Source organism: Equus quagga, chromosome 14 (assembly GCF_021613505.1).
Source record: "Equus quagga isolate Etosha38 chromosome 14, UCLA_HA_Equagga_1.0, whole genome shotgun sequence".
In the NCBI taxonomy this organism is placed as follows: domain Eukaryota; kingdom Metazoa; phylum Chordata; class Mammalia; order Perissodactyla; family Equidae; genus Equus; species Equus quagga.
In genome coordinates this window covers 69,448,583-69,736,940 of record NC_060280.1, presented here as the reverse complement: position 1 = coordinate 69,736,940, position 288,358 = coordinate 69,448,583, and the positions used below count along the sequence as shown (strand labels likewise).

General features: G+C 39.9%; 2 long non-coding RNA genes across 4 annotated transcripts in view; both read left to right on the top strand.

Moving 5' to 3' along the window:
* Positions 1 to 55,906: 55,906 nt before the first annotated feature.
* LOC124225341 (uncharacterized) lies at positions 55,907 to 248,929 on the top strand. 3 transcript variants are annotated; one of them, XR_006885064.1, is made up of 7 exons: positions 55,907 to 56,317; positions 125,598 to 125,717; positions 203,118 to 203,263; positions 223,338 to 223,400; positions 245,278 to 245,365; positions 245,807 to 245,905; positions 248,835 to 248,929. It is a non-coding gene; the product is annotated as an uncharacterized LOC124225341 (long non-coding RNA). The 3 variants fall into 3 exon arrangements; XR_006885063.1 differs by lacking the exon at positions 245,278 to 245,365; XR_006885065.1 differs by lacking the exons at positions 55,907 to 56,317; positions 245,278 to 245,365 and adding an exon at positions 68,445 to 68,570.
* A 32,560-nt stretch (positions 248,930 to 281,489) lies between these two features.
* The window catches only part of LOC124225343 (uncharacterized), a 10,810-nt gene continuing 3,941 nt past the window's right edge, over positions 281,490 to 288,358 (top strand). The window contains exons 1-2 of the long non-coding RNA XR_006885069.1: positions 281,490 to 281,620; positions 282,881 to 282,944. This is a non-coding gene — a long non-coding RNA (uncharacterized LOC124225343). The remainder of the gene's footprint in view (positions 281,621 to 282,880; positions 282,945 to 288,358) is intronic.

Genomic DNA, 288,358 nt, shown 5'->3' with positions numbered 1-288,358 from the left:
AATCTCGGTTTCTTTATCTATAAAAGGGAGACAATATTAGGCATAGCAAAGAGTTATTTCAAAGTTATGTGTAATAAGCTAAGCATGTCTCTGAAACAGGGGAGTCTCAATAAAGGTGAGCTTCCTTCCTTTCTTTTGTTCCCTGAGTGGTCTTCTGAAGTTACTTACCTTAATCGAATGTCAGTTTCCTCATCAGTGAATGAAATAATACTTATTCACAGGGTTGTTGTGAGGACTAAATTATATTCACATGAAGTGCATGATTATTTAAGAAATATTAGGTTCCCTCCTTTCTTCCTTCCCAGTAAGGCACTGGGAAATGCCTGACTGTATTTTGAGTGTGTCAGAACTTCTAGTCAACCTTAAGGCTCTTGTTATACTATAGGAGGCCTAGGAAAATATGAACATGGAGGAATATTATTGCTTTGCTCATTTGTATGATTCAATGTTGCTCAACAGCAATGGTTATGAGAGGAAAATCGCCATCTTCTCTAGGTGACAGCTGCACCCCCCAGCCTATATTATTGGATTTGCCTTGGCTGGGGTCTTTCATCATGGTGTGTTTAACCAATGAGATATGACTAATGCCCTGACTGCTCTCATTGGTTACTTGAGGGAGCCTACATTTTCTGATTGGTGTAAGCATCAGCCAATCCTCATCCACTTATTAGCAGCAGTTCAGTTTCTATTTAGGCAGTTACTGACTGGCTAAATCAAGGTATCTTTCCCAACCATGTGGACTACTCTCTAGTCCCCCTCCTTCCATTCTGCACAATGCCCCCCTCTTCACTCTCACCTCCAATAGAGGGATGGTAGTCCATTCTCTTCAAATACCCAGAAAAGTGAGCTTTCTGCAACTAACAACTACAACAACAGTAACAACAGTAACAAAAATTACTTGCATTTCCCTGGAAACATATGACTCAGTAATGAGCAAACTGATATAACTTCAGTGAGTATGTTTGTGTAAAGGTGTGAGCTGAGGAATGGGTATGTGGAGGCAGGTTTTTCTAGCAGGTGGCACACACTGAGATGATAACCACTACAAAGAGCTGTTTTCCAGGATGGGTTGATAAATGGATGACTGTCACCAAATCTTTGCCTTTACTATGACAGACCCTGTCACTCCTCAGCTTACTTTAACTGGTTGCCTTAAAAGCCTCCCCTTCTGTGGGTGTGGCAGGAATGGAGGATGATAGAGAGAGCTTGACTAGTAAGAAGAGAGAGAGCAGAGCCGAGGCCATGGGAGATGGCATGGGGATGGGAATTTCCATGTAAGAGACTTTTGGAATCTGGAAGCAAACAATTTATTACCCAAACCTCCCACTCCCTTGATAGATTGCTGTTGGCATCCGTTATTGCAAAAAAAAAAAAAAAAAAAAAAGAGTCCTTGTTTCTTAGAAAAAAAATAGTGAGGCAAATACAGGACATTCAAATGCAGCAGTGGGAACGAAAAGAAGGGAAAAAATGAACTTGGCAAGAATTCAGAGACAGCCAATTGTCTTTATTGAAATGGCATTGAATTAAAAACTCAGACGAGGTAGTGAAATCTTCTTTAGTAAAGAAATTAAAAAAAAATCAACCACCAGGCCATCACCACCCAGTAAACATTGTAGAAAAAAATGTATGCAAGGTTTCTTTTCTTTTCTTTTCTTTTTTCTTATCTCTAAACAAAGAGATCTGTGCTTGCTACAGAGACAAGGCAAATATACTGCCCACATGCCCACATGCCTGGAGGTTCTGAATTCTCTCTCAGGAAGGCCCCCCCCACCCCCCACCCCCCAGTCCCTGTCCCATCTATGCAGGCACTAAGTCCTGCCCCTCTGCCGGGCAGAACACCTCCCCTAGTGTTGTTTCCAGAACATGGACTGTTGCAATGGGCAGCATTTCTCTCTCTGATGAATGGTTAAAAATGAGAAATAATTAGAAAGTTTAATTCCTCTCCAGACATCTCATAATATAAGCCACTTTCTTATTTTTATAAGGAATCAGCTACAGATTGGGTAGCACTTCTGCTTTGAAACATTTCCTGTGTCTTTCTGGCATAACTGTGTTCTTGTTAGAATGCTGGAGCGTCTCATATTCCTGCTCCCTCTCCCATTTCTCTCTTCGTTTTTTTTTTTTGGCTTGCCAATTCCAGCACCTTCACATACATTACCCCGTCCTTTCATCTCCAAGATGACCTGAAATGACCTTTTGCTTGGCACGAGACGTGATTCAACTGATAATAAAAGAGCTGGGGGGTGGAGCGTGGGGGGTGGGAGGTGGGGACGGCGGTGGCTGTCGGCGCTGGGCTGAAGAGCCAGGGAGGGGAGCTGAGAAGGGGGGACCGTATCAATTTAAAGACAAATGCTGCCGCTTTTTTGCTGTGCCATTTCCTGTAATTAATTTTCCACATATCACCTATTACACGAAGGGAAAAAAAATTTTTTTTTCCTTAAGGCATACCTCTCTTTGTTTAACCCGAGAGCCTCCGCTGTTTAGACGAGGCTGAGGAGGAAGCGCGGAGGGGGAGGGGGGTGGCGGGGAGAGGCTGCGCCCCCAGCAGGGAGGCCAGCCTTCCGCTGGAATGCCGGGTCGGCTGCCCCGCAGCTTTCTTTCTTTCGGCCGAGTGTTTGCTGCTGGCAGCTTCTCTCCAAAGCAACGGCTCCTGCTCGGGTTCCAGCACGCAGTTCCCTTCCATTTTACATCCGCTGCCTTGCAGGGGCGTGGGCTTTTTCCGGAGGCTTTATTTCTTTGTTGTTTGCGGAGACTAACTTTTCTGTAACTCCAGAACCCCAAATAGATGCCCGTGGCAAGTCTCATCGATTCTCTCTCTTACTTAGGGAGGAAAAATGAACAAACTATTTATTTGGATACTCAGCGGCGGTTGCAGGAGTTGCCACAGCAACAGCTCTGAACCTTGCACAGCAAAAGGCTCTTATTGTAGAGTGTCCTGCCTTCCGAGACCTCCTCTTTAAAGAGATACTCTATCAGTTTGGGGCGGGGTGGGGGTGGGGGTGTGGGGGCGGGTGTGTGCATTGACATATCATCGACACCATTTGAAGAGACAAAGACAAGGGTTTACTTGGGTGGTTCGCAGGATATTTTTAGCCAAGCTTGACTAGCTGAGATGTGAGAAGAGAAAAATGGACTTATGAAGTCACATGGGGACCTGAGGTTAGAGAACTTCTTGTCCGAAGGCTTATGAAATGCTAGAACATATTATAAAGGTGTCCTGTCCCTTCTGTAGGTTGTAGACAGCTTGCGTGTAAGCTGACTGGGGTGATTATGCAGCCATCCTGTCACCCTCTCCTCTCTCTTGCTAAAGAAAAGGGACATGAGGTGCTCTGAGCTCAGAGAGGTGAGGAACTCCTCCTCCTGGGTCTGGGAAGACTTTCTCTTCCTAGATTGCCTCATATGCTGGAAGTTCCCCGAAAGGAAGGGGTTGTCTCCACAGTCCTCTAGTTTCACACCTTCTGGCTTTCCTTGGAGGCCATTAATTCATTAAGTCATCACAGACATCTTGACTATTAGCTCTGTGCTAAGTGCTATAGATAGAAGGTTACAAAAAAAGATTAGTCTTAGCCCCTGCCCTCCAGAAGCTTACAGTCAGCAAGTGGAAAGACACAAGTAAACAGATAATTAAATTGAGGGGAGAGGAGTAACTGGTCCTGCCAGTTCCATCACCACCACTGGCGTGATCCTTTTTAATTCCTTAATTAAAGGAGGTAACTCCTGTGAAATGCCTGATAGAATGCATTCCCCTGTGCTCTCCACCAGTCAATATCTCTCTCCTGTCCTTCTTCAAAAGTGCCTTCTTACAGGAAAAGCGTTGCTGTTCTGGAACAGATGAGTGCCAGGAAGCTTGCCTTGAGAATCACAGTGTGGAAGGGCACTGCTGTCATCTTTGATAAGAACTCAGCCAAGTTTCTTAGAGAGGAAAAGGAACTAATATTACTGAGGACCTTCCATGTGCCATACATTATGTTGATTATTTATTTATTACATCTCTATTGTATTGAGTCCTTATGCAGTCTTTCTACCTGGACCTGGTTTTATCTGAACCATAGAATATAGAAAATGATTTGAGTTGACTATTTTCTCAATTATCCCAAGAGTGGCAACTAACTAGTATTGTTCTAGGTGCATAGGAGAGAAATTGATTCATTATAGGCAATGGATGTGTTAAGGCATTAGGCTTCATTCTCTCCCAGATTCACTCCTGAGAAAGTTGTAGGGTATCCTAAAACTGAGGGTCAAGGAAGTTGTTCAAGATCACATGGCCAACAGTGATGGAACTAGGGATGAGAACCTTTCCTTTATGACTCCAAAATTCACAAACTTTTGCACTATTAAAAAGAATTAGCTGCAATTCTAAACTTGACTATTAAAAAGAAAAAAGAGTGGAATGTTAGCGTTAAAATTTTCGGTGACTTATTTAAGGTCACAACTAACTTACAGAGTTACTTTGATTGGAAGCTCTACAAAGACAAGAATTGAGTCATTCTTTTCTCTAATAGTATCTCTCTTGGAAGTATCTTTGGAGTTAGGCAAAGAGTCTCGCCAAGAAAGACACCACTCAAAGTGACAGGAACATCTTGTTTTTAACTCACATCGTTACTACGCAGCCTGATCTCTCACCATACTTGACCTCACATGACTTGTAAAATCAAATATGCCCTGAAAGGCCAGAGTCTTTTGTCATGGAAATCAAAGACTGAGCCTCTAGCTCTAGCTTCCAAGAGAAGAACCAGATAACTCTTGTGATCAACTCTGGCATGTTTGGCAAAAGTGAGTGCTTTTAAAGGGGTGATAATAATTTGTAAGAGTTTTTCTATGAACTTCCTCCTTCGTACAGTAGGTTCTAAGTTCAGGTCCTGCAGCCTTCGGCAAATTAGTCAACCTCTCTGTTCCTTAATTTCGTCTGAAAAGTGGAGCAATAGTAGTATTTATCACATAGGATCATGGTAAGGGTTACCCTGAGATTAAGCATGCACAGCACTCAGCAGAGTCCCAAGCCCATACAAAGTGCCATTTATTATACTAGCTATTATTATGTTAATTATTATGATCACTTTTATTTGTACTAGAATTGATTGATTAAAGTGGATAGTTAGCATTTTATTTCCCATGCCTACAGTGGACTTAATGCCACATTTTGAGGCTGATAAATCTTTTTCTTTCTGAACTCTTTGTTTTCCCCTCACCATGACACCACTTCTCTTGGTTATAAACATCCATTTATCCTTGCACTCCTCCCTTCTTCCTTCTGCGGCCCTCTGAAACAAAACAAAAACTCTTGCTCCAAAAATGGCTCTGTTATAAATCATTTACAACAGAGATCAGCAAGGTTTTTTTTCCTGTAAAGAACCAGATAGTATTTTAGACTCTGCAGGCTGAGTAATCTCTATTGTAACTGTTCAACTCTGCTCTTTAGTGCAAAAGCACCCATGGACAATACCTGAACGAATGAGTGTTCCGATAAAACTTTATTTATGAACGTTGAGATTCGGCTTTCACATAATGTGCACATCTCAAAATATTCTCCTTCTTTTAGTTTTTTTTCAGCCATTTAGAAATGTAAAACACCCTTAGCTCCCGGGCTATATAAAAACAGGCAGTGGGTCCTTAGTTTGCTGACTCCCAGTTTACACTTTAACGTGAATTTCAATTGCTGTGATACTCTCAGGAATATTTTGTTTTCATTTTTTTCAAGTTCTAGAAGAATGTACAGAAAATACGACTTTAAGGGACAGTGCCATGCATGGGGTACGCACATAATGACAGATTACTCCTTTGGTTCTCTTTGGGAAGGATGGCTGGCACAGAGGGACCCGGGTTTGCCAGTTCAAGGTATTCATTTACAGGAAAACAAAGCATCTAGGAAGAGGCAATGAAAAGAACATCTGCCATCATATCAGATTTGGCTTCAACCAAATTTTGTCTCTAAGCCCTTAGTGGTGTTCTGATTTGGGCAAGTCACTTAAAGTCTTTGAGCTTCAATTTTCCTAACCATAAAAGTGGAAATAATATTGCCTACTCTGAAGAGTTATTATGAGACTAAGTTATGTAGATGCTCTTTGTGACAATATATATTAAGAGGATGATGACTGGAGCATACTAGATATTCCATAAATGCTTGAAGAGTGTTAGTTGGCGCTCAGCCCACGTTTCCTTCAATCATTCATCAGTGAGGGCAGTAGGGGTCAATCTCGGCTGTTGTGAAATGTAAGAGTAGGAAGGTTGGACATGATGGTACTTCTGGTATTTAAAAAGAAGTCTTCTGATCTTTTCAGGAGTAGATGTGTGGCTGATGAGAAGACAGAGTTAGGACATTTTTGGCAAAGAAAAAAAAGATTATTTGACATAATTAAAATCCAAGCTGGCAGAAGCAGTGGCTCTGTCGTCAGGTTAGGATTCAGCTCAAGATAACATTAGTTTCTGAGAGAACAATCAAGGTGTCAGGGTCATTTCTGGAATGACATCTTCAGACAGAGTAAACCATCATTGCTTGGTTCCCACATGAAAAGAGGGTCTTTGAAGGAGAATCAGGGCTGTATGAAAGGATCTGTTTGCACAGTCAGAATCTAAATCACTGATTAGAAATGTATGTATATGTGCATGTGTGCAGGAGAGAAAATGAGAGAGAGAGAAAGAACGAAGTGTACTTTTACACTCACTTGGGGTAAGTCTTGCTGATGGAGAAAAACAGGAGCGAAGTGGCCTAGGAGTCAGAAACACAGTGCAGACATTCCGCTCTATGGATTGCACACCCACTAGGCACAGGGTTCTGAGCTGAGGCAAACAGACCTCTCCGTCCGGAGGGAGCTTACAGGTGTACTTTTTGATATATAAACAGAGATTAATTTGATATAAAGATAATTTATGAATAATCCTGATATTAACAGATGCCTTTTAGTCGAATTAGAGAGATTTAACTTTAGCTTAACAACGTAACTTTTTTCCTGATTTTAAACACACGTATATGTAATTTTAACACAATATTTTATTCGAGACAAGATTTGGGTTTAGTTTCTCTTGACTTAAGATTTTCTAAAGATTTAAAAATTCCTACATAAGTTCTATAAGCTCAGTGTCATCATTGTTTCTACAACTTCTTTAAAATTATAAGAGTATAGAATCATACTTAATTATATGAACCTGTGGTAGTACATATCTTTTAAGAAGGACTGATGGTGTGTATTCTTCTAATGCTATAAATCATATGGACATAATGTGTTAGCTTAAATTGTAATTTCCAGGTCCTTAGTCAACCTTAGACTGATATTAAATCAATTAATACATAAACTTTGGATATGTAGGCAATTTTTAAGTAAGAAAAAGATGCAAATATCAGTTATTAAATATAGTTTTAATTGCCCTTCCTCCTTATTTTGTATACAAATGACTGTACCTTAACAGAATATGGGAATATCTTTAAGTGATGTAACAGATACGCTTATTTTTCTTCCTTAAAATTTGTCAAAGTGATGTAAGATGTGTGTGGAAAAAATTAGCTAGACCGTTTTTGGTTCCTGTCTTCTAGTTTTCTCTTATGTCTGGAAAAACAAAAGATGCTTACTTTAGTAAGGGAGTAATTAATATAAATTGTTGAGATAGTACTAGGTACAATAATTTTGGAGAAATATAAATATGTATACCAAATAATAAATATGGTTTGTTTGCCTTTTAGGGAAATTGTTACAGCTTATTAGGATAGTAAATTCAGTTATATACACACATATACGTATATACACACACTCTTTTACTTTATATGCTGATAAAGTTAAAAGATTTAATTAAAATAATCTATTTTCACAGTTATATATTTGTATATGTCTAAATACATATATATGTAAAAGCACATTAAAATTAATTCAAAAAGTTTAAAGATAAAAAATGTAATGAAAGACTAATGTTGATGAAAACGGTAGGTGTTAAAGGTCTCTGGAAGGTAAAGTTTCTTTGCCTGGGTTTGTAATGCTGGCACGAGTTTGAAGAAAACACTGACTTGTGTAAAAAAAAAATATTATTTACAAAGTTGGCTCAATGTTAATGGATTTATTAAAAAAAAAAAAGAAAAGGTTTGTGAATCCTTTATTGCAAATTGTTATATGGATGATATGTACACAAAAAGTAAAATTAGGATTTGGGCTTTCTTTTGTAAAAATGACCAAATTATTGTGTGTCCAGACAACAGAGATTTCTTTTCATTGCCAAAATATTCTGTTAAATTCCTAAATTTGTTGAATCACTTTGCAAAAAATTTCCCCTTTTGTTGGCAAAATTTAAATTTCTAATAATCATTGTTAGTTTTTCTTGTGAGTTTAAAAATACTGCTTATAACCATTTTTTGCCTTTGGATATGATGATTTATATTCTCATTCTTGTTTCTTTTGACATCCCTCTTGATTTTAGCTTTCCAAAATAAAACCCCAAATCAGAAGGATCAAACTGTTAGGATACCTTTTAAGCAAAATCTGCCTTTGAGTTTCCTGGTCTGGCCACTGGGTAGCATAAAGGTCTACTCTTTCACCCTATAAAAGGAAGAGTAATAGACAAAATTAGGATTTTTCGTATGAGCTTGCCTTTGTAATCAAACATTTTTAGAAATAGAGCTTGGGAATAATTTAGGGAACAATAGTGTGTTTTTGGAGACTTCCATTTTTTTCAGATCTTATGAAAAAAGCTCATTACTTAAGCTAGACCCCCATTCTTTTGATTTAGCCATAGCTGATGATCTCTGCATTGCAAATTTTATCTTCTGGTGCTGTACCACCCTTGATGAGTGGTCCAACACTCTCTGGTACTATTTGATAACCCCACTGGAGTATTTTTTCCTGAAAACAGATCATCGGATGGCCCCTAATATCTGCTATTGAATTTGCAGTGTAAAAGTCTACTGATGAAGACCCAGAAATTGGGTATAAATCTGTTATCTTGCTAACCTGATGCTTGCATTCAGGATAGTCTCTGATATCATCCAGGATTTATCGTGGGTAATGAGTTTTTCTTCTCAGTAAAAGAGATCTTTAAATAATTTAATTCAAGAAGGAGAAAAACTAGGTCTCATTTAGGGTTCAAAGACTTTAACAACTGAGGGTGGACTCTGGACTGCCTTCTTCTGTCTTTAAGCCCCTTCATTTAATGTTTTATAAGAATCCTTCAAAGTAGGAGAATCTAACACATTGTGGTTTAGAAGAACAAGATAGTTAGACAAAAATCAGTAGCACCATAAAGCTTCTTGCTCGAGAAGTTTGACAGATGAAATATAATACTGGCCCCCTCAAGGTGAAATGTGTTCTATGAGAAGATTTTTGTACTTATGTCTCTATGGACCTCTCTAGTATCCTTAATGTTATTAAAAAGTTCTAGGGATCAAAGAAATCATGAAATTAGGTAAATTGGTTAATACCTCCCTATCTGGGTCTTTGGTCTTTCTTCTTGATTTAATTTGGGCACTCTTGGATTCTAGCTTGAAAGTGGATCATAAACTCTAATCATATTCGTTCTCTTAGCATTTGTCCTATTTGCAGTGCTCAAATGTATGGTCTCTAGAGTTTTAAGTGCTACTGTGCACCATCAAATGATCCAAAAAGTGATGTTCTAGAACAAAAGGAAAAAGAAAACCTGAGAGGGTAGAATAACTACCATTGGAAACACCATCAAACACTTATGCAGCTCTAGATTGATCATGTCTGCGTGAACAATGACTAAAATGGGGGACTTAAAATAAAACTAACCTACTTTCCTGTCCTTGTTCTAAATAATTCTGTGATCAAGCATACTTTCACATTCTTGTGCTAAATAATAGTGGGATCAGGAGAAAAATAACTTACTCCAGGTAATACTTGCCCCTAGAAGATAAGACTGTTGACCAACTAAAATAGTTTATTTATCAAAACTAACAGATTGCACCAGACACAAAAGGTCACATATTGTATGATTCTATTTAGATGAAATATCTAGAATAGGTAAATCTATAGAGTGAGAAACCCCTGAAGGGTATGGGAAGGGAAGCAATTGCTGTGAGTGTGGGTTTTCCTTTTCATTTTGGAATTAGATAGAGGTAGTGGTGATTGCACAACATTATGACTGTACTAGTTGCCACTGAATTGTTTAATTTAAAATGGTTAATTTTATGTTATGTGAATTTCACCTAAAAAAACACAAAAAACAAAACTAACACTTTGCTCATCAAGGTTCACTTTAAGACCCTTAACTTGGTGTGCCTACCACTCCAAAGCTGCTACGTCATAAACTTCGCCCAGTCTCAACCAGTTTTATGCCTTCTAAGACCTGCCTTAGAATAATACAATCCAAGCCCTTAAACTTTATAAATATTTCTCTCTAATCGCTCCATTTGAGACACCTTTTGTCTCTCTTACTGCAGTAGTTCCAATAATTACTTGGAAGGTCAACATGATCAGTAAAATCTCTTCCAGGGATTAAAAAAAAATCACAACTTTTTGATTCTCTTTTTCTATCCTCAATATTAGATAGGTAGAATCTTTCTGATTACAGGTAGATACATGATTGGAGCAGGTCTCTTCATAGTGGCCAGAGGTAGAGAGGTCAGTTCCAGCTCCCTGAGAGAGGGGACAGGCGAAGATTAGGCATAGTGATGTCACCAGTGTTTAATACAAGTCTCTAGCTATTTTGGTGGCCAGATAAGGAATAAAGAATTCTTCATTGTCAGGAATTACACAAACATGTCAGGGGATAAGGAAAAGTCCAGAAAAGCTAATGCCTGAGGCTCACTCTGGATGAGAGTCCAGGCTTTAGAGAAATCAATTTTAGACTAACTCTGCTGGAAAAGGATCTAAAACTATCAATGTACTTATTGCCTTGATTTGGTTTGGCTCAAGAAATAGTCAATGCCAAACCTTTATATGAAGAGTCTCAGTATCGGTAGATGACTAGAATTGATTCTTAAAAAATTGTGTGTGTGTGTGTGTGTGTTGTCTGCAATGATGTATTAGGTATCTATTGCTGTAAAACATTACCTCAAAACCTAGTGGCTTAAAACAACACACCTTTGTTATCTTACAGTTTTTGTGGGTTGCAGGTCCAGGCACATCTTAGCTGGTCCTCCACTTCAGGATCTCTCAGGCTGCCATGAAGGTGTTGGCTGGGCTGCAGTCTTCTCAAGTCTCAACTTGGGAAGTTCCACTTTCAAGCTCATGTGGCTCATGACAGGATTCAGTTCCTCACGGGCTGTTGAACTGAGGGCATCATTACGCACTGGATGTTGTCTAGAGGCCACCCTCAGTTTTTTGCCACATGAATCTCTCCAATATGGCAGCTTGCTTCATCAAAGGATGCAGACTGAGAAGTCAATAGAATCTAACAAGATGGAAATCATAGTTTTTTTGTAACCTGATCATGAAAGCAACATTTTATCACATTTGCTGTACTCTATTCATTAGAATAAAGTCACTAGGTCTACCCTACACTCAAAGGAAGGGGATTACATAAGAATATGAATGCTCGTGGGCATCATTTCAGTGACATCTTTGAAATCTGCCTACCATAGTTGATAATAATACATAAATTAAACATTGCATCCCTTTAGTCGCAGAAGCTTGAAAATTAGAGGAAAGTTGTTTTGCTTTGGTTTTAAGTTAAATCTGAAATATCACAAGTAAAGGAGCACGCACAAGTTTTATTTGGAAGTTCTATAAGAGGCTAAATATTTAATACACACATTGGTCTTTAAGATTCCAGACCTGTTTGAAAGTATTATTACCTTTTTCTCACACGAAGTGTCAGATAGTTTTGAAACAGAAAACGTCTGACAAGTTAGGGTACTTTGTAAGTATTTGCTGTTTTCCTTGAAACCTCAAGGCTTGTGTTGTCATCAGCCTCATTCCAATTAATTAACTGTGTTTGCAGACCTCTCTGGAGCAGCTTCACTGAGTCAAGTGTTTTACAATTAGTGAAGCATCTCAGAACATGGGAAATTGTGGCATTTGCTTCAGAAACAGGAGGGATTATTGTATTTTCTTACCATCTGAACTTGTCTAACTATAGAAACAGAAACTTGGTTTGACCATATCCAGTGGATTATCATCAGGTGTTAGTTCATTATCTCTTGGAGATGGAGATCTTTGCCCAGTACAATGTTTATTCTGATGGATCAAGAGCTAGATAAGTGATTAAGAGATCAAGGCATAGAAAGAACAATTATATAAAATATCAAGGATGGCCTTTACAACAACCCTCCCACTTTACCTTTGAAGAAATCGAGGCACAGAGACCTGAAGTTGTTTATCCAAGAAGATAAAGCCAGTTGAAGGAATGTTTTCAGATTGATATTGAGTCTATTCTTGATCTAGTTCAATTCCACCCTAGAAACACTGTAGTGGAAAGTGCACTGGACTAAGACCAAGATTCAAATCCCACAAAATTTGTCCATTTTGTTCTCCTCTGTATCCTATATCTGAAACTGGAAACCTATACCTCAAAGTAGATGTCAAGAATAGTTGTTGAGGGGCCAGCCCAGTGGTAGAGGAGTTAAGTTCCCACGCTCCGCTACGGCAGCCTGGAGTTCGCCTGCGTGGATCCCGCACACGGACATATGCACTGCTTTTCAAGCCATGCTGTGGCAGACGTTCCACATGTAAAGTGGAGGAAGATGGGCATGGATGATAGCTCAGGGCTAGTCTTCCCTCAAAAAAAAATTGTTGGACAGAGAAATGAATGAAAGAATGAAATCCTAGTTCCATGATGTACTGGCTGAGTGAGTATGGACAATTTATTTCCCTTCCCTGTTTAGTTTCCTCATATTTAAAATGAGAGTTTTGGTCTGGTTAATCTTTAAAATTCCTTTCAGTTCTAAATTTCCATGATTTAATAATAATAATAAGTAGCATTTGTTGAGTACTCTTTGTGTCGTGTACTGTGATTTACACAATAATGCCATTTAATGCTTATAACCACCCTATGATACAACAAACCTATGAGGAAAATAGCTAATAGCTAATGGTTATTTTGATCTACTCTGAGCCAGACACTGTTATTAACTCATTTTAATCCTCATCTCCATCCTATGAGGTATAGAAAGGTTTAATTTGTCCAAGGTCACATAATAGTAGGGGGTGGAGCCAGAACTTGAACTCAGACGTTCCAATTTCAGAGCCTACCTGCTTAATCACATTGTTATACTGAATACTAATGTTGTAAAGTCAAGACCACGGGCCCATTCTGTTCAGTTAAACCTGAGTTGAAGCTGTTTTGTGGCTACCAGCTTCTTTTTTATTTCCTATTCATAAAAATTATTTGCACTCAAATACATGAACCTTTCATTTCTTCCTACTGTATAGTCCCAAGCAAGTCTTAAATTGCTAAATAAGTTGTTGATTTGCTAAGTCTTCTATAATACTACCCAGTCATTCCAATAGTGGGTAGAAGTTACTAGAATCAGCATTAGTGCTCTTTCAAAGATTGGGAATGGAGAAATATTTTCTGAAGTCATGTCTGGGGTATGGTGGGTGGATGTTTGGCTTGCTCTGAGAAATTTAGCTGAAAACTCCAGAATTAGTCAAATGTTTGGACTGGTGAGGCTTAATGTTCTGGCCAACTGGCAGCAGAAAAACATTAATCAAACTCACAGAGAATGAGGAAGATGAGGTTCAGATGGTGTGGATCTATCTGTTTAATTTTTGCTTTAATCTCCTTAGATTCTAACTCAAGAATTCTGAGTCTTCATTTCTGAACACCTATTATGACTAAGAATATATTAGTTGCATATCTGTATGGGAAATTTGAAGTGACATTAGAGGCAATTTTCTAGATAATTTAGTGTTTTTTCTTTAAGAAAGATGAAATGCTGGTGAGGATATGGAAAGGTATGTATTTTGAGCATAATCGTTTACTCTGGTGGAATCCACTGAGTGTCTTATCACTGTTTGCTTCAGTTCAGCCAGCCTGTGGGTTTCTGTCCATATGACTGTGGGTGGCATTGCATAGGGTAGTATTAAAGAGAAATAAAATACTAAAAGGCAAAGGATTGAGCGCATAGCAGGAAAAGTGTTATTATCAAACAGAGGACCCAACCTAATACAGTCTAGATCCCAGGAGATGAGATTTTGGAAAGGAGGATGAGGCAGGTGTTTTAAACACAAAGTTTTCAATTGTCTTTGTCTCATATTTGGAGAGCAATGTCTTTGGGTGATGCTGATGGGTTGATGATGCCTGGGCTCGTCCCTTAGGTCAGTCTAGTCTGGATGGAGGTGCTTTGCTGCATGTATGGGGGTGCCTGCCTCAAGATTATGGTGGCCAGCTGCCTCTGCTGTATATGGGATATACTGCTGTCACATTATACTACCTGCTCAGTGTCAGCAGGTTAAGTGGACAGTTCAGAATTTATCAAGACTGAGCCTGTGGAGCCTAATCTGGGATTAAGAAATCCTGGGTTCTAGTCTTGGCAATGCCATTGGCTTAGCTGTGTGACCTTGGGCCAATGTGAAACTTCTTTAGGCCTTAGTTTCCTAATATACATAAAGACAAGTGGACCCAGATCTGTGAAAACCACTTCATATTTTGCTATAGTTCTGCTGAGTTATTTCAAGAGTGATCACACGCCCTAGCCATTCCTCTCTCTCCCCCCAAAATCTCATCCAACAGAAGCATTTCTGTATAGCACCTATTTTGACATAGAGAGCTTCTTCTTTAGAGTTTCTTTAAAGAAAGGTTCTAGTTCTTAAAAATAAGAAAGAGATCTTTAAGATTCCTTCCAGCTCAAACATTCTGTAAAATCTAGTTAACCTAATTATTACTTGTTTTATCAATTATCAAAAATGAAAACATCATTTACCAGGATTCTGAATGGGAGGGGAGAAGAGTTTGGGTTTCGTTTTTTTTTCTTTTAGCCTTTTAAGACTGATTTGTTGACGTGCCATTGCGCATATTTGGAAGGCTGGAATTGCATGTGAATTTGCGTTTGCGAATCCTGAGCTTAGCCTGGGAAATGTAAATGCGTGGAACACATTCTGTTCACACAAAGAAAATAGCCTCACACTATGAATTCCTTTGGTAAATATCATTTTAAAGAAAGACAGCATCATTTCCTCTGAAAGTTTTCCCTCCTTCATTCCTCAGAGTGAATTTCTACTGAGCTCCTTGGAAAAAATAAAAGAAGAAAGTGAAAGAAAATCACAAAGAGTACATCCATTCAAAGTACCTAATGTCCCATCTGAGCCTTTGGGAGGTATAAACACTCATAGCCAGCCCCAGTGACTCGAGGCAGCTCTTTTCCGCCCACAGCCCCAAGATCAATGGTGCTGTTAGCATATTTGTGTTTTATTAAGGCAACTAAATGGAATTTGTGTGCGTCAGGCTACTAGTGATTTGGCAAGAAATATCATGTATGGTGCAAAAGTCACTGACTATATTTCATGGAAATTAAAATAGTGATGTACTTTTCTGCCCAAATGCTTCATCCTTATGTAGACAAATCCCATTAAGGTGAGCGCTCTCCTTATGCATTCTCCCCATGTCTTAACTTCACCAGATTCTCCTTGAGGTTTTCTCTAGTGGGTTTGTTTGTATCCCCACAGCTCTAGAGGGAGTTTTCACAATTCTAGCTAAAGACCATAAGGGTACTTACTATTCCAAATGGGATGCAAGTCAATGGAGCATTAGGAAGGCTTCATTTGGCTTTGTGCTATCTTAGGTAAGTGCTGGCCTCAGTTTTCAGCAACTGTCTCCTGACAGGCACAATATTTGTTTGGCAACGAAGAGCAAAAAGGCATCTTTGAAACTCTGTATTCAACAATCGTGGTGAAAAAGATGAGTTAGGCACTGTCTCTCCTTCAAGGATCTTATATGGGTGCTCTTGTTATCTCTTGCTGCATAACAAACCACCCCAAAACTTGGTGACTTAAAACAGTGGGCATCATTTATGTTTGCAATTTGGGCAGTTTAGTGGGATCACCTGACCCTTTCCTCTGCTCCACACCATGTTTGGGGGCCTCCACTGGGATGACATGAGTAGCTAGGGGTTGAAATAGCTCAGGCTGGATAGGAATCTCCTTCTCTTCATCTCAGGGTCTTTCTACGTGGCCTCTCTAGCGTGGTGGTCTCAAGGTAGTTGAACTTCCTATGTGGTAGCTCAGGGCTCCGAGAGCTACTGTTCCATGAAGCCTGGGTTGAAGTTAAAAAGCTTCATGAGGCCTCAGAGGTCTATTGTTCAAGCAAGTTGCTAAGGCCAGACCATGTTCAAGGGAAGGGAAATTAGTCTTCAGCTCTCAATGGGAGTAACAAAGAACTGGCACAGCATCCAGCATGCTATGTATATTTCCCTCAAGGTTAACAACCACCCTGGGATAAGAATGTTACAGATGAGAAAACTGAGCTATGATGGCTCAAGTAACTTGCCCAAGACACTCAGGTGGTAAATTGCAGAGTCAGGATTCAAACTTTGGATTCTGGTCTTGCTAAAAGAGACCTTCTGGGTCTTTTGTTCAATTTCTTTAATTTACAAATAGGAAAAACAAACAAAAAACGACTGAGCCCAAAGAAAGGAAAGGAAAGCCTGTTTGGTATGGCGCATTTTATGAGCAGGATTAGGATAACCTATGCCCAGCAAATTAAACAAACTCCATGACTCTAGGCCACTTAGGCAGAGCTCCGAGAGAGGGAGTGTCTTTGAAAGAATTAACGAGGCAGATCTTTCAAGGCTGGGCAACATCAGGTTGGTGTTTTTAGATGAGGTAATGCTGTAGATGGTCAAGAGACGCCGGTGTCATTGTGCTCTCCAATACTGCCAATTCCAGGAAACGATAGGAATGCTAGGAACAGACACCCAAAAGACTTTGACCTCAAGTTGAAGTACTTGGGGTGAAATTATTTCACACTGCAGTCTAAAATTCTGTTAGGTTCTGTTTAAATGTATTTTAAATGATTGCGTTAACTAGGATTTGAAACTCAAAATGGATAATATGTCTTTAAAAGAGGAAGTTTTCTCCTGTCTTGCCTCATAGAAAGTTGCTAGGGATGCCATTTTGTTTAGATTCATCAGCATTAACCATGGAGGGGGGCCGTAGGGAAGGAGTCTGTGCTTGCTGTAAAAGTGAATGAAGTTTTTTTTTTTTTTTTTTTGGCAAGAAAGACTGGCCCTGAGCTAACATCAGTTGCCAGTCTTCCTCTTTTTTTTTTGCTTGAGGAAGATTGTTGCTGTGCCAATCTTCTGTGCCAATCTTCCTCTATTTTTTGTATGTAGGATGCCACCCCAGCATGGCTTGACAAGCAATGTGTAGGTCCACACCCAGGATCCAAACCTGCGGACCTCGGACTGCTGAAGCAGAGTGCACTGAACTTAAGCACCGTGCCACCAGGCCGGCTGCAGAATTAAGCTTTTTTGATTGTGAAAGATGGACTTGTGTCATACTGTTGATATGGATACACACTGTGGGTCTGTAGTCCCTGTCTTTTTGCAATTTAATGGCTAAGGTAAGCAATTTCTGCTTTCAAAGAAAGAAGGTAGAAGCCTAGATAGTGTGTATGGACACTGCAGGCAGAGAGAGAAAGAGAGAAAAGAGAGAGCAAGAGAGAACCAGACTCTGGCTATCAAATGACTTCCTTTTAGGAAAAAAATTTATAACAGAAGAGACATTGCCAGCTTTTTTATACCTGCTGAAGCTGTTGAAAACTCCAGAAATACAGACCAATCTCAAGATATCCATTTGTAGTTACTACATAAATTTTTAATAGATTAATCAGTGTTTGCAATAGTTAAGAATTAGTGTGTAAGATGCCCAAATGTATCAAAGGGTTTGTGGCACATGGGTGTATGGGTCTGTGTATGTGTGTATTTCAGCATGTATATTTCTTCCTATCTACCTAAAAGTGTTGTTAATCTAGTTTTTTGTAATAATTAATGATACTGGTTAGTTTTTTGCCCCACTTTTTCAACAAAATACTCATTTTTAAAAAAGATAAATGAGGAGGAAAATAACCTGCTTGCCTTTAATCATAATGGAAAACCATGAAATCTGAACAATAAAACCAAAGTTAACACATTGTTGGAGACCTGTAGTTGCTTACTCTAACTGCAGGCTAAGGACATAAAAAATAGGCAAGCCCATAAAGAGAAGATTGTCATCATGCTTTTCACAGGTCCAACCCCATATTTATGCAACTCCTAGAGCATAGTCTAAGATCAATTACCTGCTTTAGGAGGGACCTATGCCGAGGGCAGAGAGGGCAAGGGAGCAGGAAGAAAATGGTAAAGGAGGAAAAAGTAAAATTATTGTATGGAGAAAACATTCACCTTGGTTCTTATGTCTTCTGGTAGCCAAACTGAATTTTCTTACCCTTTAGGAAAATCTATATAACCATTAGAACTTGTAAGACTTCAAAGTCTCTAGAGAATTGGTATTTGAAAGTTTTTCCTTTTGAAAACCGAGTTAATGTTTCCCTTTAGCTCCAACCTAAGGCTCTCCTCTGCTACAAGGTTAGGGCACACTAAAATCTCAGGAAGACTGCAGACTTTGTGGGAATCCACTGTCCTAGCTATGGGCTGTCCCAGGTAGCAGAGAACCGCATGGCTGGAGGCAAGCACCGTTCTCAGCAAAACTGACCCCACAGGTTGAGCGTCAGAGGTTCTCCAGCCTTTTTCTAAGGAAAGCTCTTTTTCTGCTTTCCCCTATAACCTACCGTGCCCCTTCATACACAGAGGCATACATTCTGCCAACACTCCCACCTGGAAAAGTATCAAAGAAGCGTGCTATGCAATCAGATAACAGTTCTCACTGAAAATTAGAATGATTATAGAAAACACATTTTTATTATTTTCAACCTTATGTTTCTAAAAAGGATATATTCCGATGAGTCTGGAGGAGAGGAATTAGGCACAATTTGGGTTTGCACAGTTTCATTCACAACTTTCACACACCTCCTTTTCCAGCACGTTTGAGTTTGGCTGGGCAGAGGGTAGTCTCCTTAATTTCTCTGTGCAAATCCTTGGCTGTTCTTCCTGCTCCCCCTTTAAACTTCAAATCCTCCTGACAAGGCTGACACGTTAATTCCCAACCCTTTGGTGAGAATGAGTTAGGAGGAAGGGTTAGAGCAGGAACTGGCCTCTAGACTGTTGAGTTTTGCTGAGGATTTCACCTGCCTTCACCCACTGAAGCTGTGTGATTTTTCACCTACCTTTGAAAAAGGCTAGAGAGATTCTACTCGGCACTCTGAGAGCTATGGTCTCTGCTTTTCAGCAAACCCAGAATATCCAAAAGGAAGCTCCATCCAGATTATTGTAGGTGGTTTTTGTTTTGGCTCTGAGGACAGCACATCTTTTCCCTGTGTCGTGTTCTTCTGTAATCCAGAGGGTTCTAGAATTTGATTCTCCCCTCCTCTGACATCCAGAGCAGTGCCTTGAAAGTAAGTATTGCTCCTGGAGGGAAGACATATAGGATTTTTGTACATTTTCAAATAGTTGTTGAGCTGTTGACCCTAATTGTCTCCAGAAGGCCATTTAAGGCAATGCTTGTGCTCTGGGAGCCAGGAGGGAGGACCTGTAATGCTCTCCCATTAGCCCACCTGCAAGGCAGTTTGTTGTCAGTTGTTTCCTTATTGTGCTCTGAGAAGCCAGATTTCCTTGTACCGTGCCTCCAAAAGCTACTGGCAAGGGAGGCACAGGGAACTGAGAAGTGGTAGGAACTTTGTGCCTCTCTTCTGCTTCAATCAGAGAAGGAGTCCCTTATTTTTTTATGTATTTATTTGGAGAAAAGGAGAAAGGAGTTCATCTGGCTTTTTTTTTTTTTTTTCAGGTGTGCTTTTATTTTGGCGAGGAAGATTGGCCCTGATCTAACATCTGTTGCCGATCTTTCTCTATTTTGTTTTCCCCTCCCCAAAGCCTCAGTACACAGTTGTATAAACTAGTAAGTCATTCTAGTTCTTCTACGTGGGATGCTGCCACAGCATGGCCTGATGAGTGGTGTGTAGCTCCTCACCCAGGATCCAAACAGGCGAACCCCAGGCCGCCGAAGTGAAGGACGTGAACTTAAACACTTGGCCGTGGGGCCAGCCCCGACTGTTTTTTTTTTTTTAAAGTTTGAAAACTATTGGAATATGAAATAAGTTTGGAATTTGCAGTCCCTATCCCCAAGGCCATGAAACGCAGAACAGGAATGTCTCATCAGTCAAAGTGAAGGGACAATGGTGAGCATTTACCAAGGATATCACAAGAATCCTCAGATTGGGCAGGTCTCTGCAGAGGGGCAGCTGAGCTAATGCTCACCCAGGTTCTGTGTGCTGGGGGTTGGGGTGGGGCTGGTAGAGTTTTGCACATTCTGATAGAAACATGTTATGAGGCAAGGGGTTTCCTCCCTATCACGTTACTTTCGCCCCTTCCATCTTCTTCCAACCACACGTCTGCCTCTGTGGTTTCTACATCCCCTCCATTCACAATGGGCAAGTGTGTTGACCAGGTTCGGAGACTTTCTGGAACAGATAAAAATGAGATTATGGGGGCTGGCCCCGTGGCTGAGTGGTTAAGTTCGCACGCTTTGCTTCGGCAGTCCTGGGTTTCACTGGTTCGAATCCTGGGCACGGACATGGCACTGCTCATCAAGCCATGCTGAGGTGGCGTCCTGCATGCCACAACTAGAAGGACCCACAACTAAAAATACACAACTATGTACCGGGGGGCTTTGGGAGAAAAAGGAAAAAAAAATAAATTATGAAGGATTTTACCAGAGTCAAGTAATCATATAAAAGAATTCTCCTTCCAGCCAGCTTAAGTGAGGTGCCTCTGTCCTAGGGCTTAGGAATCCATTCAGTCAGTGTCACTTCAGTAAAACAGTAAGAGGGACCAGTTAGTTGAATTCCATTCTTTGTAAGACTTTTAATTCCATAACATTAGATAAAGGCATCCAGGATGGAAGAGCTCTTTGATCTAATTCCCCTCTTCCAGACATTCTCAGTCAGGTTGTTCCTAGTGGGCTTGACTAGGACACAATGGGTATTGCCAAATTCAAAAAAATGGGGCATCTCTGTCTCTTCTGCTGGATAATTGGATAGTTAGATGGTAAAAGTTCCATCTCTGGTATTTCTTTTTCCCTCTAAATGTGTAATGTGAAGAGGCAATTTAATGTAAAGGGATTCTCTAAATTTCACGTTTAGCCCTTGCCAAGGAATTCAGCATCAAGCTGTGTGGATCTCCTCCAGATGACATGAATTAAGAATGTCCAATTTTTGCAGTGCATCCCCGCTACCTCCTGGCCTCCCAGAAGCCTGATGTCATCTTTGGCTCCAGTCTACTTTATCGCTTTTCGAATTCCATTAGGTTTCCTTCCTTTTCCCCTACACTCCATCAAAGGACTGGCTAATGATCAGGTAGCAGATTTCTGTGGTTGTGCCAACAGTGAACTCACTGAGGGTGGCAGGCAAGAGGGAAACTCTGGATGCCACCAGGATGAGCTGTGTCCTAGTGATGCACTTTCCCTGTGGGTTTTAGACCAAGAATTTGGCTGTATAAGGAAGAAAAATGCCTCTGACGATAAATGCTGGCTTTGAGGTTCCATAAGAGAGTAATGTAGTTTAACCTAAAGCCTTTCCAATCCCTTGACTAAATCCGTACTCAGTTTGAAGGAGGCCAAGTGTCTCACTATAGGCCAAACCAGCAAAAATTGCCTTTCCCCCTCATTGTTGATTTGATATCTTTACTTTTATACATGATATGTTTGGTGGTTTTCTTAACAAATGGATAATTAGTGCAAACTCTCTTTTCCAACCTCCAATTAATTGACTAGACAGATTAACTAAGGCTCCCCATTCTCTCTGTAAAACATACTGGGTAACATCGACACAAACCTAACACAGGGCAGCCAGCTCACTTCTCCATCAGTTGAGTACCCAGGAGCCAGCAGTGTTTGTTGCCAAGCCTGTTTCAGCCAGCTTTATTTGTTATTATATAAATATAATTTAATTATATATTACATGAAATGTTGTTTCTATGAAAACTAAATTGAATGCTTTGAAAAGGCTTGGGAAAATAGAGTCACTGCAAACTTGCTCTTGAATTAAGTATGGTAAAGTCAACTGTAAAAGGTAGGAGAAATATCCTAAATACCTAGAATGATTCTAGGTACTTTTAATAATTACTCCAGGGAAAAAGCCTTAAGCCAGGACTGTCCTGTGCAAATTGGGGTACAGTGTCACTCTATGTAAAAGAGATACATGATTTACCAGACCCGGCATATGCAGAATGAAGGATATTTCAATAAGCGGAAACTGCATGAGTAAGGATGCAAAGGAGGGCATATGCTCTGTGTGTGTGTGTGTGTGTGTGTGCGTGCATGTGAGAAAATGAACCTTGGTTTGGTGGGTCATGGAAAGTCAATGCAAATTATTGGATAATAGGAGAAAAACATATACTTTGTTTTGTTTAAACTTTTTACTGCAGTATAAGCTATACAGATAAAGGCAGAAATCATAAGTGCAGAGCCTGATGAATTTTCACCAAGTGAAAATATCCATGCAACCAACACTTCGAGTAAGAAACAGAGCATTATCAGTACCCCAGAAGTTCCTCTCCTGACCCTGAACGGTCAGTATCCCCTGTAAGGGAAGCCAGGTATCCTGAATCCAAACATTATAGATTAATTCTGTCCATTTTTTGTCCTTCCTATAAATGGAATCTTGCATAATGGATTCTTTTTGTGCCTGGCTACTTTCACTCAAGATCATTTTTCTGGGATTCATCCACGTTCTTGCAAGTAGTTGTACTTCATTCGTATGTGTTGCTGGTGAGTATTTCATAGTATAATTACAGTACAATGTATTCATTCATTGTATTCTTGGTAGATATTTGAGTCATTTTCAGGCCTTGACTACAGTATCCCCCCTTATCCTGAGGGGATATGCTCCAAGACCCCCAGTGGATGCCTGAAACCCCGGTTAATACCGAACCCTATATCTACTATGGTTTTGCCTAACCTACGGGCTGGTGGGTGGGTAACATATACAGTATGGATACGCTGAACAAAGGGATGATTCACGTCCAGGGTGGAATGGAGTGGGACAGCATGAGATTTCATCATACTACTCAGAATGGTGCACAATTTAACTTATGAATTGTTTTTTCTGAAATTTTCCATTAATATTTTTCAAATGTGGTTGACCATTGTAACTGAAATTATGGAAAGTGAAACTGCAGATAATGGGGGACTACTGTATTATAAACAGTGCCAAATTAATGAGCATTCTTGAATATGTCTTTTATTGAATATGTGGACATTTCTGTTAGGTGTATAGCTAGAGGTGGAACTACTGGGCCATACGGTATGTGTATGTGCAACTTTAGCCGATACTGGCAAACAGTTTTCCCCAAAAGGTTGCACGAATTTGCATCTCCATCAGTAGGTTTTAGAATTCCATTTGATCCACATCTGCACCATTGCTTGATATTATCTCTCTTTTTTATTTTAATTAATTAATTAGTTAATTAGTTAAAATTTGATGAGGGAGATTTTCCCTGAGCTAACACCTGTTGCCAATCTTCCTCTTTTTGCTTGAGGAAGATTAGCCCTGAGCTAACAGCTGTGCCAGTCTTCCTCTATTTTGTATGTGGGATGCTGCCACAGCATGGCCCACAAGTGGAGCAGGTCCGCAGCCAGGATCTGAACCTGCGAACACAGGCTGCCGAAGCAGAGTGCATGGAACTTTAACCACTTCGCCATGGGCCGGCCCCCAATCTGTCTTATCTGTCTTTTTTATTTAGTCTTTCTGATGTAGTGTGCAATAGTAATTTACTGTGGTTTTAATGTTTATTTTCCTGATAACTAATGCAGTATTTTGTCGTAGGTTTACTGGCCATTTGGATATCCTCCTTCATGAAATGCCACTTTAAATTTTTTGTCCATTTTCTATTGAATACCTAAATTCTTTCTTTATTGATTTGAGGAATATGTTTTCTTTCTGACATTTTTATATTGAAATAATTTTGCACTTACAGAAGGGTTTCAAAAATTGTATAGAGTTCTCATATAATGTTCACATAGCTTCCTCTAATATTAATATCACGTAACCATAGTACCATAATCAAAACCAAAAATTAACATGAAAGCAGTACTAATAACAGACTTTATTAAAATTTCAGACTTTATTAGAATTTCAGCAGTTGGAGTAGTGATTTTCAGACTTCACGTTGTGACCCATTAATGCAATGATTCTCAACTTTGGCTACACGTTGTAATCATCTGGGGAACTTTATTTATTTACTAAAAATTATGCATATTTCAAGTATACAACATGATTTGATATACAATATATAGTGAAATGATTACTATAGTCAATCTAATTAACATATTTTCTCACATAGTTACTATTTTTGGTGTGTGTGATGACAACATTTGAAATCTACTCTCAGCAAATTTCCAGCATCCAACACAGTGTTATTAACTATAGTCATCATGCTGTATGATAGATCTCTAGACTTATTCATCCTACATAATTGCAACTTTGTATCTCTTGACCAACATCTCCCCGTTTCTCCCACCTCCCCGCCCCTGGTAACCACTGTTCTCTCTGCTTCTATGTAGCTGACTTTCTTTAATTTTACGTGTAAGTGAGATCATGCAGCTTTTTTCTTCTTGTGTCCGGCTTATTTCACTTAGCATAATGTTGAGGAATTTTTTATATATTCTGAGTATGATTTCTCTGTTGGATATGTGTGTTATGTATATAAGCCACTCTGTGGCTGCCTTTTCATTCTCTTCATGCTTCTTTTCATGAACAGAACTTCTCGATTTTAAGGTAGTTTAAATTTATCATTTCCTTTTTGGTTCCTGTTTTTAAAATCTTTGCCTATACCGAAGTCACGAAGGTATTCTCTTATGGTTTCTTCTTATATTTCTCTGCTTCTCTTCTAAAAGCATATTGAGGGAAAAAAATAGGATTTTAAGAAGATCAAGGTGGCGTGTACATGCAGGATGGACTGTGGGGAGAAGTTGGAAACAGGAAGCCTGGCCAGGAGCATCCACCTAGATATCAAGTATAAAATCATCCCAGACTGGGAGAACAAGGGTGAAAAGAGGAGAATAGGAACAAGAGTTCTGTAGAAGATGTGGGGGCAGATCTTCTTGCTTGACTGAATGAAAGATGAATGGATATGAGAAGCTACTTTGAGACTTTCTTAGATACTGAGAGAATGTAAACACTTTCTTAGCGCAGGATTAGACTGTTAGATACTGTGGCCTCTATTAGTATAAAGTAGATATTAAGTAAGTATTTGCCATGTGTAGGGAACAGAACAAATAAGAATATCGTCCTGTTTCAGAAAGTATAGTCCTGGAAAAAGAAAGGATTGGAGAAGTCTACAGGGGGCGATAGTAAAGTGGAATGGACCAGCCATCCATCGTGTGAATAGGTAGAGTGCTGATTGAGGCAGGGAGTTGACGCACATGACGTCATGAGCTCTCTAACAGCTTTAGCGAGTTCTTATCTGCCTTGGAACTGGAGGGTGAGTCATGGAGGCCATTTACCATTGTAAAGGCAACATCTGTTTAATGCCAAGAAGGGCTGGGTTTGCCAAGTTTACCTTTCTGAAGCAGTAATTGGTAAATTTTGCTGGAAGTCTTTCTCCTGCTCCTCTCCACTAAAATACAGATGTCACATTTGAACGGCTTATGCCTTGGGACTCTCTAATTACACAGCCTTCAACTCAAAAACGTCATGAGGGAAAGATCTGTGTAAACTTTTCAGAGCATGGAGCCTGGAGTTTAGATTTTTTTGTTACTATTTCATTTTCACTGTGTTTTAGCAGACGATGTGTTTCTACGATTTAAGTATACAATTTTCTCCATCAGATTGGAGATTGAGGTAAAAGCACCACCATCGTTTGCTAGGTCAGGATGTTGTGCCAGATTAAAAATTCTACTAGTTTCTGCTAGCAGTTTTGTTTTATTCAGAGGAAATGAAGAAATGAGCAGAGTGTGAGATATATAGAGACTTTGGTTTTTTAGAATCCTAATATCACTTCTCATTTTCTCATTCTTGTATATGTTTACCTCCTTTGTCCCTGATTTGTCCTCATGGGACTGATGAGGAATTGGGTTCTTTTTGCAGAAGACTAGTCCCATAGTAGAGCTTTATCTGTGGGTTCATTGATTTGCTCTCTGTCATATCCTAAACCAGCCCATCTGTGTTATAACTTTCTAGAGAGCCAGGTCCTTGCCTTATTCTTTGCATTCTCTAAATATCCTAGCGTATTTCCTTACATATAGAAAATATTTAATAGTATTGAAAAAAATCAACTGAATAGAACAGGGAAACAGGGGTGAGAAGTGTAGACATTGGGTCTTTTTTTTTTTAAAGATTTTATTTTTTTCCTTTTCTCCCCAAAGCCTCCTGGTACATAGATGTATATTCTTCATCGTGGGTCCGTCTAGTTGTGGCATGTGGGACGCCGCCTCAGCATGGTCTGATGAGCAGTGCCATGTCCACGCCCAGGATTCAAACCAACGAAACACTGGGCCGCCTGCAGTAGAGTGTGCGATCTTAACCACTCCGCCATGGGACTAGCCCCTAGGCATTGGGTCTTTGGTGACATGCCTCAAAGTTGTATGTCCACTTTTATTTCTCACCCCAGACTATCATATAGCTGATCCTTTAGCTACAATGGACAATTTGCCATTTCTTGAATTTTTCTCATGTGTATATCTTTAACGTACACCTATAATTGAACCTGAAAGTAGAGAGAGATTGGGGTGGAAAAAATATTTGAAGTAATAATGACCAAAAAATATCCAAATTTAACTTAAAACATGTAAACTAAAGTGACAGGAAGGTCAATGAACCCCAAACAGAATAAGGAAAGAGAAAACCACATTTTTCACCTCAGTGATTTGACGCATTTTTGTCCCTTGAGCTTGGATGATCTTTTCCCTTTAAGGCAAAAGCCTCCAGCAGGCACTTCGCCAGAAAAGATCTCCAAAAGGCTGGTAAGCATATGAAAAGGTATTCTGCATCATTATTTACCGAAATGCAAATTAAAACCCAAGGGGATACCATTACACCCATATAAAATAGCTAAAACTAACAAAACTAACAATCATAAGTGCTGGTGAGAATGTGAAGCACATGGAACTGCAATTCATTGCTGGTAAGTAAATTGATACAATTGCTTTGAAAAAATTGTAACTAGTAAGGCTAAATACACATATTCTATGACTCGCTAGTGAATACATACCCAAAAGAAATGAGCTTTTCTATCTATAGACATTTACAAGAATGTTCGCAATAGCCAAAACCTGGAAACAACTCAAATCTCTCTCAATAGTTGAATGGATGAATACATTGTAGTATACTCATGCAACAAAATGTTGCACAGCAATGAAAAGAACAAACTAAAACAGCACACAACATGGATGAATCTTTTAGACATAATAATAAGTGAAAGAATCCAGAGGAAAAAAGAGTATTGATGGTACTGTATGATTACATTTTTGTGAATTTCAAGAGTACACAAACTAATCTCTCCCGGTAGAGGTCAGAGTAGTAGTTGCCACAAAGAAGGTGGGGAGAATTACTGGGGAGGGGACATGAGGGAGCCCAGTGGTTTGCTGAAACTATTTTGAATCTTTATCTAGGTGGTGGTAACACAGATGTTTACATAAGTACAAAAGTTGGGTGCTGAACACAGTATACTTTGTGTAAGTTATATCTCAATAAAAAAGAATAAAAGATAAAAGAAAAATCAACATATAGTGAGCACCAAAACCAGTTAAACACAGATTTACTAAATAATTGTGATAAATACCATTATAAAACAAAATCAAATATAAAAAAATTAGAGATGAAGTATATTGTAAGAACAATGTTATTGCAAGAAAATGAATTTTTAACCTACATTATATTGACATTATTTGGAAGTAGAGGTGAGAGGTGGGTAACTAAAAGCAAAATAAATCAATCATCTTATATAAAAAGAGAAAAAAGTACTATTGATTTTTTAAACTGATTTTAAGTATAGAAAATATGGGGAACAGAAAGTTAGAAAAAACTAAGAAACTTCTAGCTGCTTGACTTTGGTTTTCTCTGTTCAAACACAGAAAACTTGGGGCCAGCTTGGTGGTGCAGAGGTGAAGTTTGCATGTGCTGCTTCAGCGGCCTGAGGTTCGGATCCAGGGTTTGGATCCCGGGTGCGGACCTATACACGGCTTGTCAAGCTACGCTGTGGCAGGTGTCCCACATATAATGTAGAGGCAGGTGGGCAAGGATGTTAGCGCAGAGCCAGTCTTCCTCAGCAAAAAGAGGAGGATTGGCAGTAGTTAGCTCAGGGATAATCTTCCTCAAAAAAAAAGAAAAGAAAAGAAAAGAAAAAACCCCCCACAACACTTAAAAACAGCTTCTTTATTCTTAAGTTCTATATTGGCTAGTAACAAACACTATAATTTTTTTTTTAAATCATGTCCTTTGAATCTGGACACCTCCTCTGTGGTTTCTCTTTCTTAGCTATAGACCTAAGGGGTGTGCCCATTGTCCAAGGTCTCCCACCACTCGCCCAGCCTCTGCCTCACTGCAGTGTGAAATAATAAACTTCTGTGATGGACAGCGTAACTCTGACCCCCGCTCTCACACTGCTCCCTAGCTGGCTGCATTTTACAAAGCAGGTGGGGTGAGGATTATTACTTTATTTACAGAGCCTAAGAGCCTAAGGCAGGAAGTTCTTGAAAGATATCTGAGAAATCAAGTTTCCCCCATTTCTCTGGCTCCAGCTTACCTCTCAGGGGCTTCATATATCCCTCCCTTCTTTGCACTAACTTAAGTGTGGAGGAGACATCTTTTGCAGGTCTTCAGGGTGCATGATGCTCTGCCTACCGTGATGTCGGGTCAGCGACCACAGGCAGAAAGAGATTCTCTTAATAAAGCTGTATCTCTGCCTTGCTGCTCCTTTCTGACTTCAAATCCAGCTTGGACTCAGGCTTGCCTGTCTAATCTAGCTCCACAGTGAACAGAGTCAGGCCTCCTAAAACAGCAGCCTTGGAGGCAGCATCATTTAATCCTCAAAACACCATAGGGGACGCATGAAGTCTACAACTTCTCTGCACAACAGAATTGCTATTATAAAACGAAATATAAACATAAAATAATATGAAAATTTTATAAATATAAAAACATATTTAACATAAAAATATTAAATAAATGTTAAAAATTGGAAATGGAACATATAACAAGAACAATTTTATAGCAAGTTGTGGCTTTTCAACCTAGATTATCTTCATATTATTTGGAAGTAGACTTGAGAAGTGGGAAAATAGAAATAAAATAAATCATTCATCTTATATTAAAAGCTGCCCACCACCTGATTTTGACTCAAGCAATTTCATATTTCAGGGTCTGTAACTTGTAATACCCCTATCCTGGTAGTAATTCTCTGTGAGAAAGCTTGCCATTGAAAGAACTCAACTCAGTTCAACTTAGGAAAAAACAAACACAAGGAAAAGTGAAAATAAGAAGTTTGTTGAAAAATCATTGGCAGAACTCTAGAATAGGAGGAAGAGATTTCAGGGCAGGCAGCTCCTAGTAAAACAGGGATTAAAACCAGAGGTTCAGCCATTGTCAAGATGTTGTCTTTTTCTTTTTTCTCACCTCCGTTTCTCTCTACTTGGTTTTATTGTCTGTCTCTGTCTCCCTTCTTCCCTCTCTGCCTCCCTCCATCCTTCTCCCAATATATATGTGTATATATGTGGACTTTTTTCCCTTTGGTGGGAACACTGGAGCCAGCAACTCCAAGTTTGTATTACTCTATTCCATGACCAGAGGCGTAAGAGCTTTTTTCTTTCTTCTGATTTTGGTGAATAACATTCCAGGGGAGGATTCTGATTGACAGAGTTTTTAGATCATATATCCAATTGCTATAGTCAGAGGGATGGGGTATTATGTTTTGCTTAGCCTGCTTGGGTTAGGGACTTGGCTTTTAGTCAAGGGTGGGAATATGTGAGTTGGACTGAGATCTTAGCTTCTGTCTGCCCTGCTTTACACATGAAAGGTGTTTTGGATGAAATAACATTTTTATGTCAAAATATTTTTTCTCTCCAATTCTTATAGATGTTGTATTATTGTTTAGAATTACTGAGATGTCAGAGACTTCACTGACGTTTTAATCCTTTCTATTTTATTTCTCCCACATGGAGACTATAGAAATAGTTCTTTTTTCTTTGTAATTTAAAGAATTGCTAGGAAATCGTAAGTTAAAATTTTTTTAAAGTAATGTTCATCTGGCATGCAGCCTGTCCTTTCAATTAGTACACAATACATTTTTAAAAATCCCTCAAGATTTTCTTGGATTATTTCTTTGATTTTCATTTTTCTTTATTTTTTCTCTTGAAAAACAGTAAGAGAGTGTACTTTCACAATCTAATAAAGTACACTTATTCTAAATTTACTAATAATTTTATACTTCTAGGTGACACACCAGCAGCATTCTCATTAAAGTCAGGAATAAAACAAGGATGTCTGCCTACGCTATTGAAAATTCACATTTTTTTCAAATGGTTCTAGCCAATGCAATAAGATATGAAAATAGAAATAAGAAATAAAACTATGAGAAAAGAGATTAACCACTTTAATTATTACAATACCTCCAAATGGTTTTCTACATTTTAAGAATTTGTCTAATCTTCTCAAAACTTTCCTCTAATCATATATTACTTTCCTGCTCAAAAAATCTTCTTTTGCTTCTCATTGTCTAGGGCATCCATTTCCAAATGTGTGTGATTATGCATGCCTTATAGTAAACTAAAATTTAGATGTACCCCTAATATATATATATATATATGAAACTTGCACTCTGGGAAAATAGTTTATTTAACCTTTATCATAGAAGATTTAAATGAGGTTTCTTTATACATCTTGGAAAGGATTCTAACAGATCTATTCTAGTTAAAGATGGTGACAAACTTCCTCAGCATCACTAATTCCCCTAAATCCTCTTTACATTTCTATGGAAGATGGAATGTTGCATTTTTGATGCAATGTTCCATCATCTTCAGAAGATCTCAATTCAGTGTCAGTGCAAAAACCTTCATATTCCTTGCATTCCTCCAACAATAGAGAGCTTTCCCCCTTCACTTTCTCCTATGTCAAACTCTTGACATTTATAATTGCTCTCTGTCTCCTTAAACTCTTTCTATCTGACCTTCACATTTCAACTTGTCTAGAAATTCTTTAACTGTTTAATAAGCTAAAGAAAGATGTTCAGCGTTAACAGGAAGAATATGCACTATTATTTATAGTCTAAATAATTGATGACCCACCCTAGGCAGAACAGCAGTGATAGCACGAACTGCAAGTCACTGGCAAAGTACCTTTGGCTAATATCTTGGCCTAGGTCTTTCCAGAAAACAAAGGCTGAGACAAAATGTTATGAGCTCTCCCTTTATCAAGGAAACAATCTCATCTCAGGGAAGCAGGAGCAAGGGAAAAGAGGAGTGAGGCAAATAAAGAGGATGTGCCTATATGAGGGTATGTTACCAATGTGTCCGTTGCTTGCAATGAAGTGAACTTATATCCACAGAGAGTTTGTTGTTGTATTGGCAACTGGGGTGGAACAAGGGTCCCCCAAACTGATGAGGCTGAGAGGATTTGAGGTGGCACAAAATAAGTATTTAATAGTGTAACACTTGCATTATTAAAGTCCATTTGGGCCCTTCTGTTATATCTGGCTCACTATTTCAATATGATGCGTTTGTATTTGCGAGAACAAAATTCTGTTGCTTATTTTCTGATAAGGGAGGTACATGTCCAACTAATCGCAAAGACCCCTTCAGAATAGTAGCCAGTAGTGATCTTGGATAAGACTTATATCAAGAAGATTATGGAAACAAGCAGCAGCTGTCCCCAAGGCCACCTTTGATGATCATCATCTCTCCTCTCCTCCATTCATTTCAGATTTTCCTTCCCATCAGCCAGCACTGTGGATGGTCTGAGTTCCCCACCTGGTGGAGTAATCTAGATTTCTACTCCTGAGGGGTTTGCACTCTAAGTTATCTTGACCTTTTGAGTTATGGTTGCTATAATTGCTCATTTTCTCTTATCATTAGGCATAGGAGCACAGAGAGAAGCCTCAGTGCATCCCTGGCTCCTAGGAAACCCCTCATTGTACAGCTGCAACTTTAACTTTTCATAGTAATCCAGTTCAGTTATCACCAGCAGTACAGTCATTCTTTTCTTTGACTTCTGGTCCACTAGGCTGAAGAGTGAAAAGTGGCTAGCTGGCTATTCCTACTTTGAATTCAGTGAAACGCCTGGTGGAAGTGTTTCCCTCCAAAGAGCTAAGACTTTTAACGTGGCAGAGACTAATAACACAGGAAGGGGAAGCATAAATTCCGCAAGTAGGATCACTGGGAGTGATTTTGAGAGAGCTCAATCTTACTGCTATCCTTCGGTCCCCAGATTTATGTATTCCAGCTTTTTGAGACACAGGCCATTCCATCATGCTATTTGTCTGGCTTTCTATGTGATGGGGTACATGGTAACATAGTGGATCCTATGGTCATACATCCTTGGCTGTAAAATATTTCCCTTGGTCTGAGGCAATGTTGAGTGTCATACCGTGTCAACAGATTAGGCATTTGGATTGTGGTGCTGGTGAAAGCAAATGCTCAGGAGCAGGGAAAGAAAACCCATTTTCTGAATAGGTATAACCTTGAATAGAGAAGAACCACTACTCCTCTCAGGATGAAAAGGACCTGATGTAATTGATCTGATGTAATTTATGATGTAATTGCCAACAAGTGCTGGATAATTTTATAGGGCAACACTACTAAAAACGTGGACCAGGGGCCAGCCCTGTGGTTAAGTTTGCATGCTCTGCTTTGGCGGTCCAGGGTTCGCTGGTTTGGATCCCGGGTGCGGACTTATGCACTGCTTATCAAGCCATGCTGTGACAAGTGTCCCACATATAAAGTACAGGAAGATGGGCATGGATATTAGCTCAGGGTCAATCTTCCTCTGCAAAAAGAGGAGGATTGGCGGCGGATGTGAGTCAGTACTAAGCCAAAATAAGAAGCTAGCTGACATCTACAGGTGGTCATGCTGTCTCCCTGGAGACTCAGAATCTTTTCTAAGGTGAATGAATATACTTTAGTGGATAGTAACATGAGACACAAAAATTCTCACATTTTTTGTGCCAATTTCCATAGTTCTACCCACAAATCTCTTTCTGACATCTGCTAGTCCCAAATTGTGATAGACTGATAGTGGTCCCCAAAGATATTAGGTCTTACTTCTGGAATCTATAAATATTACCTTATTTAGAAAAGTGGCCTTTGCAGATGTGATTAAATTAAGGATCTTGAGATTGGGAGATTATACAGAATTATCTGCGTGGGTTCTAAGTAAAACCATGGTATCTTTATAATTGAGAGGCATAGGGAGATTTGACAAAAACTGAGGAGAAGACAATGTGAAGATGGAGACAGAGATTGGAGTGATGTGGCCACAAGCCAAGGAATGCTAGCAGCCATCAGAAGCTGGAAGAGGCAAGGAATGGATTCTCCCCTCAAGCCTCCAACACCTTGTTTTCAATCCAGAGATACTGATTTCAGACTTCTGGCCTCCAGAACTGTGCAAGAATAAATACCTGCTGTTTTAAGGTACCGTATTGGTGGTAATTTGTTACAGCAGCCGCGGGAAGCTAATACGCAAATACTGTATTCCAGTCTTGTTCCTTTCAGCCAAGTAATTCGCCACTTCTCGGGAGTTCCTGTGTGTTTCTGGACCTCAGAGTTTCCTCCATGTCAAGTGAGTGGCCTAGTTTTCTGCCTAAAGTTCTGACCTCTGGGAGAATTTTTCTTCACCAATGTCCTTAGTGTCACTCCCAAGTGAGTCTGTAATGTGCCAGTAGTCTATTTTTGCTAGCACTAAATGTGGTGTAGCCCCATGTTTAAACTAGGTTTGAGCCATTTTTCCTTCCTCATAGGTGTAAGTTGGAAGAGGAACAGGGGCATGGGCATGGACGGCTGGCCACTTGCTCATATTATTTACTTGTGCCTTCTGGATCTCTACAGGCCTTACGCACGATTTCTATTTCACAGGAATTGCTCCTTGCCCACTTTATCTTTTGATTCAGTTGAGTGAATAATACCCAGCTTATGATGAACAGCCCTTATCACATAGTCACTTGGTATCCTGTTGTCATTTATTTACCCATGAGCTTCTTTTCAAATTCTTCAAAGGCAGTAATTTCCTGCTGCAGAAGACATGGTTTTCCTCCAGATTCATAGCTCTGTGTTCTAAGTGTTCCCGTGGGGCTTGCAATTCTATACAGCATCTTTATCCATCTCCAATACCTCTAGTTCCATTGGATCGAGGTCTGAGTGTCAAGACAGTTTGAACCAGAGGCTGGACCTGCAGCAGAGCCCTCTTTCTCTGGACCTTTTGAAACTCTATGTAATATCAAGAAGTTTAATTTCATGGCTACACGGCTTATCAATACTGTTCTACAGAGGACACCCACCACTGAGTCTCTCAAAGATGCCAGTGAGCCTTCACCAGTGTATTTCTTATTACCTTAATGAGGAGAGTGTGCTCTGGGTCCTCCCAGAATGATGGGTTCCAAAATCTTTATTCTAGTGCATTCAGTGCTGAGTGGAAATATACAGAGGGAGTACAGCTGGACCCACTGGGTTTTGCTAAGCCAGGAAAGAGAGTTGGAAAGAACTGACCCTCTCCCTGTTATTATTTGAATCAGATAATAAATAACAAATCACATTCGAAGAAAAGTGATAAGGGTGGGAGCTGGAGCAGGGATCCAAACAGATGGTTAAAGCAATGTTATCTGGGTTGACTTGGGTACAGTCTTGGTAACCAATTACTCCATGTACTGGCTGCCATGGTAGAGAACTCAGCAGATAATCAGTGGTATAAATCTCCAAAAACCACTCACCCTCCCAATTCCTATAAGGCAATAGCCTCGTTTATTCTCCCACCATCTTTCATGACTAAAAAGCCACTTTTGGTAATGGTGAACTCACTGTGTGGAGGAAGTGGCACAGTCCTGAGCCTGCTAGCTGCACGAAGTGGACAATCTCCTTTCCCTCCATCTCCCTTCTGTCTCTTCTGCCTGGGCTCATCTTACAGCCTGGTCCTGGCAAGACTGCTCCTCTACAGTCTGCAAAATTCCATGGAGTGGAGCTTGAAGCTATTCTAGGGTTCCTGGAACAGTGAGAAAGAAGTCAGGAGGGTTACCTTACACATCCTTAGGATTTAATAAGTCATTCTACCCTCTGGCTGTCTGGGTCAGTTCTGAGAAAGAATGATATCCTACTGTCCAGCAGGGCATGGGAAACAGTTGTTCCCAGCACTGCTTGTCAGCGTTTAGCTTGCAGCTAAACTTTTGGTGAAACAATTTTCATGACTTGGAATAATTAGCTTCTGGGACAAGGAAAGATGGGCAAATGCAAAACAATTAAGAAGACAAGGTCTATGCATTTCAATAATTTCCTTTCCTTCTCCTCCTACCCCTCCCTGAAATGGAGGCGAGGGCCAGGGCTGGAATCCTTCCCAACTGGAACAAGAACCTGTCTCCCTTCCGAGCCAAGGCAGAGTTAAATAAGCCATTGTGCCATGTGCTCATGGGTAATTAGGCATGAAAAGAATCTGCAGTCGGCTCCCTCCATTGTTCCTCACAAGCTGTCCTTTTGCCATGTGCCCGAGCCCCCGGGTCTCAGTGCTGGCACTACTACAGAGATATGGATGTCGTCGTCATGGCAACTCTTCTGTGCTAAGCAACTTTATGGTCTAATATTATTAAGGGGGCAGGGGTCAAAAGCCAGTGAGGGACTTTGTCTCTGAAGCCCAGGATAACTGTGTCAGGGATGGGGCAGGATTGCAAGCTCATGTGAGAAGAGGGCATCTCAGTAAGTACCAGATTGCCCCCCTCTCAAAGAACCCTTTGAGGCAGTGAGATGGCCAAACTGTGAAGTCCATAAAATATGTCTCTGAGATGCCCAGTTTCTCATCTCCCATATCCCTTTCTCTCTGTGGCTCACTCTCCCTTCAGATGCCTGGTACCCTGCTGCTCCCTCTTGGGAATGGATCTGCTTTCAGTAGTTTCCATCTGAATGTGAATTCTAGTCACTATCCACTTCTATTTGTGTTTCTATTTCCAATCTTATTTCCAACTGTGAAATGAAAAGCATTGACCAGGAGGTGGTGGAAAATATATGGGGAAGAAAAATCCCTTTTCCTCAAACTCTAAAAGTTACATAGGGAAAGAAGCTGCCTTTTCTTTCTGGTTTAACTTTTTATTGTGGAAGATTTCAAACATTGACGAAAGTAGGGATAATAGTAAATGAGCCCCCATGTACCCATCACCCCAGTTGTCTTCTTCAGAGACGTGCATCTTGCTTAACAGATAAACATGGAGCAGGAAGGGTCCCTTGTTACCCTCTATCCTCCACCTCTACCTCAGCCACAGAGGGTTGCTCAACAAGCCAGGGTAAGGATTTCTTTAAGAGCGACACAGAAGATCCAGTGTTGGGCACTGCCCAGGCACTTTTACAGCGTTGTATTAGGTGCTGAATGTTGGTGCTTTCCTCTCCCTTCCGTCAGCCAGTCAGAAGACCTGGGAATGCACAGAGCACCCACATAGCCAGCCAATCAGAGGCCAAAGGTGGCTGGCCTCTCAGCCATTCCTCTATTACCCATGTGACTGTTCCGTGGTTTCATGGGACCAGCTTCACAGACTGTATCATCAAGTTGTATGAACCAGCGGATTGACTTTCAGTGTTGACCAACAGAAGGGTTCAAAAAATGCCCTCAATCTTTGAATAATGCAGTGCATCTCCATACTAAGTGGCAAAATGTATCCATCATTCTAATAGAATCCAAAAATGCTGCTACTGCTGCAGAGGTTTCACAGTACCCTGAGCATCCTTCTGACTCAGTTTTTGGCCTCCATGGGCAGGGAGTAGGGAGCTGTGCAGTACATGAGACTGTGTTATAACAAGCTTATTCTCATCTATATGCTAATAAAGTAGGTTTATGATGCTCCCAAATTATATTGAAAATCGGTACTATGTCATGAAAAAATTCTGGTTTAAAAAGTAAGGCAAAAGGTCAGCATAGAGTTCTTTGTACAGAGTAAACATGTAAGAGTTCAGCTCAATTTCGGATTACCAAATATAATTTTCTATAGTGTACACATGATGACATCGACTACCACTGGTATCACCAGTACTTACTACTATAGCTACTATGGTCACTGCTGCCTAACAGTTATCATTTTTAAAGGACTTTCTTGCCTGTTGTAGCTGGAAGAGCTTTTTTCAGGTTAACAAACATGTTTGAACTTTTCCAGGTGAGGTTTGTTGATCCAGTTACTGGATTTTAGTAAAGCTCAACCAGAAATAAAAGACAGCAATGGCAGAGCAAGTAAAGAGCTTCACATGCTTTATGAGAGAGAAGCAAGTGACCGGTAGGAGTGATGGGGTGGATATAGCGCTGTTCAGTCAATCTTAGGCTGATCTTACTAAACAGATAAGGTAAACATTTGCTCCTATAATTGATACAACTCACAATTATTATTAACACTTCACAGTTTTACTTTTCAATAAGGTATCTAATCTTTCAATATAATCATCCATCCTATGAGATAAGTAGGTAGATATTTACATCTCCAGTTTATAGGTAAGGAAACTAACACCTAAGTGAAGTGACTTATTGAATAATTGAATGAGTTGGCCAAGCTTTAGACCCTTTGTCTTCCAATTCAGAGCGCTGCTTTAGGAACAAATCAGTAAGACAGACAAACTGGTCAAGTTAGTCAAAGTAGCTTATTAACATCTTTTCAGTCTGTTCCATTATATAGAGCTCAAAATGCCCTTGTTTTACACAACCCTTCTTCTGTTACTGCCTTCGCTTTTTCCTTTCTTTCACAGACAAGACTCCTTTAAAAATTTTAGTTAGGCTTTACTGGTTGCAAAGAAGAGAGACACTCAACTCAAAATAACCAGAAGAGAAAAGGAGCTTAATGTAAAACTGTTTGTACAGGAAACAAAGAGCTCTCTGGAACTGAAGGGGTTGTAGAGACCGGTGATTCCTTCCGCCTCTTGCGGTGGCCCCACTTCTCTCTACTCCTGGATTCCATTTTTCTCTTCATCAATGGATTCCTTAGCTTACTTAGAGCTCAGTTTTCCCCTAACTTTCACCTATATGTGGCCCGTTATGGCTATTCTGGCCTCCAAAAGACAAACTTTCTTCAGCTTTTCTTCTATTGCCAACTAATAATTCTCATGGTATTTCCTTGCTCAAAGTCTCAGGCGAGGAAATATGATTGGCCTACCATGCTGAGAGTTTAGGATCAGCTGCCCTTGGATCAGATGTCCAAGCCTGGGCCAGTTAAATGTGGCCTGTGTTGGGGTTCATAGAGACAAAACACGGCAATTTAAGCCTCCCCTTTCAGAGTGATTTCTGGGAGAAGGAGGTGGAGAGCCTGAGTCAGTGCAGCAAAATTACATTTGCTGACTCTGCTTCCTTCCCTCTTATTTACTCTTCAGCATGGACAGGACTAGAGTGACACAAATGAGACAAGTGAGGCACTAGGGGGCAAAATTTAAGGTGGTACGCTCTTAGATGCTGATCCTGTTCTTGCACAACTTTGAAAGTGTGTGCCACCTTAAATTTTGTTTCCTAGGTGTCTCATTTGCCTCATCTAGTCCCCATCCCTTCGCCAAATGTATTCCCACCAAGGTCACCGATGACCTTTATATTGTTAAATCCCATGAACATTTCCAGGCTTTTAAGATCTCTTTCTTGGCCTCTCTATGTGTTTGACACTCCTTCATTGAAACTCTCTTCCCTTTTTTTTCTGGATACTCTATATTGTCCTCTTCTGTCTCCAGATAATCTTAGTCTCTTACATGGCTCCCGTTTTTAACCAGTCTTCACATTTTGGCATACTGTATTAGGTTCTCTCTTAACAAACTCCCTTAGGACAATTTACCTATATCCACAGATTCCACCTAACACTGTATGTTGATGTGATTCTGAAGTTTATATCTTCAATTAGATCTATCTACTGATTGACTGTCCATATCCCATTTGCCTTCTAAACCTCCACCTTGATGTCTCACAGCAACATCAAACTCAATATGCCCCAGCACATATATATATATATATATAACTGTCCCTTGAAAAACCTTCTCTGCATTCTGTATTATCCATATCAGCAAATCCATGAAATCTGTCAAAACAAGTGACCATGCCATTTGTGACTCTTCTCCATCACAGCCAAGTGGTCATGCTTTTTGACTGTCTCCTATGTATATATCTGTCCATTGTGTCCACCTCTGCTATTATCGCCTAACTGAGACTTTCCTCCACCTCCATTGGGATAAATGCAGTAGTCAACAGATTGGTCTTTCTGAGTCCATCTTCTTTACTTTCCAATCGATTCTTCACACTGCAATCTGAGTCATCTTCCAAAAATGAAATTCTGAACATGTTAGTCCCTTGATAAATATTCTTATCATTATTTAAAAAGATAAAGTCCAAAATTTTTAGTGTGGCATTCCAGATCCTTCATAACCTGATCTCTTACTATCTCTGAATTTCATCTACTGCTACACACCTTCTCAAAGCCTATGATCCAGCCATATCATATTTCTAATATTTTCCCCCAAGCCAGGCTGTTTCATAACTCTATGCCTTTTATGTGCTGTTCCTTCTACCACTTTCCCTATTTGCCCAGAAAGTTCCTACTTGTCCTTGAAGACTTACCTCAAGTGTTAGCTACTATGTGGCAGTTTTTCATATAACCAAAGCTGCCTAACTGGAGCTGAATGCTGCCTTTCTACTATAATGTGTTTACACATCTATTGTCCAGTAATTATCCTACCACTTTGCAATGATTTTTTTCCCTTCTTAGATTTTAAGTTCCTTTCAGACCAAGGATTTGTTTTACTCATCTTTGTAGCCCTGGTGCCTACTTCTTGCACAGAGCTAACACTCAATACTTAATATATATTTGGAGACGCTTTTACCTTTCTGGGCTCAGTGACTGTGTGTTCAAGAATTAATATTCTTTCTGGTTTCCAAACCATTTTCGCATGATTCATATTGTGTGGCCTCTTCTTTTCACTGGGCCATATCTGTATTGGACTTTTTGGACCATGATTTCTCCTGGGATTGATCCTACCAAAGGGCAAAGTAGAGTACAAGGGAGCCAAAGATCTCCCCAAGTCTATCTTTGGTGATGGCATCACCCAGATCTCCATTTCATCCCTTTGGGGGAACCACTTTTTCTTCTTCTCAGATGTCCAGTATGTCCCTCCTTGTCTCCTCTGTTCTCCTCTCTAGAATAACCTTTCTGTTCTCAGGAAATAATCTTATCTGTTAATTCACTCACAGATGAATGACTAACAGTACTCAAAATACATCTTCCTTCAAAACCTTCCAAATCACAGCAGTCAGGCGGCCACCAAATAACACCCCCAAAAGACCGTCTTCGGTCTCCTACCCCAAATTTCCTTCCTACAGTACAACGTTGCTTCATCTCCTGGATTAAAAAATATGCATTAACTTTAAAACATAATATTCAATAGTTGATTCCTTAAATGTTATTGGAATCTTGGCACTAGTTTGTCATGTTACGTTACTTAATAAGGCCCTGAAGGAATAGCCGTCTGACCAGGGGTAGGAGGGCATAGGGGAGAATCTGGGAACAGGGAACAGGCACTGCCTGTAAGGTCTCAACGGAGTGGGGCTCATGGGTAATTCTGACACAGAGGAGTTATCTGGCATTTTGAACAGCGGTAAGGGATCAAAAGAGGAGTGAGCAAATGGAAAGAAGAGAGAGCATGTTTGGTGCTTTATTCAACACTTTTATTGAATTTTACTATAGACCAGGCAGCCGGGCTGATAAAAAAAAATAATAAGGTGATGATTCTGTGTTGCAGGAACTCATTATCTTGTGGGAAAATTAGATACTGAAAGTCACAAAACAATATTTTAAGTACAATGGCAGAGGTTAAATATGATACGCTCTCGAGCACAGAAGAGGGAGTAACTGACTCTGACAGGGAAGAGAAGTCAGCAAAATCGGGGCAGGTACAGAGAGAAGGTAATATCTGCTTTCTGTCTGAATGGGTAAGTATGTTTTCCAGGTGGAGAAGAGGAGGAAGAACATTCTAGGGAGGGAAGATGTGGCAAAGGGATTCAGTCAACAAATATTTATTGGGCACCTACTATGTGCCAAGTGCTTTTCTAGTTGCTTGGACATATCAGTGAATGAACAGACAAGATTTCATGCTCATGGAGTTCACATTCTGGTTGGGGGGATGGAAACTAAATAAGACAAATAATTAAAATATAGAGTAAGTTACATATGATAAGTAGTAAAGAGAAAGAATGAAGTGGGTGTGAGAGAGATGAAATATTGGGAGAGGGATCCATATTTTAGATGAGGTGGCCAGGAAAGTCTCCCTGAGAAGTGACTTTTGAGTAAAGATCTGAAAGAAGTAAGGGAACCAATCATATGGATAGCAGGGGCAAGAATACTTTGAGCAGAGGCCAGCCTGTTGGCATAGTGGTTAAGTTGCACTCTTCTTCAGTGGCCCAGGGTTCACTGGTTTGGATCCTGGGTATGGACCTACACACTGCTCATCAAGCCATTCTGTGGGGACATCCCACATACAAAATAGAGGAGGATTGGCACAGATGTTAACTCAGGGCCAATCTTCCTCACCAAAACAAAACAAAAAAGAATACTTTGAGGGCTGGCCAGGTGGTGCAGCAGTTAAGTTCACACATTATGCTTTGGTGGTCCAGGGTTCACTGGTTCAGATCCCAGGTGTGGACCTATGCACTGCTTGTCTAGCCATCCTGTAGCAGGGGTCCCACATATAAATTAGGGGAAGATGGGCACAGATGTTGGCTCAGGGCCAGTCTTCCTCAGAAAAAAGAGCAGAGTTGGCGGTGGATGTTAGCTCAGGGTTAATCTTCCTCAAAAAAAAAAAAAAAAAGAATACTTTGAGCAGAGGAAACAGAGTAAAGGCCTGAGTGAGGGGCAGACATGGAATCTTTGAGGCACAGAAAGGAGGTCAGAATGACAAGAATGGAAAGATGGAGTGGGGACTAGGAGGAAATGAGATCAGAAAGGCAGAGAGGATGCAGATAATATGGGTCACAGTAAAGACTTTATCTTTTCCTCTGGGCAGAATGGAGAGCTATTAAAGGAGTTTGAGCAGAGGAGAAATATGTTCTGACTTAAGTTTGAACAGAGCCACTTTGGCTGTAATGTTGAGAAATGACTGCAGGGAGTCGGGGACAGAAGCAAGAGGACCGTTTAGAAGGCTATTTGGACAATCTAGGTGAGAGATGATATTGACTTGAACAACAGTACGGGCAATGGGGGTGGTGAGAAGTGGTCAAATTCTAGATTTATTTATTTATTTATAGAAGGCGAGACACAGAAATTCATGATACTTTGGAAATGAGATGTGAGATAAAGAAGAATCAAGAATAGTTCTAAGTTTGTAAGCCTCAGTAAGTTGCCGTAAATTGAGAAAGAAAAGGAACCAGTTTTGGGAAAAACAACAGGAGCTCAGTTTTGGGCATGTTAAATTGTGGTGTCACCTAGACATCCATGTGGTGATGTTAAATAGGCAGTTTTAGATAAATAGGGAGAGATCCAGGCAGAAAATATAATATTGAGAGTCATCTTGGTATAGAGAGAGTCATCATAACCACATAGATTGCATTTAAAGTCATAAATCTAAGAGAGATTATGTAGATCATAGATGAGGTTATATAGGGAGTGAGTGTAGATGGTAAGAAAGAAGGCATTCTAACTGAGCCTTGGGGAAATCTAACATTTAAAGTCAGAGAAAACAGGACAAACCAGAAAAAGGAGATAAATAAGTGCAGCCAGAAATGGAAGAGGGAAACAAAGATAATGTTTTGTTCTGGAAGCCAAGAATGTCAAGTGTTTCAAGGAGAGTTTTCCCTAATGTCAAAAGCTGCTGATAGGTAAACAGAGATGAGAACTGAGAAATGGTCTCTGGATATAGCAGTGTGGAGGTCATTGGTAGCCTGTAAAGAAACATTTCAGGGGAGTGATGAGGACAAAAACTTGATTGGAGTGTGTTTAAGAAAGAATGGGAGCACATAAAAAGATAGATGCTCAACATCATTAACCATGAGGGAAATGCATCAAAATCACAATGAGCTATGATTTTACACCCACTATGATGTCTATAATAAAAATGAAAGATAATAACAGGAGTTGGCAGGAAAGGATTTGGAGACAGTGGAACCCTCATACACTGCTGAAGAGAATGTAAAATGGTGCCGCTACTTTGGAAAACAGTCTGGAAGTTCCTCAGAAAGTTAAACATTGAGTTACCATATGATCCAATAATTCCATTCTCAGTATATCCTCAAGAAAAATAACACAAAAAGTTGTACATGAATATTCATAGCAGCATTATTCATAATAGCCAAAAAGTGGAAACAACCTAAAAGCCCATCAAAATCAACAGATGAATGGATAAATAAAATGTCGCATATCTTTATAAAGGAATATTATTTGCCAATCAAAAGGAATGAGGGGCTGGCCCTGTGGCTGCATAGCTAAGGTCATGTGCTCTGCTTCGGTGGCCTAGGGTTCCCCAGTTCAGATCCTGGGCGCGGACCTATGCACCGCTCATCAAGCCATGGTGTAGTGGCATCCCACATAGAGGACCTAGAACGACCTACAACCAGGATATACAACTATGCAGTGGGGCTTTGGGGAGGAAAAAAAAGAAGATTGGCAATGGATGTTACCTCACCAATCTCCTCATCAAAAATAAATTAAAAAAATAAAAAGAATGAATCATTGCTACAAGATACAGCATGGATGAACCTTGAAAACAATATGCTAAATGAAAGAATCTAGTCATGAAAGACCACATATTGATTTCCATTTATATGAAAAGTCCAGAATAGTCAACTGTATTTAAAACCATTGAATTTAATACTTTAATTTGGTACGTTTTACAGTACAATAGAGCTAGTAGAGAATTCTTTCAAAAAGTCATATGATGAAGGAAGAGGAAAAATAAGGCAGTAGTTGGAGGGGGAAATTGCGTTGAGGATGGAATTTTTTTTAAGATCAGAGAAATAGCAGCATATTTTATGATATTACAATTGATCTAATGGAAAGCGGAAGTTTGGTAATACAGGAGAGAGAGAAGACTTAGTGGAGAAAGGTTTTTGAGTAGGCAAGAGAGAATGGAGATTTAGTGCGTAGGTGGAGGGATTTGCCCTGCTAGGATATGGATAGTTCATCCACAGTAATATCAGAGAAAGTAGAGTATATTCACTGTGATTCTGGTGGTAGGTAGATTTGGGCTTAGAATTTTTTTTCATGTGTGAGGAAGATTGGCTCTGAGTTAACATCTGTTGCCAATCCTCCTCTTTTTGCTGGAGGAAGATTAATCCTGAGCTAACATCTGTGCCAATCTTCCTCTATTTTGTATGTGGGATGCTGCCACAGCATGGCTTGATGAGCAGTGTGTAGGTTCACACCTGGATCTGAGCCCACAAACCCCGGGCTGCTGAAGTGAAGCACACGAACTTACCCACTATGCCACTGGGCCAACCACTGGGGTTAGAATTTTTGAAAATTCTCTGCTAATTGCTTCATTTTTTCCCATTAAAGTAGAAAGCAAGATCGACTAGCTGAGAGTGAAGGTGAGGAAGGAGATGTTGGAAGTTAGAGGAGAAAATCTGAAATGATTGTCCTGGAGAGCGAAAAAACAATGGATTAGGGAAAAAAAGAATGATTTCTGGGGAGTGTTAAGGACCTATATGAGGTTTAGTGAGCATGAATGTAATATGAGACCAGCTATCTTCAGTTGTATGGGTTCAAGCATAGAGCAAGTGAAAAGTTGAATTTAGACAGGGTTTTGAATTTGCCAGATTAGATTGGGTTTCAAGAAAACAAAGTCTGAGATAGAGACTTGTGTGCAGCAATTTATTGAGGAATGCTCTCAGAAGCAACATCTGCAAAGGAGGGAGAGAAGGAGGACTAGGCAGAGGAGAGGCTGAACAGCAATGCAGTTGTAATGAAAGTCTCAGACAATCCTATGGGGAGCTATGGAGCTGGGGTGACCTTCAGAGTTGTCCCAAATTGAGGCAAGGGGGGCTGAGAATTTGTCTCCCCTTTGTAGATATTTAGATGTGGGATTCCCCTGAGGAAGGAGGCTTCCTTTGGGTGAGGGGAATTCTTCAAGAGGGACTCAGCAGTGAGATGACAGCAATCAATGCTCCTAGTAGTTGAGGTAATGCATGCCTCAGTCCAAAGGGGAGCTAACAGGTGGCATACCACAGAATCCACTACAGTTCACCCTTTGCATTTCTTGCTTACATAAGTTTATTCCCTCTAGGAAGAGCTCCCCCATGATTCTGATTTGCCTCTTTTCCTAGGCAAACTTACAAGAAGAAGGTTAGAGGGACTAATCCCACTTCTCTAACTGATATTCGTCATCTCCCTGTTGTATACCCAGTCTAGATTCTCTTCTCCTTTGGTTAGCACGTTTGTTTATCTAGATGTCTGACCTGGTGGTATGACCTAGATTTTCATATATGAGGTGTCTTTGGCCCTGAGGACCAAGCAATTCTCAGGATTTGGCTGGTGCTTTTGTCATCTACCATCAAAATTGGGCAGGGAAGTACCAAGAGATGCCACATTAAATCACTTAGTTGTCAAACGTAGTCTTCATTTCTCTCTTACGGACGAGCCATCTTATCTTCCTCTGATGATCAGGGTCAATTTCTTCTACCAGTATGGTGACACCTTTCCTCAACTGCCGGTATTTTGGTACAAGGAGCTCAAAGTGATCAGGTGACAACCATAGCTTAAAGTTTCATGGGACCATAATATGTCCCCTGATTGATTTCCATTCTGAGAATGAGAACCTCTAAATCTGTTGGGCAGAACTGTGGGGACAGGAAGCACATATTCCCAGGTATGTTTTTGGGAGTCCTGGTAGGCAAGTAAATTTGGCTCCCAGACCCATGCATTCTACATGCTGGGGACATGGGATCATAAAGTAATCATTGAACTGAAGTACATACTGTGCCCTGAAGGATAGTACCTTGTCCTTTCAGCTTATCATTTCTAAGATGGTGCCTCAGTTGTACTTTCAAAAGGTCACTCTGTGGCTTTATCAGGTTGTTAGTTTGAGGTGGTGCAGTATATGATAGGACTAGTGGAGCCTATGTTCATGTGCCCTCTGCCACACCTCTTTTTACCTAAAGTTTCTTGGTACAGGTCAATTCTATTTAGTATTTCCTGCTGGTGGATTGAATATTATGTATGTCCTTGGATAGTGGTGAGTGTCAAGGCCTTTTGGGTAGGACAGGCAAACTCATACTGGGTTTGGGGTTCCCATGAGGATTAATTGCTGCTTCTTCCAGTATGATAGGGGTTCAACATAATAAACTTGCCACCAGTATCTTGTAGGTCTCCTTTAGTGAAAGGGCCACGTTAGGGGCTGGCTATTTGTCCCTGTTTCTGGCAGATTGAGCATTGGCAACATTGGTAACTAGGTCTGCATTGTTGAGTAGTATTCCATCCTGTTGGGCCCATGAATAGCCTCCATCTCTTTACCATGGCTACTTTGTTAATAAGCCTATTATGCTGGCTCTGGAGTGGCTAGAAACAGTGCCTGGATAAATTATTCTGTCCCCTGGGTTGTTTAGTGCTTATTTTATAGTGAGTGCCCTCTTGTGGGCATAGCCAGCAATAAAGATTTCCATACTTTGTGTTACTCCCATACTTCCATTCACATACCACTTCCCCTGACCTCCTATCCACAATCTTCCAAACTTTCTAGGTTCTGACAACAACCCAAGTCAGTCATCACTGACCATGAGTCCATGTATATTCTCACCTCAGACCGCTGCTATTTCCACACAAAATGAATGAACAGGTTCTTCACCTGAAGTCTGCCTGTTGTAAGAATTTCCATTCACCAGTATCCTTTGGTGCCATCTTTGAGTAGGGTTGCAATACAGCAGGGCTCCATGTTTGTCTTGCAACCATGTACTGAACCAATGTGGCCATGAACCAAACTTAGATTGTTTCATCCTCTGTCACAGTGATCCCATACCCCATGAGCCATAGGTGTGAGCTTAGAGACAGGTATTGGTGCAACAGTGGTGGATGACACAGGGGTCTGGGCCACCTGCTTATGCAGCTTGCAAGTGCCTTCAGTACTGCTTATGTCTAATCCTAGTGTATCACATCTTACAACGAATTGCTACTGGGTTCTCCTGACCTTACAAAACATAGACCCCTCTATTTCTTACAGATGGTTGATAGAATCCAATTCATAATGGTAGCTCTGGCCACGTGGTCACTTAATGTCTAATGGTCAAATTCTCTATCTCTACCAGGGTCCAGTGGCAATGCAAGGAGCATTGTGTCAAATAAATTATGGTTATCTGTTATAGAAAGCATAGCCTTGCTCCAGATCCTTAAGAGTTTGATTTGTGATTCTTCTATCAAAGCTTGCTATAAAGTCCATATGATGTTTTTTTCTTTTAACAGGTAAAACATCTAATATCATAGGCTCTGCTGGGTCACATGGTCCAAGTGGTTGGCTTTTCCTACAGTGTGGTCTTGATTCCTATTCTGGGGCTCACATGAAGCTGGAAGATATTTTTTTTTTACCACTTTGTTTTTATTTTATTTTATTGAGCTCATATTGGCTTATAACATTGGGAGAATGTACATTATCATATTTCAGTTTCTGAATAGACTGCATGCTGTTCACTACTAATAGTCTAGTCTTTACCTGTCATCATACATATGTGCCATTTACCCATTTCGCCCTCTCTCCACCTTGTTGCCCTCTGGTAACCACTAATGTGTTCTCCTTATCCAGACATTTGTTTGTCTTTCATATATGAGCGAAATCATACAGTATTTGTCTTTTTCTATCTGACTTATTTCGCCTGGCATAATATCCTCAAGGCGCATCCATGTTGTCACAAATGGCACAATTTTGTCTTTTGTTAGGGCTGAGTAGTATTCCATTGGATATATACATACACCACATCTTCTTTATCCATTCTTCCATTGATGGACACTTGGTTGCTTCCACATCTTGGCTATTGTGAATAATGCTGTGATGAACATAGGGACACATAAACCTCTTTGAATTGTTGATTTCATGTTCTTTGGATAAATATCCAGTAGTGGGATAGCCGGATTGTATGGTATTTCTATTTTTAATCTTTTGGGAAATCTCCATACTGTTTTCTGTAGTGGTTGCACCAGTTTGCATTCTCACCAGCAGTGTTTGAGGGTTGCCTTTTCTCCACATCCTTTCCAACACTTGTTATTTCTAGTCTTATTAATTATAGCCATTCTGACAGATGTGAGGTGACAACTCATTGTAGTTTTGATTTGTGTTTCTCTGATAATTAATGATGTTGAACATGTTTTAATATGCCTGTTGGCCATCTGTGTATGTTCTTTGGAAAAATGTCTGCTCATATCTGCTGCCCAGTTTTTGATCAGGTTGTTCGTTTTTTTGTTGTTGAGTTGCATGAATTCTTTATATATTCTGGAAATTAACTCCTTGTCAGATATATGATTTGCGAATATTTTCTCCCAGTTGGTGGGTTGTCTTTTCAAAGCTGGAAGACTTATGTTACTCAATAAATGGGTCAGAGCAGCATCTCAAGAGTGGAATATGCTGCCTCTAGAATGTGGATAGGTTCACCAGGCATTGCTTCCTTCTTAGTGATGGAAAGTACATGACTCAATAATATATGCTTTAATTTAAAGGAGGGTGTTTCAGCATGATCCAAAGCCCTGAACCTGCCCCCCCAAAAACAACTTCACTGATATGGTGGTCTCCTAATTCTTTGAAGATTTATTTCCAACTGTCAGGAGCACGTGTGTCTTATTAAGACTTCTAATGTACTTGCCACTTCTTGTTCCAGCTGGACTAACGAGATGTCATCAATATAATGGAATAACATGATGTTCTGTGAAACGTTCAAACTGTTCAGGTCTTTTTAGGCAATATTATTAAAGAGGAAGGGTAAACTTGGAGAAATTGTGTACTTTTATCCATTGCATATGGATGAAAACTGCTTCTGATCCTACTTTTTGATAAGGAAGAAAAAGAACACACTTACCGGTTAAGTGGCTGTCTGAATACTGTGTGCTTAAGGCTGTGTATCTACCATGATTCCACATCTGGCAAAGTAGCTGCAATTGGGGTTACTACTTGGTCAAATTTGCTGTATGTCACTGTCATCCGTGACAATCCATCTGGTTTTTGTAGGGGCCAGAATGGAGAATTAAATGGGATATGATGGGGACCATCACCCCTCATTCTTTAGGTCCTGGGGATGAGTTATCTCTGCCATTACCCTCTGGGATAAAGAGTTGTTTTGATTTACTATCTTAGCCAGAGGATATGATTTAAAGGATGTCTCTTGGATTTCTCATTAGATAACTCTTATTCCACAGCCCAAGGAACCAATGTGTGGATCCTACCGATTATCAAGTATGTCCATTCCAACTGTACATTTGGGAATCAGAGAAAAGATCACTGGGTGGGTCTGTGAATAAGTGGAGCCACTGTAATTTGGACCTAGGACAAGACTCTGTGTACTACGTGGTCCCCAAAGCCCCCGCTGTAACAGAGTGGCCATAAAAACTTCAGCTTTCAGTGTGTCCTCAAAATACCCAGTCATTTCCCTTTTCTTAATAAATGACTTTCTTTCCATCACTTTGCCATTTCTGGAAGGATCGGGAAAGTTATTTTCATATATATTTGCTGTGTTCCATAAATTTTCTTCATGGGAACTCAGACTTTATTTTAATCAATGGGTTCTGGATCTATTCCAGAAACTGTTCAAAGGATTTTGACTTTTTATTGAAGTGGCTACCTTCAGTTTTCTGACCATTCACCCTTGATTTCTTTGGGTTCTATGAATTAAGCAACTTCCTTGTTGGCTACCCATCATCTCTCCCTTAGGATTAATAAAAGCCATCCTTTATTAGTCATCTTCATGGCTGTCTGTAGGAGGCGCATATTCTTTTGCAAAGCCACGGCTTCTGGATTGTCCTCAATAAGGGCATAAATGCCAGCTTGTAACAGGGAGAAGTGGGCCACTGCTGCAGGTCCAGAAGTCCAGCGGAAACAGGATTCTAGATTTTCAAGTACATCAACACAGATGTCCCTATCCCAAGTCTCAGGGTCTTATGCCTTCCTAGTCAGAATTCTAACTTTGGAGTAGCAGCCTCTTGGGGGCTGAGAATTCAACGACCACTGGAGTTCTGCTACACCTATAATTAATTTCTGGCCCTGGTCTTCAGCTTTCTGATTCTCTGGCTACAGAAGAGAAAATGTCTTTAAATGCTGCTAAGGAGGCCTACTGGCTTTCACACTTAACCTTTAACTGATGATTAATCACCCACAGCCTTTCATTGTCATTCCCCAATGTCTCAATAGCTCCCAATAACAGTTATTCAACTTCATAGTCTGTGTCTTCCAAGTTCCTGAGATATTATTCTTGCTAGTGAGTTTCATTACACCAGTATCCTATCCAATTCACCAACAGGGGAAGTTATAACAATTGCACAACAACAGCATGCTAGGAGCCACCCATTACCACTTACCACAAGTGATGGTGTCCTGATTGCCAACTGGCTGGTTGGTGATTTGGCTCCAAAATTTGTTTTGGAGTCTGCTTCCAAAACTTCATGGTACCAACTGTCTTGGGTCAAATTTCCTGGAAACCAACTCTGAGGTAGATATTTGCATGTAGGAAGCTTTTGGGAATGCTCTTGGGGGAAATACCTGTAAAGGAATGAGAGTAGCAGGATTGGGCAGAGAAGAGGTAGAACTATGATGCTATTGCAGTAGAACTGGCAGAGACTTTCAGCATTGTCCCAAATTAAGCCAAAAGTGTCTGACTTTTGTACAGCCTCAGAGACCAATCAGTGGATGTGGGATGTCTCCTGGGATGGAGCATAACACTGGTAAGGTGGCTCCCATTGGCTGAAGACAGCTCCTGGGGAAAGATTCAGCTGTGAGCTGTCACAAGCCCATATTCCTGGCTGGGTGTTGTACTGAGGGCTTGGTACTGAAGGACTCTGCTTAGTGCACCACAGCATCTACTCTACCTGGGGAGTATGATGATATGAGATAGAATCAGGGGAATTGAGGGCATGCACAAAAGCATAACTCTGATAGTTGTCCATGCCTTTAAGCTTGGCAAAGAGAAAAGTTGGGATGAAGATAGTGAAAAGGTGGTAGGATCAATAAATTATAGGTTCCTGGAGGATTGAAGGATTATTGGGGTTAGAATACCAGAGCAAGAGGGTAAGAAGGATAAGATGCTGTATGGTGAGTTGATGGGTTGGCTGTTTAACATTAGGGAGAGGTTGCAGTTATTGATAATGACAAGATCAAGAACTTGTCATTGGACTGAGTGGCGAGAAAGGTAGAAGACAAGATCATGGGAGGAAAGTAGGTCTAGGAATCGAGCAGCCAGGTTGATGGAGGCAGCACAGAGTCAAAGTGTTTGGTATGTAGATGTGAAAGGGCTTAGTATGCTCAGGGAATAGTGAGAAATCAAATTGGCTGGCGTCCATTTATGTAGTGGTAAGTGGTGGAAATTAGTCTGAAAAGGTAGTTTAGGGCCAGCATGTGAAAGGCCCTAAACATCAGGCTAAGCATCTTGTGTTATGTCCCGTAGAAAATAGGTAGGTAATGGAGATTTTAAAACACCAATTTGTCTTAATTATACGTGCTTTAGAAAGATCAGAAGGAGGATGGGGGGAAGGTAAAATTGGTAAAGGGGGGTCCTTTGTATGGTGATGGACGGAAACGAGACTTTTGGTGGTGAACACGATGTAATGTACACAGAAGTAAATTATAATGATGTAAACCTGAAGTCTATATAATATGATAAACCAACGTTACATCAATGAAAAAAAGAAAAAAAAGAAAGATCAAACTTGCAGCTGCATAGACAACACATGTAGGCTAGAATACGGGAATAAGGGCAACCAATTAAGACGTTATTATAATAGTCCAGGGTTAGTCCTGGCCTCACATGATAGATATTTGTGTCAGAGACTGTCAATTGCCTACCCAATAACTATTCTCCTTTGTTCCTTAGGATTGAGCTCTCTATTGTCAAAGGTGGTATTGTGTTTAGCCTTCCTTACAGGTAGGAGGGGCCATTGAATGTAAGAGAAAGACACTGGATGAGGCTTTTGAGAATTCTATGTTAAGATGGGTAAACCAGTTGAAGGCAAGTATCAAAGACAGAATGATGCTCCCTGCAGATGTCTGTGTCCTAATGCCTGGAACCTGTGACTATGTTACCTTCACGGTAGCAGATGAAATTAAGGTTGCTAATCAGCTGGATCCTGGGTTATGTGCGTGGGCCCAATGTAATTACAAGGATCCTTAAAAGTGAAAGAAGGAGGAAGAAGAGTTCAGAGTGATGCAATGTGAGAAACATTCGACCCACTGTGGCTGGTTTTGAAAATGGAGGAAGGGGCCCAAAGCCAAGGATTGCAGTGGCCCCTACAAGATGGAAAAGGCAAGGAAATAGATTCTCCTCTGTAGACTAAGAAGGAAATGCAGCCCTACTGACACCTTAGTTATACCCCATGAGACCCATGTCAGATTTCTAACCTAGAAAACTGTAAGGTAATAAATTTGTGTTTTGTTAAGCCAGTAAATTTGATGTAATTTGTTAAAACAGCAATAGAAAACTAATACAGGCATCATTTTTACTTTTTACTTCCTCCCTGCTTCCTTCTAACTGCTAGAATGCAGATGTGATAGTTGGAACTCCAGCATCCGTATTGGACTATAAAGCACAGCTGATGATGTACACTATGCATGAAGGATGGTAGATCAAAAAGATACAAAGCCTTGGGTCCCTAGTGGCCAAGCTTTTGACTGTCAGCCTCTGAATTTCTTTTAAATGAGAGAAAAATAAACTTGTAGGTAATGTAAGAGACTGCAATCAGTTTCCTTTAATAGCTAAATATACTTCCTGACTAAAATAATAGTGTGAGTTGAATATCCTTGTAACTCTTAAACTCAACATACCACAATCCAGTAAATACTTGAGTTTACCATATGCCAGACACAATTTTTTTCCTCCATATTTCCTGATTTCTGCTCAAGGTACCACCATTCTCAGAGCTACTGAGGCCAAAAATCTTGGAATTTCCCTTAAATGCCCTCTCATCCTCAGTTGCATATCCAGTTAGCTGTCAAAGTCTGTCAATTCCGCTTCCATATCACCTCTCACACCATCTTCTCTCCATCACTATTGCACTGTCCTAGATTAGGTTCTTTCTTTCTCACCCATGCTGTTAAAAAAATGGTCTTTTCATGGTAATCTCTGACCTAGCCCACAAACTGCTATATTCTATTAACATTTCAATCTTTTAAAGAATAGTTCTACTTATATTTTTTTCTTCTCAAAATCCTTCAGTGGCTTCCCATTCCACACCATATTAAATCCAAATGCCTTATTCTTGCATCCAAGACCTTAACCCAGCCATGTCACCTATTTTTCTCTTTAACACATATTGGATTGGCTACTGCTTATTTTCCCAAATATGCTTCCCATTTTCCTGATTCTGTGACTTCCAGCCCCTGACACACCCACCTTGGTTTCCATGACTTATTTTCTCTCATCATTTCCTTTTTATTTCCTTCTCTTCACTTACTAAAATCTGTAAATACATTCATTATTTATTTGTTTATATATTTATTTCTTTACATTTTCACCAGAATGTAGGCTCCCTGAGGATAGAAAGTATGTCTGCCTAGTCACTGGCCAATTTCCAGTGCCCAGATGAGTGTCAAGAGTAAATATTTCTTAATGGAATGGATGAATGTGATGTCACTGTATGACATCAGCAAGTATTTGTTTATTGAATGGTTGAGTGTAACGTCACTGTAAAGACCATCATAGCTTCACATAAAATCACCTTAAAATTCAAGCTGGAAAAAGCATGACTCTGTTTCCATCAACAGCACCCTTAGACTCGGGGATGAGTGCTCATTCTTATGGGAGAAGAAAAAAAAAAACAGTGTACCTGAAGGCAGGGAGACAAGGCTGTCTACAGGTCAGAGCACCAGGACAGAGGGTCCTCCCCTCTGTGCTGGGGGGGCCTCTCTGATCTCTGGGCAATCTCTTTGCATCAAATGCATAAATCTCCTTCCTATTTTATACTCACTTTACTCTAGGCCATGAGGACTAGTTAGCCTTTCAAAACCCTATTTCTCTTGGGCTTCATCTAACTGCTGAAAACTTAGTTTGCTCCGTAACAGCGTAAATAAACAGACTTGGAACAAGGGGCTAAATTTTATTCTTCCCTTAGGCAAAGTATAAAAACAAACAAAACAACCTCTATACCTAAACTCTCTGAAAACCTCATAATTACACGAAGAAAACTATGTCTGAGGAATTTTTGTTTATTCACAGCAGGCAAGGAAATATTTTATGCTACAAGGACCTTAGATAAGGGAAACGTAATAGCAGCTCAGGAGTGGCCGCTGAAGGCCTTACAGGTAAGGAGAGGCAATGAATTTACTCATAAGGTACATGGAAGCCCCTTTTATTAATCCAGGGAATCAATGCCAGCTAAACAGGCTCCCTATTAGAGACTAGGCACACTTTATTTCTTTGTACACTTAGAGAATTTCTATCGTCTTTTTAAACACTTTTTAAAAATTTGTTTATTGAGGTAACATCGGTTTACAACATATAAATTTCAGGTGCACATCATTATATTTCTATTCCTGTGTACATTACATCATGTTCACCACCCAAAGACTGATTACCTCCGTCACCATACACATGTGCCCTTTTGCTCCTTTTGTCCTCCCTTCCCCCTTCCCCTCTGGTAACCGCCAATCTAATCTCTGCGTCTATGTGTTTATCTATTGCCTTTTGATTCTCTGTGACATCGTTTTGTTCCAAACACAAATTGAGGGATGTGTGTGTGTAGGCAAATAATTCCACTTTAATTCCAAATGAGTATTTAATAATAGAGTTAGTAATTTGATAGAGAACAGAAATATATAAACAACACTCTGGAAATATCAGAAGGACAGCAAAAGATATTTTATTATTGTTATTATTATAAATATAAAATGCCCTTCTATTACTATGCTGTCTATATTAGGTTCTCTCTCCACCTCTCCCCTATGTCCCCCCGCTCCCGACTGTTTCCATTTGCAGAGTAAGAATCCTGCCTTCTCAGCCTGTCAGAGAAACAGTCTATTTTTAAATTTCCAGAATTCCAGGTCTCCTGTCATGAAACATGACAGAGGATTTAGGGAAAGGGACAGCGCTGTTTGAAAAATAAAACCATTTTTTTACCGTGACCTAGATGGCACGGCAGAGTAAATCTGAATTTTGAACATTTTTTCAGATTGTGCACTGGCATGTAGCATTTTAGAGAGAGATGACGTGTAAGTTATCAGAAAGGATACCTTTTGAGTAGAAATTTAAAAAAAATTTTATCCAGAATCGAAACATCTTCATGTTGTGTTTTAATATTCAGACACCTCTCATCCTGATCTGGGTTTAGAAGCTTGATTGGGAAAGGCCTTTAGAGTGGCATTTAGGACGTGGTGTTCTTTACAAAGAAAGCTGTCTATTTTTCTTTTCTCCAGGGGAACTGCCGTTTAGGACAGGCACAAAGCTGGGAACATAACCAAGGGCAGAAAAAAATTCACCCCCATGTTCTATTTGTCAAACTGACCTGCGGGTCACAACCTGAGAGTTTATGGATCTGTGAGGCCTTGTCTCTGCATAAGCGTGTTTTCTGGACTTTGGCTGAAGCTAAATTCCTCACTTCTGAAAGAGGAGTGGGTGTGGACTTCCAGCAGGAATAGCCAGTGGGAAGGAAGTAATATTCATTAAGAGTGTCTCATGCAAGCAGTGCGGGGCTAAGCATGCTCAGTGTAAATTCTCCTGTAGCCTGTCAAGCTATGTTTGAACTCGTTCCAGATTCCTGGATTTACTTTTTTTTTTCTACCAGGAAGAATGCTCGATTAGACTGCATTTTGCTCTGCTTTTCTTTTTCTTTCTTTCTTTCTTCCCTTTCTTTTTCTTTTTCTCTCTTTCTTTCCGCCAGAAGATTGGAAACAATATTCTTTTCCGATCAGTTCAGTAATACAATGTCCTTCAGTGTCCACATGAGCGTTTCAGTGAAGAAGAAAAGAAACTTTGCTACCTGGGAACTGAAGACTACTTAGATCAGTGAATGCTAATAAAGTCCTTAAGGACTTGCGGAGCCAGGAGTTAACTTTTCTCAACTATTAAGGTAATCTACAGCAAATTTAATTGCTTTTTCAACTGAGTGGGTGTACACCATTTTTTTCCACACAAAAAGTATGTTTTTCGTACGTTGGACTGATTTTCCAAACACAGGGAAAATATGTCTTTGGGTTAATTTGCATTTGAAAGAACTTCTTTTTGTATTAGAGGTTCTCTCTCTTTACCACAAATTATGTGTTTTTCAAACAAATATTGTGGTGAGCTGATGTAGCCATAATGGTCTGAATGTGGATGTGTTCTGTGTTATATTAATTCTTGGCATGGGTTGGTTTGGTGAAAGTTATTGCTTTTGTTGCTGCCAAAGATGAAAGAGAGTTTGTTTTTCGTTGCTGTTGTTTTTGGAAGTTTTTGTGGGCTTCGAGGCTGCAGTGTGAGCCCCTTATGGAGAGGAGAGACCTCTCTTTCTATGTTTAATATGCATTTTTCACAATGTTCAACTCTAACTCTAAGAAAGGGGTATAGGTTTTTGAGTCTGTGTAGGCGTAGTTTTTTTTTTTTTAATGTAGCTTTGGAGGGAAACAGTATTCAGAAAGGCAGAAACAAGGTCTGTAATGAAGAAATTAAATCAAAACCTTCTTGACGAATATAAGCAATGAATGCAAAAAATATTGTGTGCTGTATCCTCACTGATTTAGTTTAGTTTAATAATTTTACTTTTAAATTTTAAAAAGTAGATCAGACTTTAAAGTGTAGTCTTATAAAAAAAAACTCAGAGAGATGTTAGGAACTCAGAAAAAGCAAGTTAGCGAAGTTGGCCCCTTTAAAACATCTGAGGACTGAGGTTATGAAACCACATGGCTTCCTGGAGCAACAGTGCATCCTGGGCTAAAGCAGTTTAATTTTATTCAAGAATTTTAAGAGCAAAAAAAAGGGGATTTATTTCTTTTCAAGCAAGAACAGCCAGGCGAGGAATATTGATCAGTCGGGGATTAAATATTTGCTGGAATACAAAGCATCACATATTATCAACGTGTAAATCAGACTGGCCAGCTATTCAGGGGATGTAAATGAAAATACCATAGTTTCATACAGAATCAAATGCAGCAGCACCCCTGCCCTTCATTCTCCATCTTCATGTCCCAGGAAGGGACGATGGAGGTGGAGCCGGGTGTGAAATAAGACTTAGCTGATGAGCTGACCTTGCTCCTTTAACTTCTGTCCATCTGTTCTTACTGGGCAGCTGAAGCAGTGAGCAAAGTGGGAAGGGACCTCAGGGGAGACAAGGCAGAAGAGGCTGGACCCCGCCAGGGCTGTGATCTGTTCCCCATCCTGTGATTCAGACATAAGCAGAGGAACTAAGTGGATGGATCTAACTCCACTTCCTTCTGCTCCCAGGGCTTTGATTTAGTACCAATTGATGCAATTCTGCACCTGCCTCTGTTTTTCATAAGTAAAAGCTTCTCTGATGCATAGATAGTGGTTTATTTGATATAGATCGATCCCCAAGGAGATAGCCAAAGTAATTCCGTCTTGTTTTGGTTTTTCCTTTCTTCTGTAACATGTGGCATAGATCTTGATGAGTTTAATTGAAACAACAAATCCTTTCTGGGATGAGAGAGCACACTTCTCCATGAAAGAGTGTGTGTGTGTGTGTGTGTGTGTTTGCCACTTGCAGTCTGGGCTCTGGGACAGTGCCGCTTGGAAGGCTTCGCATGGCTGAGGGCATTTGTCTGGAGTCAGGGACCCTTTCACTGCCTTGGCTCTGTCTGTATTGAAAGAGAGGAGGGCACATATTCTGGAGCATTCTATAACTCTTTTTTTTCTCTGACTCCCCTTTCCTATCACTGCACCCCTCCCCAACCCTGTTCCCCTTTCATGACCTATGTCTTGAAGAATAGCACTGAAACCTTTCAAGGCACAAAGGAAAACCAAAGGGTATGCAAAGAGGCAGAGAACAAACAAAGACAGGCCTCTCCATGTTCACATCTGGATAAAATTTAGATTGTGACAAGGGAAAGTGAGTGGGGGAAAAAAAAGTCTGACATCACATTAAAAAAAATGCATCTAATTGACTTCCTAGAGGTTTTCTTGTCTCTAGTTTTCTGAGTACTTTTGCATCCTTCCTTCATCCTCCCCTTTGGGCTTGGGGAGGGAAGTATTATATCCATATTTTGTAGTGAAGTCCAGTGGTTCGTCCAAAGCAGTGGCTGAGTTAGAACTACTACACAGTGCCCTCAAGCTCCAGTCTAAGATGCTGCTGACACAGTGATAGGAATGATCTGGGGTCAGTTTCTATATCTTGGACTTGGTTTCCCCATTCTCTTTGAGGTTTTGGACAATGGCAGTTATTTCGTGTAATAAATTCTCAAACTGACTCTGTTACTATAATGGTTTTTTAAATTTGAGAAGTACTTGAAACCTTTCCCAGAACTTTCACGTCTTTCCTTTTAACTTATCTTCAATGCTTCATTAAAATAGGTTGGATCAGTGTTGACATTTTCATTTGACAAATGATGAAACTGAAAGATTAAATGACTTGCTGTCTAAGGTCAGACAGAGACTGGATGGGAATTCAGGTTGCTCAACTCAGAATTTGAAATTCTAGACCATCTTGAATCTATGTGGGGGCCTCTGGGTTACTGAGATAGAGAGGATAGATAAAGAGAAGGCCCATGATTCATGAAGGTGGAAGTGTGGCAGTGCCAGGGGCTTTAAATATTGTTAGTCCCATTAGGAAGGAGAAAACTCAGACTGGAAAAGTTGTGTACTTCACCCACAGTCACACTTATGGAGTTGGGGAGCTGCCTTTGAATCTTATTTGTAAGACCCCAATATGTGTGCTATATGGTATAGTGAAAAAGCACATGAACTTTGCTGGGTTTTTCTGCATCTCTTTTTGCTTGCATGTAGAATGGGGATAGCTAGCATGGGGTTGCTGTGAAGACTATATGAGATGATACATGTAAAGTACTTAACATGGTGCTCTGCACGGAGTAAATGCTACAAAGTTTTGAATGGTGCATGTTCTTATTGTTGTTTGTGTTCTATATTACTCAAGGTAAGCGCCAGCTATTCTTGCTGTGAATCCCAATCAGGTCTTAACTCAACTCCCAGATGCTCAGGGAGGTTGTGTTGACGGGTTAACATCATCAGATGAGTATCACTTAAGTTATATTTATTGAAAATGGTACAGGGAGCTAATTAAGGCAAAAGCAGTGGTCTCTTGATCCCCATCCAGAGAGAGGCTGGAGGGAGGTTATCCAGGCAGATATGTCTGAGATAAGCAGTACTGATGAGTCAAATCTAGTTGTCTTTGGTGGCCTTCAATACTGCTGAGCAGCCTTCTTCCATGTGAGGAATCTCTGTGAAGGGAAGAATGGCTAGTCAGAGGTTATCCCAGGCTCATAGGTCTGGTGGGTATTGAAAAAAAAGTGAAGATACATGTGCAGACTGGCTATAGAATTGCCAAGATTTTCTATTTCTTGGCTCTTCTGACCAGCACTGATTGGGCTGTTGAGGTTGATGGAGTATCTGGGCTCCAAAGCTCCTGGACTTACATGTGGTGTTATGTTAGAAAGATCCCCTTAGAGAAAGAAAGCTCAAGGGCCCACTTCTGACAAAATCAGTGGTTTGTATTTGAACATCTCTGTATAGAAAACTGTAAGCACAGAGCCACAGGGCCCCAAAACCACATGGAAGTTAAGGCCACTTCCCTCAGCACGCGTTCAGTCTAGCTGAATACGTGCTACCTATGAAGGCATGGAACACTTAAGTGTAGATGGACAAAACAGGTGTGGTGATGCAGAAGTGTGAAGCAGACTTCAGGGGCAGTGGATGATGAGTAAAGATTTTAAAGGTCTATTTAAAATCCTTAAATTTCTTAGATGTTCTCCTTCAGACTCCTCACCACAGCCTTCAGCCTCCTACCATAACCTTCAGCCACTTGTCCATGCTGGGAAGGGAAGGTCACTCTGGCGGGGATGGGGGAGTCTAGATGGGTGTTGGTTTCTTGAGTATCTATTATGTATTTGACACTAGATTTTTATTCTTTACCAACATTAACTTCTTTAAAGTTTACAATATCCTTGGGAGGTTTAAAGGGAAGGAAATCTGTTCTGAGAGGAGAAGGGTACATGACCACTAGGCAAAGAGTGTTCACGTGTTCAACCAACTGGTCATACAATGCCATATGTAATAGGGAGAGCTCCAAGAAGCATTTTAAGTAGAAAAAATGGCTGTTGTCCAGTAGACTCTTAGCTATTGAGTAGTATTTCTGCAAATTCCTTAGTCATTGTCTTGCCTAATTCTAGATCCACCAACATGTATTGTCCAAAATTGGGTAAGTGTGGTCCCATAAAGAGTTAGTGATTAATTAGCTCTATGCACACTGCCTGCCTTTGGGGAGCCGTTCCACTTGAATGATAAATCCAAATTATCTGCCCCCCCTCCTTCCCCACAAATAGATCCTTACAAGTTTTTCAGCTTCAGAAGTGAAGACCTCAGTAATTGGTAGGTAATAGTTTAAAAACAGAATTTGAACTTAAATGACTGATGTTTAGGTCCTGAACGTGGGACTTTATAGCTACGTGACTTTGAGTGAATTATTTCATCTCACTGTGCCTTAATTTTCACATCTAAAAATTGGAATGTCAACGAGAATTTCTTCAGATAGGATGACTAATTTTAAAGTGATTTTTAAAAATTTAGACTGCTATATAAACACCTGTTGTTACTCTTTTCTCTTCGACTGTTTTCTCAGAGATCTAGTTTTCTGTTCATCTTTTCTGTTCTGAAAAGGGTTTCTCCTTCACCTACTTAGTTGGAAGTTGGCATGATTACCTGAGCTGGGCAAACTGCTTTATATCATAGTACTGCAAACTCTTTAATTTCCCAAATTAACTTTACATTTTATGAATTAGTGAAAGATGGAAGACTTTGGAAAAGACGGTAAAATTAGACAGAAAATGTAGCCAGACAGAATTTGGTTGACCATAAGAAGTTCCTATATGCAATGAGAATGAACAACAAATCAGGATACCAAACAAATTGTTGACATACATGTATTTTCCCTGTATTTCCCAAGAAGATAGGAAGACCACCACACCCATTAGGATGGCTACTTAAAAAAAAGACAATAATAAGTATTGGCAAGGATGTGGAGAAATTGAAGTCCTGTGCACTGCCAGTGGGAATGTAAAATGGTACAGCTGCTATGGAAAACAGTATGGCAGTTCCTCAAAAAGTTAAACACGGAATTACATATGATCCAGCAATCCCACTTCGGGGTATATACCCAAAATAATTGAGAGTAAGGTCATAAAGAGATATCTCATGTTCATAGTAGCATTATTAATAATAGCCAAATGGTGGGAGCAGACCAAGTGTCTATCGACAAAAGAATGGACAAACAAAATGCAGTCTATATATACAATGGAATATTATTCAGCCTTAAAAAAGAAGGAGATTCTGACACATGCTACAGTATGGATGAACCTTGAGGATGTTATCCTAAGTGAAATAAACCAGGCATAAAAAGACAAATACAGTATGACTCCACATATATGAGGTACCTAGAGTAGTCAAATTCATAGAGACAGAAAGTAGAAAGGTAGGGTTACCAGAGGCTGTAGGATGAGGGAAATGGAGAATTAGTCTTTAGTGGGCACAGAGTTTCAGTTGGGGAAGATGAAAAAGTCCTGGAGATGGATGGTGGTGATGGTTGCACAATAACGTAAAAGTACTTAATGCTGCTGAATTGTATATTTAAAAATGGTTAAGATGGTAAATTTTATGTTATGTATATTTTACCATAGTTAAATATGAAAAAAATTGAGAATATAAAAAAGTCAGTATTTTAGATAATTTATAAGGGCTTACCCACTAGAAATATTTGTTTCAGTACTGAAATTCAGCTGTGTGTTAGGAAGATTAGGCTCAAACTGAAGAAAGAAAGAGAATAAATCATTCAATAAATACAGTTTGTGGAAGTGAAAAAAAGAGAGAATAGGGGAGAAAAATAAGCCTTTGATATAGAGCTATGGAAATTCCAGAATTTCTGTCTCTGAAGTGCTTAGCTTTGTTTTGACACTGTGTTCGCATAGCAAGCATGCCACTTGAACTTAGACTGTTAATTTGGGGTGACATTTAGTGGCTGATGTAGATTGTGGAGGTGCTGAAAACCCTCCTGACCCACCTCTGTTTGCTAGACCTTGAAGTTATTATTGGGTTAAATTTTCATCTGGGGCCACCTTTGTGAAAAATCTTTGGTAAGCAAAATTGTAGGACTCAAGAGAAATTAAAAAGCTACTCATAATCAGACAGAGGGAGGGAAAGAAAAGCAACTAGTACCTCCCGAGGGCCTATTTGGTACCAGGTGTTTACGTATATCATCCATTTAGTCTTCTCAGTTGCCTTGAAGGTAGATTTCAGATTGCTATTTTATCAAGGCGGGCTTACCCAGATCCTTTTGCTTTGGAGTGGTGATGCCAGGACTAGAACTGAGGTCTGTGGGAGCCTACAGCTTATTCTGTTTCCTCCCACTTATGGCTTTAGGAATTACATGTCTTCAGTTAACTGTCTAGATGATCTCTCCCTTGCTTTGCAGTCAGCACCCGTAAAGGGGAAGTTTCCTTGCAACAGATATATGTCTCGCACACTCAGCTTAGGGCCCTCGAGGGAGCTTCCGAGGGGTCCCAGCATTAGCATCCACAATCTGAACATCATTTTTAATTTTACAAATACGTAACATAGCAACATTTAGCCTTCCTGAGGGAAAAAGCTCTGGAAGCACAGGTGTCTGGGGAACATCTTTTCTGTGGTGCTATCTCGGGTTCAGGTATTGGAATAAATGAACCCAGAGTGCACCAGCCCCTCCCTGGAAGGCTGCTCTCAGGCTCCTTTGTTTGCTTTATGTATAGCCATCAATGCATCATTCCTTCTGCTTCAGCTGTTTGAGAATCCCATCTTCTCTATGGATTTCCCACAGAACGTTTACTGCTCTCCAAGGTGTGACCTGTACCTCTAGCTAATTTATTTCTGTCATGGCTGTAGGATTTAGGAATGAAGGGGGAGGGAGGAGTGGGGGCTGGAGGGAGGGAGGGTGGGAGGAGAGTGATGTGTCCAAGATGTGGGAAATAAATTCAGCATTGGAGCCCCCGACAGGCACGCCTGCAGCTCTGGAGGGCAGTTCTATGCACACAGCCAGGGGACTTTGTTTGAAAATCTGCTCAGTAAGATGGAAGCTGCAGCCACGGGGTTTCAGAAGGCCAGGAATTATAGCAGGGCCCCATGGGGATAGAAAAGCAAGGAAAGAATGTGTTTGAAAATAACATCTTGACTGTTCAGGAGCCAGTCACCATATTGAGCAGTATGTGGTAGTTTTTTTCTTTTTTAATGAAATGATGGAAAACTCTTCTAGGGGCAGGGAGGCAACTAGTGAACTCACATTCTTTTCTTCATTATGGGATTTTCAACAACAGGGCATTCGTGGGTCAGTCCTTGGCACTGCGATTACAGTGACTGACGTGAGATATTAAGTTGAACCACTTTAACATAACCCTCCCTTACCCTCTGCCTAGAATATACCGTCACCCTCTTTGTCATCTGATTTTACTGGATGACTATTCAAATGTCCACTTCACATTTTTTTCTGTGAAAACAACTTATGTCTTCTTAGAAAATCTGATTATAAACTTATACAAGGAAGAATGTAGATTATTTATTATTTTTGCCTGGATCGCGACTCACATTTGTCAAGTGAGTAGATAAGTTATATCTGGAGAGAATTTTAAAGTTTTTTTCATATATGCTATTTTATTTCATTTCCATAACTATGCTATGCAGTAGGTGTTATTATTTTCAGTACATAGTTGAAGAAATGCTGGCTCATTGATCAGCTTGCTGCCTAGCTGGGGTCACACGGGGAGTAAATAGCAAACACAGGATTCAACTCTAGGCCTTCAGATTCCAGATTCACGTGGCATCGCATGATACCCCAGGAGGGAAGGGGCCACAATATCTTGCCAAGATCACCCACTGAATAGCAGAAGCTGGAGAGTAAGAGGCATAAGAGTCAAAATTTGCCCAACCCCTTAGAGAAACACTAGCGGGATGAATCAGAATTGAACTAGACATACAGACTTCAAAGCTTCCTCTCATACGATTTATGCCCAAGGTCAATTCCTCTGAGGTATGACAAACCTTAGAAAGAAGGCAAAACATTCACTAGTGACCGTTTTCTCCCTTCTTCCCATATACCAGCCTCCAACCCCACCCCAACAGACATGCAGATTCTCTGTCACTCTTTACAGGGAATAAAATAAAATAAGTCATCACTCCTCAGGTATTATCATCAATTATAATGTACCATTGGCTGGGCGTTAGAATAGCAATTAGTTGTGAGACTGGCTAATGGAGCTCCTGTAAATGTGTCTATAAATCACAGGCACTCTAAGAACCTCTCCCTTTTCCACAGCAGGATGTATAATGGGCTTCAAGATGGCGGTGATGGTGGGCTGGGTCTTTCACAGCTGGGGCCTAGTCTACCTGTAACTGTCTAACTCTGGGGAAGAGCAGCCCATTTCGTCTTGCCCGATGGCCAGGCAAACAATCTCAGAGCCCACCTCAGAGCCTGAAACATCCTGAGATCCTCAATAAAGAGGTTCCAGACTTGAGTCATTCCTCTTTTAGAAACATATAGAATGACAGTCTCATGGAAAGTTTCTGTCCTAAGTGCTTGTAATAAAGAAGAAGAAATAATCTTGTAGATAAATAAAAATATCCAGTGTGTAGGTATAAAATGTAACTGTGAATTTTCCTGGAATAACTGATCTTATTTTGGTTTGAAAAGATCTGGACTTTGAAAAGAAACTTGTACTGTTCCCTTGTATGCAGCAGACTACATTCCCCGCCTCTCTGAGGGAACTTTTATCTTAGCACGTAGGACTTTGAGAAGGAATGAGTGAGTCACAAAATAAGAAATGCTCTGGAGAAAGTCATATTCACTTCCATATCAATCGTGTGTGATGCTGTGTTTTGCTGTTTCTCCGGCCTGGAGCAATTTTTCTTTCTCTGCTTCTTTCCCTTTTGCAAGCTGATTTAGGATACTGGTGCCTTCCTTGAAGTCAACCTGAGATGGCATGATGTTGCAGAGAGAACTCGGGACTCACAAATTTAAAAAGCCTGAATTTGAGTTCAGCTTCCACAACTTACTAGCTGTATGGCTACAGCATTTGACTGTCATGATCAATTTCTGCATCAGTAAAACGGGTATATTAATATCTGTCCTAACTCACAGGGTTGCTGCGAGGACCTCAAGAGACAATGGGTGGTAAAGTGTTTTGCAAATTCTAAAGCACTGAACAGGAAACAACTTGTTCTATATCATTTTGAGTTCTTAAAATGTATGTACAATTGGTGGTATCTCAATTGTCTACACTATCATAATGGCATGATGTTCCAGAATGTCTCTACTTAACATTAGAACTTATTTGGGGCTATGATTTGGAATCGACCTATAGCTCACCATTAAATATCAAACAAAAACCTTGTCACTCCTCTGTTCCACCTCTCCCCACACTTCCCAAATATCCTGCCTCTTTGCTCTGAAAGTTTATTCAACCCTTGTATCTGCCACTGTTCCTCCTCAGAGGTTCACCTGGGAACTTCTTTAATTTAAGCCTCCTTGTCAGTAGGACTCCATCTTGCTACTCCTGGAATTTCCACAATTATTGGAGCAAAGTGCCGTGAGGTGGGTCTGGGCAGTGTGCAGTACTCTATGGGGGGGGGGGAGTGGTGCTGAGTTTCAGACATTACCATTCTCAAATTGGAATGTGTTTTCTAATAAAAATAATAGAACACAAAGTGTAAGTCTGATAATGCAATAATAATGTAGTTCTGCTACCTGATGGCTTAGGTTTTTGGTGGGCTAATATCAGAATCTACAAATTATTTATACAATTGTTTATTTCAGAAAACGCTGAATGAGTTACAAAGACTGACTTATTAACGTATATTGAGAGCTAAACCTAGTTATGACTTGAGGCTTTCCTGTCCTGAATGTGAGAACCTTTCTTCCGAAGTTAATTTGTAGCAGTATTTTATAATCAATTACAGTGGGTTGTGACTGGGTTAGTGCGGCAGCTGGGTGAACGCTGATGCTGGGGTGGATGGAAAGGAAAGGAAGGAGTCTGGTCCTGGGTCTGCCGTTCAGCAGCTGTGACACTGGACAGACACTTAAGCTCTTAAGCCTCAGTCTCTTCACTTACAAAATAAAGATAATTACAATAGCATTCAGTTCACAGGGTTGTTGTCAGAAATTCTTCATAGAATAGAACAGGTTATACAAAGAGCGTTGTTGTAATGACTCAGTGCAATATTAAATCAGCTTTCTATTTTATTGAACAGGCGATGACTGGCTTCTGAGTGAGAACTCTTAAGAGTGTGTTCGTTGATGGTAGGGTGTTCAGAGAGTACTGAAGATAAAAAATCACTACAAATACTTCATGTACGAATAAGGAGTTGATTAAAGTGTGGTATATACACACAATGCAATATTATTCAGCCACAAAAAGGAAGGAAGTATTTACACATGCTACACTGTGGATCAACCTCGAAAACATTACGCTAAGTGAAAGAAGCCAGTCACAAAAGGTCACCTACTGTATGATTCCATCTATGTGAAATAGCCAGAATAGGTAAATCTACAGAAACAGAAAGCAGATTGGTGGTTGCCAGGGGTGAGGGTGTGGGGGTGGTAAATGGGGAGTAACTGTGTAAGGGGTTTAGGGTTTTCTTTTGGGATGATAAAAATGTTTTAGAACTAGATGGAGGTGATGGTTGCATAGCATTATGAATGTACTAAATATCACTGAATCACTGACTTTACAATGGTTAATTTTATGTTATGTGCATTTCATCTCAGTTGAAAAGATACTTCGGGGGAAAAAAATACAAAAAAAAGACACCTGGAGCCAGCCCCGGTGGCCTAGTGGCTAAGTTCGGCACACTTTGCTTCTGCCGCCTGGGTTTGGTTACCAGGCACAGACCTACACGATGTCAGTGACCATGCTGTAGCGGCCACTCACATATAAAAAGAGGAAGATTGGCAACAGATGTTAGTGCAGGGCAAATCTTCCTCAGCAAACAGAGGAAGATTGGCAATAAATGTCAGCTCAGGGCCAAGCCTCCTCAGCAAAGTAAAACAGAACAAAGCAACACGAAACACCTGAGAAAGTTGACTTTTTAGGAAGCCTTCCTGACTATGTAGTCTGGTCCTTTGGTGAGTTTTGTGAAGAAAGGCTCCCCTCTTCCCTACGTTTTTTTCTGCCTTTGTAGCCCCATCTAACATTTTGGTTTTCTGTACCCCCAAGAGTACTCAAGTTCTGTTTGAGTCACTTCTTTCATTCATTCACAAACTCATTCATCCACTTGGTGTCAAGGAGAATGATAATTAATGTGATCCAAGACAGAGAACAGCAAGCTGGTCCTGCTGTGTAACTTTGACAGGCATGTTAACCTCTCTGGTCTTAGGAAGACATCAACTAGGTTACTTCTCAGGACTCTCAGTTTTAAACTTCTATATTTAAGGAATGAGAAATGCATTATTAGGTTTCCTTTAAATATTCTGCCAGCTAATTTCTCCAATTCTTTTACTTCGAATTCATTTATCAAACTTAGTTAGACAGACAGAAAAAAATAGATTACCGTTTGAATTAGCCTGCTCTTTTTCATCAGACCTCAATAATGAGGAGAAAATTTATCTGCATGTCTGTGGCAAAACTTCTTTGACCATGGGAAAGCTTTCCTCATATTTTTTAAGATAAAAATGCCAAAAACATGTAACTGATATACTTTTAACATTTGAAAAGCATCAAAAATGATTTTTATCTTTAATTATAAAGTGTAACAGAAAAATAGACACTGCAATAACTTAATAGCCCATCAAAACACTATCTTCAAGGGTCATTTAGCATTTCCATGATAAATTGCTATTTTTAGAAGCTTATGTAGCCAAACAAAGAATGTGTTCTTGGCTATGGCCACGAAGACAAGTTATTATCGTGGGAGGGACAAAGGAATCTGAGAGGCTCATGAGAGACGGAGCCAGTTGTAGAGGACATTTCATAGAGTGCCCTTTCTCTTTAGTCTCCATTTTCTGCGATCAGGGTGATGCAGTGCATTTCAGTGCCATTCTCATTTTTGAAGTGCTCTTTCATCATTAGCTAATAAATACTCATCAATGAATTTTCCTCCTCGTCTTGGAAGTTGGAGGAAAAAGAAAGATAATCGCTTTCTATCTTGTAAGTATTACTCCCCTTGGGGCTTCCCCTCTTGTGCTTCTAGTAGAAACATAAGAAATAAATTATACCTACTCATTTGAAAGGACCGAAGGCTACCATTCCTTCCATATAGAGCACCTGGAAATTTGCATCAAATATTAATGATCTTCAGTAACTACCCAACTGTAGTAGCAGAAGGAATGTCTGTCTTCCATTACCAAGCTCTATACTGTTTAGTGTCATCTTGAGGAAGGATGCTTTGGGGGAGTCTTCACCAGGGAGCTGAGTATGGTAGAGTTGGGCTGGGAGGAATTGGTGTCTGTCTGAGCAGGAGCTCCCAATGGACTTCGTATCTCTAATGTCCAGGGTCAAAAACTAAGGGTTTTGGAATTTTCTATTCTTTTGTATTATCCACACTTCTCCCCCATGTCATCTTAGTTCACTTAGACTTGGCTGTGAATTTCACAGTTTCTGCTTGGTGAATTGCACTGCGCATGCTTAAAGATGCCCCTAGACTGTTCTAGCTGTGCATGGGTTTTGAAGAAGACAATCTGATTTATAGCATAAGTTATGTCTTACTGGGTGTCTGCTGCCTTGTCGTTGGTAGTAGTGTTATCCAATAGACATATAACGCAGACCACAAATGTGAGCCGTATATGTAATTTTAAATTTTATGGTAACCATATTAAAAAAGTAAAAATAAACAGATGAAATTAATATATTTTATTTAACCTAATATATCCAAAATATCCGAAATATTATCACTTCAATGTATAATCAGTATGAGAAGTGTTAATGAGATATTACACATTTTTTTCACCAAATCGATGAATTTTGATGTGTATTTTACACTTACAACACATCTCAGTTTGGACTAGCCACATTTTTATTATCAACAAACACATTTCATATGCCTGGTGGCCACTGTATTGGACAGGGCAGGTTTATAGTTATGGATAGACAATATTTTAACAGAAATTTTTAAATTAAAAAGCATTCTGAATTATTTACCACAAAGTGAAATCCTGATGTAAATTACTGTAAGTTTTTTCTTCAAAGCTTTCTCTTTATCAAGTAAATTACCTCTTGTTTTTTCGGGAATGAGGGGAAATTAGAGGGTTCTAGCATTTGCCAGCAGGGAAAGGCTTACTATATGTTTTCTCAAACCTACAATTCGCTCGGGTGGTTAGCGTTGGTACTGGAATTAACCACCGTAGTGTGAATGAATTACAATCCCTCCCTCCCCATTTTGCTTTAAGTCCTGCTGTACCTTGAGCTTGGATCGAACTAAAAACCAGGAAATGATGTGACTGTTGATGTCAGATAGCAGTTAGGATTTGGCCGTGTTTCTTTGAGCTTAATCCTATAGTAGCTGCCCTTTAAGTGGTTTCCACATACTCTTACTTTTTATTGCCATCATCCTCTGAAATAATCTTTTGTGTTTATTTTTATGTGGTTGTGTTCCCATGAATAAAAAGAATCCTTCTTATACTTGTAGCTTCTCACCTCAGCTCAACTGACAGAGTTCTAATGGGCCACAGCAGCAACCTACCTAAGGACACAGAGGCACCAACGTGGCCACAATGAACTCCCTTCTTGGGCTAAAAACCTCATTTTTTTGGAGAACAGTATCACAAATATTTGGTCAGTCTGTCATTCCATCAACTGGAACTTTATTCCTTGGCGCTTCCACACATTTACAGGGGAATGATCATTAATGTTGGTAATTATTTATCTTTGGACATCAACCATGAGCAAAGCACTGTGGTAGGTGCTGTGAGAGATATGAAAAGGAAACATCATCCTCTCTGCCCCCAAGGTACTTAGCCTGATGATGCCGGTGAGCATGATACATAAGAGTCCCAGTCAAGGTTCTAAAGGTTTGAGCAGAAGTATCAGCAGGGTACTCAGATGTCCCTGAGGTCCTCTAAGATATAGGGAGCAAATATTTGCCATGGCCTGTTTCGAGCCAGGAGATTTACTAGATGCCAGTGACAATTAAGAGGAAGACATAGTTTCTCTTCCTGAGGATCCCCTAATCTACTGTGAGATGTGGGAAACACAACCACCTGCAGAGCCGTATGAGATATGATATGATAGAGAAATAGAACAACTGAAACACAGACGAAGGAGAGACCAAGACCTCCAGTCTCAGTTGGGGTCATATCTTCAGAGGCAATGATGATGGGGCTGATTTTCAAAGCAGAAGTTCAGTGACAGGAAGAGGAGAGGAAAGCAGCCTGGTGAGAAAGGGGCAGGAATGAAAGCAAAGGTGGTCCTAGGGCTGGTGAGCCTCGGAGAAAAGTTGTATCTGAGCAAGTTGCATTCTCCCCAAATCATGTGATTCTGTCTTAGGATACTTGATTCAAATTATGCCTGTGTATGTTCTCTAGAGTTCATGGATGTTTAAAAAATTATTGTAAGTTACTAAAAATGGATAATTTAATTTTCACTATCATTTAAAAACTCCCACATCAATGGCTATTTTCGTTTCATCATTATAATAGAGAGGTGCCATGTCATGATGGTTAAGAGCTGACTCTGTAAGCCAGACTCAAATCTCAACTCTGCCACTTAAAGCTCTGTGATAGTTAACACCTCTGTACTTCAGTTTCCTCATCTGGAAAATGGAAAGTAATAATAGCATTTACCTATGTTTAGTAGGTCATTTTTAGTAATAAAATGAGTTAAGGTTTGGGAAGGGCATGAAATAGTGTCTTGTTCATGGTAAGTATCCTAAATGATTGTTAAATCAAATGAATGCAATACACAAACTTCTAGAGGCTTGCAATGGCAAACAGCTTTCTGTGTGACTGGCATGTGATCAGGGCAGTGCTGATTGTTTTTTTTTGAGACAGTGAATTTGCTTGTTGTCTAACTGGTCTGAAATCAGTCCCTGATATACACTGACATGAATGCAGATTGCAGTAGACACCCTTCTAATAGGATTGTATGAGCTTTCTATTTTATTTTAGTACATGCTAAAAACACTTTTAATTGTTCTAAATATCTAAATTATCCACTTCAAAGAATTTGCATTTGAAATATCCAGAAAAGCAAGTCTCTTCTAAGAGAATGTGTGAGGCTATGTGTACATCAACATTGGGTCGTATATGAAATAGTACTTTTGTAGGTAAAGGTAACGTTGTCCCATTGCAATGAGTGATTGTTTTGCATTTATGTAAAAATTGCTTATTAAGAAAAAATCCAAACAGGCATAAAAGTAAAGAGAATAATATAGTGGCCGCTCACATATCCATCATTTAGATTTTAACTATTCTTTGGTTAAAGTATTTTAAAGCAAATTCCGGAAATCATGGCATTTCAATCCCTAAATATTCGATTAGAAATTTAGAGGTATATTTTCTTATATAGCCACAATGCTACCCCACCTAACAGTAACCTGTCTTTGATATATCCCATCCATATTCAAACTTCCCTATTTGCCGTCAAATGGCTTTTTCAGTTAGTTTGCTTGAATCAGGATAAAAACAAGACCTACACAGTGCATTTAGTTATCAAGACTTCTTTTAATCTAGGGTGGTCTGTGTCCCTATGAGAGTTTGAGAGGGTTTTATAGTGTGATGGGCTCAAGGTCTGAGACCTAGGGAAGCCCTGTACAGGCCAGGTGTTGGGCTGTTACCTAATTTGCCTTAGGTAGAAAAACTTTTGCCAACAAAGTTAAATCATAATTATCATTCAACAAGTTTTCATGTCCATTATATGTATTCTTGGCACTGGGCGAGGCACTGAAGGTCCGGAAAGACATGAGACACGATCCCTGGGCTCAGAAATCAGGCAGAGAGTGTCTGCTTTTTGACCATGAAAGTTTCTGCTGCATGATCCACCAGAGGATGTGATGTTGCAGTGGAGGGAGGAGTGTGGCTGTCTCCAGGGAACCAGTCAAAGTGCAATGCTGCAGAGTCCTGCTTATGGCTTTTCTTTACAGTGTTGGAATACACCAGACAACTGAGACTTCTGGCAATTTTAAAGCCCAGTCAGAAAGGTGCCTAGTGATTAGAGACAGGAGATTCTGCCCTCCATGCTAACACCCTCTCCCTTAGGGACGTACTGTCTGATGTCATATTCCTTGGTCAGTATAAATTGTGTCAAGCCTCCATAAATATGCCAAGTACTAGATATCATTTGAAAAATGGTTAATGTCTCCCAGGAAGTAGCATTCTAAAAGAAAATATATACAAAAAAATTTTTCCCCTTATATTTTCTTTAATTATGTCTTCTTCCTAATTTGGAAGGAATTCTTGAAAGTGATGAGTTTACAGGGAAGAAAGGAGAAAGCCTTTTTTCTCAGGAATATGTGTATTAGGGAGACAGGGTGTTCCAAATGCCAAAGCTGGACCAAAACAGCACGGAGAGAAGCCTGGGGGGCAGGAAGGGCTCTGGACTGAGAAATGGAAAGCCCTGGAGCTGAAGTCCTCGCTCTTCACTTACAGTTATTTTAACTTGAGCAAGTCACCAAACTTGCTTAAAATCAGCTTTCCTTTCTATAAAATAACAATGCCTTTTTCATATGGCCTGTAATGAAGATGAAATAAAAGATGATAATTTCAAAACTTTCTAGACTTTGCAGCCCCCTTACAAATAGGAAAGGAGTATTATTATTATGGCCATTAGGAGGAGGAAACCTGTCTGAACTCTTTGGAAGAACAAATATTTACGAGAGTACTGTGTGGATCAGAAGATGGGGAGCTAAGGTCCTTGGAACTCAGAATGAAGAATGGTTCAAGACTATTTATTTATTTATTTCCAGAATAAAGAATGAAGTATTTTTAAAAATGATGTAACTTTGGGGGCTGGCTCCGTGGCCGAGTGGTTAAGTTCGCGCGCTCCGCTGCAGGCGGCCCAGTGTTTCGTTGGTTCGAATCCTGGGCGCGGACATGACACTGCTCATCAAACCACGCTGAGGCAGCGTCCCACATGCCACAACTAGAAGGACCCACAACCAAGAATATACAACTATGTACCGGGGGGGGGGGCTTTGGGGAGAAAAAGGAAAAAATAAAATCTTTAAAAAAAAAAAATGATGTAACTTTGTCTCAATTTCTATCAGTGTAGTAGCAAGAATAAAATTAACCTTATGTGTTGAGTAGGCTAAATTCATTCCGTGGCAGTGTTAATGAGGAGTGCCTCTGCTTCAGTATAAAATAGAGTTATAATAATGAAAAATTGGCTTATTGAGTACAGGTATACACTACTGGGTCTTCTATAAAGTTGAGAGGTCAGTGAACTTGTAGCTATATAGTGTATTGATTATTTGCACAGAAATTATGACTTAAATGCTAGTGGGAGAAAGAAAGGGGAGATTTGACTATTTGACCTTCATACAACTGGGAGTCAGAAAACTTCAAGAGGGTGTGACAGGGAGATGGATTTCAGAACCAGAGGAAGGTGTGAAAAGTGTAAATACAACAGTAAAATATCCTCTGGGTGCCTTAAAACTAAGCTGGGGGACAATTTTGTTTTTGTTAGTATTCTGGGTGCTCAATCTGTGGTAATTACAATACATGGCAATGTAAAACTTGCATTGATGCCAGCCCCCTTCGATGGTCTAGGTATTCTTGGATGGTCATTAAGTAAACCGAGCATATGCTGGTATGTTCAGCTGAGCCCTTCTAGAATTTCCAACAGAAAGCCATTGAATTAGATGATGAAGGTGGAAGGTAAAGAAGTATCAAATAAGAGGAGTGGTGAAATTCAGAGTAACAAGGATTGCTTGTATAACAGCACATAAGATGCCTTTATTTTAATGGTGTATCTAAACTATAGGATGATTTAAACACTTGGCATATTATGACTGCATCACTCTCCACCACGAAATTACCATTTCTATTTCTTTAGTATCATCTATTTTTGTATCATACATTTTATTTATTGAGCACCTACTATTCGGGAGCACAGTGTCAGGTGTATGTGAGGGAACAGTCTTCATTCGTCAATGGCAGAGTGAGATCAAGCATGATTAAAAACTCAACAGTAACCAGGGGTGGATAATTACTAATGCATTAGTGGCAAGTGCCATTTCAGACGAATGGGAAGAGGAATGACGCAGATAGTTTTTGCTCTGTTTCTTTTCTGGCAATATGGTTGTCACATACTCAGGCCTTGCAAGGATTCCAAGTTGTAAGTATTGAGGGTATCTAGCGAATTAGAGACGTTAATCAGTTAGCTGTTCCATCCTGTGTCTCTAGGACTTGGACACTCTCTTTAGATCTCATTGCCAGACATGTAAAAAACTGCCCTAAGACATGATCCTAAGACTTCCTCAATAGAATATGATCCCTATGAGGGCAGTACTGGGGTCTATCTTAGTCGCAACTGCATCTCCAGTCCCTCACATTGTGTCTGAAACAGAGTGGGAATTCGGTAAATAAAAAACTTCATATTTGTTGGAGAAAGATCCTCCCTGAAACAGAAAATTCCTTTGAAGCTTAAATGTATATCACAAAGCTCTGAGGCCATTAGATGAAGTCTGAAAAAGAAATGAGCACTTTTAGAATCCCACTACATTTCTTCCGATGGACAGTATATCCCTCCATCACAAGGAGCACCCATACACACATGCCTACACCCGTGCATACCTACGTAGACTCACGTCTGCCCACTTTTCGGTCCTCTGAGCTTTTTAATCTAGTTTAGAAAAAGAAAGGAAAATGACATGAATTGAAAGTTGTACACTGTAGGCTTTAGACCTTAAAAGACAGTATATCATCAGAGAAATAAATCCTTTCTTCTGAGACTGCCTGTAATTTTTTTTGGCGAGTTCTCACTCTCCTTTTGCAACTTTCCCTCTTCCTTAGAGGATTCTTTAAGTTCTATCCATCATCTCATTTACTGAAATGTACCTCATTTGGGAATGAGAACATTTTGGCATAGCTGAGAGCTTTTAATGGAAATATGAGAGAAGACATTTCTGACATATATAATACCTTCAATATGTTGCCATATATTGCACCATCTCTGATGCGTTACCCGAGATGCATAACGACAGATGGGCCGAGGAACGAGAAGGAACACTCCCCAAGTGGGGATTTCTTTAGAAACCAAAACTCCTTCCAAGGTGCTTTGAGCTATTCTTAGCAATTGGGGTTCAACACATTCACCCCCAACAGAAGCAAATGTCTGCCAAGAGGCTGCCTGTGGGAGCTTTGTTGCCTAGCATTTTTCTCCAAACAAGAGTTAAGCCAGGCAGCGTAGTCTTAGACTTAGAGAAACCTAGAGCCAGAGCATTGAGTCCCTGTTTTCAGGTGTGTGACTGTGGTCAAGTTACCTGACTTCTTCGAACCTATGATTCTTCAATCATGTAATGGGGCTGAGAAGCAGTTTCCGTTCCAAACTCTGAAATAAGCTATGAGAATTTTTTACATAGCGGTGGAGATTATGAAATTTTCAGTGTTCCTTACAGCTCTTTTATGTATCTGGAGTGGAAATATTTAGGAGGGATGTTTCTTTTCCTTTTTTCTTTCACCCAAACCTAATCTAATCACTCGATGACTCAAATTTTTCCTTGAATGCAAACCACACATTCCAGGATAATGCAAAATTTCATTTTGGGGTGAGAGGAGTGAGCAATAATGTGATTTGACCATGTATTATGGGGTTAAGAAAATTTAAAAACCACCTCAATGAAGATACAGTTTTGGTATCAATAGCTGTACAGTCATTAGCAATGTTTTACTGTATAGCCACTCTAAGAGCATCTTTCTCCATCTCTTATTTTCTTTTTCTTTTTCGTACCTTGTCTGTCCCATGCTATAACACGGTCTGAGCGAGTGCATAGATCTGAATCTATAAAATATTTTATATGCTCTCTTTCTTAACCATGTTCCATGAGCTTGAGTTGTTTATCAGAATCTGCTTTTTTTTCTAACCATCTTTTTGACTTGCACACAGTTTAGCTGCCTGTTTTCACCACACCCATACGTTGTGCTGACAGGGCCTTGTGTTTTTTTCAGCATAGTTTTCCCATCTGGGGCGTGTGCTTGTTATTGTAGTAAGATAGATAAAATACCTACGTAAAGACGTATTCGGGCCAAACTGAGTGTATTCCCAGATTTATGGCTTGTTAGAGTAGGAGGGAACTGAGAGGTCTTTGGAGCCAAAACCTCAGCTTTGCAGATGAGACAAGAGAGACTTAGAGAAGGGACTTAGGGGCAAGAGGGACTTACACAAGAGGGACTTCCTGGGCATTATGGAGCTCATGATTCATCAGGGGAACAAATGCCTTTAGAGGGAACAGCTACCAACAAAAGAAACCCTAGACTGTCTTCCTGGGTTAATTTAGAATTCTTTACTGGCAATAACTGGGGCCATTGGAAGTACAGAAAATTAAACACATTATCTTGTTTCTCTGAACTAATAAGAATATTCTTCAAATTGGAAAAACAGTATCCTTTTGCAGATTGCAAATCAGAAGACATCTATCCATAACAGGCAGCTTTACTGGATGTTCAGATTTCTTTTGAAAGTGTACAGTAGGTATGACTACAAATAAAATTTTTCCTGTTTTGCATCCTTGATGTGCCTACCATGCTGACCACCCCCTATCACTCACTGCCTACCTTCCCTGCCTCCGCCCCTGACTCCAGCCTAAACACCCATTGCAAAGGCATCCTCATTGCTTGTTTTCAGCTGGCTTTTGTTCTGGTCTCATGTCAGCCCATCTCCGAATGCTTGGCTTGGCAACCTTAAACTCCATTTCTGCCTGTGGTTCTTAGACTTGGTGTTTGGCCTTGGTCTCCATGGAGTTTGAATTTTGTTCTGTTCAGTAGATGAGGAAACAAAGGCTGAATGAGAACAGCAGCAAGTCTGAGCTTGCAAGGGGAGGCAGAAGCTCTTCTAGTTGGGATTTCTTGATACAGGGACCATTCCATTCATCACAGAATCACACTGACAAGATGTGAACACAAAGGGAGGCTCCGCTATGTCAAGGACCAGTGAGTATATTCTGAGCAGATTGCCTGCCTTAAGGAATAGTGTCCTTTACCAATACCAGTGAGAGGCATGGGACTTCCCTCAAAGGAACACCCACATGTTCAGAACTTGCCATTTTCGGATTCTCGGCCACTCAGCATTCTCCAGCCACTCTCTACTCTTCTTCTTCACTGATCTTATTGCCCACACCTGTGGTGCACACACCTTGCTCCTCTGAGCAAGCACACTATTCACCTTCTATGACCTGGGTTTCCCTTCTGACTTTACTTTTGTTTCTCCTGAGCAGTTTGATCACCAAGCTTTCAGTTAATAATCCCTTTTTCGCTTCTAGAAACTTCTTCCCGGACACCTCCCATTCAGGCAACATTTCACTCCACTCCTTTTGGATGGATTCAGGAAAGTGTATAAATTGTTCCTGAATCAAGCAACTTGCAGATACTCTTTAGAGGTAGGGGTGTGTGTGTGTGTGTGTGTGTGTGTGTGTGTGTGTGTATGTCTAAACACAGCTTCAAAATAGTGATTTAGCTTCTGATTCATAGCAACTAGGCATAGAAGACTCAGCATGGGGTAGTGAACAGAGCCCTCGGCAAGGATTAGGAAACATGAATTCTATAACTAGCTCTGCTAATAGCCATTGCTATGTGACAGAAAACAAGTCACAGCCTCTGTGAAATCTTAGCTGCAAGCTAGTGAGTTGAATCATTTGACACTGGAGTCTTTTACAGATTGTGTCTATATGAGATACGACAACTGTGCATGGATTTGGGGTAATATATGTGTGGGAATTTATTGTAGAAATAGATAGGATCTCTTATCTATCAATGGCAGTGGTTTGGGGATACCTGAGATATTGGTTCAGTTGAAGGAATTGTGCATGTTCATAGCTAGTAAATAAAGGGATTGGGAGAGAGAATACCCAGAGGTAAAACATCATTACCTATTATTTAAGATATTCTGCTTCCATCTGTCTGATACTGTCAACATGACTTCCTGTGAAAATACTCTTCCTGTAGCGTTTGACTGGCACAAGCTGTATTTTTGTTTAAGATATTTTACTCTTCTCACATAAACCAATTAAGTGTCATATTTTATCCTTCCAGGAGTATCCAAATCTAAGGTTGGCTGGCAGCCAGTTTGTGAAGTCCTAGAGGATAATAGCTTATTGTCTATAAACGCCTGTTTTAAAGTTTCCCTATTCGGTTCTGGCAGTACTTGTGATGCAGAGGATATTTATAAGGCTGTGAAGAAAGGTCATATGTTGGGTGTTTGCTGCACTGAGTAGCCCAAGAGATTTTATTTTTTCGTTCAACAGCTCTTTGTTGCTGTAGATGACCAAAACATTGACTCCTCTTTCACTTTTTGCTGAAAATTTCAATGTTTTCTGAAAGTTTTGATATCTGACTTGTTGAGTGGTTTGGAATGGCCCATTGCAATCTTAGGTATATCCTGAAAATATAAATAAATAATAGGAAAACGTATTTAGTCAAATTTGGCACTTCAAATTCATAGGCAACAATATCTTGGTATTAGGAAGCAACAATGTCTTCATATATTTAGGCTTCTCTTCTGTAAAAAATGACCTCCATATTTAAGAGGAAAAGCTGCTTTCAACAACTTCAATGAAAGGGTGATTTTTTTGCATCTTAAAAAGCTCATTCAAACCAGCATATTAATGATTTATGAACAAATGACGGGAGACTATATGGGATTACATTCCTTTTGAACTGTACAAAGTTGCAAAAAGCTTAGAGAAAAAGAACTTGGTTCAAGATAAATGTTTGTTGAATTGATTTATTGAACCCTTCTAAATGCTTTGGATGAAAAAATTCAAATCTAAATTTTATTTTGTATTGCAAAGCTTTCTAGAAGATGGCTTTGAAACTGGAATGAGCATAAGTTTAACCATAATTTCTAGCACTCGATAATTCCAGTTAGGCATGTGGATGCTACAACTTTCGCATGAGACAGAATGGCAATCAGTTAAGCCTCATACACCCCAAGAAAAAAGGAAGAACCATGTGGCCAGTCATCTGTGTTTGAACCCACTCTCATTATTTCACAATGCAGTGAACACCTACTGAGTGCCTTCTCTGTGCTAGCACAGGCCTCCCTGTTGCAGCTACAATAAAAAAGAAAAAACACATTCCTTGCCTTCAAGGAATTTACAGACCAGTGGAAGGGTCTGGACAAGAAAACTGAATATTGTGAGACAGCGATATCACCAGAGACAAGTGAGGCAGTTTGGGAATTCACGGAGCCCAGGCAGGAAGGGCAGGGAAGAACTCCTGGGAGAAGAGCAGTCTAGGCTGAGTCCTCAATAGTGAGTAGGTGGCTCCAGGTGAAGGGTGGCAGTGGAAGAAGATTGTTTAGAGCAGAGGGAGCAATATGTATGAAGGCCTTCAGATGACAGAACAAATGTGAGTAGAGCAGAGCATGCAAGGAGTGAACGGTCCTACCTCAGCTGCTCTTTATCATTGTGGAAAGAAAGCTTTCACTAAGGGCCGGTTGTATGTGGCTCTGTGCTACCGTAGAGTGATTGCTTGTCAATGGTTCCCTACTGGTAAAAAGTAACTTTGGTTTTAAAAATTCTGCACACGTTATCTCATTTAATTTTCATATTATACCTGTGAAATAGACCACTTTATCCTGATTTTATAGGTGAAGTTCAGAGATATAGTGACCTCGCCAAGATTACTTAATGAGTAATGAGCTAGAACTGAGTCTCAAAGTAGTTTCCTCCCCCACCCCGGCTCCTCCTCCCTCTCCACCATCATCTTCCCTATCTTTATCTTCGTAATAATGACCCCCATTTGTTGAGCTTCTACCATGGGTCAGATACTACCAGGCACTCTACAAACTTGGTGTCATTTAATCCTTTTAGCAATCAGGATTGTCTGTAGAGAAAGGAACCCATGTTCTTTTCCCTTCATCCTATCTCCTTTTTTTGTGAAGAACAGGGCTTGCCCCTCTTCTGCCTTCTGTCACAGTTGGAAAACATTGCTTTGTGGGGAGAGGGGACACTATAACAATTCCTTTTATATGAAGACTACTGAAATGTTTTATCTTCCGGATACTCTGAATCTTATAACTGATGAGGTTTCTCCTTTGATTGATTGCCAGCCAGTTTAGAGCTAAATTTGTAACCCGCTCATGTCCCCTGCAAATGCAAAGGTCTTTGTGGTATGTACTTTTGTATTAGCTCCATAGTATACCATTTTCTGGCATTATTCTTATTTTTCTTCTTTCTTTTTCTCTCCTACATCTAGTTTATCTTACCGTTTCTGGATAAAGTAGGAGATAAATGATTAAAATGTAATTAAATTGCCTGAGAATAGCATGGAATTTAAGTTTTGCTTTATTGGTCTCCGCTGCTGAGAGTGAATTTGCACCAGTCAGCCCACACATTTTTGCTTATTCTTCCCCGGGACTCCAGCTCTCGTGTGTGAGTTGGCAGTCCAGCATTTAGGGTGACCAGGAACAGAAGACAAAGAGTTGGCTGACAGTCCTGCCCAATCTTGGCCAACAACCTTACTCTGATCAGTCTTGTGTCTCTTTTCTCTTGAGCTCACTGTTCTTTTGCTCTTCAGGTTTGTCTTGTCTTGTCTTCATAAATTACTACAGCTTTTTTTTTTTTTTTTTTGAATGAGAAGCTTAAGGAAGAATTCAGTTCTGTGGCATATAGTGTGCTTTCACTCCAGAAGGATGTACATATAATTTACTGTAATTTAGAGTGAAGTGATGGGATTCAGTTTAGTAAATCTCTCCAAGAGTGAATATCAAGAATATACTCTATCTTATGGAAAGATAGGGAATTTCTTATATTTCTTGGAGATGTTTATCTAAATCTGTCAAATAACAATACTGGGCTTGGGGTGAAGGGTGCTCAGTATCAAGAGCCTGGAGTTGCATCTAACTCTGCCACTAACTTTGGGGCTTCAGATGACTTCATTGTGCTGTTTTCTTATCCTTATTGGTTAAAAGAGAACATGAGCTCTTTCTTAGCCTTGTGAAGATTAATGTGGTAACATGGAATTGCTCGGTAGAATGCCTGATGATCAATGAGTGTTAGTTATTATCGTTAGCTTAACTTCCACTTATCCTTTGTATCTGAGCTTGTTGTTACATCTTCTGGAAAGATGTTGATAGAAATAATAACTATTATAATAATCATCATGAGGTTATTAGGTATGTGTATATATGCATAGAGTGTTCTATATATCAATTAATATAATCCATATATGAATTATATACATATATGTGTATTATAGGACTAGATATATAGAATACTCTATACATATGTATGTGTGTTATACATATATATGTATATAGAGGTCCAGTGTTTTTGTTATTTCTTGCTATAATTTTGCCATTTACAAGAGCTTACTTCCCCTCTCCTCTCCTGGTCCCTCGTCCCTTTTTTCTTTTTCTCTAGGCACTTATCATCATCAGAATCAGATTTACTACATATTTAACTTTTTTGTTTGTTGTTTGTCCCTGCCCTGCTCGAACATACACTACAAGGGGGCATGGTATTTGTGTGTGTGTGTGTGTGTGTGTGTTGACACTACAATAATCCCCAGCATCTAGAACATTACCCGACATGCAGAAGTCACTCAAATCTTTATTGAATCAATGAATGATCTTCAAACATCATCAAAATTTCATTAACATGAGTCTTGATGATACTTGAAAATGAAAGGGTACTTATTTGGCTGAGGGCAGAAGCTCTTCCCTGTGGAAGTGGGTGCTTCAAAGGCCAAGGGAGGATATGGGCTTCATGGCTCTTTAAAGTGGTTGGGAGCTCAGAATTCTGTAATAAATTAGTTCCAGTCTTTTTGTCACCAGCGAATGGAGTGCCCACTGTGAGCTAGAGAGAGACCAAATAGGACACTCCAACGTGCCTTCACAACACTAGCCTTTTTTCTGTTTGTAGACAAGGGTATTTTGACAGGACAAAGAAATATGAATATCTTAGTTGGAATTCACAGATGACAAGTATTTTTCTTGTGCAATGTCTGGTCTAACTGACCCATTTGAGGTCATAGAAGTTGACCATTTTATATTCAAATACCCTATTAGTTAAAAATAATCTAAGTCGTGATGGACAGAAGAATTCTGAGATAAGTTCAGCTCAACAAATATCCACTTAGCACATATTAAATACAAGGATTCTGCACGGTGCAGGGGGAGACACAAAGATAAGACCCTGTGCTGCCATTTAGGAGCCAGCCATCAAGTAGAAGGAATGAAACAAATGCCAACATCCAGGGCCAAAAAGAATCAAGAAACTTGTTTTCTTGTCTCTACGCTTTGTGGATATTTTTAATTCTTCTGGTTATATTAATGAAAAACTTTCTGAAAATGACTTTCTCTTTGTAAAAAGGCTTGAGGATCAGTTCCTGCCTATCACCAGTAGAGGTGAATATTTTTACATTATTTGGGCTTCTGGATTTCTGTATGAAAGGGAAGTACTTTTACAAATACTTCCTCTGTGGCGGATAAAGTGCTAGGCACTGTCTTATCTGTGATCTTATTTAGCCCTTAAATTTCATCGTGAGTCAGGTATAATTATGCCCACTTCATAGGTAAAGAAGCTGAAACAGAGAGGTTAAGTAATTAGCCCAAAGCCACAGAGTTAAATTCAGTTAGTAAATGGCAACTGGATTCCAAAAACTTTTTTGTGACTCAAATCCCATGCTTTTTTCCTTTTTTCTTATTTGTTCTATAATTCACTGGATATAGAGGCTTTCCTCTCTGAGAAGGAAGTAATATTATGGCAGCAATCTTCCTTGTTCAAGTGAAAATATCACCATACAGTATCATATACACAGGAAACCTGCTTTAACCTATAGTAAATCTTACTCTGGCATATGAGATTTTTGAGCATAAAGTTTCACTTGAATTATTCATGTAGGAGCTGAGTTACCAAGAAGTTTCTCAAATGTAAACTATGAGTTGGTTATGAAATAGCAAGAGACAAGAAGTCACCAGCAAGGAATGTCATTCCACGGCTGCTAGGACCCAGTAGACTCTGAATGGCAGAGCTTGCCACAGAAATGAACAAGATGAGAAGAAAGAGTGTAATCATCATCAAACAGTGTTTGGTTTGCAGGTCTGTTTATGCTCAGAGCAGCACTGAAGATAAATATATTCTTTTGGCCAACACATGTTTCAAATTGCAGCCTGGAAGAAGTGTATATAGTACAACAAAACCTTGTTAATTTGAATTAATTAGTGGGAAGGTCAATCTAAACTATTAAGAAATTTGAACCAAGGGAGAGATCTAAAAGAAATACATTTTTGTTACTCACAGGAACCTTGCATCAGAGACCCAAAAACTGGAGGGCTCCAGAAGGCCTCTGGTCCTTGGATAACATAAGACTAAAGTGTCTTTTTACAGAGAAACCATGGAAAACCAGGGAGATCAAGTGATTTTTCCCGATGCTCGACAGCTGGTAAATGGCCTGAGAAATGCCGGAATCGGGTCTTCCAGAACAGAGCTGTCTGCCCTCCTCTGTGCTGTATTTAGAATTAACAAAGTACTGCCACTTAGAAGTTTCATGTAACTTTTCATGAATGGCTGCAAACATTTATAATATGACTTTTTTTTGTATGTAAGTGGGTGCTACTAATGTGCTTTAAACCAATTATGGTTTTATTTTTTTCTTCTTGGTACTAATTGACTTTTTTTTAAAAAATTGAAGCATAATTGAGAACATTGTAATATATTTAAAGTGTACAACCTGATGATTTGATATACATATACACTTTGAAAAGATTCCCACCATTGAGTTAATTAACGCATCCATTACCTCACACATTTACCTTTTTGTGTGTGTGTGAGAACACTTAAGTTCTAATCTCTTAGCAAATTTCAATTATACAATGCAGTATTACCAACTATAGTCATCACACTATACATTAGATGCTTAGATCTTCTTCCTCCTAGAGATGAAAGTTTGTACCCTTTTACCAACCTCTCTCTATTTGCCTCATTCCACTCTGTCAATCCCTTGCAACCACCACTCTACTCTCTGTTTCTGAATTAGACTTTGTTTTTTAGGTTACATATATACATCGTATTTGTCTTTCTCTGTCTTGCTTATTTCTCTTAGCGTAATGCCCTCCAGTTTCATCCATGTTGTCACATATGGCAAGATTTCTTTCTTTTTAAAGGTTGAATAATATTCCATTGTACACATACATCACATTTTCTTTATCCATTCATCCATCAGTGGACACTTGGGTGGTTTCCATACATTGGCTATTGTAAATAAAAGTGCAATGGAAATGGAAGTACAGATATCTCTTCGAGATAATGATTTCCTTTCCTTTGGATATTTATCCAGACATGAGATTGCTGGATCACCTGGTGGTTCTATTTTTAGTTTCTTGAGGAATCTCCATACTGTTTTCCACAGCGGCACTAATTTACATTCTTACCAATGGTGCATGAAGATTCCCTTTTCTCCATAGCCTCACTAGCATTTATTATCTCTTGTCTTTTTGATAATAGCCATTCTAACAGTTGTGAGGTGATGTCTCACTGTGGTTTTGATTTGCATTTCTGTCATGATTAATGATGTTGATCACCTTTTCATGAACCTGTTATCCATTTCTATGTCTTCTTTGGAAAAACATCTATTCAGGTCCTTTGCCCATTTTTTGTTGGGTTATTTGAGTTTTTGCTATTGGGCTGTATGAGTTCTTGCGTACTTTGAATATTAACTCTTTATGGGGTATGTGGTTTGCAAATGTTTTCTCCCATTTCATAAGTAACTTTTTTCTTTTGTTTTTTTCTTTTCTGCTGTGTAGAAGCTTCTAACTGACTTTTAAAAGAGAATTGGCAGTATAAAAGTAAGGTTAGCTGTCTGGTTTGAATTTTCCTCAATATGAATTAGTGTGACCAAAATTAATGGAATTTTACTGTGACTCATTTTTAAAGAGGTTAGTGTCACCATGACGGAGATGTTTTGGTGGATATTATCCTAAATTTAAGCGAGGTTTCAAATAATGCTTTGACAATCAATTTCCCATGTCCTTACAAAATTGTTCTCTTCTCTTTTATTACTTACATATCCTACGACTTTCTAAAGAACATTCAGTTAGTATTTTCTTAAGGAGTCGAGGATTCATTTACAGGAAACATCTTTTTATTTATTTATTTTAAAAACTTTTCTGTTGGGTCTTGTTCTGTTTGCACTTTCTGTATGAAATCTAGAAAAAAGAATTAATAGCTATAAATGTAACTTTGTAACAAGGCCTGGTCAGTTGGGTTGAACAATCCCAACTGTGTGAATTTTTTGAAGCTATACTTGTCTAAGGAAAGACATACATTGAGCCTAAGATCACAGCAAAGAAAGTGACTTTCTCTTAACTTCACTTTGTAAAGGCCTATTAAAATTAGACCAATACCTAGTCTTGGGAATTGCTTAAACACCACTTTAACAAAATGCTCTGTGCTGGCCTGGATCATTTCTTTTGGGCTTTTTTGTTTTGTTCTTTTCCAGTTTTATTGAGGAATAATTGACATACATCAATGTATAAGTTTAAGGTGTACAGATGATGGTTTCATTTACGTATATTGTGAAATGATTATCACAATAGGTTCAGCTAAAATCCCTCTTCTCATACAGATACAATAAGGAGAAAAGAATAAAGGAAAAAAAATTTTCTCCTTGTGATAAGAACTCTTAGGATTTATTTTCTTAGCAACTTTCCTATATATCGTACGGAAGTGTTAGCTATAGTCATTATGTTGTACATTACATCTCTAGGACTTACTTATCTTATAACTGGAAGTTTGCACCTTTTGACCATCTTCCTCCAATTCCCCCTTCCGCCACCCTCCACCTCTGGTAACCACAAGTCTAATCTCTTTTTCAATGAGTTTGTTCATTCGCTTTTTTTATATTCCATGTATAAGTGAGATCATACAGTATTTGCCTTTCTCTGTCTGGCTTACTTCATTTAGCATAATGCCTTCAAGGTCCATCCATGTTGTTGCAAATAGTAGGACTTCCTCGTTTTTTATGGCTGAATAACATTCCATTGTATTTATAAACCACAACTTCTTTCTCCATTCATCCATTGATGGACACTTAGTTTGTTTCCATGTCTTGATTATTGTAAATAATGCTGCTATGTACATGGGGGTGTAGATATCTTTTCAAGTTACTGTTTTTGTTACCTTTGGATATATTCCCAGAAGTGGAATAGATGGATCATCTGATAGTTCTAGTTTTAATTTGGGGGGGATCCTCCATAATATTTTCCATAGTGGCTGTACCTGTTTACACACCCATCAACAGTACACAAGGGTTCTATTTTATCTACACCCTCACTTGCATTTGTTATCTCATCTTTTTTATGATGGCCATTCTAACAGGCGTGAGGTGATATCTCATTGTGGTTTTAATTTGCATTTCCCTAATGACTGGTGATGTTGAACATCTTTTTATGTACCTGTTGGCGCATATCTTCTTTGAAGAAATATCTATTCAGGTCCTTTGCCCAGTTTTTAAAATTAGGTTATTTGTTTTTTTGCTACTGATGTGTATGAGATCTTTATACGTTTTGGATATTGACTCTTGTTAGACACATGATTTACAAATATTTTTTCCCATTCTGTAGGCTGTCTTTGCACTTTTTTGATGGTTTCTTTTGCTGTGCAGAAGCTTTTCAGTTTGATGTAGCCCCACTTGATTATTTTTTATTTTGTCACTTGTACTTTAGGTGTCTTTGGATCATTTCCTGAAGTCCTTTGCAGCTCTAGAATTCTGTTTCTATGACCCATTGCTCCTGTTTCAAGGATTCCAGCACTTCACCTGGCAAAGTTGTTTGCATTTTGAATAATCTGTTACAGGGATGTCATCTTCAGGGCTTGGAATGATGGAGACTCTGTGCCAATAAAAGCACACAAAGCCATGGTCTTTTTGAATGTAGAGAGAGCCTAAAACTCTCTTGTATCCTTACCCAGGTTTGAAGCTCAATTGTGGCTCAACAGAACTGATTAACTCTCCCTGAACTCTTCTAGGGAAGATCTCAATATACAGCCTGAGTCTCTCAGATTTTGTGAATGCATGTTTCCCCTTGATATGAAGTGTAGCTGATGGAAGGCAGCCCCTTTGAGGTGATCATTTTCTCAGTCTGTGTTTTTCTTGGCTTGGATATGGAACGTGGAGGTCTCTGAGCCCTTGGAAGATGGACCCTGTGCACGTACTACTCAGCTCCTAGGCCTGTGTGGGAAAAAGTTCCTAAAGAAACAAATTGAAATTGAGCAAGATCAAGTATTCACTTGTGGGTTTCTGTGAAAGCTGTTTTTTTCATTTTCCCCTTCACTTGCTTGTGGATATGTCTCAGGGCTGCCTCATCTGGAGAGATTTGTGCATTAAGCCAAAAAAATTTATAATTCATATCCCTTTCTGTTCTCTTGGGGCTTCAACACACAGACAATCTTATTTGCATTCTCCAGCATTCATCTCCCTGCTTCCTGCCTGTTTCAGGACTGTCTTAGTGAGTTGCAACATCCCTTCTCTCCAGCCCTGATGCCTGTGTCTGTTGTAAGTCAGATATTCGGTTGTGCTCAAAGTGGAAGGAAACTGTTCTGCTTCACCAAGAAGATGCCTTTCTGTACATCCACTAGCCTCTTTCCCCACATTTCAAATTCTTGAACTGAGAGCCAGAAGAAATGGTAGGAGACTGAAGGATTCAACGGCAAAGCCTTGTACCAAATACCAAGTACCATCCTCTCTTCTCTCTGCTCCAGGAGTTATTCTTAGCTTGACGATTTTGCATAAACATTGGCCTAAGTGTAGGGCAAATTCCCCCACCATAAAAGATGTTCTTCTAGAGAACGTTTATTTCCTTTAGAAGCAATACTAATTCTTTCAGGCCAAAGAAAGGACTTAAACTTTCTCAAACTTCCTAACTTGTAAGTGGAAACATGTTACTCTGAACATTCTAAAAGCATTCAGAGAGATATTAAAGAGAATAATTTATGTCAAGGGAAAATCTAGATAATTAAATGCTCCATTAAGGACTGTTCCCCTTTGCTTCTTTGTCTCCAAATCAGTGAAGAGCCAAACATCCAGCCCTCCTCTGGTATTGCCCTGAGTCCCTTACTAAGTCTGATGGTGAAAATCAGTCCACCCAGCATTCAGTCTAGACTTCAGGGCCAGAAGGAAAGAGGATACATTAGTCAGTATGCTAATTTTCGCTTTGCTTCCAGGTTCCTCTTATATCCTGGAGGAAGTATGGTATAGTACATTAGCACATTAATGAATTCGTTAATCCATCCATTCATTCATTCAGCACACACACTGTCTAGGTCCTCAGAGTATGTGGGGTGGTGAGCTAAGTCTTAATATTCAAGAGTAAGAGTTTAGCTGCTCCAGAAAAACATGTACAAAAGTAAATGGACTGAAATGTTGTACTCACTGTAATAGACTATGTGTAGGAACAATAGAGAGAAATAGATGATCTCTGGCTTGATGAGAAATGCTTGAGATAATAGGGCACTCAGCATTTCCTATGGCTGGTTTCACCAAGGGATGAAGATGGAAATGGAAAATCTTGTGTTTTCTGAGAAGCAATTTGTGCTTTTTTCAGACATTCTCTTAGTGCTTTCTAGTAACTGTTATGAAAAGCCTACATCTCACCTAGCTGATGTCCCAGTGCTGGTGGTAAAGGAGTACCTGCTGCTTGTGAGGACCACTGGTGTAGAAGTCTGATCTGGACAGAATCTAGCTCCCTGTAAGAACCCATAGTGAATTTTACATTGCAGGTCTCAATATGAATCAAAGAACCAACGAATCAGTGACATGGGTCTTTTTCCTAGCTTTGTAACTAACTCACTGCATGACCTCCTTAGGTTTCCTTTTTAATAGTTGTACAAATGGCTGCTCTGCTTTACTTCAGGGGGGTTGATGTGAAAGATCAAGTGAGAAAACCAAGGAAATATTTTGAAATGTGTAAAGTTCTTGAAAAAACTATACACGTATAAGAAATGCTATTAATCATTGTCTTTTGGGAAAAACATGATGTAGAGAAGGCAGGCAGGAGAGAAGGAAGAAAGGAAGGGAAGAATAGAAAGAAGGGAAAGAATGAGAGGGGTGGGGGAGAGAGAGAAAGGAAAGAGAACAGAAGAGAAGAATACAATGAAACACATACTTAGACACCTGAATCCAGGCTGTGGTCTCTGCATAATGCCGAGTAGAAGGTACTAGGAGGAATGGAGAATCTGGTCAAGAAGGATCTCATTAGCCTCAGAGGCTGTAACCTGCTAGGTTTGTTTGGACTCACTATTCAATGACTGGGATTGATTTTTTTCTGCTTCTACTAAATTGGTAGCAGTTGAGGGGAACATTTTTGGATAAATATATGACATGAAACCAGCACTCGCTTGGTTTTAAAGTTCTTATCTATGCCTCCTTCATAGGTTTCAGACATGAAATAGTATACTGTTTATGGAAAACTACTAGCCAGAACATGGAGAATACCAAATGTGACACTAAAGGCTAAGTTAATTGTTTTCATCACAGATAAAACGGAAAGTTTTATTACAAATAGTCACCTGTATAGCAAGACTTCAAAGGAAACATTTTAAAATGTTAGGGGATTGCGTTGCTTGAGCACATGCTGTGCGCTGAGAACGGTACTAGGTCATCAGGCGGGTGGTGAGAGGGTTCGGGATATGGACAGGGACACAAGAAAAACTTCAAAGGTATGGAGAAATAGTTCTTGTCCTTGGTGCACTGTACTCTTCAGAATGGATTACACAGTATGCAGAGGAGAAAAAAAGCAAACAGTAAATGCTATGCAATACAGTGGAAAGAAGATCTGGGGTCAGCAAGACTGAGTTCTAATTCTGACTAAATGGATGTGCAACCTTACCAGGTCATGTCAACTTTCTATCTTACAGGCCCTCTGCAAAATGGAGAGATTGGAGTGAACAGTCTCTGAGGTTCCTGACACCCCCAGAGTACAAGTTCATTTAGTACCTAGAGAGTATTGCTTTATAATAACAATAATTATAATAGCCAATTTGATGTATTATTATGTGTTAAATCTTTACGCATTATCTCAGTTCGTCATCATGCACTCTTACAAAATAGATATCTTTCCACCCATTCTTTAAACAAAGAACCTGAGATTCCAAAAGGTCCAACACTCTGCTCTTAACCTCTGCACAATAACAATAATAATACTAGCTAACGTTTATAGAGAGCTTGTCATGTGTCTGGCAGTATTCCAAGCATCTTGCATATATTAACTCATTCAGTTTTCCCAACAAGCCAACGAGGTAGCTAGTGTACTATTACGACCTCCACTATACAACTGAGGAAACTGAATCACAGCAACTGTAAGTCATTGGCCCAATAAATGGCATATCTCAGATTATATTCTACAAAGTCTGGCTCCAGAGGTCAAATTCTTAACCATTAAATGATCCTTCCTTTATTCTATGCATAACTGCAGAAGAGGTGTGGCTTTAACAATGTAAAGACTACATTCTACACCCAAAAGTAGTTTGTGTGTGTGTGTGTGTCTGTGTGTGTGTGGAGTGGCATATCATAACAGAAAGTCTCTACCAGAAAAGCAAGTCTTGAGTTTGACTTGGAAATGGAGGAAGAATATAATTCTACAGAGAGGGAGCAAGAGGAGAAATTTTAGGCAGCGGTTAGGCGGCGCTATAGGAGGACACAATAACGGGTGGTGAGCACAAGGAGTCAAGAGGATACTGGTGATCTGACCAGGCTGCGAGGTGGCAAGGGCTTTGACAGTCAGGCTAATTGTCAATATTAAGTAGGACCATTAGTGGTAGAGTGCAAATCTTGGTCACAGTTATTCTTTCAGAAGGAAGGATTCGGGGTGTACGGGTGGAGGGCATCCAACTAGTTAGTAGCAGATGTGATCATTCAGGGCAGATGTGAAAAGGAAGAATAAGGCCCTAAAAGAAAGACTAAATGGATGAGAATTACTCACCTTGGGAAAGAGGGCTGAAGGAAGAAAATAATTTTCAGAGATCATTATTTTTTTAGTAGTCAGCATTGTGAGACAGGAGTTTTTGTGACACCGTGCTTTTCTTGTCTAGGGGTCCTTAAAAGAAGCTCAAATTGCATTGTCTATCCGGGTTTAGGTTTATCTTGTTCTGAGGGAGGGTAGGCTGGCAGTCAGAGATGACAAATATGGTAGCATGTCCATCACCTGTCTCCTATGCCACACCTGCAGCAGATGGGACCAGTCGATCACCATGGCACTCTTTCCTTTTGAAGACTGGTCTGGCTCCAATATTAAGAGAGTGTTTCAAAAAATTCCAGGAAACTTCAAATGATTGAAGGTGACATGTAAGTTAGGAGGTGTTTGTCCTCCGTGGTTAGCAGATCTTGCCATATCCCTTAAGGAATAGATGATTCTTCCTTCTGAATATCACTTTGTCACTGCTTCTTCTACTGCCCTGCCTTCTCATTTGCTGTTGCCTAGATGACTGATAGATTTCCGCTAACAGACTCCCTGTCTCCAGCCCTGATCTCCTCTCATCCATTCTCCACGTTCTTGTCAGAATTGCCTTCCTACGACGCTGCTCTGATTGGGCCAATGCCATCCTTAGGATGCTGTGATGGCCTCACTTCCTTTTCAGAAGCAAGCCCCAACACCTTAGTGTGGATAATAAGCCACATTCTCATTTTCCTCCTGCTTCCTCTCATTTATCCAAATTTACCAAAGTACTGTGTGATCTCACTTATATGTGGGATCTAAAAAAGCTGAACTCACGGAAACAGAGAGCAGATTGGTGGTTGTCTGGGGCTCGGTATGGGGGAAATAGGGAGATGTTGGTCAAAGGGTATGAACTTCCAGCTATAAGATGAACAAATTCTGGGGACCTAATGTACAGCATGGTGACTATAGTTAAAAATGCTGTATTCTGTACTTGAAAGTTGCTATAAGAATAGAGCTTAAATGTTCTAACTATTAAAAAAGGTAACCGTGAGGTGAAGGATGTGTTAACTAACCTTATCGTAGTAATCATTTCACAATACATATGCATATCAAATCATCATTTTGTACACCTTAAAGTTATACAATGTTATGTGTCAACTATCCCTGAATAAAGCTGGAAAAAAAACCCAATTCACCATTATTCTAGCTCTACCAAATTACCTGGAATTTTTAACTCAACATACTATTTCTGCTCTAATATCTTTTTACATACTCTCTCTCTCTTTCCTTCTTTACAAAATATGCTCACTCATTTGTTTTCTGGCCATGCTTCAAGATCAGCTCAGACATCAATCCTTCTAGAAAACCTTCCCTGACTTTCCCCCAGGACAGCTGGTTGTACTTTCTTTAGCATTCTCATGGCCCTTTCAGAGGCAAAGTCTTGTCTTTTTAACCTCAGTATCTTGATGCTTAATATAATCTCTGGCATGCAGTAAATTGTAAAATTTGATTAATAAAAATATACGTCAAATTACACGTCAGTACTAGTTTTCCCCAGTCCATTTGAGAATGAATACGGTACAAGAGAATTGAAACCAGGTTTTCTGACACCAACGCCCTTTGATTTTTCTCCATTTCCATCACTAGGTCAGGATCTTATTACTTAGACCCCTGAAATGTCCTCCAAATGGATTTCCTTGATCCAGTTTCTTTCCACCAGACCACACTGCATCCAATCCATAAGCGGATTAATCTTCCTAAAATTAGTATTTATACAACTTTTCTGTATAAAATTTTAAAATTTCTCTTTTCTACCCAAGAAAGTTCAAAATCGTTAGCCATATATTCAAGGCTTTACAATTTGTCCATGACGTTATTTTGTTGCTTTATCTAATACTTCTTCCCAAGCACAAACTTTCTGCTGTTGCCATCTGTACTGCTTAGTATGTCCAGTGTGCATCTGCTGATTGCCTGCCTCTGTGCCTTTGCCTGTGTCCATCCCTTTAGTTTGGAAGGTCTGCCCTCTTCATTTCCATCCTCACCACTACAACTCTCTCCCCATGTCCTCTTGTCTGTCCTTGCTCTTCTTTTTCACATCCACTTTGTGATTCCTTTATATACCACACAATTCGGAAGTAATCCTACCATTTCTAGTCTTTCCCTACAACACTTAGGTGATTTATACTACTTACTTTGAACTTGTCACATACTGAATTATATTGAGGAAGCCAGAACATTTCGGTTCTAATTCTAGCTTCACCATTTATAAACAAAAATGACTTATTCATCTTTGAAATGAGAGTGGTGATAGATACCTATCTAACTTTTGTTATAGTATGATAAAGATCAAGTGCAAAAATGGTATATGTGTGAAAGAACTCTAGATTGTAAGGAGGCTCTTGCTATATTTTATCGTTTATATTAGTTTGCAAGTCTTATGAAAGCCAGACCTGCATCTTGAACACTAGCACTTTCCCTTTGTTTCCTGAACAGTTTGAAGCATAATGCCTTGCACATAGCAGGTGCACAGGAAATATTTATTGAAGGAATGATGAATCATCTCCACAGGAAAGAAAGTGAGCCAGCCAATCGTCCTTGTAGGGTTTTTTTTTTTGTTGACAAATGAGACTAGGTATTATCTAGAAATGTGAGATCATGAAGATTCTCTGACATTTCTTTCAAGCTGCTCTTCTCTCAACCTCTCCAATATACTTACACTCACACCTATCTACTTGTTCCCTGTTCTTCCTTGCTGTCACTGTGTTTTCGGAAGTAAACAGCAGAGCCATGAACATCTGCTATTCACTTTACTTTGGTGCTTGTGCTTGAGGGAGCCATTGGACTCTTTGCTCAAGCCAAAGACCTAGGGTGTGTTATGGGACTAAGCATATTTTCTTGGTTATGATAAAAATGACAAAGTCTAGCGAACTATTCCACAATGCTATGGGGAGAGAGTAAGATAGCTAGAGTTAGAAATTGGAGACAGATAGCTTTACGGCTCTTGGTTTTTAGTCTTTTATTAAAATCACCGTCAGAACCATGTCCTCTAATGGGCACCACCGCAAGAATTTAAGAGTAGTTTTGGAGGTTATTATGAAAGTGAACCAGTCCTCAGAATGAAGGACTAGTGATGCATTGGGTGTCACTGATGCAGCTGAGGCCCCTGAAAAAGAGCTTGTTAAGTTTTACCTTTGTGGACTACTTGAGGCGAGTGTCCATGTGCCGCTTCAGTCGCCAGGCTGAGCCATACTGAAACCTAACTGAAAAAGAAAAATCAGTAATACGGACGTTGTCTTCAGAAAAAATTGTATTGTGTTCAGCATGGATTTTTTTTTTATGATGCTGCATTAAAATATTATTTATCTTGATTACTGAGATGGTTTTGGCTTGACCTTAAATTTGTGCCTGAGGAAGGCACCTCACTCGCCTGACTTTAGTCCCAGCCCTAATTCATTGGATTTTAATGTGTGTGCACTGGTAACAAATGAAATGGGTAAAAAAACAGAAACTGCCTCAATTATAGAGAAAATGCATACTTCTTTGAGGGAGCATAGATTAAGAAGATAATGAATGTATACAATACAGTTTGCAAAATCATGGAGTAATCATTATCTTTATAATCTCAACTTGTAGTGACTACCTGTTTTTAGATTTCTGCTAGGTGTTTTCTAGAATGCTGTGATCACAGGTGGTGCCTTCCTTCTTGGAATTTACAGTCTAGCAGGATATACACAGGGAACGTTTAAATGCAGTTGACATTTATAAGCACACACAATGTTCTAGATGCTCTATAAAGCAGGTTTACATGCTTTATCCTCATGATAATATCATAGCATTTTAAAAAACAGATAATTTTTTAGAGTGCTTTTTGGTCCAAAACAAAACTGAGCAGAAAGTACAGAGTTCCCATACCCTCTTCCCCCCTACATACGCAGCCTCCCCAACTATCAACATCCCCCACCAGAGTGGTACATTTGTTGCAACTGATGAAAGTACATTGATACATCATTATTACCCAGAGTGCATAGTTTACCTTAAGGTTTTCTCTTGGTGTTATACATTCTATGGGTTTGGACAAACGTGTAAAGACATGCGTCTATCACTACAGTATCATATAGAATAGTTTCACTGCCCTAAAAATCCTCTGTGCTCTGTCTGTTTACCCCTTCCTCCCCTCAGTCCTCGCTACCAATCCTTTTACTGTCTCCATAGGTTTTCCTTTTCCAGAATGTTATACATTGGAATCATACAGTATGTAGCCTCTTCAGATTGACTTCTTTCGCTTAGTAATATGCATTTATATTTCCTTCATGTCTTCTTATGACTTAATGGCTCCCTTCTTTTTAGTGTTGAATGACATTCTATTTTTTTGGATGTCATTATATATCTTTTCGTATGAGGAAAACGAGGCACAGTGAGGTAAAGTACCTACATCAAAGTCAAAGTGAGCAGAGAGCCGAGATTTGAGCTCCAAATTTCCTGATGCCAATTTGAGTGCTATTTTCTCAAAACTACAGTTGCTTCAGGTGAGAAAGTAGAGGACATTGTTCAGTTATGTATAGATACCAAAGGAAAGTTCATTGATGAGGCCTCAAATGAATGGAGCAGTCTTTAGAACGTCATTTATAGATAAGGCATTACTGGGACAAGCTGCTATTTTTTCTTTGGTGATTTCATGGACTGAGGAGTCAGTGGAATGAGGAGGCATTTTAAAGGCTTCTCAATGGGTGAATGATGGACTGGGATTTGGGAGTTTCCCAGGTATATGCTGTAAGTTAAGAAACATGGAAGGAGATGTGAACAGCTAATTTTTTGAGAAACTTCCCATACAAAGCAGATATAGTCTTGTATAACAACTATCAAATTAGCAGAACTAAAGGAAGACAAAAGCAGAACTCTTTCAATAGAATCAAGATTATGCTTCTCTTATTTTGATATTTTTCTTCCCCACTTAACAATGTGTCTAAAGTAGGTATTGACAACAGCTTGCATTTGTTAAGCACTTACCATGTGTCGGGCCTGGTGCTAACTATTCCATATGTATTAATTTGTTTAATTCCCACGTGTCTATAACATAGCTTCCATTATTCTGGCCATTCTACAGATAAAGAAATTCCATATCTAGGAAGAAGTAACTGGCTAAGAACAGAAAGCTAGTTGATGACGGGGTGAAATTTGAACCCATGTTATTCTGATTTCAGATCCCAGACTCTTATTCACTACATTTAGTAGAATTGGGCATCAAAGTGTATTAAACTGATGTTAATTTTTCTTCACTACATGTGATCATCCTCTTTACACTTCTGGAAAAAGTGATGCAGGAGAATTTAGCATCACCAAACACACATTAAATCTATCACTTGATAAAGATGTTCTATGATATTTGTTTTACATATTCGATGTAGCTGCATTTATGTGTAGTTATACCAGACAAACATTATCACTTTTAAAAGTAGAGAATTAAAGTTACATTGAGTTAGCAAAATGGCCAAGCCTCGCATATTGCATCAACATCCCTTAATGAATGGGAGAGAAGCCAACATTTATTGAACTCTGTAGCAAAGATTTTGTTCCTTCAATACTGGGCATCATTTTGTTCATTTTAGAGGTGGGAAAACCAAAGCTCAGAAAAGTGATCTGCTTAACTACCGAAGAGCCAGTAAATGGTAGAGTTTGGATTTCGGCTCACATCTGTTTTATTCAATACCCTTTACTCTTTCTGGTACGTCATAATGCTTCTTGTTAAGCTCAGTTTCCTGGATAAATGTTCTTTCTACTTTTTATGTGTTGGCCCTGTTGCATGGGGTACTAGTTGGATGCCTAGTAAAGAAAGACATGGTAATTAAAAATGCCTATGAGGAGAAAAGATGTCAGGAGCATGTGTGGGTTTAATATTGGCTCTAAAATACCCAAGTGCTCTCTAAAGGGAAGACTCAGATTTATCAGTCCCGTTCTCTAAACTGCATGTTCTCTTTCTACAAACTTGGATAAAAAATAATGTAGTATTGACTCAGGAGTCCTGGCCTATCTACAAATCACTTGTGTGGCTTTCTGCAACTTTGGACATTGGTTTTCCTCTGTTGCCTAATGGGAAGAGGTTGTACACATTGTGTTCTGTGGCCTATGATATTATAATATTTGGGAGTGTGTTTCAGCCTAGTCTTCTTAATTCAAATCTATAAGCTGGATCTTCATCTTGTAAAATCTTTATTTCTTATTTATCACTATAATCATAAAACATCAGACAACCTTCATTGCTTTCCACAATTATGGTGACATATTTGTATAGCTCTCAATACTTTATAAAGCTCCATTACACACTATATCTCATTTTATCCCACAATAATCTAGATGAAGGGAGACAAGATCAAACATGCGTCTGAGTTGCTTAAATTCTTCTTCTGTAAAATGTGCATGATATTAGTATATGTCTCCTCAGTTGGCAATGAGGGAAAAATAAGATCACATATGTATCATGCTTAACAGGGTGTCCACCACATAATTGATGTTGAACATGTGTTGGCTGTTTTTTGGTGGCTTGCTCCAGATGCTATGCATTCCTGATGACAGACATGGACTAGAAGCCAGCTGTTCTAATGCAAAGACAAGTGCTCTTATTAATACACTCTACAGTTTTTCAAGGTCTTGGAGGGAAACTAGAAGAAATTTTCTTCCAGGGAAAGAGTAGACCATTGGCTTTAATCTTGGGTTTATATATGCCCAGAATATTCAATCAATGTGCTTGATTACCCAGAGTAAGTCAGGCACTGTGCTAGGCATTGAAGATACGAAAATATAAGAATAGTATAGTCTTTGTATTCAGAGAGCTCACATCTAGTGAGTGAGACAGATATATAAAAAACAAACAGTGTTCTAGGCTTTTAATAACTATTTTTGTAGATGAATAATGAAATCAAGTGCAAGATGCTTTGGCATGCAGAAGGAATTCGGAAGCACCTAAGTTCCAGGAGAGTTTGGCAAAGTTATGCTTGAGCGAATCCTGACTGATGAGTTGGTGTTGGCTAGACAAAAGGCTGGAAGGAGGAAGGACATTGCAAATAGAGGGAATGGAGTGTACAGAGGAAAGAATTGCGGGAGAACATGACACACTCAGGGAATGCAAGTACTTCTGTATGGCTAGAGTTCAGTAAGAGTCTGAGGGGTTGACAGAAGTTGAGTCTAAGGAAGAGAGGAGGAGTCAGATTGCAAAGGGACTGTATGCCATGCTAAGGGGATGGACATTTATCTTGAAAGGAAGAGAGTAACACTTCGTGATTTTAAACAATGAAAAAAAATGCAAGGTTTATTTATTTTATGAGAGTATTCTGGCGTTCATGTGGGGAAGGATTGGAAGCAGGGTTTAGATACTACTACCATCTAGGCAAGAGCAACTGAGGCTATAGATTAAGACTACAGCAGAGGCACTGGAAAAGTGACCTAGGTTAGTGAGCTATTCTGGAGATATTTGGGAGGACTGGTTATTGGGAGTGGAGAGTAATTTAGAGGGAAGAAGTGGGGGTCACTCCCAGGTTTCTGACTTTGGTGACAGAGTGGCAATATTTGTATAAGTTCAGGCATTGAGGGAGAGGAAAGGGTGCTGACGATGAGTTCTTTTTTAGCCATGTTGAGTTTTATTTTCCTGGGTGTCATTGGGAGAAGTCTAGCGAGACTTTGAAAGTATCTGTCTGGTGTTCTGGAGAGAGACCTGCTCTGGCAAAAGGAACGTAAATGAGCAGTATCAGTCAAGAGGATAGAGGTTGAAGCTTCGTCTGAGGAAGAGATGGATCACGGAGAATGGGTAGTGAGAAGTTGCTTTTTTTGCCTGTGTTTGCAGAGACCAGGGATTTTCATTACACAAATGATAATTATTGGATAAAGCTCCTCTAAGAACCAGTTCCAGGCATCTCATTGGGTCGGCACACTTCTCTGACTGGCAACTCCTGAGTAATTGGCCAGTGATTAGGGAGTCAGTAGGGGATTTAGGGTTTCTCCTCCCTACTGCTCACCTTCTGCCCTGTCATTGCTCTTCTGAGACTGAATCAAGTAAAGTTGAGAAGAGAGAAAACAAAAGAGTTCACCTGGCTACATGTGAAAGACCCCTAGTTTTTTAGGATTAGAGATGAACCCATAAACTATTGGCTATCATGATGCTACAGTGTTATTTTGAATTTGTGTTGCCATTCCCAGATGTTGTTATGGCTGGTGGAAAATTGTCTTAACTAGGGTCAATATTTTCCTTGGGGTGAAGCATGATTTTAAAAATGCAGTTGTTTTTTTAAAAAAGAAATTTCAAAGACCCCCTCCCCTCAAGATCCTTTCTCCAGAAAGCTGCTCCAGAGTGAGTAGCTCTCTGATATTTTTCTCAGAAGAACTTCTCTTTTCAGTTCAGAATTTTATCAGCAATTCTTATGCTAAGAGGGGTCAGGAGATGAGGCATTTCTCACGTTACCCTTGACGCTGCTCATGAATAATGGCCTATATCACCTCTATTGTCTGCCCCAAAACATAAGCAACCAGACATAAAGGCAGAGGAGAAATTAAAGATCACTGAATGAGCCAGAGAGCAGGCTAAGGCTGACAGTGTGAAGAGGTAAAAAACGCAAGGTAGAACAGATGGTTACCTGGGGAGAAATGTTTGAGCAGATTAACTACGCAACAGATAGAGAATAAGCCAGATTCCCCAGTTTAAAGGCAAGAAGAACATCAGAAAAGAATTCTGAAATCTTCAGAGTGAGATTAAGGGCATCCCTACCAAAGAGTAAGGTAGCTAAAATAAATTAGGGGTCATTATTCCCTGCTGAATGCACAATGGACTAAGAAGCCCACCAGACTTCTCCCCGCCCCTTCATAGTTTCCAGTGATTTATGCTGCCAGTTTCTGCTGGGGTGGGGGTAGAATCTGTCTCTTTAAGTACTTTCTTCCTTCATCAGTGAATTGATTTTATTGAACTCTGACTGGGACTTTAGGTTTGCAGGGGTGGGGTGGGGGGAGCAAGCAGGAGAAGGTACTAAGAGGGACTAGCGAAGTCAAGGGGAGACAAATAATTCCAAATGGGTGGGCTGGTAGGACGTGTCCTGGGAAAATACGGTTCCGATTTTTTGTGGGAAGACTGTGCGTATTGTTTCCCTGCCTACAGGTGACAATATTTACGAAAACAATGACTTCTAACTTGAAAGCATAGCACCTGCCTACCAGAAAACTCATCCAAGACTCTCAAGAGAGGGGTAGCATTTAAAATGAAAACCTGGCGGGGCTTTAATGCTGTGCCGCCTGAGTCATTTTGAAGTGAGGGGAGGAAACAAAGAACACACCAACCGAGGAGGTCATGGAGTGTGACAAGGGGTCTGTGAGCGGGCATACCATGCTGCCTAACGAGAGAAAACCAAGCCCTTTGTGGTGGGGCACGAGTCCCGGGAGCGGAGGATGCTGTATGCACTGAGGTTCAGACCTTCTTGTCGGTGGCCTCGCTGCTGCTGGGCCCTGGGAGGTGACTGGCTTGGGGGGTCTGGACTTTTGTTCCAGAGCCTTCCGAGGCAGTGACATCAGACTTGATAGGCTACTGGTGCCTTCAGAGAGGCAAATTTTATGTTCTCATGTTTCTTATTAAAGCTTCTTAGAAGTACTAAGTAGAAAGGAGCCCTTTATCCTAACTGGGAATAAAAGAGCTGAGACTTTTAAATGAGAATAGTAACAAAACAAAAAAATCACTTCAACACTCCAAGACTTTCTTAAAAGATTACCTCATGCAGTACCTCCATTTAGACAGGCAGAGAGTAAAATAGCATTGCATTCTGGCCTGAATCTTCCTTGTTTTGTTTTTAAACAAATAGCTTAAGGCAACAGTGTACTCTTGTCCCAGTCCCCCACCACGAGTGACAGTAAACCAACGGCTGCACCCTGGGGGTCTCTGAGGATATGCTTTCATTGGGTGGTTGGTGGTGGTGGTGGGTTCCATTCCAGAGCTGAGCGGGGTCTGATGTGTTCAGAGTATCTTTCAAGTGAGGTGGTTCGGGACTGTTCTAAGGACTGGCTAATATTCACACCTTGGACTCTTTGGATTGAAATAGTAACGAATCAGAATCTACAGAATCAGAATGAGAAATGGAAAGGGCTTTGCAAGGTCTCTCTTGTCCATCACATGTCACTAGGTGAAGAAGCCCTTGAATTACCCTAGACAGATGAAAATCCCCATGTATAGGACCCTATGCCCTCCATTTAAATAAGAACCAATATATAATATTAAACAGCCTCCTGAAATGACTAGCCAGCCCTAGCCAGGAATGGCTCAGTTTTGTTATACTCAGAGCACTTCCCTTTTTTTTTTTTTAACCTACTGAAATCCTACCAATATATGGATTAATTAAACCATTCATTTGTCCAAAAGGCATTGATATGTTAAGTGCCTAGAGTGGGGACAATGCTGAACTGAGCACTGTGGGGAATACAAAAGAAGTAAAGGAATAGTCCTAGTCCTTGAGGAGTATCTCATGTTGAATGGGCGAGAAAGTAATTCATGAAGTGACTAGAGAACAATGCAGCACAGTGCGGTGGAGGTATGATACGATGCAGGCAGACGGCACATGCTCTGGGAAGCAGGGAAGTCTCATGGAACCAGGCCAGTCTTGAACTGGCTTTTGAGGGATGTGCTGGATTTAAATTGGTAGAAAGAAGAGGGTTTGACAGAAACATCTTAACTTTCATACGGACTATATGGGAATTTAAGATTCCATTCCTTTTTTCCTCAGAGCTTGCTCCTATCCAAGTTGTAGGGGCCATCCCATCTACGTTGTAACCCACAGTCTCCATCCTTCCCCAACCACCAAGGCTTCTATTATTCATATGGACAGAGCTTTGTGCTGTTCGTTCTCCAAACAGGAGCCTGTCTATGAGATGCAGATGAGGTGCTGTTAGAGGAATGGGTTTCATGGAAAAGGCTCTCTGAGCGCCCACCTTGCCTTTCCTTCCTCATGGTGGGTGGTACCAGGCTGGTGTTTGCCTTCATCTTTATCTTCTTCAATGAACGGCTGGTGAACTTAGGTAGTCAGGGTTCTCGTATTGTCAAGCACGGTGCTCACTAAAAGCAGGATAACTTCTGGTGGGCAGTATCAGGAATTTCTTGTGGACTGCTTTCGTCAAGCCAATGTTCATGACAATTTTGTACTCAAAGCTCATGTTGCTTCTGATATATCATTCTTCATATCAGCTTAAATGCCACTTCCTCAGGGAGATCTTCCCCTGCAGATCCACATAAGCTCTCTTTCTCTTCTCAACTGTGGTCCTTCAATCATAGTTTGTAATGATGTATTTACCTGTGTGGTTACCTGGTTACTGTTTGAGTCTTCCACTAGAATCTTAGCGCCACGAGTCAGGAACTTGATTTGCTTTGTCCACGACTATACACTTAGCCCTCAGCTTAGGTACAGAAGTAAAGGATGATTGGATGGATGAATTTAAGAATAGAAGCTTGGGTGGGTGGAGATGCATGGTCTTGGGAATTAGGACACTTGGGGTCTCCTTGGGATTATTAGCATAGGCAGGGAAGTTCCAGCTCTGAAATCACCCCTAGGATCTCTGAGAAAGTGGTTCAGAGAAAATGCCTGCTGTCACAGTCTAGAGAAAGGACATCCCTGTGCCCTCTGAATGAACTCAGTAGACCTTTGGAGCTGTCATCACAGCTGTTTTAGAGGTGCTGCCTTGTCTGGGATTACATGCTGTCTGCCTCTAGCATTGCCACAGGAATCCATTTTACTGCAATGTGGGTTTTCCATTAGGGATGGGAAAATCAGATTTAATTATAGTATCTTTCTAAAGGAAAAGAAATTTCCCCTTATTTCATGTTTTCAGTTTCTTGCTGACTTTCGACCTGGGAATTTCAGTTGCACAATCTGGATACTAAAACGATAGCAGTAACAACAGCTAGTTTTTATAGCAACAGGCATTGTTCCATTTCATTTACTCTCCACTACAGCCTTGTGGAGTAGTTATCATTGTATTCATATGTCCATTTGATAGAGGCAGCAGAGAGAGATGAAGTAACATTACAAACAAGTAATAGAGCTGGTGTTCGAATCCTGGTTTAGTCCTGCACCTTGCCTTCCCTCCACTGCCTCCTGACACAGGCTGGTATTTATTTGAATGCTACCCATGTATCAGACTCATATACATAGTTAGCATGTGTTTTTTAAATTTAGTATTACAATAACCCTATAAGGTGAATACATTTATTATGCCCATGTTAGAGGTGATGGCACTGAGGCTCAGAGAGGTTAGAGAACTTACTCAAGATCACACAGCTAGTTATTGGCATAGCGAGACTCAAGCTTTGATCAGCTCACTCTAAAGGCCATGTTTCCAATCACTGCACATTACTTCCTATACACTCCAGAAATGTTCCGCGTGAATGGTTCAATATGGTGGCATTGTGGGACTAGCTAATTGCACGCCATGCAAATGGCCCATAAAAATTGCAGTAGAAAGCTGACAAGTTTTTCTGCCATTATGACACAGTCTTTTTCTCCTAGTACCTCGGAAAGGGGAAATGTTTTTTGGTTTCAAAACCCTGCATTGTCAAACTGACTTGTTTTCCCTGATTGGAAATTCTCGCAATATTTACTACACTAGCACCCTTCTGGTAAATGAGCGGCTTCCCTTCTCATCCTTCCCACCTGAATTGATTCTGGCCCTGGAAAGGGAGAAGGTGAACCAAGGCAGGAATTCTCCTCTGTTTATTTCAGTCAAAACTCTACTTTTGTACCAATGAAAAATAAGGGAATTTAAACTATCCAAGTCAGTTCTCTATAATAAATTCATCATGTATTTGTTTGGGGAAATGTAAACTGTAGTTAAGTTTCTGCAAACCAGATGTCCAAATGAATTTGTGCTCCTTGGCCTTGACCCACTCTATCCATCCATGCACGGTCCGTGTGCTAGCCCAGGAGATGAGCCCGAACCCCCAGCCCTCTACAGCCACATATCCTATCATTCTCTCTTTGAGATGCTTTGGCTTCTGTCTTCAGCAGGTTCTGTGAGGATGAGCTCAAGCTGGGTCTGATCTCTTGAGATTCTAATTTGTAAGCACTCTTGTCGGTCCGTCCCTGGGTCTTGATTTTCTCCTGCAGATTCTTATTTGATTAACCCTTTTGACTCTTGCCTGGCCCTGTTGCCTTAAGGTGGAATCTTCTGCCCTAATCTTAATTCCTCCGAATTCAATTTCAGCCCTTTGGCCATCAAGGCCAATCCTGAGACCCAGCTAGTTTTAGAAGCTGTCTTATCGCACCTAAAATCAACAATACAGCTTGGCCCAATCCTTAATAATATGATGTTTTTGTCTCTCACTCTCATAGCAGAAGTTTTTCAGTACGAAAGATGATGAAATAGAAAAATGCTTTGACAGTTTCATTTACTAGAAAGAATTTAAATACTAACATCTGGAAGGGAATAGGTGGCCCTGAAAATGCCTGAATATATATACCTTATCACACACAGAATATCAATGGAGATGGGGATGGATGCTAGGAAAATTGCCAGTTGAAGAGGAAAAAACCCTCAAGTTATACCCTTATGTCAAAAAAATGCACCAAAATAAATTTCAGGTAGATTAGATCCAAAAAACTCTTCACATAAAATAACTTGAAGACAATATAGGTAAATATTTAATTTTGAGTGAAAAGTACTTCAAAATATAAGAGCATCTGATGGTATCACAAAGGAAAATATTGATAAATTTGCATATATAGAGTACAAAAGTTCTGTAAACTAAAAAAATAATAAACAACTTAGAAGACATATTTCCAATATTTGACAAAGGGTGTATGTACATACATATGTGTATAAGACGCACATATGTACGTATGCATCTTAAAAACCAATAAAAGAATAATAGCAACAGCAACACAGTTGAGAAATTGAAAAGGACACAAACAGATAATTAATAAAATCAAAAGAATAAATGGTCAATGAATTCATGAATCATCAGCCCGATCTCACTAAAATTCAAAGAAATACAAAGTAAACAGCACTGCTAAATAACTAGTGGATATTAAAATAAATAAAGCAAAACTCAAGGCTAGTGAGACTGCAGAGAAATGAGAATTTCCTTCAATAGCTAAGGATGTAAATTGGCAAAAACTTTCTAGAAAACAATGTAGCAAGACTTAAAAAAAAAATGAAAACACTTTGATCCAGTAATCGCATTCCTAATCTGTACTAAGGAAAGTGGTCAAATAGTTATGTAAAAAGAAGTCTATCACAACGTTATACATAGTACAAACCCTAAATGCATCCTAAGGGTCCACTATTGGGAAAATAGTTAAGTAACTTATATCTATGGAATAGAATACTGTACAATGTTTTAAAATGTTTTTGAAGGATATTTAAACACCAAAAATGCTCCTGATGTGATGTTAAACTACGAGGGTAGGAAGCAAAATTATTTACATTATGATCCAAATGCTGTAAAAAAATACATAAATATATTAATGTATAAAAGCCCACATATATAAAAGATTGGATGGAAATGTATTAAAATACCAAAGTGCTTATCTTTAATTGTTATTATTATGGATCATTTTAATTGATTTTTGTTATTCTTTCTGAAATTTTGGTCGCAAATGTGTTACTATTGTAACCAGAAAAAGTAATAAGCATTATTAAAATGTGTGTGTCTACATCACTTGCGTTTTTGTGTGTCTGTAAAACGTCAGGGGAGAGAGGCAAAGAGGAAGGTTTCTTCCTTCTTTCACTGCAGTACTGGGCCAGAGCAGGCTGTGGGAGAAGCAGAGGACGTGCATCTCCAGGGTAGTCAACAGGGAGTCCTGGTGAGTTGCACAGATCACACAGGGCCAGAGAAAATAAAGACAGAAATTTAAAAGAGTGACTGTGGTTAGCATTAAACCAGATGAAAATACTACTTGAGATCTGTTCTTGAGAAATTTCTGGATCCAGACACTTCTGACCTCATGAATCTGCTCTCCTAAAAGCTATCCCAAATGGAAAACAAATATTCTGATTTTTCAATTTTAGTTTTTCTAACGGGGCACTTCTCTCGCTGTACTGTGAAGTTTGCTGTAATGGCAGTCTCTTACACCGGCTTGTAAACTTTGTGGGGGTAGAGACCGCTCTGTCTGGTAGAGTTATGCTCAGTCATATTTGCTGAATGAGTGCATGAATGAATGGACTTGGAAACTAAACCAGAGAAAAGGAGAAAGGCTTTATAGCAGCTTCACACTGTTACGTTTTGTTTCTGGTTATAGGTTTTACTTGGCTATGTGGCTTATTTCTCTTTTTCTCTCAGAGTTCACCCACAGCAGTCTTAGCTTGTTGGCCATTCAGTCCCACTTTGTACTGAAAATCAGAATTGATGAGCATGTAAAGAAAAAAATAAAGATGAGAGGTGATTGACTGCAGTGGTCAAGTGTGTGAGCTCGGGCGTTACATTGCCTGGGTGGGAAATTTGGCTCAGCCATGTGCTAGCTCTGTGATCTTGAGCGGGTTACTTGACCTCTCTGTGCTTTAGTTTCTTCATCTGTAAAACAGTGATGATAACAATAGTATGCACCTTATAGGGATTTTGTGAGGATTAAGTGGGTTATTAGACATAAACTTAGCACCTTGCCTGGCACAGTATAAGTGCTATCCAAATAGTAGCTAATATTATTATTTTTTTCCCTAAAAAGCAGCAAATATCCTCTGCAGCTCACCATAGCTATTGAATTAGTTTTTTAGTTTCTGTAAGCCTCCCAGGTTTTCTATCTAAACCATGCATAGAAAATGAATTTGATGTCTTCATAAAGCTTGATGTTTCGTAGCAACTATTTTAAGCTCACTCATCTATTGTCTCTTTTCATTAGTTAACGATTGTCGCGACAAAGTAATAAAAAGGGTCCTTTAAAAATACTTCTGATATCGCAGATGTCAAAGACCGATTACCACAAATATCTAAGACCTGTGATATGTTTCTTACTTAAGGCTTTGGAATTATTTGCATTTTATGATTTAAAATGTTTCTTTTCTAGACTCGAAGCGCTTTGAGGGAAAATTTTTTTCCTACACTTCTCACTTTTACTGTTCTTCATGAATATTTTACTGATATACAAATATTTATTAAGGGAATAATTAGCTCCTTTCTCCTTTTATTATGAACACAGGGGGCACTGAGTGTCTCTGACACGTTGCTAGATTTCTTGTAATTTCATCCGGGGACTTTCAATTCTTATTTTACACCCTCAAACAATGGCATCTACAAATAAGAGCTGATCCGCCGGAAGACTGGTTGGTGCTGGCTGGTTCACTGGATGTACCTCCTTCAGTAGAACTGACAGCCAGCATTTCCCCTGTGGGTTTGAAATACATAATTGCAAGTATCGTGAGGTGCTGGATCCTATTATTCATCCTTTATGTCTTATACTGAATGTATTCAATTTTTGAAAACATTACTCTTATTTTATGTTAACAATAATAACATCCTTCTTTTGTATATTACTGAAGAGTTTATAGAGTGTCTTATATACATCATCTCATTTAATCTGTACAATAAGCTTATATTTTTATTGCTATAATATATGGAAATCTGAGGATTGGGAGGAAAAAAGGTTAGCTAGTGGGTGCCATGTGCTTTACACACCTTATCTCATTCAATCATCACAGTAGCCCTTGAAGTAAGTGATAATATCTCTCTTCTACTGACAGAAATCTAAAGTTCAGTGATGCTAACTAGTGTATGATACGATTGAGATTCAAATTCTTGTTGGTCTGGCAACAAACCCTACACTCTTCCCACTATACCAGTGGTTGACTGAATTACATTGTAACCTTGATTTAGTGGAGTCTACTTTTTATGACTGAAGTCACTGTTTTTTCCCCCCTAGTTTTATCGAGGTACAATTAACCAATAAAAATTGTATATATTTAGGCTATGTAACATGATGATTGGCTATACGTATACATTGTGAAGTGATTACTACAATCAATCTAATTAACACATCCATCACCTCACATAGTTACCATTTTGTGTGTGTTTGGTAAGAACGCTGAGATTGATTTTCTTAGCACATTTCAAGTATACAGTATAGTATTGTTAACCATGGTCACCCTGCTGTACGTTAGATCCTCAGAACTTAATCATCTTATAACTGGCAGTTTGTACACTTTGACCGACATCTCCCTATTTCCTCCACCCCCAGCCCCTGGAACCACCGTTCTACCCTCTACTTCTGTGAGTTCAAAGAAATCACTGTTTATTCACCTCTAGTGACATGAAGATCTGGACATGCACATGATTCTAGCTAACATCATTGGATAGCCTTTCTTTGCCTCATCCTTCCCGCAGAAAACTTACATTTTGCTTTCCCAGTCCTCTGTTGCTGGTGACAAATGTAGAGCATGCAGATACCATGTTGCATTATTTGTCACTGTTTGCATTGTCTCAAACCAGGGCAATGATTTCGGTCGGGGCTGAAGTCAATTAGCATTCTCATCATTCTTTTCCTGTCCCACTCTTTCTAAACCTAACTCCTTTATGCAGAATGCCCTGGGAAATGAAGATCACACATTTGGCAGTTTGGCTGGCCTAGGAAGCAGAGAGCAGTGGCTGCCCTGGCAGATACTCTGACTTGCATTTCAAGGATGTTTGTTCCAAAATTTCAAAAAATGACCAGTTTGACTAGACCTGTGGTGGTGTGAGTATAATACAGAGAATCTTGTGGAAAAAAAAATAAGCTTGCTCCTGACAGAGCAATTTGATCTTTGGATGCTAATAACTCTGGTTGGAAGGTAGAAACTCCAGTGTCCACTTCTGGGTCAGGGAGTCATTTCTCAATATGCTGGAGAATTCATTTTCCTTGAGTGTTTTTCCTTTCAAGTCACGTTTTACTGCTGGAGTTACTCAGCGAATTAATAGGTATAGAAATGCAAAGCTCTTTTCTTATTACATTCTATCGATCTGATTGCAGTGTCATTAATTGAAAGGCTAGGAAAATGTGATGGATAGTTCAGCTCAAGATTCTACATTCATTTTGGCCCAGATCTGTTGGAAGAAAGCTGCGTGAAACTGACTGAAAGAAGCCTTTTGGTCTGACGTGAATTATTCTTTCTTTGTCAATCCTTGTAAGAGCATTCAGTCCTAGTGAGATTTACAACGTGAAATTATAAACCGCTTCTCCTCTTAAAGGAAAATCAAAACTCAGAATGCTTATTTGTAGAGTTGGAAATAATCCATGTTGTAACTCTCTTTTATAGATTACGTGTATATGACATTTTGAAAAACCAGTTTTGACAGAAACAAATTCGGACTCAAAAATAGGGACGCAGGCATTTTACTCTTCATTTTAAGCAATTTCTTTTGGAATATTGTGGTTGTGAAACATTATTTTCATTCATCCCCCTTGCATCCATCTCATTCTAGTGGTGTGTGAAACTGTAGAGAGACTGGTATATGGTTAGGGATTTTTTTTTATGGTTATTTTCTTTTTGGGTTGTTTGATGTACTATCCCTTGGATTTCCCCTATAAATTTAAATTAACTTGAGAATTTTGTATATGTGCAGATATGCCCACATACACATTTAATAAGTGTACCTAATATGAAAAATGTAAAGGAATCTTTTAAAATATTTTAATCCCCTATATGAAGGGAAAATTCCCCAGGCTCGGACAAGAACATACCAGCTTTTGTGTAATTTGTTCATGAAGGCTGAGCTTGTCTCCTTTCTTACTACTTACACTTTAGTGAGCTGGGCTATTTTTCTGTTGTGTTATTATTTTAAATATTTGAAGCTTGAACTAAATGGGAGAAATATTCAAATTGAAAGCACATCTAAATGACATAAAATGCATTGAACTCTTGCTTTTAATAAACATTGTTGTTTGGAGAAGTTTATAAGTTCAGTACGTGTTGCTAATAATACATGTCCTGCCAAGTTTTTTTATCCTTAGTCTTTGGTGTTTGAACTGTCTTTCTCAAGGTGCAATTTCTTCTCCTAGTTGTGCTTTTGATGGTAGAATAAGTTATTTTTGCAAAGGTAGGAAGTGAGCAAATTGCCACGCAGCATGACCTCATTTTGGAACACGTCTTGAAAGTGTATTTAATGCTTTCTGAGCTCAGACACAATGGATTATGGTTTGGGGTCCTCCTAACTGACCTTTGGCTTGGTGAGCAACGTGAGCTGCTTCCTCTGCTCATCAGCTACTCTCAGAGCGAAAGAGAGGCTGCACCAACGTGAGGAAGTGAGCGCTGTTGATGAGAGCGCAGGCTGCCTTACCCCTGATATTATGTCTAAAAATATATCCACAGAGAGGCAGGCATATGCTCGCGCCTTGGTGTGAAGGAGCTCTCGCCTGTGTTTCTTGCTATACCCATCTAAATTCTGGAGTGAGGAATTAAATTATTCCAGAAGCCTTGCCAGTCTTTGATTTGCCATTGTCTCTGCTTCTTCGTTGCCTTTGAATGGGACTCTTGATACAGGGCTTTCATAGACCAGCCGGTGCTGATGGGGTCTGTGACTTGACGATGGCGCCTGCTCGTTCCGTTGTGTTCTGTCTGAGGAGTGCTTTTCTTTCCTTTTTGGGAGGCTGAGAGCACTGGGCAGAGGTTGCACTTGGCACATTACAACTCCGTTGTCACTGCTGTGGCTGTTATTCCCCTCGGCAAGAGCCAAGGATCCAACAGGACGGTGGGTCACCTCGTCAGCTATTTAGCACCATTTCGCTTCTCCCTCTCAACATGGTTAGGATATGTTCTTTCTTCAGTGACAGGGTTTGATGGGGGTTCCTGAGTCTCCCTCTCCATGCCTGCTTTATCCTGATAGGGACCTGCTCTGTCTTGATTTCTCACACCTGTCCTCATTCTGAGGGCTTGCTAGATTCTCACTCCCCTGCAACTCACTTTTTAGGTACTATTGTTGGGGTTTTCTCTTTGAGTGTTGTTCCAAATTTCTCAGCTCCTATAGTTACCTCACAAGTTAAAAGGGGTAAAATTATTATGTGAGCCGTTTTGTCTAGGAAGAAGGAAAACAGAAATTGCTCTTTAGAGTGATAGTGCTAAGAAGAGGAATAAATAGCAGAAGGAAATAAGTGGCACTGTTTTGCAGCCCCTCCTACAGCTTGGCTGTAAATACATGTCTTCAGGTAAGACTTTCCATCTTATTTGCAGAGTTAGAGGAAGATGTTAACCTTCAGGATATTTTCCATACCTTGTTTGAAAATAATTTTGATTCTAACAAGAAGTGCTGAGGAAAGAAAGCCAACTTTTCATGCACCAGGAAAAGACAAAAATCACAGAAAATATCAGATACAAAGTACAGCATTCCCTTTGAAACTATCCATATTCAAAAATGAGTAAGATCAGCTGTTACTCATACCTCCCTCTTTCTTCTTGTATATTCAAGTTAACAATATTTTGATGTCCTTGAAAACCAAAAGGCATAGCATTGTTTTTCAGAAGGGTTGATTTTTTTGAGGTTTCTGCTAAATGAGATAAAAGAATTCTTTATATTGCTTCAGATGGTTAGCACGGAATACGTCCAATGCAAGTTACCACAGACATATCCAATGTAAGCTGATGTTCACATTTGCAATTAAAAAAATACACAGACACACACTCAAAAAAAACCCACCCAATGTTAACCAAAATCTAGACTTGAATTTAAACCAAATAATTTCATCTGTTCCAGAGGAGAATTAATCTTTGTATATGCTTTTCTGTAGCTGAACATTCCCCTCTCCTTCTTTCAACATTGTTTTATTAGTTTCTTTCATAAAAACCACTGAAATGGACAAAGAACTGTACCATATAGTTAATTTAAATTCTGATGGCAGTTGATTAAAACGGAGCATGGATCAAATATGTCATAAACTCTTATTTGTCACCGGGTATTTCCTTTTAGTTCAGCTTAATGCATTTTATTCATGATGGTGCCAAAGAAACATACATGCCTATAGACACTCCGTACCTAAGTAGGCGGCTGGATACATTAATAACTTGTAATATTACATAGATTTGAGAGTTAAGCAGAAAAAACCCCAGGAAACAGTGCTGTTATTTGTAGCCAGCAAGCTGTGTGATCCAGGTGCTGGAGTATTTGCATGTCTTTCCACCTTTGTTCCTTCAGAGGCGTTGAGGGTCTCAGCTACTGCTGACTAATTGATAGTTGTAGTAACCGCTATAGGCTCCTTAGATTAGAAATGCATGCAGACGTGGGTCTCGATTCAAACACTGAGGAACGCACACTCTCACTTACTTACACAGGCAGAAAGTCTTCATACTAATAGAGGTGTGATGGAGATAGCAGGACATAAAACAGAGGAGAGAGAGAGAGAGACAGAAAGAGAAAGAGAGAGAGAGAGAGATGGCTGGCAGCAAGTACACCCCTGCAAATAGTTCTAAAATGCGTTTGCAAATGCAGAAGGCTTCAGAACCATCCAACAATTCAGACACCCTTTTTATTTCTTCTCTGCGGGACGCCTCCATCCAGACTATTCGCAAAAAAACGGAAAAGGTGAGAGCCCTGCCATCTTAGCTCAGAATTCATCTGATTTCCTTTTTTCCCCCCTGCCTTGTATTCCTCAATCCATTGTCCATGCATCCGATGGCAGCCGCCCTTGCTCTTGAATGCGAGTGTCACAGCAGGAGCAGAAAAAGGGTTGAGGGAAGGCATTGTCAAAGCCACGGTTGTCTATTGTTTCTTCGCTTTCACTGCTCTGCTATTTTTTTTTTTTTTTTGAGTCTTTCCCTTGCCAGTGGCCTCTGTCCAGGAGGAGGGAGAAAATTGCAAGAGTTCGTGGAGTAGTAGAGTGGAGCGTTTTTTATTGCACACTGTTTTGATAAACAGCTCAGCAATACAGTCCACGAAATTAGGAAATACAGCAAGAGTGGAGGATTCTGCTGGGAGAGTGAGGTGGGGGTGGGGGGTTATGCCTCCAGCCTAGATGCCAAAGGCAATTTCTTTGCAATGACTTCGGTGGTGATATTTGTTTTCTGCTGCATTTTCAGTTTAAAAAATCATGAGAAAAGTCTTATTCATCCGTCAAGATTTCCATTTGTTTATTTTTGTTCAGCTCAACAACTAGATGGAAATTTTAAGCCAGGCCAGATCTGCTATTTGTGATTTGCTCAAAGGTTGAAATCATTCAGCTTGAATCAGTGATTGTCTTTTTCAGATCATTTAAGATTGCATGTGAAATGTGTGTGGGAACTTTCCAGTGTACATTACAAAAACTGCGTTTGGTCCTCATTTGTGTGGCTATAAATCTTGGGATTATGTTATTTTGCACCTTAACCATAGTTGTTCTTTTGGGCGACATTTATCCACAACTGATTCTATCTTCTTTGAACAGGCCAACTGCTCTGGTAACTCCCAAAGTTTTCAAAGGTTACAGAGTGGCGCTTCCAAACTAGGTTTTTAGGAAAGTATTTCAAAGGAGCGTTTGGCATAAGCATGAAAATGCTGGGAATTTTTTTCCAGCAACTTTCACTTTATGTAATCTATATTTCTTCAAATAAATAAAAGTGATTAAAACTGATTCCACATAGAAAGAATCAGAGGCAGATTGAATTTGAACTCCATGTTCAAACAATTTTGCTAAAAAACAAACACATTGGCAAATTTTATAAACTTAGTTTTAGCTTAGAAAAAAATCGCATAGCTATAATTGGGGTTCTCCATAGTTTTCTTCCTTCTAAATATTGTGCTATCTATAATTACCTAGAAAAAATTATTCCAAATTGATCATTTTTTTTTCCAAACCAGCTAACTTCTAGCATGAGCCTAGGACTTTTCACTATTATCAGAATTTGCTAAACACTCAGCATTTCAATTCTGAAGTGTATTTTAAGTCAAAAGGCATTACATCTGCCTGCAGAGGAAGAATTTTTTTCTTTTGAGGAGCCATTCCATTTTATAACACATGCGGGTGGGTTAATGTTCAATAAGAGCTTATGATTTCTTTCTTTCCCAAATAATGATTGTAGTCTGTGAATGTAGGAGTGAAATAACTTTTGGGTTCCACTGGAAAACACTCTAAATTGGAAGTCTGAGATCTCCATGTATGTGAACAGCTCATTGGGCACCCTGAAAATATATTCTCTCCTTTTCCATTCTCATTGTTTTGATTTAGGGGACTTGGGCCCAGCCACCCTGCCTCCTTCTTTTGTGAAGGGACATTTTGAAATGTCTATAGAAAGCAAACTTCTCGAAGAAATGCAGAGCAGGCCATGGTTTGAATGCAAGTCTGAATTTAATTGCGGCCACCCTGGTAGAACACTGTTTAATTTCCAGCACACATCTGCATGATGCTTACAGCAACTCTAGGCCAGAAATTGTGAGCAAGGAAAACTTATCTGTGATAAAGTTACATATCTTTTGCCAAGGAGCAGTCGCTTGGGGTTGACTTAAAAGTCAAATTTAAGCAAATGTTTCCAAGGCTTTTGTGTACGGGGAAGTTGGAATGGCTAACTTCTTCAGAATACTTTGGACAGAAACAAATGGAGGAACCCACTTTCTGACCAATTCGGCTTTGGTACAAGGTGAAGTGAAGGGAAAATGGCTGAAATATTACAAGGTCGGCTAGTATTTCCACCTTAAAATGCTAAAGACAAAAAGGTTAATGAAAGGCTCAGGGTCTCTGCGATTGAAGTAGTGTCAACAATTTCCTTTTTCACTCCAGGACAGTGTAATTCTCCGAAAAGCTGGAAAGAATGCTCATACCCCTGGGAGAACAGACTTGGAGGGAACCCCATCGCTTAGCCTGTGCCCCCTGCAGATATTTCATTTCTGCTGGATCCACTTAAAAGGAGCAACAAATCTGTGGCCAAGGTCAATCCCCAGACATTTTAAAGGCATGGGTTCAAGTTCAGCTATGAATCCAAATATTTTACACAACTGTCTGTAGTTATTCCAGTAGATATAAAACTTGCAAATCATACAGAAGACCTAACCTGGGCATTTCTCAAAAATGGAAACCCCACCTCTCATATTTTACATATCGAACTCAATGTGGTCAAAATACTGTCTGTACCTTATATCTTCTGCGCCCTAAAAATACAAACATCTTTTAAAAAGAAAGGGAAAAACAGCATCTTTTAGAAGAACAACTTATCAAGAATCAAGCAAAAGATCACATGTATGTGCATATAAAAGATAAATGCGATGTAGCCGTTCTACTTCTTTTTATCCGGGTGCCCTCAGGCTGATTTAAAATAACCACTGAAATGTCAGCGTATGGCCAAAAATACTAAACTCATTTTCAATCCCCTCATTAACTGAAAACATTTTCTTTCTCAAAAGCCTGAGCTTTGGTGAGACTCTACAGTTAAGTAGCAGACACACCCAGCAGGGTTATCACTTTTTAAACCCTTTTGGATTTCTTTTTTTCCCCTCCAGATTGGGAGGAGCTGCCCCTTTTTGAGTGAATAACACACCTTCCTCTACCTAACGGTATGAGGCCTGTAGAGATAAAATGCTCATTTAATTTCCTTTATGATACAGGGTTCCTCGTACTCATAAGAGTGTGAAACTTATTAGCAAAATGAAGACTTTCTACAGGGCTCGTCAACTGGCACTGTGAACTGTTCTTGTGATATATTGGGAGGCATACAGCAAGCTCCTAATGGTTTGTTAAATTAGCAAAGAGGTGGCATTTGGTTGTGATGTCTCATGTTCAAGGATTTGGGTTTTAAAATAATCAAAAATGGAAAATGAGGATTCCATCTATAGAGGACACTTTGACTAAGCTCTATTTTCTCCCCAGATTTATTTTTTCTGGAGTGGATGGGGGAGGAGGTAGGCACTATTTTATTTATATAGACTTGCTAGGCTAACTACAGATGTTTGGGATTTCCTTGAAAAATAATTATATTATTTTGACAGTTGATGTTTTCACTACAGCATAAAACTCCCAAGAGTATTCTAAGAGAAATTGTGTGGTAATCCAGAGCTGGATCTTTTTTTCGCTTGTTTTCATATTCATTTAATGTAAAACTCTCTGTAAAAGAAATAGTGATGATTTGGAGAATACGTCCGCTCTACCTACTTCTCTGAGTGTAGATCTGGGAGGATGAGAAGAGGGTATGTAAAATGTCTACTCCAGAACTGCTAACAAGAAAGTCTATGGGAGGGTATTAAAAGGGATGCCAGCCCTGGTGGTCTAGTGGATAAGATTCCTGCTCTCACCACCACAACCCAGGTTGGTTTCCCGGTCAGGGAACCACACCACCCATCTGCCGTTGTCATACTGTGGCAGCTACGTGTTACTGTGATGCTGAAAACTATGGCACCAGTATTTCAAATAGCAGCAGGTCACCCAAGGTGGACAGGCTTCAGTGGGGCTTCGAGAGTAAGACAGTCTAGGAAGAAGGACCTGGCCACCCACTTTCAGAAACATTGTCCATGAAAATCCTATGAAAAGCAGTGGAGCATTGTCTGATAAAGCATGGAAAGGTGAGAGGATGGAGCAAAAAGACTGGGAAGGGTTCTGCCTTAGGGTCACTAGGAGTCGAAATCAACTCCACGGCACTAACGACAAACTAAAAGTGATATCTCAGGTTAGCCGCCTTTAAAAAGTTAGCAATTTTGTAATGCCTCTCTAAGCTTCTTCAAACCAATTTACTGGTCCTCATCTCTTTGGGCCCTCTTGTCCCACCCTCGCCCCAACCACTGGGTGGGTAGAATTAAAATAAAGCCAATAGGAAACACGAGTGCCATTACCCCACTGAAACCAGGTCATCGAAGCCTAAATCAAAAACTCATAGGATAATGGTAATTTATGCACATTGTTCAACCTCTTGAAGGAAACAAGTAATGGTTATCACCACAAAACCTTTTCCAAAAAAGCTAAAGTCATTTGACTGTCACAATCTAATTTGTCTTCATACTCTTGAAAGAGTGATTTTTTTTCCCCTGATATACATAAGGGGACACTAAGGACCAAAGACAGTTTGGGCTACCCAAGGTTAAGAAATATATGGTGCTGCATCATGTACCCAAGTAAAGACCTAATCTTCCCAGGTCAGCATCTTCTGCCAGCATGCATCACTTTTCAAGGTTATGCTTGAGATCTCAGAGGAATTCAGATGTTTCTCTGGGCTGGTTAGTGAGACCCAAGACCTAGATTGCCCTTAAGAAATTCACAACCAAAGGGGAAAGTTGTCTCAATATGATGCACTTTGCTGGTTTTAAGGACCTATTTCCTGGTAAAGAGAATCAACTTTTTTGTACGCTTGAGACATTTTAAATATTTTTTAACTTTCCTTTCTTTTCATGTAAAGCTTTGACAAAGCTTTGACAAAGTAGGACACATGAACATTAGGATGGATAATATTAGAAGTGTTGAAACTTCTCAAAATGTTTGGTTTTTTTCATACTTGCTAATTTGAGAAATGATCTGAAACAGCACCTCAGGACTGCAGGATGGTGATCTTAACAGGGACCTGTCCATTCCTGACTAGGACTAGTTATTTTGGATATTCCACATCACTTCATTTCATGCCAATGAACTTTGATGGGGTAGATAATCAGTTGGGATGATTCAAGCCTAGACTAATCCTTTTTTCTAGTATAAGATTTTGAAAAACTAATCTGTATTATTGGCTCAATTCTTGACTTAATTTCATTCTTTTTCTTTTCTTTTCTTTTTTTCTGGGGAAGATTAACCCTGAGCTAATATCTACTGCCAATCCTCCTCTTTTGGCCAAGGAACATTGGCCCTGAGTTAACAGCTGTGCCCACATTCCTCTACTTTATATGTAGGACACCTGCCACAGCATGGTTTGATGAACAGTGTGTAGGTCTGTGCTTGGGATCCAAAATGGTGAACCCTGGGCTGCCAAAGAGGAGTGCACAAACTTAACTGCTGTGCCCCTGGGTGGACCCTCTCATTTCATTCTTTTTGATGGAGTCTTAAAATACTGCATTGCAGCTAATCACACAAATGACCTCATTGCAGAAAGAAAATCATCTATCCTAGATCATAGAATTGTAGAGTAATCATGACTCTGGGGACTTTTAAATAAAATCATAAAACGTGAATTAAAGTTCACCAATATCCCATGTCTTTTACATTAAAATAGGAGGGCAGTGTCATTATCTTCTACCTCTAGGTAATTTCGTACATAGATCTATCCAGAAGAAACTCTAAAATTGTCTGACAACTCTGCTATCATGGTATATTATATGCTTTCTCTCCCTCCTCCCAGTTGATATGCTATGATCAATGTTGAGCTTAATCTTTTTATTTAACTCAAGTTAATGTGATTTCCTAACATCCAGAGAAACTATGTCCTCATTGGTTGCTCAGTAGCTAACAATGTTTTGTGTGATTATGTCAGCTAAATTGTGCCCAGGCGTTCAAGAATGATTGGGAAATTTATAAGCTTATATATGGATATTTGTGTTATTTTATTTAAATGATAGAGAAAAGAGAACTTTTATCATGTTTATGCTTTTTAAAAACTTGGTTATTATTCTTAGCTTAAAATGAAACATACTGCAGAAAATCTTCATAAATTTTATTTTAATAATAATGTGAGATTGGGTTTATTTCCATGAATATTTTGACATTTTAGTTTATTCTTAAAAAACAGAATCCCAAAACCCTCGAGTTGAGGATAAAGCAATGTTAAAAGTTTTCATTAGGGGCCGCGCTGGTGGTGTTGCAGTGAAGTGCTCGTGCTCTGCTTCAGTGGCTGGGGTTCACCAGTTCAGATCCTGGATGCTGACCTACATACCACTTCTCAAGCCATGCTGTGGCAGGCGTCCCACATATAAAGTAGAGGAAGATGGGCATGAATGTTAGCTCAGGGCCAGCCTCCCTCAGTGAAAAGAGGAAGATTGGCGGCAGATGGTAGCTCAGGGCTAACCTTCCTCAAAAAAACAAAAGTTTTCATTATCCAGTAGGTCTATATATTAAGAATGCATTGAGTGGTAACCCAAACTTTAGTTTCATTTGAATAGAACTTCTCACATAAGTAGGCATTATTTTTAATTTTCCTGAGATTTTTATTTCCGTGTCCCCTCTAAATATTTTTTTACTCCTGAATAAAGCTAATATGACACATGCCAATCTGGTGAACATGTTGGGGCAACTGGAAAGGAGAGAAGTGGCTAGTATTGGACTAAGTAAATAAGCTGGGAATTGGAACAGTGACAGATCTGACTTTTCTAGTGACTTGACTAATCATGCTGAAGTATCAGGATATATATGGAACAACAATTAGAGGTGAGGAATAATAGCTGCTGAAAGACCAAATCCTTCCTTTCCTATAAACACAGCTAAGAGGGACATTGCAGCCTCTCATGGCAGGGCTGAACTTATACAGGAATATTCAATAAGAATTTGTTGATTGACACATATTTGTTGAATGCTTGCTCTCAGTCCAGGGCTGGAGGAGATGTTGTTGAAAATGAAAGAATGGTAAAAGATGCATTGGTCCTTGAAGAGTTTATCATCTGGAAAGAAACAACAGAAAATTCAGTTAGTTGTTCCACAACATTGGTGAGCAGTTATTTGGCAGGTACTATGCATGTGCCACAGGTAAGAAAGAGTTAAAAACACGGCCCTTACGCCTAACGAACTTACAGTCCTAGTGAAGGTTATGGACTCATAAGCAGATAATTTCAATAAAAGATGGGCTGTGGTGACAGGGCAAGGCAAGGACACTTCATAGGGCTAGTAAAGACTTACTGAGGAGAAGATGTCTAATCTGAATCTTGACTGAGGAATTATTTATTTAGTGCCCACTAAAATTCTGGACCCTTGCTTGGTGCTGGGGATTTAAGGAAGGATAAGGTGGTATCTATCATTGAGGAGACTGTAATCTAATCTCGTAGACAAGTTATGTGGTGTGTTTGGAGAGAGTCAAGAAAGGTGGCCTACCCAAGCTTTTGTTCAGCAGGAGCACTGTGAATAGAATGATATTGAAGGTATAGAGGAGGGAACAACTAATTCTACCTGGAAGAGGGTAGAAATTGGCGAAGATTTCATGGCGGAGGTGACATCGGTCTGAGCATTGAAAGTTAAGTGGAATTTCCCCAGGTAGGGATAGTGAGATGAGAACAGAAGGGAATTCCAGAAGATGAGATGGCATGAATCAAGGCATGGGATTGTGAAAGGGTGTAGTGTGTTTAAGGAAACAAGGTCTAGTTTGGTTTGGCTGGAACTTATGGGGCATGGAAGGAACTGGAGGAAATTGGGTCAGGAAAGTGGCCTGGAGCCAGAATGTGAAAGCCAGGCTAAAGAATCTGTTGTTAGTTTGTTTCTGAAAGGCAGTAAGGAGCCATTATTATTAGAGGTTTTGAAAAGTAATTTGGGCAGTAGAGGGGGAAAGGAAGAGAAGAAAAGTTAAAACAATGGTTCTCAGCAGAGGTGGGCAGTGTATCAGAATAACCTGGGAAGCTTTTGCAAAATACACAAGGCTGATTTTTTTCCCTTAGTCTTCTGTCTTTTCCCTCAACCAAGTTTCTGATATCATATGGGGGGATGGGAAGGTAAATAAGGATATTTTTTAAAAGCTTGCGAGGTGATACTAACACATCCTGCCCTCTGCTATCACAGTGTTCTAGTCAAGAGATGCTCAAATAAGGCTGAGACAATGGAGAGGAGAAAGGATGATTTTAGGGATGCTTAAGAGTTGGAATTAATAAGATGGATTGGAGCAGGATGTGATGGAGAGGAAACATGCTAAACACTTAGGTAGCTAGTACAAGCGACTGAGAAACTATGAACTGAAATGAACCCAAGAAGAGGAGCAGGGTCTTTGGACAAGATTATGGATTCTACTTGATACATGTAGAATTTGAGGTCCCTGTAGACCGTTGCTAACATAAGAAGCTGGAGTTCAGGAGAGCTTAAAACCATACATACCCAAATCAATTACGAAGTACTATAAAATACCATATAAATGCTTTAAAAAGGCAACAAAAAACCAGAGACAAGAGAGATTTGTGTTGGCTGGAGCAGAGAAGTCTTCATGGAGAAGTGGAAGTTGAGTTGCATCTCAAAGCATTAATAGAAAACTCAACTTCAAGAGATGAGGAGATCAAAAACGGAGATCATTTGCAAAAAAGTTTGCGTTGAGAAAGAAAAATGCTGTTTTGAGAGAGCAGGACAGCAATATAAATGATTTAATAACAAAACCTAATATATTCTCATTTATTCTTCGCTCCTAGAAGGAGCCATTATTATTCACAATTTATAGATGAAGAAATAGGTTCAGAGAGGTTAAACAAATGACCCAAGTGGTTCTAATTGAAACACTGTGCCTTGACTCTCGAGCCTTTAAATCTAGACTCTTGTTCTGATCCACTAGCTGTGTGCCCTTAGTGGCCAGGTTCATTTCTTACCTAGTCTGAAAATAGAGTAGACTCTCGATAAATAATTGCTGAATTAAAGTGAAACTTGGGGCCAGCCCCAGGGCCGAGTGGTTAAGTTTGCACGCTCTGTTTTGGTGGCCTGGGGTTTTGCTGGTTTGGATCCTGGGTGCGGACATGGCACTGCTTGTAAGGCCATGCTGAGGCGGCATCCCATGTAGCACAACCAGAGGCACTCACAGCTAGAGTATACAACTATGCACTGGGTCGGGGGGAAGAAAAAGAAGAAGAAGAAGAAAAAGAAAAGATTGGCAACAGATATTAGCTCAGGTGCCACTCTTTAAAAATAAAAAAATAAATAAATAAAGTGAAACTTATCAGTTCTTTTACGTATTAGTTTAATTGTTTGCCATCTACATTTGCAAGTAAACATAGAATGTAATGCTGTGGGACTAGAAATCACCTTAATGATTTTCTAATCCAACCAGCTCACTTTATAAGAGGAGGAAATTAAGTCTCAAGAAAGGAAGTGACTTACCTGAAATCTCACATCCAGTTATCAGCAGAGCTGGACCCAGTACTTTGATCTCAATTTCTTCTTCAACCAGGGCTTTTCTCGCATACCTTTCAATCCAAGAGAGCCGTATATGCAAACTGTGAGACAATCCTCCCTCTTCTGAGCTCTCCAAAGTTAGATGGAAATAGAAAACATAGGTGGGATGTAAGAGGTGATTTGATAGGTAAGAACTTTGACTATCTTTTTAATCATCCAGTCTAATCATTGTATTTAATGGCATGAATAAGAGAAGATTGACACAGAAATCAGATACAAGAATTAATGAGTAATTCGTCTGAGAGAAGAACAATAACAAATAAAAGGTTAGGGGAGGTAGTAAATTTTTCTAAGTATTGTGATGGGATGCTATGGAAGCATCTGTGTTTTGCTATCTTTTAAATGGAAAACATAGTCTCGCTATGTGGGATAGATGAGAAGAAATATCATCCCAGGCTAGGGAACTGATGAGGGAGTGGTGCAAGGCATGGTGGGAAGGGTCCAGGGCGGGGTCCGGACCACTGAGGGTGCTCACAAGCTGTGTGATTTTGGGGACTCATATTACTTTGCCCTCCCAGGTTCCTCATCTGTAAACGAGAGGGTTAGATAAGATTTGTCTAGCTTTGTTTGCCACTTGCCCTCTCAACTAACCCCCTGGCCAAAGCTGATGAACCCCTCCTTACCAGAAAGGGAGGTGAAGGAATAACTTGAGGCAGCTCTACACTAGGGTGAGCAGAGACTCTGGGGCTGCACAAACATCGAGTGGCAGCCTCCTTGCTTAATCAACACTACATGGGGCCAGTTGGCTCCTCTGGTATCTTCAGCTGCTGGTATTCAGCAAAATACCACATGAACCAACTGGCTGCCTGCGGGGGCCCGGATGTTGTCACCTAGTCCTTGCCAGCCTGTCCTCCTGGCTCAACTCAACTTCTGGCCTTCCATGCTTTACCTCAACTGGGCATTCATGAGGATGGCCATGGATTGATCTCACTCTTTATCTCCTTATTCCATCCTGCCCTTCAGGTTATATCCCTATCATGTTTTTATGCATTATTTTTTTTTTGTTTTAAAATTGTATTTTTTAAATTAACATATAGCAAAATTGACTTTTTTGGGTATACAGTTCTACAAGGTTTGATGCATATATAGAGTCATGTTATCATCACCAAAAGCAGGATGCAGAACGGTTCCATCAATTTCAAAAAAAAAAAATATTCTTTCATACTAGTCCTTTGTAGTCATACCCTTCCCTCATCCCCACTCCCTGGCAATGCTGAGATGGTGAAAATGTCATATAAATGGAATTATGAGAATAGAAATCTTTCTTGAGAATAGCTTCTTTCACTCAACATAATGCCTTTGAGGTTCATCCATGTTGTTGTATGTATCAATAATTTGTTATTTTTTTTATTGCTGAGTGGTTTTCCATTGTATGGATATAGCCCATTTGGTTTATCCATTCACTGGTAGGAAGACATTTGAATTGTTGCCAGTTTGGGGTGAATACGAATAGACCTGCTATAAATATCCATGTACAGGTGTTTGTGTGAACATACATTTTCTCTTCTCTAGGGTGGACAAGAGGAGTGGGAGTGGTGAGTTGACCCTGTTTAATTTTGATTGCTTCCCACTTTTGAATCTAGGTTTGCCCTGCACCTTGGCCTTCTGATTCTGGCCTCACCTCTTCCTCAGATAAGCAGGCTCGTCCGTCAGTGCTGTTCTGGCTCTTTCTGCTCCATCCTACAGTCCTCCTTTTTCTGGCTAGGAGCTCCCAGCACATAATAAAACTAGAGCCCATTTTGATTAGTCTAAATCCTTTTCAGCTCTGAATTGGCTGTGATTTGGATTATTGCACCAGTATTGTAGTACCCTCTGCTGGCTGATTCACAAAGCTGGCTTTATGCCTGTGCAAAAAGAGAAGCTGTAGGTGAGATGGAAAAAAGAAAAATAATTGGGGGAAGGAGGTAGTTATGGCGAGCTACCATTGTAGTGACAGCCTGACAGGGACACTTCCTGTATTTGATGCTATACATATAGATAAATGCTGTAATATTTTTGTGGAACCCTACAATATTGTGCTTGTCTTCTCAATTGTAGGCAAAGATGGGCTGTCTGGAAAGCTGGACTCAGCCTGGAGCCTGTTACCCAGATTGCTATTTTGTGAAGACTTCCGCATACAAATGACTCAGATCCAAATATTCAAAAATGATCTTGGAGGGCCATCTGGTTCTTACTGGTTCTAAAAGCTTCTTTCAGCCTGGTGGATGGATCCAGTACAAAAGATAGTGAGGGCTCTTCATTGAGATTTAAATATGTTTCACTGACCGAAGCGAGAAGCTGACTTTTAAAAATAGCCAATGCTGATATTCCCAGGGCCAACTAATGATGTCTCCCTCTCATAGGTTGGTAGAAGTCTGACAAACATTTAATTGATGATCATACAGTTGCATAGAGGCTTAGAAATGCACCCACACACCCACACACACAATTTCATATCATCGGGGAACATTTGTTAATTTGTTTGGGTGTCTGAAACAGGTTGGGAATTAGGCTGACCCAGCACGTGAGGCCATGAGCTCTATCAGAGCCATGGGATCACTGTGATGTGTCATATTTAATTTGTGAAGACAGCGCTGCCAGCCTGGCAGTTTGGATAGTGGTGCTGATGGGTTTGCTATTTGCGCTTGTTGTCGGCTTGCCTTTCTGATCAAAAGTAGGGCTGTACATTCTGTGGCCCAGGGACAGGGAGTGTCCCCACTTTGGGAGGCGAACAGGCTTGGATAAGGATGGAATCCTGTGCTCTCAGCCTCAACTCTGGCCAAGTCCAGACAGAGACTGGGAATGTAGTGAGAGGGACGCTACGCACCAGGGAACGTGGATTTGGGACTGCCACCTCATCTAGCAGAATGCTTGAAGGGGCACTCTTCGATTAACATTTTGTTTCTCCAAGCTTTCGCTTTCTCATCTGAAAGGATGAGAGGGAGGTGTGTGTGCTTCCTTCGGTTCATGCAGACGGAACCACAGTACATCCTGTATTATGACAGTGTAACTCATGCTGTAGTGCTTTCTCATTCTCTAGGATGTAGTTATTGAATGCAGGGACTACATCTTATTTCTATGTACCCCCAGCTCAGCACAAGACTTAGCCTAAAGAAGACATAAAAAGGGAGCTGTTTAAGTGCTGTGGGTAGAGATGTGACTTTTTAAGGACACCCATAAATTGGATGTGGTATATGGGTGTTGAGACCATGGGGAAGTTACCTTACCTTTACCTCAGGTGATTTGTCTTTCTTGTGTTCCCTTTCAGTGAAGATGCTGGTGTTCCACATCCAATTGCTCTCATCTTTCCAAGACTGTGGCACTCCAGGAAATCTTCCCTACTGAAGGGGGACCACGAGCTACAGTATCTCTTAGATGAAATCAACCGGTAAGTCTTTACCAGCAAATTTAATATTTTGTTTCCAAAGCGTACCAAATAACCACAAAGATCACCTCAGTACCCAGGGCCCTGTCTGAAGACATGAAGCAAAACCTCTTCATAGTCACAAGCAAAAGTTAACGACTTAGAATGTTTCAGTCTGCCCTAATACGTCTAGTCTATGAAGGTGGCACTTAAAGTGATTTCTAACTGTTAAAGGAGAAATTTAACTTTCTCGGTTTTATAAACATTTAGTGAGGCTTATGATTTGCAAGGAAGACTTGCTGGGGTTCTGTGGTGTACCAGCTTCCATCAGCTGGCTTTCCCTCTTCTCTCAGGATATCATAGTTTCACACAGAATCTTAACATTTCCTTGTGAATGGTTTCCATAGGGGCCTCGACTAGCATGGTGCCTGGCAGTGTTTGCTGGGGCACCAGAGACTTAAGCTGGCTCCTGGTGAGTTTACTGATGATAGTGGTTGCAGCACCCGTACTTTTTAAAATTTTAGTAAAATATGCATAACTTAAAAATTAACATCTTAACCATTTTTAAGTATACAATTCAGGAACGTTAAATATATTCTCATTGTTGTGCTACCATCACCACCTACATCCACAGAACTCTTGCACAACTAAAGCTCTATACCCATTAAATAACCACTCCTTATTCCTCCCTGCCCCCTAGCCCCTGGCAATCACCATTCTACTTTCTATCTCTATGAATTTGACTACTTAACCTCATATAAGTGGAATCGTACAGTGTTTGTTGTTCTGTCACTGGCTTATATCACTTAGAATAACGTCCTCAAGGTTTATCTTTATTGTAGCATGTATCAGAATTTCCTTTGATTTTTTCTTTTTGAGGAGGAGGATTAGCCCTGAGCTAACATCCACCACCAACCCTCCTCTTTTTGCTGAGGAAGATTGGCCCTGACCTAACATCTTTGCCCATCTTCCTCTATTTTATATGTAGGACACCTGCTACAGCATGGCTTGATAAGTGGTGCGTAGGTCTGTGCCTGGGATCCGAACTGGCAAACCCTGGGCCACTGAAGCTGAATGTGCAAACTTAACGGCTGTGCCACCAGGCCAGCCCCTCCTTCTTTTTTTTAAGGCTTAATAATATTCCATTGTATGCATATACCACATTTTACTTATCTATTCATCTGTTGATGGATACTTGAGTCACTTCCACCTTTTGGTTATTGTGAATAATTCGCTATGAACATGGATGTACAAATATTTCCTCAAGATCCTGCTTTCAACTTTTTGAGGTATATGCCAAGGCATGCAATTGTGGAAACATATGGTCGTTTTGTTTTTAAGTTTTTGAGGCACTGTCACACTGTTTTCCACACTGGTTGCACCATTTTACATTTCATCAACAGTGCACAGGAGTTCCAATTTCTCTACATCTTCTTACTTATTTTCTAGTTTTTTGATAGTAGCCATCCTAATGGGTATGGGGTGGGATTTCATTATAGTTTTGATTTGCATTTCTCTGGTGATTAGTGATGTTAAGCATCTTTTAATGTGCTTATTGGCCATTTGTATATCTTCTTTCAAGTGTCTTTTCAAGTCCTTTGCCCATTTCTTTTTAAAGATTTTTTATTTTTTTCCTTTTTCTCCCCAAAGCCCCCCGGTACATAGTTGTATATTCTCCGTTGTGGGTCCTTCTAGTTGTGGCATGTGGGATGCCACCTCAGCGTTGTTTGATGAGCAGTGCCATGTCCGCGCCCAGGATTCGAACCAACGAAACACTGGGCTGCCTGCAGCGGAGCACGCGAACTTAACCACTCGGCCACGGGGCCAGCCCCAAGTCCTTTGCCCATTTTTGAATGGAGTTGTTTTTGTTGTTGTTGAGTTGTAGGAGCTCTTTATATATTCTGATTTCCTCATTAGATAAATGATTTGCAAATGTTTTCTTCCATTCAGTGAGTTGCCTTTTCACTATGTTAATCATGTCATTTCATGCACAGAAGTTTTTAATTTTAGTGTAGTCCAATTTATCTAGTTTTTTTCTTTTTCTGTTTAGCTTTTGATGTTATATCTAAGGAGTCATTGCCAAATCCAATATCATGAAATGTTTCCCCTATGTTTTCTTCTAAGAGTTTTATAGCTTTAGGTCTTACATTTAGGTCTTTGGTCTGTTTTATGTAGTACTTGTTTTTACCCCTTCATAGACACTGAATTTCTTGAGCACTGAGACTATTCATCTTTTTGTTCTTAATGTTTAGCATATACCTGGCACATAGTACATGCTCAGTAAATTTTAGTTGAGTGAAACAACTTTATCAGACATGATGAGACTAAACCAAAGGATATATTTATAGTGATTTTCCATCCCCATAATAATAATATCAGACTGCCTTGGAGACCCATAAAGAGATCTCTGAATTTAAAAAGTAACACTGCTTTCAGGCACTTTTTTGCATTTCATTTATTTATTTTTTCTTGAGAATGTTTAATGGAATATTTGAATATTTGTCATACTAAATGTATGCTTATCACATTTGACCTTGAGTGCCTTTCTCATGAGCTCTATGCACAGTTAGCTCTATAATGATGAAAATGACTGTACAAGGAGATTGTTTCTCCCATCCATATGAGTCCATAAAACCCTGGGTCAACCAGTGGAGGAGGTGGGCACTGGATCCATAGCTGGCTTCATGACCTTGAACAAGTTATCCCATATCTCCGAGCCTTCCTCAGTTTCTTCATTTATAAAATGAGAGCATGTACAAGATTCCTTCTAGTTCTAAAATTATAAAAGTTTAGGTACTGGTGATAGGACATTTCAAATAGGAGTAGAAGTTCAACCACTTCTGGGAAGAAACAAGGATGAGATTCACCACAATCTGGCCTCCCACAGGGAACCTTTCTACCCTGGAAGTGATCTGAGAGTCAGGTAGAGAGAAGGCTGTACACAGCCCCTGGAGTTATGTCTTTGCTCATGCAGTGTGGTGGCAAGGAAGGGGGTGAATTGAAAACAAAATTCCTATTACTATTGTTGTTATTACTGAATCAAGGACATCTTATCCACATTTCAGCCATTCCAGAACCAGTTTTCTTATACTTGGGTATATGTGTGGCAAAAACAGTTTAAAAGATAAGAGAGCTCTTGGTTACAATACTAGTTAAAACTATGAGTACCACACCCCCCACCAGACTCCATATATTCCTCATGTTTCCTGAGTGAGTTTCAGCCAAGTTTGAGAGACAGTTCCAACTACAGCCTCCCTGGTGGACACCTCTACAAGAAGTGGCCCATGGAGTACTAGTATCTGATTTGGAACTCTCCTTTCTGCCACGGCCATTATTAGATCTTCCCAAAATTGAGTATTAGGTCATCTTTATGGTGCCAAAGAAACAGCAAGGCCTAGCAAGGGCATCAGGGAAATCTGGGTTCTGACCTCCACTCTTTCCATCTGAGTAAGGTCTGGGCAAATGACTTACCCTCACTGGGAATGGGTTTCTACAAATATGAAATGGTAAGCATGCTATCTACTGTTTTACTCGGAGAATTACCTTGTTCAAAGACAGGAAGAGTGGAAGGAACTAACTTTCATTGAGCACCTCCTATGTGCTAGGTGCTGTGCTATGTGTTTAGTAAATTATCTTGTTTAGTGCTCAAATAGTTCTATGAAGGGGCCATTGTTAGCCTCATCTTAGGATGGAAAAATTGATGCTCAGAGAGATTAAGTCAGAGTCACACAGCTTATAGAATCATGCACCACATAATGACGTTTTGGTCAACAAGGGACCACATATAAGATTAGTACCATATAGCTTAGGTGTGTAGTAGGCTATACTATCTGGGTTTGTGTAAGTACACTCTATGATGTTTGCATAATGACACAATAGCCTAACGACATGTTTCTCAGAACATATCCCCATCATTATGTGATTCATGGCTATACCCAGCAGAATCAGGGTTCCAATGCATGTCTGCTGGATTAAAGCAAGTGCTCTTTCCCCCACGTCCTTAGACCTTGATGTGGAATAAAGTGGATGTATTCGGGTGTATTCTGCACTGATGGGGCCCCTCCCTGCTTCTTCCACGGCTCAGGTTGCTAATTTGCTTCCCTTAGGCCTCCTGAGAAGGGGAGCTCTCGACCTTTGAGTCTTCTGGCATTTACCTTTGCTGCAGAACAGATACCACCTATTTTCCCAGAAGCCATATTTTCTAGAGAAAGAAGGACTTTTGGTCATATTTGAGGGGCAAAAAACTGTCCCAAAGATAGAGATTCAAGCATAAGTGAGGCTCCATCTATCCGTGATCCTGCCTTACAGTCATTTCTTTTCCTAAACATATTCTTCAAAAACTCGTTCTCACTGGTGGCCCAGGCAAGTGTGATGGTGACCGGAATCCTGCTCTGGGGCCCTGGATTCACAAAGGGCCAAGTTGACGTCCATTCTGCATCTGGCTTATTTGATGCCAGAGGAGCGCTGAGGTCTCCTGAGAGAGCCAGGAGAGATTTGCCTCCTGCAGAGGTTTGGATAAGCCCCAGCTAATCTCCATGGCTTCTTAAGGGCACACCTGCTTGTCTGCCAGCCAGCAGCCTCCTCGCTCATTTCCCGTGGGACGGCTGGGGTCAGAGGGCCTCCAGAAAGCCTTTTATCCCCCACTGCCCGCCAGGCCCCCCTCAGCAGCACCTGGGTCCACACATAAGACTTCCTTTGAGGGGAGGTCGAGACGTTGTCCCTCCCAGAGTGGGGGCCAGTGCCCTTTTCCTTCCTTTTGAGGCGGCTTGCTTGTTTCTTCCTTCTGAATAAGCGTTTAATTCAAGCTTTATCGTGCATGCCTCAAACTTTATCCCACGGGGGCTGAGCTGATCTGAATTGGTTTCTGGGCTGCTGAGCTGTGGACACGTAGTAGGTGCTCAGTAAACAGAGGTCATGTTTGATTGTGACCTGCTTGGGAGTCCAGGAAAAACACGGGGTCAGCTTTCCATTGGTTTCATCATTGGAATGTAATAGTAACACTGATAGTATTAAAGTGTATCAGGATTCAAAAGTCATTTCTGTTTGGCTGTAGGAGTTAAAGATTCTCTCCTCTCTCTTTTTCCAAATCGCATTTTCCTTCTTGATTATCTTTAGGAGTAGGTAGTAGTGAAATTGACTTGTTTTCTATGAGCGTTCTGTTTAAGATGTGTGGTCAGAGACTGCTGTTTGACACAGGAAGCTCCCAGGGGTTGTCTGCCTCCCTCCCTCCCTTCCTTCCTTCCTTTCTTTCCACTTCTTCCTTCTTCTCTCTCTCTTTCTTTTTTATTTTCTATACATAAGATGGAGACGTAGATCATTTTTGAAGAAGGAACTATTAATGGTAATCTGTAGGGGTATGGCTGAAAAAAATCTAATTTGAAAAACTATGATCCTTTGAACTCACCAATTTTTGTTCAGGTTTATAATTCCACTTGCCCCTAATTCTACTAATATTTATTGAGCCCTTATTCTAAGTCCCTGGGCTGAGTCAGATGGGATGAATCCAGACCCATGGAAACCAGTTTAGCTAGGAAGATAGGCCATTGGAATTATATGCTAAAGCTATGTGTGGATCGATGGTCAATTTGAGTGTTGAAGAAACGATGGGTGATATATAAATATCAGTTATTCTGACTCCCGGCATGATATCACAAGCTTATACATATTTTAGTTATCTTCCCCAAACCATGCAAGATAAGCAGTGTGACCCCTGTGTTGTAGATGAGGAAATGGAAGTTCAAAGACATTGAGTAACTTGGTAGATTGGTTGCAGAGCAAGGACAATAACCCAGGTGACACAGCTAGTATTTAGAAATCCAGCTGTAATTTGAACCCAGCACTGGATCTGAACAACCCTTGGATTCTATCCTCTTCCATCTATACAGAAAAGCAGCTGTAATAGAGGTAGAAAATTCTGTGTAGGCAGCCACTTTAGATAGTTGATTCTCCAAAGTGATTTTTTAAGGGGAATGCATGTAAAGATAATTTACCAGCTAATTGCTAATTTTCCCTTTCAGCTTGGATTGTATATATATCAATCAAATGTGGTGACTTTAAACTATGGGTTTTAATTATTTTATCTGGGGTGCTCTAACTCGTCCTCTGCCTGCAGCATCCCCGTTAGGATGCTTCCTCCTTGCTGAAATGCTTTGGCATTGTCTCTCCTCTGATAGTATGTACACAAATGGATGCTCCGCACCTCCCTTCTCCCCAGTGGAGTACACAAACAGCAAGCAGACAGACACTATCTAAGAGGCTGCAACTCAGGGCCCATAATATTGTGGCAGAAAGCAGAAAATAAAACAGCCAGTGCTGTGTGCAGGATAATAGCATAATAGGATAAGTGTGAGAGAGTCAGGAGGCGGTAATGGCCCAGGAGATGGAGAAATTCCGGGAAAGTAGGGCAGTATAAAAGCGGAGACACCATCTGTGGGATCCAGGCAGTTGTGACACTCTGAATGACACAATATGGAGATCTGTTGTACAACACAACAAATAGTAGTAAAGGAGTCATCTGGCCTTACAATTGTCAGATGTTCTTTGTTTGAAATACCACCTTCCTGGCCGTGAACACCAGTGTAGCCACGGTTATAAACATCAAGGTTATAAATTGCCTCTTCCTCCAGCCAATTAAAATTACAGAAAGTGAGAATAAAAAAAAATTTGATGGATCCTTTCCTCCCTAGATGGATCCTCCGCTTGACCAGCAGTGGGCACCGTGCATGCCCTCACCCGATCTTATTCAAGCACAATAAATAGCTATATCAATAAACAGCTATATTGGAAGAGATTGAGAAAGAAAGTAAGCTTTACTGAGTGAGCGTGTATATGTGCCAGGCATGACACATGGCTTTTTGTGTAGATCATCTCATTTGGTCCTCATAACACCACTTCAAGGTTGATATCATGGTTCTGATGTTAAAGATGAGGAGACTGAGTCTCAAAGAAGGAAAATGACTTGTTCAACTTCACTCAGTGGTGGAGCCAGGATTCTCACTCAGACCTGGATGCGTCTCAGGTCCCTGCTCTTTCCACTACACCCCACGTTTCCCAGAGGTGGAATAATCCGTGAATGTATCACATCTCCTCATCTGAGATCCTTTTCCAAATAGCCATTATCCGTGAAAGGTTCTTTTGACATGAAATGCTTCTCTTTAAGTCTCTAGAAATCTGGAATCATCTAACCCACACCTTCAAGTATTGGAATGATTCTTCTATACTCCAGTTTTAGGTGAAAGAGACAAAAGAGAGGCATATCAGTTAGTTTAGGAGTTTAGACAAAACACTAACTTCTTGGATGTACATTTATCTCAATACAATTTTTCAGCTTAGTAATCTATACCTTCTCCTCTATTGAACTATGACTGATGAAGCTTACAATGATGACCCAGAGGTATGGCAAGGACCTAAATCATTAAAAAGGACCAAAGAGAGCATAGAAGAAAAACACTGATTTTGAAATTCTCAAGAACATGAGCTTGAATCCCCATGCAACCACACAGGTCGTGGCTTGAGGCAAATTGATCACTGTATCTTCAGTTCCATCAGCTGGAAGGCAGGTGTGTAGTTCTCAAAAGGTGGTTTTGAGAAGTCCATGAGATAACATGTGTAGAAATCACCTGGCACAGAGGGTGATGCCTCGTACTTGTTCTGCAAATCCTAGTTTTCTTCATAAGGCTGAAAAGTAATTTGTAACCACAAGTGAAACAAAGTAGATATTGGTCATTTGGAATTTTCTTGTTTTCACCAGTAATGCAGCATCTGTGAAATGATCGAGAGGGTTGAGGAGTCTCAGACCATTTAGACCATTTGCCTAGGCAGACGGGCCCTGAGAATGTATTCCCAGCAAGGAATTCATGTCCTGGCAATCAGCTCTCTGTCTCCAACACTATTCTCACTTCTCTCTGTGTAAGTTCTCACAATGACACGTCATATGGTGAAGAACAACAGAAATGTAGAGGTTTGAGCAACCCACAGCAGAATTCGCCAGTTTATTGCTTTAATTCAACAACTCAATTTTCTCTAAGCAGACTTAGCCAAGGGAAGCAAACCGCGCACACTACGCTTATATCTCCATGACATCTGCATTTCCCTGTAATCCGTCATTTTCTGCCTCCACTCTCTACCCAGAAAGCTCAACACCTTTAGAGACAGTTTGTCCTCGTTCCTATGAATCCAGATAGGTCGAGCGCATACCGGAGACCCTGACACAATGAAGACCAGGAGGAAGAGAAAGGCCTTGAGAAACATATTTAGCTGCATTTACAAATGAACCTTCCGAGGGGCTATACAGCATTGGAGTTGAGACCACTGTCTGACTTCATAGTGAGGCAGACCTTCGTTTGAGTCCTGGATTTACTGCTTAAATCTTGCGATATTGGGAAAGTGACTTCGCCTCTCTAAGCCTCAATTTCCTTATTAGTAAACTGTCCCTGGCTCATGTATTAAGTTCTCAATAAATTTAAGTCATTTAAAAAACATTTGCTTTCTGTTTATCCTACCGTTAATAACTTCATTTAACTACCTCCTGATCTCTTCTGAGACTGAGGTATAGTTTATCCCCATAATTCTAAAAATAGTTCACACTCCCGTGTTTTCTCCTTGAATTGGCCAGATGGGCACTAAACTGTTGGAGTTTCTCAGTTGAAGACAACACAATACTGCAGTATCAGCCCTGGCTGCTGCTGATTTTGTCCCCGCCTCTCCTCCTCATGCTCCCCTCCCATGGAGGGCGTGACACTGTGACAATGTCAATATGGCCGATATAGGGCTTCCATCAGGAGCCCTGAGCATGGAGACCATTTTATCTAAATTTGCAATGATTTGTTTCTTACTGCAGACACTACTCCTTAGCATTATTGATCTCCTCTGTCTGCTGAGCCACGTCAGATGTCTTTGACCCTGGTTTGCACCAGAAGCAGTCAACGGGCCGCCTGAGACCGTCTGGCATTGTGATTGAAGTCAATTCTTCTTCACGTTTGCATATGCCTTTTTTGTCCTGCCTTGAGATGGTTTGTGCCATCGCAGTGAGGACAGAGTCTGCATCCTTTGTGTCATGCTCCTCAGTATAGTAACGACTGCTCTCAGGGTCAGAATCTCTTTCCTGCATTGTTCCTGCTTTTTTAAGGAGGAAAGGGCACTCAAAGCTTGGGCTTCTTCTCCAGGAAGTTGGTAGTATAGTTTCTGAATGAAACTAGGAGGGGACTAGAGAAGAAATTATCTAATCAGTACATACAAACAGAAATGACAGGATGAGATGAGGAGGAAAACGGGAATCTAGAAAACGGTGAGGATGCCATCTTTTTTCTTCTTTTCTTCTTAGAGTTGAAAGTTTTCCTGAATTATAAGCTTTAGTGAGAAAAGAAGTCTGGAGAGTTTTTTCATAATGCTTTCATTTTACCCGTTCAAAGAACAACTAGAAATATTAGTCTCCCCAAATTGCTCTTGCCGGCCAACTGTCCTTCCTCAGCTTGCCACAACTTTGTGAACCCAAGCCTGTTTCTTTTCTCTTTTATTCTGATCCTGCATGATAGTCCGAGTCACCTGCCGTTTGTGCTGGCTCACGGACAATTTGAAGCCTTAAGTTTGCTCGGAGAGAAGAGTAATCTCCCTGAGGAGGGTAAAGTGGCCCCACTTGAAACATTTAATTTTCCTAAGAGAATGATGATAACTTGAATAACTAGCAAATACATTGCAGAGAAATAGGCCCCTCGTCCACAGAGAAGGGATCAGTGAAGGTTCTGTTTGTGTGGTGAAGTAAATCAAAGAGTTGGGGTAATTACTTAAGAAATTTGCTCCAAAACCTTTGCTCAGGAGGGGTTTAATTTGATTGCTTACTTTAAATTTATTGTCCCCTCAGTCCATCAGTTCTGTCAGATTTTACTTGTGTAGGCCCAATCTCTCTCTCTCTGTCAATCTGTGTGTGTGTGTGTGTGTATTTTCTTCCAGGCAGGTGGGGATAGAGTGATGATCCTCTACTAATAATCTTATCTTTATTCTAAAATCCAATTCATTCCAGAGCTGGCAATATTTTCAAAATTGTTAACAAACCAGTGTGTTAAATTGTGGTTCCTAGAAGGTGAAAGACAAATAGTTGACTGTCACACCATAACCCTTAGTATAGTTTTCTCCGTATGATATAATCATGGTATGTTTTTGCTGGCATGGCTAGCACCAAGCATCCCAATGCATCACATACACTCTGTTGCTTTAACTGTTGCCATGGCAACCTCAACATTTTTCCCACAGTAACCGAATTTAAATATGTATCTATGAATTTGAAGAAATGACTATAAGATTAAATAAAATCCTACTAACATCCGTCTGTTTCATACAGGATTCTGAGATGATTTCCATAACAACAATTATTGGATAAAATTTCATGAGACACAATCTATAGTTAATCTTTCCTGGAAAAGTACAAAATAATCAGGCTTTTTCATAGGCAAGTGGGTGAATGCTCTATTCAGTTATGCATCATCTTTTGACTGTCTATATAAACCACTGTGTTAGGCTCATGTATTAGTTAGAGCACTCTGGTAACAATTAGATCTAAAATATATGAAGATTTTTTAAAAATGAAAGTGTATTTCTCCCTCTTGTAATAGTCCTATACTGTTTCTAGTCAATATTAGCTTTCTTCAGGGCAGCACTTCTGAGACCCAGATTCTTTCCATCACGTAGCTCGCCCAGCTCCTGAGCCCTCATCAGCCTCTGCATCCAGCTGGCAGCAGGCAGAAGAGAGTGTAGAGATATGAGGCGTTATAAAAGCCTTGAATTGAAATCGATCACTTCTGCTTATTTTCCATTGGCTAATCCTAGTCACATGGCCACATCTACACATAAATTGGGCTGGAAAATATAGTTCCCGGCTTCTCAGCAACAACTCTGTGTTAGAGAAGGAGAATCATGAATTTTGGTAGCTTGCTCGCTAGCTCTGACACTGTGCAGGCAGATAGAAAAGTGAGGAAGATGTGCTTAAGACACATAAAGGGGTCCCAGTTGTTGGGGAGAAAGTCATGTGACATATAAGTGTGGTAGTGGAGGGCTGAGTGCCATGGCTGAGTGACTACTGCTTTGCAGGATTGGGGAGGTTGGTGGCACTGCCTTTGCAGCAGCTGTACCTTTGTCTTATAGTAATTTTAAAATAATGGGCTTGCTTAAAAGCATGTGTGTAGGAGCGGGAGGCTAGAGAAGATGGGAATTAAGAGGAATAATGAGATAATATAGTTGTCCCTGCTGGTTCTTAAGTGATAAGCCTATATTTCTCCCTCACTCTCCACTTGCCTTATCATGAGTGGGTGACCTTGATGAGACATTTTCAACACGGTGCCTTTGGTTCCTTTTAATCTCCTGTCAGTTGCTATCACTGTCAGCATGACCTAGCTCCAGCGAAAAATTCAGCTTCATTTCAACCTTACCAGGAATGCTAAATTATGAGGAAATGTCAGGATGAGAGGAAGCTATAAACACTGTGGACACATTAGTTGAAGGGGTCATGGAAGGACACTGAGATCTTCCCTCAACATTACAAGGACTAAGGGGCCTGTATTTTGATCTTCTGAATCCCTCTACAGTCTGAGTTCATATAACTTGTCTCTTGAGCACTGTCTCTGTCCGACGCTGACTGCTGTTTTATTCCAGCCAGGTGAATTGTGATGGTGATTTACCTGCCTGGGGTAGGAATGGCCAGTTACCAGTTTACCAAAAGACACTAAGATTCCAGGTATAACTTTCCTTGGTGGGTCTGGCAATTAATGGATTTGTGGTTGCAATGTTCTTTGAGGTCTGTTCATGAAACAAATACCAAAATGAAATGGTAACCATGAAAATGCTGTGAAAAGTTATAATGACTTCAATACAAGCGGAAGAAGATAGAGAGCAATTATTACCAATATTTCAAATAGAGAACTTACCTAGTGGTATTTTTAGGAAGTACTTGAACTAATCCCTCTCACCTAAGGAAAGGCAGGAGTTGGGTTTGTATGAAACATGGTGATTCTATGGGACAGTAGCCAACCGTAGTGAGCATGGCAAGAGTTGAGGTGGATGAAAGAAACAGTCATGGCCCTCAAGTATTTGGAGTTGAGTTTAGTATGGGAGACAGAACTAATAAACAGGCAATAATTGACAAAACATGAATGCCCACGCCTGAACAGGCAGTAGAAATGGTGGCAGTTGTTCAGAGAATTGAGTCAAAAACACTTATGTACAAATCACTGTACATTTTTGCACATTTTGCCATATAACAGGATTAGTTTTCTCTATTTGAAAGCTTTTTAAGAAAAAAAAGAAGAAAATTTTATAGTTATACTTAGTTCTCAGATCTTCACCTTTCGGTTCTGATTGTGGCTTTGCTTCTCTTCCACTCTGTGTAGTCAGTCACCTGACAGCCTTGACCGTAAGGAGAGAGAAGTGAGATTCTAGACCTCAAACAAGACAAATGCCTCGCCAACTCTTCAACTTATGTCTGTAACATTCATGACATATTGGTTGAACAATTTAATCTTTTTTTTCCTTCGCAAAACCCTTTTTTTTCTTTGCTGGGAAAGTTTCTCCCTGAACTAACATCTGTTGCCAATCTTCCTCTCTCTTTCCCCACCCCCTCAAAGCCCCAGTACGTAGCTGTATAGTCTACTTGTAAGTCCTTCTAGTTCTTCTACATGAGCCATCACCACAGCATGACAACTGACGGATGAGTGGTGTGGTTCTGCACCCAGGGAGCCGAACCCAGGACATCAAAGAGGAGCATGCCAAAATTTAACCACCCGGCCATTAAGGCTGGTCCTAATCTTTTTAACAAAGCCTTATTTTCTCTATTTTGATTGTTGGTGGAATAGGTGGCCCCAAATTTCTAACGTATGTTGAGCTCTAAAATTACTTAGCTCAACTTTGCCCAGAAAAGGACAGAAGCTAAGATTCCACCGAAGACAGGTATTTCTGGGTGATGAACTGAGACCAGAGGAGTTTCTCATCAAGGCACATAGAGAGTCAGGCCCTGAGGGCCCAGGCAGCATAGAGGATTGCTGCAAGGTGTTTGGGTAAGTGAGAGTAGAATTGACCATTGTTCCAGCAATTTCTCCCACATAATGAGCAAGAGGCCTTTCCAACAGGGATGGAATGTTCCACTGATGTCCTCATCATAGAATAATCTTGTGATTTTCCTTTGAGGTCAGTAAATGATACAACTTCACCATTATAAGTGATATTAGAACATTTAGTCTAACTTTCCAACAGGTGAAAGTCTTCCACACAAGGTGTCCTTGACTAAAGGCTGTTCAGCCTCTGAGTGGACCCTGAAGTTATAACAATAATAAGAAAATACTGTCATTTTATGTCTCTCCCAACAAATTATAGGTTTCAAAGGAGCTCTGAGTGTCTCATGTGAAGATCAACCAGCTAATGTAGATACCAACCAGAGTTTTAATTACAGCCATCACAAAGTTTCCACATTTAACGTTGATGAGTAACTGCAGACTGTTACCTGCTTTCATAACAAGAAAGCAGCCTGCAGGTTTAGAAAATAAAAGCATCTTCAGTATCATGCTGATAGCCATTTAAGACCCTTCTCAAATCTGAAATGGCCCTATTCTGGAGATGTTTGAATGTGGATTGATAATCAGTGTGGGAAAGAATTGGGACCCACTGACTGAAGCACATACCTAGTAATAAATTCTGATTCTTATCCCTTTTTTTCCCCACTTTATATTCTTTTTCGCTCTTCTAATTCCAATTCTTTTTTTTCCTCCTCCTACTCTTTTGAAGTCTGATCTGTTCTCCTGTACATAGTCACCTTTTGATTGTCTATGTCAATTAAAAATCCTAGGCTACCTTTACCCATTATTGTAACACATACTGCTAACTGGAGTGTGCGTATCTGCAGGGCAAACTAATTATGAATTTACCTTCAGCAAAATCAATTTTAGAGGCAGATGTGTGTGTGCGCATTTGTGTGTAGAGAGAAATTATGATATTAACCAAACACAGATGTTGTAGAATTATCATCTCTCTGAACTTTTCCATAGCAATGCTCTTCTGCATTAAGACCTGTCATCTAGAATACATTATGCCTTATATTTCTATGGCCTTAGAAATAAGTATAAAATATGTCAATCATAAATTTGTTGGTTTTTAAAGCCCCAGAACATACCCATATATTAACACATTTTATTGTTCAGTGTCATATTGTTTTTGCATCAGTTGTATTTTTTGCAATTTGCACTAGACTGTATTATATCTTGTGCAAATGGGCTGGTGGCTGCTTTCAGGACTCACCCAGATATCTATTTACCTAGCTAACACTTGGTAAATGGCAGTGATAAATGATCATGTACTTCCTGGAAGCACAAGTGTATTTTCAAAGGTCAAGCACATTTGAGTGATCTGTGGATGCTCTGTAAAGGTGGGAATCAGGAGCCGCAAGACAGAACAATAGCAAAAGCTGAAAGTTAAGCAGGGGGCAGAGTGGCCCTGAACTGGGAGGTGCTGAATAGCAGGACTCTTGTGCTTTCTAACAAATAGTCTTTCACAACAGTTCATGAACTCGGTGAACACATAACCTTGGAACCTAGTGATGCCAGGGCCTTTGAGAGAATCCTGGATCCTCTGTAGCTGCTTGTGTCAGAGTGAAATGTGGTGGAATCCTGGAAGGAAGTTCCTTCATTGTCTCTGAGACACATTTTTGTCATCCTTCTCCCTCAGAGGCATTTTCTGTAATAACCTGCTTTGTCACTTAAAAAGCCCTTTACTCGCATTCCCTAATGAAGCCCACAGCTCCGTGGATTGTGGTCCCCATTTTCCAGAGCCTGGGTTATTGGATGCAGAGAGGTTAGGGTAATTGCCCAAGAACAGACTGTTTTAATCTGAAATGAACCTAGGCAGTTAGAGCATTAGCTCTAAAATCTTGTGCCCTAGACTTTCTGGATCTGAATGGCAATTGTTTCATGTATGGCTTATGGAGTCATTTATTTATTCGTTCGGCACACATTTACTGAATATCATTTTGTACTAGGTTAGATGTTAGAGAAATTAAGATAAGTGAAATGTGGTCTCTACCATCGAGGACTTCAGTTTAGAAGGAGAGAGAGATGTAAATGGAAGTAATTTCAACATCATGTGACTAAGGCAGTCACGGGGGAATAAGGAACAGGTGCAGGCTGTCTGCCCCGGCACTGAAGGCTAGAGGAGGTGACGTGAGTCCCGGAGGACTGCAGGAGTTTGCCAGGCAGACAAGAAAGCGAAACAGCATTTTCCGCAGTGACTATCTAGGCAGTCTCCAGCAACATCCTGGTTTCCTTTCCTAGAACTCTCCTTGCTGAGAAGGTTGAGACCACCTGAGGCGAGTTGCCTCACTCCCCTCCACATCAAAATTTCTCTATATCTTTATCTGTCTTCTCTTCCTTCTTCTTGAATCAGAGGAAGAAGTGTCTTCCCCTTTGCCCAGGCTCAAGCTCCCACCCCACACGAGCTCTCCAGATTCCCTCTTCATTCACAAATTGTCCACAGCTCTCTCTACTTAAAGTTCCACTCTGATAACAAACAAGGTACCCATTGTCTGGGACAGGAAACAAACTCCTTTGAATTAACATCCATCTCTTGCCTCCCTTTTATTACTAATCTTTTCAAAAGGCAAGTTGACGCTCCCTAGCACCACTTTCTTACTATCCCTCGTAATTCGGCTTTACCCTCCACCCTTCATGGAATCTGCTCTCTCACTGTCTTGCGCTCCTCACTGTGCCACGACCCAGTTGTTCTCAGTGCCCACTCCACTTTCCATCGCTGTAGTATTGGACACTGCTAGTAATTACCCACCTGCTTCTTAAAACTCTTTTTCCTCCTGCTTGCATGACATAGTATTCTGCTGCTTCTCTTCACTGTTACTTCTCTTTCTCGACCTTGCTAGATCTTCCTTGATTTTCCTGTTTGGATTTAATAACTCTCATCAGCTCCTTCTTCATACTTTTATGATTTTTGTTTCCCCTGAGTCTTATGATATGCCATCTTGTCTTATAATATTCTTTTCAAGGACTGTATCTTATTCATTATGACAAGAAGCAGCATTGCAGAGGGGTTGGGCGAGCAATCTAAATAAAACTGCCTGGCTCTGCTGTGTGACCTTGGGTGAATTACTCAACCTCTCTGTGCTCATTTCCTTACCTGTAAATCAAGGGTAATAATTCCTTTTTTTACAGTATTATTGTGAGGATCAAATGAGTTAAAACATGTGAAGTGCCTAGAACAGTGACTGGCATGTGGTAAGAGTCTAAAAGTGTTAATCAGCTGCATTTGTATCCACCATGACACCCGGTTCAGGAGTAATATTAAAATTGCTTATACACATTTATTTAAAAAATAATTAACTATAAATAATAAACCTTCAATAAGTTCATTATGACTATTGAGAGCTTACTATGGGCAGACTTTGGCCTAAGCACTTTTCTTGCTTTATCTCATTGAATTCTCACAAAAACCCTGGAAATAGGTTGCCATTATTATCTCCGTTTTGCAGAGGAGGCAGCACAGCCTCGGAGAGGTTAGGCGGCTCGCTCAGGTTCCAACTCCTTGTGGTAGGGCCGCTCTGACTCCAGAGGATGGTTCTCGACTCCCGTGCTCTTAGGGCTGTTCCGTAAGTGCAGCTGACGAACGCATTCAGGAATGTTCCCGCCTCCTTCTAACAGTCCGCAGCCGTGACAGGCTGAGCTCCGTGGTGAATCCCCACTCGCACTATGCAGAGTTTGAAGAGTTCTACATTTTTATGAAGTTATAAAGCTAAAGTGGGAGTTCCATTGCCACACACTCACCTAAGTTATCTAATTATTTTATCTATGCTTCTTCGGATTCACTATCGCATTTTAAGTTCTTGGGGGGAGGGAGCCTCTGTTTTACTTTGTTTGTGTGTCCTCCATAGTGTCTGAGACAGTACTGTCTTGCCAACAGTTCTTACTATTACTCACAGCAGGCAAGGTTTGACAGAGCCAAATTCAGTTCGAAGGACCTTAGTGACGTGATCCCGTACCCTCGCCCCTAGCCAGCCCCTCCTCTGGAGAGACTTCCAAGATCCCACCCCTTCCACCACCCCGCCTCCTTCTGCCTTCGCGTCAGAACTGGTCACCCCAGCCTCGCCCCTCTGTACACCTCTCCCGCCGGCCACATAGCATCCTAGTCTTCAGTTTAGACGACTTGCTCCTGCTACAGGTCAGAGTCCTGGTCGACCCTTTTTATTTCCTTTGTGCCTAGCAGCGCTCGACGCATAGAAGGTTCTCAATAAATACTAATCCGTTAAGTGAATGAAGGAGGCTTTTTGATAAACGTTTTGGATCTGCCTAAGAATTTGCACGTTGCACTAGCACTTGATTCCTTGGGGGCTTCAGACAGGAGGGGGGGAAGATTTAGTCCCTCCGTGTGTGTATCTTCTGAGTGTGAGTGGTGGTGAGCCTGTGGTCAGGCCTTCTTCAGTTGGCTAAGTGGGTCGTATCTGTCAGGTCTACTTCCTCTCTCTGTCTGGCTAACTCTGAAACATCATCTGCATCTCCACCTCCACCCAGCTTAGGCAGCGATGATACCAATGTCCCTAGACCTTTCCGCCATACCTCTTGGTCGAGCTACCTCTAAATAGGAGCTCCCGTTTCCCTCACTGAGTCCTGTAAGTGCGATTATCTCCCTGGAACTTTTGGATCAAGAAATATTGTTAATTTTTCTGTGTGTTGGCTCCAGTTATCATAATTATTTGTGTGTGTTTGCTCTCATAAAGTCCTTTCACTTATTGAAGCACTGACACATACTTTTCTTCATTTAGACAAGGCAACAGAGGGAGTTTAATAATAAAGTTGGGAATGTGAAATGAGTGATTGGTAATATTGCTGAGTGTCTGGTACCAGAATCAATATTTTATATATTATTCCATTTAATTCCTAAGTGGTGACTAATAGAGTTCTAAAGTTTGGGCTGATTGAATTTGAATCCTTACCAGCTGCCTGTCTCTGGATAACTTTCTTCAACCCTCTCTGCCTGCTTTCTTGTAAGAAAGAAGGTCCTTTAAAAGCAAATATTCCACAGAGATGTTGTGAGTTGGAAATAAGATCATGTCAAATGCTAAACACAGCGTTTGGCACATAGAGAGTATGCAGTAAACATTTTTATTATTATTATTAATCCTCACCGTAAACCTATTATGAACCATATTTTAACAGATGAGTAAAGAGAGGCTTAGAGTCTAGATTCAGGGTCCGTTCAGCTAACCACCATGCATCCCACCTCTTGGATATTGGCAGGCATACATTCTTATTAGATTGGATCGAAGAAGGTCAATTGGTCCTGAAAAGTAATGAAAGCTTCCGGCGTGTTATTTGATAATTTGAATTCTTTTTCCCAGGTGGTATGTGCCAGGCCCTCTGATCTTTCTCCCTCATCCCCACCCCCCACCCGACTATAGGAATAAACTTCTCAGTTTGCAAGGGCAGCGCAGTCCTCTGCTATGGTTGAGCGGTCACATCCCAGCCGTTGACATTCCCACCAGCTGTCACACCCTCTACCTGCTGCCAAGTGGCCCTGGAAGAATCTTCCAAGTGATTTCCTGCCCCTGGAAACATCAAAGCCCTCCCTCTCCCTATTCTTCCTACTGAATGCGCCACTGGTTGATATAAATGGAGGCAAGTGCTCGTAGCCTCAACGACTTGGGGGGAATGCTGGTCCATGGGAGGGGGGCTCAATGACCGGGGCAGGGAGGTGAAGTCCCACGCAATGTCCAGGGATATGGCCAGACAGTCAGACCCTGAAAGCACCCATGAGAAGACCAGCAGATTAGATGTGAAATCATACACCCAACACCCTGCATGGGTTTCAGAGGGGAAGCCTACAGCCTTGAATTATTATTTCTATATTGCATAATAATCAGGCCGCTGTTTTGAGATCATGTCAAAGATAACAAAGCATCAGAAGCCTCTTCTGTTGCTGAAGAACCAATCAACCTAAACTAATACTTTAATGACCACTTTTCCCAACGAGAAAACAAATTCAGGCAAAGAAAAAAAAAAAATGAAGCAGGGCACTGAGAAGAACCTTGTCTGGTCAATGAAAAGAAGAAAGAGACGTCTGGAGCCATGGCAATGGAGTAGGGATTACTTTGATCTGGAAAATAGGTTTCTTCTTTTTTTTTCTTTCCTCCAGTGCTTTTTCTCAGGCAGCCAAGAGATACTATTGAGCTTGATGACGGAGGCCCTTTCAGAACGAAGGGGCACCTCCGAGCAGAATTGAATGACTGCTTTCATGGACACTGACTTTAATAGTCTCATGTTTGAAAAATATGCAATTAAAGGAAATACTATTACAAATAGCCCCTATTTGTTGCTTGAAAAATGCTATCGATTAATTGAAAAATGAGAGAGAGGTGTGCAAGATGATTATGTTAAGTGTAAATGGCCGATTATAGGAAGGAAACATATGCACACACAGACACACGACCTACGTACGACGCCCAAGGAGATGGAGAGAGGACACCCTTAATGCATCGTGAGCTCTTTATTCCTTTACACATAAATAATAACTTTCAGAGAAAGTCTTGCCCACCAGAGTTTTTAATCACTTCGTGTCAGTAATGTTAATAAAAATGGAAGTGTTATTGGTTAAGGATTCAATTTCTTGTAAACTTAATCTGTACGAGTTGGGGGTCTTCCTGTGTGAGAATGATGTTTTAATGAACGCTCTTTGGACATTTTAAATGAAACAATAGCCATCCTGGGCAGTTTGATCTTGCATTTTCCACTGATATTTGCCTTTACCTTGCAGCCCCCTGCCAAGATCCTTTCCATTCCGCCACCTGCCTGCTCATGACATCCTGCCTCCTCTCAGGTCAAGCCCTGAGTTAATTGGGAGATATTCAGCAAACAAGTGGTTGTGTGTCTTTAGCGGAGGATAAAGGAAGACTTTGTCCTTCCCAAAATAGACAGAAACATCTCTGGCTATTCTTTTAAGAGATTTCCAAAATCTTTGTCCAGGTATCCTGCCTCGTTACCATGGCAACAGCAGGACGGTTCCTGTCTCTTTCTTCTTTTTTCTTTGCCTTCGCGGATTTAACACTTTTATAACTGATAGATAACCGCCACTTAAGAGTGGATGTTCTACTCTTCTGCAAAGTGGTAGAAAATAAGCAAACTAAAAGTGTAATTACTATTTGCTTTTTTTAAATTACTATTAGGCATTTGCTTTTTTTGGTTCTCCCTGGCAATGTTGACCAGAGGTTTGTTAGTCTCTAAATTGTGTACAAATTAACCTCAGATGCAGATGAAATTAGGCATTTTTTTCACTTTATTTTTTAAGCTAAAATTTGGTAAGCATTTATGATGAGCTAGGCACTGTATGAAGCCTTTTATCTATATTTAATCCTCAAAATGAATTCACACGTAAGGCCTATCATTGTGCCCATTTTACAGGTGAGAACCTGAAAGTTTGAGTAATTAGCCTAATGTCACTATGCTCACAAGGAGTAGAGCCAGGAGGCAAATGCTGACTCCGGGGACCAAGTGTGGCTGAGTCACAGGTGTCTGAGGCAGTATCCTCAGAGCTGACTACTGTTCCACCACACATGAAAACACAACTGAGAATTCAGGCCTTTTTAGCATGAAGGGTTTCTATCAGATTTGAGTAAGTGTATCTTCACGGAAAGGATGATATGACATTGGAACGGGAGGCTGAAGGAGTTGGAGAAGTCTTAGGAAAAATCCTTTTCAGAAGCAGAGGGATGAACTGGAATAGCTCTTGGGATCTTTCAGGATGCTCTGATGCCATGGTGTTGAGGCAGACTGGTGTTAAAGGGAGAGTCAGAGATCTCCTTGCTGACACAGCAAGAAGGACTCCCTGGCCATTGGGGCAGGCGACCGGGGGACACAGTCAAGCACAGTTCCTGGGAACCCCAGCACACCAAAGACCTGTGCAGTGGAACCAGGTTGGCTGTCCCAGGGCCCAGTCACTATCCTACACCTTCACCGGCAGTGGCTAAATGTCCTTCGCAGAGGAGCCAGAGATCCACCTGGGACTGTTAGAGCCCGGTCCTTCAGGTTCTCCATGTGTCCTGTTTGAACTTCTCACGATCCTTTATGTATGCAGGACCTTCTACCTCGGCCTTCTTTGTCTCGCTCTTCAGGGACTAATCGACTGGAGAGGAAGGACAGAATACTGGTTAAAGGTGTGGTCTCTGGAAGTCAGTCTACCTGGGTTTGAATTTTCCTCCTACTGTTTACTAGTAACCTTGGACAAATGGTGCTACTTTATCCCCAGTTTCCTTATCAGTAAAATAGACTAAAGGGAGCATCCGCTTCGTAGAGTTATTCAAAAGATTAAGTGAAGTGATACATTTCAAGTGCCTGGAAGAGAGGACACATTCAGTAAGTATTGATTGTTATTATTATTACACAATTCTTAAAATTTTAGCCTAAATAGCAAACTGACAAATATCCTTTTAGTCACCCTATAGATCCAGGTAGCTGCCGCTCCTTTGTGCTTCTATGGTACCTGCACTTCTCTTAGCCCAGCATGAGTACCTGTTTGTCTGTCTTCTTTGTAAACTGAACAAGTTAGTGAAGAAAGGAATACTGTCTTGCTCCCAAGCGCACAGCATATTGTTTGTGCATAATATTTGCTGTGGAATAGTGTCAGGGATGGGAAAGCCAGCCTGCACTTGAGTGGGGCAAATAAAAGTTTTGTTAATGTCTCCAGGTAATTATTTAAGCAGTTTTCTGTTAACCTAGTGCAGTGTTGGGCAATGGTGGAGAGAGAGAGGAGAAACAGAGTACATATTCTGTTCCTTTAGAGAAGAGCCAAGCAGAAGGACACATTGAAGACAGGACAGACCAATTAATGCAACAATAGAGAGCACTTAGTATGAAAAGGGATTTTGTTAGAGAGCCACACGCCAAGGGCAAGGCTTCCAGTGAGACTGACAGGATGCAAAAGAGTCAGTAAAGCAGAGGGACTGATTCAGGAAGGGAGAAGAACTGGAGTGAAAGTGCAGAGCTAGAGACAACCACTGAGCCGATGCGGAACGGTGAAGAGTCTGGAGGCTAGACTGGCAGGTGCTGGGTGTACAGATGCACAGCTCTGTAGGAGAGAATCTGCACAGTGGTTAAGAGGCTGAATTTTATAGTCAGAATTGCCAGAATTTGAATGCCAGCTCAGTTGCATACTGTGGCAGTGACCATGGGCAAAAATGCTTAATTTACTAAGCTTCAGTCATCTTTCCTCTAAAATGGGAGTAAGAGGTGCTGGCCCCGTGGCCGAGTGGTTAAGTTCGCGTGCTCCGCTGCAGGCGGCCCAGTGTTTCTTTGGTTCAAATCCTGGGCGCGGACATGGCACTGCTCATCAAACCACGCTGAGGCAGCGTCCCACATGCCACAACTAGAAGGACCCACAACGGAGAATATACAACTATGTACCGGGGGGCTTTGGGGAGAAAAAGGGAAAAAAATAATAATAAAATGGGAGTAAGAGCGTCTCCCTAAAGTTCCCACGAGGATTAAATGAGATGGTGCATGAATGAGTTGAAGCCTGGTGTATAGTCGGTGCTCAGTTATTATTTGCTTTGTTACCAAACATCCCTCTGTGAATTTTTTATTTTTTATTTTCCTGAATCTGGAGGTCGGTGAGACCTGTTTCATTTCCAGGTCCCCTAAGGGAGAGTTATACCATCCCTCTGGTTTAAATATCCCAGTTTTGTAATCAATTGATCATGCATTCGACTACATGAATTGCAGTTAAAATTTGCGAAAGAATTATTGAATTTCAGTAAGCCTACAATCTTGTGAGGTAGGCTGGCCGAGTATGGCTATTCCTATTTTCTAGCTGGGGCACCTGAGGCGTGGAAAGGTTGGAGGATTTTTGCAGGGTTATGCAGTTAGTGAGTGGGGGCGCCATTAGTACACTCAGGACTTCCGCCACCTGTGCAATCCCCTGCCCTCCTCCCATCCCAGGTGGGTGTGTTTGTTTCTGATGACTGGCTTTCATGGAACCAAAGTCCTCTTCCTTGATGTCTGCCAAATCCTTTTAGAATTTGTATCACATCATAATTTGAAAACTTGCTAAAGTAAGAATGCAAAAAGGCGTTTCAAGGACAGTGATTTTGCATTCATTATCTCTAAAGGACAATTGAAAGAAGAATATAAAGAAAGAAATCAATTTACTAGATATCAACCTCAAAGGTACCAAAAATCTATTGTGCCAGGAAGATAGAGCTGAAAGGGACCCAGGGCTTACTGCCTCTAGACAGACCATAGGCATCATATGTGCCAGGTATATTGTGGTTCATTGTAGAGATTTTTGTTTATTTTGAGCTTGTGGAATTGATGCTATAACATACTGCATTTTTAGTTTGGAGTATTTGGCTGCATTAAGTGATACTGGCAGAGAGCCGTGTCACCCGGGCATCTCCTGGCAACCAGAAGGGAACCTTTTTAGTAGAGAGCTGGGCAACTCCTGGTAGTGTGAATCCCTTCTCAGGTACCACAAGAGCAACTGAACGCTTCTTCCAGCCTGCAAACTGAGTAGATCCTGTGTTTGAAATTACTTCTTTGGAGCCTGCTGGAGATTTTGTAGCCTCATATCTGAAATTCATGTGGCGATAGACTACTTTCATTTTGTTGTGAAGCAAATACAATAAGAGATCTGAAGCACAAGCGTGCTTAGCTCCTGAAAGACTCTGGGATACAAACACATGGAACAGTTGTACCTCTCATTGTTCTTGCTTTATCTGGGACCAAGACATTTGATAATTTGATACACTGGGATATCGCATCCCAGTGGGATGTGGGATGATTGAGGCACTTTTTAAAAAAATTCAAGAACCATCAGTCATTATTCAGAGGCAAATTTCACAAATGAAATTAGAACATTGCTGCTTATACTGCATAACTGAGCCATCTGTCTCAAATTGCAAATGAGGAAATTTATTTTTCATTTTGTTTTTGGGAAAAGGGTAGTATTTCTTGGATATATCTTCAAAACACATGGTACAAGGTGATAGAATGTTAAAACTGGAAAGGACCACAAAATAATAGACGGCACTGAGGTCCTGATCGTTTCCTACTGAAGAATACTTTACATGCATACAGAACCATAATCCAAATTGACAAAGTACCCTTGCTCTTCTTACAGGATTTAATAAATTCCACATACACTGAGACTGCAATGGCTATGCAATTTGTACTAATTTATAATCTTCTTTGGGGATTTCATTCAATGATAAGCTTTCATTTTATGTATGTAGTTCAGTTTGCACGTGAAGACTTTGATTAGAGCATATGTCTACAAACTTGGCTACACGTCTAGAAGAACCCTATCAAATAGTGATGCCGGGTCATCAGTGCTACTCCTGGGTCTTGTCGTGTTATGTATATCTAATATATATACTACATACTTCAGGCATGTGGCAAAGTTTGCTACATTAGAATTTTCCAATTCATCTCTTTAAGTTGATAAAATTGTATAACACATTTTAAAGGGTCTGGGATTGATTGAAAACTTAAAACAAAAAAGGAGGCAGGCAAATGAACAATTCTGTGTAGAAGTGAAGTTACTCACAAAAAATAAGAATGATTTTCTGCACGTAAAGGATGATGGAGAAACTGCATTATCTTATCAGAAGGCAATCCATCTTTACATTGGCTGAGCCATATACATGCAGTTGAATGAATTCAAATGAAAGCATTAACAGATACCATATTTGTTGATGTATAATTGATTATGACATTGAAAATATTGTCAATGAATGTAACATATTCCAGGCTATTTAGCTTGTTTTACCAAAGGTTCTTTTCCATGGGAATGGATGGAGAAACCTTTGTCAATAAGCCATTTTATTTTGTGGAACTTTTTGAATATACTCAGAGTAGCCACTCAAGATATATTTTTGGAGAAACTCTGATGGACTGTCTCAAAACGTTTTAAGATGCTCTTAATTCCATTGCAAAATCCTGCTGAAAATTCACAGCATTGAGCTTGTATCTTAGTTTTCCATTGTTACACTTTTTCAAACTGGAAAACTTTAGTTTAGGGAAGGAATACTTTTTAGAGCAAAGCATCATGATGTCCCAGGGAGAAGTTATTGTTAAAATTAACATCTTTTAGGTTACTTTAGGCAATTAGTTGCTTATTTCATTCCAAAGGAGTCCTCCTAGAAAATTCCAACATCTACATATGAATAAATATATCAGTGCTAATTAGTCCTAAATTAACATGAAATTCTTACTTACATCTTACTGAAATACTCTTTGTGTTTTATAGTTTAAACCTATTTGCCTCTGAGATGGATGGATAAGGGTAGCAGCCATCAGTTTTTTTCTGTTAATCAACTCCACCTTCAAAATGTATAGCTAATTCTTTTATTTCTCTCTGTATCCACTGCTACCACGCTAGTTCATATCATCACTCTTTCTCAGTTGGGCTACCATGTGAGTACCAGGTGAGTACTGGACTACTAGGTGGCCCCCGAGCTCATTACCTTGAATCTTCTTTTACCACTTCAAGATCCATTCTTCACGTTGTAGCCAGAGTTGCATTTTTAAAATGCATGGTAAATCATGTCACTCTTCTGCTTAAAACTTTCCAATCATACCTAGAATAAAATCCAAATTCCTTTCTTTGGCCTAGACTCCACAACATTCATGTGTTTGATTATGTGCTGGCATCTCGGATCTGCAGTGACCTGCTTAAGATTGGGAAGATGCTAGAATCTCCGTTAATCAGCTAGCTGGAAGAGGGTAGACCAGAGGTCGGAGAATAGACACAGCTGTAGTCAAATCACAATATCAAAGGGGCATGGCAGGCTGGTCTCAATAATCTTAGGAGGTCAGCCTGGGAGGTGGCTATTACAATAGGCTGTCGAAACAGTGACAATAGTCTCCAGGCTGGTGGTTCCAGGCATGTTAAGTTCAGAGTACTGCCTGGCAGCTCCACTGTGACAGCTAGCAAATCACCTGGGTTCAGAGTAGGACCCCAGGCCAGGAGGGAACTCATTTACCTTCTGGAGTCCAGTGGTTGGGGAACAGAGAGGAGGAAGGAAGGCTTCAGCTTGGTGGACTGAAGGATACCCAGGGCAAAATGACCCCTTGTGAGCCTCATCTGCTGTGGGGTTCCACAGGGCTCACATTCATTCAGGGCTAGGCAGGGGAAAGCCCTGTGCCTGATGGTTTTCAACGTCTATATTTGGGTAGGGCTGGACATGTGGGGCCCACTGGGATCCAGGGATTGTTTTGAACATCAGCTTAGGATCCTCTTTTCTTCTAAGTGGGGACGCATTTGCCTCTTTTGTCTCTTTCACTGTGGACTGTGCTGCCATAGTGTTCAATCAATACTTGATATTCGGGGAAAAAGGTCCTTGCCTGAAAAGTTTTTTAAATTAAAAGCTTTATTAAACTGCAACTGCCCCTCCATCCATTTCACTGCACTGGTCTTCACAAAGGAATTGTTTTATTTTTGTTTTGGTTTATTTTTTGGCTAAGGCTGCAGTGGTTCCCCAGTGTTCAATGTCTGGTGAAGGTGTTTGATAAGACGTTGATGGTGACAGAAGAGTCTATATTTTCTTTTGAGCTCAATATGGTCTTTCCCACAGTTTCTTTAAGCATCTTCCAGTTGGCCTACAGAATCACCGCTTCACAATTCTGTTACTTCCTTTTTATTTCCTTTGGAAAACGTTAATCCTTTTAAAATCCTCAAGTTGTCCTTAGGGTTTGCCTCCAGTGCTCTTACTAGATCATATCCACCCAAGATTCTCTATCTATTAATTTTTTCTTGCTGGGACACGGTAATGCTTCCTCTGCATTTTGAGTCTCTGTTTTCTGATTAAGAAGAAATTAAACTTCACAAAACTCTGAGATCCTAAAGACTATTCATTTTCCACATCTGATTTCCTGGCAGAGAGAAAGACATGAGTATTTCCTGGGAAGGAGTACCAGATATTCGTCAAGAGACAGATCTTCCTGTGATGGAGGCGGGCATCAGGGATGAGCATAGGAGGTGAAAGATGGTGCAGCTCATTATTGTCTTGAGTCTTTCTCATCTGAAAAATGGAGGTAAAGCAAAGAAGGGAAAGGGCACTGGATTGTTTCAATAGGAACATTCCAGTTGTCAACAATAAAGGCAATTTTTAAACATCAGTGTGACATTAGAGCAGGTTACCAATTGTGAATGTGGGGTTCTTGGAAATTATTGAGAAAAAGAGAGGGAGTCACCTGCCTAATCAGTTTTGGCAGTGTGCTGCCTGCAAGTAGGTGAATGGGATGCACTGAACATAGAACGAAAAACAGCTAACAGGAGAAGGGAAGCTGTGGGGCATCCTTTCATGGATGGGTGTCGGGTAGTGGCTGTGCTGAGCATCTCTGGTCCAGGACAAGCAGATACTCTCATCCTCCATTTCTCTTGCCCCATATCCAGCATATGAAGACTTGGAAGTGTAGTTTTATTTAGTTTTAATTAATTTCAAGAGCCCCATGTGGCCGGGCCTACCATGTTGGAGAGTACAGGATCCTAGGGGAGCATAGTATTCAAAACAGGGACGTAATCACCAAATGCTCGTTGACTGACAGTAAGTGAAAGGACAAATGAAAAAAAATAATAAAAATAATGAACAATGAAAAAATAAGTGAATACCTATCTACTTGCCTCACAGGGTTGCACTGAGGATTAAGGGGTTTATTATACTCCACAGAACTTTAACGAACTTCACAAGCTGCCATGCTGTAGTAAGGGAGCATTTGGAAATAGGACACTGCTTGAAAATTTGCACTTAAGTGAATTTTATTTAGATCATTTGCAGAGGGAGATCTATAAAAAATGTAGCATATAATTTACTATCCTCTTAAAACTTAACGTCTCTTGGATTTTGGTTATTTTATCAGTTGAGCAAGAGGGTGTAAGCAGGTTGAACTTCAAGTATTATTAAGAACATCACTGGGTGTAGCCTTGTGCCTAAGGTCAGTTCTTCTTGCCACATTCCCAGTTTGCCCTTGTCGGTCATCATCCTTAACTTAAAAGCCTCTCGCCCTCCCTTCCCTTCTAGTTTGTTGTTTACAAACTGATATACTCTAAACAACCAAGTAAATAAGTTGTTAAGAGTACGTGCCAGTGACTGTGGGGAAGGCTCCGACCGACTGACTGTGTGTGACCAGTACTTATGGGAAGACGTGTCTGTGTATCCAGCGGACACAGAGGTCAGGAAGACATTCTTGTGACAGCTAACGCAGAATCCAGATATTGTTCACCCTCATTTATTGCTAGGCTAAGGCTTTATCCAGAAGGCAAAGTATTGCCTTTTATGTGGTTGATTTTATTGTTCTGGTTGTTTATTTCTAGGTGCAATCTGAGTTAAGTTCTTCCTAGCTATGGGAATCTTGTGCTTTACACAGGTTCCTTCTTGCAAAAGGATGAAGTGGGGACTACATTAGAGATTAAGCAACTTTAGCTCCGTTCCTGGCTTAGACAGAAACTTCTATTTGACTTTGAACACACTTTACTGTGCAGTTAAGAAATTCAATAATTTTGTCAATTTTGTTTTATTAGCAAGAATTGCACCCCATAGGTTTTTCAGGAAGGTTCTGACTGATGCATGAGAAAATATAGACGTAGTCAGAATCGGCCACTAGCCTTCAGGCTTTGTGGTGGCTGGGACACTATGTGCCTAGCAACTAGGACAGAGATAGGCACAGATTAGAGCTCTATAAATAATTGTTGAGTGACTAGTGAATGAATGATGGTGAATGAATCAAAGTGTATGTTAAAGAATCAACACTGCACATAACTGGCCCCTAGGTTTTCGTGGGTTAGGTGCATCCCATTTCCTAGCTAGTCTGGGGAATTTGTGCTGACCCCACTTGATTGCCTGCTAAGGCTTTCCCTGGCACACTCAGACACAGCTGTCTGTTCAAATATGATCCAACAACAGTCTGGTTTGTCAAACACCAGAAGCTGGTAGACTTGGTCTGTTTCACATCTTTAAGCAACATGAAATGAATATTACGAAGAGTTGCTTTGAACCACCTGCTGGCAGTCACCATTCCCCTAGGGCCAGCTGAGTCAGAGACAACCACTAAATCCAATTTGGCTGCTCTGATTTAATTCGCAATTTTACTGGATAGCTAGAGGGGGCTTGCTTTCATCTCTGGCAGATCTGGCTAAGTCATACATAGCAAAGGGTCTGGAAGGGAGCTACTCTGGGGTCCTTGGGCCTCACCGGGCAGGCTGCTGGACTCTCATTTCCTTGGGGTCTAATAGAAGAGGACCAATGAGTGGGCATGCTAGAGCTTTTGTTCTGTTGGCTGGCCCCTGGGACTAGGACAACCAGTAGGGGGCAGTCACTGCACTCTTCTTGCCCAGATTCCCTGGTTGATGAGATTGATGAGAGAGCCTTGGTCTTGGGTGTGGTCACATTCACGTTGCTCTCTGACCCTGAGTCAGAGAAAGCCAGTGGCAAGTGTTTTTATTTATTTATTTATTTACTTTTTTATTTATTTGTGAGGAATATTTGCATTGAGTTAACATCCATTGCCAAGCTTCCTCTTTTTTTTTTTTTTTGCTTGAGAAATATTAGGCCTAAGCTAACATCTGTGCCAGTCTTCCTCTACTTTTTGTATGTGGGATGCTGCCACAGCATGGCTGATGAGTGGAGTAAGCCCATGCCCAGGATCGGAACTCACAGACCTGGGTTGGGGAAGTGGAGTGTGGGGAACTTTAACCATTTGGCCACGGGGCCGGCCCCCGCAAGGGGTTTTATTTCTTTTCTTTGGGGGACATAGTTTTGGGAAAGCAACTGAAAAATAAAATCAATTGAAATTATTTTCACATCGGGAACACAGTAAGAGACCTAGAAAGAATGCATTTTGTTTGGTCTTAATGCAGCCATTCCAATGCTGGGGGAAGAACCCTTTCTCTATCTCTTTTCTCCCATTTTTACCCCAATCATGTACCTTCTAAATTTTGAAGGACCAAAGTAACTGCAGAGTCAGGAACTTCATAAAAAAGAGCAGGTCAACAATAGTGGTGATCAGTAAATGAAATCAACAAATCTCAGGGCAGCCAGAATGCAGGCCATAAAGCAGAGGAGAGACTGATCAACGCCATTGGAGGGGACCCTCTGCCCTTCAGGGAGAACATGTGAGCCATCCAGAGGCCTAGATGTCATCCTGGAGGCACTGGGGTCCAGAAAATTTGCTAGAGGGACTCAGTGTGTATCCCTCTCCCCTCTTTGATTTTAACACTCTGGACCTTGGAAGTCTAACCGTTATACATAATTATTAATTCAAGTGACTGCATTGTCACCTGTGTAGAATTAAGCATCTCATCTTGGATTTTTCCTGATGCATTTGGGAGAGACACAGAGTGAGGTGAGGGGGAAAAAAAAAAAGACATGCCATCACTTACTGCCCTTGAGGAGTTTCAGTCATGTCACAGAAGCTGTAAGTACAATGTTGACAGAAGTGCCAGACATATGAATTCTAAGAAAGAAGATTAGATGAAAAACTTCACTGAAAGCTTAGAATGAGACCCTGATCCATATCAACTGTTATTAGACAAGGGCTCCTTCATAAAGCTATGCCACGGCATCCCTGAGGAGCATATCTTTCAGGAACGTAGACCCAAATATTCAGTGGAGTGTACTTTTGTGTGTTTTTCTAATGGCTGAATATAAAAATCCACAAATGCCCCATAAAGAACCCTTCCAATAGGATGCAGACAAAGCAGGTAGAGGTCTTATTATAAATGTTCTGAGAAGATAGGAGCATTAGATGCCAAGAGTTGATTGAAGGAGTAAGCAAGACCCACACTATTAAGAAGTCACACTTGACTAGCTGCAAGCTGATGAATTAATTGAATAAAGCAAAACTGAAGAAATCAAAGCATTTAAATGCACACACACAAGACCACGCTACACTTGACTCAAAGGTCCGTTAGCTCCTCCTTATTGGAAAACCTTAAGTGATGAATCCATGTCAATCTGATGGCAAAACAGATATAGGAGAAACTGATTTTAGGTGTCTGACATCAGAGAGCGATTGAGCATCAAATGATGACCTAGGTCTTGGCTCTGCTGACGGGCTTTTGGAATATCAAAAATATGGGTCCTTAAACTAGGTATGGACATGAAGCCTTTGGAACAAGAGTTCCTTACATATTAGAACCATTGTTTGCTTCATGTTGACTGAAGTGTTCCAGTAAAGCTAAAAATAATGCTTTTGAGACAAAAAAGCAAAGCAGAGTTTCTTTAACTGAAATGTGCCCAAGAACCACCTGAGAGTTTGTTAAAATGGCAGATTCCTGTGCCCTACCGAGAGAGACTGGGATTCTGTAAGCCTCAAGTGGGGCATGGCAAGCTCACCTTTAAACAAGTCCTCAGGTGACTCTGGACCATATTCTGAGAAACACTGATTTGTGGCCACCATTGAACTAATGGAAAATACTACATTAGCCATTGGAAGCTCACATGGGCCAAATGCTGTGCCAGGGATATAGAGACAAATAGTATAGAGTTCCTATCCTCAAGAAGCTCAGAGCTGGGGCCGGCCCCCTGGCCAAGTAGTTAGGTTCACATACTCTGCTTCTGAGGTCCAGAGTTCACCAGTTTGGATCCCAGGCGTGGACCCACATACAGCTCATCAAGCCATGCTGTGGTGGCATCCCACATAGAAGAATTAGAATGGCTTAACACTAGAATATACAACTATGTACTGGGGCTTTGGAGAGAAAAAAAAAAAAGAAAATAGGAAGATTGGCAACAGATGTTAGCTCAGGGCCAATCTTCCTCACCAAAGAAGAAGAAGAAGAAGCAGCAGCAGCAGCTCAGAGCTGAGTGGGGCTTAAAATTCTTTGAAGACAGTTTTGTTGTTATTATCTCTATCCTATTTCAAATAATATTAACATCAAAACAAACTAGTTTGAGGGCAGACAGGTCATTCACTAATCATGTTTATTATATGAACATAGGCTAGGAAGAGTAAAAGCAATGTTATTTGGCATAAAGCAATTAAATGTAAACATTATATGACATAATCTGTAATCTACATCTACCATCTAGTATAGTAATGTTTCCAAAATAAATTTGATAGCTCAGAGGTTAATCTATTTGATTGTTTATACCAGAATCCCATTTCCCAATGCCTGGGGTCTATCACATCTCCTTGAATCCTTTACATGGAAAACTGAAATTGTTGCCTGAAATGGGAAATTGATACCACTGGCCCACAACCTACTGGAGGAAATTAGTGCCTATATCTGACAAAATAGAAGTTTTAACTAACCTAGATGAAATCTGATAACCCAGATAGTTATGAAGGATACTAAGCTACTGTGTGGGTAGGTTTAAAGCCTTATCTTGGTCTCATAGAAGTATTATTCTCCATTTGGGGGCTATGGAATCCATGGTGCAGATAGTTTAAGTGATCTTTTCAGATTGCACTGAAAATTAGCTGCAAAGCGAGGACATGAATTTCTACTCTTCATTAAGAGTTTGTGATTTAATGTCCTTTATGTTTTCTCTTGATCATGTTTCCTGGGGGAGGTGGGAATGACTAAGATAGATGTCTATGAAAGAATGAATATTGATGATACATTATGTAAGGCTCAATGAAAGTTGTGAATTCACCAGATGCTTCGAAAGTCAGCAGCTTCTCTTTTATGCATCTCCTTGGCCTAAGCTTGGATGTTTTCCAAGAAGCAGTTACAGAAGCAAGTGGAAGGACCTGGTGTGTGTGAGTGTGTGTGTGTGTTTGTGTGTATGTATGTAAACTCTAACTTCTTAAAATGAGCAATGTGTGAGCAACTCTCAAATCTTCCTTTAACTGAATGATGAACTTAGATTTGATAGGAAATCAAATTAAAGCCTGAAAAAAACCTGGATCCTGACTTCTAAGCTGGCCCCTAGGCAATCATTTTTATGAGAACCAGGTCCTTACTAAGTTTGCTTAGCAACACGTTTTCTTGATGATGGTTCTCCAAGCAGAGGGAAGTGAATGGAGGTTTGATTAACCACAGGCCATAATGGCTATATCAGTTTCTTTTGTAAGTGAAAGATTGTCTTTGCATATTCATAAGGGGGTGTATAAGCAGCGCTGCGGGAGCTGTCAAGGCCTCTAAGCTGTGTTGGATTAGTAAGTGTATGGGAGGCCTCCCAATGGGTGGCCCTGGGGACATTTTTTCACAATCAAGGAATTCAGATTGTACAGAATTTACCCACTGTAGAAGTTGTTAGGCATAGAAGGAGGTTATAGAATTTATTTTTCCCATAGATCTTTAAGGACAGGACAGAAACTCACTGAATGGATTGGATTCAATACAATCCTGAAGCCTTTGAAATTAACTATTACTAGGATGGAAGAGCTAAAGGAAATGTAGAAACTGAGAAGCATGAAAGTCAATCCAATTATCTCAGCAGCTGGGGGTGGGGGCTTGTATATAAATTGGACATTGTGTGGGATGAAGGATAGATTCTGTATTTTAGGATAATTCAGGTTTTCCTAATAATATGCTACTATAATGAGCTTGGCCAAATGGATCCAACCTGTTAAAATGTATCCATATACTAAAGTCAACTGAATTAGGAAAATAAATATAAGGCTTATATTATTTATACCAGAGTCAACCAATTGCTAAAGATAAAGTTTTATTTCATTTACGTAGTTTTTATTTCTTTGAACATTACTTTTAAATGTATTATCTCAGTTTATCCTCCAAACAAGTTTAAGTAAATGATGAGGATCTGGACTAAACTATTTACAGCCTGTCTTATAATTATAGTCGTTTGCTGAATAACGACGTTCAGATCAACGACAAGATGCGTATATGATGGTATAGCCTAGGTGTGATAGTAGGCTATACCATCTAGGTTTGTGTAAGTACATTAAAAGATATTCACACAACAATGAAATCGCCTAAAGACATATGTCTCAGAATGTATCCTCATCATTAAGTGATGCATGAACTGTATTGGCAAGGCTAAGCTTAGAATCCAGTGCTCTTTCCACTTAACCACATTGCTTCCTTCTGAACACTTCTAATCTTGGCATTGTCTAATTCTACAGTTTTATAAAGCATTATTATGTAAAGTGAATTCCACTCTAGAGACTTGACCCTAGAGAGGTGATCACAGCTACCTGTCTAGAAATAAATCAGAAATAGATTTCCACACCACTGGTTCCACTCCAGCCTACATTTCACAAAATTTAGGATCAAGGAACATGTTTATAAACATTTTGCAAGAGACAAATGTGAAGGCAAGATTTAGATTCTTGCAGCAGCTTTGATACAATCCCTGCTCAGGATGCTCTTAGCTTAATGAATACACATGCTGAGTAGTAAAGACTTTTCAGAGAGTTGGTTTTGCCTGTGAGCTTCTAGAGACCGTTTTTTGATCCCTAAATTCAGCTTACAGGAACCTTTAAACAAATGTATGCTGCATTATTCTCATTATTCAATTATGACAGTCTTTCCCCAAGCATTTTAATTAGCACTCATTTACTGAGAATTAAACTGTCATTTTAGTTGAACTCAAAGGAGTACCCCAGGGACATGCATTCCACAAGATAATAAAAGCACCATATAATTCTGATGCTTCAACAATTTAGACTGGAGCCACGACAAGGCTTTTCCGTCAGCCATTTCTGTTGGGACTTAATCACTACTGTTGAAGAGGGGAAGCACCATCAGTCTATACCTGAAAATTTGAGACCTAATCATGTTGGATCAAGAAAATCTGATTTTTTGATTCCTACTTGATGATATCAAACAGGAAAATCAAAAGAAAAGATCGGCGATGTTAGGGTTAGACATTTGGCCTCCAACCCTGGTTTTGCACCACGACTGCTGTGTTTTCCAGGTTATGTACTGCTCCTAGTTTTCCCACAGGTGCAGTGGGTACAGTAATGACTGGTCACCACTGTGGGCTGTGATTGTGGCTTCAGCTGCTTTCTAGGTCTGCTTCACCTGTTCAGATCCATCACTTTTTCTTGGCATCTATAGTATAGAAAATTTCACGTCTGAGTGTAGCAGGAACCTCTGTCAAGACTATGAGATGAAGTGCTATAGACTATCCCATTGTCAACACTGAATAATACAATTTCCTTTCATTTCTGGAGGTTCAAAACCAGTGGTTTTTTAATCTACTTGAGATGTGGTTCATCTTGCAGACTTCCATTTTATCAGCCCAATGATTCACCAGTTTTGAAAACCTGAATGATTACAACAAGCATAATCACAGGACCACAGTCAAAAGGTACTGGCTTCCAGTTATAAGATAAATAAGTTCTGGGAATGTACAGTGTGGGGACTATAGTTAACGATACTGTATTGTATATTTGAAAGATGCTAAAAGAGTAAATCAAAGTTCTCATCACAAGAAAAAATTGTAACTGTGTGTGTGTGGCTATTGTAGTCATTTCATAATCTATACGTATATCAAATCACTATGCTGTACACCTTAAATTAATACAATATTATATGTCAATTACATCTCAATAAAACTGGAAAAAATCACAGGATTGTAGGAGAGACACAAGGTTGACAATCCAATAGTATCCAGCGTTTCCATTTACAGTTGGGAAGACTGAAGGTCAGAGAAATTCGGTGACTTTCCCAGGGCCAAATAACTTAGTTTGTGGGAAATGGAAACTGGAACTCGAGAATCCTGCTTTCCATATATTTGTTTTCTCTATACCTATGGGACAGTATATCGTAGCAGGCAAGATCAGGAACTCTGGAGTCCAAATTCCTGGGTATGAATTCCAGCTCCACCACTGTCCTACTGACTTTAGGAAAATATCTTAATTTTTGTGAGAGCACTTCTTTCAGTGTCTAATATAGTAAGAGCTGAAAAATATTACTTATTTTGTGTGTGTGACTGTGTGTGTGTGCGAGGAAGATTGGCCCTGAGCTTACATCTGTTGCCAATCTTCCTCTATTTTGTATGTGGGATGCTGCCACAGCATGGCATGATGAGTAGTGTATAGGTCCACACCCGGGATCTGAACCTGCGAACCCCAGGCCGCCAAAGAGGAGTGTGAGCACTTAACCACTACTCCACTGAGCTGGCCCCCTCAAAAATTTTATCTGTTGTCATTACTGTATCTCCCTGTTTTCCATGATTCCTCAAAGCCACCAAAGAGTAGGGAGCAGGCATTTGCATTTTGTCTGTCTGTTATCCCTTATCTTCTGCCATGCTTTGCAGAGGCTCTTTGTGCTTTGTACCTAAACCTCACAACAACCATGCAATGTAAGTGACATCAATCCATCTTTAAGACGAAAAAACCAGGCATGAAAAATAATTTGTCCAAGGTCCCATAGCCAAAAAATCAGAATTCTCTTTGATTACAAAAATCTAGAGAACTTCCATGTATGTCAGCTTGATTATCGCTTATGGTTCTCAGTCTACACCTTTCAGATGTTGGCTACTGTCATGGAGTTTTATTTTTAATGAGGGAGAGAATAGTGTGCATCTTCCCAAATTATGTTTTGAAAGTACATTCTATTGTTTTCTGATGAGATGGCTTCACCTTTAACCTCTTCCCCTTTAGCAGTAAAGATTACTCTTTTCTTACCTAAGCTTCCCTGAAAGTCAGTTAGGGGAGAAGGATGTTCAGAAGTCCTAGGAGAAGGGAGTGTGAATATCAAAGATAAGTGAAAATATCTTACCTTTTTTTGTTTCTTGAGGCTGTGTTTGGCTTTAAAAAGACAGAAACAAAGAAAAAGACTTCTTTGAAAAATAGGCAAGAGCAACTTGATAGAAGAAAAAGTAAGAAAATTCATTTTTTTCTTTTCACACAATTCTCCAGTAACATTTGCTCTCCTCTCATTGATGGTCTGCCATATTGATGTTCCTGACACAGAGGTATGCTGAAGTCCAGAGCTCTTACAAGAATTTCTGTTCAATCCTCATTTCCTTTTACTTCAAGTGAGTTCTCTGACTTTTGTGTGAGATTTTGAATTTTTCTTGGCAAAACTAAGAGGAGAAAAACCCATCGTGAACAGATGAGAATCTCCCCCGTTCATATCGATTTGAGAAAAGGAGCTTCTCAGAAAAAGATTAAAGAGTTCTGATGTCTGCCCTGCGAATGAGGAATTGCAGGAAGTAGCAAGAACTGAATGATGGTTTATCAGAAGTCAACCTGAATCAGAGGCATTGACCAGTTATTCTCTTGAACATAGTAAAAACAACACTCAATCTGTCAGTCAGCACTTACTGGTTCCAGGTGTTGGAGAAGCTTCAATGGGCATAATGGCACCTTTGCCCTTAGGAGTTTACCTCTTAGTGAGAAAAAAAGCAAGTAAATACAGCAAATAAATAAAAGATCAGACAATAAGGTAATAATTCTACTGTGTATTAAAAAATAAGTTGTAGTTCACTAAATCTTTCTCTATGTGTTATTTCACTTAATCCTCATAAGGATTAGTTTTGGTTTTCTAGGCAGGCACTTGGCACTGGGGTGGGAGACACATTCTCCCTGGCTGTCTCTCTCTTTTCAGTTCCATTCATTCTGGGTTGGTTGAATCACCCTTTCTTCTTATCATGAAGGTAAGAGTCTCCTTTTCTATTAGAGCTCTGGGTCGTCCTCTTGCCTCTATCACTACTCTCTCCCTAGGTGAGTTCTTCCAATCCAATGACTTTACATACATAGTGATATCATCATGCTCTCAGATTTATGTCTTCATCCCTAACCCTCATCTGAGCTCCAGATTCACATATTTAACTATATGTAACTCACTATAGATAATGCCTTTAATTAGACGCCTCAAAGGAACCTCAGTGTTAAGATATCAGAGTGGAACTCTTGATTTTCTCCTGCTTGCAAACTCTTTCTCATTATACCCAACCTTGCTCCTTCCAAGTCTTAACCCCAAAGAAAAAGGACAGCATCAGCCTCTCATGGGCTCAGGCCAGAAACTTAGGATTTAATTTCTGTCTTTCCCTCATTCCCAACATCCAGTCTATGAGCATGTTCTGTTGATTCTATATCTACAATGTTCCTCAAATGGTTTTCTCCTCCTCATCTCCTCTTGCCACGATCCCAGCCCAAGTTATCATTATCTACTGCCCAGGTTACTGCTGCGGCCGCCTAACCTATGTCCCTGCTGCCACTCTGCCCTTTCACCCCATCCCTGACAAGCCATTTCCCAGGGAGTATCTAGAGAGATCTTTAAAAAACAACAAAAAATCAGCTCATGTCTTTCCCCTGCTTAAATCTTTTAATGACTTCTAATTCTTCTTAGAAAACTTTTAAACTCCTTACCCTGCCTTAAACAACATGTGGGATCTTGTTCGTGCCCATGTACTTAACTCCCCAACCTCATTCCAGACTCTTATCCTCCTCCTCACAATTGCTCAGCCCTCCCTGGCTTTCTGACACTTTCTAGAACACTCCAAGCTCTTTCTTACCCCAGGAGCTTTGCACCTGTTATTTTCTTTCCCTCTCTTCCTCTTAGCCTGACTATTCCTCATTCTCCATGCTTTGTTTTAAATTTAATCTTTTCTGGCCACTCCCTCTCCTTCCTTTTTTCTCTATCACCACACCTGGTTGATTTTCTTCTTAGAACTTAACTTTTGTCTAAAACTGTTTAAATCTGGAAGTAGGGTAGTCCATATGTTTCAGGCCAGTTTTCCAAGTTTCTCTGCTTTGGGGTTAGATGCTAAGCCATCTACTTGCCTTTTTGTATCAATAGCTCCCATATTAGCATCTCCTAGAAGCCAGCCTACCTTGATTTCTAAGAAGCCTAACTGACTCAATGAAGCCAAATAGAGGTAAGTTTCCATTTGCCAATCAAAGCTCTTTGCACTTTACTTAAGCTTCAGTGACAGTGGTAGTTAATCGGTGGGTTGGTTCCAGAGTAAGTGGCAAAGAATATGTCTGGCGAATGCCTATGATTGATGCATTTGCCTATCTATCAGTGATTTTCAGTTAGCTACTATTTGTCTCTCTTTTCTCTCTTTAGTATAATGGAAAGAAAACTCTGCACACCCTCACATAGGCACACATAAAAACTAATGAAGTCTTTGAGCTAGAAAGGCACACTTGCCACCACTCTGAGCAAGTCATTCTGGTTTTATTCCACAATTGTTTTAAACCCACCAGAGGCAGCTTCTCAGAACAAACATTTCTTCTTTCTACTTGCTTTCTTTTCTTGCTCATAACACTGTCATCCTTGTTAGGTGCCCGCTTCAGAGTAAACTTTGTTAGAGAGTAAATGAATAAGACAAAGGAAGAAAGACATGACACCAAAAGAGGGTTGTTATGTCAGAGAGCAGGAGAGGCCAGTATGAACAATCTCTGCTCCTGCCTGTTTTAATTATCTCCCAGTTTAGTTCAAGGCTAGCTTCCCCATGGCTGTCATGAGCTGTGATTTCAACTCATGGTATTTGAGTACACTGAAATTTAATACCACCAACATTGTAATGATGCTCAGTACCACACACTAATTAAAACCAGCAAATGACAGCCACATAAACCCTATGTGACGTGGATGTGCAGTGAATCTCAAGCCCAAGAGGTAAAGGAGAAGTAGCAAGGAAAACCCAGTGAAAACTCAAGCTTCACCTAGACACTTTTCACACAACCGCTTAATGTGTGAAACTTAGCAATAACCAATGAATTGAACATTAGTCTGAATTTTGTCCTCCAAAAATTCCTATGTTGAAGACTTAACCCCCAATGTAACTGCATTTGGGGATAGAACCTTTTTAAAAGGTAATTACGATTAAATAAAGTCATACATAGAAGTCCTAATCCATTATGTCTGGTGTCCTCATAAGAAGAGGAAGAGACCCCAGGGATGCACGTGCACAGAGAAAAGGCTTTGTGAGAATAGCTATGTGCCAGCCAATGAGAGAGGCCTCAGGAGAATCCAACCTTGCCAGCACCTTGATCTTGGACTTCCAGCCTCCAGAAGAATGAGAAAATCATATTTTGTTGTTTAAACCACCCAGTCTGGGTTATTTTGTTATGGCGGCTCTAGCAGACTAGTACAATCAGACTAGCTCTTATAAGCATTAACCAAATAATTATTGGAGTGCAAGATAAATGAAAGCAAGGATTCTATCTTGTTCACTTTGATATTCGTAACACCTCACAAAATGCCTAGCACATAACTGGTACTGAATAAATAGCTGACAAAATTAAAGAACAAATGAATTGATTTAGACCTATGCCCCACAAAACCATACTCTCTGTACAATATAACCACAGGTGGGATTGAAAAGACAGAGGCTTTGAAGCCGATAGACTGGTTTCATTCTTTACCACCTGAGACCTTGGGGAAGTTTCATGATCTTTCTGGGCTTTAGTTCCTCATCTGTAAATTAGCAATAGTAATTTTTTTTTTTTTTTTATCATTTAGTTGTTGTGAAGATTAATTGAGGTAATGTGCCTGGTATCTAGTAAGCACATGTAAAGTGATAGCTGCTATGGTGACGATGCTAATGATGGTGAGCTTCATCTTTTCATTCATTTATTCCTTCAATAATTATTGAGCAAGCTCTTTCTATACACCAGCATCATTCTTGGCATTGAGAATGAAACGGGCGACAAGATATTGTCTTTGCTCATGTGTGCCTTATGTTCTAGAGAGTGGACTCCAAAATAACAAGAAACTATAAAATAATTTCAGTGAGTGATAAGCACCACAAAGAAAATAAAGTAGATTAATGTAATGATGACTGTGTATGGCAGTGTATGTGCAAGGGGGTAGTCGGTGAAAATCTCTCTGAGAAGGAAACATTTGAGACTGAGTCCTGAATGATGAGGAGAGTGTCTGGGGGATGAGCATTCCAGAGAAAACAGCTTATTTAAAAGCCCTGAGGAGAGAAGGACCTTAGCACATTCAAGGAAGAGAAGAAGGCTGGTGTGGCTCCAGTGTAGTGAACCACGTGGAGAGAGGTACAAGATTAAGTCAGACAAATTAGCTGGAGCCATAGCATCTAAGGATTTATACGCCAGGGGGAGGGTTTGGAGTTTTTCTAAATGCAATGAGAAACCATTGTAGGGTTTTAAGCATGAGGGTGACATGATTTGATTTACATTAAAGATTATGTTTTGCTAATATGAGGGGGTGGATAGTAGAAAGTGATGAGCGGAAACAGGAGGCTCATCAGCGGTCCTGTCCAGAGAGCCCTGGCTTGGACTAGGGTGGTAGTAGAGATGGATAATGGATGAATAGAGATGGTTGTGAGGCAGATGGACCTCCGATGGATTGAATGTGAGAAGAAAAAGAATGAGAGGATCAAGGATGACTCCTATGATTTCAACTTAAGAAACTAAGTGAGATGGTGCCACTTGTGACAATTTGAGGGTAAGGAGAGGAGGAGAGAATCAGCAGAGATGACATTAACCCTGGCTTTGTCTCTGTTTATGGGTAGATTTGATGCAACCTTCATGGCATAGCCAGCAGAAGCCTGATTCTTGAGAAAAATCACAATATTTCCGATTATCAATTTGTTGATCATTGTTAAGCCACTTTAAGTGGTTGTGTGGAAAATTATCTAGATGAAGCTCTGTAACACTGATGATCTGAAAATATGAATTCTTTGTTTTAAAGTATGAATAAAATCTGAATTTCCAACTGGATTCATATTGGTATTGTATAAGTCCTAGATTAAACACACTTATATTAGCATGTGATGCCTATGTTGTTTCAAAGTCCAAGACTATATTTTATAAAGATATGCAAAATCGGTTATTTATAAGAGAGAAAGATCTGAAGAAACCTTATTGTAAATAAAAAGTGCACCAGCACAAATAATGTTCATAGTAGCGTGCGATGGCCAGACAGGCACAAGTTTATCTTGAGTATAGCCAAGTGCCATTCACATCTTCATAAGTGAGTGACAGACTTATGCACATATTGGATTTTCATACTCTGTCTTCTCCTGGCAGAAGTGTATAAAGAAGGTTCTGAAGGGGCCATGACTAAAGTTATGAGGCATGTTCCGGCTGGATTCAAATAATCATTCCCAACTGATTTTGCAGAACAGAGTGATCTAATGGTTGGCTAAGACTTGATTATATTTATGACCTTTTGCCTAGAATACCAGCGTGGCTTATTAACACTGATGGAGGGGTGCAATGGCCCAAATACTTAAAAAAATAGTACATAAACAAGGACATCTTTATATTTGGGTTTGAAAAAATTATTTTTTGAACCTTTGCCGGTAGGCAAAAAATTTGAATTTTTCTTTTCCTTAAGACTTAGCCAATCGAAACTATAAAAGTTATAAAGATCAGGGAAGAGCATGTTACCTCTTTTCTTTTTGTCTGTCCACAGAATTTAGCATAGAGGCCCAAGCAGGGTAATGCTCAAGAAAGTTCAGATTTTTGGAAAGCCTAGTTACACAACACAACAACAACCACAAAAAGAATTGCATTGTTATTAGAGAAACAATATGGATGGTGGGGGGAAAAATGGGTACAAACCTTACACAATTCTGGTCCAAACACTGCCTCTGACTAGCTGTGAGACTTAAGAACAAGCAGCCCTGCCACCCTCTGCCATAACGCTTTGGGTCTTGGTTTCCTCATATGTAAAATGAGGCAGACACGCTGGTTCCAAGTTCTCTCTAAAATGTCCTGTTTTATGGTGATGGGTGATTACCAGTTGGGCATTAGGTAAGGTTGCCAGACTTAGCAAATAAAACTACAGGTGCCCTGTATTTTATGTCAACTCTCGTATTAGAATTTGCACTGAGAGGCCCCTGGAGAATACAGAGTCATCATGAATGATCTGTAGTGTGCATAATCTGCTGGTATTTAATAGAGACTTGGCTGCTTCTGTTAATTTTTGGAACTTGTAGCACTTCAGATGGGTTTTGGATTGGTGGAAAAATCTTCCTCTCCCTACTGATATAGCCCATGACACAGAACCTAGAAGGAGCTAGCAGGCGAAGCAGAACAGAAGCAGCTGTAATCATCTTTCCCAGACCCCATGATGGTTCCCTAATGGGACAGAAACCTGTTGACAATACTCCCCTTGCAAAGTTCTGCTGTGGTTGAGAAGGCAGCCAAATTCTTGCTATGCCTCTGCCCTTTCATACTTAGTCTTACACTGGCATTCAGGAAGAATTACCTTTCAGAATTATGTGATTTCATGGAAGAAAATATATACATGAGATTCTCTTAGATCTTGAACCAAACTCCACCCCAGTTTGGCCACATTCTTACAGATTGGGGAAGAAAGAAGTCAATTCCAGGTGTTCCTAGGTCAGGGGAAATCATCTCCTTGAGAACTTTAGAAATGTTCTGTGTGGCAAGAAATCTTTACAGAAACCAGCAATTTATTTGTTCCCTATACTAGGCTAGTACTGCCCTTCCAGCAATGAGAGCTGACATCTCATGGTTTAGGTTAGAGTTGGTAAGTAAATTAGCCAGCAAAGTTATCCAACACCATAGCAAAGAAAATGTGAGTAAGGCATAGCAAACGAGGCATATGGGTTCTGGGTTTTGGGGTCGTAAATACAGGTTAGGAGCTTCATACCAATTGCTTCTATCCCTCGACACATTTCCATTTTAAGGTTAAGTAGGTTTAATTACACAGCTCTTTTTCTCATCTTTGCTTCTTTTTGACACTACATAAGATATTTTAGGAACAGAGAAAGGTTAATGGGCCTATGATGGGGCCGAGAATTAACTTCCTTAATTAAGCCTCCAGAAGACATCTTTTCATTTTTTCTAATGACCTGTCTCGGTTAAAAAAGACCCAAAGCTCCTGCAGTTTTGTGCAGGTCTTGCTTGTGTGAGACCTACACCATCCATCACATGATCGGAGCTTTGTCTTAGATGATGTTCCTGATTCAGGCAACTGCTGTCATCAACAGGGGGCCTGAAGTGATGGGCAGTGAGAAGAAAAATCTGATCAGTGTTGTGACTTTGGAAAATCCGCCTTTGTGGATTGCAACACTTACAGTCCAGGCATCAGTTTATTTTAATGGGGTAGATAGATGACTATATCCCTCCTCAAATTAAGTTCATCAAATATTTGTAAATTAAATTACAATTTAAATGTACCAGACTGTTAGTGGACTACAATCAAAACCTTGCCATGAATCTTCTCTAAATCTCAGGTTCATACCCTTAATTTCTCTCTTATTATTAAAAGATGTTTATGATGTGTTTCTCTTAGGTGAGGGCCATCTGTACATTAAATTTCTCCCCCCTTTTTTTTCAAATTAGATCTCTTTGAGGAACAGTCATCATTGATGAGATTTTGCAGAGCTCATTGCATTATGATCGGAATTCTTCTATATTTAAGGACACTCCCTTTTTTCCTAATTCTTTTGATTTAGTTTATCAGCATCTCATTTATATTTCCTGATATTATTGGAGCAGAATGTGTATGCTATTAGTATTCTTGCTCTTCCAAAATGATAATTCTGGCGGTATTTTCTAAACAGTAACATGTATCAGAATCTCTTTTTGAAATTCTAGCATTCTCTCTCTATATAAATACCTGGGCCATAGTTGGCAGGTTCTGATTTAGAGATACGGAGTAGGATGATGAAATCTAATCAAGATTTCTCAAAGTTTCCCCATTCACATGCTCCCCATGTGTGTATGTCTGGGAATACAGTCTGCCTTACAGCTCCAAGCCCAGGGCAGTGGATGGCTTCCGTTCCCTCTTTTCCAAGTCTTCTTAACTGTCTGAAAAGGGGAATTGTTGCTAAACAGCTTCCTGGGACATTGACCTCAGCACTGAGCATGAAATGGAGAACCGTCATTATCTGAACTATGCAAATGTCAGAGTAAATGCATGTGCAGTTCATTGAAAAGGCTTGTTAGGGACAGAATCCTGAATCTGTTCCAGATGTTTCCACGGATTGTCTCTCCCAGGTAATGGAGCACTGATGGTTTGTTTCCTGGTGTGTGCAGATATTTTAGTTTGTTAATGGACATCCTGTGCTTTGTTACCATGCGAGTTTATGGAGCCTAGATAGATATCTAGGAGTACGTCTGTATAACGATGCATTGTTAAAAACAGACCTTGTCTTTCCTCTTTCCCTAATTCAGATATTATATAGTGTGGATGCCTGTCACCTCTCAGTGTTTTATGCATATGACATACACTGAATTTAATTCTTTTCTATCAGCATTAATTATCTATATTAAATAGAGTGGAAAATAAATGACCTTATGCCTGACTTTCACTCTCCTCTTCAGAACAGGGCTGGAATGAGCAGATTAATCTGTAATAGGATGACCAGACTGAGAGGTGGCAGGGAGCATGTGGCATGGGGACCGAGGTTGTGCAGATCCAGCTGCAAAGTTCAAAGCATAATATCTGAAGGGTAAGGTGACCCAAAGCAGTAAGCATCATGGAATCTGCAGCAATTAGACAGAACATGACCAGAAGAAAGCAAAAGCAAGCAATACAGGGAAACTTTTCTATGTCTTTGCTTCCCTCTTCTGTAAAATGCTGATAATTCAGTACCTAGTAAATTGTTTGTTGTGAATATTTAACTTGTTAATACACATGAAGTACCCAGAATGGTGCCTGGCACATAGGTTGAATTAATGTGTGAAATAGCATTATCCATATTGTTTCCATAAGCAGAAACTGGAATGTAAGATGAGTTCTGGGCTTCAGGAGCAGGGGATATGAATGTGAGGTGGAAGACAGGGTGCAGGTGTAGCTTGCCCTTGGAGGAAGAATGCTGAGCTGGAGCTCCTGAAGTCTTTCCTGCCTGAGGCCCAAGTTGATCTTGGAGACCAGTTCAGCTGAGCTTGAAGCAGAGGGTCTCATGAACCCCAATGTGGGGATACAGGGGAGCAGAGGCTGACATCCAATTCCTAGAATTGTTTTCTCCAATTGAGCTCACTTCTTGTCTTTCTCCCTTTCTAACAGCATCATCAGGCCGCAAGGGAAAGATTCTGTGACCATCCGGGAGAGTGGCTGGTGTCCATGTTAACTGTCTCAGACTGAAAGTCCCTAGAAGGCAGGGCTTGGTTGTGCCTTAGGCTATAATTCTGCTGATCATTAGATGTTACAGGTGATTAGGTGTTTAATAAATGATTTGAGGTAGATCTTTTCCCTTGGTAGAGCTAACATAGGTAATTTTCACTATTAACATCAATTTCTTAATAGCCATCATTGGAGAATCTCAAAGATTAATTCATTGAAACTATTTCCACTAGATCTGTAGTTGCTGTGTATTTTTCACAGTTCCCAGGGATAATGTGATAGCTATTTTACACAGTGACTACATTAATTACCTAATTCATCAAACATTCATTGAGTGCCTACTACATGTTGACAAAGGTACTTGATACTCAAGATACAAAAGAAGATGGTGACATGGTTCCTGGCCCCAAGGTCTCATAGACTCATGCAAGGACAGAGTCAAGCTGACAGACACTACAGTTCGGTGCAAGTGCTGCTAATAGAGCAAATATGAAGTGTCATTGGGTTGCAAGGATGATCAGCTGTACCTCGTGGTGGAGAGTCATGGTCAGGAAGAGCTTCGCAGAGGTGATAAAAAGAATGACGTGATCATAAAAGGTAAGAAGAGGTTTATCTGGCAGAGAATGAAAAAAGAGTATTCCCAGCAGAGAGGAAGCTTGGGCAAAGGGAGAGGCATGGACCACATATATTAGGAGGTTTGTGGACAAGTAGGAAAGTGGGAGAAATAGGATTGGGAAGGTAGAAAAAAGCAATATCACCAAAGACCTTGCATGAAACACTTGAAAGTATTGACTTTGTCGGAAGTCATTAAAGGACATCAAACAAGAAGATAATGTGATCAGATTTGCCTTTGATATGTCCTTTCTCATGACAATTTGGAGGATGCAATGGACGAAAGCAAAATACTGCATAGGGAGACCAGGTATGCAGTTGAGAGACTATTTTAACACCTGTGTTATAGATGATAAGGACCTGAGCTAAAGCAGGGTGGTGGGGATATAAGGGAGGACTCAGATTAAAAAATCATTTAGGAGGTAAAATCAAAAGGACTTGGTGGCCAACTGGATGTCTAGAAATGAAAGAAAGGCACTTTAATGCCAAATATATTTACTATTGGTTGTCACAGTCCACAATGCATATTCTTCTTTCAAATCTTTGCTGGTGATCCAAAGCAAATTCTGCTCCAACAGCCCTTAAAGGAAAAAATGGAGGTGATAAACCTGCTGGAGCAAAAACTGAATACATTTTAAGGAAGCTTTAGATTTTATTGCTTTCCTTTCTTTCTCCACTGAAATGCCCAGAAAACCCAACGTGGTCTACCAGTTGAAATTTTGTAAAGGTTGCTAATGGTGAAGCCAGACAGTCGTGGTGTTAATTTCTAGATCAGTGCTTCCCAATTTAATATGCACACAAATCACCTGGAGATCTTTCTAAAATGCTGATTCTGATTCAGTAGGTCTGGGTGGGTGTGGGATTCTGCCTGTTTAATAAAGCTCCAGCTGCTGCCTATGCACTTGACCACGATTTGAGAAGTGAGTCTCTAGATTGTTTCACAGAGAGAGAAATACAACTTGTTAGTGTCACATCCACAATCAGATTGCAACAGTAGAGGCAAACAGCATAAGTCTCAGGTTGTGCTGCTGCTGCTTCAGATCTTTCAGACCTTGTCTGCGTGGGGCCTCTTGGGAACGGTATCTGTCCCAAGAAGAGAGCTGGTAAAGTCATATACAGTCATATACAGTCTGAGCCAATAGGTCATCCTGGTGTTCCACAAAGAGCCACAAAAAGTTTTCGCATCATACTGGCCCCGGTATGGCTCACTGAGTAATCAAGCCCTGAGTCAAACCTGAAAATAACCCCAACCCGCTGGCCCACAAACAGTCCCACCTAAATAAAATGGGATAGAGTAAGTTTTGTTAAACTTGCTATGGGATTGCGGAATATTTTGGGTTGAGTTTTAAAATGTTCTTTGTAGCAATTGCAATATTTATGTACCTGTCACCAGAGATAAACAAGACTGGAAACTTGTAAACTGACTCCTTCTTACCTTATGAGTCAGCACTCACCCATGTTTGGCCTCTACTCACTGACCATGTAGTGCTCAAGTTACAGTTTGTTTGTATCCGTCAGCTCTTTAATTATGAGAGCAGAAGTGCTAGGGACCAGGACCAGATGCCGGGGTTGGCATTGCCTGGTGAGAGACTGGCACTGACAAATGGCCTTGGGTGGCACACACACAACCTGGTCTGCTCTGGTTGCCTGAAATAGAGAGGAAATTTTGCTGTAGGGAGACTGCAGGAGGCTCTAAAATTAAGAGGAGTCTGGTATGAGGAAAAATGCTGTCTTGGGAATCACGAAACTAATTCCACCTCAACAATAACTGGTTATATAATTTTGAAGGAGGCATTTTGTCTTTCTCAGTCGTAGTTTCTCTCTGTGAGAAATGAGGTCAGTGGTCTTCAAACTGGTCTCTGCAGAGCCGTTCAGACTTCACAGAGGTGCCAAGAGGATCAGGCAGGACCCACACAAATCCTTTCCCACTCTGGGTCAGGTGAGTTGGGAGGTCCCCAACATGAAGATGCCCTTGATTCTTGGTGTCACGGTAAACCTTTTCCAGTCCATACAAGCGTTCCCATTTGTGAAACCGTTGATTTGGATTTTGGACTTTCTGCAAGAGTCCTTTCTAAACTGAGCACTGACAAAATTCTAGAGGGTAAGAAAACTCCAAAAAGAAGTTACCTCAAATGCTGCCCTCAGGAATCCTAAGTTCATGGGTCACACACATGGAAAACATTTAGAAGAAAGCTTATTAACTATACGAACTTGACAGCATCCATTGTTTCTCCAGGGTGTACTTCATCTTAAGAAAATTGATCGATTTCTGGAAAATCAGCTGCAGAATTAACTTTAGTAAACCAACCAGAACTAACCTACTGTTTAAAAAATGCACTTACTCGAATTCCTGGACCATAGGCTGGAGTTACATAGCTTGTGCAACCAGTAGACTTGTCTTTATCTCAAAACATTTCTTCTAAGTAGTCTGCAATCTTAGCAATTCACTTAAAAGACATTTACCTGTCTTCATTGTCTCCATTGTGTTTTAACATGTGTTAAAATTCTTTCTGTGGACTGTACTAGAAGGGTTGTTACTATACTATTCTTTATCTAACCCTGATCTTCCGAGGGTGGTTTTCCTTCAGCAGGATACACAGGTATACAAGTGGTGAAGTGCCTAGGAGGAAAGTTCAATCAAAGTGGCTATTTATATACAACTCATACATGCAAGGGAGCGTTTTGCAAAGGATTTCCCTTCGTAACACAGACAACAGCCCCTTAAAAACAGCAGGCGTACTTGTTGAATGACTGAATGACCATTCATTGGTTTATTTGTTCCATGGAGTTGACTCCATCACAGAGCTTTGTATGAATTACTGTTTTCTTCTTTGGAGAACTGATATAAAGCTATGCTTCTCCTAATAACTACTTGCACCTTGATTCATTCAGCTCACTGGGGCTTCATGTTTACCTGGCTTTGAAAAGCATTCTTCATTCTACTGTTCTGTTTCCTCAATAAGATTTTCCTCTTTGGCTTTTCCCCTTGACCACAGACGAATCATTCAACATGGGCTACTGACAGAAAGGGGCATTTTTGGTGTGAATAGGGGTAAGTCACGATTAGTTAATAGAAGCTTGATTCTCAAAAATACAGTGAAATCTTGGGAATTTTCATCTCATTGATTATGGTTGTTTATTGGATTATGTCAAAATATACAAGTTCGTGTGCACAAATTTTGAATTTATTTAGTTTTTTCATATTACAAGCAAATATCAAATTGAAATTTGACATCAGAAGATTGATAAATTGGACTCAGCTTCCTATGGACTTGAGAGCATCTCCACAAATAACATTAGGTTCCTGCTTTCCAGGAGATGGGGAATTGGCATTTCAAAGCATTATGTATGAGAAAGATAATCAATAAACTATAAAAATTATGGGATTATAGACTCTGGGAAATCTGTTCTGGAACTCAAAGGGTAAATGGGTCCAATTCATTTAGTTAAGAAAAATATAGGTAAGATAGCATAAGACCAGTGAAGACATCCTGGGAGAAGGGAGAAGACTGGAATTTCATCTCCTTGCTTGACCTCGAGCCTCTGGAGCTTAGCATGCCCATGTATAGACAAAGGACAGGAGTATCTACCTCTCACCTTTCAGTGCCCTTTGGACGTTTGTCAAGATAATAATTATGAAAGCATTATAATGCTAAAAGTGTTACAGATATGCAAGAACTCATCATGATATGCCTATGGCAAAAGCAGAGGCATTGAAGCCACACAGATCACTGTTCAAATCTCAAACTCTGCCCCTTGTTATGATACGTTGAGAAAGACATTCAACTTTTCTGAGTCACAAAACTATGGCTTCACTTTTAAAAAGGAGACAATAAAGTTGTTGGGGTAAAAAAAAAGTAATTTAAATATATGAAATCCCACACCTTACACAGTAGATATTCAGGTCATGGTTCTCATTGTCATCACTACAGGTAATAAATAAGAAGTCCATTTCCTAAGCATTCATTTATTCAACAGGTATTTTGATTGTTCACTATGTACATTAGAGATTAGATACAATTTAATGTCAGCTTATAATGTCAGTGGAGACAATATGAAATCATTTTAATGCATATTAAGGTGATATATTGCCCTTAAATAAAAAGTTCAAGTTCATAACTGACCAATAAGATTTAAATTGTGCACAAATTGTTTTTGTTTGTGTTTTTTGTTTTTAAGTTTGTGTAAAAATCATTCCTATCCTCACCCAGTCTTCCTTGTGATTAACAACGTATTTGTAAGGTGGTCACACAGTGAAGTAGAGCTGGAACCTAGCTGATAAACTATGGGCTCCTTGAAGGCAAAACCTGTCATAGTTACCACTGCCTTTCAGTGCCTAGGAAGAACGTATAGACTTTAGATTTTTTTCTGGAGGAGATGGAAGCCATTTGAAAACTCTGAGCAGAGAAGTATCATGAACTGACTATATCTGAAGAGACTTATTCTGCCTAAGGGTAGAGAAGGGGCAAGGGTGAAGCTAGGGAGATCTTTGGATGGTCATTGCAATAATAAGGCGGAAATATGATAGTGATTTGGACTTGAATGGCTGTGGTGAGAGCTAGTGATAAATGGTCAGATTCTGGATCTGATTTGAAGATAGAACTGCAGGATTTGCTAGTGGATTGTAGTATGGTGTGAAAAAAAAAGCAGTCAAGCCTGAGTACAAGTATTTTGGACTGAGCGATGGGAAGGATAGTGTTGCCTTTTGCTGAGATGAACCAGACTGGGAGCAAGTAGGAAAATTTTTGAGGGGACGATCAAAGATACAATTTCATGCAACTTAAATTTGAGATGTATGGTATATATACACCCAAGTGAAGATGCAGAATTGACAATTGGATATTTGAATCTTGATTTCAAGGGAAATGTTGAAGCAGGAGATAGAAATTTGACAATGATTGGGGTATAGCTAGTATTCAATGTCGGGGACTGGAAGAAATCACCAGAGAGTGAACGTAGAGTGACAAGAATATGAGGTCTCAAGACTGAGCGAGCCCTAGAGCACTTCAGTGTTTTGAGGTCAAGAAGATAAGAAGGAACCAGCAAAGGAGAACAAAAGGCAGTCTGATAGGAAGGAGGAAAACTGGAAGAAAGATTGTTGTCTCAGAGACAGAAAGAAAGTAAAAAAGTAAAGCTGTTGTAAGGCGAGGAACAGGAAGTGGTCATAAAGCTGTGATACTGGAAAGATTGGAAAGATAACCTGATTGGAATAAGTCCAAAAAAAAGAGGAAGAGAAATAGAGACAGTGAAAATAGACAGCTCTTACAGGGGAAGAGAGTAATGAGGACGGGGGGAATGACTCGAAGAAAATGTAGGGTCTTAGCAGGGATGATATTAATAAATATGGCCCAGGCCCTGACAAGTCAGATTGGATGCTGACTATAGGTCTGGAGCAGAGTCTTGTAGGGCCCTGCTGATCCAAACTTCAACCATTTGCTTGCTAGATTACGGCATATCCAGGAGGTCCCAGGGGAGAGGTTGGGGTGAAAAAAGTGAGAGAGGGGGTACTGGGAAGCTCAGGGTAGTGGGCACTTACCACCAGGTCCAGAAGTGTTTCAATATTTTAACAGTCAGGATGGTAGTTCTGGTGTGTTCCAGCTGAACACCAGCCTTGGATCCATAAAAAGTTTTTTTTTTCTTTATTATCTTCACTTTTTAAGATGAGGATATTGCAGCATATTTTCATGATGCTGAAAATGACCAGAACAGAGGGGAAATTTGATGATGTTAAGAGAACAAAGTGAGGATTATAAGAGATCCTTGAGTTGGTGAGCGAGGATGGAGCTAGTGCGTAAATGAAAAGGTCGATTTTGATAGAAACACAATTTCTTTGTTCCTTATAAGGGGAAGGAGCATAGAGGATAGGAGCACAGACTAGGTTAGCTGCTAAGTGGTGGTGGAGTTTTTTCCTGCTTGCTTCTATTTTCTCTGTGAAAGGGTGGATATTTATTAACACCTCAAGTTTTCCTCTTCCTCAGGATCACTATGCATCCATATTTTTTCTGAGATTCATTTGGAACTCTGGGAAAATCCTGGCCACTAGACCAACTTTTGATTCAGAATCTGTGTTTCCCACCAGGAAACATGCAACTGTGGAACTTTGGTCACATCTCGTTCTGTGAATGATGATCAGAGCCCACCTTCCTTTAGAGACAGTTTCTTTAGAATGTGATGAACCTTGGCGGTCTAGTACCCTGCTTTGCTCTGGAATGGCCCAGAGAAGAAACATTTCTTGCCTGACACAGTGATGTATCCAGGGCCACCATAGAACCCGACTCAGAGTAGGTGTTCAATAAATATTTGTTGAATGACTATAGGACTGAAGGAAGGAGGGAGGGAAGGAAAGATTCAATTTGCATCTAGAAGGGACACCACTAATCTACCCTAGTTACGTATGTTTCTGCTCAGGAGATTTACATCTTGTTTATAACCAATTCCTCTGTTGCATGTTTGACGTTCCAAGATTTTTGCCTACACTCAGGAATACATCCAAAGTGGCTGAAGGATGACAGTGTTTGATTGTTTTGCCTCTTTCTTTATCTCTGAAGTTAATATGATGCTCTCGGAGTGCAAAGGCACAGACAGGAAGGAATTTAATGCAAATTTAGCCAGGAGTCTAGTGCCACTTCACAAAATATTGATTAGGTGTCTGATTTGCTCTCCCCTGACAATGGGCCATAGGAATAAACCAATGAGGTGGGCTCAACTCCAGCTCGTCATGGTCATTCGATAAAGCCAGGCAACCAATGAGGAGCAGCTACCTTTTGATTGGGCGAGAGGACAGTGAGGGGGGAAACCATCTTAGCAACAGCAGAAAATATTGCACACGCCCTTGCACACACACACAAACACAGACATCATGCTTTGCCACCGTGCTGCAGTTAACAGTCACTGATTGTGTCTCTTAAGGCTTTTGTTTAGCCACAGTCCTGCTTCCAAAGGACCAGTGTCTGTTCACAGATCATGCTGCTTACCTGGTCAGTCACCTCATAATCCCTTTTTAATGGAATAAAGGGAAACATTCCTCTCTCTGCCCCCTCCAACACACATCTTATTAAGAGCCAACTTTGATCTGCAGGTAAACGGCACAGGCTTTGTTCTTGAAATGTACTGTTCTGATCCCTGTCAGGGAGTCGGCCCCACCACTGCCCTTCCTGCTCCAACTGCAGACGTGGAAGGAGGTGTGGCGTGGAGGCCAGGCCCACTGCTGGACTGCTATTTCTTTTGCTTCCTGTAAGAACTGCAGAAGGGATTGCACCAGGCCAGCACAGGCTTCTGTGTTGCTGTAATTTTCCTTGTAGACTTCTCCTTGCGTTGCTCCCTGGCCTTTACATCCAGGGCCCAGGAAAGCTTTCCTGTTTTCAGCATGACATTTGGCAATGTTGTACTTAGCCACTGGGTTCCAAACATTTAACATTCTCATTTGAAAGGCTCCCCTCCTCTGGTCTCCACTGTGTTTTTATGTTTCCTGAACAGCTGCCCTTATTCCCCAGGTGCCAGGGCATGGGGACTGCCTGCCAATCCTTAGTTTCCCCAAATTAGTAGCTGCTATAGCCTACTCGCCTCATTTTCATGCTCCCCTACCCCATATCCTGGCTCTGAGTTTATTTTGAGGCAAGTGGTGATGGCAGGTAACTGGGAAGGCTCATTGGTTCCCAACCTCACTCTTTCCTCCCTGAACTTTGCTTCTTTGCTCTGACAGCTGGTTTCAACATGAATCTTTGATCCAAGAGCATCTGTCCGTGGATTATCCAGTCCTGCTGCTGCCTGTCACTCATGTTCCCTGCTAACAGTTATAATCTGTCTGGGTAAGAAAGCCTATCAGTTAGGACAATCTTCCTAAGAGGTGTGTGGCTATATTTTATACTAGAGAAAAGGAAGTCAAGATGATGTCATAGGAATTTTCCAGTCCTAGGAGGATTATTGTGTAAGAAATGGTAGCCAGCTGTTTTCCATCTTGTTGCCTATAAAACAAAGTGAAATGACATGAAATTGAAGCAAGAAAGAATCAAGACAGGCACAAAGAATAAGGTCCTGAATATTAGGGTTAACAGGCCCTGGAATGTATTACCAAGTGAGCATTTGGAATTACTCTTCAAGTTAGGTGCGACACCCATCCCCTGGAGTTTCGTTTAGGTGTATTGTCTCACAGATGCAGTGAGATGGGCACGATGACCTACAGGGCGGCCGGGCACAGGCTTTGGAGTCAGATTAGTCCAGATTTAAGTTGCAGCTTTTCTGCAATCTCATAATGTGGTGTTAGCAAATTTCTCACATTCTCTGGGCCTTTTTAAAAATCTTTAAAATAGAAGTCACAATATCAACCCATATAGGTTTACACAAAATCACATATGTAAAATGCCTATTTTAGGGCTTACCATGTAAGAAGCATTCAAAAATGTTGAATCTTCCTCCCAATTGTAGAATTCTCAGACCTTCATTTCATCAATACACCTCTGGACACAGTATTGTTAATCAATTAAAAAAATTGAGCATTTACCTAGAGCTTAGTATTATGAGGTCTAGACACAGTGTCTGCCTATGACAATTTACATTTCAGGCCAGAAAAGAAGCCAAACAAGTTATATAACAGGGAGCAGCTGAGGCAAGGCAAGATTAATGCCAATTTTATAGAGCCAGCAAGTATAATATGAGTGAGATATCTACCTGCGTTAGAACCATCCAAGAGAACATTACAGGAAAGTAGGACTCAGATTAGAGCCTCAAAGAATGGATAGAATTTGAATAAGTTGAAGAGATGGAGGTAGGGAGAGGGCGTATCCTCCCAGGGTGAGGCCGTAGCGTTGGCAAACACTTAGGAAAAGAAATAAGTGTGACTGTTGAGGTAGAAGAGAGGAGAGTGGTTGGCAGGGAAGAGAAACTCTTAAAGTATATTAGTTAAAGAGCTCAGGCCCTACAATTAGGCCTATCTCAGTTTCAGTTCAGGAACTACCACTTATGTTCTTGTGACTCAGTTTCCTTAGCTGTAAAATGGGCATAATAATTGTGAGGATTAAATGGGATTGGAAGCAGATAAAAGGCTTCAGGTATGTCTGACTGCAAAAACCACACACGCTGCCTTCATAACAAGACGGCCAATCATATATTTTTAACATGAGAAATAAATAGATAAAAGATACAGCTATTAGTGACGGCTGGACAGAATTAATCCTGTGCTGCTGAGGAACTCCATGACAGTGACCTTTGGTGTCCTCCCTCCCAGACAGCTGCTTATACCCAGTTCTCCCTCTGTGGGTTGTGATTCAGCACATAAGCATTTTCCCTTTTATCTCCCCATTTGCATGCTTATATTAGACATGGATTTGGTTAGACCTGCATCTGTTGAGACGGCTAGCCAATAATAGAAGCCCCACAGGGACTAATGCGGTCTGGTTTTGGGAGTGGGTCTGGTGAGTGAGGCCTAGGTCAGGAAGCTATTAGCTGCCGAGTCAGGGAATATATTCAGCTGTCATCACTTTTTAATTAAAAATAGCCTGGTGGCACTTGCATTCCACCACTCTGTTGTAGATAGTTGAGCACCACCCTTTCCCCTGCACTGGGTCCTCCCACAAAACAGGACGAATATCTTCTCCCTGGTCCGAGGACTCTGGGGCTTCTTCACAGATCATGAGAAACTTAACCTTTAGGACAGAAAAAGGCACAATGCATAATGCATAATCTCTTCCTAACTCCCCCTTTAGGAATGGCTGGTTGGTGAGAGTGTTTATACCATGGAAGTCTGCAAATGCTACAAATCAGGACTTTTTCCTCCCTGGAGAGTGGCGTGTCAAACATTGACCATCACACCACCGGAAAAGAAGGGGTCAATTCCCAGCTGGTACTTCCTAAGATTGCTATTGTGAAGTAGGATTTTCTATACTCCAGATTTTCTTCTTCATTTTCTATCACATTAAAGCCACTTATTTCATTGCTTATATAGAATGGAAACTTAAGAAACAGTATGGGATCAATTCAAGAGCCCACTGAGCTAAACCTAAGTTAAAATCCCTGCTCCTTAATTCCTTGTTACATGGCCTTGTCCTTGTTTACTTAGCTATTTTAAGCCTGGGTTTCCTCATCTGTAAAATGGGGCTAAGAATACTGTAAACCACTGAAGGTCGCTGTGAACGCTCAGTGAAATCTTTCATGAAAAGCACATAGTGCAGTACTGAGCATGGAACAATCGTGCAGTAAATGTAGGCTGTTTTATTAGTGAGTATTTATAATTCTGGTTGGGAGACACAATAAAAAGTTGACCGGGTACAGATTGACCAGGTTGTATCCAGCTTATCATGAACGCGGAAGTTTAATAAGGACATTGTTTGACGTGGTTATCTGAACCGTGTAACAGTGAGGCGTACTAGTAGGGTGGCACAGCACTTTATTAAAATGTTTAATTTAGTACTCTGGTGTTTTTGCATTTAAATATAGTGTGTAAAACAAAACAGAGCACAGTACTCACTCTCTTAAGTTGGCATAAGACACAAATTATATATTCAGCATCTTATAGCAATATGCAGATAAAGCGTCAACATATTTGCAGCTTCATCCACACAAAGCATTTTTGTGTCTATTTTCCATAGACATACCAGAACAAAATGATTTTTGACAGTTTCTGCTCTTTTGGAACTTTTGGTATGAAAGAGACAATACTAAGATCTCTCTCATAGGTAGACGACAGATAGGTGAGAGAATGAGAGAGGATATTCTGGACGGAGAATACAGAGCAAGGGGCCAGTTCGGCAGAGACCAGTGGCAAAATTCACCCAACATTTACCAGTCTATTTATTCCTGGTTTCACTGGGACCAGTGGTAGATCTAGAATCAATGGTTGTCCATAAGCCCCCTCTTTATGGTGAATTTATACTCCCCAGAGCAGCATCCTCAGTCAACCCGCATTAGAACCACCTGGAGTGCTTAGTAAAATGAAGAGTCCTGGGCCAAAGTCCAGTCCTGTGAACCATGCGGATTGAACCTAGGAAGCTTGCATTTTACCTTGGGCCTCACATCATTCTATCCACTTATCCACTACTCTACAGCCTACTCTCTTAACATTCCTCATATCCTGCGCCTCCTTATTACTTCTGCTACTGCCTTAGTTCATACATCCAGCCAGGCTGCTACAGTAGTCTCCTAGTTATTCTCTTTACTGCAGTCAAAATAAACTGAATAAAATTCAAGTCTTATTGTGTCAGATCCTACATAAAACACTACAATAGCTCCCTATTTTCTGTAGGATGACTTAGTCTCTTTCCTAAGACTATTAAGGCTCTCACCAGCCTTCCTCTCCTGCCTCATCCACTCAGCTGCCCCTTGCATGCTCCAGCCACCCTGAAGGCTTTTGCAGTTCTCTGAGCACCCTGGACTGGGTCACAGCTCCACCTAGAATGACCTCCCCTCACCCTACTCCTGGCTTTCTGGCAAATACCTACTGGTCTTTAACATAACAGCTCAAGAATTACCTCTCCTGTGATAGCTGTCCCAACCTATTCTCTTTATTGTGCCTGTCCTCCCCTCCAACTTGTATTTACTTTGACGATAGCATTTATAACCTCCTCTGCAGTATTCGTTGACACGTCTGTCACTGCCTTGAAGGCAAAGCCCATGTCTTACTACTCTTGGCATCTCAAGGAACATATTAAAGTAACGTTTTTCAGAATAAATGAATGAACCCATGAACTGTACAACAGGGAACCTAAATTTCCCCAAATTAAGTTTGTAGCTCGAGAGTTGGGTGCATCATCTTTCTTTTGATGATTTATATCTTACCAAGAGTTTTCAAGATTGAAAACAAAATGAAACCATTTGGGGTTTCCCATATGTAAGTGGACTCAGTTCAGTTTGACTAAAAATTACTAAAAGTGGATGAAGCCACAAAATATCCCTTCCCTCCAAGATATGGAGATTAAAAAAGGAGGAGAATAAAATAAATGAAGCCAATGTCTTTGTTATATAAATCTCAGAGTAAATTTGGGTAAATGAGCAATCTATATGGCAAATGTAACTGATCTTTCTGGAGAGTTATTTTACTTAATTGGTTGATTTAATTTCCTAGCAAATGAAATCTGAAAATACCATCCCTGAGAACACTTACTTGCTACAAATCCCTTCTCTTATCTAAACCTCATTTATTTCAATTAATTTTCCATCATTCCTTCTCTCTAACTGTCTGCAGTGTGATTCGAGTGTTTCACAGTTTTCTTTGAAGGTCACAGTTCAAAGATCAAACATAAAAAATTGGAGACTTTCAATTCTACCATCTAAGCCCATTTTAAAAATCAATGGTCGCCCTCATGTGTTGCTGGTGGGAATGTAAAATGGAACAGCCACTTTGGGAAACAGTTTGACAGTTTCTTAACATGTTAAATGGAAACTTACTATAAGACTTATCAATTCCACTCCTAGGAATTTACTCAAGAGAAATGAAAATACACGTGCACATAAAGATTTGTACATGAATGTTCACCGTGGCATTATTCATAATAGCCAAAAAGTGGAAACAACCCAAATGTTCATGAATCAGTAAATGGATAAACAAAATGGAGCATATCCATACAAGGAAATACTAGTCAACAACAAAAAGAAATGAAATACTGATACATAGTACAACATAGATGAATCTCAAAAGTATGCTAAGTGAAAGAAATCAGACACAAAAGTACTCATACTGTGTGATTCCATTGATATGAAATGTCTAGAAAAGGCCAATTTGTAGATACAGAAAGCAGGGTAGCAGTTGCCTGGGATGGTGGGGAGCAGAAATTGACTACAAACAGGCTTGAGGAAATTTTGGATGATGATTGGAATGTTTTAAAATTGGGTTGTGATGGTAGTTACCCAACTCTCTACATTACAAATTATGCAGTTATAATGGGTGAATGCTATGATGTGGGGATTATAATTCAGTAGAGTTGTAAAATCGGCACTTTGTTACCTTCAAATTTTATTTCACTGATATTATGGTCTGAAAAACCTTTCCCAGGTAATGTTAAAAAAAAAGTCTTTAATCACAGAATCTAGATTTTAAGTTGACTTCTTTCCTTTTCCACACAGCCCTGAGACCTTTCACCTTTATGCCAGTGGAGACATATTCAGACTGTAAAAACTTTTCTCTCCTTTGAACTAATTAAGCTCTGATGACATCAGCTGTACTTGCGGTGCACCTAATTAAGGCCATGATACTAATTAAATTCTTGAATGATTAGAAATGCAAATTACCAGACTTGGTTCAGCAACAGGCATGGCTGCCTGGCTCCAGAACAGTGGAGGAAATAACTGGGCTCATCTCAGGTAATGGAATGCTCTCCAGTCTAACCTGAGTCTAATGAGACCGTAATATTAACTATGAATGACTGAGACTTACCTGTTTCATATGGGCAATATTTCATTTGTAGAGCAGCTCATTTCTCGCTAGCTCATACCCATGTGAGGATGTCAAGAAGTGCTGTGGCAGGATGGAAGGACCTCCAAGCTTTGGAGTTAGACAGAACTGAGTTCAAATTCTGCTTCTCTCACTTACCAGTTGTGTGATCTTTGGCTAATCATTTAATTTCTCTGAGTTTATATCCCTTCATCTATAAAATGAGATTTGAATATCTATTTCAAAGGATTATCTGTCCCAAAGGATTAAAAGAGTCATTTACCCCAATCATCTCTGAAGCTAGAATTTGTAGACTGTGCTTAAGCAGAATAGGAACTGCTGTTTTATTTTTGTCCGATTCTGATCCATTTAGTTGTATATGGCATCACCTTATGCTGTGCCTATCCCAGTACTCCAGCACAGTTCATGGGGCTGCTAGGAAGTGGCACTGGATGAAATAAAAGGACCATTCTGAAGCGTAAAAAAGGGATGAGAGAGATAATCATTAATTTATGCATTCAACTAATAATTATTGAGCTTCTCCTACATTCCAGGCATTTATTGCTTAGAGAAGAATAGTGTGGAATGTAGTAAAGATTTTTAAATACTGGGAGGACAATAAATTTCATACCTATATAAATGTGTTTCTGTGTGCACATGTATGTAGTTTTCAGAATCAACTACCTACCAAAGGTGACTCAGACATTTATGGAACTTTTCTCAAAGACTTCTGGTGATTGCAGGCTGGAGACTGAGAGAACAAGGAGGGGACATGGTGGTTCCTTCAACGTTAGTCTTCTCAAACTTTTCTCTCCTTGTCTCTGGCTGGCTGTAAATGGTGTCATGGAAAGAATACCAGATTCAGAGTCAGAAAACCTTGGTTCGACAACTGCCCCTTCAAGTTTTAGCTGTGTGACTCGGGATTGTCATTTAACTCCCCTGAGTTTTATTTTTCTCATTTATATAATGGACACAAAACCTCCGTATTTTCTGCTGCCCAAATATCAAAGCTCAAATGAGGAAATCCGTTTGAAACCATTTGATAAACTATAGAACTAAACACAGGATGAGGCGAGGTGCGGGTCATTGTTTCAGAAAGAGGCTGGTGGGAACTGAGGAATGGCCATTATCTGTTGTAGGAAAGAAAGATTCTGGCATTTCTCCACAGAGTAGACATTTGGTGCTAATTTATGCACATTAGTTAATTTTGTTTTACTTGGGGCTCAGATGGGACTCCCTGATGGATGTGCCATCCCTGACAGAATTAAGAAAACCACATGGCTCAATGCTCTGATCCTTCCAGGGTTGGAACTAAAGGAGACGGGCTCTTGAGAGCACAGGCTTGGCTGACAATTTCAAAGTCATCTGCTCAAGGAAGCCCCGCTGAGGCCTAGGAAGTGGGATGAGTAGAGAAAACCCTTTTGTCATAAAAACTGTTGGACTTGTTTTCCACCCAGCTCCCCAGTCCTCTGGGTTTTGCATTCCAGGCATGTAGGAATATAGTCACCCAGTGGTAAGTGGTGGTGTTGAGCCCTCCTTTGCAAGCTCTGAAACCATCTGGGCTAGCTGAGTGAGAAAGAAAAAGGTGGCATGCTTTTCAGTGGGAGAAAAACACTTTCAACCGCCAAACTTAAGGCAAGTTCTTGAAGAAAAGAGAATTATTCAGGAGAAAGGCAGCCAGATGCTCTGTAAAATCATGTGTCTGGTTATAGCATAAATTGAGGGTGGGCAAGAAAGAATCACTGAATCCTAAGAATTATTGAGCCTCCTCGTGGACGTGACTCTGGTAAACCATAGATTCCCTTGCATCTCTGCTTATGTGTTGGTCTCACTCTCCACACTGGAAGCTGCTCCTAAAGAGGACCGAGCCCTTTGCATTTTTTTCTAGCTGTAGTGCTGACCCCAGTGCTTGGCATTCCACAGTTGCCCCATACACGTGATTGAATGGAATGGTTGCACTGGCCTTTCCACACTCCAAGGCTGACTGGGGAAGGAGGGCAATCCCTGAGTTTTCCGTGGATAATTTACCTCACTGTTCCATAATCCTTAATATCCAGGGAAGATTTTAATTTGGTTAAAAGCTAAAAACATTTCTCTTCTTTGGTACCTGTTCATTTTGATTGTGCTTGTAGCACCAGCAATAGGCTAGAAATGGACTAGAAAGTAGGCAAGCTGTGATCTCTTTCTAGAAGGCAGAGCTTCCCAGAGGCGCTGTGGCAGGCTTCGGGTGGCTGGAATGGTTCACAAGCATTTCCTGAGATATGGGTGGTTTTAAGTTTCTTGTGGTGGTAGAATATGTAAAAGCAGTTTTCAAAACTATTTAGGAATTTTCAATTCTGTTTGAACATTCATTGTATGGCTTCGTCTATAAGCACTCTGACTTCTTGAATGACTATTTGAGCATCTGAAACTCTATGAACAGCCCCCTGCCACCTGAGTGTCCTGGGGCAGCTATATACAATTCACTTCCCCTTGATCTTCCTGTTCAAATGTCCTGGTATTAGTTAAATTATTTTTTAGTCAGGACTTATTTATCATCAGTGATGTTCTTTGCTTTGCCTGAAGCATAAAATATTAGATTTTTTTCTGATTTAATTTGCTCTTATATTTTATATTTTTTCTAATAATACAGCAGATACATGTGATTTTAATCTTTACATTTTAAAATCAGGTATTAGCTGTTCCTAAATAGAAAATGATTTATTTTTCTAGGAGATCTTATACAAAGTCTGTATTTAATATCTTCTATAACATTTTCTAATTTAAAAAATAATTAATAAAGTTTAATCAATTTTATTACTGTCTCAAATAGAATCTCCCAAATTCTTTCCAACGTATCCCAGTTGTGCAATTGTTATAATTTCCTGTGTGTAATGACGTGAAAAAGGTAGGGCGATTCTGTTATAAATTATCATTGTTGCAATTTTTCACCCTGGGAGATTGGACGTAAGTGGAAAGAATGTTAATCTTGGTGGAAGGGATTTGTTGGAGGAATCCAACATGTTGCTATTTTCGTTTTTCAAGTTCCATTTGCTAAAATAGTGAAATAAAGAGGGCAAGTTGAGCTTGAAGATATTTCACAGTGATGGACACTGTCTTCTGGGACTGAATGTGTTTCTGCAGATTTGTCCCTTGCCAGCTGGAACTCTCTTGCTTCTTCCAGGAGAGAGTGGGTTGAAAGAGCCAGTAGGAGCTGAAAAGGTAAATGTCACTCCATCCAGCTTCCATACTTTGAAATTAAACATGGATTTAACAGATTTCAAAGTGTCATAGTCATACAATTCATACAATTCATTAAACCACATTTAAATGAAAAGTAAGTATTAACTCTCCTATTTAAAAATAATTGAGCAAGTGTTTTTATATTGAACGGAAACACTTAAACTTCATTTCTTTTGAATAAATACACAATACACCTGATACAGGAGAAAAACACAAAACGGTTCTGAAACTGACTTTAGAATACTCTTCCAAAGTTCTGGAAGCGTGTACAAGGGGTGCCCGCCTTTCTTCTGGAGGGCTTGGAGAGGTCAGTGCTGAGAAAGTGCACCTGCAGCTTTGAATGCCCCCCCACCCCTGGGACAGGGAACGGGTAACAAGGCATGAACTCACTGGTCTCAGGACCAAGGTTGCCATAGTTAGCAAATAAAAAACCAATAACACATACCATATTTGCGGTATACTTATACTAAAATTTATTTTTGTGTATATGAAATTTAAATTTAATTGGGCATTCTGTTTTTATCTGGCAGCCCTACTTAGGAGGGAGTTGGGGGGAGAAAGATCTGGGAAAACATTAAGAAGCGGAGAAAAAGGAGTCTACAAAGTGGTGAATGAATATTAGAGGAGGGGGATGTCTATGCCACGTACTTGGGGTGAGATTTGCACAGGATTTCTAAGGATACAGAGGAGCGAAGTGTTGGTCAGGGAGGACTTCCGCTGACAGCAGTATTGATTCTTGAAGAAGACCAGAAATGACCCACAAAAGGAAGATGGTGGGAGTTAAAGAAGGACGTTCCAGGCAGAACAAAGTGTGCCCAAAGGCACAGAAGGGTGAAGCAACTCCAGTATCTGCCTCCATGGAGCCTTTCTGCCCCACCCAGAGGGAATTCATCCTTCCTTTCTCTGTGCTCTCATGGCCCTTTGCTGGAGCCTGAATCACCTAGCTCTTATACTTTCTGCTGTTGTGACATCTGTGAGGGGGCCCCCATTAAGTTGCCGGTGGCAGGTTATGGGACAGACCCCAGACTCAACTACTGTCCTGGTTGAGCAGACTCTGCTTTTTGCAGAAGAATGAGAACAAACACATCAAATGTTTCAACAATTTTTTCAAGCAATGCAAAGTTTTGCATATATGTGTATGTACTTAAGTAAACACCAAGAATTGATGAATATAACATCAGATCTTAAATATCTAGGATTGTTTCCCCATGGGAGAAGTAACAACAGGAAAGTAAACCAAATGGAAAAATAAGTAAAATTCCTTGCATTCCCTAAGATTTATCCTCAAACCAACCCATACTGCTTAAGTGTATGTGGTAAGCTCTCTGTTGCACATCTCTGCAGTCTCCTGCTTTTAGACCAGAGAAGCTGTCCTATATCTTGTTTGTGATACTTTTCTCCCTCTGCTTAGAATCCTCACCTGCCTGAAGTTCTTCAACTGATGGTGCTGTGGAAATAGATAAGGACATGGCTTCGGCCCCTTGGGCACAGAAACTGATGAGCCTTGGGTGTATGTGGGAGAGGAATTTTCTTGCTGCCCTCTTCCCATAATGGTATGATTTGGAGGCAAGCTCACCCAGAGATAAGAACATTGAGAAGGTGGCTTCTTATAGTAGTTTTAAGGCACAGATAAATTTCTTTTTCTTTTTTTTCATTATCATTGTTTTGCTTTTGTTTTGTTGGTTGGTGGGGGGGAGGCTATTTGGGGAATTATACTTTGCCCACTAGCAGTCTAAGGGTTGGAGTTGTTTCAGCCTTTCAACGCTAGGAGTGTTTATCTTACCCCTGAAGGTAACGTTGTATGTTGCTCTTCTCTTTGGTTTTCTTTGCACATTTCCTAAAAGTGCTGAAAGTGCTCCACCCAAGCCTTTCACTTAGACCTCTGAGGACCTCTCTTGGCTTTTCTTTACCTGAGAAATGTCCATATCTGGTTCGATGTTCTATCCAGGCAACTTGCCTTTTTCAGCACCTTGCAGAGAGCCTGGTCTCCTTTGCCTTTCTTGGCCCTAGTGCCTCTCTTTGGGGCGCAATTAATCCCAGGCTTTCTCTCTGGCCCCACTGAGGGCTGGTTTCTGCTCTCCTGCGCCACCTGCTGTAACCAGCTCCCAACGCAGCTTTCCCAGTCTCCAGCCCTAGGCTCCCAGCAGGAGCCAGAGCCAAAACCTCAGACCAAGCAGATGTTACTTAGGCTGCCAGATTTCTGTCCCAGTCTTATCTGTGCTGCCTCCATGGGCTCTCTAGATCAGAATCCCAAATGTCCCCAGATGACTTGCCTCAAGTCACGCAGACCCTGAGCTCCTTGGCCAGGAGGAAGGCTGCCACTTTGGGGGTTGGTGATCACGGGCTCCTGCCAGCTTCCTGAATATGTGGTCAGTGGAGGCTGCCTCTGCCCGGCAGTGAAAATGAAAATGGATTTCTTTCACGATGTCACCACGCACGTGGCACTTATCCTTTAAGGGGCTCTCCAATGTGTCGCCAACATGTTCCCTGATTGGGCCACTAGTTTTCTCTCAAGGTGTTCAGGAATTGGAAATTTTGCTTTTTTTAGCACTCTGGACTTTTCTACATTCCCACAAAACTTGGTGATTCTAACCAAGGAACCACAAAAGAAGTGGAGTGCTGCTTTTTATTAGTTCGATTAAGTACCCCCGTTATTCCCTATTCTAGGTTAAAGATCCCTTGATGGCGGGGACTTGTGCATTTTTTTATTCTCTGTCACACACAGTCTGCACAGAGTAGGCACTTCACAAAAGCTTGTTGAAATGCGCAGATTCTCTGTGGTCAAAGTCCTTCCTGAAAATCCTTCTCTATTTGTCCATTAAAAGTAAAATCTGTCAGATCTGAGGTTTTGATGGCTTAATCTTGCTTTAAGCCTGAAAAAATAAAGCTGACTTGGCTGAAAGAAATATTGAGTGATAGCAGTGATTTCTACCATTGCTTTGATAAGAACGAGGATGATACCCAGCTGTTGTCTCCGAAAGTTAGAAAAAGCAGCCATGTATGTCTGCAGGAGAGTTGGGTTAGCTATGAGATAAAAATTCCTGAGAGTGAAGGTTACAGGACACTCATATAACATACAGATGGAGGTGTAAGGCAGCAACTACTCTAAAGATCGATACACATCCAGTTAGTTCAGTAAACATTTATTAAGCTCCTACATTGGGTCAAACTGTGAGACAACTGGAGTTCAAATGATTCTTAAAGCACAGTGCCTGGCCACAGAGAAGACTGAGACAAATAGACAATTTCCATGTCGTTTCCTAAGTGCTACGAGAAAGGTGTGCCCCAGGGTGTGTGGGAGCAAGATGAAGGGGCCCTAATTCGAGCTGTGTAGTCAGGGAAGGCTTCCTGGAGGAGGTGATACTTGTATTGAGTTTTACCATTGGATGAGAGATACCTAGATGAATAAATGCAATCAGTGCATTCCGGGAAAGGTGGACAGCTAGATTAATTGACGTAAAAACGTCTTTTGATCATAGAAAATCCTTTCAGTCCTTTTGAGTTGATTCATCTGGGAAATATTGTTGTCCTAAAGGAAATGTCTGATAATCCTGTTGGCAAAAGGGACTCAGTTTTCTGTTTCCATGTTTGACTTGCCACCTATTGGGACAGCCTTTCACAGATTTAGGAGGGAAAAGATAAAGGAGGGAATCTCATTTTTCTCTGCATCCAAGGGTCATGGTCCTCTGGGAGGCTCCCTCCTCTGACATTCAAGGCACTGCAGAGCTGGCACGTCCTTCATGCATCAGCTCTGACATATTTGGGGGCTGCCCGCAGAGCAGGCATTCTCCCCGTGATCCGGAGGCCTCACAGAGGAAGGCTAGGGCTGGGGCCTGCCTACTGGCTCCGAGAAAACAGACTGCCACCTAGAGACTCTCACAGCAGCTGCTCTTTGGATTCCAACAGATTATCTTACCAGGCCCCATTGTACAGATGCGAAAATCGAGGCTGAAGAGCATGGAGCCGCTTCCTAGGTCCTGGGGGACAATGATGGCTGCTGTGTATTGATTGAGCTTCTTGTTTCTCACTTCAGTACTACAGCTAGTACCTCCCCAGGGTGGGAACCTCTGAGAGGCATTTTTCCCAGAAAGAAGCGCTTTTGAAATGGCAGGCCAGTTAGTAATGGCCTGTTTCCACTGGATACCCTGCTTATTGGGCCGGCATCGTGGGGGTGGGGGTTCCCAGCCTCCTCCAGGGAGGTCATTCAATCCCAGCCATGGCAGCTGGTGTCCTCCATGCCCTGGACCACCATCAGAGAAAGGAATCTGGGGGAAAACAAAGCTTGCAGCCGTGGCTGCAGACCTGAGCCCTCCACGCCCACTTGCCTGAGGCGGGCCCCAGCGGGGCTGGTGCCAGGCGCTGTGCTGCTTCTCCACCCCCTTCCTGGGCCCCTCGGCTCATCTGCTTGCTTTCAGAGCTCCAGCCATCCTGAATGGGGCTTTGTGTGCGCCCCAGGAGCTGGCTCGGAAGAGCCCTGATCGAAATGCTGGACAGAGATGTCTCCTGTGGATCCAGGCGCAGCTCGGCGCCGTGCCCGACTTTAGGAGGCAGGCCTTTATTATGCCGCTGCCACGATGCCCCCTATCTGGGAGCGAACTGGGACCCGGATGAGTGGGAGAAAGGTTCTGCACCCCCCGCACAGTGGGGTCATTGGCAGGGCCGTGGGGATGGCAGTGACTTAGTCACTTCCCCTGAACTCTTTCCCACTCTCTCTCTTTACTCCTTTGCCCACAGAGGTGACTGTAATATTAATACCAAGAGGTGCCATGAAATGGTCCCTCCTTATGCACCGGGCATGGTGCTAAGGGTTTTATCCCATGTAATTAAGGCTTCTCAACAATCTGTGAGGTACGTCATCTTAGGATCCCCATTTTACAGGTGAGGAAACCAAGGTTGGAGATGGGAAGCAACCTGCCCTGGTAATTCTGAACACACATTGGAGGAGCCTGCGTCCTTGCCTCCTCCTTCTAGCTTTCAAAGTGTCTCTTACCAGATATGGAAGTCCTAAGGCCACTTTATGCTTGGCTACCCAAGAAATCACCATGTTCCAAGGTGTTGGCGGGCTCAGGGACCCAAAGGGAGACAAAGCCTGGTTCTGGCAAAATGCAGAGAGCCTCCTGGCCTTCCGAAGTCCCATCTTGTTAGCATTGTCACCCCTTTGTGCTTTTTTTAAAAAATCAAGGGTAACATTTTATTTTATAAAACAGAAAAACTATGCATGTATAAGAAGAAAGTTAGGGGTACGACTACATATTGAAAATTTTGCTAAAGAATCCTACACTCACCCGCAGGAAATAAAATGGTCTTTTGAGGCTCACACCACGTGAGGGCTCAGCGCACAGGCCAGTTCAGGTGTTGGAGGGCCTGGCTCTGTTTCTGACTGCGCCACTTTGCCAGGTGTCCTGCTGTAAGTGAGGGGATAAGAGTTAATTCCAGGCGTCTGACTCTGCAGCTCTCTCAGGTCAGGTTCAAGTGTAGGCACAAATCTTGCTTTTATTTTTTTCTAAGTAGATTCAAGTAGTGGTGATGACGGCTTCTACACACAGGTTTGGCGGGGCTGTCTACCTTGAGAGATGTGATGCATAGCTCTCTCATGGAGCAAAGCTCAATGGCCCTTTTGGGGGACAGAAATTTTAACCATGGCTTTTAGAACAGCTCTGTTAGCTGAGCCAAATAGCCAGCTGGGAAGGGCCGTGAGTATTTCTCCGTTTGCAAAGAGACTATAAGCAATCTGTAGTAAAACAAAACAAACAAAAATAGCAGGAGAAATGCAGGTTAGATCTTAGGAAGAACTTCCTAACTGTGTGGTATAATAAGATAGTCTGGCAAAAATGTAAGTTGTCCTCCAGAGTTTGTATTTGTTTGTTTCTTTTCTTTTTTTTTTTCTTTTTAAAGAAAAGTTCTCTCTTCACCTTTCTAGGCTAGTATCCTTATGGCCCCTGCTGTTTCTGCGCATAATGGAATGACTAGCACAGGCCTGATGTAGCGGGAGCTTCCGTCTTTCAGACATGACAAGAAACTCTAGAATTTGAATCCTTAGAATTGTGGGTGATATTTTGTGTTACACACCTCACTGTGAAGAGTTAATGTCCATTCCTGGTCACTATTGCACTCAGCCCCCAAAATGGCAATGTTGTAATGGTGGGTAATGTGACTGAGTAATTTTTCTATGCATTATTCTCCAAGTTGCTTTCTACAATCTTTATGTATCGCTCGGATATCCAAAGATCTTACTCAAGCTTGTTTCTCCATTAAACCATTACTGTCTTCATGAATCCTTATTACAGTCTAATTGTGGTGATAGCTAATAAATACTTAGATTTTGAGTAACTGAAGCATAAGTACAGCAGAGAAATACCCATCACAATCCAGATAATAGTTTGTAGATGATTACAGTCCTGGGATGTCGGGTGTTGAACAAACAGAGTCACAAACACCCGTTAGCTTACCTTTCCGTTCTTGCCCTTCTCCACCCAACATGCTGTCAATATTTGGCATTTTACTTGGGAGTCACTTGTTTCCTTTTTTGCTTTACTGGTCTCATTTCTGAGTGTGGAACTCACTCTTAAAACAAATAATCATTAAAGATAGCAGAATTCAAGAGCCTGAGGGATATTTCAGGGTAGACACACGGATTGTGACAAGGAGAATATGTAAAAGAGAAACTCATTTGGACAGGACAAGTGAAGTTTACCTCTAGTGCGTGAGCTCCTGAAACTGGAGCAACTTTTTGGGTATCTGTCCTTTATTCATTGGGTAACATGTGAGTCCTTGGACAATTTTATCTTTGTGGATGAAGCTGTCCATTTACTCATTGGACTTTGGTCGGTGGGCAATGCAGAATCTCTATGTTTAGACTGTGACCAGTAGGCAACATAGTGTCACCAAGAGTTTTTGAACGGAAGAGTGACGTGATTAGAGGTATGCCTCAGGAAGACTAGCTGAAAGTCACGTGTAAAATGGATTACAGTGGGTAGATACTAGCACAGACACCAAGTGGAAAGATACAGCAAAAGTCCATCGGAGAAAAAAGTGAGAACTTCACCAAGGAGAATTGCAGCAGGAATAAAAGAAAAGGATGAATTCAAGAAATACAATGGAGAAAGAATGGACAGAGCTTGGTAACTAAGCGACTATGAAGGAAGGGCAGGGGTGAGGGAGGAATTAACTATGACACAGTCGCCATCAAATTTCCCCAGAGGGCAATTGGGCATTTGTCCAATGGCCAGTGGGAGTAACTGAACTTTCTGTGCTTTTCTTGCTGAGGAACAAGGAGGGAGTAACAGTGGCCTGTTAGCTGTGTAAACTTACCTCCATAAGCTGTCATTATGGGCAGAGTACAGCCATGACATAGAGTGATTCAAAATCATAAATAGGGTGGTGGACACAGGTTTGTATTTCTATGAGGGGTGATGCCATTGGATGGATCCCATTGCCGCAGCTCTGCCCCCACTCTCAATGGTGATGGTATCTAATACTCAGGTTGTTTTTAGTTAGTTGGGTTCTCCACACACAGAAGTGGTGAGAGTTCTACAAAGAATTGAGAGGGAAAAATTTAGCAGAAAGTGCCATGGCAATATCCTGCATGACCAATGGTATTGCGTGACTTTAGTGTTTTAAATTAATTCCCACCCTCACTCTTCTTGTCACCATTTCCCTACTCATAAATCCAAGGCCCTGATACCAGATTTCCTTGACTTTAACAGGGAAATGAGAAATGATTTACAGTTAAGTTCTGTAGTCATTGCTGTCATGCCACCTGAAGACAGTAGGCATTGGGAAGTATGGTGAAGTTGGCATCTTAATGGCCTTCAAGATGAAAGATTTCAGTGTGGGACCATTGGGCTTGTCTCATTGGCATCTCCCAGTGGGCCTCTCAGATAACCTGGCAGCACTTTCTTTTACACTGACTCCAGGACAAGAAAGAACATTCTTTCAATAATCAAAGCCCAGATGACTAAAGCTTCCTTTAAAAGAAAGGCCCAGGGGGTTTCCTCTTTCTATGATCCAGGTTGGTCTCTGGCCAAGGGCCTATGAAATCCCCTGAAGATGAGCAACTCTTGAGGGTCCAGCTGTATTCTTAATTAAAGACAAGAAATTTGAGTCTTCTCACTACCCCATTTAACTTTCCACACTGAAAGCTGCTTTCAGCCTAAGATGTCCTTTCTTTTCTTGGTTGGAAATACTAATATCTACTATTCATTAGTTGACACAGGAAAACTGATCATCCATATGGTTACATCAGGCAAACTTCAGTTCATAAATTTCCCTCCAAAGCATGGAGATGTGGTTACTTTTGATTGCCAGGTCCCACTGGGGACTGGAAACTACTAGAGAGCTTCTGGGTCAAGCAGTGCTGGGGGCTTTTGGAGGAGGTGACTCCTAGGAGGGTTATCAGTATTAACTCTCTGGCTCAGAATGCCAGGCTTTTTGATAAGGGCATTGAAACCAGCTCAGGTTCCTAGAATTTATTTACCCATCTGCAAATGAGAGTTTCCTTGAGTTCTTTGTCTTCTAAATTAAAAATGGCGGCTTGGAATTCGGAATGCTTTGGTTTCTGTCTGGGTAAGAACATTTAGCACGGGATGACTGACAGCTCTGGGTACCTCTGGACACACGTGGGTCCTCTTAGCCTATGAGAATAAGTTCCAATTTTCCTTTTCAAGAGACTCTGTGTCCCCTGTCTGTAGAATACCCTCAGATTCCGAGCATGGACTTGTACTGCTGTTGCCTTAGTTAGCCATGAATTGATGCCAAGAATTGAGGACACACTTCTATGATCATTTTTTGTTGTTGGAAGGCTGTTTGGCTGATCTTGCAGGCACCTCTCAGAGGCAGTCAGTTCTCAATGATCTGCACATGGATTACATGCTTTTTGAATTATTCATGGATAATTTTTAATTCCAAACTGCCTGTGCCACTGCTTGACATGCTCCATTAAGATATCCCTCACTGTCTTCCCCTCAGCTAGGGATACCTAGGGAATGTTATGCATTCTGATATTAGCATAATAGAAAATAAACTGGGAGGTAAACTTATTGAAAAGTCATTGTATAACAATTTCCAAACCAGAAAAAGACAACTTTGGAGTAATCCCTTGTGGAGTTGGGTTATTTCTGCCCAAACATCCCTCCATGATTATTTAAAAAAAGTCATCTGTACGCTGACTCCATCTTCCTCCCAATGTCAGAACTTACGAGAATGTAATTGCAATATTGTACCCTGAACTTTGTGGAAGTTCAGGAGTGAGAGAGGGTATTGACACATATAAATTCTTCCGCCAACCTGAGATCCCATGGGGCTTGCTCTAAAAGCTTCTCCAGCCCTTTCTCAAGACACTCTTCAAGGGAGTTGACTCTGAGCCATCTCGTCCACCCTTTTAGACAGGATGAAACCCAATCAAGCAATGTAAAACCAACGTGAAAATTAGTTGTGCCCCATCCCCTCTTTGGTAAAAGCATCCCGTGCCTACTCCACTTTAAAAGTGGACCGTGCACTTTCTGCGTGCAGAGACTGCACGAACTGGGCCCCTGCTCTTTTCAGGGAAGGAATGTAAGCAGAGTCCTCAAGAAACCACTTGGCTCAGCAATTTTAGAGCTTGTTATAATTGGCCTGCCCTAAAAGAATTCAACAAGGTGTACCTGCGCCAAGGAAAATGCAAATGCTTTCCTGAAACAGAGGCATTCGGGGTGGATAAGAGGAGCTGGGCTCATCTGTGAGTGACCCAAGTAGAAAAGCAGGGCGGATAGAAAACTCAGGAAATCAGAGTGGCTCCGTTGGGACCATTTTCTCACTTAGCCATGGGTGGAGGCCACATCAGCTAAACTGACCAGACCAGGCAGGGTGAGTGGAGTCTAGAGGGCAAGAAGCTTGGGTAGAAGGCTTCCTCCTTCCACTATGAGCCTCGTTATATCCCTGAGGAGTAAAGCCAGTCTTCTTGCCCAGTCCAGCTCCCATCAGTTGCCCCAGTGATCCTCTGCTGGGCTCAGCATCTGCCACCTTCCCCTGGACCTTGAGAAGTTGACTGGGGAATGCTCTCTGACATTCTCAGGCCAGGAATAAACTAGCTGTGGACTGACTGCTCCTGATTCTCTATGGCTTCTCACATCCCTTATCTGTTAAAAATGTAGAAACTAAGAACCCTATTTTGTGTGTCTGTTACTTTTCTCCATGGCACCCTATAATTCTTTGCAGTGGGTTTTACATTTGGCATCCCCCCTCATTATTTGTGACCCCCATGAGAGTAGACCCAGTAGTACCTAGTGCTTACCATAGTCCTCACTCATCATAATTACTCAACAAATAATTGTTAATTGACTGACTGAAACTCAGATTACTGTGGGACATTTTATAGCATGATTTTTTACAATCATTTTGCTTTCCATTTCTATAACATATCAGAGCATGTAGGAGGTGTTCAGGCAACACTTGATGGATTCAGATTTTTCTGATGAATTAACAATCTTTTGCAGCCAGAGAAGTACTCTTGACTGCCCTCCTCTGAGAAATGAGGTAGTGGAGAAACTAAGTCTGATGATAAGTCTAACTTTTCTTTCTATTTCTTTCCACTCAGAAGATCTTTCAATGCCTAGTCTCTTCCTTGTCTCTCAACATTTATGCTTATCTCCAACTCTCACCATCTCTTGAAAACCCAAGATGCTCTTGGAACATCCCAGGTATCTTAGACCTCCCTGTAGGTGCTCTCTCCTCTTTCCCCTCCTCTAAATTTCCCTTACTGATCTCACTTTCTCCCTTTTCCTCCATCCTTAGCTTCTGTGTCTTTTCTCTCTTCCCCTTATGCCCTCCATTCCCTCTACTCAACCAGAGGTCAATTCATTAATGCTCCATTTCTCTTGTCTGCCACTCTCTCCAGCTTTCCCCTCATTTTTACATCTCTGCCCCAGTTCACATCACTCAAGCAATTCCAAACACGTAGCACATCCCAGCACCCTTCAAACTCCATAGTATTTCTTTCTTTCTTATTAGCAATCTTCACCTTTTTTATTTCTCCTCCTTCTATTTTTCTACCTTCCTAACTTGCACTGGAAGGCTTGTGCATGTATGCAAAAGATAGCGTAACAGGCAACAATTTCACCTATCCTTTTTACCAGTACCGTGTGTCATAAGTAGTGGCCACTCAAACTGGAGATGGTGTTTAAAAAATTTGCTATAATTCTGACTTTTAAAAATCCTGTCTAATTTTAAGTTCTGTCTTTATACTTTGAAAGAGTGCATACTAAAGGTACCATTTTTATTTTCCTTTGTTTCCATATCTTGCTGATGCATTTTGCTATGTGTGTATTTTTCTTATTTCCCCATTACAGTGGCCTAAGATGCAATTGGCTTTGGAGGCAACATTCAAATAGAGATCAGGCAATGCACAATCGGGGAAGATATGGAAGGAATTCAGACATGAGGGATGGGGGTGTTCGACAAGACAGCTTCCAAACAACTCTTTTAAAACCTAAGATTCTCCTTAAACTGATCAGAGTGTAGAGGTTTTGCCTTTTCCACTATGCTAATGGGCATTTTCCCCACCTAGGAGGTGCTTAAATATTGGAATTCCCTGAGATAGTAAAATAAATAATTCTGTTCAAAGGACGGAGGAGAAGGCAGCAGGCACCTTTGGATTTAGGTGATCATTGAATGTATTAGACCACGAGATCCCTCAATGGGAGTTAAATGCTCTGTGCGAGGATTTCATATATTTCTTTTGTCCAGTTTCTCCTTTTGGACCTCGGATTGTTCATAGACCCAAACACTCTGAGAGCTAGCGGGGTCCCCAAGCATTATTTGAGTCCAGTATGTCTTTGCGTTGGGTGTTCTCCTTGACAAAGAACTTCCAATGACAGAGCCCTCCAACCTTCTCTAGACAGGAAGTGACCTTTCCAATTACGGACTGAAGTGGTAGAATATTTTTCTTCTAGTGAGTCAAAAAGCATCCTCTTTGGAGTTTCCCCCATTGGTTCCATTCTGTTCCCTGAAACTCGGCAGAGAAAATCCCATCCTTTTCTACCTGAGAGCCCTTTGGATGTTTGAAGATGGCAATTATTTCCCATACAGAGTTGTATCTTCATCTGCGTAAACATTTGCAGTCTTCCAAATTCCTCATGACATGACTTCCGGTCTCTTGTATACTTCAGTTGCTCTCTTTTCAGCGTATTCCATTTTGCCCGATGTGGGGTCCAGTGCAGAATGTATGTTCTGACCAGCCCAAAGGAGAATGTGACTCTCTTTCCCACTCCATTCATCTTCCTGTTTTTCAACCCCTGATGCAGTGTCCTCCACATGCCCCAGACGCCCTGTTACCTTCTCCTTGAGAAGTATTTCTGGACTGTTATTCCATCCTTCACTGCGGTCCTATCACTGACGGTCCTCAGTTGTAGAACCATTTACATGAGAGGCAATCTTTTGTTTTCGTAGCTTTCCTTGAATTCTCCAAATCCTTGTTACCGTTTTTCACTTGGCTTGAGTTTAAGTGTCTTCAGGGCAGGTTGCCTTTTTCGTATTCATTCCAGAGCCCAAGATAAGTCTGAGAAACATTTATTCAGTCCATGGTCAGTAACTATATCATGAATTGACTTATCTTCAGCAGCAGCATCGTTTTAGTGGCACACAGCTCCTTTTGTTTGGTGTTTGTCTGTTTTCTCTTTATTCCTGTAGTGTCTATGTTGCTTATGGAGGAAGAGCCTATGAAGAAGCTGTGGTTTTTAATAAACGGAATTTTATGATTTTACTCTAAGTTCCATCTTCCCGTGTGGTTCAGTACAGAGCTGCCACCAACATCCGGGAGGTAGTGGAATTTAATAGAGATCAGTGGGACTTGGCTCAATATTTGGTTTGCTGAAATTCATATGAGGCGTTCTATGTTGATCCCTTAGTCCGAGTTCTCTTGCCAGGATGGCTGGAAGAGTCACTGAGGCAATGTGATATGGTGAGAAGCATTCTAGGCTTAAATAGATTTGAGTTTGATCCCTATCTCTGTTACTTAGTTTATGGTCAATTAACCACTCTGATCTCAGTTTCTTCATCTGTAAAATGGAGTTAACTTAACTTCACAACCAAGATCTCAGAACTGGTATGATGGTGAAATGAGATAATGTGTCACAACACATATGGTGAACTCTGGCCAGTGCACTGTTGTCATTCTGCAAAGCTTCCTTATTCAGGCCCCACTACCAGTTCTGTTAAATAAAGAGCATCCCGAGAGGCCCATTGGTTGTTTCCCCTGCATTCGACATAATGACGAATTTTCTCCTGCAGGCTCAGTCTGGGTCTCTCTGTCTGTGTCACACCCAACATGCTGTCCTCATGGCTGGAGAGTCAATCAATACTCCTTAATGGTGCAGCTCATTGCCCTGCACTGAGGAAGGTCAGTGAGCATCATTTCCCCTTCTCTCCAGAGACACAGTATAGTCTAGACACATGGGGCAGGAGGAAGTCAGGAAACCTGGGCCCTCAGCTTCACTGAGGGTTTTTCTAGTGTACTGGACACCTTATTTGGTTGCATGAGCCTCTGATCCTATTTGCAGAAAGAGTAATCTATTTGAATTCCTACCTCCTTCCAGAGTAGGAGAAAATGAATGAAATTTTATCTCTCAAGAAAGATACCATTTGGACATACAGTCTGTTTCCCGTCAAGGTGGGGAGCAGTAAGTTGCCAGGGCTCCAAAAGGCCATGTGCCCACACTGATGAGCGTCAAGGAGACTAGACCATCCCCCTTTACTCAGACAGCGGAGACCACGCCTGTCTCCCCAGAACAGCCCTGTGTGAATGTCTGACTTTATGATACATTTGTGCCAGTGAGGGAATTGGGCATGAGGCAGAGGCAAATGGTTGCCAATCACCACTTCCCATACAGAGCAGAAGCTGTGCAAGCTCATGATTCACGCCATACTCACCTGGTCTCAGAGACTTCTAGGCACAGAGAACTCTGTCTCCCCAAAGTATTTCCCTGGTTAATTACGAGGCCCTCAACACTGCAATCGCACAGAGGCCCATTATTCGTGGCTGGAGTCGGACTCCACACCCTCTGGGGCACACTCCCGGGTTGTGTGCACTCTCTTCTCTCTGGCCCTCCTCCTGTGGAGGCACCGTCCCAGCTGGGTCCTGCCTTGCTATGCCCCACATTTCCCACAAGGGGGAGCCCCCGGAGGGCAGCGGAATTTTGGAAGCGCTGAAGTTTTCTCCTCCTGTCCTCTGATTCTCGCGCACCCAACTGTGAGATTTCTTTGTTGCAATGTTGGGGTCTGAGATAATACTTCTGGAGGCTGCGGGGAAGACAACCACAGCTGATACCAGCTTTTATTGTTTGTTGTTATTTATCTAGCATTGCAAACTAAAAGGAAGAAAAGTAACAAAGAACTTGAAGACTTTCATGACTCCCAGGCCCTGGATGGAGGCAGGCGGCACCAGACAGACAGAACCAAGAAATCAGAGGGGCAGCCAGGAGGTGCCTGTGGCTGCAGAGCCCAGGTAGGTGCCCGGGAGAGGACGACGGAGGGGCTCACGGGGGAGAGAGGCACAGAGACCCTGATGGTGGGAGGAGTGGATGTAGCAGACACGGCGTGGTCAGGAGAGATTAAGGGGGAAAGGCAGTGCAGAGAGGAGTTGGGAGACTGAGGGAGAGTGGAGGGAGGGGTCCCAAAGGAGCGCAAAAGAAAAAAAGGATGCTTGTAGGCTCTGATGCAAAAGACTGACCACAGAGCTGGAGAGGGAGGGTTTGTGAACTGAATCAGAGACTTAAACTGGTTTGAAGTTGGTTCCAACTCTGCCACCCCAGAAACTTCACAGGACATCAGAGGCTGGGAGTTTGAGAGCAAATGCTCAGTTGCACAAGAAAATTCAAAGTGAGTAGGTGTGCCCGAAAGTCGATCTAATCATCCTGGTTGTATGTCATATAGCCACACCTACTCCAGACTTTTGACCTAAACTAGAAGGAATTCTGGTCTGATGTTCCGGTCTGATGGCATTTTCAGGTCCTCTGCACTCTGAACTGATGTTTCAGACTCTCCCCTTCTTCCTTCCAGTCTCCCACGGCTGCTCTCAGTAATGGACTTGGAGTCACAAGTTCTCATTCCACCACTTAGTGAGAGGAGCTTAAGCAAGGAAACATCAGTCTCCTTTTTCTTTGTCTATAAAAGGGAGATAATAATATGTTACTGATGAGCCTTATAGGATTTTTCTGAGGATTGAATAAGTAAGATAATGTGAATAAGTGCTCTTAATAGGTTATAATTGCTAGCTAAATAAAAGATGGCATTAATAATAATTAATCAGTTAACATACCCTTACTACTCTCAGCGGGGTGTTTTCCTAGTGAGCTTTGGAGGAACCTGTGTGTGTGTGTGCGTGTGTGTGTGTATACACACTCTACTATTTGTGGGAAAATTTAAATACATGACCCCCTATTTCCACAGCACTTTCTAGAGTAACTTCTTTGGCAGATACGTGAAAAACTTTGTGTTCTTTCCCTTTTAGCCACCTTCAAATGTTCTTTTTCCCGGCCTCGGCTACATTTTTCTATTTCTCAGACATGCAGATAATGATCGATGGTGTCTGCCTGGCCACCTGAAGAGCGATTTGTCTGTGTCCTGGACACCGTGCTGCCCGAGTAAATGTCACACCATGTCTCAGGCACATGATCAGACTGAATATGCTTGAAAGAAGCAAATAAGAGGCTGTGTTTATAATCCCACCCCGTATTTCCTGCCTGGGATGTTCTTTCCAGACCACTTGTTACTTATTCATTGAGATGTCTCAGACGGGAAATTGGGTTCTGCACTCTGGGTCAGGCTGACTCGGTTGACCTATGAAGGCTGAAGTTGGCTTTGATGCTGTGGACACATTCACCCTTTCCTCGGGTTCCGGAAGCAGTGTGGTGTATGGGGAAAGAAGTGTAGACCATGGGCAAATCCCTTGACTTCACTGAACCTTCTCCTCCCCATCTGTCAAAAGAAGTTATTGCTTCTGTTTCTTTCTGCATCCAATGGGGGATGTGAGGCCACATGTGCAAGCTCATGATTCACGCCGTACTCACGCCAAAAACTTGTAACTCCACAGTGTTATCTAATTATAAGATATCGTCATCTGCCGCACGTTTCTTACTAATGATTTACCCGTATTTTACAACTTCAATTGTTCTAAAAGCTGTCTTTCCCCTGATGCTAATTCATTCTTTTATTTCTTTTCTTTTCCACCAATTGACTGATAAATCATTTATAGAGATGCCAAGTTTGTCATACACCTACTCACCTTCAAAAATTTGCTATCCTATCTAAATCCCATGTATAGATGCATAATATGTACATAGACTGTTTGTATTTTTCTAAAACCACCAAACACATATATACATCCCTTCTTCTTTCAAGCACGTACTTATTCCCCTTTTAATACAAAATATGTACAAATATATATTTGAGCAAAAAACACACACTGATGTTTACACAGCATACTCACTCAGAAAGCAGATTTAGTGGGGAAGAGGAATGCACACCTCTCTCAGCATTTCAGCTATTGTAGAGTCCAGAAGGGACCACAAGACACAATTCATGTGGTTAAAAAAAAAATCATGGATCAATTTCTGCCCTGTTCCTAGTAATGAATATCAATATCTTGCCTCTTCCAGACAGACTCTCAGCAGCTTCGGATATTTTTAAATGAGTTTTTTAAATACATTTGCAAAGTCAATTATTTTGAATCTCATCTGAAGCAATTAAAAAACATCCTGACATTTAAGGTGATATTTTTTCCCAAGTAAAATAATTATAAATAATACTAATTATGAACAAATCATTCAGTTACTCTCAGTCTGATTCAACCTTTAGAGTAATAAACCAATCCATTAAAACTCATCTTGCTCAAAGGACCAATTTGTTAAAAAATGTAGCGACCTTTCACCACAAGTATGATTGATGTTTTCTTTAACAATAATCAGAGCTGTCTTTCCCAGAAGAGAGTGTGGTCAAGTGGTAGCTATAGAAACTAGGGTGCTTTTATGCCTCTCTGGGTAATACTTCCCAGTTAGGTACAAAATGGTGTTGAAGATGATGAGGATGGTGATGATAGTGCACAAAACCCTGATTTCAAAAAGTCCCTTAAAAAGATTTCTGAAAGTCTCAGGGAAGTTGCTCACAAAAACTGACAATATCATTCATCACACTTGGAAAGATTTTAGATATGTCTTCTGTCTGCCTCTGGTGTGTTATTGCCTCCAAAGGTGTAGGGCGGGTATTTAAAAATATGGCCCACAGGCCAACTATAGTCTTCCCCCTGTTTCTATAAATAAAATTTTATCAAAACAGAGCACATCTCTTCATTTACAAGTTGTCGATGGCTGCTTTCCTATTACAAAGGCAGAGTTGAGTAGTTACAACAGAAACCATATGGCCCACAAAGCCTAAAATATTTATTTGGCCCTTTAGAGAAAAAGTTTGCCAACCCCAGGAAGGGTAATGAAGAAAAAAGCAAAAACCAGTTATCTTTGAATTTACCACACCAATTAATATTTGAGCAGCACTTTACAGTTTCTAGTCTGACCACCTTCTATTATGACAGGTTTTCTTATCCTCACTTAACTGATAAAGAAATTGCAAACTTTTCCATGGTCATTCAGCCGCTGAGTGGTATAGGTTGGACTGGCCTCCGAGAGGGAAGAGCATGGCCGGGAATGGCGGCCTTTAGAGAAACAGTAAAGGAGATGCTTTCAAGCTGCAATAATGGTTGCTTATCTCTTTCATCCACCCAGATGTGGTCATTGCCAGAAGGCAGTAAGGGAAGCAAAAATCTTGACATTCTGTTCCCTCTTTATCTGACCTTGGCCTGGGTGATTTTAACCTTGTTCTGCTTCTACGCCCCTACTCTCGTAACCAGAGAGTAATAAACAGAACTAATAAACAGAAAGGAGAGCAAAGTGCTTTGCAGTCAAACAAAACTAAGCTTTACTGCATCAACTCTCGCTTATCCATACTGAAGGAATGTATCTGCCTCGAAGTTGGCACTGTGGCAAGTATATTCTGAAACAACCAGGAACAGAAAGGTCTTTGTTTTGGAATATGCTATCTTTTTAGAAGCTTGCTTTTTGAAGCGGCAATTCCCCTCTTCAATATGTTTTTCTTTGACTCTCTGTATTATCAAAATTATATTTTCCCCCTGAGTTCATTCCGTCTACTTACAAGGTGGGCCACAAGGTGCTGGATATCAGGAGGAAGGAAGCCTTGAATGAAGACCTTGCTTTTAAGATTCATAGATATAAAACAAGTTGTTTGCAGAGACCAAAGTTTTTCTTAATCTTAAGTATTCTTGGAAAGGAGGTAAGGGATAAAATGGGAGGATGAGAATAAGAAACTCCTACGTCAAACCTTTCCTGAAGATTCTAAGCCAATGATAAGGATTTAAACAGTTGAACTAATTCACTTTTTCCACTCAACTAACTTTTATTTTGAGTGTCCACTATGGAAAGCACTTCTAGGAAGTGAAGGAGTCTCATTGACTAAGATTCAGATGTTCTTCAGGAAATGATTTATTAGAGAAATGAACATGTGCATACATGTTTATAATACACATTAGAAATAAGCAATGGAATGGGAATACAGGTAAAATCTGAGTATGCTCAAAGAAGTTATTCTTCCTGGTTGAACAATCACTGAAGCTATTGTGGAGGAAGTGGCATTTTGTCAGAATAAACATGTAGGTTTCAGACATTTGGAAATGGAGGAGGTGGGCATCCTAGGAGGAAACAGAAGGAACAAAGTCATAGAGCAAAGTAGAGGATTTGTATGTGATCAGAAAGTTGTTCATTCTCTTTGGAGCCTATGGTTATGTGGGAGTGGAGGAAGATAAGGTAGATGACGTAGGTCAGAGTCAGATCCTAGAGGGCCTTGAATTGTAGGATAATAAATTTGGTCTTTATTCTGCAGATGATGAGAACCATTGCATATTTTTCTTCAGAAGAGTTACATGATCATCCCTGTGATTTGGAAAAGAGTGTAACAGATGTTTGAAAAGAACTTAGAGCTAGGTCACAGTGAGCGGCTAGAGCAATGGTCCAGCAGAGATGAGTAAGGTAATGCCTTCGTCTTGTGCTCTAATTGCAAGACTGCTCCTCTATAACCTCACTACCAGAGGTTATGGCACTGGTGGAGGGCTTTCTGAGGGCATTTATTTAATGGCATGCCAGTGGCATTTACTCATAAAACCAAAAAGCCATTGGGGCCAGAAATAGGGGTTTTGGTTACTTCCCCAGACAGGATGCAGTTGGGGTGATTATACATGTGATTCATCGAGGTCGGGAAAGAAGCCCTCCACAAACAAACACCCCTCCCCTCCAAGCCCAGTGACTCATGGCTTCTTCAGTTTGGAAAGCTCTGGAGTCCAGGCAGAATTTGAGGTACGATGTTAAATCATAAATCTTCACTGGTCATTGTTACAAGAGAAACACTTTTATTCATCGTTCAAGCAGTAAGCATTTATTGAACTCTTACTGTTTTAGGCACAGAAAACATGGAATTATAAAACATAGCTCCTGCCATGAAATATTCTCCAGTTTAGCTGGGACAACAGATATAACATAAGTAGTAAGTGGAGTATCCCATAAGTGTTATAATAGATAAATACAAACAGTACTAAAAAAATCAGAGGAAAGACCCATAACTGCTTTGGGAGAGGAGGGATGGCATTGGCGTTGGGTTCTAAACACTGACCGCTCATCATTTATTCATTCAACAAACAATTATTGAGCACTTACTATATGCCAGACACTGTGCTAGGCATGAGATAACATGCCTCTATGGAGCTTACGTTCTAGTGCGAGGACTCATATTAAATACAGTGGGAACCAAACAAACAAATCTCAACCCTCAGGGAATTTACATTCTTGTAGAGGAACACTACAGAGATCAGCAACTAACACTGCAGAAATAAACTTTAGATTTGGGGGGTACCCAGTGTGACAAGAGGGCTTATTTATAGGCCTGCATTAGGATGCTCAAGTTGCCCTGACATTCTTTGGCTGGATTTGACAGATGGAAGATGGATATTCTTCTTACATGGATACTTGTAGCATTGAGTCCCCAGACATTCTGATTTTGCAGTATCTATCAGGCAAATGAAGTCTACTGATTCAGGAATCTGAGTACTGTGGTTTGGACTCACTGATAATTTTTCTATACCTTCAGTCTGACTGTTCTGCAATGGCCCGGTGCCATGAAGATAAAAACTTAAGACACTGGCTGACTCCTTGCTTAAATAATATTCAGGTCAGATTCTGTAACAGCCAACTCTGGCTTGGAGGTCATACTTGATTCTCATTTTATCAGGCTGTCTAAAATAACCAGGCCATGAGGTGGATACTGTTATGGTACTCATTGGAATGGGATTTGACCTATATAAGGAAAAGAACTAGGACAGAAACAGCTCTTCAGCCCATCACAGACTTGGAGAAATCCAGTATAAGCAAGTGCAGAATCACAGAGCTGGAAGGGACTCAAGGTGACTTAAGGTGATCCTGGCACCTGCCTCCAGGCAGATATATGCCTGTCTGGAAATTTAATATAAATTCTGGAACTCATTATTTTAACAATACATAAAAATTTACCTGTCCTGAAGAGTATAGTTCCCCTCAGGGCAGTGATGCTGCCTAGCCTTGGGCAAGACATCTTTGAAACTCCTATTTTACAGTAGACCTCAGAACCCATAGCATATTCTTCTGAATATACATAGTAGGAGAAAATCAGTGTCTTTGGAGGATGTTTTGCATTTTCAAAAAACCAAGTGCCATATTCAGTTGGTCCAGCTGAATGATACCATTTTTTATTAAAAATGAATTTAAATGCAGCTCTGAAATTATGAAGTGACATTTTTGTTTGGCTCATAACTGGTTCAAAAGGGACTTACCAGCAATTGCAAAAGTAATAAGTACCTGTTCTTCCAGGTGGCTAATTTGAGGGTATATGAGCTTTGGTGAACCAGACTACTTCTCACTCTACTTGATGAACTGCTTGAGGTCAAGGAGCCCTCCTTGTTTGTCTCAAAATACCCACCTACCACAGAGGCAGAAGCATGTCAGAGGCTGTTTGCTGAATGAATTAAAAAATAAGGTCATGACTTCATAATCATATCATGAACTCTTTGTCCATTTTTATTTTTTTCACCAAATATGAATCCCATGATCGCCTCTTACCTTAAAGCTAATTAGCCAGCAAATGGCAAGGGAAGCAGTCTGTGGTGCATGGAACACTCTTCTGGGAACAGAGTTCAAGTTCTAGTGTAAACTCTGTTATGAGTAGCATGGGTGGCTTTGGGAAAGGTACTTAAGCCTATGTCACCATCTTTAAATAAAGGGATTGAACTAGATGATAGGAAAAGGTCCATTTGAGGAACAAAATGTTGAGTAGGTACTTTGTGCCTACCTCTGTGCACATAGTGGGAGATTGTTTTTAAAGTTTTAGTGTTGATCAGGATTCTTGTGTTTTCAGGTGACATAAACCCAGCTTGATTTAGTTGAGGTAAAAAACCAAACTCCAGTAAGCACAGTGGTACACTAGACTCCAGAAATTACCAGAATTCGGGACTCAAGCACTTCCACGGCACGTTTCCTCCAGCTTTGTCCTAGGGTTCTCTCTTGCGGTCAGCCATATTCTCTTAGATCTGCTTCCTCCGTGAGCTGGGAGAAATTTACAAAGCCTCTAGGAAGTCCTCTGGGCCCGGAAAACAAGATGTCATGACTGGTAGCTGCTATTAGAGCCACCAGGTTGGCTGGAGAGAGGGACAGTTCCCCCAGAGAAGGGGCTGCTGCACAGCCAAAAAAATAGAGCTCCACTAAAGCCTGCCAACCCTGTTAGTTGCCCACTCCCACCCTACTCCTCTCGCTCCACGCACATTGCTGGTGACCTTCCACTCTTCTTGAAGACCCTGCCCAACTTCATTGCTTCTGACGGCTGCCTGATTTTTTCTCCCCCACGAGACTAGGAACTCCTCAAAGGCATTAACTGCCTTAATTGGTTTTGTGTTACTTTATTTATTTATTAGATTATTTATTAATTATTGACAGCCTACTGTGTACTAGGTTCTGGGGATTCAAGAACTAACTCAAGATCTCTGTTCTCAAGATGATCAAGGTCAAGAGGGAAACACGATAAACAGCCACTTGCAGTACAGTGCAGTGGATGAATCCACCACAGATGTCAGCGCTGGTGCTATAGGAGCATGCAGCACACAGGAAAGTCTCCTTCCTAAGCAAGGATGGATATTGAGAAGGACAGAGAGGGTTTCCGAGAGGCAGAAAAAGGCCATCCCTGGCCTGTGCCGGGTCCTGTTGAATGGGATTAAGCTGGTTGTGTAGTATCTGGAGGGAGGTAGTGCTCTTTGCAGTAAGAACAGCTTATGAGAAGTTCAAGGGATGCGTGAAAGTACACTGTAATCAAAGGCTGATGTCTGAGTGGGCTAGATAAGATGGAGATACACAGAATAATTGGGAAATAAGACAGTTTCCAATAAAATACGAATTTGACAGTACAATGCACTAGGAATCTAGAAAAATCTAAGATCACCATAGACTTATAAGGGAAATCCTTCAGAAAATGTGGGTATTACCTCACTTCAGGGGTTGCTGACTGTGGTAAACCTGAAATCAGAGTCTGAGTTTCAATCTCACTCTGACAGGTATTAGCTTGGTGATAATTTCTCAATCTCTGATTTTTACATCACAAAATGTAAACCTTAAAAGCAGAGGTATACTGAGGATAAAATAAGATATGTAAATGAAAGTACTTAGTAAACTATAAAGCACTATACAAACTTAAGTTATTCTTTAAATCTGCTTATCTTTAAAATAGAGTTCTTAATTGACAAGAATATTTGGAAGATATGAAAAGATGTACAAATATAGTTACATGGAAAGATACAACATTCACATTAAGAGTTATGTTAATTTTACTTACTGGTTAAAAATCTTGGTTAATGCTATTACAAAATGCATAATGTGTTTTCAGTTGACTGCGGCTTTTTATACATTTGTGACACTGAGGCCAAGGCAGACAAATACTACTTCAGGTAGGCAGTCTGACTCAGCTGGACATGTAATGTGCTAGGAATTAAGTCTTTGGGATGTTGTGATTATCAGATGTTCTCTTTACGAACTGAACTACATTTTTATAAACAGAAGGTCGCCTAAGGATTTCCTTCTAGCTATAGAAAGCTAAGCAGGGGAACTTTCCCTTCTGTGCCTCAACTTCCTCCTCTTTAAATGGTCATAAATACTGACGTCATTTTAACGAGTCACACTCACACAAAGGATCTGAAGAAGTGTGATCCCATTATATTCTGTGTGAGTCCGTCTTATGCTCTGGTCAGGTGTGGGAGAGGGCAGGGAAGTACATCCAACAGATACAGAATGACCCACTAATGGAATCTGAACTCTTTGAGCGCATCTCAAAGACTATGGGTGAACTACTAAAATGTGATTGACACAGTGGTTCAGGCACACCGTGTAAATAATCTTTCACTCCATGTGCTCCTTCGGTTTTCCAGAGCTCTTGGCTATTGCGTGGGAAGAAATCCCTGCCTAGTCTCCCACATTTGCCACCAAGGCCAACTCTGAGCCGATCATTACAGGAAAGAATGACTCTAATGCTTTTCCATGGTGGCCGTGAAAAGCTTGGAATGAGACATTAGAGGTTTGTCAGTCATTCTTGATCAATGATGAACCCAGAGAAACTGGAAGTGGAGGCTCATGACTCCCAGGTATGGGGTCAAAGACATGGCCAGTTGATAGTCATCTCTCTCCACCTGCTATTCAATCTACCTGGACCTAACTCTTCTGATAGCTGCCTTTCTAAAACTTATATAGGGAAGGAGAACATGGCTCCTTTCTTGGAACACCAGATCTATGAGGTATTGATACGAGTTCCACAAAATAAGAAGGGATTGTAAGGTCAAAAAAGTTCGAGATATTCTGAATATATCCCCATTGGAGATACAAAATGCACAAGCACAGATCTAAGGCTGCCAGTAAAAAAAATTGAACTCAACCTTCTCAAAGTTTTTTGACTATAGTACTGTTTTACTTAGCAATACTCGTTAGCACCTCTTGTTCCTCTGTATTACAGTTTGGAAAATGCTATTCTTAGAGAAGTTTCAGTAAGTCTCCTATTGTAGGCTGAAGCCTACGCCTTAGATTGAAGAAAAGTTGAACATAGCTTAGATACAACCTTGTAAATAGGGAATACATGTTTACCATCCCAAAGGTTCTTTTAAACAGCTCATTCTTTATTAAATTGGAGGTTTGTGGAGAGGGGGCTGAAATGAGCAATCAGCATTTTAGTCCATTCATCTAGTAAAGCTCTAGTTCCAAGATTAATTCAGAAAAAAGTTTTTCTTCTTTTCTGTTAAACTGACTAGATTTCGTGGAAAATCTCTTGAAAATGTTGAAATTGACTCTTCGTCTCTCTCCCCTCTGCCCTTTTGCCTTTCTTTATAAAGAATGAGTTTGGGTTTGATTTATAATTATTATGGTTTGTATTTCATGGAACCCTTTGGAAATCTACTCGCCAAGGGAAAGAGTAATAGCTAGTAGTCTTAGCTGTAATCACAGAAAAATCCTTTCCTCTCCTTCAACCTTTCCATTGCTGTGATCATGAGCCATATCTTTAATAGATCCTTTCCAATGAGGACTAAGATTGTGTTTTCTTTTCACAAACTCTCCAAGGTAGCTTTTCTTCCTACCCACAAAATAATTGGGAAGGTATTAGGTAATGGGATCAACTCTATTCATCATATGCTTTATTTCTTTCCTCCTCTCAGAAGCTTTCCTTGATCAACTTTCTCCCCTCTCGTCACTGTTTTCTGCTGCATCTCTTCAGAATTTATTCAATCCATAGGATGTCATTTTACCTATGGTGACACAATGCTTTGCAACTGACTTCAGTCCATTCATCTGTGTATTTTCTCTGCCAACTAGAATTTAAAGTTCATTGGACGTAGGCACAATATATTTAAATCTTTTATATTATAGTCAAAGTCTCATATGCAGTGCTGTGTACAGAGTAGACATTCATTTATTTGAATTGATTTAGGAATAATTTACACAGAGTGAATATATACTCATTTTTTGAGATCTATATGACTAGAACATAAACATTGGAGTCCACCTGACCTGAGTTCAAATTTCAAGCCAAAAAAACATAAATCTGTTTGTTCTTGGTCAAGTTACTTATCTTCTCTGAGCTTCCATTTTCTTATATACATAATGGAGACATTATATCTACCTTTTTATACAGGACTAAATAAGGCTAGTAGTTTAAGTTCTGGGGTCAGACAGTTCTAGGTTTGAATCTTAACTGCTTCTTACTTGCTACATCATCTTTGGCAAGTTAGTTAACCTCTCTGACCCTCATTTCCCTCTTCTGTGAAGTGGGGTCCATAATAGCATTATCTCGTGCAGTAGTTTGGATCGAATGAAATAGCACATGTAAGACCTAGAGTGGTACCTCATACCTCGTAAGAATTCAATTAACACCAGCTATTACTACAGAAGAGCACCTAGCACACCCAATAGTAGGGGCTCAAATAAACTTTAGTTCTCTCTCCCGCTAATTCCCATTTTTAAAATGGTTGCCTTTGACAAACACACTTTGTATATATGTTGGCTAAAGGGACTTCATGCATAACTTTCATGTATGAATGGCATCCCGACTCTTACTTATCGTAAATGGCACCAAATTCTTCTGAAGAAAAGGCTTTCTTGGGAAGATAATGAACATCTGGATTAAAAAGAGCTTACATTCTTAAAGTGTGGTGGGTTGGAGATATTTTTTATTGGACATAGCCATTTTGTGATTTGATTTCCTCAGGATATGAATCAGAGAGAAAAAAACTGAAGTTTTGTCCCAGAAAAAAAGGGGCGGACAGGCAGAGGATTTTTCACTGGTAAGGCAATTTACACACTTGTCCTTTTCATTGTGAGTCATGGTCTATGATACATTTTGTAGCAATGTCTATGAGTTTCCAAATCTGGAATTAGACATATCAGCCAACTAAGAGAGAGAGAGAAGAAAACAGACTTTTAATCCATGTAGTTAGTATTCACAGAGTTCTAGAAGTGAAACTTCAAAAAATGACTATTCTAGCACCCCACTTTTAGGTATACCTTTTGACTCATCGAGAGAGAATTAGCTAACCACTTTCAAACTATCTTCAATAGAGCAACAGAAAGTCAGTCCCCAGCTCTAGTGTTCTAGAAAAAGTTCTTTTCCTAATCTCTTTCCCAAACCCTTTTTTCTTTTTTTTGCTATAACTTGAGGCTGACTCTTCTCTCTCTTTTTGCTTTCACATTGGCTGACCTAAGTTTGTCATAAAATGACATTGTAATTTTTGTAAATTTATTAAAGCTTACCCTTTTTTATTTTGTAAATTTTTATCTTTGTATTTTTCTCTTCAAGCAATCTCAATTCATTTAAAAAGCTCTCAGGTCCAATTTTTCCATAATTCACGTCATTTTAGGTTACTATTCTAAAGGTGTTCCCCCAGTATTCTAATAACAGAATAAAAGACACCAAGACTGTTATATATACACTCAGGTATCCGTAGGACCTAGTGCCACTCAGAGTACATGACATGTGCTTAAATAAAGTGATGACTGAGTAGATAAAAATGACCTCAGATTTGTATAGCTTTTAGTGCTTTATGGAAAGCTTTAACTTCTTCAGAAAACCCTGTCAGAGGTTCTCTTATTTTCACCACTCACACACACACAAAATCTCACCTTTAGTTAGAAAGCCGGTAAGTGGCAAAGCAGAGACCTGAACTTAGGTCTCCAATTCCCAGTCACATATGTTTATTGACTTAACCTGAACATTTACTAGAGCAGAGCTGCTAGTGTTTTTAAAAAATGTAGACCCCCAAACTCAACCTCATACTTGGATAATGAAGAGAATAATGGAAGGAGGGCATACCAGTTCTAATGTGTCTTTATTTGGAAGTATATCTGAACATCGCTATTTTTTATTTTTTGAGGAAGATTAGCCCTGAGATAACATCCGCTGCCCATCTTCCTCTTTTTGCTGAGGAAGACTGACCCTGAGCTAACATCCGTGCCCATCTTCCTCTATTTTATGCGGGACGACTGCCACAGTATGGCAGTACATAGGTCCACACCCGGTATCCGAACCTGCAAACCCCAGGCCAGCCGAGTGGAATGTGCGAACTTAATCACTGCACCACCAGGCAGGCCCCAGAACATCATGTTATTTTTAATCGCAAAGTGTGATTTGTTCATAGAGAGCTTTTAGTCTTCTCTGACACTGAACTCCAATTCCCATAGCCTTTCTGTAAGCTTATCATTTTTTCATGTGGTATCTCCACATTTCGTCTGGGTATGAAATATTAATAGGACATGACAGGACACTTTGAAACTCTTCATCATCAAGATGTCATCTAGGGGCCTTGATTGAATGGTGTGTGGCCAGTATGAGGAGCTTGGGACATCTTGTGGTGAAATTCTTGCTGCTCTGAGATTTTTTTAGTGCCGAAATCAACCATCTTTACCGTTTCTTCCATTTACTCTGCTGGAACGTACAAAGTCAGCCAAAGGTGGGTATTACATGATCAGGAAGACAAGGTCTCTTGCACTGAACTCTTTAAAGGTAGGGACTATCGGAAGTTTTTATATTCCCATCCCTAATCCGTGGTCTGGCACAGAGCAGATACTTAATACTTATTTCTTATATTGAATTGACATCTATCAGAAAATCTGAGAAATCTGAGGCTCAATATTGACTTTGTCCATGACTATGTGTCCTTAGATAGGTCACTGAGCTTCTGTTACATTATCTGTAAAATGAGTTATCTGTCTACTTTTAAAGGTCCAATGGGAATGTGAGTGTCAGGAAGTTGGACTTTATGAAATATTTGTTTTAGACTTCACAGACCAGGTGAAGTTCTATTCTTTAAATAAGTACTTTACAAAATGATGGTCTTTGTGTGAATAATCAAAGCAAAGGGACTGTTGGTGACCTAGCTGTGGATTAATATCTTTAATTAGTAAGTCATTTTTTGACAAATTCCTATAGCCCTCAACATCTGTTTTTCCCCTTAATTCACATTCCATTGTGATCATCTTTATTATCGAAATGGAACTGTCAAGTTGAAGATATGTTGAGAAATGCTTTCCTAAACCAAGGTTGATAAATCTTAACAGGAAAAGCCAGGAGCCAAGTGGCTCAGAGCTTTGTGAAATCAGTTAAATGAGGTTTCTGGAATTTGTGAGCAGTCTACCATTTTCTTGTTAATAAGAGGCAGAATGCCCAGAAAAAGTATGTCATAAAGGTTAGTGCAAGAGAGAAGCCCATTGAGTCATTGTTGGGTGCTGGATGACCTAGGAATTTATTGCATTTATCAATGAAAGAAATTGGTTCTAATGTTGCCTTGCTAAGAAAGTTATTGTAAACTTGTGAATGAACAATTTTGATGATTTCTCTCATTTTGCTTCCTCAATGGTTCTCAAACCTGATCAGTCATTAGAATCAAGTGGAGGACTTGTTCAATCACAGATAGCTGGAGACCGCCCTCAAAGTTTCTGATTAAGTAGATCTAGGGTGGGGTGGGCTCCAAGAATTTGCAATTCTAGCAAGTTCCCAAGTGGTGCTAATACTGCTGGTCCAGGGAGCATACACTGAGAACACTCTGATACCTGGTATCCCCTAAGATCACCAAGGCTGGTAAAAATAAATATTCCATGGACTGCTGCTCTTTTCTGAGACTACTTTAATAAAATGGGACTTAGATAAGCCACGAGTGGAATAAACCACAGGCAGACATCTATGGGTCAAAGTGTCTGTATAGAACTATGATGAACACTAGAAAAAGAAAGCCAGAATTGTTGTTTATTTTTAAAGTTAAACTTTCAACTCCTTCATGACTTTGCAGAACACATTATTGTGGTCTTTTCTAAACTCCTTCTTGAGTCATCTGAAAACATATTACCTGACTTTTTAGGAACAAAAGGGGAAAGATATGTCTCTGATTTCCCTCAGGTTGTCATTTTTTGATTCCATATTCTCTGTCCCAACAAATGGACCATGTATTCAGGTGTCTTCTCCTCTTGCTTTATGATCTAATTAGATACTATGCAATAATCTTCTATCAAGCGTTTTAAGTCGAGTCCTTAGTTTGTTTAGGCAAAATGTTATCAATTCAAATTCTTTTCCTGGAAGCCTATTTCATTCAACTTAATTCAATTCAATTTAACACCCATTGAGTGCCTTCATATGCCAAGCACTATTCTAGATGCTTAGGAAAAGAAATGACGAAGACCTACACAAATTCCTGCCCTTGCAGAGTCTACATTCCAGCAGAGACAGACAGACAGTAAGCAGAATATATAAATCAATATACTATTTTCCTGGTAGTAGATGCTATGCAAAAGAGGAAATTAAAGGAGGGTAATGAGTAAAGAAATTCAAGACTATAGCGCTGGCAGAGGAGGGTTCCTTGTGCACTTGAAATTTTAAATAGGGCTGCCATTTGAACAAAGACCTGGGGCAGGTAAGACTATAAGCATGTATATGTCTAGGGAAGAGTGTCACAGGCAGAGAGAATAACCTGTGCAAAGGTCAAAAAGCAGGAGCATGCCCAGCATTTTTAAGGAACAGCAAAAAGGCCATTGGGGCTGAAGCAAAATGCATGGAGGGAAAGTAGCAGTAGATCAGAGAGGAACTGAGAGGCAAGGTCAAGATCATATCAGGCTTTGTAGGTCACTGAAAAGGACGTTGGCTTAAATCTGAGTGAAATAGTAATCACTGCAAGGTGTTGACTTTTTAAGAAGGATCTGTTTGGATGTTGTGTTTAGAATAGACTGAGTAGGGCAAGGATAGAAGCTAAAAGACTAGTTATGAGACTATGCCAGTAACCCAAGCAAGAGATGATGTGGATTGGGCAGTGGGTTGGTCAGGAGAAGTGGTGAAAAGCAACTCGGTTCTATATATATTTTGAAAGTAAAGTTCAACGTAATTCCATGATAGCTTGGGTATGGAATGTTAGACAAAAAGCAATGAAGGTTTTGGCCTGAGAAACTAGAAAGATGAAATTGCTATCAATCGATATGTAAAAGGCCACAGGAGGAGCAAGTCTGTGGGAGAATATTAGGATTTTGGTTTTGAACATACTGAGTTTGAAATGACTACTAGACACCTGAATGGAGAAGTCAAGTTGGTTGTTGATCACCCATATGTGGGGCTTTTGAGAATATGTTGAGTATGTCTAGGCTAAAGATGGAGTCATCAGCATATTGGTATTAAAAGCTGTCATGCTGAGTAAGATTATCAAGCGAGTGGGTATAGATAAAGTAGAGAAGAAGATAAGGATTCAACCCTGGGTGTCTCCAGCATTAAGAGATCAAGAAGGAAAAAAAGAAACCATCATGAGAAGGAGTGACCATTGAAGCAGGACGAAACTAGAAGGGTGTGGTGTCCTGAAAGCCAAGAGAAAGAATTGTATCAAGTACAGTGGAGTCAAAAATGGTGTCAAATTCTGCTGATAGATCAAGAAAGATGAAGACTGAAAAGCCACCATTCAATTTCACAACTAGAGATCATTGATAACCTGAACAAGAACATATTTGCTGGAGTGGTGATGATTAAAATGTGACTTAAATAGCTTAAGAGAGAATGGTAGAAGACTTGGAAATAGTGAGGAAAGCCAACTCTTAAAGTTGCTGCAAAGAGAAGCAAAGAAATGAAATGGGGTAGGGAAAGTAGAGTCAAGCTAAGGGTTTGTCGTTGGTGGTGGTGTTTGTGTTTGTTTGGGGCCAGAAGAAATAACAATATGCTTGTGTGCTGATGCAAATGATCTAGAAGAAAGGGACAGATGAATGTTTTAAGAAATATAGGAAGAATTTCTGAAACAATTCCATTGGGTTAGCAAATAGTGATAACGCCTAGTAGCCAAGTAGAAGATTTGGCTTTGGAGAAATCAGATATTTTGCTCCCTGGTGACAGGCATGTGTAGGGTACTAATGTTGGCTGTAATAGATGTTGATGTAGATATAGTGTTGAGACACTGTGTAAAACCCCTTTTGATTGCTTCAAGTTTTTCCATGTATTAAGAACCAATAGTGTCTCATAAAATATCAAAATTATTCAAAAGAAAATAAAGGTTAAATATATACCTCTACAAATATTATTTAAAAAATAAAACAAAGCCAAACACAATATAAAAAGTACACGATAAATGATTCATTTTGGAGTTTTTCTAAATGAACTGAATTGACTGAGGTTTTTAAATAGAGATGTGCTGTCTTTTCAACTACGGACTCTTCTTTCCCTGGTAAATGTCTCTGTATCAAGTATAGACATTCTTCATTGCTCTACTAACCTTCATATTTGTTAAAACTTAGGAGCATTTCTATGGAAAATTTTAATTTGCCAATTCAATGTGCATGAATGTCTATAACACTTTTTAGGTGATAAATGTGAGTGGAGTAATTTCCATGAGAATTCTTCTACAGTGATCTCTTGCTCTCATTTCACCAAGATGGCTGACCTCCACCATCTTGTCAGTGTTGTCAATTTGGCACTTTGTAGATACTGGCTGCAGTTCTTAAACAGATATTAATAGGATTTTTGGCCTTTCTTATTTATGATAGGGTCATAAACTTAATCAGAGATAGGAAGTACCTATATGATTAAAAAAGGGAGATAGTGAGCTCTTTAATCTAAATTCTGTTTCCTTTCTGGGGTAAAAACGTCACTTTCTGGAGGACTGAAACTATATCTTAGTGCTTTGCTTGAACAAAATTTTGCGAAACACACTTCAGAGGGTATTGCATAAATGTTGTGCAATGATAATAAAACATACTTACATAAAATGAATGTTTAAAAAATACTTATGAGAGTTCTTCATGTTAGTGAACAAGTGAATTTGAAGCAAAAGAAGAATAATGATAGTGTGGAACTCATGGGGTTGTAGAGGAAATGAAATGAGATTGCTCATGTGAAGTGCTTATTACAGTTTATTAAGTGCTTATTACATGGTCCATGGTAAGTGTCCAATAAGTTATTATAGTAGGTCTAAGGTGACGGGGTTCCTTAGGAAAGATACAATAAAATTGTCAAAATTAGAGGACTATCTTAGTTAGCCGTATTTTCTTTTGTTTTGTTTTGGGGGGAGAGGGTGGCAGGTTACTATAGCCCAATATTACTTTATTGAGAACCAACGTTTAGCAGTAGAACCATATAAGGGCCAAGTGGACAAGAAGCACTCATTCAGCTTTTATATGCCTGGCACTATAGTAAGCATCTAACATGTATATTTTATTTAGTCCTTATGGTAGACCTGCACATTAAGTTGTATTAACCCAATTGTATGGGTGAGGAAATTGAGTTGTGGAGAAATGATTAAGTGTTACAATGGGAAAGCTCTCTACAAATTGTTAAGTAAGTTAAAAAACTGATACCGTTTACTAAGCTGCCCATAAAAGAGCAAAATCCTCACCAAGATCATGATGTGATCTGATTCCTAAGCCCCCAGTCTTCTTTCTACTGTACAAGTTATTGAATTGATCATCTAAATCCACGTCAAATTCAAATGCATGTTGCTGGCTTGGTCAGAATCAGGGAGTCAGCTTACTTTGCTATCCATCATCAGTTTCAGTTCGTGCTTCCGAACATGTAGGTAGAAATGATTTGTGCTTTGGTCTTAACAAAGGTTGAAGACAAAAGGAGAAATCTTGCCTTCTGTCCCATGAGAGAAAAGGCTCTTCCCCTTCCTGAAAACTATAATATAGTTTCTTTGGAACCTGGGTGTGTTTTAAACTCAAACTAGTATCGTTCTGGTTGATGAAAAAGAGAACATTCCCTCTCTCTTCCTGTAGGAATGCCAAAATGAAAAAACAAAAAGTCCAATTTAGTTTTTAAAATTTTCTATTCAGATCAAAAGGAAATCAAGTAGAACAATAGTTTTCTTTTTTTTTTTTTAAAGATTTTATTTTTTCCTTTTTCTCCCCAAAGCCCCCCAGTACGTAGTTGTATATTCTTGGTTGTGGGTCCTTCTAGTTGTGGCATGTGGGACGCCGCCTCAGCGTGGCTTGATGAGCAGTGTCATGTCCGCGCCCAGGATTCGAACCAACGAAACACTGGGCCGCCTGCAGCGGAGCGCGCGAACTTAACCACTCGGCCACGGGGCCAGCCCCCAATAGTTTTCTTTTTTTAAAGGGGAAAACCAAATGGCAGTAGCTTGGTTTTAACAGCTTTTTGGAGAATTCTAAGGATGTCACACCCCCTTCATTCATGGTAATCAGTTGCTTAACACAGCAGCTCCATTTATGAATGAAGGAGAACAGTTTGGCTGACAGAACAACTTACAAATATAATATTCAGTTCATGAATATTACGTAAATTCAACAAATTCATTCAATAATGAATACGTAATATATATATCACACGTCAGTTTATTCCAGAAAGAAAAAGAAATTAATACAAGAATTTTGAGGAAAGAAGTTAATATGGAAATGTCAAATCTCCAGTTCTTAACCCTTTTAAGTTTTTCTTAACCTGTGAAAATGGAAACTCTCCACTCAGTCTACAATTGGCCCCCTGAAATAGGAAAAATGACTCCAGAGCATCAAAATGGTTTTTTTCTTTCTATAGCCAGAGGTGGGGGTGGGAAGTTTATTTGAGAAGGGATGAGAAAACTTATGCGTTTCCATTATGAGTTTACTATGAAAAGAACTATGTGAAAATATGTGAAGGATTTATACTTTTCAATGGGAAAAAAAAATGTTCGTCCATGTCCACAAAGACAAGTTTAGAACAGGAAAAACTGATGTTAGTTGTAGCAGATCCTAATGGCTAAAAGGGCAGTTAAAGATAGAAATTTGTTACTCAGAGGAATTGTGATTTTCTTTTTCCCCAAAGAATATTAAAAATCTGCTTAGCCTCTGTCTCCGACAACCTTGTGCTCCACCACCTGGACACAGGCATCTACATTCATGATTCTCATGGGCATAGAGGATCCCACAGTCTTCCCTCCTCCTTATCTCAGGACTTATTTATACGGTGTATACATTTTATACTTTACGCTACAAGTGAAACTTGATTTCACTTGTTTGACAATTTCTCATTGCCCATTGGCCAGCTCACTTGCTTCCTTTGGCTGATTGAGGAAGAACTGAAGTCCCTTGAGAGAGAGGGAGAGAAGAAAGGAGGGCAGAGACCCAATCCAGACTCCTCCAGCTTTAGTCCACTTCATCTGAGGAGTCTGTCACTCATCCCTGAGTTCCCCCACCCCCAAGCAACTTACATGAAACCACAGCTCCCCAAACGCATTGTTGAACGTTTTCTTTAGTGGTGCAATCTTGTTCTGAGATTACAGGGAATGCTGATTTTATTATTCTTTCAACAAACTCATTTGACTTGCTGCGCCTTGGCAAGTGCTGAGTCACTCTCAGTGCTTCACAGCATTCCGCGAACACCTCATCCTTCCTTACTTTCCTTTTTTTTTTTTTTTTAAGATTTCCTTTTGGTTAATTTACAACAAGTCCTCATTTTTTTCCCAACAGAATTGTCTTTGGAAAAGATTGAGAAGAGCCAGTAAACTTGGCTTCCTAACTTCTGCTTCTCATGTGAGTATAATTTATATTTCTATTATGCAAGTGTCATTAAGGCAGCGTAGTTCCCCAGGTTTCTGTGGCAGAACTGCCTTGTTTGATCTTTGTGATGCTGGCACTCTTTTAGAATTAACCACAGAAAACCCTGATGACACTTCGTGCTTCTTATAAAATTCATCTTTGGGGGAATTTTACAGTGTGTGTTTTCCCCCTTGAATGTTTTAAAGAGCTGGATGTCTGTCTCTTTGCAGAGCATTCTAGCAGCTGTGTCTCATTGCTTTGCAAGGGCATTGGAAGAAACTGCTATTTTGGAAGCTCCTTAACATATGGGATAATTGTACAAAGCACTTTACAGTTTGTGTAGTGCTTTCCCATTATTTTACCCAGTCATTTCTCACAGAAGCCCAGGATATATTATTTACATTTTTCAGAAAGAGAAATAGAGGTACTGAAGAAATAATAGAAGCTTGGCAGAACAATTTCTCACTCTGGAATTAATCAACGGATTAAAATCTCTTCCTTCAGATCCTCTAATACCTATGCCAGAAAGCCTCATGCCTTCTGACGTAAACAGGTAGACCTACCCACCTGCTGTGCATCTCAGGAATGTGTGGTTTAGGCAGTCTTAGGTCTATCCTAACAGAGAGCTGTCTGAGTGATTGGACATTGGGAACTGTGCTGTTTGTTTGCTTTTATTAAAAGTGATATAGCGGATGGCTAAAAGCACTGGTTCTGGGGTCAGACTGCCTGGGTTTAATCCAAGCTCCAACCTTTACCAGCTGTGTGACAGTGGATGAATCACTGGACCTTTCTCAGCCTCATTTTTCTTATCTGTACAATGAGAACATTAGTAGCTACTTCATGGAGTTATTGTGAGGCTAATGACTGAATCCACATCAAGCTCTAAGCACAGCGATGGGCACACAGTAAGCCCTCAGTAAATGTTAGCTGGCCAGCCCTGGCAGTCTGTTGGTTGAGATTGGGTGTTCTCATCACTATGGCTGGGGTTCATTTCCCAGTCAGGGAACCACAAGGAACCTTACCACCTGTCTGTTGGTTGTCATACTGTGGTGACTGCATGTTGCTATGATACTGAAAGCTATGTCACTGGGATTTCAAATACCAGCAGGGTCACCCATGCGGACAGGTTTCAGTGGAGCTTCCAGACTAGGAGTCAAACTGACTTGACAGCACTAACAACAACAAACAAGTTAGCTATTACCATGTTGTGGTTCAAAAGGTGACCACCTGGTCATTTTTCCTGAGGTTCATTTAAGTTGAGTTTTTTCGTGAAGTTACACATATGGCCAATTAAGACTGGAGATAGTTGGTGGTCTTAAGAGATGGTTGATGGGGTAGACAGAATTTATACTAGCATTTCTGCTGCTCTTAAGAGCTGTGATAAGTATAACTTCTCAGTCCCTCTGTCATTCCACTCTTTAAAACATGAAGTGGCGATGTTGTTCCTCTTGAATAATGTGGGAGATTGACAAAGGGACCCATTCACTAGTACCTACAGTATTTCAACCTAGTACTTTTGAAACAGCAGCACACAAAAAGGGCAAAAGATGGTGTTGATTTTCTTACAGTTTCAGGTGAAAGTAAGGTATAGAGGAAATAGCGGGGACCTGCCTGGTTGCGAATGTGCTCTCATTGGAATACAGAAGACTGAGTCCCACATCTGCTTCTAGTTTGCTGGGTAGACTGGGCAAAGCACTTTGCTTTTCTATACCTCAGTTTCCCCAACTATAAGTGGGAATTATAATACTCATAGGATGATCAACTTGTCCCCCATTTGCTGGGACATTCCCATGGCAAGTGCCATGTCCTGGGAACCCCGTCAGCCCCGGGAAAACCAGGGTGGTTGGTCACCCTAAATATCTACCTCCCATCTTACTGTGTCCACCATAAAGGCAGCGGATACAAAGAGGCTAGCCATTTCATGAACTGAAAGGTATAATCAACTCAGTTCTGAAGATCTAAAGTCCCACAATAGTGCTTTGGGTTATTGGAAGAAAAACATGGTAATAGAGAATACCATTTCTTAAGTAAGAATATCACACTTTAATTGTTGGTGTATCATTTTAAAACTTCTTAGAAATACGTAATGTGACTGGCAAATTCCATTAATGGATATACCATGTCTTACATTATTCTTATATGTTTAAATACATGTGATTGAAAGTACACACAAGCATATTTATACAGAACACTTAGGGCAAGTACACTGAGGTCATGACAAAGATAATTTGCATTGGAATGACCTCATTTAAACCATCCTTACTTCCTGAAACGTTCTGTTTTGCAACCAAGGCACATTTTTTAGAAGATTATCATTTACAATAAATTGATTAATGATTTGTCTTAGAAAACTTCAAAGGAAAATAGAATAGTTTGGGGAAGATGGCATAACTGACCATCTACTTGGTATCTGAAAAATAAGTGCATATCAAAGGATAGTAGTCCATTGCTAGGAATTAACTTGAGGCAGCATCAGTGTTCAATAGATGCGCAAAAATATTAATCAGTGTGCACACTCAGGAATTAGAGCAGTTTCCAAAAAATGATTCACTTAGTTTTCTTTCATATCATATAGAGATTGTACTTGAGTGGAATTTTCAAAATATACAAGCTTGCATTTGCTTGCAAATTCAAAAAGTTTTTTGATAGACTTTTATTTGTGTTTTACCTAGTGGCATCTGACCAGAATTCAAGCCAATGTAAGATCTATAAGTGTCAGAGTGAAGATGCATAACAAGATAGATAATACATAAATAGTAGCTACTAGTAAAAGCATAAAAACAAGCAACTTCAGTCAAATTCAGTTGCTTACATTAATGGAGAGAAGTAATATTTATTTTAAAAATTAGAATTTTAAAATATAATGGCTTGTTTTTTGCTTGGCTTTTGAAATGGAACATGTAAACCTCTGAGAAAATGTTAAGAGACTTGAAGACCCTGAACATGTCCTGCACTTTTTTTTTATCTACCCCAGAGGACCTGCTGCAGCCTTGGCACATGGTGGACACTCAATAAAATCTCGTTAACTTGTATTGAATGTTTATGTATTAATAATAATTCAAAATAACATAATGAAACCAGAGTGAAAAGGGCATGGTCTACCATTCCACATTCAACTTTTCCCCAAGGAATGAACTACTTTACCTCTCAGATGGAAGCAAAGAGCTCATTCAAAAGCAGAGTTGAAGGCTGTTGGAGTTATTGTTGTTTATTTTTCCCTGGACAGAGGAGTAATTATGTTGGCTTCAAAAGGGCTTTTCTTCTACCTTCCATCATGGCAAGCTAGTGCAGAAAGAAGCCTTCATTCTATTCCTACATTTTACAAATGGAACCCCTGAGGAAGGAACAATTTTCCCAAGGTTATAGATTCAAACCTTCCCAGATCTTTGTTAATCTTCATTTAATTTTTCCAAATTTCACCAAATACAGCAGTAGGTAATTTTCTTGGCCCTTTTTTACTTTAGGAGACTCCCTCCTCCCTATGTCTTGCCCTCCCATCCATTGTTATTCCAATCCCACTACTCCTTAAACAACTCTACTTCCTTCTATTACTTTCAAGTGGCATTTTCTTTGCTCTCAGACAACACACTTGAACCTCCACTCCAAAGTATCGAGCTAAAGGAATCTTCTAGATTACCCAAAGTGCTATATAAATATAAGTGCCATTCCTGCATTTTTTTCTTAGGCCTGCAGTCTTCAATATAGTGATGCACAGCTCCAGGCTTGTACTGATTTCTCTCAGGCTTCAGTAATGTGAGTCAAGGCTTTGCTCTAAGGTTAACTTAGCTGATGATGAGAGCAAGCCGAAACTTGTGAGGATAGACAGAAGCTGGAACAAATCGAGGTCATAGCTTGAACAGAACCTCCAAGAAGACAGATTGCCTGTGACTCTTAGAGCATCCTTCCTCCAACCGTAGTGATGCAGACTGAAAGTAGAAAAATGACAGTCTCCTTTGAGGAGCATATGAGGGCACAAAGATTTTTCAAAACTCAGCCCCACGGAGAAGAAATCTGCTTGATATTTATTTAAGCCTCTTCCTTTTAAATCTTGATTACCCTTGGCTCAGCTAGGTGCTGAAATTTATGCATCAGCGACAGGTGATTCTTATATAAGAATGGAATCTCGAGTGTGATAAATTTGGTCTTGAGAAATCTCAGCTCGGTTGCTGCAGATGGCAGTGTCATGACGGCAGAGTTAGAGAGTGGCGTCCTGCAGGGCTGTGGGCTGTCTGTGAAATGGCTACTCATTTCAGAACTGTCTGAGCCAATTCTTTGAGCGTCAAGGTCACAACCAAGGGGCGCAGCCCAACAGTTGGATTCACATTCATTCTAGCAACATTCTTTCCTACTCCCTTAGACCCTGCTGCTGACTCACTCCCACTCAAAGGTCCAGTGAGAGTCAGGTTGTAACCTGTGCTCTTTGTCAATATCTTTATAATTTGGGGTCTCTGTCTGTCCTGACTAGCCCCTGTTATGGGTGAATTCTATGCTTGTAAAGAATTGCTTATACTGTCCAATTTTCATCAATCTGGTTGGTTTGGCCAAGGAGACATTTCTACCCACTCCATCCCTGTCAGGTCCTGCTACTTTCAGGGCACAGGTTCTTAGCCTTAGTTTTGAGGAGTCTGGAAATCCCAAAAAGTGCACACACACACACACACACACACACACAAATCGTGAACATATATGCCTCTTTCTAGGGAGAGCATCTACAGCTTTCATAAAATTGTTATAGAAGTCTGGGATCCAACAAGTAGTAAGAATCACTATTGTAGATGAAGGAAATAGTCTGAAGCATCCCTGGTTCTCTTTTAACTAGATTTCCCACTTTGAATTTTAGATTGAACTTGAACACAGGTTAGCAACATAGGGCAAGCTTTGGAGTCAGATAGACCCTTGATTCCAGCTTAGACCCTGGCTCTATGTTTCCTGACTGTGTGAGCTTATACATGTCGCTTCTCTAAGTCTCACATCCTTATTTAGACAATGGATAAAATGGGAAAAATATCACCTACCTTGTTATGCAATTGTGGGAATTGAATGAGAACCTGGTGTTGGTTTACTGTTCAATAAACTGTAGCTAGTAGTGGTAGGCGTCACATGGAACTCATGCCCCTGGAGCATGTAAAATGATGCCCAATGCCATGTGTCTTCCACTTTTCTGTATTTTTAAATCTTCTGCTTTTGTCTAATCAGAGTCATTAGCTGCCATTTCATGTTCTTCATATGCATCAACGTATTTTACCCACCACTCTTAAGAGATGCCACATTCCCATCCTTTAACCCACCTTTTATGGGCAAAAGAATGATATTAACTGGCATTACCCTCCTGGAATCCCACTTTACAGGTATTAACTTTCCTTTAAAATAAAAATATCATGTTTTAGTAGCTTTAAAAATTCTTCAAAAGGCATATATAATGTATATTTTAGCTAGGGACAGTTTTTCTTACCTTACTTTATATGTAACAGCTTGTTTCATTTCCTAGCACATAGTAAGTGCTAATAGATACTTGCTGAATGAATGGGAAAGAAAACCCTAACAAACTAAAAATAAGGGACGTATGCATGAGAACATTAGTTATTTTACATCATTCTCTTATGTATTCTTATTCCCTATTCTTTTTCTCTAAAGACCACCACAAACTTGACTTTTACCTTGGAAACTATGAAAAAGAATGGCTTTATTTGAAGACGTTTATCATCCTGGTGTTTTGTGCTTCCTTTCTACCTGGGATTTGAAGCCAACAGTATCCAACCTCAGTCACTCCTTTTAGAATCCATATTTTCACTTCAAATGTAAAGTCATCGACTAAATGGGGAACCCCATCTTTTTAGACTAGAGATGACAGTTTTTTGAGATTGGCAGAAAAATTTTTGAAGAGAGAATGCACTAAGAGTGAAAAAGCTATGTTTATGAAAATATCATTAGAGCTAAATGTGATGTACTGGAAAAATGTGACAACAGATTTTACTGTATACCCATGAGATCTATATCTTAACCATATCAAGAAATACTATTCAAGGGAATGTAAAAATTCTTTCCATATATGCATTTCTGCTGGTCTAGCTCATTGCCTAATCCACAGAATGTACTTAATAAATATTTGTTGGGTGGATGGATTTATATTACATTTTTATTATAATATAAATAACATTTATGTTATATTTATATTATGCTGATAAGGAAAATGCAATAGTCCTTCATGTAATGTCTTTATGAACATATTATCTCTGAAGCTCAGCTAACTGATAAACCATTACAAGAAAGTGCCTTCTACATCTGTTTTCTATGACAAAAAGGAATTTTAGAGAATATGGGTGTAAGGCTTTTGAGTGAGCCTTTATGAGTGTGTGTGAATTGCTGTTTAGTTTGTTAGCAGTTGAGTTTTACAGTTACACCCATTCAGATAGAACAATACTTTAGGAGCCCACAACAGTCTTGTGGATGTGCACCCTTCTCTCTTTCTCTCAATCTTACTTTTCCCAAAAGAAATACCAAGCAAAATCAGAATGGCATTGGCCTGCCTGACTTAGGGCTGAGACCAAGTAAGGGCAGCAGCATGTTCTGCAAGAAATCTCTAGAGCCTCTTGTCCCAGTAGGAAGACTCCCCTGAGAAGAGGTTAGGGGAAAGATAGCTGTGTGGCTAGGATAGCTATCTACAGCTGCCAGCTTCTTTATAAGGCATAACTGAACCTGGAGTACTGGTATCCAGAAGCCTGTGGTCATATGGGAGAACCATAGAAATAGGGAGGTCACAAGAACAAAAGAGAATGAAACAAAGAAATTATCACCCAAAGGAACAGTGCCTTTCTTCTTTTCTTTATTGCTCCTCAAAGCCCTGTATTCACCTCTGATTACTCAGTACTATATCTTAGGTGTGTTTCCCACATCACCACTTGGGCTGCTCTCTAATCCTCCTCGTGTTACAAAAACATTTAAGCAAACACATGGCATTGGTCCTTACCGTGTGTTTCTGTTAGGGAATGAGCAAAAATAATCAACATTTATTGGGCATCTCTAGGTGCCTGGTAATTTTACTTACTCTCCAACTCAACATGTTTTAGATGGGAAAAATTGAGTGTGAGGAATTTAAGTAACATATCCAGACCTGCCAGCTAAGTGACAGGACTAGGTTTCAGACCCTTGGCTGTCAGCACTTCTACATGGAACTCCTCAAGACAGATAGAAAATCCTGAGAAACTGAATAAAAGGACATGCTTGGTGATAAGGAGTATTCTCTTTGAAGATTTCTTTTCTTGCTTCCTTGCATTCCTTTTCGAGACAGACCAACACAGAGACACTCATTTGTATATCGACATATGTGAGCTTCCAGGCTTTACCATCTTGCCTATTCACACAACAGCAAGGGTTGCGTTTCACAGATGTGGAGAACAGGGTCTATGACCGCACTTCTGCTGTTAGGCAGACCACCATGGTCACGGGAGGTGAAAAAATAGTATAGGAATGGATTTATAAGTGCCAGATCAAAGAGTTGTATGTGGCCAAACAAATATTGGAGTATCTTGGTTTTCCTCTTACCCATCTTGATGCTCAAATTAATTGCACTTGAGCTTGAACTTATTCTAAGTCAATGCTATAACTCATTTCTGGATCCCTTTTTTAAGTAGCTTGATTTAGTGTTCAAGTGCCTGTGCTTGTATCCTGATAATTTATCAAATGCTTTTCTTCCTTATCCTCTAACCCTGTACTCTTCCCTACTGAGCTCGAATCCCAGGTACAAAATAGTATATTGAATGCCAGATGCAAGTCAACAGATATCTCTGTGAAAACCAAGAGAAACAAAAGCTTACCACTTCCCAGTACTTGTTAAAACATACTGAAACAGCTCATGTTGGTGCCAAGGTCAAGGAGGTCAGCCCACACTTGAGCTCAGGCATTTGAGACTGTCAAATGAGTCAGTGCAATGGGAATGCTGGGGTTTCTTGGCTGGATGCATGTCAATATCACTGTGTGTAAAAGATGTCTGTTTGCTGTACCAGTGTTTGCCATCATATTAAACCATCAGTTTAAAGAGTGACTAATGTCCTGAGTAGCTTTGCCTTTACGAGAAGTTCCTTGCTGCTGAAGCAGATGAATTTTATTGAATATTCTTTAGTGTCCTCTTTCCTTTCCTCATCTCTCCCTGATCATCCACTGTCTTCCTCAGGCCTCCTCTGCACCTCTACAAGAGGTAGTGTACTCTCTTCTTGCCCAATGGCAATCTAGCGTATGTGCAATGACTTATGCACCATCTGTCTTCCCCACTAGAGTGGACATTCCACACAGACCTGTTTTCCCACTCATATATATATAATTCATCTGCAAGTCACTGGGGCCAAATACAATGGCTGGCACAAACCAGGCATTCAATAAATATTTGTTGAATGAATGTAGGATAGAATGAATAGAAAAGCACCTTGGTTTATTTTGCTGCATGTTTGGCTTCACTGAAACATTTGATTTTTTTCTTTTGAGTATCATTCATTCATACGGCCTCTCTGCCTTCCTCAATCAGTATTTATTGAGAGTCTTTGATGTGTTAGGCACTGGACTATATGCCAGCATGAGTGAAACATGGTCCCCTGTTCCCTTGGAAAGTCCAGAGTGGATTATACCGATCCTGTTGGTTCTGAGTCAGGCAGCCAGACTTGGTGAATCACCAACCACTGTGGGTGGAGCCTTGAAGTGGCTGTTTGTGGGAGATGCAGAGAAGGAAGACATTATTCCAGTCTTAGAACTCCCATGGCTCATGGGCTGGTGAAGAAATAAAATATATGAAATATATAGGGTAAGATATGCCTAGCAATAGGAAATAGTAGGGTACAGTAGAAATGGCTGGGGTGTCTTGTAGAGGTAAAAACATGAATTTTTCCCCGGATATGAAATCTCCCGGATACTTTTAGCTAGTGTGTAATATATATAACAAATATTTTTTCCATACTAATGTGTGCTTGACACTATCCCAGGGCTGGGCATGCAGCAGTGAAGAAGAAAGATGTGAAACTCACCTCTGGAAAGGTGCAGGCCAAGACACCAATGTCTGACTCATACCTGAAAATGAGAGTGACTATGAATGGGCAGAAGTGAGAGTAACAAAGGAGGGAGAGGATGGGGAAAGTAAGAAAGACAGAGACCAATCTATGAGCTCTTGATCAGTCCTCTGCTTCTAGGTCGAAAGAATTCCAAAGATGGTGGCTTTAAATTCAGGAATTTTAACTTTCTCTCTTAGAAACTTTTTCAAGAAATAGCTTGATATTGTTGAGATGACAATGTGAATTTAGTGGAAATATGAGAGATGCCTAAATAACTCCAGCAATCTAGATTATTGGAGGTCATGCAGTGTCCTAGGCCCTCGGAATTCATCAGCCCCAAATCTTTGACCCTGTGCTGGTATCAATAATCTTGATTTTCCTTGTATAAGGTATATTTCAAGGTTCCTCTGAAATGCCTTTAGACTCCATTTTTTGACAAAAGGACTCATCATTGCATGTGTGTGATTTAGTTTTAATCATTAAAGGGAATATGGAGCAGAGCTGAATAACAGAGAAACTCTGAAATTAAAACAATTTAAGAATTTCCAAAAGCGTGACTGTCTTGAATGGTCCTGAGTCACCACTTTATCAGGCTCCCACGAGGAAGACAAGATAGGCTCAAAAGACGATTATCTGCTATACAATTATAAGAAGAAGTGTTTGCTTTTATTGACCTAATGCTTAATATGCCTTGGGCGCAAGGCTAGGCACTTTCACATGCGTTATTTTGTTCACTTCTCCCAATCACCTTGTGAAACAGATCTCATTATTATTCTCATTTTATAAATAAGGGAATTGGGGCTCTGAGTGAGTAAGGAAGTCACCGAAGACAATACACCTAATAAATAGGGTGGAGAACACTTAAATACAGATACATTAACTGCAAAGACCTTGCCTTAGGTTGAAATCTCTTTCAGACTATTCTTCTGAAGACTTAGAGCCATTTCTTAGTGACTCTAAGAAACTCTTCACTATCTGAAAACTAAAGAAGGGGTTAATGTGGTTTTGGATTTTGTCTTCAAAAAACCTTTGGGATTTACTGGAGACTGCTATTACTTGCTATGTCTTGGTCTGCCACACATAGAACATGCTACAGAGTTCCTCTTCAAGTTAGCCGTCTGTGCTCTTGGCTTTCAATGTCCATGAAAATGACTGGACACATTCTTTTTATTCTATCCATACCCAAAGCCAGAGAGAGACATTGTATTGGCCTTCTTCAGTAATCTTTCCTAACATTGTTTTCAGTGTCTGTTCCAAGGCCTTCATATCACCTTCCCTTTTGTGTGTGTGTGCATTTTTTATATTATTTCTTACAGTAATCATATTACAGTAATATATTATAATTATAACACAAATATATTAAAATATAAAAATTTTGTATTTTAATCATTGAGAACCAATGCTCAGAGAATGTCCTTACTAGTTGGTTTTAGTAATTAAAGAATATAAATAGCAAGAGCCAATAACAAGCAGCTTCTCAATTTGAAAAGTATCCAGATGATAGCCCAGGGACCCAAAGACAGCTCAAACCAGGTTTGAATAGTCCATCTTATCTGGCTTATGTACAGGGCTACCTAAAGGCAGGGAATTGGATTAGTCATGGGCATAGAATTTTACAACTTAAAGGAGCATTTGAGATCCAACCTTTACAATGTAGAGAAAGAACTGAATTCTGGAAAGGTTATTCAAACAAGAAGGCAGAGCAGGATCTAAAGCAGTGACTCTCAAACTTTTATGTATTGATAGAAAGGAGATTCTTACAACATAGATTCCTGAATCACAACCCCAGAGACGTTGATTCAGATCAGGGCTGGAGCCCAGGAATCTGTATGATTAATAAGCCTCCTGGGTGATTTAGCAACTGGTGGGCCTGAGACCACACTTTAAGAAACTCTAATCTGGAATCTAGACCTCAGGACTCTTAGTGCAACTTCTTCCCAAAGGACTATGCTGCCTCCCTACATCAGAAAACATTCCAAGCAATACATAAGAGTCTTTGTGATTCATATTAGTGCTCTTACTTCCTGGCTCAACAATTAATTCGTGATTGCATCATTCATTGAATAGTTTTCTTTGACTTGATCAGTTAGCCCCTATGATGTGCCAGGCACTGTGCCAGGAGCTAGAGATACAAAGATAAAAGACACAGCTCCACCTCCAAGGAAGTCAAGAGTAGTCGCTACCATTTCTTGAGCACTTTATTCATACGTGCGTCATACAGTTTATCTCATTTGCTTTCTCATTCCTTACCTTTAGATAAGCCTGTACGTAATAACAACATAATTTGGGAGTTTTTTCATATGTTGAGAATCATACATATTCTCTGCAACTTTTTCTTCACACTTAATATGTCTTAGAAGTATTTCTTTGTCTGTTGTTTCTTTATATATGTTTAGTCTTTATAATGGCTACAGAGTATTTCCCAGTATTGATGGACCATGTATTTAACCATGCCCATATTGACGAACATTAGATTGTTTATATTTTCTCCTATTACAAATAGTCCCATGATGGATTCCAAAGTAAATATTGTTGTCCCTGTTTTAGAAATGAGGAGATAGAGGCAAGTTAATCCCCTTGTCCCCTTACAATGGCCAGAACTAGGATTCAAACGGAGGCCTGTCTGTCTCAAAGAATACAAAGTTACTTTCTTTTCACTGTTATGCCTTTTAATAATTGAAGTAGAATAGGGTAAACACTTGACGAGGTGGGTACTACAGAATCACCAAAAACCTAGCTGCCAGTAGAACCTCCGGGTCATCTGAGGAAGGGACATTTGAGCAGAATCTAGGAGTCTTCTGGGCAGAAAGGGAGAAAGCCACTCTAGACAGAGGGGTAGGTTTATTACAAACCAATCAACCACACATGTTGATCACCTACTAGAGGAAACCTGTAATACACACTTGTGGAGAGATTTATAGAAAGAAGACATGATATTTGTGCACCAGGATCTTATAGCATGATTTGTGTGTGTGCGCATGAAATTTAACAGAGTAATAAGCTAGTGAGTACAGTGTAAATAAATACCTACATCATTTGGCAGCTTTGGCAGGGCCCTGGAAATGAGTGGGCCATGAGGTACTGTCTGCATGGTATGGCAAAGAAATTTCCCCTCCTAATAGCTCAGTTTCTTCCTCCGAAATGAAGAAAGTACTATCTAGTCTCTGCTTACTTGACAGGGGTGTTTCAAGGCTTGAATAATTTCTGTAAATGTTTTGAGCTCCTCCAAGGTATGTGTTCTGTAAATAGGAAGTATTAATAGCAGCTATCAGAACCAAAACAAAACTGAATTGGGCTGCAGTCATTTTCTGAGAAAGAAATACAAATGCCCATAAAGCATGAAGCTCACACTGGATCCGTCACTTTGACCCTTCTCTGGGCAGCCTGGGTCTCACGTAGGACATCGCAACAGCTCAGGCCCTGATCTCAAGTGGGAAAATTCGGGAGACTAGCTGGATTTTCCAACATTTAATTTCCCAGCTGATTACTATGATTAACAGCCCATCTGGCACAACCCATTTGTGAGGTATGTGTGTGCAGGGAAGCAGGACTCTAGTAAAGGCAGAGATCTAACAACAACAACAAAATGCCCAGTGGAGCCAACACTACTTTGGAGACTTCCACTAAGATGTTTAAATAGGAATTTCATCATAATAGCATTAGTGAGGCCGATAGGCCATATGTTGTAAGAAAGGCAGTTGGGGAGTGAGTGTTTCTCTTTCTCAGGGCTTTTATGATAGCTTAGTGAGGATTTGGTGCTACCTTTGTCTGCCATGGGTCTAGAGGGCAGTGAACATGCTAAGAAGAAAATCCAGCTCTGGGTTTCAGTAGCAACATATCAACATCTCTACCTGCAAACTCATGGAAACTAAGCACTGTCCGGGGAGACGCACAATTACACTCCTGCACAGGGGTGGCGGTGATAATTCTGGGCAGTGGAGGGGGACCCCTACCTCATGCTCCCATTGCTCTTACCTCCCCAAAGAAAGCTCTGAGCAGTGAGCAGAGGAAGCCATGTGGTAGCTCTCATAGCTTCATAGCCCCTTCAGTGTGACTGCAGTTCCAAATCTATCCACCGGCAGCTGATCTCATAAGCACTAATAGGACTTACAGATGTGTAGAAACTAAGGTTATGATGCTCAGCTGAGCTCCCGGATGGAATTTCTTGTAATGTTCTGTTACCCAGGGGATCCAACGTAAACCTGCTCCAGACAGAGTTTTATTGTGTTTTATTTCTGAGCTCCAAACGCGCTTTCTCTTTGGAGGTCAAGCCTCTAAGCCTCCTTGAAAATTCCTACCTCATAGGTAGAGACTCCTGACTCCTGTGGTCACCACTTCTGCTGGGGGCTCCAGGTCCACAAGGAAAACTCATCAGTGACTTGATCTTAATCCCTCGCTGCGTGTGCACAGGTCACTGAGAAACATCTGGTGGCCCTGACCCTTCGTATCCATTTGCCAAATGTATCGAAGTGGGGAGGAACTGAAGAACCCATCTGCAGTCCTCTGTGGTGATAGAGGGATGGACTAGGTAATGTCTGACTTCAGAAGGACCTGTGAGCTCTATCTATTTTGCCCAGTTGAAAAAGAATTGATGACCTCCCTACAACAGTTGGAAGATCTTCACCTCTACAGGCTGTTATGCTGAGTTTCTTTGGGACAAGTCTAGGAAAGTATCCTCTACTTCGTCTCAGAAATGTGAAAATAAAGCTGGCTTCTGCACGGTTGGAATTAATACCAAACTGCCCTTTGGGAGATTCCTACCCTGTGTCTCAAGAAGGTGGACTTCGCAGCCCATAATGTGGGGTTCAACAGAGAAGCTAGATGAATAGGTAGTGAGAAAGTCTCTGATGTGGTTCTCTTGGGCTTCTATTTCTGAAAATGGACTTTTGCTTTAATTTCTTGGACCATACACTAAAGCTTTACCTTCCTGTAGGGGCAGAAGTCTATTAGCAATCTATGAATTGCAGTGAGACTTCGATTACAGTGATGAAGCTTCCTCAAGGCCTAAGGATTTCTAGTGAGCTCTGTGGCTGAGTGTCCTGAATAAAGGGCAAGTCTACTGATTCTGGGTTCTGTTCAGCCAAAGCTGAATAACGTCCTAGCAGGAGGGAGCTCAGCAAAGTCAATGAGATAGGATGGGAAGCATCCCTATCTCACTGTAGTGTCTTCTCCTTGCCCCTGCTTGCCCTCACCTAGCACCAGGGGCCTTCCAAGCTTCAACAGGGGAAATGGTAATGCCAATCTGGACCGATTGCATTGCCCAGGGAGAGATCTCTGTCATAAGATGTATCATCTCACATAAATTCTAAGGAGAACTAGATTAGGATTAATGGATTTGGCATCCCTGCCTGCACAGAAATTGTTCCTCTCCATGAGTTTTCTTACCTTCAACAGAGACTTAGCTGTCAGTAGGTTTGCATGTCTCAGTGATTGGAGGAAGAGGATGGGAATTGTTTTGCTATTTTTTCTATCTTGCTCCAGTAACTTAGAGTGTACTCTAAAGATCGTGTGAATAAAATCTGTAGGACCTATTTCAAGCATGGTAAAAATCAACCTGAACTCCCTCTTTAATTAGCTGGAATGTGCAGAAATAAAATGATAATAACAATAATACTTTCCAGGAATCCAAAAATTTATCACATAGAGGTTGCTGAACAGCTCATCCCCATTGTCACGAGGAAGACAAAGAAATACTGATACAGGAAGAGTTTGGGGTCAGTCAGGAATGGCAAACAGTTAGTATGTGTTTCATCATCAGCCTCCTTCCCCCATGGCAGTGATAACTTAATGAACGCTCATGAAACTCTTTCTCACTGAGATCAGACAGGATTTCAGAATCCTTCTCAGGTTGAACTCCAGACAGCCTCTACCAGTCAGTCAGAGTTGGCATAAAGGGCTTAATTTTTAAAAATAAAAATAAAAATAAAAATGGTGGCATCTTGAGTTATTCATGGCATAATAAAACTGTTTCAAAAAGGGATTTTGAACTATATCTGTGGCTTTTGCCAGCCTTTTCTGTTTACAAATTATTTACATGGGATTCAAGACTCAACTTTCCACTTACTCCACCCATTCTTGTCTACCGCCCCAAAAATATCACACCAAAAGAAATGGGAAATATGATCCTGCTTTTATGAGCCATCCATGAGGTGATGTCTGGTCCATATTAAATGTCAGAAATAAATTATTTATGTGAAATGAAAATACAGAGATGTGACTATATTATGGATATTAATCGTCCCCAAGAATAGCAGCTTAACCACCTTGAATGCCCCCTGAGGGACACTAGCACTTTTTCAATTATACTTTAATAGCCACTTGCCTTGGGAATATTTAGAAAATATGTAAACATTTTACAGAGGACACTGAATTTGATGTTCTTTCTTCAAATCTTGAATCTATCCCCTCCTCAGTCCTATCCCATTTGTGAAAACAAATACGGAGTCAGCGAGCACCAACAATTACCTCAGGTAATGGATAGATGGACTTTAGTCTGTGTTTAGATAGATAGGCTAAAACTATTTTGCAGAATCAGGAGCCTATGACCTGTTATCTGTCATGGATGATCAGAGGTACAGGAACGCACAGTTGGATTAGGTTGACTAGAACACACTGCTGGAGACCTTTCTCAGCCTTAACTGACCTCTGATGTCAATCTCCAATATGAGCATTTGGTTGCTTATTCTTTGGGGTTACCCAAGATAGCAGCTGCTAGAGGACACGTGGCCAGTGTTTTCTATATCTTGGGATTATAGGTGATACAAGATGGCTGACTGACAAGTAAGGTAGAATGAAAGAAGGGGTGCCATGAAATTCCTTCAGTCTGACCTAGGACTTTCTCACCAGTTTGGGGAGGGAAGGGGAATCTTGATGCTGCCATTGCAATAATATATGAGCTTTGGAAAGACACTTTCCTCTATGTCAGCTCTCCACAGCATTGTAGAGTAGTAATACCAGCTGGACTTAGGGGACAATTACTGAATCATGTGTAAAGCATTTTGCAGTCTGAAGCATTAGCTCATAAAAGATGGAAAGGCAAAACATTCTGTTCCTTACCCTGTATATGGGGCATAAGACTGAATTTCAGGGCAGAGTAAGGGAAGGTCAGTTTACAAAATGTAAAAGAGATGTGGTCTTTGACCTCAAGATTAGAGGTGACAGATTTGGATGGCAAATATATATATATATATATATATATATATGCGCACAGAGACACACAGATACACACACACACGGACCTATACCCCTGTTAAAAATAGAAGTTGTATTACTTTATACTTTAAGATGTGTCTGTGTAGCATTTAAGTTTGCCAGTCGCTATTAATATGGCTATTTTTCTTTCTGCATCTCAAAGAACAGACTCCTTAAAGATTTTCCAATATGATGTGAAAAACCATGGTTTTTATCTGAAAGTTCTCTGAGTTGACTTCTTGCGCATCTGATGCAGTCTTTCTTCTAGGCTCACCTAGCTAGGTTAATCGTTTGTTTACTGGTATCTTTCCTTTTTCCACAAAGGATTGGCAGGGTTGCAGGGAGGGTAGGTGGTGCTGTAATAAAAGGTATCTAATATGTTTTCTGTTCTTTTGGGAATTTGAGAAAGCAGTAAGCCAACTTATAAAGGAAAGCATTTTTTGGACAATGTAAATGGAAAAGAATCCTCTGTTGCAGGACCTAGTTGCTACATTGATCCTGTAAATTAGTTCTTCCTCTCTTGGATGATATAGGCTCATGTAGTTCCTAGCAAATATGTCTTCACATTAGGGTGAGACAGTCCTTCTATTTCCAGCAGGCAGGACGAATAGGCCAAGGGGCGACTAGGCAGGATTTCCCGGGGTTCGGGCTACTGCAGCTTCCTGGACAAATGAAAAAATGCAGGTGTCACTCCCCTGCCCCCAGGCCAACCAGGTCACAGGGTAATTGCCCTGTTGCCTGCTGGGTTAGGCCCACCCTGCCCTTCTCCCTCAAGGTTCATTTTTCATTTTGATTGAGTCATGATAGCTTAGTGCCACAAAACGTCCGAGGATATGCCTGGTAGGGAAAAGGTCATAAAGGACTCCAGTGATCTCCCCTTCCCTAAAATCCAGGCCTCGGTTTCATGAGTCATTTGAAAAGGATGGACAATCAGAGCTGGTTGCAGGGTTATGTCTTTCTCTGCGAATGGCAGGAGTGAAATCTCCATCTTGCTAGCTGAAGAGTTGCCTGGCTGCCTTATTTCAACTGAGGCAGCACAGCTTGCTTTAGCTTTGAAGTGTGAAAGCCAAATAAAGGTTGGCAAAGGGAAGGGATAGAAGCTGCATAGCCTTCTTGGAGCATGAAGAGACACATTCGGCCCTGTGCACTGAATGCAGAAACTTTTCCCATCTCTTTACCAATCCCTCATCCATAGCCACCCTTGAGAATTGTGACTAAAACAGCACAAGCTTGGTTGGTTGCCCCTCACTGGAGCTTTTCTGTGGTGGCTGGTGGTCGGACATTGTGAACTTTAATTTGGGAAGGAACCAAGCAGATGTTCACTCTCCAGCTATCTGGGTGAGTGTCTTGCTAAGCTATCCATGAGAGCGACCAGGGACACACACACACACAACACAGATACATGAACACACACACACATGCAAACATACAAACACAAACATACACACACACACACAGATCTGACTTTGATTTGCCCCAGTGCCCTGAGCAATGAGTTAGGCTATTTATTGTCCTACCCCCTCTATGTCCTAGGGAAGATTTTAGAAATTCTAATACGGGAGGCTGAGAAAGGAAAATATTGGCTTCTACAGTACAAACATCTCTGTCCTGAAAGAAAATGTTAATTTTCCCCTAAATCAAATGTTGACATATATCAGCTGCTGCTGAAGATGTGTCACTATGGGAGACGTTCTTGCTCCGGATCAGGGATATTGGACTGGACTCTCCTCTGAAACGCTAGATGCTTTAGAATCTGAACAGGTTTGGTTAAGAGGTTCTATGAATTGTTCCAGTTTGTTTTCAAAAAGCTGATCTCTGTGGGACCCCGTCCTGAGCAGGGGACAGGGGACAGGGTGCCACTTTGTGGAGCGCACTGTTTTCTGCAGAAGCTGGGCCCCCAAGTTGGCACCTGCAATGATTTAGGCACTGCTTATCTCTGCCAGGGGATATAGGATTTTAATTGGAGATGTGGGAGGAGGGGAAAAGGCGAGGGGCACGGAGAAAGGATGGAATCCACAGGCAAAGAGAAATTTCCAGCACTAGATGTTTTACCCGACCCTTTTCCCTCTGCCCCCAAAACACGCAGTCTAAGTATTCTTTGTTCAACACCTATGTTTAAAAAATTCCAAATTAAATTCCCCGATTATCTCTCTCTCTCTCTCTCTCACACACACTCACACACACACACACATCCTTTTAACTTGTTAAGTTTGAAAGATGATGATATATACAACCAGCGTGCTTTGCCAGTCTGCACAGTGAAGGCCAAGATTAATGCAGAAGGTTGGTGCAATGTTGCCGCAGAGCAGCGTGATCAGAATACAAGATGGAGCAGAGGGGGAAAGGCCAAGAAATATGTCTGTGCTTGGAGTTTACACAAGTCTCCTTAGCAACTTGTCTGAATTTATTTTTCCCTTACTGTGTGTGGGTTTCTTCCAAACCCTGAGTGAAATGAGAGTTGAATTTCTAACCGACCCCTGTTTCTCTGCTTCGAGGGTGAAACTGTTTCACTTGGTTAGCCAGCCTGTCTCTCTCTTATTGGCTCTTTCTCCCCCCAAACCCTCCCCTGTGTAGGTAGCTCTGATCCTCTGCATTGTGACTTTGTGGACTGTTGGTAGCTTTCCAGAAATTCACATCTCCATGGGGGAATGAGAGAGCCTGTTTCTGATGGCCACAGCTGTGCAGATTTCTGCTGCAGCCTTGCAGCTTCTAGTGCATGCTCTTGTGTGTGGCATACGTGTAAATGTGCCTGTTTATACGCCTGTGTGTTGTAAAATAGGGAGAAATAGCAGAGCTCACTTCCTCTTGACTATTTCTTTTCTTTTTCTGTCTTGCTCCTCTCCGTTTCTATCTCTCATCATCCCTCAACACACACACACACATATACACACACCCAAGGTCCTGTAATTCTAATTGGGAGATGAATAGAAAGCTATTAGAAAAAAACCCCTGACTTTTAGAAACCTGGTATGTTGGCTTTTACATGACCAGGCTCGCTTCAGGAGAGACTAACCATAAATACTGCAGTGGTTTTACTGAAAATTGCTTTACCTTGAAATAACTCTAGGGGAGTAGAGGTGCTGCCTCATTGGAGCCGATGTTGAATATAAATTTTAATATTCTTCCTTCTTGCACCCTCCCCTTTTAGAGTCAGGGGAAAAAAGAAACCTAGCCAAAAAATGTTAAGGTTTGATTTTGGCTCTTTTACAAACAGATGTTGCTTGTCATTTTGTTGTTGTTAAGCAGGCACCAGATTGGACCAAGCAGCAGTGTGCATGCATGCATGTGTGTGTCTGTGTGTGTGCATGTGTGTGTGTGAAAGGGAGAGAAAGAGGGGAAAGAGGGAGGGTAAGGGAGAGAGAGAGAGGCTTGGGGGAGAGAAAAAGAGAGTTGTGGGGTGGATAAAGGGCTGGAAGGCAAAAACAGATTGATTTTGGGAAAAGTTGAGAGCAAAAAAGTAGGTAATATAGGTTAATACCTTTTTTCTTTCCAAACTTCAATTTGGCTAAGACTGTATAAAATCGTATTCTATTTGATAGTTTGCTGTTTTTCCAAAGTAAGAGGGAAATGTGGAAATCAGTAGACGTGGACGTGGAGAGCACTAGGTGAGAAAAGCTGACCTCTTCTAGGCTGAAAGGCAGGGAGAGGGTTGGTAGGCTGTTCATGTGCTCCTCTCAGCAACTATACCTGGAGTCTATACCTGGAGTAGGTCGAAGGTCTTTATCTGGAGTAGGTCGAAGGTCTTTCTGTCCCAGTGGAACTTAGTTTCTTGTGTTTGACGGTTGCTTCTTTTTGTAAGTATCATCGGGGAGGTTCCAGGCTCTTTTGTACTCTTCCCAGAATAAGAATCCCGTTGTCAAACAGTCAAGGTTCTAAGGAAATACTGACTGTTTGCATATTGCACATCTCTTTGCTTGCAGGATCCGAGTAATTTAATCCTCAATTCTTTCCCAAGCCACCCTATACCCTCACTTAATTCGTAGCTTTCTAATGCAATGGTGGTATACTTTCTCAAGAGCAAAACATAGCTTTGAATATCAAAGTGTTAACGTTGGCTGGCATAGAGGAAGCCTTGTGCAGCGTATAGTCCATGTACATTAAAGAAGTGAAAGATGTCTAATTTTCAAAATATGTATCTGACGTTCCATATCAGAACAAGTGTCTTCTATTTTTTTTTAATTTTAATTCTTTTAAAAACCTTCCTGGCTTTATTAACAGTATAGCTAGAAAGGAAGTTGTAGGTTGGCATCATTGTTTGCATTTTAGAAAGGAAGGAAAATTGTCATCCTGAGCAAACTTATTGCTTTCAAAAGTGAAAGTAGTCTGCTTAGCCAGCTGCACACGAAACAACTTGTTACTGGCAGCCTCTTAGGCTTTTGTTTCATCGAGTATGTCAAAAGCAAATTTGCCTCCAATTTCTCACTCTTAAATGGTTGATCTCTGTTATACATCTGTTGTAAGTGAACATTTAGTGGGTTTAAGATTGTTTTTAAATTACCGAAAAACAAAAAGCCCACTACTCTGATAATCTGAGGCATCTTTTGTTTTAGCTCAATCTGTCTTATTCTATCATGCCATTTTTCACCTCTTTGTTCTTTAGTCCACCTAGCCACACTTTCATTTTTCATTTTACATAAAATATTTATTTTTTTAATACAGGGGGATGTGTGGTAGGACGATTATAAATATCAATTTCTAATTTTCCCTGAAAGGAAAATTTGCCTGAAAGGAGCACTAAAACCATGGCATTGCTTTGCCAGTCTCCTCCCTCTTCTGCTTCCTTCTGGTCAGTTTTTCCTGGGTAGAGAAGAATTAATTCTACCTAAGCTAGCTGGCTGTGGTGCCAGAAGCCTCTGCATTGCATGCTTGAGAGACGCTCCTGCACTGGGGTCCGGTATCCTGGTGGCAATATCGCAGGTGGATAACGCGTGGGGTGACGCATGGCACCAGTGAATTTCTCTTGGAGCAGCAATCGCTGGATGTGCCTCTTTTGTTGAGGTGATTGGATCTTTCTACAAAAATCGAGGGCTGCAGAGGGTGAGAGAAAAGACATCAGGAAAACTGAAAAACCATAGGAGACCAAAGACTAGCTGTCACCCCTCTTCATGATGTCGGGGAGAATGCCAAGGGTAGATTTGAGTTTTCTCTCTCTCTTCTTTCCTTCTTTCTTTCTTTCTTTCTCTCTCTCTCGCTTTCTGTTTCATTCTCTTTCTTTTTCTCTCTTTCTGTCTCCCTCTCTGTGTCTTTCCTTTCTCTTTCTTTCTTTCTTTGCTTTATAAAAAGTTGCTCTATCCCCTCAGGACAAAGAAGGTCTGCTGAGATTCTGTACAAGAGGTACATCTTTGAAAAAGAAGGAGGGTGGAGGGCAGGAAATCTTTCTGCTGGTGCCGTTCTGCTGACATCACCATGGATTTGGTGTTCAAGTCCATAGCCAGGCAAAACTCAAATACATTTTCCCTTTTGCAAGCAGCTGCACAGTGAGTTTGCCTTCCATTAGTAAAGGAACAATGAGGGAAAAGCAAACCCTGCGTCTAAAACATGGCCAATGAAAGAACGTTGGAATGGAAGCCAAGAATCCTGCTGTGGTGGAAAGGGGATAGACTCATGAATCCACCACAATCAGATATTTTACTTCTTTCTAACAGCCCCATCAGCAGAGAGAAATAATGACTCCCGAATCATTTCAGAATCAAAAAGTTAAAACGATGTCTCAATGATGCTACATCATGCCAGGTAATGATTGCCCAACTTGATTATACCTTAACCATTCTTAATTATTGATAGCCTAGCTCTTAATCATGTTTAGCAAATGAGCGGTTTGGTATAAAACATTGGAATTTGGGAGTATTGCGAGACTTCACATTCCTATTGGATCATTTTTCTGGTAAAATCGTTCTCAAGGTCTGTCGGCAGCCAGGGAAATTCCAGGAAAAAATGCGAAAGTGACTTATTTGCAGAATCTTTATATCGTGTATAGTTCTGGAAAATGAAGTAAATGTAATGCTGCCCCGTGATTTTCTAGAATTACTTTTATTCCAGTTTTTGATGTTCCTTTTTACTCTTGTTCTGGCATTAATTTTAATTTAGCTTTACAAAAGAATTGGGTGACAAAAAGAAACCAGACAAAAAACAAGCAAAGAATCTTGATCCATTTAAAATAATTTTATTTTCCAGACACGGGCGAATGGTTTGAAGATATTGGCCTAGCAAGATGGCAACGGGTTTAAAAAATTCATAAGATTCATAGGATTCATAAGAAGTTACTTTTTTCAGGTAATGGTATTTTCCTATAATTTCCCAAACCTTCCATTTCCTCAAGTTTTGCAAATTTTTAGGGCCTGCTTGAATGATTTAATTATGAAGAATAACTGCACTTTAAACTTGATTTGTAAAAATAGCAACCAGTTTTATAATATTCGTAGCCAATGAGTAGAGCAGCCATGGCATTCAATTCTGTGGAGTTCAGAAAATGTTTTGAAAGTTATTACTTAACAGTGCTTATTTCTTTTGACAATGATTTAGGCAGAACTCATGTGAAACTATCGGGCACTGTCCATAAACTCTGTGACTATCTTGGGTAATTGAATTTAAAAATATGAGTATTAGAGGATTGTCTCTAAAAAGCCTACCATGTGCCCTGAATTCCTGGAAGATAGGTCTCATATAAATTGCATAATAACAATAATGGTGTTTTAACTTTCAGCCTAGATTGGTAATACTATAAGGCATTTTATGGAACTATCCTTATACATGTGCAGTAACTACGATTTGAGCTCAGCTATCATGATATAGGTAGTTTTCTTTTAGTATTCCTAAAGGACTTTGTGCCGCTTAAAAATGTTTGATAACATAAATGATATATTTTCTTGATAAATTACTTTACACTGCTTTTGCTATTGTTTATAGGCGTTAGCCTACATTTTCCAACTTAATTATTAGTGTTACCATGTAAGAGAGCCCAACAGAATCTTGGTTAATAAGGCAAGCCAAAATTTCCTCTGAAAAGAACCCTTATTTTTTTCCCCAACACAAAGAAGGTTCTTGAAGGAGGCATCCAATTAATATTTTTGGGAAAATACCTACTCCCAAACAAACCATTTTTCTGCTAGGTCAGTATTTGATTTTCTTTTTTTTCTGCAGCGTAGGCATCTTCTAATTTCTCTTTTATTTTCTGAAATTAAAACCGGATTGTTTAGAAGCTAACACTACAAACCATTTGGAATGAATAACTTCTCTCTGTCCTAAATTTGCCCAAAAAAAGATACAGAGATGGCCCCAATTGAAACACAGCATTGACCTCCTTTCTATGGACTTCAAGGGTGCAAATTCATGAAGGAGGTGCTACTTGAATGTAAATGTGACACTTTGACAGATCTTTGTCCATTGCTAACAAATATTGTGTTCTATCTTTTTAATAAATATGATAATGACAATTAGTTCTCATGACTTTGGGAGCCTGGGCCTATTCCTTCCCATTTTAATAAGAGCGCCTACATCTCACGTGTTCCAGAAATCTTTAACAGTGTTCAAAGTGCCCATCCTCAAATACTTCTGGCTCCAGGCCTTTGTCAGAGGGATCAAAGGAAAAGAGACTTGAATTTTATTTTAAAATTTTTTATTTTAGAAAGGAAATGAACATTTTTAAATAAAATAAAATAAAGACCATTTTGAGGTGACTGGTTTGGATCCATTTACTTCCACTTGCTATTGTTGTTTCTTTGGATCTAAAAGTCAAGCCACGGAGCTGCAACTAAGTTCTTGGTTTTGGCACCCTTCACAGCGCCAGGCGGCTCCAAGCAATTGCAGCCACAGCTCAGTCCTGATGAAACAGGCGGCAGTGAAGTGTTGATGAGCAGTTGCGTCTCAGCCCCTATTCATTCTTTTGTTGGTTTCCCGTTCTCTTGCTTTCACCTTTCACCTTTGTGTATATAACAGCCTCCTCTTTTCTCTGAATAATTCCCAAATTTGGCTCTTTTTTGTTGTTAGTAGAGTCTCCCAGATTCTTGAGAACGGAATGAATGTTCATATGTCGAGGCAAAGGAGATAAAGTTTTTGTGAGCTAGGATCTATAGACATTGCTAACAAAAATTGAAAAGGTCTCTTTTTAGGTCCTGCAAAGAGCTGGAGGCATATGTTTTTCCCAGTGTTTAGAAAGGGGGACTATTTTGCTTTTCATCATGCATCCTTGAAGTACTTATGATTAAGACTGTCTTCAATACAATTAACAAAAGGAACCATTAATGAAAGTTCATTGTCTTGGATGTTCCATTCTTACAAGTGAACATTGGTTTTGAAGAAAGGATTTTATGTTGACAAATGAAATCCTTTTATAAGAAGGCCTCAGAAACAGATTCATTCCTACATCCTGGAGCAATTTCGGGGGAAGAAATTATACAATTTCTTTTCTGGTTGAAGTTTTATAAAATATGCCCTAACTTGCTCATTGTTGGTGTTTGGACCAATAATGAGGGTGGGTATGAGGGTGGAGTGCAAACATAAATACAAACTTTTCCTGAAGATGAATCTTTCAATGTAATATAGCTGGAAATGTCCTCTAGAATAGTTTTCGGAAAATGCTAGCCTATTGGAGGTGTTTTATTCCAGCTGTTTTCCAGAATGCAAATAGGAAAGGAAAAGTTCACCATCCTTTTTCATGTAATTACAGGTATTTAACAAAATGAGGGGCCCACCGGCTGGTGTAGTGGTTAAGTTTGTGCCCTCCACTTCGGCAGCCTGGGGTTCTCTGGTTCAGATCCTGGGCATGAATCTACACACTGCTCATCGAAGTCACTGTGTGGTGGCCTCCCACATACCAAATAGAGGAAGATTGGCCCAGATGTTAGCTCTCGGCCAATCTTCCTCAATCAAACCAAACCAAACCAAACCAGAACATGAATTTTGGCTGTCATGTTTCCCTCTCTCTCTGCCAACAATTTAAAAAATTTTCTTTATCCTGCTGATTTGCATACGATATCACTTTGCCCTGATGTGTGTTAAGAACTGAATGAGTCTTCTGTAGTATTAAATAGTAAATGACAAGGTTTACCTAAAGCTCACTGTACCTGTGGAGTAAGTGAAAACAAAGGGAGATATGTGGGGGAGAACAGAGAAGATGCAGGATGAAGTCTTTCCATTTCTGGCATAAAACCATAGAATGGCAGAACCTTTGATTGGACTAATGATTTTAACGTTTTATTTTCAGACATGTCAAACCCCCAAACAAGAGAAGATACTGAGGCCTGTTGCCACAAACCCGTAGATCCGAACTTGTGGTGATAGTCCACACAAGCTTGTGTCTATAGGTATGTGTCTGTTAGGCAATCTCACAGACCGCGGGCTTTGGCTGTGTGCCACTCAATATCCCTTCAAATACCTTTATTCTCCCTTTCTTCCCCTTAGTTTGCTTTAAGAGTGGTAGAAATGGAAAGAGGGGCTGACATGGAGGAAGGAGAACTTTTGATCTGAAATGGATGAGGTTCTTCGATGATTAATTTATAGGCTTGCCTTCAACTTCCTTATCTCTTATAACTACTCTGAGCTGTCAAATTAAGAGACTGGGCTTGCAGATGAGGCGGCAAGAATTTCTGTGACTCAGACAGCTTACTGTTGAGTGATGAGTAAATTGATACATAAACAAGGGTTTGTTTTGTTTTCTGTAAGCCTGACTAATGGTTTTCAGAGTTATTATGATCTTTTTTGGAAACTGACAGAGACGTGTTTTCAAGACCTGTTTCACCCTAGTTTGAGTTATACCTTACAGCAATTCTTCCTCACTCATTGCTCTCCAAGCGCAGTCAAATCAGTCCTTATCTTTAAAAATAAAACTAATGAGAGGAATGAATGTGCTTAACTATTTATCCTTCTATAAATACCCAGCACTGTAAGAAAAAGAACTTTTTATAAAAAAGAATTAGCCTGTTTAAGTCCAACTTCATACTTGGCCAGGGCTGTTTTATAAGTCTTCACCATGTTTAAAAGGCTGGAATGAAAATAATTTTATCCCCTTGCCTCTTAAATGTCACCATTGTGCCAGGATTGGAAAGCCAAACTGACTAGAGATCAAAGCAAAACTGGCTGTATTTGTCTCATTCCAACAATGTGAGCTGAAGAGTCTGTAAACAGAACCCAGGGTGAAAAGTTGATCAGATTTGGATAACTCTTAAACTTTTGCATTCCCTTTTGGTCAAACATAGTGCCAGGAATTCTCGTAAGATTTTTTTTTTCTATGCAGCCTCATCTAGCAAAAAGAGTTCAATATGAAGTAGTTATTGAGTTAACATCAGCAAGAAGTTTGAAACTCAAGTAGATACATTTTATTTCATTAAATTCTGTTTCCTCTTAAGAGCCATGCTGTTCAGGGATAGCTAGAACTCTTTCGTTCATTGAGTATATAAAATGCAATTTTGTATGTTGGAATTAGCAAGGCCCAGATAGAGATCACGTACGTTTAAAGGGTAGAATCAAGCTCTGTAGATGCTGCACCCAGGGGATATTGTGTATATGCATTTCCTTTGCGTTTCCCCTGTATAGCATTGAGGAGGGTTGTCTATACATCTCAACTTTCAGCTCGCCAAGAAATCATTGCTTTACTATGGAATGATGGAACATTACATCCAGAAGAGAAAGACTGTCTCCACTGGTGTGTATCATGTATTATTGTTTGCCCAAGGTCTTTATCCACCCTTTAAGCAAATAATCTACTTGGTTGGTTTGACATGCCTCTTTGAAGTGGTTGACTTAGAATGGATAAGCTGCTAGCAAATTAAACTTGTACCTTCCCTGGATAAACACTTGTGTTTGATAAAAGCAAAATCACATCTCTACTCATCATCCCTTCAACCTGTTGTTAAGTGTGCTACCAGTGGGACCAATGGAGTTCCTGAATCTAAGGGGACACTGAACTGCCTGTATTCCCTGTACAGGGACAAAACAAGGGCTGCAGGATGGCCAGTAGGTGACTGCCAGGTTGTTACTTTTAAAGAGGTTTTTTCTTTTAAAGAGGTTTTTTAAACCCATCACCCCAAGCAAAAAGATTATGCAGAACAGTCAATCTTTTCAAAGTTTCTAAAAGAACTAAGACGTTATTATTTGATTCACCTGGCTAGAAAATATTCTAGTGGAAAGCCCAAAGCCTCTGGACCCTGGCCACAAGAAACAGGATATTAAATATTTTACATGATGATGAAATTCAGTATTTTTCCCTTCTTCCATGTTCATGAATGAATGGTTCTGTAGATACTAATTATTCTCTTGAGGCTCCCTCAGAGTGGACCACATATTCTACAGGAAGTTGCTGAAAGTAAAATAATTTCAGGTTTCCCCAGAAAGACTCTAAAAATATATATTCAATAGTCATTACTACATCCGTTTTCCCTAGTTTTATTAAAATTCTCAAATCACCACTATCAAAATACATTTATTAAGCTGTAACACCAGGATATAGATTAGATTTTTTTTAAACAGAAAAAAATAATTCTGATTCCAAGAATTGTTTTCGATAAAGCAATTCAGCTCTCATCACCAGAGTTTGGAGGGGAGAGAAGAGCTGATATTTAGTTTGAAAAGGTTTCTTGTTTGTATTCCAAAATTAACAAATGGATTTCTCTACATGGGAAGAAAATGGTCTGTGTAGGGTAGAATTAACTTTGAATTTTAAGTTAATATGATTTCTTATTTTTCGTTGTGCTTACCAATCATTCCCCAAGATCTGTTAGGTCCTGTGGATCCTTGTCTGCTGACTGTGGCATTTAATCTCACCAAATGTTATCAAGCCTCTCTAATTAAGATTTTAAAAGCTTCTTATGCCTGTAACAGCACTGAAATTTCACAGAGAAGTCAATATGAATGACTCTTCAAAAAATGTCAAAGATTTATTAATACCTAACATGGTGCTCAATAAAGTATGAGTTGGAATAAAGCCACTTTTTCTTTCAGTGTAGCCATATGGCTGCAAAAATTATGTTTCATTCACTCTCTCATTCATACAACAAACCTTTATGACTCCTTACTGTGTGTTCAGTACTTTGCTAAAAGAGTGAAGATATAACTCTGACTTCCAAAAACTGATTGTGTGGTCATGATGAGTCCCTTTGCAGAATTACATGTCAAGCACACTGGCACGAATTTTAATGAATCATGTGTTTTAATCATAACATTTGTCCAACTTCCCAATGCCTAATCAATACAGAACATGTTCCCTAACGGGGAGTCCCTGCTTTTCCTTTCTATCAGACACTCATAGCATTGTTTGAGGTTCATCCTCACTTCATTTAGGGGGATTGCTACTGGTAGCACTTAAAACCTCGATGTTCAGTAGACTGAGGGTGTGTCTACTTGTAGTCAGAATACCTTTGGAATGTATTTTTTAAAGTTAAAGAGTACAATAGATTCTCTATACCTAAAGATATATAACTATAGTTCTTCTGTAAATGCTACTTAATTTATTTTTTACCTCCTCTTTTCAATAAGACTTTTTTGTGACATCATTCCATATCATAATTGCATGTTGTTATTACATGCCTACAAATATTTACACTAATTATGTAATGAGCCATAATTGCACTAATACATGATAATGGGGTAAAATCAGTGTAAATAAACAAGGAAATTCACACAACCAAAAGAGCAGTGTATTGAAAACCATTAGTATTCTAATGGCAACATCTTTTTATCTTTGACCCCTAGAAGAAGAATGTACATGGAGAAAGATGAATTTTTCCATTTCCAGATATTTAAAAGCTCTGTTAGCTATACATTTAGGCTAATATGCTAGCAGTCTAGCACACTGAAACTTATCCTCTCTTTGTTGTATTTTCTTTTGGCAACTCTTACCTGCCCCTCCACTGCCTTGTTTCCCATTCATAAGGGTTATATCCTGACTGTGTTTATAGAATCAGGCAAATGGCCAAAGCAGGGAAAATGAAAGAAATTCAAGTGCAAAGGAAAGAAAATGAAATCTATTTTCTTTTAGTGTCCCAGTGAATATTAAATCTTATACACGAGTATCTAGAGACAGATGACTCACAGTGACTCCTTGAATTTCCATATGAGATCCAGGATTTAAGGCAAACTTGCCAGGTTGAATGCAGCCACTCTGCAATTGTTTTCCCCTCTGGAATCTTGATAGCAAATCTGCCTTACTATGATTGAAGTTACAAAGCAAGTGGAAGAACAAGGGACCTGACATACAAATAAAAATCACCTGGCCCTTCACTTTAGGTTCATTAATACTTCCACTTTATCCATTCATTCATATATATTTTTATTTCATTCAACAAACATATTTTTAAGTCTCTACTGTGTGCCAGGTGGTAGGCTTGGAGGTGGTACCAGACTTGCAAAGAAGAGTAGCTCAGCCCCATATTCAAGTAGCTCAGGGACTAGTTAAGGAGACAGATAAATTACAATGCAATGGTGTTAGGGTTAAACTAGAAATATGTATATGAAATTATAAGACAATCAGAAGAAGATTTCTTTGAATTGAGGCTTGAAAGATAAATGGGAGTTAGCTTGGTAAAATGAATTTCCCAGACTTTCCCCCAAAGCAGGTCACATTGATCCAACAGAGATAGCCTCCTCAAAATAGCAGCCCCATTCCGTGAAAGCTGCATGAGGGAATAGGGTTGGTAAAAGTGGAAAAATAGTCCTTCTCCAGGTTAGTAGAGTAGCATGAAGAAACACCAACTCTGCAGCGTTTCTATCTATCTTTTGAACACAATCAGCACCATAGAATTATCACTCTTTGATTCTCTATGTGTGGAGACACTCCTCCATCTCTATATGCCTAGGTCCAGCTCCTTTGTGGAACAGCCTTTACCAGACAAAACCAGAGTCCAGCTAAGCAATGAGGAAAGGCTGCCGTCAATAGACCACAGAGCAGTCCTCATGGGAAAATACAAACCGCACCAAACGTGAGTTCGCATAGAGATAGGAAGTCATCAAGCTTGTGAGAATCTGTCTGCTACTCCATCATCGACTGGAGCTAAAGATAAAGGAAAGACCCCATTTAAAATTAAAAGTACAAACAGGGAAATTTACCACATTCCCTTAAAAGAAAAAAATACAGGGTTACATTTTTATATGTTGCTAAATAAACTACTGGGGACAGACTTTGTGAAAAAGTGTTGAAACAGTCAACTCCAGAAGGAGGGCCACTTTAACAACATGTGAACTATGTAATGTGTATGATAAATACTGTTGCATGAATGTTGAACATAGCTTCTATATTATATGTTTACCTTTACTTTGCTCAGAATCCTGTTATCTATATCTTTTCACTGTGTTTTGCCTTAAACAATTTTCCCTTGTTTATTGACCCTTCAGAGATTCCAGTTTTACAGTTTCACAAGGGAAACATTTGTTTTCCTAATCCTTTTTTCAATTCTCGAAGTTTACATATCGGTCTACTTTGTATTCTGTCAACAGATACCAGAAGGCATTAGATTGAGCAGAACAACCACCATTATATAACATTACCGTAATTTTCATGCACAAATAATTTCCAGGAGGCCAATCCCAAGTATTTCCTCCCTTCCTGTCTACACACTAATCTCAAATCAAGGTTCTTGTGTTAGTTTCTCTATTGTCAGACCCTTTGATGTGTGATCTCTTGTGAATGGCCCAAATAGGTGACAGCACGAAGAATAATTATAAGACTAACTTGCAATTTCATTGCTTAAGAAATGGTAGCTTTCCAGCCATTGTGACTGCATGTTCCCAGGTTGAGGTAGTAGGTTGTATAGTTTAGAATTACATCAAGGGAGATAACTGTACAGCCTCCTAGCTTTCCTTGGGTCTTGCACAAAGCAACATGCCAAGAATGATCATGATTCATCCGGGCCTTTTTTTCCTAGGAAAGCGTATGAAAGGTAAGATTGGGTACTGGCATTTTAGAATGCAGGTTTTGTTTAATTATTGTACCCATGTTGTATTTTCATGTTCTGTTTCTTTGGATTTTGTGTTTTACCAAAAACATGAGACTTTGAGAGATTCCATATATCAGTTACCCATTGTCACAATAATGCTGCTTAACAAACACAAAACTTTAGTGGCATACATCAATAAATATATATTTAGTTCATGAGTCTATGGATCAGTGATTTAGACTGGGCAGTTTTTCTCGTCTTGGTTGGTCTCGTTCATTCTGGCTGTCAGCTGTCAGATGGGGTGACTAGGATGACTGGGGCAACTCAGTTCTATTTCATGTTTCACATCCTCCAACAGGGTAGTTCCAGCACATTCTCATGGTTAAAACAGAGGGGAAAGAACAAGAACAAGCCAAATGGCTTAAATATTTTGCAAGCTTCTGCCTGCTTTATGTTTGCTAATATCTTGTTGGTCAAAGGAAGTCACATGACCATGCCTGGAGCCAGAGACGAAGATGCTACAAAGTTTCTGGGCAAAGGGCATGAATCAGGAAAGCAAGACAAATCGGGGCCGTTTTCGCAATCACATTGAACTTTCTTGGGTTTCATCAAGTTGAAAGTAATGTGTACCCTCCATCCTCAGAAGCTCCCAAGATCAAGAACCATGTTTGTGAATTCATACTTTGGAATTTAGGATAAGCTGATCTTTGTCTGAATGCTATTTATGTCCCTGTTAACAAGATATACTCCAACCAACTTTTGTGGAAAAATCGCCAAAAGACTGGAATGGTAGTAATGTGGGGATTGATTATATCAGATTATAAGGCTCAGTCATTTCATGGTGATAGCCAATGTCATGAATGATAGACATTTTGCCTGACTTAGACTGAACTCACACAATCTACACAGAGCATATGAGCAGCAAACCAGTACTAGAATACAAATCTGTTGGCTAGAATGGGGTTGCTCCGAGCCCAGACACTTTTTCAATAGAAAATACAGACAGGTAGTCAGAAGGTACTTAATGAAGTTATTTAATCCACTATATTATTTTTCTGGCATTTTAATATACAACATAGGTAAAAAAGAATGGTTTTGCAGCCTCTAGCTATAGGTCTTTCTTTCTGAGCTACCTTAAAAAAAAAGACGAGATCACTGTGTCATCATTTTGATTCCATGCTCAAACATTTTCATGGTGCATCATAGTGATTGTTACCTTACTAGGAAGTCAACGATGACTAGCCCCAGGTTGATGATGAAGCACAGCTAAAGGTTCAGTGTTTTAGGCCATCCTGAAAGTTTACAGCAGAACTAGAAGCAAAGGTCTAAGGCTCCTGTATGGTCTTCATTTCTTGGCTTGTTCATTTATCCTTTAGAAGGGCCTGTGGCCTTGCTCTAGAAGACACTGTCATTACTTTGTCACATTTATTATGAGTTTGACATGAAACACAGTTATTACCTGTATCTGTGTTGGATAAGAGTTTGTGTATTAAACATCTGTAGCCACTTGACATATAAGGACCTACTTAGTACTGTTTATACATTTATATAGCTTTTTTTTAAAAATTGAGTTATCTTCCTGTACAAGACAATAAAATCCTCTCCTTTTCAGTAGCATAAACTTAAGTGGTTTCATGCAGCCATGGTCCCTAAAGGTAAAGTAGTGTTTTGGGGTCCTGCTTCTGAAGACAAAGTAACTTTCACATAATTGAGTGTCTACTGACTTGGTAGTCAGGTTGCATCTGCTAGAGTTTAAACAGTGCCCTGTTTGCTTTCTGAATGGCTATGGTGTTTGGGAGGTCATACTGTTGTGTTTTTCAGCCAATAGCTCATGGTAAGACAAAGAGTTTGGGAACTGCAAGGAAAATAAATTATGTTGGAGGCCACTTTAGACACATCTTAGTGTCAGTTTCAGCAGTAGTGGATGGGTAAAGTATTATTCAAAATGTTTCGCTCCTTATGTTCATCTTTGGTGAGTATGAGCTCTGTTTCCTCAGGGAAACTCTTCACTGAATTTTATATCTGACAATCATTCCTAGTCCCAGAGATCCAAAATACGCCGTTAATACAAATCACCACAGTATCTTCTGGAATTAATCTTAGGATTTAAATAGAAAGAAAGAGTTGCAGAATGCTGCATTTTTTAATATCATCAAGAAATTATAATATCTTTATGGGTGATGTAAATGTTATTTTAATTTTCCAGAATCTGGTAATTTAATCCAGCTATTTTCCAGCACATTGATAAGCTTCAAAACCTAAATGTGTCGCTGGCATCTTGACCTTCTTCATCAATCACGGAATGTTTTGCTGACGCAATTTAAGGAGACTCTGGCTAGTCAGAATAGCGAGTCTACAAACTTTCTGGAAGACAGGTCATTTGTACTTCTTTATTTGCATGCATCAGACTCTTTTTGACTTGGTTTATCAGTATGACTAGTTAGAGACATTTAACTAGTATGTGATAACGCAGTCAGTCTTCTTGTACTGGGTAAGTATGCACTTCCAAAAACATTCTTATAACGGCAAACACTAGGCTCTTCAAAGTTGGCTTTGGCTCATTATCTTCTCTGACCTTTCTGAAGACCCACGGAGAAATGAGTAAACCAAGCTTTTCTTACCTATACCAATATATATTTTCTAAATACTTAGTGCAAGCTTTGACTGCAAATAGAATAACACCTTACATCATTACTCTTCTTGTACCACTGTACTATTTTCCCCTTATCTCTTGCCCTCCAAATTCTAACCCCACCAAAATACTTGTTTTTCTGTTCTGAGTAAGGCCAATCTCTGGTGGTCTTTAATAGCCTATTTTTCTAACAGTTATACGTCCAAGTTCTATTGAAAGCATCTTTTAAATAGTGTATATCAAACTTTAATTGATATGAATCTACAGGGATCTTGTTAAAATGCAGATTCTGATTCAGTGGGTCTGGATGGGGCCTGAAATTCTGCATTTCTAACCAACTCTTAAGTGAGGCTGATGTGGTATATGGAACACACTCTTAGGTAGTAAGGTTTTGCATAATCAACTTCTTCTAAATTCCAGGATGTCCAGGCATTTAAGCTGAGGGCAAGAATTTGGCGACAGTTTCCCATCTTTACATAAAATCCTTCCTTTAGTTGTAGTCACACAGCTTATCTTCTTAAAATATCTTAGTTCCTTTTCACTAATACATAAGACTCAGCACTATGAAAGTTACATTTTAGAAATAGGGACATTGTGACATTGAGTATAGTCCTAAAGATCTTCATATCATAGTGATCATTCACTCAATAGAAGCATCTTTGAATAGCACATGTAAAGAGAATTCAACTGGGGGCATGAATGCAAGTACCAAACCTGGTTCTGCAATACTCAAATCACTTAAACTTTCTGAAAATCAGTGTCCAAATATGTAAATCCATGGGCTAGAACTGGATAATAGCTGAGGTATTTTTAATATAGAATATTCTAGAATTCTGGGATTGTCATTCAGGAATCTTAGTGTCTAGGAGTTTTCTTCTTAGCCTCCATATCCTCCCGTCTTATAACATGAAAGAGGATATTCCCAATTCTATCTCTGGACTTCAAAAGAACATGAGCAGAATGGTAAGGAACAATTTGCAGTAATGGTTACCACAACAAGCTTCTATCACTGAAGGTCACATTAACACAGTGGAAAAAGTAGGTTAGGAAAACAGTAAATATTAATCCCCATGTTCCTTCCATGGTTTGCAGATCACTAGGGTAATAAAGAAAAGTAAATTAATTTCCACCCAGTTAATGCCTATGAAGAGGGTGTGTTAAAGCACTGAATATCATTTTAAAGAAGAGATTATCTCAGTGGTGAACAGGAGGGGGATATGTGCGAAATGTGAAATTTGCCACCTCCTTCCCTGGTTCCTGTTTGTGCTCTTTCTAAACAAAAATTATGTACTTCGTGCTCCACCACCAACTGCAGTATGGAGCACATGAGAGCCTCTGTGGCCCTTCTCAACCCTTTTACATCAGTCACAGAACTCCCACTGTTCTGTGCTAATGCAAAATGCAATAACGTTTAGCATCAGGACATCTCTGAGTCAAGAGGTTAACGGAAAACACATCTCCCATTGTGTTCCTGCAGCTCTGATACTGTTAATGGTGAAAACACCATGGAGACAAATAGATCTCTCTTTATTCAGGAAGCTTTGAGTGAAGAGAAAATATATATGACATCTTTACAACATGAGAGCCCTCTCTATATGGTGCATTAAGGAAGGATGGAGGAGGGGGAAAGTTCACATAATACTGTGCTTGATATGGCTTGAGTCTCATCTAGGGGGAGGATTCTGTCTCCTCCATTTTCTTTCTGTCGCTTTAATAAATAGTTCCAGTTCTGGCAAGGAGGAGTGAAATTTAACCTTTCAAGGTACAAATTCAGGGAAAGAGGACTCTTTGGATAAACATAGTGGAAGACTTTTTATGGGTATTTTCTAAAATGTGACCAGAGGAGATATATGATGACATAGCTGCCTCTTTCTTTCTTGTTCTGCTTTTGTGCATCTTGTCTTTCTCTGTTGTGTGCTTCAGGTATAGAGACTGTGGACCATATCTTTGTGAAAGGAAACTAGGGCAAAAAATCAATACATGATCATCATGCTGAGATTGTTCTTACTTGAAAACTACCTGAAAGTAGACTGTGTGTTCTGTATGGCCATATAAAGATCATATGTGAGCATATTTTTGTGGTCTTATTATCCACGCACTTGAGAATATCCCTCAGGGAAACCTTTGCCAAGGTCACTTCTTGTTCCTAGACAACTTTAAAAAGAAATTTGTTTTATAGTTTATGAATTATGATCAGAAGCTAAAATTAGGATGCTCCATTTCCTTAGGACCTAAAGACTTTTCACTCTGTGGTCGAAAAAATTCTGGATCAAGAATCGCTTTGGGGAGTTACCTGCACAGTTTAGATGCACCAAATAATTACCAAATTTTCTATGTTACATGTGGTCTTGGAAACATTTGGAGGGTATACATGATTGACGACCACTCAATCCTGTCAGATGACTGCACTGGCTTTGCTAGGGCAGGGAGTGGAAGAGGGGGGGTTTGCATTCAGTTTTTACACTGCCCTGGAAACTTCTAGACATGTTTCCAAACCAGGCTGATGCACTGCAATACTAGTACTCTAATTGTTCATTCACTTGCATCAAGGGTAGCCAAATTTCATGTATAAAACTTCATCAAGTCCAAGAAAGAAAGAAAGGAATTCCAGAATGACTCATTGTTTAATGAATAAGGCCCCAAGTGTTCTGTGGTTGCCATTGTTAAATTTGAATAAAATGTATAGAATTCAAATCATAACTTGAATTCCAAATTAGGACAGGTCATGCTTAATGGTGAGGCTGCAATGTTATAGTGATAAGCTGCTTCTGGTCAACTGCTAATAAGCAACTTCAAAACATAAATGGGCCACACACTCATGATGTGTGTTCTGAATCCTCTAAGGGTTTAAGAGTCTTTTAATCTATTTGTAGCTTTTTATTATTGAGTAATGAAGTGCTGCCGATATCCTGGAACCAATATGCAAGACACATTAAATCAAGCATAATTCAAGCAGAACATATCCCTAAAGACTGAACGAAAAGGTGCAAAATGAATTTATGGGAAGTAAACTAATTTTGAGGGGGAAAATAAACTTTTTATTACTTCCGTGACCAAGAAACAGAATTTTCTGATTAATCAATATAATTTTTAACAAAATTGCCAGATATGAGATACATGAATAGCCAGTTTAAAAAATAAAGATTATATACTACTTAAAGCTAAAATTGTTGTAAATACAGTTTAGTATATCTCTAAGATTTATAGGTTATTCAGAATCCTCTATGCTTCAAGATCAGCATTATAAAGCTAAATTTACGTTTTATAGTTAGTTGATGTGTGAAGTGCCAATTATAGACCTCCGCTTGGCAAATACTAGTTAAACTAGATTTTACCATTTATGTTCTGTGGCTTAAGTTGGAAACTCTTGTTAATATTGACTGTGATATCATCTAACGTAGAAGTGCCAAAATATTCTGTTGTAAATTAAACACTACTCTTAACCAATCTACCAAAATATTTAGTTCTAAGTACAGCACATACATTATCCTGTGAACTTGTGTGGTTCTAAATTTAGCCAGCTCTGTTGGCTATTCACTGCCTTGTCAGATCTTCTCTCTACCTTTTCCCTTCCTAGTCTGCGCTCTCAGAGGTTGACTTTCATGGGCTGCCACAACAATCCCTTTTGCCCTCCGGCTTCTGAATGTATTTGGCCAAAGGGAGGCACCAGCAGGAGACCCAAGGGAAAGTAGAGAGAGAAGTTAGGGTACTTAATCCCCCTCACTTTCTTCTTGCAGGCCTTGGGGTTGACCTGGCTTCATTCCTTACTGAAGATGATGGCCACCTCTTAGAGTTCTAGTTCTTGCTTTCGCTTCCTTTTTTTTTGTCTGTTGAGTTAACACTGATTTATAACATTATATAAGTTTCAGGCATACATGATTATAATTCAACTTCTGTTACTTTATGTTGCGTTCACCACCAAAAGTCTAATTTCCATCCACCACCGTACAAACGACGCCCTTTACCCATTTCACCCTCCCGCCATGCTCTTCCGCTCCGGTAATCACCAATCTGTTCTCTGTATTTATGTGTTTGTTGCTGTCTTATCTTCCACATATCAGTGAAATCATATGGTATTTGTCTTTCTCTGATATTTTGCTTAGCATAATGCCCTCAAGATCCATCCATGTTGTCACAAATGGCAAGATTTCATCTTTTTCCATGGCTGAATTGTATTCCATAGTATATATATATATATATACCACATCTTCTTTATCTGTTCATCCATTGATGGGCACTTAGGTTGTTTCCAAGTCTTGGCTATTGTAAATAATGCTGCAGTAAACGTAGGAGTGCATATATCTTTTCAAATTAGTGTTTCTATGTTCTTTGGATAAATGGATAAATTCCAGAAGTGGAGTACCTGGATAATAAGGTAGTTCTATTCTTAATTTTTTGAGGAATCTCCATACTGTTTTCCATAGTGGCTGTAGCAGTTTAAATTCCCACAAGCAGTGTCTGAGGGTTCCCTTTTCTCTCCAGCTTCTCCAATACTTGTTATTTCTCGTCTTGTTAATTATAGCCATTCTGATGGGTGCGAGGGGATATCCCATTTTAGTTTTGATTTCTATTTCCCTAATAATTAGCCATGTTGAACATCTTTTCATGTGCCTATTGCCCATCTGCATATATTCTTTGGAAAAATATCTGTTTAGATTGTCTGCCCATTTTTAAATTGGGTTGATTGTTTTTTCTTGTTGAGTTGTATGAGTTCTTTATATATTTTGGATATTAACCCCTTATCAGATATATGATTTGCACATATCTTCTCCCAATTGGTAGCTTATCTTTTTGTTTTTTTGATGATTTCTCTGTAGCTTCTGATAACCACTCTCTCACCTTGTTCTCTCAGCACTAGATATGGTAATGACTTCCCCCTGTTGTTAGTCTTAAGACACTTCACCATCCTTTTTTGGTTGCTGTTAACTCTGCCCAATCTTTGCAAAGAATCCTTCCACTAAACATCCCTCAGTTTCCCCTATCTGACTGTGCTATTTTCTTGTCTGGAGTCTTATTTTCTAGCTAAAGTCAACATAAACTAGATAACAGAAATTAGTCATTCGCTTTCCATCCTGTGTGGGAAATGAGGGATGGGGGAGTAGATATTTATCTTTTCTATAATACTTTAAGCTCTGGAAGGGCAGGGACCATATCTAATACCCCCTTTATAATTCTTTACAACACCTGCAAAGGGCTTAGCTCACGGTACATGCTCAATGCACATGGAAAGTCTTACTGACTTCCTCTGAAATCCTCAAATTTGTTATAGGCTTAAATGGAATGTAGCCTCTTGACTTAGGATGTAGACTTTAAGAAGTCAAAGACCGCATAATTTTTTTTCAACAGCATTTCTGATATAATATAATCTCACATGACATAAATATCATACCCATTCTGCAAATTCTAATTTGGTAAAAATAGATTTACTCCATGGGTTAGATTTACTTGTGTTTAGTAGATGAGAAATAATTCTATTTAAAATGTTTATATCTAATTTTCCTTTTACATTACCAACTCATCCTCTAGTATTTGTTAGTTTTCTTCTATTTGTGCTATTTTTTATATATTTATTTATATGGCTTTCACTTCTTCAGTAGTATTGACAACTTTCTGAATATAATCTTGGTAGAGGGAACGTATAGATTGAAATAGGAATTAAGAACCACAGGATAAAGGGAATAGTTACCAGAATGGATATCTTCACTATTTCTTTGGGGTTCATATTGCTGGTTTGCTCCCTGACTTTACCATAATGCCAAACCTATCCATACTTTAAATTTCAAAATTACTCCCAATTTTATGAAACGGAAATGGAAAACACTTTGATTTGTAAAGTAGTAAGTTATTATCATATTGTATTCATTTCCTACTTAGTGCAAATCAATGTTTTAATATCTAATTGCTCTGAAACTTGTGAAAATAGATTAGGGAAAAGTTAGGAAGAACTAGCCTTTTGACTTTCTTTACTGAGAGGAAACTGTCTGGCTAGTTCAAAGAGCAGATTCCTTACTGTTCATATTTTGCTAACAAGATCATTTCTTCAACAAATGGAGGCAGTTGGAACATTGTCAAGTCAGATAAGTTAAACTTTGTGTCTCCCTGATAAGTGAAACTGTTTAATGATAATTTTACTAGTCCACTTGGGAAGCGACCAAAGCACTATTAGATAAGTTAAAACAAAAAAAAAAAAGCATGGAAAATATTTTTGCCAACTGTTTCTTCTTGGCCTCTTGGCAGAGATCAACAGTTACGTTCCCTATCTGGGGACTATCTCTTGTGGGCCAGACCGGATGATCTAATAGGTCTTTACAATCTCTAAATACTGTGACTTCTATCCCCAAGTGAACTACATAGTTTATTTACATAGAAACACACTCACAGGCTTAAGGAAATGCAGTATGACTAATGCTAAGGAAATTGAGCCAGGATGACTCAAGTGGCTTTTTTCTAAATAGGATAAGTAAATTAAAATCATAGATATTCTTTCCAGTTTCCCTCCAGCATTGCAATATGTAGATTTTAGATGTCAGAATTTCCCAGTAGTGAATTAGTTTTCTGCCACTAGCAAATTATAAACATGTTGTCCCGTTAAATCAGTAAACCTTTGCTGTCCTTATCAAGAAAGTTCTTCAATGGAGATTTGGTTTAATTGTTGTTTTAATTTCACATTCTATCTCAGGCACATGGGAAATTAAAAATGTTGGGAACGCTAGAAAAATAAAAATTGCTAGAAAAATACAAGCATGATGAATAAAGCATAATCACTGTGCATTTCAACTTTATTAAGAATGTGTTTTTGTGCCTTAGGCTACGTTTATCTAGATAAATGAAGCATTGGGAGGAATCTCAGATTTTTAATAAAAAAATTGTCTCCTCAGGACTGTGTTGGCAAAGACAACACTTTCAAGGACCCTTTTTTTTCTCTACTTTGTGTAAACATTTTATGCTTTCCCCATGAGGTAATACTTTCAATTGTCTATCTGGGACTAAAAATCAAAACTATTTTTATTGTTGTTGTTGTTGATTTTTAAATTTTTTTAATCAACTCTCCTCCATATCTGACATTGAGCCCCCTTGAAAATAAGTATGGGGACAGTCAAGAGATCTTATTTCTAGAGGGCTTAGAACTTCTCAGCTGATTACCTGCACAACTCACTCTGGCATACATAGGTTAGAAGAACCTGGTTAAGATATACCAATTAAGAGGGAGATGACAAAACTCTCATATTACCCATGGATTGTGTTCCTAAGGTAACTGGACAAACTTCAGGCCATTCTTTATTTTCAGAGCTGGTGCCTGGATGCCAATCCTTTCTGATGAAAATAGTGGTAGTGAGGAATTCTGTCTGAGGGTTTGATGATCAGTATCTTCTATTTTGCTTTCTGCTTTTAGGGTCCTGATTTATCATTTGGAAATACTTCTATTTCAGCACTGAGGAAAGTGGCCATGTAAATATAATGCATTGCTTTCTGATATGCTATAGCTTATTGCACAATTGATTATGTCGCTTACTCTTAAACAAAGCATTCCTTAAAATATGATTATGTTTCTACAGGCTGTCTGAAGGTACATGCTAAAAGTTCCAGTAAGTCACTCCCAGCCCCCTCTGTGTCAAGTGAAGACATCTCTCATTGTCACTTCCCACAATAAATTCAATATGGAATGTAGCATATATTCCTTATCCAGCAGTCTTATGCTTTAAGTGAGTATCGCCTTCATGAATATAATTCATTTTATTAGCTTAGTTTAGTGTCTCATCACACATTCTACCTATGATTTATCTTTTATCTCAGTTACTTTCATAGCTCATGCTTTGAAACTGCCCTAAAACTTAGATTCCTGCTGAGGGCTGTGTTTGTCTTTGAGGATGTATTTGTGTTGACTGTGTCCTCCAAAGTTTAGCTCAATGGTCCCTTTCTCTCCTTCTGTTTCCCTTTCACTTCCCTCAGGTAGCTCTTTCTTTTGTGCTCACATAATACTTTGTTCAAACAACTATCTTATCAGATTATATGAGTATTATAAGTATTTATTTTACTGATAGTTTTGTGAATTCCTTGATGGGATGGACACTATTTTAATTAATCATCCTTTTATTCTCAGGCTGATACATAATAGTTGCTCAAGTGTTGGTTCATTTGAACCAAATTTTCTTTCAGTAAACAATTTTTGACAGGCCCGTGATCTAGGAAACGTCAAACTCAGTAACATTTGTACCTTACGTTTAAGTTTTGTATTATATTCTGTAGCATCTCTAGAATTTTTTCCTTTCATTCTGCTATTGTTTCAGTGAACAAGACTGAATCTGAAATAGGTTGAAAAGTTTCCTTAGAATGTTATGAGTTCCCAGAAATGAAAGTATTCATTAAACTACAGATACAGAGAATAAGCCCCAAAGAGAAATATTTTAATGCTTATCAGAACAGAATTGACTAAATTTGATTACTTAGTTTTTATTTCAGAGTAATCATATGGAATTTTCCTGCAATAGAACAAAACTTATTCGTGAAGAAATGTCCCTTGATGTACCCTTTTCTGCATTGTTCATTGAGTGTAGATAAAATCATCATGGTCATGAAGATGATGAATGCTTGTGCTTTGATGTTGCTAAACTTTCACAGTTGTTGTAGCTTCCTACTGAGCTACATTTCTAGTATAGTTTTTGAAGTTTTTTTTTTTAACTAAGGAATATATTTTATGGTGATGGTGGTAGTGGTGGTAATCATGGTGATTTTTAAAAAATTATTTCATTGAGGTCATATTGGCTTATAACATTGTGTAAGTTTCAGGTGTACATTAGGATATTTCAGCTTTTGTATAGACTGCATCGTGTTCACCACCAATAGTAGTGATGGTGATTTGTTTCACTAATATTCACTGTGCAAATGGAATAGACACTAAATACTGAGTTATTTTTTGCAGTTAATCAAAATTAAAAAGTCCTTCAAATTAAGTGATATATTATTACAATATTAACTGTGTCTAGCATTGTCTGTTCAATTTAAGAATTTGTTGAATACATTTATTCTTGTGTTATCTTTTATTTTTAATCTCAGGAATGAAATAAGTAAACCTTTCCATCCGGAAGGATTTCACTATAACCCTGCCTAAAGAGTTAATGTTACTATTGTTAACCACTAATCGAGTTTTCTGATCAATTTCATTTCACTTTATCAAGTAACTGCTAATTCACTACCCTTTTGTTCTCTTTTCCCCTATGTCTATTTCAAATTTTAATCTGTCAATAATATGGGCCATTAACAATGTGTTGTACCTTCTTCATTCTTCTCTGTTATACACAGATTATATTATTTATACATATATGCTTTATGTATATTATGTACATATGCATGTTAGGTATATATATATATATATGTGTGTGTGTGTGTGTGTGTGTGTGTATCTATCTCACATTCATTTGTTTGGTTACTAAATAGTACTTTCCTGAGCATTTATGCCAAGTGCTGTGGTGAATGCAAGATAGATGTGATATTTCCTGCCCTCAAAGATTTTGAAATATAGTCAGGAGAATAAAATAATTACAAAATAATTCTTCAGAAATACAAGTGCATTAAATACAATCCCAAAGTGCTATGGCGAGTCAGAGGAAGATGATATTTCCAAGTATAGAATCAGGGAAGATTTCATGGAAGAGATGTATTTTGAGCTGGGGCTTGAAGAGTTGGTAAGATTTTGAGGGACAGAGATTAGGGACAAAACATTCCTGATAAAGGGAAAAGTGTAAATAAGGGACTTGATTAGGGAAAAGTAGGATCTATTTGGGAACAGAAATAGTCCATTTGGGCTTTGACATAGTTTGTGAGTGGATTTAATAGAAGAAAAGGCTTTACAAGTAATCTGAAATCAGTTCATAGAGGGACTGGAATGCCATGTAAAGGTGTTTAGAATTTCGTCAGTTAGCCATGGGGAACATGTAGGTTAATTAACTATCTACTTTAAGATGATTAATTATACAGTGGACAGGACAAGATGTGGGGAGACTAGTTAAGAACTTACTACCATAGACTCAGGTGATGTATGTATCACTATGAACTGGAGTGTTGGCCATGTGTGCAGAAAGGAGGGAATATTTGGTATATCCTGTCCATGTGATTGGAATTCAACAGTAGATAAGTAAGAATAAAAATGGTAAGAACTCATTAAAGGTTGATTGAGTAAATTAACTTATTTTGGATTTAAATAGTATGGTTTTGTGAATTTTTGCAGAAATACTTGGCAGACCAGGAGTGGAAGCAGAGGAAACAAATGGTGATTACCAAGATCATAGTTTGGAAAATGAAAAGATGTAAAAGGTCAAAAGATAACAGATCTTGGGGTGCTAGTGAAAGCATCATGGGAATGACTGCACCAGTGCTACCGACTAAACAGAGATCAAGTTTAAGTGCAGCTAGAAGAGAGTGATTAGCTGGGGGGATATGTAGGAATTTTGGAGTTTCTATGTCATAATTAGAAACTGAATAGATTCAATAGAAGTGAGGAGTGGCTATGTGATAATTAAGAGAGGATTTCCTGAAGGTGAAGCACTTCCAGATAATGATGATGTTCAGGTTGTGGCCATATGTACTGATGACTAAAATGGAAATGAGACAAATATCACTAGACTTGATGAGGCTAGGGTACTAGAAAGGCCCTCCATGTAGACAGGGTGGGGAAGAAGACCATAAACTGAGATAGAACTAAGTGATAGAATTAAAACATCCCCAGATGAATGAAAGTTCAGAGACAAATTTCCATGAACTTTCTCCATTTCTAAGAAAGTTGTGATACTAAAATTGGGCAAGTCTTAGTGAAGAAGCCCCACTCTTTCTGCCAGGTTCTGATAAACTTAAGAATGCTCAGTCACTTTCTAATATTTCAAAGATTCAATTTATCATTTCAAATACAAAATTATACTTATTCTCTCATTAGCTAAAGGCAAGGGCATACAAGTTCACGATCATTGGATGTGTTTAAAGGTGCAATCAACCCTCATTATTTATGAATTCCATATTGGCACATTCACAAACTCACTAAAATTTATTTATTTGTAAACCCAAATTAAGGCAGTATTTTCATGGCCATTTGCAGATATGAGCAAAGCAGAGAAAACTTTGTGCCACCAGATGCACACATTCCCAGCTGAGGTCAAACAGGGCAACACTCTGCCGCTTTTTTTAAGTTCTCATACTGTGTCCTTTTAAAGATCTATTTAGTGCCACACTTTTCGCATTTTTGCACTTTTTGTTGATGATTTCACTGTTTAAAAAGGCCCCCAGGTGTAGTGTTGTAGTGCTGTCTAGTGTTCCTAAGCACAAAAAGCTGTCCTGTGCCTTAGGGAGAAAATATACATGTTAGATAGGCGTCATCCAGGCATGAGTTTAGTGCTGTTGGCCGTGAGCTCAATGTTAATGAATCAACAATATATATTAAATAAAGTCTCTTTAAACAAAAACACACATAAAACAAGACTATCGTCAGTTGATGAAAACATGACCAGAGGCTTGCAGGAAACTAACCCTGTATTTCCCCTAGGAGTACTTCTTCAGGATTCACTAATTCAGTGTTCACAGCAACTCTATAGAACATAACTACTGCAAAGAATGAGAGTTGACTGTACCTTTTTGTTTCAGTTAAAGGTAGCTGTCTTAGTTGTTTGGATCCACACTCAAGTTCTTTATCACTAATGACCATTCCTTCTTTGCAGTGATAAACTTTGCATAGATACTGTTCTCTTGTCAATTGGTCGATGAAAACCAAAATATGATTTATTTAAATTTTTATTTTGAAGCAATTTTAGACTTAAAGACAAGTTGCAAAAGAGTACAGTGTTTCTCTAATATAAGATTCCCCTAATATCTTCATAACCACAGTACAATTATCAAAACCAGGAAATTAACATTGTTGTGATACCACTAACTAATCTACAGACCTAATTAGAATTTCTCAACTTTTCCCATTAATGTCCTTTGTCTAGTGCAGGATCCAGTCGGGGATCCCACATTGCATTTAGTGTCATGCTTCCTCAGTCTCTTTCAATCAGTGACAATTCTTCAGTCTTTCTTTGTCCACCATGAACCTGACACTTCCAAAGAGTACGACTGGTCAGATATTTTGTAGATTGGCCCTCAGTTTAGATTCATGTGATGTTTTCTCATGATTAGATTGAGGTTACTCATTTTTGGCAAGAATACTACAGAAGAGATGATGACCTCATATCAGGGTCAATGATGTCAATATGTTGTCTTACTGGTGAAGTTAATTTTGACCACTTCGTTAAGGTAGTGTCTGCCACATTTCTCCACTATAAAGTTACTATTTTTCTCTTTGTAATTAATAAGTGGAAGATGATTTTTTAATGTTAAAATTTTCTAGATTGCTTTTCAACCAATCAGCAAGCACGTTATCACTAATCAATTCAGTGCTGAGCACAGTGATAAGTAGTTGGCATAATTTATAAATGACATTCTTTTGTTCACTGAGAACTGACAGTCTACTCAGGGAGATAGATAAGGGATACCTTAAACAACATTATACATGGAAAAATATAGAGAACTATATTGTGGCAAATTGTGTGGCACAGGATATAAGAGTTACAGGAGTGACCAGGGAAGGCTCCCTATGAAAAGTGGGAACACCTGCCGGACTTTGAAGGGTAGGTAGGATTTTTCCAGGTAGAATTTTATAATATAGTGAAATATATTGAATACTTCAGTTCCTTAGGAACTGTGCTAGAAGCCAGCAATATTTAGATAAAAACAGAATCCCTACTTTCTAGGAGCTCCCAGGCCAGTGAGAAAGACAGAGATGTCTATAAATGGGGAGCAAATGTGATCAGTTTTGTATGAAGATGGGAGAGGAGAGGGTATTATAAGTGTAGGGGAGCTATATCGTACTTTAGAGATGAAAAGATAACCTTCTGCTTATCTGGTCAAACTCTCTGCACTCTAAGAATGCCAAAAAACATTCCTGTGATGATGTCATTCAGTCTATACTTGAACACTTCTAGTCACAAGAAGTGATCGCTGAAGACATATTCCACTGATTTATGCCTTTTACTGATAGAAAATTTTTTTTTCTATTGAGCCGAAATATACCTCCTCCAAACTTTCACCAATGGGTCTAGTTCTTCCCTCTTTTGCTGCAGGAAATAATTCTACTCCCTCTGTTTCAGGATAGTTCTTAAAAGTGCAGACATTATATCCTTTCTTAATGTCCCCCTTTCAAGGTAAACATGAAGAAATCTATAGACTATATGTGATTTCTACATCCTTTACAATTCTTCATGTATTTGTTTGTTAATTGATGTGGCAACCAAAATTGAAAATATTTTCAGGCTTTCCAACCAGCGGAGAATCTCATGTAATTAGCCTCTTTGTTCTAGACAACATAATTCTGTTAATACAGCCTAAGTGTGCTTTGGTTACTCTGGAAGCCAAAGTTGGCTTCGTTTCTGTTTCCTTTCTAAATATTCTGTTCCCCCTCACACAATTCCCCACACCCTCATCCTCAGCCTGATTTCTTCCCCCGGAAATATTTAAGAATAATTACTATATGAGGTGAGGTCTCCCCCATTCAGTTCAGTTGCAGTTTTGAACCAGGCATTCAAAACTTATTTCTGTCATATTTTGTGCTCTTTATTTTGGCCTCCTGTTGGAGTTCTCTTTATAGTTTGATCTTGTTGTCTGACATAGCTTTCATTTTTTTCCCCTACTTTTAATATCTGCAGATTTGGTAAGAATATAATCTATTTTTATCCGAGGCTTTAATAAAATAAATAAGATAGGGTCAAGAACAGAGCTCTTGGACAAACCATGTATGTCTGATCATTTCACAATATAAAAAACTCCCACCTATCCTACCAGTCAGCCTCTGTGTTTCACTCGTTCTAGAGGGAATGTGTGGTGAGGGGAGAGCAGGGCATGCTCATTGACAGTGATGAGCCTGACCTAACCAGAGCCGAAGGTGGAATGTTGACCAGTAGTTTCAAATCAGGTTCTGCTTCAGGGAAGATGGATCATGTCATGTCATATTCTAAAAGCCAGGAGGAGTCATTATTGCTAACAGCAATAATTCTATAAAGTTTTATTGCTTCTGGAGTTTTCTCATGTGCATGATCTTATAGATATGAAATGGTGAGATAAGTTGCCAATGAAGATTTTGGGGTAGGGAAAGACAAAAAAAAGTGGAATTTAAAGCAGAATATTCTGCTAATGGAACTCCAGATGGCTTGGAGGGGGAAGAAATAGGAGAGAGGGAGGCTAGTAGAGAAGTTGCTGGAGTTATCCAGGAGGTGAGCAGGCACAGAACTTAGACCAAGACAATAGTGGAAATTGGAGAGGAAGGAACAGGTAAAAGACACATGTTCTATAGAGGAGCAATAGGACTTTGTAACTAAAAATGAGTTTGGGGAGGGAGGTGGGGGGCATATTAAAGATAACTCCCATATTTTAAATCTGGAAGAATGATGGTTCAGTGGACAGAAGCAAAGAAATTGGGAAAGGGAACCCTGTTTAGGGTGAGGCTGGTTTTCTTGTGTTTATGTTTGGCTTAATGGTGATGAGAGACAAGAGTAACTCTTAGATGAAAGCCTAAGACTGAAGAGTCTTCATCTGTTAGCATAGAGAGAAGAGTTTCCATGGAATGCTATGTTCAAGTAGAGACTTAAATGTCCTCCTTTGTGGCACGGCAGACCCGTAGGATCACAGTAGCTGTCAGCACCTCTTGGTTTCCTGGCACACAGGTGAATTATTGCAAAAGTAATAAATATGGTTTCTGATTGAACCAAGGATCTCTCAACTTTGCAGATCCATTTAAATCTTGCAAATAGCAAATGTGGTTATGAAAATCTTGGAAGTAGAGATTGGCTAAGATAAATTATGTCCAAATCATAGAATGAGTCATAGGAATAAAATCCTCTTTAACCATCAGTGAATATTCTGACAAAGCTATCTACCTACTTCTAAATAGAATATTATACTTTTTTCTTTCAATGAATGTTCAATTTATAGTGTCTCTACACCCACGCACACAAAAAGAGTGCAAAGAGAGAATGAAAAAGATATTAACTTGAAGCCCCATTAATCAGGCTTTAGAGAAGACCCTGTTATTAAGCTCTTGATCATCATCAGCAGCAGACATTCATTAAGCACCTGATTGTGCTTATGCTATGTATTCATGCACTGGGCAAAAGCCACATGGGCTTGCCCTCTCTGGGTATGTAGACCCTACATGCAAGAGCAAGAGAGAAAATAGTGTAAAATGGCCAGATAAAGTGCTAATGAGCCCCTCTTCAATTATATTAGCAATTCTTCAGCTGTCCTATTTTTTCTAGGAACAAAATCTTCCATATAAGTAAATTTTTATAAGAACAAAAGTTTTCCTATCCTAGCCTCACAACAACTTCTGCCTTTTCAATTTCTTTAAACAGTTTTCTTCACCTAACCCACTTGATGGCTAAGGGCCATCCCTGAGGAACTGCTGTGGTTGAATTCTATGCTCTCAAAAGTCTTTCTTTGCTTTTTGCTTTCTAGTCATTTCAATATTCAGCCATTGGTGGTTGTCTTTTCCATTCTTCTTGTGCCTGCCCCTCAATAGCTCCTCGACTTCCTTATAGTTTGTTACTCCAAAACATCTTCAGGCCTGGGGAAACAGTTAGCCAAGCTCATCACAAATTGTCAGTGAAGGGAGTCAATATACAGTTCTGAGTGGGGCTCTAAGATGAAATGGTATGAGATAAGTTGCATAGATCTTTTGTGGAGACATCCAGCTTGCTGCTTTGAATGTTCAAAAACATATGATCTGCCCCCTTCTGCTTGCTAGGATGGGCTCTAGGAAGTTGAGGTTGAAGAAATACTGACCTCTGGGTAAGGGGGGGGGGGATATTGCACTATTTACTGTATAGATTATTAGGTCACAAGTTAGTACATATTTTAGGAATAGAAAGCAAAGTCTCACTTCTGTTAAGTGAAGAAATGATAGACTTTCCTGTAATCAATCTGATGAAATAAAAGCTTAATATGAAACTATAAAGATAAAGATAAATATTCTACTTCCATCTTGGGTGCCCTCTCCCAAATATACACATATACAAACACCATTTTGTTCACTTCACTGGTCATTCTTTAAAACCAGAGCAAAGTGGCTTATTCCACTAATGGGAATACTGTCATTTTCAGTGCTGCTGGAGAGCATTGTCCCCAGTGAGTCATGGAACAATGCTCTGACAGGCAAGCACTAAAGAGTAAGCTGAACACACAACCTTTGGGTGACATGGAAAAAGGAAAGAGTCATTTTGAAGATCACAACTGTCTTTTATTACTGAAAGATTAAGAAATACCATGATTGGTTCACAGCTTCAGGTTTTGTGTTAAGCTTCTTGAGTGTTATTTGTGAGTCCCTATATGTATCTAGGTGGGCTTTTCATGTGTCAGGTGGTATGTAGTAATCTTCTCTTTCTTCGCTGTTTTCAGGTTCTTCTAAGAATGTATGTGTGGCCATACTTTTCCTTCTCCAGGCCACATACTATTCTAAATGAAAAAACTTTTAAGATTTAAAATTTATGGTAATTTCTAGATTGGCTATTTTAAACTGATACAGAAATAGTTTGATTAAAACCACGATTTAGATTACCTTTAGTAAGGTCAGCGATAAGAAAATCTGTTCTGCTTGCAAATTAGAATGGTGTTTGTATATCTCCAATGGTGGCCTTTTTGTCTTTAGGAGATCTGTGCAGAATGCCTGAGAGCACAGAATTCCCATTGTGTTCACGGTTAGACTAGAACCCAGGGCCATGCTGGGATATGGATAGCAATAGACCAGGGCTGTCTGGACAGAACAGGACCAGAAGTTCAAGTTAGCAGGAAGGGTTTGGCAGCAGCAGACTCAGTTTCAAGTACAAAGGAGTAACTTACAAGAGAAGAACAAATCAAAGCAAATAGAGTCCCAAATTTTAAAGGTCAGGTGATAAATGGGGCTATGTTAACCAGCAAAGCTGAAAATCAGTCTTAGGATGGAAGATTTCCTCTCTACTTAGTTTCATGCCATTTCTGGCACAAGCAGCTCCAGGCCTCAGGATTCAGTCACGGAGAGAAGAGGAATCCTGCCCCTCAATGAGACAACAACAGAGATGCACAGATTGCCTCATAGTTGGTTCTACTTAAGTGGCACACTGAAACTGAACTTCTATTTCTGAATTCATTGCACAATTTCTTCCATAAAACTACTAAATGAATTGTAGTGTTTGAAAAGCTTTTCCTTTATCTTAGTGAAATGGTTTCAGGAAAGATTAGAGAATTCAGTTTTAAAAAGGATCCTAGTAACACCATGAGGAAAAAAAACTCTCTAGAGAGCTTTTTTTCCCCCCCAAGAAAAATGATTTAAAATTAATTTTGTGGGGCCAGCCCCACGGCCGAGTGGGTTAAGTTCACATACTCCGCTTCAGTGGCATGGAGTTCGCTTGGTTTGGATCCTGGGTGCAGACCTACACACCGCTCATCAAGCCATGCTGTGGTGGCATCCCACATAGAAGAATTAGAGTGAATTACAACTAGGATACACAACCATGTACTGGGGCACTGGGGAGAAAAAAAAGGAAGATTGCCAACAGGTGTTTTCTCAGGGCCAATATTCTTCACCAAAAAAACACATACCTTAAAAAGAAAAAAAACTAATTTTGCAAATGCTTGCATAATCAGCATAAGGAATATAGAGTTGTTAGGAAAACATAGCAGGTATTCCACAACGTATGGAAACATGACTTACTTCTCTAGGAAGAGACAAAGATCCTATACCTAGGTAAAAATTCAAATTAAAGCCAAATCTAGAAAATCTCTTCTACCAAATAAACACCTTAAAAGGTCTTTCTAGAAAGCAGTAGCAGTCAATATCACTCTGGGATTTTGAGATAATAACCATCTTAACTAATATGATTGCCCTAGAACACTGATGGAGAAGAGGAGTCATAACATTTATTTGAGTGGCTACTTTGTGCTTGGGTTGTGTTTACATTCCACATTTAATCCTCGCAGCAACCCCATAACCAAGGAATTATTATTTCCACTTTACTCATAAAGGTGGAGCCAAGATCTGATGCTTAGCCAGTTTGTTTCTTCCAAAGCTAGAGCTTTTTGCACTGTACCCATTCCCCCCTCTGCACCTTAACTGAGTGAATCTCATTACATCCGAAGAAAATCTGGCATTGAGCATAGTTTAACAATTAACCATTACCAAACTAAGATATGATTTTGCCTTGTGAGTAAAAAGGACAGTTGATTCAATTTATCTTATGCCAGAGAAAGAGAAATTTGGCAAGACATTTTTGGTTCAGCTGTTAAGGTACTTAACTCTCTTCTCCACAAGTTTCACTTTAATCAGTCTCCCTAAAGATTTTAGCTTTAATAGGATTGTGTGGTATGAGGTGGTCTGAGGACCCAAGAGCTAAACGTATTTGACTCCTTCTTTGTTCATTTTTGTTGTTGATTCATATTATTGCATGGATATTTTTCTTTTAAGTCCAATGTGCTGTTCTCACTACTCTTGTAAGCAGACCTCCCCTATTCCTGATATAACATCAATGCAGATATTCCAGTGTCCAGATCTAACTTTGTATTATCTAGAAAAAGGGGCTGTTAAACTCCTCTAAAGGGCCGGAGAGTAAATATTGTAAGCTTTGCAAGCCATGTGATTTCTGTTGCACCTACTCAACTCTGCTCTTGTAATGAAAAAGCAGCTATAGACAGGAGTAAACAAATGGGTGGATCTGGATTAATAAATCAATCAAATAGGCAGCAGGATGGATTTGGCTCAGGGGCTGTTGTTTGCTGACCCCTAAAAGTAAAAGAAAGAAGTTTATTTACCAACAAAAATGTATTGAAGAGCAACCCACATCTCCCCATATGTCATAGGGAGTTCTTCATCAGTATACTGCGGAACACAGAGGAATAGCAAAGCTCATCTGAAGTCTTCAGTCGCAGAATTTCTCAACAAATAGAACTGCTCTCTTCTATAATTTGTCATTTCAGTCAAACATTCATATGAATCAGTCTTTGAAAGATGATTATATTGTCCTTTTTATTTCTTGGAGAAGGGATGCCTGTGTTCCCCTTACTAAATGTGTCTGAGTACCTCTTAAAGACAATCTTCTAGCAATTTTCCTAAACACGCATTTCCTCTTCTAAGCAACTGTATTAAAGAGTCTCCTCCAAGTCTTGATTTTTTTCAGTCAGATGCCCTTGCTGTATCTATTATTGCCCTTTCTCCTTGAAATCTTCACACTGGGGCCACATTTACCCACCACTTGTTTATCCTTTGTTTGTTTACTTTTTGTTTAGACAATAGTTTACTCTCCATTGACTACACTAATAGCGAGCAGTGGCATAGATAATCTAGAAACAATGCATAATCCCCAAGTCACTCCTACTTTGGAATGCTTTATGTGATTTTTTGAGGAACAAATTTACTTTGGTAATTGTATTCTTCCCAACCTAATATTAAAATCAACTCTAATTTCTGGAGCACTTCATTGACGGAAGTGATACAGAAGCGTGTCTCTGATTAAGAAAATCATTTGACATGGGTAATACTTATGCAGATAAGAGATTTGAGTATATGAATAACCAAATTACAGTTGGTATGTCAATCAACAGATATGTTTTGCAGTCTCATTATTTGTCGTGGATATGTAGCACATACTAAAATATTATTAGGCACTTTCATATGTATTATTTTAACCCTTGCAGCAACTGTATTATGTGGATATTATGATTTTCATTCTGCAGATTAGGCTTTGAGAGGTCAAATGACTTCCTGTGGGTCTTTGAAGGATAATGAAGGGTTGGGATTTGTACTCAGTCTTCTGATAGTAGATCTAGCACTCTTCAAACAGCTACCTATGAGGATATAGTGAATAGACTCCATGCAACTCAGAAACATCATTGCCATCCCTATTTCTGGGCACTGAGAGGACTGTAGATATAAAGCAAGACGAGGTTGCTGCCTCGAGGGAATTTGTAAACTCTATTCCAAGATAAAGCATAGACGCATTCATACTTCTGTTCCTTTGTTCATGTGCTTCTCTCTGCAGACTTCATCTTTTCCCCTCATGCGTCTGCTATCCTTTTACCCAATATGTTTAGCAAATTTATTGAGATATAATTTACGTGCAACAAACTGCATCCATTTATAATATACAATTGATGTGTTTTGACAGGCTTACATCCATTAAACTTCCATGACAATCAAAATACAGAACAGTCAATTGTCAAAACATCAATTGACCTTGAAAGTGTGGGTCTATTTTTGGACTCTATTCTATTCCATTGATCTGCATGTCTAGCCTATCCTCCTAGCCTGTCTTTATTATACCTCTGTAGTAAATCTTGAAATAAAGTAGTATAAAACCTCCATCTTTTTATAATTACTTTGAAAATTCTAGAACCTTTGTATTTCTATGTAAATTTTAGAATTAACCTGTCAATTTCTGCGCACAAAAAAAAAGCCTGCTGAAATTTTGATTGTAAGATTGCTTTGACTCTATAGCTCAGTTTGGTAGAATTGACATCTTAATGATATTGGAGACTTCCAATCTAAGAACCTGGTATATCTCTGCACTTCTTTAGGTCTTTAACTTCTTCCAGCAATATTTGCCATTTTCACTCTAAAGGTCTTAAACATTGTATTAGCTTCTTAGGGCTACTGTAATAAATTACCACAAACTGGTTGGTTCAAAACACACAAATTTATTCTCACAGTTCAGGGGCCAAAAGTCCGAAATCAAAGTATTAGCAAGTTGGTTCCTTCTGGATGCTTTCAGGGAGAATCCATTTCATGCCTAGCTTCTGGTGTCTGCCAGCAATCCTTGGCATTCCTTGGCCAGTCTCTCTGCCTCTGTCTTCACTTGGCTTTCTATGTCTTAGTTTCATCTCCTTTTCTGTCCCTTCTAAGGACACTGCCATTGGACTTAGAGACCAGCCTAATCCAGGATGATCTCTTCTTGAGATCTTTACCTTCATTAATCTTAATCTGCAAAGACCTTTTTTCCTAAGAAGTTCATATTTTGGGGTTCCGGGTAGACATATCTTTTGGGAGCCACAATTCTATTCATTATATGCATATTTAAAAAAATACATTCCTATTTTATGTTTTATGATGCTATTATAAATGGATTTTAAATTTTAATTTCCAATGATTTGCTGCTAGCATATAAAAGCATAATTGACTCTTCTGTATTAATCTTGATCTTGTGATTTTACTAAGTGCAGTTGTTAGTTCTGGTCATTGTTACGTAGATCTTTATTAGAATTTTCTACATAAACAAGCATGCTACTTACAAATAGAGGTAATTTTACTTCTTTTTCTATCTAAGCCTTTTATTTTTCTTGCTTTATTACAATGGCTAGGATTTCCAGTGAAATATTGACTGGAAGTCATAAGAGCAGGCATCTTTGCCTTGTTCCCAATCTTAGCAGGAAATAATTTTATAGTTAATCATTAAGGATGATGTTAACAATAGGTTTTTTATAGAATGCCATTTATCAGATTGAGAAAGTTCCTCTCTATTCCTAATATACTGAGAGATTGTTTTTTAAAAATGATACATATGTGTTGAATTTTATCAAATAATTTTTCTTTATCTATTGAAATAATGATATTCTTTTTTCCTATTTATCCTATTAATACGGTGAAGTACATTAATTGATTTTTAAATATAAAAACAATCTTACATTCCTGGAATAAATTCTAATTGGTACTGATGTATTTTTATATGTTGTTAGATTTATTAAAATTTTGTTAAGGATTTTTGCGTCTATGTTCATGAAGGATACTGGTCTGTAATTTCCTTGTAATTTATTTGTCCAGTTTTGATTTAAAAAAATGAATTTGGAAGTGTTCCTTCTTCCTCTATTTTCTGGAAGAATTTTATAAGATTAGTGTCATTTCTTACTTAAATATTTGATAGGAATCACCAATGATACCATTTGGACCTGGAATTTTCTCTGTGGGAAGGTTTAAATAATGCATTTAATTGTTCTAATAGATATAAGGCTATTTAAATTTTCTGTTTCATCTGTGTCAGTTTTAGTAAGTTGTATTTTTCAAGGACTTTGTCCATTTTACCTAAGTTCTGACCTACTTATTTTTATATATCTAGTCTAGATATCTTTTCCTCTTGAAACCTTCCCTGACACCTCCAAGAGAAGTGAAGTCTCATCTTTTTGTGCCACTATTTTATCTAGTACCATCTGTACTTTCCAACTGACTTTGAAGTTGTTTGTCCATTTGTCTCTTCCTATACCAAATTAAGGGCCCTGAAGTTCCATGATTGCATCCTATATACATTTGAGTTTCTGCCACCTTATATGGTACTTGGCACATAATAGATACCCCCCAACCCAAAATGTTTAAATAATCAAGTTATTCCACTTATCACTGTCTAATTTATAGACAATGGGATGTTTACACAGGGACGTTTCTAACTTCCTCAGTAGATGATGAGCATGTTTTGCAAAAATGGCAAGTAAAATTCGATGTTGACATTCCTTCTATTTCTTATGTTTAGAATAATTTTTAAAACTATTAAATTGGGGGCCAGTCCAGTGGCACAGTGGTTAAGTTTGCATGTTCTGCTTCTCGGCAGCCTGGGATTCGCCGGTTCCGATCCCGGGTGCGGACATGGCACTGCTAGGCAAAAGCCATGCTGTGGTAGGCGTCCCACATATAAAGTAGAGGAAGATGGACATGGATGTTAGCTCAGGGCCAGTCTTCCTCAGCAAAAAAAGAGGAGGATTGGTAGTAGTTAGCTCAGGGCTAATCTTCCTCAAAAAAAAAAAAAAGCTATTAACTTGAATGGATTTGCTGAATAGTACAGAAAAAAAAGTATTCTATGAACTCAGAGAAGAGAGGTTAAGTGGAAATCTGGAAAACATGTATCAACAAAGGGAGAGGAATAAGGAAAATAACTATATTGAGTACTTACTGTGTGCCAGCATCATGATAAACAATTTATATTCCTTATCTCACTTAACCTTAAAATAGTTAGGCATGAAAGATATTATTATCCCATTTTACAGATCAGGAATCTGAAGCTCAGAAAAGTTAAGTACTTTGCCCAAGTCCACAGAGTTATTAAGCAACAGATTTAAGTGTGAAGGATCCCATTATCCATGTTCCTTGTTTGAATCATACTTTTTCCCGTTCAGTTTTCTATAAGGCTCCTGATGAATTTTCCTTTAGTTACCTTTAAACTTTGCTACAGTAGAATATTCTGTAGTCCTCCTAATTGAGTGTTGGAATAACTGTAAATTTAGGAAAAGTCCAAAGTATTCCCTGAAAACTTGTTCTGCCTATTGCATAAAATATACAGAAACCACATAGAGGATCCAAAACAGACTTATCTCAAAGTATGCTGCAGAACTCCCTGTGTCTTCTCACTAGTCTTCATCGACCTTTTCTCTACAACCCTAGCATTATTTAGATGATAGCAGATGCTACCATTCTGAATGTGGATAATTGGGGGTATCATTGGGTCCTGAGTTCCCACTCAAATGGCATAAAGGAAATTAAGAGGCCAAGGCCACAATAACCCAAGCAATCTCCATGGCTTGGTGTGAAAGGAGAGGATCTTTCCTTATAGATGATCTTACCTTTTTGTGTGTTTCGTATTGGTCCTTTTTAGAAAGGTCTGTGGGCTAATTTGTGCAAGGCACATTCTTTCTCCCTATGCCTTGATACAAGATAGGTGAAACACCAGATCAATCATATAGCTTCTCTGATGCTGCTAAGTAAGATGTTTCTTCGTTAGGTCTCCTTTTTCTCTCAACACAATAGTACTCTGTAAATCCCCTAATCTGGGTTGCCTATGATAACCAGGCTTTTCCCAATTAAAAATGTGTTTAATGCACCATCTTACCAATACATCTTAGCCAAAGAACCCGGAAGGTAAGGCAAGTTTTCTATGATTCTAGTCTATTAATTGAAATGAGATGTTTCTGAGGTCTTCTCAATGTGAAAAACAAAAATTACTAGCACTTGTTTATTTGCGTACAATACTGTGGTCAGGAACTTGCTACTTCTTCAGGGAAATTATTTGTAACACATCATTGAGAAGACAACTTAACAATTCACACTGATCATTCCCTGTGGTCTGCCATGGTGAGGGTGATACGTTCCTGTATTAGAAGCACCAGAAGAAGGAACTCAACCCTCTCCCTTGAAATTCTAGTCTCGGTTGGAATGACTCCCTAAGGCATCCACGGCTACTAGATTCTTGCTGACCAAGAAATGAAACAGGTCCTATCAAGGCTGTTCACATTAGGGGAAAAAATCTAAAAGGCATCCTTGACAAAAATCAACATGGGGATCTTTCTCACTTTTAGGTAGGAGATACAGCTTTTTTGTGGTCTGAGCATCAAACTTGAGAGGAGGACATTGCTGAGACTTAACATTAATTAATAATGTTTATTCATGTAAACCTGCATCAAATGGTATTCTACATGGAGGTAAGACAGAAGATGATGGAATTAAATACGTGACCTCTTGTAAGCTATTTTCAGTTAAGGATTTTTGAGTAGCCACTTGAAATCATGAATAGTAGGATTGGGAAGAACAGGGCGGAATAGAACCACTTTTTTCTTTCTACCTAACACTGTACTTAGGCAAAGCATAGTCCGTATAGGAACTGCCTTATAAAAACCTGCTGAATAAATGGAGTGAATGAATGGATGGATGGATGTTAGAGTCTGAACTTTTCTACATAGTTTCAAATGTGGTGAATTTGTTGTGTTCCATCCGGGTATTGTTGGAGGCCAGGAAAGACCTTTCTATTCGATTCTAGAAGCTGAGAGTGTCCTCTGCACTGCTTGGATAGGACAAGCTTCTGGTAGTTCCATTTATCCAGAGGCAGAAGGCACTCTCTTGCCTGCAACTGGAGCATTGTGGCCAGATTCAATAAAGAGCCTATACTGCCTAAGGAAACGGTGTTTCCTCTTACAAGGTAAAATCTTGGCTCCTCTGCCATGAGGGGTCTGTTCTTGGAAATGTACTCTAGAGCTTTCCTATCTAACCAGGATAGGAATTGCATTGCTACATAATTTCCCTGCTGAGGCCCTACGAAAGGAATGAGTTGGGACAGATACAGCAAGATATTAGGACAAATTTTCCCCATTCTTCATGTTGTACAACACAGAAGTGAACTTTATTTCAACAAGATGACCCAATTCTTAGCATGCTTTTCTACCCACTTTACCCATAGTGCTTCCAAATCACTGTCTTTGATTCAAATTGTGCAGAGAAACAAGAAAATGAAAAGAAGATAAGCTGGCTAGTGCAAAGTAAAATGGCATTTAATTAAAACTAACTTTGCAAATTCATGGGGGAAAAAACTAGATGTTTTGCCCCCCCCCCCCCCCAAAAAGCCCTGTGATTAACCTTCAGGGCAGCATAGCATATCACTGACCGTTTGTTGTTTTGAGTGTATTTCATTTATACATTGGAAGTAGATATTTTTCATATTGTTAATAATCACTCTACTAAGTTGTACACTCAGCATCGTGCATCATTTTAACCTTGTTTAGTCACAAGGCTTTCATTTTCTTTCTCTACTTTTCTTAAGCTTGTTTCTGAGTGGTGGTTCATTCACATAAGCTTTCAATTTTAAATAACACAATCCATTATTTCACTAGGCGTCTTTATTTGCTTAAAGTGAAGAATCAGATTGTGATTGTGTTGTAAATAAGTCAATCCTTTCCTTCCCTTTACAGGAAAAGCTGTGGATGCTAAAAAAAGAGAACTGAAAACTAGTCTTTCATGAACTCAGTTATTGGAGTAAGTAGAGCTAAAACTGTGGGGGTGGCGGGGGGAGAAGAAAATGAAAAAGGCATTTTTAGAGCTTTTAATGTAAGCCACTCCAGTGTCCCTCTTCTCCGCTTCTTTCCATACCCCTGCCCCACAGTCAGAACCCAGGGCACCGGGCAGCTCAGAAGCTGAAAGGAGACTAAGAGTGAGGCTCTGGGTTAACCTTTCCAGTGATCTTAAAAGGTGGAGGCAGAAAGACTGCTTGGAGAAACTCCTTTTTACCTTTCTAGAACTGCATCAGAGAAACTCCTAAATTGCATCAGTGATCCTGAAACCTTTATAAATAAAGAGTTTCCTGCATTTAGGAAACTTAATCTTGTTGGGATCTTTTGAGGTAGGAAAATGTGATGAGAAATAAACATTCTCTATATTCCTATGTATTGGGTATGCTCCTGGAAACATTGGAGGAACTGTTTGCCAAAAACTCTTGGCAGTTTTCAAAGACGGCTGGCCAAGTCAAAAGAGAATGAGGAGAAGAACAGGTTTATGGAGCTCCGAGTCCAGCATTGTGTGTAAAACCCAGGTTTCAATTTAAAGAAATCTGTTGCATAAAAACCTTGGGAAACATATCATCCTCTCTTTTCTTTACTACATAGATACCTCACACAAGTATCCTGTTCTTCAAAAAAATGTTTTTAGAAAATAAGAAAAATATAAGAAAATCAACATGGTCATAATGAAGCAAATTTTATATTAATTTTATTTACTTTTGCTTTTAAGTTTAAGAGTTAAGACAACATTTCAGCAAAGAAATGTGGAGAAGGGTAAAGGGAAATCAATAAAGTCACTCTGTGACTTTTCCCAGGAGGGAGCTGTGTTAATCGAGAATGACTTGCTTGGCTGTATATCAAGTCCGAGGAAAGAGCAGGAGTTGATTTTGAAACAGATTTCCCAGCTAGATTGAAGGAGATATATATGTGTATATATATATATATATATATACACACACACACACACACACACACATATATATACACATAATTTTTACAAGAATAGTATATGTGTATATACACTGTTATATCCATTTTAATATATATTAAAAATGTGTATATATATACACACATACACATTTAAAAAGTAGATAAAAGTAATTTTTTTAGATAATTAGTAATATCAAACAAAAATTCTTCTGATAGTATTTCATGTATATTGATCTAGGATGAGTTTACACTTTATAAATTTCTCTAATAAGCCTTTTGACTCCTAAAGGAAATTGATGTGCAAAATCCTAAAGTGATAGATGAAGGAATGGAAACCAGATTTCTCAACCAAGGCCCAGTGAAGTGTCTTTGACTGTAGGAAATCTTCTAGAGTCTCTCTGGGTTGTACATGTAGTCACTTTCTCTAGTGATCAACATTACAGAAATTTTTAGCAAGTGTGATTTCAGCAGAGCTTATGAAAGTCCAGCTGGCCAGGGGCCTACCCAATTCCCCTGGGCCATGGTACCACATTCTCAAGTTCATTGGAAGCAGTTGTAGTTTCCAACAAATTCAGACACATAATTGGGTGGGAGGCAGAAAAACTTGGTGTCAGGCCTGACTTCATCTTCACAATGTGATCCTGAGTGAGTTAGCTTTCCTTTGCGGATGTTGGTTTCCTTTTGTATGAAATGGGATGGATACTTCTTGCCCCTTCCCAACAACATGCTTTCTTATTGCCTAAGAATCTTGTCAAAATGTTTTTGTTCTATTCAATGATCAGGAGATTTTAGAGACAATTAATGGGGATCCCCTCTTCATGACCCAGTCTACTATGATTAATTCATTCCACCTTGCTGAGACTCTTAACATTTTTCTTCTTTCATTTCTGTATATCAAACTCTAAATTGTTTTTAACATCAGCTAAGGTGTTCTATTTATTTTCTAATTCCAAATTCCATCTATATCTTAACTTTTCAGAAAGTATTTTTGTAAAAGAATGGAACCTAGACAGAGAGAGGGCCTATGCAATTCTAGAGTTTCCCTGTAGGCAATTTAAGAGTTCATCTAGTCTAATTCTCTCATGTTATAGTTGAGGGAGCTAATGATCTGAGAGGTAAAATGTATCGTGCAAGGCTACTGTGATAGGGCTAAGCAGAGAATCCATGTAGCTTTAACTTTCAGTTCTATATTCTTTCCACTTGTTCGTGTGTCTTGGGACCACTATAATTAGAAATAGGACCTCAAGTTCAAGTAGACAAGGATATGTAAGCCTTTAGTTTTCCCCAGGTCCAGATTCCAACTCTGTGTGCATAACGTGGCCAGCATGGCTTTAGCATCCTCATGGAGGACGGAGGATTCGGGGTGCTGAAACCTCTTCTTTGTCCCTTCAGCTGTTTCACTGGACCCAGCACAGAATCTGCGTCTAATTGAAGTCTCACCTTTCCATGTTTATTTTGGATGTGGTTGCATTTGCTGTATCTTATAACTCTTAAATTCTGTCTTCAAGTTAACTTTATGCATTTTGTATTCAACATTTACTGAGTGCCAGTCATAGTGCAATGGGCCAGAGATACAGAGCTGTATCTCAGTCTCTTAACTACAATCACAGTGCAACATGTCCTGCATAAGTTATGCTTACAGTGCTGGAGGGTGCTGAGGAGGAAGAGACTGAGATCATCCAAAGGAGCCAAAGAAGACAGCTGATCAGGTGACAGTTCTTCTGCCTTTACTCTCCCATCGTCTTCCTTATCAGGGCAGAGAAGTTAATTTTATGCAATGGTATTTTCCAGAGTAATCTCTCCTTTGTTTTAAATAGAAGAGAAGTAATACGTAGGATTTTTCCCTTACCTGCATGTCCACCCCCAGTCTTAAATACCTCACCAGCTCTCTATGAAGTCTCTGCACACAGCTGGTTTCCTGATGCTTCAATCAATTCTTACTGTACTGTGGAAAGCAAGTCATCAGGGCCCAGGGATAGACACATATGTAGATTAGCTGGGGAGAAGATATTGTGCACCAATTATTTCCTTCCTTACTTTAGTTTTAGAATCTGTTTTCTCTGTTGACTTTATTTTTAAAAAGACATTGACAAGTAGACAGCTAAATATTTACTAGAAACACCCAAAGTGCGGTTAATGTTTTAAACAGAATCTGAACACCAGTCAGATTTCTTTTTGCTTTATTTTCAAAAGTTCTTTTCCTCCTTACTTACCTTAGCACTGTTCTCACTTTTCCATAAATTTTAAGATACGGATTTTGAGCAATTAAACTCATGACAGGAGAGAAAACGTTGATTGCTCTGTGTTATATAACACCATGGCCCTAGATTATATTAAATTCCTGGAAGAATACAGAATGAACAATAATTTCTAAAGCACCTATTACATGGAAGGTTAAGTGCAGTAATATCAAAATCAGCACATATCTTCATTCAGTGGATATAAGTACCATAAAGAGCTAAGCATATAGACCACGGGCCCATAAACTGAGCAATTTTCCAGACTTGGGGTAGGTAATCAAAATATCACAGTGAATCTTTAAAGACTTAAAAATGCCAAAAAAATTTACTTAACCTCCCACCTTTTGAGAGTGCATGTTGGTCCCATCTAGAGTTGGTTTGCTCGGTGCTGGCCTCAACTGGAGCACGCAGTCCAACATCCCTGAAGGGCGAGGCCTCAGAACTCAGAAAGCTAACCTGGCTCCCTCTGATACAGTTCTCTGTGGTCTTCATGTCATTGCTATTTGTAGCATGTAGAGACTCCTTGAGAAATGTCGAATGTGCCAAATTTAAAATCTCCGAGGTAGCAGTTTCCACCTTTAAAATATTCCTCGGCTTCTCCCCAGAGTGCTTCTTATTCATCACTCTGTTTTAATCTCAGCAGGAATTCTGATACTGCTGCTGCACCTCAGTCCCAAAAATGCGTCTCAAAATATGTTTCTGTGTTCTTTTAATTTTATTAATCCTGCACGCTCAGTGCTTTTGAAACTCATCTATTTCACAAACGCTCTAGTAAATTTAATTGTATCCTTTTGAAGCTCTTCCTTACTGTGTTGTTATTAGTTAATAATGGAGGAGACCAAGATGCATAAGGTATGATTATTATTAACGATACCTTGGATGTACACAAACTCACTCTGAGTGAACTTAAGGCAGTTCATATATATTAGCTCATTTTTCCTCGCAACAGCCAGGTTGAGAGACCTAGATTCTATTCTTGGTGCTATAACAATCTTCTTGGGAAAAGTGTTTAGCCACTAATTGCCTCAGTTCCAACTATGAAATGGGAATAATGGCATCAGGATATTTGCTTCCCCCTTTCCTTGTCCTAAACCTTTAGAATCTAAATAGCTAAAAAAAAAGTCTGAAGGTGAGGAAGGAGTGTGTCTTGACTTTATGACCATTAATAAAAAGGTGACAGACAGCAGTAGGAGTTTGACTGGAAACCCTGCAATCTGAATTGTAATCCAATCTCTTCTTAATGATGGGTCAGTGCCCTGGATACCCCCTTCCCTTTATAGAGAGGAAGTACTACATAGTATGACATAGTGTATTGCAAAGTATTCAGAGATCCAGAGATGATAGATACTGTAAAGGGCCCTGATCTTCTAAAGAGCATTAATTTGGTCAGCATAGATGTCTCTAAGAACCATGGTATCAAGAAGACTGGATCTGAGATGAGAACACTCTTGGCTTCCAAAGCTTTAGCCTTCCTGCACTTCTCTCCCCTCTCACAACCTTCAGGCTTTGTAGCAGTTTCAAAAAAATACACAAACAGCTCCAGACCAAGTCCCTGGCCTGTATCCTTGGTTGCATATCATCTGTAGATTCTTGGCCTTGCAATCTCAATCGTCAAAAGTCCCAGGGGTGGAAACATGCCCCTTTGCTTGCCAGCCTAAACCTAATGACTGAATGGCAGGGAACATAGACTAAAATAGAACTTGGCTCTTGGATGACACACTTCAGCCAAGAATAATGATTTTTATAATGTCAGGCTCAATTCCCTTAGTGCACAGGTAATAGGGATCTCATCTTATAGAAGGGCCTTGATTCTCTCTCTCTCTCTGTTTCCCTCTCTCACTTTACCCATTATTATACAGCAGTGGAAGCTTTTCTCTTTCACCTTCCTGGACCCCAAAGGTTATTGAAATGCACTTCCTACAACTTGGTAGAATCAGGCCCCAAGTCAGCGGACCCTAGATTACCTTCCAGAGAGCTTCACAAACCACATGGGCCCATCCCATCAGCTCCAGCCCTTCTGTGGAGTTAAGCTAGAAGCCAAGAAAAGTCCTCTGAAACTCACTCAATGAGGCATAAAGAGGCAACAGAATTATTTTATATATTCATATCAAAAATATTAATAAATATATATGCTGAAGAGTTATCTCATCATTGATTTCTCTTTATATCCTATAAGGCTAAGGAAAGCAAAAAAAATTTTTTTAGTAGGCCAAAATCTAAGTAT